The following is a 288358-nucleotide window of genomic DNA, read 5'->3' as shown; positions in this document are numbered from 1 at the left end:
CTCTGCACCTGAAACAAACGAAATGTTGCACTTGCTTTACACCCTGCTCAGTGCTAGAATGAACGAAAAGTCGCACAGTGGTCCAAAACTGGAAAAAGACGATCAAAAGTCTGTACTGACTTTCACGGATTTTCAAGAGCTAACGTGTCTTCGAAAAAGTTTTACAAGATTATACAACGCTTCTTTTGAAAGCGGCACCTTAATTTTTGTTATGGGGGTAGTACCAATTTCGAATAAATTTTTTTTTTCACAAAAAAATTAACAAATTATGATTAGAAAACTAGTTTTAAGGGGGTACCCATAATTCAATAACTAAAACTAACTTTGAAAAGACCTAAAAAAAGTTCCATCGAATTACATTTAAATTGTTTATAGTATTAGGCATACCTTTGCCTATAAATTTTGTAAAAATCAGCTGCATAAAGTTGCATATTTCGTCTAATTAGACCTAGTGGTGTAATGATGCCTTTCTCATATCAATCATACTATCATATAAAATACTGCGGTATTCTTCAAAATCGGTTTGTTTGACCGTCTATGTACTGATAAAAACTATCAATTGGAGAAGTTTTGAGGTCGATTTAGTAATGGTGTAAAATTTGTGTAACACACTTTACCCTATATTTCCGGATCCGGAATTACGTATAGGACCACAGCACCTTTCATTTAAACCTAAGTTTGTGAAAATCGGTCGCGCCATCTTTGAGAAAAGTTAGTTTCATTTTTTGCACATTTTACCCGGAATCGGAAGTCGGATCCAAATAATAATCAGGAATTTTGTATGGGACCACAAGACCTTTCATTTGAATCTAAGTTTATTAGAATCGGTTCGCACATCCAGACACAGACATTTTGTGTACTCGACGAACTGAGTCGAATGGTATATGATACTCGGCCCTCCGGGCCTCGGTTCAATAAAATAACATAACCTTTCTCTGTGAGAAAGGCAAAAAGGTAAAATGTTGTATAACTTTTCCAGGAAAGAACAAAACTATGCACTTTCTTCAACAAAAATATGGGATCTTTTATTTTCAACAGTTACTCCAAACAAAGTATGCATAACAAAATAACTCGAAACAAGTTATGAATAAAAACTGATTTTTAGGGGGTTGCCATAAAAACGCTTTGTAAATCAAATAATTAATAAATTGACAAAGTAAATTATTTTCAATAGTTCTAAAACTATGCAAAAGAAAAAAATTTTCTAGTTCTTCAGAAAAAAATTATGGTTATATTTTATGTCGAAGTAGACCATGAACAATTAGGAATTGAATCAAATTAGGCTGTATGTAATTGTAAATAATTTCTTAAGGGCTGAGGTCAGTAGAACGCGTAAAACCACGTGGCTCGCTGTGCGAACTACATTTCTCTCCATGCTCCCTCGCAAATGTGCAAAATGACTCTCGATGTGGCCGGGTGGCCAAGAAAGTTTTGATATTTTCGGTCACAAGTTTGACTACGTCACATACAATCCAATAAAGCTACCGCTTGTTTGGCAGCCTTTTTGATCCGATTTTATTTCTCTCTCATGTTTCGTTACGTTACCAGGGAACTAAAATGGCGCCGACATAGAAATCGACTTACCTTCACGAAAATAACATTGACTTCATTTTTATCGCAACAACAAATATGTTCTTATGCACTAATCGCATCTAAATTAAATTATTTAAACATTGTCAGGATAGATTTTTGATCCATGCTTTTGGAGGCGAGATATTCAATGAACAAGTTGAAAGTTGCCATTTTCAGCTATGCAATTCTTCCTTCAGAAAAAAGACTATCCCGACCGATAAAGTCAATGAATCATTCTAAAATTTTCACAAAATAATCTAAACTAATTTTCTAAGAGATTGTCAGTTGGGTTTTTGTCGTGAATACGACTTACTTTACTATGGGGCGCCTTTTCAAAATTTACCCTCTGAGAGAGTGATAAGTTTTTGTTCGTGAATATCTCATGTTATATCTAATGAATCAACATAATTCTTGCTACACGCCATCGGAAATATGATCACAATTTTATAATAAAATTTTCAGTTCTGTGACATATTCTCAAATAGTTCAAAATTAAACTTTTCTTAAATGTTTGGTATAAACGAGTATCAAAGAAGATAATTCATAAGGCGCGTTTGCCTTTCTCGTATTTTGAAAGCTCATAGCTCAGTGATCTGTAGAAGGATTTATATAATCTAACTACCAATAGAATCGAAAATTTTTAACTTGAACGTGTATTGCAACAACATTGAAGTTTTTCAATAGTACACTATTGGAAAACCTTTTTGATTTACCCCATGACAGATCCAGCCAATCAGAACGCGAGATGTCTGCATCTATACAAGAGCATCCATATAAAAGTTGAGTGGTTCATTTTTCCTACCATTTGCTGAGCAACTGTTCCCGAAACAAGACACACGAGAGCAAAATCGAGGACCTGTCATCTCACTGTTTCCCGATCTGAATGCACGAGACACCGTCAGCACAATGACACCGAAAATCGGTAGAAAGGCAGCCAAAAAGTCCAGCAAGGCCCATTGCCGAAACAAGACACACACGAGAACCATCTCAGATCTCAATATTTCCTACCAAAAGATTCATCAAGATGGAAGTTAAATTAATTTGCACTGTCACTAACACATTCAATTACGAACGGCAATGCGAAAGCGAAAGTGATGATTTTGAACACATCTTTATACTAGTATGGGGTCGTGTGAAAATATATACAGGTTAATCTGTATTTTATTTATACATACATATATGTACAGATTAATCTGTATTATTATAATTATTATTATTATCATTATTATAACTATCATTATTATTATTAAAATGACTCTTGCATACCGAAGATCGTCGATACATTTCAGACTAGGCCATTGCAATTGTTTCGTACTGAAATTTCGAAAAGAATCAGATATCTTCGAACTTCATAGCTTCAATAAAAATAAACTACAAATTTGTCGTACCTAGCCTCCTATATTAGTAAATTAAAAAGGAATTGTTTCAAGTTTGGAATATATAGTTGTAGAATAGTAGCTGTTTAATGTAACTAATCTGTACTTTAATGTAGGTGCATCGCTTCAAACTCTATTAGTGAAAAAGGGGAAAGCTTGCACAATTCATACAATCAATCAACCAACTGATATTCGGAAAAGTGATGGAAGCGTGCCAGTTTTTTCGTATTCACGCATCCAGTTATGTCTGACATTACCCACCCGCCTTTTTTGATATTCGTCACAGTTTCTGAGAAAATCAGATTTGAAGCGTGAAAATGATTCTCTAAATCATCCTAAAATACACTGGCCTCAGCCCTTAAAAACAACTATACGCATTAAAAGAACGGTTTAGCAGCTACTGATTTATGTCCACGTTCTCATTGATTCGAACCACTGTGCGTCGCTTACTGCATTAAAACCGTCGGATCGGGTACGAGACCGGCGTCATTAGTTTTCTTCTTTGATACTCATTCTAAAATGTTTAGAAAACTTTAACTTTGAATTATTTGTGATCCTGTCATACAACTGAAAATGTTATCATAAATTGATGATCATATTTTCGATGGTTATGTTATTCATTAGATACAACAAGAGATATTCACGATCAAAAACTTATCACTCTCTTAAAGGATAAATTTTGAAAAGGCGCCCTACAGTAAAAAATGTCGTATCCACGACAATAAAACCTATAAATCAATACAATCAATCAATGCAATAGCGATGATGAACATAATACAATCCATTCAAAACAATATATATTTACAAATAATTATTCAAATTCAATATCTTTCCTTCAAATAATTTTGATGAAATTTTAGATATAAGACATTTTTTATCACTCGCAAGCTGAGTCATATAAGCTATACCGGAAATGAGTAAAAACAAATGACTTTCTCCGTTTTATTACCTCGTTAATCTGTGGCACCGTACTCGCTCTCAGTGACGTTTCGGGGCCTCCTGATAAGAGTGCGTTACAGGCCGACAGTTACTGTCGGGGCATTCTTCCGTGTGTTCACTCATACTCGATTGCACATTAACGGGCGGGTATAGGTATGTAGGACTATCGGCCAGCATCCCGCCATTCGTCCCGAAAGCGTAAAACACTCGTGATGTTCGTCGGTCGGGGATGCAAGACCCAATCGTCGTATCGATAATACTAACGCTCGCTATTGAGTTCTACTTGAGATGATCGGAATCGAACTGGAAATCAGTCCAGTCGGAGCATCGGTACGAGGCGGTTTTGTGAGTGGTATTGTCCCCACCACCGGAATAGTTGAAGTCTTTCCTCGATAGAAGTTTAACTATTGTTAAGAAAGTTGGCGTTAGATGCTTCAGTGTGAATCACGTGGTCATTCTCTTCGTCGGATCGTACACAAAGGCTAAGAATAGTACTCATTTTGGTTCCGTGTTACGCGTTATCCTCAAAATGTGCAAAAGAAAATCACTGCTCCTGGGCTCGAAGGTCGTACGTTTATCGGTACCTACGACCCGAAGATGAGATAGGAAAATTCGCTGTCAGTTTACGTTTCACTGAGCACCAAGTGATATGTGTATGTCAAAAGTTCAATGAATCCAGATTTGCTCTGCTTCAAAGTGCGGAAAAAGTAACCAAATTGTGCCAATTAGAACGTTCATTACCGGTTAGAATTCTCGGAATCCTCGTAAGATCCTGCACAGTTGAATTTCAAATCGGCGTTTGAAAACTTGGAACATCTCGGTAGACAAAACATCAAAAGACATAAATCACACACAGTCGCCGCCGTCGTAACATCCTCTCTACGCAGTTGGAAAAAGTGGCCCCATCAGTGCAAATCGAAGTGTCATAAACCGCACTCCGAAGTGATCTTGTAATCGTGTATGGCAAACACTGGAAGTGGTGCGTGAAATTGTGTGTTCTAGTCGGTGCCATTCTAGTTCCCCACCGTTGTCCTCGATTGGCTAGTCGAATCCTGGATCGAACTGATTGTGTGCAGATTATCATTGGCAATTGTGCTTAGCAATTATTATTTGTGTTACATCGACGACCGACTAGACTAGAATAAAAAAAAAACAGAAACTCGGCACTCGGCGACGATTCAGGACATTTACTGCTCGGCTGAACGGACGGATCCGGACCGATCTGTCGCCATGGCGCTGGACTTTACCAAACGACAGTGGCTCACGCTGATGATTATGGGACTGGCGGACTTTTGCAATGCAATTTGTGTCAGCTTACAGGCGCCGTTCTTTCCTAACGAGGTATGATAAGGATTTGAGTTGAGTCCAACAATCGCCGATGCGAGAGTTGTTCTTTGTTGGGCAATATCAAGAAGTGATGGAGTTTTTTTTACACGACTCGAGTGTGCACTTTTTATTATTTCAAAAGTAGAATGAAAAATCGAAGTAGAACGTGGTTTACATCTTTTTCATAATAATTTTATGTATGAAGATTGAGAATTAAACATATACTGGTTGCGTGCATGTTCTGGTCAGTTCTGGCAAACAGTATGAACAATTTCTTATAACTTAAGCTTCTTAAACAAACAAGCTCATACAACTTGCCCCACAACACTAATTTTCAGCCCCATTGGCCACTGGTGAGTCTAAGTCAGCACACGAACATGCTTTTTATATCCAGTCGAAAATTATTTTATTAAAAAAATGGAACAATGTTTGATACGTTTTCCATGTTCATCAATATGCCTTAATAAGAACCGAAGATAAAAGCTTATGCAGAAATACCTGAATATAATAGATTCAAAAATTTTGCTGCGTTGATATTTTCTTCGTCATCATAACATTACAAGAAATGACCTGTAGTGTCCAGTAGAGATGGTCGGTATTTGTACCCGAAACCTGACACAAACCCGAACCCGACGGGTATTGAACGGGTTCGGGTACCGAAAAAGATATGTTTGTCGGGTTCGGGTTGGATGCGGGTTAAAAAATTTGGTCGGGTCTCGGGTTTTTAGTCGGGTGTCGGGACTTTTTTCGGGTACGGTAAAAGTTTATTTTCGATCGGGTTCGGGTTTGAGCATTTGCTTACTCGACTACCGCTAGTGTGCAGGCTTATTTTTTAACTTTATTGTAGCATATTTTGATCGACTGATAAACTACTTAGTAATAACAATGATGGGAAATAGCTATCGGTAGTACTCGTAATCTTTCAAACCTGACACGGTAAACAAGAGCGGCTCAAGCGGCATAAACAATAATTGAATGTGTTTAATTTTTCTTTTTCTGTTATGACATACACCTGTCAATAAATCTGTCAACACCCATCAAGTAATAGATCGGAAAAAAATAGATGAAAAGCGAAAAATAGAAATGTGCGTAATCGCATTGCTAACTTTCAATGTCATGAGGATTTCGGGCCAAAATTTGTATTAATCTACAATTTTAATCATTTGTTCTTGTTACTTGGCTATGCAATCGCTATGAAACCCGACTTTACAACCGAGGCCCGGAGGGCCGAGTTTCAAATACCGTTTGACTCAGTTCGTGGAGATCACAAAATGTCTGTATGTGTATGTAATTTCACTCAATTTTCTCAAAGATTACTGAACCGATTTTCACTAACTTATGTCGTTTTTCATTGAGAACACTCGTGGAGTGTTTTGCTCGATTCGTGCACTTTTCGTGCAGTTGGGCAAAAAACAGGTGCACTGTTGGCGTTTTTCATTGAAAAACACTGGTGGCGTGGATTGCTCTGGCTTTGCACTTTCGAGCAGAAATCGCAATGAAACACCGTCAGAATGTTGCATTTCTGCTCGAAAGTGCAAAATCAGAGCAATCCACGCCACCAGTGTTTTTCAATGAAAAACGGCATGTGTTTCATTGATTTGCACCGCACGAAAAAAATACTCTTTCGGGGCATTTCGCGGGCAACTATTTTGCACCCGTTTTCTTTTCCTAGCAGCAAGCGTGCAAACCAAACTTTTCAAAGCCGTTTCATTGATCAACTGTCAAAACAAAACACTGGCACCGAGCGAATGGAATCAATGGAAAACGATATTAGATTAAAATTAAAGGTCTTATGGCCTCATACAATTTTCTTGAATTTCATTTGAATCCGACTTCCGTTTCTGAAATTACAAGGAAATATGTGCAAATTTATTCAAAAGTGCGCACTCAACTTTCTCGAAAATTCTGGACCGATTTTCACAAACTAAGAAGCAAATAAAAGGTCTTAAAATTCTTTAGAAAATTCTCCGAAAGATTGATCCAGATCCGGCTTCCGGTTCCGGTATTACAATGCCATTAGTGAAAATTTTCAATTTCATGAGTTTTTTTTCACAAGCGATGGCGAAACGAGGTGCACATTTTTCAGTCGGTGTTGAACAGTCGTTCGCACCGCACGCGTATAGCTCTTGGCTCCTGGAAATTTTTTCTGGCTACCTAGAGTTTCATTGATTTAAGGCTTCAGTCTTTTTCAAGGCTACCTGAATCATTAACAGTCTTTTTAAAGACTAACCATTAGTCAGCCTTTCTCAAGGCTATTCAAAGAGTGATATTAGAGTGACTAAGAAATTAATCAGCCTTTTTTAAGGCTAGCTATTCAAAGAACTATTCTTCGAACTAATCAGTTAATTAGTTAATTTAATTTCAAATTTCATTCATTTCAAAAATGCCTTCGTCCAACAGGAAAGGCAACAAGCCTAAGGCTAAAAATAATTCAATACGGAATGAATCACAATCAATTTTTCTAATAACATTCACGATCTTATAGAATCTGAATGTAAAAATGAAAAACAACGGACGGATTTCCCTTCCGCTGATCCTATGCCGTCTAACAATATTTACGAGATTCTTCCTGAATCCGATTGTTTTTTTGCATAAATACGTTTATTTCTTAAGGCAGTTTACATAAGTTTTTCTTCGCCGTAGCATCACTTTTACATAATATTCTTATCCTAATTTAATTCTAACATAGTCACAACGTTTTGAATTTATTAAAACATATTCTCTTATAGCTTAAATATCATCTTAGGTAACTCGTCATTAATTATGAAATCTACTCGGAAATATTATTTGAACCAAACGACTACCTTCTATAAATTATAAAATAAGCTGTTTTTTTGACATTTTGTTGATAATTTCATAAACTGTTTCGAGTTTGTTTGTATCATTACATAATTTTTATTCTAATTTAGCTATTGGTTGAACTCATGGACGCAGCTGGGATCAGAGCTAAGTGAATCCGATTGTAGCGACATAGAAAAAAATTGTTCAAAAATTCCCAAAATGGACGCTTGTCGTTCTGGGAAGAAACATCAATCTCTGCCACCAGTGACGGTGATGATTTCCGACTTCAAAGCATTCCGTACTGAGCTTTCTACTTTTCTCCCGGAAGTAAAAGTCTCATTTCAAATCGGACGAAGAGGAGAATATCGAGTCTTGGTTTGATGGATTGGAAGATTACGAACGTCTTATTCGATATTTGTCCGAGAAACTTCATAAATTTTATTCATATGATATAAAATCAGACAGACCCTTTAAGGCTGTCTTGAAAGGCTTATCAAATGATCAAAGTACTGATGAAATTAAAACTGAACTAAAAGAATTGCATGGTTTTGCCCCTTCCCAAGTAATACTTATGAAAAAAAAGAGCGAATGGTACTTCTAAACCACGCTCTGGAATTTTCCATGAACTTTACCTAATACACTTCAATCGAAGTGATGTAAACAATTTGAAAACTTTAGAAAAAGTACGTTTCATTTCCCACATTAAAATTCATTGGGAACACATTAACTCGGGACAATCATATATATATATATATATATATATATATATATATATATATATATATATATATATATATATATATATATATATATATATATATATATATATATATATATATATATATATATATATATATATATATATATATATATATATATATATATATATATATATATATATATATATATATATATATATATATATATATATATATATATATATATATATATATATATATATATATATATATACATACATATATATATATATATATATATATATATATATATATATATATATATATATATATATATATATATATATATATATATATATATATATCATATGGATATACGGTGTTTGAATTGTTGTAAATCGCATTCGAAAGACGTTTGGCCAATGAATGAAACCACTGATAAATTTTCATGTTCAAATTGCGATGAAAATCATAAATCCAATTATTTGGAAAACAGACAACAAGTCAAATCAACAACCTTAAATTTACAGAACATATCTGAAAATCAGAAAACCGTTACAAATGCCACGCCTAATTCTTCTAAGGCACTTATTTCTTCTAATTTAAAACAAAAAACAGGTACACCTTCCAACTCGTCTTCTAACGAAAACAATTTATTGACAGGTAGATCGACCTCGTCATCATCTTCTTGTAATGACAGTTGCGCTTTGGTAACAGGTAGAAAACTTCCACTTAATTATTCTAATGTAAATAATCAAAGCACAGGAACGCCTTGCAGTGCATCTTCTAACGAAAACAATTTATTAATAGGTAGATCGGCCAAATCATCTTCTTCTAATGGCAGCTACACTAATGTAACCGGTAGTCATCTACCTACCAATATTCCTTCAACGTCATTCGCTTCTTTAAACCAAGTCGATTTAGGCGATAAAACGGAACATAAAATGATCTACCTACAAGATCAACTTTTTCAAATGATCATCCGAATTCGACTTCATCACATCACATGAAGCATTTCAAATCGGATGGCATTTTGCCAATAACATTATAATGAATTTTAAATTTAACAGTGATGTTAATAATTACTTGAATATTTTAAATCTGAATGCTCGATCTTTAAAATCGAGTGAAGATGAATTTTATTTTCTCAAAGTTGACAAAATTCATATTGCCATTAAGACAGAAACTTTACTTAAACCAAATGTCAAATTGAAAAGTAATCCACATTATGTGGTTCATCGATTTGACAGGTTTACTTGAATGGATGGTGGAGTTGCCATTTTTGTCAAACGGCAAATTAAACATCGAATTTTACTTTCTCTCAATACAATAAAGTTATTGAAAGCTTGGTTGAAACCATTCATGGAATTTATTTCATCGCTGGAGCATATTTGCCATTTAAATTCACTGGCGAACAAATAGGAGACTTAAATGCAAAGCATGTCCTGTGGAATTGTAACCAAAATAACAGTAATGGTAAAATACTTCATAATCAACTCTCAGCTGGTCACTTCATAGTTCTTCATCCCAGTGATCCGAATTATTTCTCTTCCGTGAAAAACCCGTCTACAATTGATCTGGTTCTAACGGATCAAAGTCACATTTGTAGTGAACCGATTACACATGACTCAGATGACTCAGATCATCTTCCTGTAACATTCAGACTTTCCAAAGAAGCTTTAATTAATCCAATTAGTTCTATAAGGAGTGTATCGAAAATAAACTATCCACATACATTCGTGTTGTACACATGTATTTATGATGTTTTTTTTTATGTTCAGATCACAGCATGCTGTGTGTTTGGCTGTTAGCTTTCGTATGTTTACTTGTTTGTGCGGTTGAAATTCCGCGTTTTCAAAATGTCGCGTATTGAAAAGGAAGTAAAAATTAAGGTTCTGGACACATACCTAAGGGAGAAGGGTATTACTATGCAAAAATTGGCAAAGCGATTTGGAATTCATCATGCCAGTGGTAAAACCATCATTAATAAGTTTGGAGAACACTATTCCTTGGATGAGCTACCAGGAAGAAAACCCAGTTTTCCAACCCGAAACTAGTCCAGAAAGTAGTATCTCTAGTCTTGACGAAAAAATCAATGTCAATACGTGATTTGGCCAAAAAAGCAGGAACGAGTGTCGGAATGATCCAGCATATCAAGAGGCGAAATCACCTGAAGACCTGCAAGAAGCAGAAAATCTCGAAACAAAGTGTAGAACAGAAGAAGCGAGCAGCAACAAGGGCCCGGAAATTGTATTCGCATCTTTTGCAGTGTCCGGATGCATGCGTTTTGATGGACGGTGAGACTTATGTAAAGGAGGATTCCAAAACCCTTCCAGGTCCACAGTTCTTTACTATCGTCGTTGGGGAGGATGTGACTGATGCGAACAGGTCGATTCAAGTAGAGAAACTCGGTCGAAAGATACTGGTATGGCAAGCAATATGTTCCTGTGGTTTGAAGTCAACCATTTTTTACACTATAAGAACTATAAATGCAGAAATCTATCGATCTAAGTGTCTCCAGGAGAGATTGCTGCCTTTATATAAGAAGCATAGTACACCTCCACATTTTGGCAGGATTTAGCGTCGGTTCACTATACCAAAACCACTCTCAATTGGCTTGCGGAAAAGGGTATAAATTTCTTTGAAAAAAATATCAATCCTCCAAATTGCCCTCACGTTCGACCCATCGAACGTTACTGGGCAATCGTGAAGAGGGTCTTCAAGAAGACTGGTAAGGCAGCTGGGAACATGCAGGAGTTCAAAAAATTTTGTCTCAAGCGTCCAAAAAAATGCGATGCAACACATGTCCGGAACTTGATGAAGAGCATTCGATCAAAAGTTTGAAAATTCTTGAAGGAATGACTTAAATTTCATTCGGTTTTCATTATACCCAAGTTTAACCTCGTACAATAACGGATCAATTTTTAGTTTGAATAAAATATCGTTTTTTATCATAATTTGATAGAAAAATTTGTGGATAGCTTATTTTCGATACACTCCTTATTCTCTCAGTTCCCAAAGCTCAAACTAAATTAAAATCTCCTATCATCGATGACAATCTTCAACTGCTCATCCGTTAGACGAATGTTCGTCGACGACAATATCAACGTTCTCGTGATCCTGCTATGAAAAACATAGTTAAGGATTTACAAAAAGAAATTGAACATAGATTTACTCTTTTGCGTAATGAAAATTTCGCTAAAGAAGTTAAACAAATTAAACCATATTCTAACCATATGGAAACGTTCTAAGGTTCTTAAGAAACCTCAGAAACCAATTCCTGCTCTCAAGGAAGGAAATCAAATACTTCTTACAAATTGCGAAAAAGCTCAAAAACTTGCTCAGCAGTTCGAGAGTGTACACAATTTTAATTTGAACGTTGTGAGTCCTATTGAAAATGAAGTCTCACTGAAATATGATCATATTTCAACTCAAGTGTTGTTTAACGATTTATTAATTTTAGTTTGACGTAAAGCCGCCATGACTAAGTTCAGTTTTTGCAATGACTGAGCGGAAATATATATTGGAGAAGCCAAGTGAAAGAAAAACTAACAGAAAAGATGAATTTTTGGAAAAAGATACGCTTAGAGACAGGACTCGAACCTGCGTTCTTATGCATTCCGTGCATACGCGCTACCATTTCGCCACTCTGATCTTGCTTTGGCCACTCTAAAAACTCGAAACAGACATAGTAGCAACGTACATCGAACATGGTCTACATCCTGACCGCCACTCGACCGATACCTTACATCCAAACATCTTCTCTGTCCATCAAACAATAGTCCTCTCGCTTTATACCTATTTCTCCGATCAAGCATTGAGTAGGAGAGTGTATTTATAATCGCTTGTCACCTTCTTTAATGGTGCCAGTCGCTGGCTGGACAATCTGCTTCTGGTAGGAAAGGGCAGACAATCAATACAACCTTCATAGGGGTCTGTCGCTGACGATGTCCAGCCAGCGACTGGAACCATTAAAGAAGGTGACAAGCGAATATAAATACACTCTCCTACTCAATGCTTGATCGGAGAAATAGGTATAAAGCGAGAGGACTATTGTTTGATGGACAGAGAAGATGTTTGGATGTAAGGTATCGGTCGAGTGACGGTCAGGATGTAGACCATGTTCGATGTACGTTGCTACTATGTCTGTTTAGAGTTTTTAGAGTGGCCAAAGCAAGATCAGAGTGGCGAAATGGTAGCGCGTATGCACGGAATGCATAAGAACGCAGGTTCGAGTCCTGTCTCTAAGCGTATCTTTTTCCATAAATTCATCTTTTCTGTTAGTTTTTCTTTCACTTGGCTTCTCCAATATATATTTCCGCTCAGTCATTGCAAAAACTCAAGTGTTGTTACCAAATGACATTATTGAGACGAATTTTGATGAAATTAGGTCAATTATTAGGAAACTTAAAAACATGAAGGCTCCTGGTAATGATGGAATTTTTAATATTCTTATTAAAAATCTTCCCGATGTTGTCTTGAGACTCCTGGTTAAAATGTTCAAAAAGTGTTTTTCATTAGCCTACTTTCCAAAAAGATGGAATAACGCTAAATTAATTCCTATCCTCAAACCTGATAAAAACACAGCAGAAACATCAAGTTATCGACCAATTAGCTTACTTTCTTCTATCAGTGAATTTTTTGAAAATGATGTCTCATATGAATGAGAATTCAATTTTTTTTACCAGAGCAGTTTGGATTTCGTCATGAACATTCAACTACTCATGAACTTGTCAGAGTAACGAACATGATAAAATCAAATAAATCTTCTGGGTTATCCACTGGAGTTGCTCTTCTAGACATAGAAAAAGCATTCGACAGTGTTTGACACAAAGGTTTAATAGCAAAAATGTCTGATTTCCAGTTTCCTATTTATTTGATCAAAATTATTCAAAATTATTTAATTGATCGTACTCTTCAGGTTAGCTATCAGAATTGTAAATCTGAATTGCTATTCGTACGAACCGGTGGTCCGCAGGGTTCGAGCGTCTTGTATAACATTTTTACTTCTGATCTTCCAAATCTACCCGTTGGTTATCAGAAATCGCTATTCTTTGACGACACAAGTCTGTTAGCCACAGGTAGAAATCTAAGAGTGATCTGCAGTCGCTAAACAAAGAAGTTTCAATATTTTCAGTGATTATGTGTCAAAATGGAAAATTAAACCAAATGCAGCAAAAACGCTATTAATTATCTTTCCTCATAAGCCAAGAGCTTCTTTTCCTAAACCAAACAATAATCACACTCTCAAATTGAATGGCTTGGAATTGACATGGTCTGATCAAGCTAAATACTTAGGTTTAACGTATGACAAAAACTCACTTTCAAGGAATCCAGGCAAAGTGTAATAAATATATTAAATGTTTATATTTTCTTATAAACAGATATTCTAAGATCTGTCTAAAAACAAATTATTATTTTTAAACAAATTTTCAGACCAGCCATGCTTTATGCAGTACCAATTTGGTCAAGTTGTTGTTCCACCGCTTCCAAACGCTTCAAAGGATTCAAAATTTGTCTAACGTAAAATTGTGAGCCCACTAACGTCATTCGGTGGGCAAGTTTTCAACTAACATCGGTTTTATTATGTTAACTCTGACATTCCTAACAACTTTCCAACAAACAGAAAAGTTCTATATATTTTAATTTTTTTTATGAGAGCAGTATTCTTAAATATGTGTTCAAGCACACTTACTACATCAGATGGAGTGAATTCGAACCTTTGCAGTTTGATAAATTTTTAATTCCTGCATTCTTAAAAAATGCATTTAGGGGCTGGGGTCCACTAGGAGATTGATAGTACCTATTAGCTCTCTCCGGACTGTACCAGCCTAGATGCCGTGTGGAATCCGGCGGAAAAAAATGAACCAAGAATAGATCCACTGGGTTCCTGCTTCCATGTCGTAAAAGGCGACAATTGCAGGAGTTTCTTTTTTCTTTCAGTTATAAGATATTTTCAATGTTTTACTTCTGATTACTCTATTTTACTAAATCATCTCTTTATTCAACCTATCAATTTCCGTCTAGCTTCGGAGAAAAGTTTTATTAGGAATGATTTCTTCTTCCATGTTATTGATTGTCTTTCAGGATTATAAAATGAATGATAAAAATCAACCATTGCGCAAATCCGTTTATATTACAAAGTTAATAACAGAGATAACATATATCGGTATATTGAATACATAGTAAAAAACACTTGATATTAATATTGCAAACAGTAAATTAATATTTTTCTCGGTAGCCGGCTGCCCAGATCAACTAATATAACCAATTAATAATTTCAATAAACAATTCAAATAATAAAAATAATAAAGAATCGGAAATAATAAAGAATCAAGACGCGTGTGAAATCTGTTGACCTTTGTTTGGTGATTTAAAATGATTTTATAATATCTGTTTAGAATATTTCAATGCAATGAATCAAGTTTTTTGTCTAAATCCTATTCGCTCGTTTATTTTGTATCACGTAGTTTCATTTATAAAAACGTGCTTAATCCACCTAGCAGTGAGATGATACCTTTTTTTATCAATCGGAATGTGTTTTTTTTGCATGACTAAAAAAAACGCGAAAGGTAGATGCATAAACGAGTGACTGCATACTCGACAGCCGGCTGTCCGGAGTTTTGTCAATTTCGGAGATTGACTGTTTCGTGCATTATATTGCCAGCACAAAGTAACAAATAAAACGATAATACTTTAATACATTCTTGGTAGCCGGCTACCCAGAGCAATAAACACATGATAACATTATTAAAACATTTACTAACAAAGTATCCTCTCCTGTGATGCATGTGGGAATGCAGAGGATTCCTCGGTTCTTAGTAGCAACATGCATCGAACTAACAATCCTTTCCCTCCCAAGTAGATCTGCATTCGGACGTGGCCGGCGTCGGTATTGATCAGCATGCATGGTTCAATACAGTTTGCACAGTGTGAAACAATGTGTTATTCCCAAACATGTTACTTCAAAAAATCATTTTGCAATCTCAATTGGTCCAGATCAATAACGGAGTAGCAACACACGGGCGGTCTCTAATGCTAATGCTAATGCATTCTTAAAAAATGCATTTTCCAAAATACTTTAAGCTCAAATCGTTAGGTCTATTGTAAGCAAATGGTTTATTCTATGCATTTTTCAAAGCGCCCCTGGCGGAGCTGTTCTGAGCTGACTGTCTGTCAAATGAACGTAAATTGTGGGTCTAAGTATCTACAACAAGATTGCCGAAGACTGTTTGGCTCTATCTTTTGAGAGAAGCGAGATAATCATTTACAGCCCCAATCAGTAGATATCTCATATGCTCTGGGTTTCTTATATCGGAGTTTTCCGGCAGTAAGGAATCTGGCAACAAGAGAAAAGCAAACAGCAAAAATGGATCAGCGCTGTACTTTTTATTTTGAATTTTGTTTCTTTCTTGGAATATTTTAATAACCTCAGCTACAATCGTTCTGGCGTCATTAATTTATGAAAAGGGAAGATTACAGTTATTGATACTCGTTTCTACGTCTATAATATGTATAATATAATGTTCGAGATTTAATTCAGAAGGAATGACATTTAACTCATGGTTGAGTAGCTATCTTAATTCGTCGGTGAAGTTCGGAGACGATAATATTCAGGCTGTCCGGTTTAATCTCGTGTCCGGACTAGCCCCGGTCTCCCCTAGGTCCTGTTAGTCAATATCCAAACAAAACAAGTATATCGGAATGTTTGAGTTATGTGTACATAAATTGGGAACGGCTTGAGAAACATTAGTGCATTTGTAGTATCAAACATTTTTGGTACTCCTGCGTAAATTGGTGATTTCAAAAGATTACTTTTCTTATTATTTTTATTCTATTACCAGGCCGAAGCGATCAACAAGTATTTCCCGGAACATTAACTCACTTTGATAATCTCAGTTTTCCTTGAAGTGTTCTAAACTTATCAAATACATTGACTGATCTTATCTTTGCTTGATCGCTTTCGGAAAAAAATGTTTTGAAAATGTTAAACTCATCTTTTACAGGGTCCGGCACTCGAAGTGTAACCAATTAAAAAGGCCATTAATTCAGTTTGGAAAATTACTTTTACTTAATTCAAAGTACAAAATGTGTAAAAATAATACAAAATTCAGAATCAATTCACTTTTGCTCGATATGACCACCTTTTGCCTTGACTATGGCCTTGAGACGGTCAAAAAACGAATCGCAAGCTGCCCGAATGTGACTTGCAGGTGTATTTTGGCCCACTCGCGGACAATAACTTTTTTCAGCGCCTCGAGACTGGTGTATCTTTTAGTTCGGACTTTGCTCTCCAAAATGGCCCAAAGAGAATAATCCATTGGATTCGCATCTGGTGAATTCGAGAGCCATTGTGTGGACGTGATGAAGCTCGGAACGTTGTTTTTCAGTCATTCTTGGTCCACTCGAGCTTTGTGAGACGGTGCCGAGTCCTGCTGAAACGTCCATGGTCTGCCACCGAAATGTTTGTCTGCCCACGGCTTCAAAGCAACCTCCAGAATACTTTCCCGATAATATGTCGCATTTACCTTGACGCCAGGCTCGAAGGTCTGAAGTTGGTTACACTTCGAGTGCCGGACCCTGTACACACAAATCTGAATCTAATATGTAGTTAGATTTCTGGGCATTTTACATTTAGAATCAATAGTTTCAATGCACAGCCACGGTTAAAGACCGGGAAAGCCCAAGGTTACAAATAATCTACAATCATTGAACGTATAATCAAAATTTATGTCGTACGTAAGGAATAAAAAAGCGTTTGAACAAAACCTAATAATGTTTCAACTGAGCATTCCTAATCAAAAAGATGGCCTTAACGAACCAATCTAAACGACCTCGGAAATCAACTAGTAATTACTATCATTACCTTCCCTGTACCAAATTTTATCAGCGACTAAACGGCAGAGCATCGTTATACGTCATTTATGTTGCGATGACTAATAAAAAGTGATTGAGAGTTTCCGTATTTTTTCGGAGAAAGAATCGCATCAATTCAGTTTGATTAGCCTGCTTCGAAAAGTGGCTTAGATCCAACCGTTACAGGAGCATTCCGGTTCCGTTTTGTAGCAAGCAACTGCAAGCGACAATGTAATCGCTAGTAACCTTGAACAATCTGATCTCGGCTGAAAGCCCACCAGTCAATAGCGTCGCCAGTGCGGTACCCGAGCTGCCACGGTTCAATGTTTTGAAATGCGATCCTGGCGCTAATTACGTACTAGCACAATGTCTAGAATGAAAAAAATAAAATAAAAACAGTACACTGTTTCCAGGGGATGGTAGAGTTGAAGGCAAAAGAGATGACAGCCCCGACGGGTGATATTATTATCTGAGAAAGTTTCTGACGTTTGTTTGATGTTGCTATTTTTACGTCTCTCTGTTCAACAGGCGGAGAAAAAAGGCGCCACTGCAACCGAGTACGGGCTTGTGTTTGGTGTTTTCGAGCTCGTAGTGTTCATCATCTCCCCGATCTACGGTCAGTATATCAACCGGATTGGACCAAAAGTATTATTCAACAGCGGAATCTTCACCACCGGCACCTCAGCAATACTATTCGGTTTGTTGGATCGCGTGCCGGATCACGTTCCATTTATCACACTAGCTTTCGTAATCCGGATCGTAGAGGCACTGGGAAATGCGGCTTTTCTCACTGCATCTTTTGCCATCATTGCCAAAGAGTTTCCGAACAACGTGGCCACGACCTTCGTAAGTAGTAGTAGTAGTAGTAGTAGCACTGCACACCCCTTTTGAGGTTAGTGATCTAGAAATCGTTCACATTCTCTTTCTTCAACAGGCATCCCTGGAAACGTGCTTCGGGCTGGGTTTAATCGTTGGACCCATGGTCGGGGGCGCGCTGTACTCCGTCGGAGGGTACTACCTGCCATTCGTAATCCTCGGTTCGGCACTGTTCGTTACGGCGATCCTGACACTTTGCATTCTACCCCGACATGCAAACGAGCCCTACCAGGACAATGAAAAGAGTGCTTCCATGTGGAGTGTGTTGAAAATACCCGGAGTTTTGGTTTGTTCGTTAGCGATCTGTGCCACCAGTGCTTCGATTGGGTTTCTCAGTGCCACACTGGAACCGCACTTACGACAGTTCGAATTGGGTCCCATTTTGTTAGGTTAGGTCCATCGATTTAAGCCTAACTGAATCCAGTATTTTGATCAAATACGTTCTGTTCCTGTTCCACAGGTCTTGTGTTCGTCATCAATGGTGGTATTTATGCATTGACTGCTCCGATATTCGGATGGATGGTGGACAAATTTCTTAATCCCAAGGTTTGCTCAACGGTTGGATGCTTTCTGGTGGTAGGAGCCTTTCTGGTCGTTGGGCCGGCCTCGTTTGTTCCGGCGGAAACGTAAGCATTGATTAATAGAAGAGATTCGGCTCAAAACACTACATATTTGTGCTCCCCACAGGACACTGGGACTGGTGATAGCCGGGCTTGTGCTGCATGGGCTCGGTATTGCAGCGGTATTAGTGTCAGGCTTCACGGACTCACTGCGGACAGCGATGTAAGTTTATAATAGTCGATAATGTTCGAATAATTTTTTTTTTTTCGATTTTACTCATGAAGCATACAAGTGAAAAGCTGATTTGAATACATTGTTAAAATGTTCCGATTTAAATCTATTTCGAAAGAAACGAATAGTTTGTCGATTAGAAGATATTAAAAAATATTTGTATTCTAATTGAATTCTAAATGTTTGTATTCCAATTGATCTATTGAATTGGGAACTATTGTTCGCTGTTTGGTAAATCTGTTTACAAGCATTTTTCGGTTATACTATACCGAAATACATCTCTATCAAAAAGATTTACAATCTAACATTAATAAGGCATACATTCAGTAAAAACCATTCAAGCGAAGAGGTTGTGTTTCGATTGTACTGGCTCGTGAGTTAACGGCTGCTACCGAGACAATTCTAAGCTTCAGGTAGTTAAACTGCCCATAGCAAACGCAATATTCGGGGCGTTTCCCGACTGGAAAGCTAGCAACGAAGGCCATCCCGTTCATACGCACAGAGGTGTAGAGACACAGAGGTGCGAGAGCATAGAAGTGACGAGTCACAGAGGTGCCATCGCATAAAGGTGCGAAGACGAAGGGGTGCAAAGGCACAGAGGTGCTAAAGCAACCCAGTGCTGATCTACCAGGTACCAGAATTTGTACGCTGCGTAGGATCAAAAGAGATGGCATACATCGCGAGGTGCTACACTGCAAGCATCGCATTTGATCGCCACCAAGAGCAAAAGCACTGTACCTGGGGTCAGGTACAGGCAGCACAGCAAGTGCAGTGGTGTCCACAACGACGGCAGAGCAACTGAGATAGCAGTAAACGACAGAAGACTGCCAATTGGAAACAGCAGAAGACTGCCAATTGGAAATCGTTGGAAGAGCTTCACGTCGTTCTTCACGATAAAGGAACAGAGACATCAGCTACAAGGTAGATTTAATTTAATTTATTTTTTATTTCTTATATCTGAAATTTTACTAAACATAAGTTTTTATTTTGGTATTATTAATTTACAAAAAAATTTAATGTAATGGATGATCTCATGGAAGATCATCCGAATCCGATTCCGGATACTAGTAAGAGTTTAAATACTCCAAGGGCTAAACATTATCCACAGGGTACCACTGGGCCATGGATAGTCTATCTTCGAAAAAAAGAAAAGATTTTAAGCTTGATGCAAATTACAAAGGATTTGACATCACATTTCTCTGAAGTTAAAGAAATCTGTAAGGTTAATAGAGATAAAATTCGAGTTGTTGTTAACGACTTGAAACAGGCAAACGATATTGTAACCTGTAAATTATTTGCTATTGAATATCGAGTTTACATTCCATCGAAGGAGGTGGAAATTGACGGTGTTGTGACTGAAGCAAGTCTGACAGCAGATGATTTACTTAAAAATGGAGTTGGCCGTTTTAAAAACTCCATGCTTGAGGGAGTTAAGATACTCGAGTGCAAACAATTGTACTCAGCATCTAATGTCGATGGAAAAAAGTCTTATCGTCCCTCAGATTCGTTTCGCGTAACATTTGCCGGATCTGCATTGCCTAGCCATGTCTATGTCGATAAAATTCGTCTTCCTGTTCGGCTTTTCGTACCGCATGTTATGAATTGCACGAACTGTAAAAAATTCGGACATACAGCTACTTACTGTAGTAATAAGTCCAAATGTATCAAATGTCAAGGGCCTCATAAGGATAATCTTTGCGATAAAGAAGTTGAAAAATGTGTTTATTGTGGAGAAAGTCCTCATGATGATCTTTCAGTGTGCGCTGCATTTAAGCTGCGTAAAGACAAAATGAAGCTTTCTTTAAAAGCACGGTCTAAGCGCACATATGCAGAAATGCTTAAAACGGTCATACATGTCTCCCCTTTGGAAACCGAAAACGGTTTTTCAAATCTTGCGGAGCCAGAGGAATCTGACTCTGACGAAAATAGTGAAGATACCTCGTTTGTCACTCCTCAAGGGTCTGTTAAGAGGAGATTACCAAACCATAAAATACCAAAAAAGACACCTAAATTTACACCTTCAAAAAAAGATTCCCGTGTTAAAACTAAAAAGCCAAATTTAAAACCAAAAACTGTGCCTCCTGGGTTGTCAAATTCACAAACCAATCCAGGAACTAGTTCAAGGAAGGACAATAATCCAGTGGGCTCCATTTCACATTCACCAACAGGATTACTGAAATTTTCGGAAATTGTAGAATGGATTTTCGCTGCATTCAATATTTCTGAACCTCTAAAGACCATCATAACAGCATTCCTTTCAATAGCTAGAACTTTTTTGAAACAGTTATCAGCTCAATGGCCAGCTCTTTCAGGTTTTGTATCATTTGATGGATAATTTATCATCCGCCGCAAATGATTCAATCACTGTCCTGCAGTGGAATTGTCGAAGCATCATGCCAAAACTTGATTCATTTAAAGTTTTGTTGCATAGCCAAAAATGTGATGTATTTGCTTTGTGCGAAACATGGCTTACTTCAAACATAGCTTTAAATTTTAATGATTTTAACATTATACGTCTCGATAGAGACTCTCCGTATGGTGGAGTGCTTTTAGGAATTAAGAAATGTTATTCCTTTTATAGATTAAATATTCCTTCGACTTCTAGTATAGAAGTTGTTGCTTGTCAAATAAACATTAAAGGAAAGGACATTTGCATTGCTTCGATATATATTCCTCCAAGAGCTCAAGTTGGACAACGACAGCTTAATGGAATTGTCGAAGCCCTTCCTGCTCCACGTTTGATTTTAGGAGATTTCAATTCGCACGGAATGATGTGGGGTTCCGTTTACAATGATAGCAGATCATCTCTAATATATAATATTTGCGACAATTTTAGCATGACGGTACTAAATATGGGTAGCATGACACGGATCCCAAGACCTCCTGCACGTCCAAGTGCATTAGATTTATCTCTTTGTTCGACTTCAATTCGACTAGATTGCACCTGGAAAGTATTTCCTGATTTACATGGTAGCGATCATTTACCAATCATCATCTCAATTAGCAGTAACAAAGGCATTGCTAATTCAGTTAATATTCCATATGATTTGACAAAAAATATTGACTGGATTAAATACCAAAGTAATATTTCAAGTGTCTTAACTTCAATGGAAGAGCTCCCCCCACTAGAAGAATATGACTTCCTCGTTTGTTCGATTCTGGAGGCCGCAGAACAAGCCCAAACCAAACGATTTCTTGGTCCATCGTCTAACAGAAGGCCTCCAAACCCTTGGTGGGACAAAGAGTGCTCAGATGCTAAACACGCGAAAAAAAATGCTTTCAAGACGTTTTTAAAACGAGGAGGAGGAACTCCTCAGAATTTTGAAAATTTCTTGACTTTAGAAACCAAGTACAAGAGCATACTTCGGGCCAAGAAATGTAGCTATTGGAGACATTTTGTCGAAGGTTTGTCAAGAGAAACCTCAATGAGCACTCTTTGGAATACGGCCAGACGAATGAGGAATCGTAACGTAGGAAATGAGAGTGAGGAATACTCGAACCGATGGATATTTGATTTTGCAAGGAAAGTTTGTCCAGATTCTGTTCCTACGCATAGCATTATAAGGGAATCTTTTCCAAATAATGGCTCCATTGATAGCCCCTTTTCAATGATGGATTTTTCCATAGCACTCATGTCTTGTAACAATAACGCTCCTGGGTTGGACAGAATTAAATTCAACTTGGTGAAGAATCTGTCCGACCTCGCAAAAAGACGTTTGTTGAAATTATTTAACAAGTTTCTTGAGCAAAATATTGTTCCACCTGACTGGAGGCAAGTGAAAGTTATCGCCATTCAAAAGCCGGGGAAACCAGCTTCCAATCACAACTCATATAGACCCATTGCGATGTTGTCCTGCATCAGAAAATTGTTCGAAAAAAATATTCTACGACGTCTCGACACTTGGGTCGAGACGAACGGGTTGTTGTCAGATACTCAGTTTGGCTTCCGTAGAAATAAAGGGACGAATGACTGCCTTGCATTACTTTCGTCTGACATCCAAATTGCCCTCGCTCAAAAGCAACAAATGGCATCTGTATTTTTAGACATTAAAGGAGCATTTGATTCAGTTTCCATTGATGTTCTTTCAGACAAGCTCCACCAACATGGACTTCCACCGGTTATAAATAATTATTTGCACAACCTTTTGTCAGAGAAACGCATGCATTTTTCACATGGCGATTTGGCAACATTCAGAATTAGCTACATGGGTCTACCGCAAGGCTCATGCCTCAGTCCGCTCCTTTATAATTTTTACGTGAATGACATTGACAGCTGTCTAGTAACCCCATGTACACTAAGACAATTGGCAGATGATGGCGTAGTTTCAGTTACTGGACCCAAAGCTATTGATCTGCAAAAACCATTGCAAGATACCTTAGATAACTTGTCCGTTTGGGCTGTTCATCTGGGTATCGAATTCTCTGCGGAGAAAACAGAGCTGGTCGTCTTTTCAAGAAAGCATGATCCCGTGCAGCTTCAGCTTCATATGATGGGAAGAATGATTCAACAGGTTTTGACTTTCAAATACCTTGGGGTGTGGTTTGATTCCAAATGCACGTGGGGAGGACACATTAGGTTTTTGATAACAAAATGCCAACAAAGAGTAAATTTTCTTCGAACAATAACAGGATCTTGGTGGGGTGCTCATCCGGAAGATCTAATAAAATTGTATCAGACAACGATACTTTCAGTGATGGAATATGGATGCGTTTGCTTTCGTTCCGCTGCAAACTCTCATATTATCAAATTAGAGCGAATTCAATATCGTTGTTTGCGAATTGCTTTAGGGTGCATGCATTCGACACATACAATGAGTCTTGAACTTCTGGCGGGAGTTCTTCCATTGAAAGATCGTTTTTGGGAGCTTTCATCGCGACTGCTAATAAGATGTGAGGTACTGAATCCCCTGGTTATTAATAACTTCGAAAGGCTAGTTAAGCTTCAATCTCAAACAAGATTCATGACAGTATATTTTAACCATATGTCACAGGAAATCAACCCATCAAGATTTATTCCTATCCGTGTCAGCCCCCTAAATGTCCCTGACTCAACTTTATTTTTCGACACATCCATGCAGAGCGAAGTGCGTGGAATCCCGGATCATCTACGTTCGACGGAAATCCCAAAAATATTTTCAAGTAAGTTCAGGCATATTGACTCTGAGAAAATATTTTACACGGACGGATCACGAATTGAAGAGGCTACTGGGTTTGGTATATTCAACAATAATGTTTCGGTCTCATTTAAGCTTCAAGAACCTGCATCTGTTTATATAGCAGAGTTAGCAGCAGTTCATTATAGTTTGAGTGTAATCGTTACATTATCTCCAAACCATTATTTTCATTTCACAGATAGTCTGAGTGCAATTGAAGCTATTCGCTCAAACGCTGCTTGCAAAAATGAACCTTTTTTCTTGGGCAAAATAAAACAGTGCCTGAACGTCATATTGAATAATAATTATCAAATCACAATAGTTTGGGTTCCGGCTCATTGCTCCATTCCAGGCAATGAAAGAGCCGATATTTAAGCCAAACGTGGTACTATTGAGGGTGAAATTTATGAGAGACCGATTGCTTTCAACGAATTCTATAGCGCGTCTCGCCAAAGAACAATTGCCAGCTGGCAAGCTTCTTGGGATAAAGATGATCTGGGTCGGTGGATGCACTCAATTATTCCTAAAATATCGACAAAGGCATGGTTCAGGGGACTGGATGTGAGTAGAGATTTCATTCGTGTGATGTCCAGACTCATGTCCAATCACTACACGTTAGATGCACATCTCCTTCGAATTGGACTTTCCGAGACTAATCATTGTGCTTGCGGCGAAGGTTACCGCGATATTGACCATGTTGTTTGGACATGCGTGGAGTTTCGTGATGTCAGATCTCAACTAATAAATTCTTTGCGTACCCAAGGTAGACTATCCAATGTCCCAGTTCGCGACATTCTTGCTTGTCGTGACCTTACATACATGAAACTTCTTTATCATTTCATTAAATCCATTGGAGTTCCAATTTAAATTTTATTTTATGTTAGACTGTTTTATCTTCCATGAGTTCAACCAATAGCCAACTATAGGATATTGAATATAAGTGGTGAACTGATACAAACAAACCTGAAATAGTTATAAGATCATGTACAAAATAAATGTATTTTATATAATATAATTTAAAATAGCAACTCGCTTGATAAAAACAGTGTTTAGATTAACTAATGAGTACCAACATACTAATATGACATTCGAAATGTATTAGGTTTAAACTACTATTTATTGTGGATGCCACGGCGAAGAAAAACTTATGTATATTGCCTATGAAATAAACGTATTTATGAAAAAAAAATTAATAAGGCATAACCAGCGGAGACCAATAAAATTAACAATAAAAATTGGACTAAGACCAAAAGTTTATGTTTCTGCACGCCATCTGTAGTTACGTAAGATAAACAGAAGATGTAATCACTCGGCAACTATGCATGAACTGTGCATTGAATGAGAGCACTGGACTAGACCGATCTAACAACACTATGCAGTATTTGCTATTTATTGATTTTCCTTTCTCAAGTTAGTCGATGTTGATTATATCATGTGCATCTCAAAATACTGAAGCAACAATCTTCTCTGGATGAGATAGGAACATATGAGCGCTTAGTTATCTCACCTTTTGACGACCAGTACATTAGTTAATTATTTTACTCGTAATTGTTGTTGTTGGATTCCTGTGTTGATCATCATTTAACTCTTCCCTTCTTGAAAAGACTTTGTCCTCAAAGTTTCATAGAACGGTCTTGTGTTGTCATATTTAAATATTTTTGGATTTCAATGAATCTTTCTTCTGAAACATCTGGATATATAGATAGTTTATTTTCTGGGTATATTGTTTTTGACAAATCTTCAATTAGTGCTGATGCTATTTCTTTGTTTTCTATATTAACTTTAATCTGTGTCGTTTTCCATCGAATAATAATGCATATTCCAAATCCTATAACTGCTACAAGAATGGTGAGATGCTTATGGTTCCGAAAAGATGAAATTTCCCTTTTAATGATTCATTTTCCAAATATACATGTTGTATCATTGCTCAATGTTTTAAAGTGAGATTTCCCAAATATTCTGGCGATGGAACATCGATAATATTGTTTTCATATGCGATTATTCCTGTTGTTGGTCTAAATTCTTTTGTAGTTATGATGGCATTTGTGTAAAGAGTTTTGTTTATGTATAGATTGCATTCTTCAAATTGTATTAGATATGATCCTTTTAAAAGCTGTGTATTGTTACTACAATTTGTTTGTAGTATAATATTTACGTTGTTCAGAAGAATGTTTACATCATCAATTTGTTTAACAAATCCATCCGAATGCACTTTTTCATAAGAACAATTTGCATGTTGTATCTGCATCAGATTTCTAATGCTTTGATTTGCAATTGTTATCAAATCGGGTTCACATATATAGTATTCCATATCGTTTATGCATTGACTTTTAGTTTCATAAACACTTAGTTTATTCATGAGAATATAATTTGCTTTAATATAAACTCGTTTTTGATCATGGATTATAGCATCTATATATTCATAATTAAATGTTTCATTTGATAGTTGTGGTATTTTAAGCATATAGATCACGCAAGTGGTGTTAATGGCAATTTGTGCGTTGTTCTTGTTAATAAATTTTCGAATGAAGTTACTGGAATATTTTGATGTATCAAGAACGTCTTAATCCTTGAAAAGTCTTTTAGTGATAAAAGTCGACTGCTAGGAATTGGTGTTGTGCTGTATCTATATTCAATATTATTTGAAGAAGATTCATTTCAATAACATGTTGTTTTTTTTATTTGAATTCCAATTGTAGTAATTCATTAGTAACCTTACTTAGATGTTGCATTTTAGAATTTATTGCTTCATTTATAAATACTTGCTGATTATTATTATCGATTAGGTTATTCATAGTTTGGTTGATACTGTGTAAATCGTCTGCGTCAGAAGTTCCAGCTACCCATTCGAGAATTTTTCCAATGCTGTCCCATCGTTTTTGGCGATTTTGCTGTGGCACCAACTTATGATATGTTTGTGACAACAATATATTTTTACTTTGAAGTAATCTATATAACTGATTATTATAAATATTTTTTTCGAATTAGGTTATCGAAATTATCAATCATTTCTTTTAATTCGGATAAGTTAATAAGCTGCACAATTCTTGCATATCCTAATCGAATTTTGGCTTTTCCTATTGGTACAATTGCCAGAAGATTTTTGTTTAAATCGTTAATTTGAATTTTTCTTTGAATTGACAATATTGATGGTATGATAAGTCTGAAAATATACATAAAGATAGTTGTTACATTTTTTTTCCTCAAATTAACTTTATGAATTTTTCGATTATTTGTATCAATGATATATGTGTCATGATTTTCTTTAACTGTAATTTTTTTGTATTTACTTTTTCTTTTTGAAATATTGTATGTTTTTTCAAATACATTTGATCCTGGTTCGAAATGCGGATAATTTTTGTCTTGTATGTTCTCATTTTTCTTTTGATACAATTGAGTAATTTTTTCATGGCTTTTAATTTTTCGTAATGCCCTTTGATCTGCATTGAGTCTTTTATCATTTTCCCCTGTATAAACATTATGTGGAGTATTATTTGTAAATGAATGTATTGAATTATTATATTTGTAAACGGATTTTCTCTTTAATTCCAAAATGTTTATTTCTGGTGATTCTTTTTTAATGCATCGTGAAATTTCTCTTATTGTTGAATGACTTCTCTCAATTTCACCATTGACAATTTCAGAGCTTCTTCAATATCTAATATTGATTTTGTTTTAATAGATTTAAATTTTAAATATTTTGAGAATTTATCAATTGAAGTTAAAAACATGTTGTTTATGTCATATACAAAAATATCGATATGAATAATTTCTCCAGGGTATGTTGGGATCGGTGTTTTGAATGGTATAAATTTTTGCGGATTTCGTTCATATTTTTCGGTGCTACATATTTCACAATTTTTAACAAATTGATTGATATTTTTATTCATTTTTGGGAAGTAAAAGTATTTAATCATTTGTTTTGAATTTTCATGTGCATTTCTATGCGCAAATTGGTGTATTTTTTAACTTCTTCTAGTTGTCGTTCTTCGTTATTTAAATCTTGTACTTTTATTTGTGAAAATCTAGCCCTAATTATTCTTGGATCAAAAATTTCTCTATAAACTTCTTGAATCACGCCCATTATTGCTTCATCGGTAGATATACCATTTAAAACTTTTGGATTGAGATATTCTTTTAATTTTTCTTTCAAAAATTCTTTAGAAAATCTATGCTCAATAAAAATATGTCTTTTGTAATTATCAAAAGGAATTACCAAACCATAACTTGAATTTTTCCCAATTTTGAAAATTAATTGATTTTTAAAAACGTTAACGGGAGCTTCCGTTGAAGGGATGTAGGAACTGTCATCATAATCTGCAGAATGTTGAGTAGTTGTCATTCGTTTTGTCATTGAATTAATTTGTATTCGAGATAATGCATCAGCTACTATGTTAGATTTTCCTGGTTTATAATGTAATTCATAGTCATGCTCTTCAATAAAAGTCACCAAAACGTTTCGTGCGGCCAGTGTAGGTTCTTCCATTCGATTCTCCAGACATTTTACATAAAATCTAGCTATTTCAGTAGACCGCACTCGATTTATTTTCAAGTTACAGCACAACTACTACAGAAAGCCCTAAAACTGCTGGGCATTTGGGGTAAAACGAGCAGGATAACGATTCGTGCGACCATTAAAAACCATTCCATTGAATTTCTTGGATTTTTTTTCTACATAAGAAACACTCTTGTTTGTATCCTTTTTCCATGGTTCCCCATTCCTTTGCGGGTTTCCTGGTTTTTTTCTTATTGTGCATTGTTTAAAATAAACCCGTTTCTGGCCTTGCCCCGATCTCCCCTACATAATTTGAAAAAAAGCTGTAATTAGATGCACATAAAAGGAGCATCGCAGTTCACGCAGATTTACGTGCAAGAATATGTAATATTATGTGATGGAATTCATTGAAATAGAAAAAAAACTGTTAGCGACCGCAGCGACTTAAACTGAGAATCATTGGTTCATACACAGAAATGAAAGATGAAACTTACACGACATGTAAACTGATAGTTCTATGAAATAAACATCAGTTGAAACGAAAATCTAATTTAAAACCATGATTGATGTAAAATTACATCAAAATTCATTTATTTTTTCATTGAACAAGACTGTATATTTACAAACCTCTTCGTTTTGTAATGTAAATTTCCATTCAATTGCCTGCTCCAAATATGTGCATGAAAATAAATGTAAAATCACAAAATATTTTTATCTGTGTAGCACCTATCTGCTTTGCTGATAATTTATCCAAACAGATAAAAATATTTTGTGATTTTACATTTGTTTTCATGCACATATTTGGAGCAGGCAATTGAATGCAAATTTACATTACAAAACGAAGCGGTTTGTAAATATACAGTCTAGTTCAATGAAAAACTAAATGAATTTTAGTGTAATTTTACAACAATCATGGTTTTAAATCAGATTTTCGTTTCAACTAATGTCTATTTCATAGTACTATCAGTTTACATGTCGTCTAAGTTTCATCTTTTCTTTCTGTGCATATGATGTTATACAGTTGCACTTGCTGGCAGAATGCAAGTTACTGTCGAAACCAGTAAAATTAAGCAAAGCAAAATTAATTCAATATTAAATCATTACAAATGATATTTTCCGTCATTTGACAAATTACGTCTTCATGAATTGCATCGTATGAAGGATTGGGTCACCTGTAAAATTAAATTATTTGTTGTGAGTACACATTCATCCGAAACGAAAGATTTCCTTTTTGTGTAAAAAGTTACTACGGGTGGTCCTTGTTTAGATTGAAAAAAGCATCTCTCTAGTTTTTCATTTGATCGAGTTACATCTATTTTCCCGAGTAAAAGTAAGGTGGCTCCTGAAAAATCACTTTTTTGTTCTAACTTTTTTTGTGAAACGTTCTATGGAAAATTTATCTTCAGGAGAGTTATTGAACAAATTATTGCGCACAATTTTGCTGAGGTTAGCTTTTTCATATGAGCTACCAGTAAAAAGTAATGATTGTTTTTTCATAAAAACTAATCAACCTTCAAATATCAATATTCATTAGATGCCAGATCGATATAAATGTATCCTATGCGGTTCCTAAAAGGTCATAATATAAGTAAAAATTTAAAAGAAATTGGAAAGATGTTATTTTTTGTAACTCATTCAAATTAGTCTTAAAAATACCTTCAAAAATCTCAAAAACATTGTATAACTCCTAAACGCCTTAACGTATCAACATACTTACAAATTAGTCCTACAAGTGTTCCATACATTGTTCATTCGAGAAATGAGACACACAAAAATTACAGCAGAAAATAGATTTTTTGCTGAACAATTTTAATTAATTTATTACCAAATTAACTACTTCATTAGATTAGAGATACTGTGTAAATATGTTATTCCGAACTAGTTGGCCATGATAAATCTATGAACAGAAATTTTCATTATCTCGACAACCATTCAAACAAGCTGGTGCAAATTAGTAAACCGCAAATATTTTTATTCAAATCGTAAGCTTGGTTCAGCAAAATTGTGCGCAATAATTAGTTCAATAACTCTCCTGAAAACAACTTTTCCAACTTTCCTGATTTTTCAGGAGCCACCCTACTTTAACACGAGAAAATTAATGTAACTCGATCAAATGAAAAGCTAGAGAAGTGCTTTTTACAGCAAAGTTGCTCAAAATAAAATTTCCTACAACTTTTCTGTACAATAAAATCGATTTTGAGATCAATTAGGAGAGTTAGATTTCAAATTTCAATCTAAATAAGTTTTCAAATTTCAATCTAAATAAGTAAATTTTTATATTCAACGGAGCACCATTTGATTTCAAGCAACTTTTGTGAAGACACCAACTACAAAAAACTAATACTAAATAGTGAAAATATTTTTTGTCACGCAAATTTCCCGTTTCGGATCACTGCCCAAGTAACAATTCGAATGCCATATGGTTTTGATTATAATTTATAGGAGTTTTGTAATTGATTGTTCAATCACTACTTGTTTTATAACAACTATAATAAGTGTCGCTTTTGACAAGTAATATCATAGTTTTTAAAGCTTCTATAAAACCTTTTACCTAGACTAACAACTGGACTAAAAATAAGTCAATTTGTACTAGAATAAAACCATGCAAACGCTCTTAATATTGCTTTAGAAAATTTTCTTTAAAACATTATTGTCAGTAAAATTCTTTCATAAATCTAGATTTGTGTGTGTGCGTGTTCATTGAATGACAGTTCCACTCAGAGCAAATTTGAGGGTTCTAAAGAACATTTATGACACTCCTGTTGTGGGCTATTTGATTTATTGCTTCTTAGATTAAAAGTAATTTGCATTAAATAAAATTTCATGGCTGCCATTATATTGTTCTTTGCCGTAGCCTTTATTGACATCAAATAAACTTCGGAATGCAAAAACGAGGAAGTATGATGGATTTTTATGATTCATTTTCAAAACGTATGCACAAGTTTTATCGCCACGAAATAGTTTTATACAAAATAAATCACAGAAAATAATTTTCATAAATCATAGACCGTACTTATTTCAAGGCGATTAGTTATAATTCTTAGTTTTATCCATACATTCACGATAAAAATGAAAGCGCATGAAGTTTTTATGTTCGGTAAAAGTCTCAAACTTGTAAATAAAATCCAATAAATTGTTACTGATTGCATTCAAAGCAGATATGACACACATATAATCAAGAAAAATATTACCAAAACAGCAGTTTATTCATAGTAGAATTTATTCCATCCAAATAAATTTTATGTTGATCGTAAAGCTGGTTTCAAAATTTTCTTGAATTTGAAGTTTTAACCCAGCTTTATGATGATTCTTCACTTTGCTTTATAAACCTTATGAAGAATGGTCCACTTGGCAGGAACATGCTCTTATAGAGGTTTTCAGTAGGCTTTCGTGGAGTTTAAAGTTTTAATGCAAGATTTATTATGTAACATTGAAGATAGCTACAAGCAGTACGGTAAAATTTCATTCTCAATCGAATAATATAAGATGAAAATGAAATTTATGGCCGCTGACCGTCAGCGTATGCCTACTAATTCATTTGACTTTTGCTGCCATTTTCAAGTGAAGCTCCCAGGATTTATCGTCAGTTGAATAATCGTACCTAGTCATTTGAAGTTTTGCTTGCTCAGTTTCAAGTGCCAAGTAGTATAGCTGCTTCAGTGCCTTCGCTCTTGGTAGTAAGCAAGTACGAACGAATAGAATTATAAATGGAGTAAAGTATTGAAAATGAAAACTGAAGGAGGAAACAATTAATTTATGTGTATTCTGTGATTGACATTTCAGCTATCTGATTAGTCTTTCATCTTTTATCTTGAACCAATTCGAATGTTTACATGAACCTCATTTGAAGGCCGCTCTCACACTATTGAAAGAGATATTTTGTTACTTCAAGAGATCAACTGACGGTGGTTAAACTGAGCCTCGATTGAAGAGAAACGAGCGATGAACTGAATGCTCCCGTTCGAGCCGTCAGCAAACATTGTGTGTGTCAGATTGAAGTTTACTGCAGTGGAGAGATCGTCAAATTGTTCCACATTCAGTTTCAATTGAATTGAATGAAGTTTTACTGCACTGGCTACAAGTATTTATTAAGATTAAAAATGTTACTTGGGTGTGCATTGTATGAAAGCTTGGACACAAGTACCACAGCTTGGTGATAACTTTTTTAAATGGCAGTTAGCTTTCTTACGCACTTTGGAAACTTTTCTTGGATGTCTATTATCTGTGATACTGTGGTGATAAAATTATCTGAATTTTGAAACCCACCGACACGGAACCACCCGCGATCCCATTTCAACCAGAATATTAGTTGATTTTCTGAATTCGATTGGTTAAAATTTGGTACAACTAATCGATTGTTGTTTTAACTAAACTGTCATTTTTGTTTTTCGATTAGCAGAAACGATGGATGAAACAACTAATTTAACTGTTTAAAAAAAAAAATGCTGTCAATTAGTGAGGACACATACCTTCCAATTTCAACAAATATTTTAGTTGAAATAACTGGTGTTGTTATTGAAACAAAATTCTGTTAGTTGAAAAATAAATCGGTTTTATTTGTTCTAGACATTGCAAATAGTTGAATCAACTCGAACAATGTTATTGATTTGCGAAAATAATCAAAATATACTTACTGATACACGTCATGATCTATTTGAAATAAGTTCGGTATGTTGAGATTCATGAAATAAATATCGTTGTTAAAATATAAACAGTATTTTATATTGACATGTAATATCATTAGGGCTGGGAAAACCACCGATCACTGCTGATTTCAAGTGATCTTAACCAAGGAATAAACTATCATTACGAAATCAGAACTGATCTGATCTCTAAGTGATTTTGATTTTTGTATGATCATAATCATGTCAAGTCGAGATCAGTAAAGATCTAAATTCTGAAAAAATACTTCTGATTCGATCGGAAATGATTGATGTAGAAAAACGTTTTTAATCAGCAAAAGTGCCCAGAGGGGCGAGAAAATTAGCGAAATTATTAAATTTACCTAAAATGAGTATTGAAAGATGATGCCTTCAAACGGTTGAACTAAAGTTATGCACTGATAATTTTAGTCAATTTATATGAGCTTGGGTGCATCAACCGCTGGGAATTGGAATTTTGCGACGGCAATTCAAACGCGCCATTCAACGCAGCGCGTTCTGTGTGTTTGAACCCCTTCGCTCCTGTTATAAACTAAATTCATGTTAAAAAGCGTTTTATTGCTAATGCATGAACATCATCATCGGTATCAAACAGCTGGAAGTAAAGCTGCGATATCGCAATTTTATGATCGTAGGGTTCTCCGTGGAGTTATTCTCTTGTGAACAACAAGCATCACAACACAATCATAGACGAAATAATATCCGCTCATATCAAGTGATAATTGAAACAGAATGAATACTAGCTAACTCACCATGCCTACTTCATTCAACAGCGCCAAAGGCCTACCGGACAGCATCGAAACGTACGGTTTGGTCTCCGGTCTTTGGACGTCCACGTTCGCCTTCGGGGCCTTCGTAGGCCCATCAGTCAGCGGATTGCTGTTCGATGCAATCGGATTCCGTGGGTCAACCGTTTTTATCGTCGGACTGCAGCTGATCGTCGGTACCGTCATTCTGCTGTTCATTATGTGCGATCGTTCCTCGTCTCGGTACAAGGACATTTCGGTAGAGTCACTCATCAAAATCCAGGATGGTCAACCGCCGGACAGTGTCACGGCTAGCCGCAGCAGTAGCTTGGATATAACCGCCCGGGGGTACGTATCTGTTCGACTTACGGTACTTTCACTGCATCACAGAATAGATTGCATCGCATGGTCACGATTTTCATCTCTTATTTCAGATTCTTCACCCACCTACCTATCATTCAGTGTAAAACATAGTTGTTTGGAACAATTATACTCATTCATATGTAGCTAAACGAAAATATTAACCCCACCAACGTATATACAATATACGTTATCATTAGTCTGTACATTGTCATCAATCGTTTGTTTCCAATAAAATTTAACCAGTGAAAGCCAGTGTTTCGATTGACGATTGAAGACAAATTCCATCCAGTAGGAACAAATTTTTAATATTCGCTTTATTTGCTTCCAGACACAAGCCGGGCTTTATAGGAAGCCAACATTCGATCAGCATAGAATCCTGGCGTTTATCTGCCAACAGTCTGATCCTCAGCAACAGCTACAGCAGTAAACAGGGCCGCTGGGCTCGTTCGGTTACGGAGTAAGTTTCGAACTCTGATAGTCGATGCGGTGACCGTTACATCCAACCAAGTATTTCTTTTCGCAGACTAGAATCCAATAATGCCGCACACTACGGTCCACGGTACGGCAGCTTCGATGCTAGACCGGCAGCATACCAGGACACTATCGCCTAAGGTTCAACCCTCCGTTCTAAGTTACCCGCGCCATACTGTCCCGCTCAACTAGATGTACATATGTGTATTTAAAACCAAAAAAAAAAACAACACGCTACTCATAAGACTTTGTAAGCTTATTGTCAATTTACGAACCGCGATCATGTTACGAATATCTAGCACGTAGTAAACACATGAGACTACACACGAAATGAGCAAAGGTTCAGCGAGGAAACGTTCCAACTCACCGCAGTGTAACTCTGCAATCTTATCATACTCATAATTTGTTGATCGAAAAAAAATAGAATCTATTTAAGCGAGCATCTACATGACAGGCAAGTGCTCATCGTATTTGCGGTTTTTTTTTCTAAGAGGCAGGGAATAAAAATTCGCACAATTATAGACTACAGTGAAAGTATGAAGGAAGGAGATAAAAAAATGATAGTGTCCTAATAAATTAGGCTATTTATAATGTAAACAAGGTGATGCGTTTTTTTTATTCCATTATTGAAACCTTTGCCCGTTTAATTAGACAGCCGATTAGCTGACTGATTGTTGGGAATCCAAAATCGGAACGAGGCGCCCCGGTACGATGACTGCATGAGGGTTTTTCGAATGAAAAGTGTGTCTAGAAATAACACGTTGAAAACATGACGGTAATTGTTTGTTGACCAGCGATTTAAAATACAATCACCAACAGTCCCAAAAATTGTTGGACTCAGTATTTGTTCTAGTGAGTGAAGGCAGATTGTGCATTTTAAAACATACATTTGAGGTTGTTTTGGTTTGGGTAAAATCATTTTTTTAATTCATTTTTTAGCGTTTTGCTATCAGCTAATCAATGCTTTAGCAGCTCAAACTGAACTACCATTGCTACCTGCCAGTTCACATTAATCTCTTAAGCAGCAGCCGAAATCAGGTGGCAGAATAAATTTATCACAATTTTCCCCAAGAAAAGAAAATCTTAAATGTCTTTTTCTTCGCAAAATTGTATTTCCTTCTCAATGAATGAGGCGGCTGAGCTCCGGTTACGTAATATCTCGAAAGAAAAGAAAATTGCTAAAAGTTTTCGACTATTTTTTCAATTTGGAATTCCCGTCAAGTCCAAGAAATTTTTTTTTGAAATTTGAAAAAGCAAAAAAAAATAATTTTCTCTTCAACGTGTTTGCGAAAGAAACTCAGAAAGAGAATTCTTTTAGTGATAAAATTTAGCAAAACTTACAAAAAGTATATTACGTAGGTGCAATGCAGGTATTATTTGTGCAATATTATCGACAAAAGAAAAAAACGGTGCCACCGACAAGAGAAAGCTAAGATTCGCCATAGTCGACTTTTGCAGGATATTAGCAAATCTTCCAGATTACCTAACGCTCGTATCCGTACTGTATTTTACAGTATTGTACTGTAATTACGACCCAAACACTGCGTACTGCTGTTTACCCTCAAATGTACTGTATTTTTCATATTGATAAATAAATACAGAATTTTAAGTCTAACGCATTACATTTTGATTTGAGGCAGTACAAAACGTCAGCAATGCAACACGTAGCGAATGTTAAAACATACAAACAACAGATTGTAATGTAATGTGAATGTAACCTGCATATAACAAATTTTTCATTATTGATACTTGCTCAAAGCGCGTCACAACAAGAAAAATATCCGCTTCTCAAAAAATGTTTCGTGCAGTTTTTAGTTTTTATCGAGCTTGAGAATGCCTTAAAAAGTAAAATAAAACATGCTTTCAATGATTTGTTTAGTCTTGTTAAGACGTGGAGCCGCCTTTAGTTAGTTTTAAATTTTATCAATATCTAATGAGGAAATGTTGTTTGTTATGAAAACCGCGAAAACGCTATCGCAGAGACGGGGTTCGAACCCGTAGTAACCTCCTATACGGGAAAATCGTTTATCCAATTAAACTATCCTGCATGTGAAGTTGCACGAAGAAACAGACTAATTCAGAGCTGAAACAGCTGGCGGAGGGGTTGCTATAGAAATATGACTACAATTGAACGGCGTGGCGCCCGAGCACAGCTGAACATGCTCGGTTCTTCCATTCAATTAAGCTGTTTCTTTGTGTGTTTCACATGCAGGATATACATGTTTTTTTTTTTTCAAATTTCACTTTTTGTTTAAACAATATATCAAAATTATACTATTTATAGATAAAAGTACAGATATTGAACTCCATTAAAAATTTTATTATTTTTATTTTTTCAATATGGTAGCTCTTCCTTGGAAACCAATCGTCAGAAAACAAAAAGCAAACCAGTTTCATTTTCTGTTTTGGAATACGAGTGACACACAGTTGACAAAACATAGTATTAAGAAAAAGTCGACCAAAGTTCTTTCTCGTGACTAAGCGTGTCTGAACGCGCATATTCCCCCCTTCGGCTACAAACTTTTCGGTCGTGTGTTCCTTCGCGATTAATTTTATATCATTTCTAAGAGTATTTTCTAGCAATTCACAGACAAATTTTTTTTTTTCGATATTTTAAAAATTGTTCGGAAGAACCTGGCCTTAATTGGCTAAACGATTTCACCGGATAGGAGCTAGTTATGAAAACTCACAGCAGAATAGTTCAGTACTGATTTTAGAACAACGCGATTCTAACTGATCTCGCATGGCAAAAATCAGTTGTGAAAAGTTCACTAGCGAACAATTTGCTCGATGATATTTAGGAAAAAAAGTTCACACATTGAATATATCTGATATGTTTCTCGAACATAAGATTTTTGGGAAATGAATTTTCATATCCGTTGTTTCTCAACTGTTTGCATAACACATGATAAATAAATTCGCCGATAAACAAAAACTGAACCTTTCTGAAAATATTCAGTGCGCGTAGGGTGATTGACAAGTGGATCAATAGTGGTTGAAATTTATTCGGCACAATAAATCACAATCACAAAGCATGTTATGCAACTGATTAAAAATCATAAGCCATTTAGCTTGAATAACGTACGCAGAAGTAACAGAAGCGCAGACTACCGCTATGCCAATTCAAACGCGCCTTGCAAACACTCGGCCTACTGTGTGTACATTATTTATTACATTATACAGTCATTATTTCTCTGTTACGGTTCAGGTGTGAAATTATTCAGTAGAGATTTTTTTATTGATAAAAATATAATAATTAAATCTTGCACGTATCACTTCGGTGTCGAACTGAAGCGTAGTGAAAATTTAGCATCGAATCTTTCGATTAACTGTTTAGCGATATTTCTTTGGTTGAAAATTCGTGACATATGGCCGAACGTTGTCGTGATGAAAAGTCGTGAATTCGAAAATTGTTTAAATTATGATAGCTCTTGGCGACCATCGCCGGTTTCGAAGTTGTAATCGAATAAGTGACGTGACAGACAAACCATCCTTTTTTCATTCGAATAATTTTCTCAGAGATAACTGAATCGATTTCGACAAAGTTGGACACGATTGGGAAATGTGACCTTGGATCAAGTGTTCTACAGTGGGTAAAAAATAGTAAAACTTCATAATTTCAAAATTCTTTATTTATTCTTCCAAATCTATTTCGTTCCCCTCAATGTAATCCCCCCGGCCCCAATACACTTGTGCCAACGTTTTTTGCAATCCTCGAAACAGTTGTTAAAGTCAAATTCCGGAATAGTTATCAATGAGCGTAACGCTTCACGTTTGATGTCTTCAATTAACACAAAACGATTTCCCCGGAGCAGTCGTTTGAGTTTTCTGATTAGCCAGAAGTCACACGGAGTTTAATCAGGAGAATACGGTGGTTGCGGAACGATATTGGTTGAATTTTTGGTGAACAAATCACGAAGAGTTGATTGATTGATTGAAGATTTTGATACCAATCGTGCATTCACTATTCTTAGGTCCAAATGATATTGGTTTCTACTGATCCTTCCGATACTCCAACGATCTCAGTAAGGTTCCTGACTATAAATCGTCGATTTCCGAGCACCAATTTCTTGATTTTATTGACGTGTTCATTATCAGTTGATATTGATGGTTGTCCTGGACGCGGTTCGTCGTCAAGGCGCTCTTGACCCTTTTTGAACAACTTGTACCAATCAAAAACGCTTGCTCGTGACATACAATTATCACCGAAGGCTTTTTGCATCATTCTGAAACGCAACCGACAAACCGCACCCTTTTCTATCCGCACATTTTTCTCGTACATGTCTACGCACTTTCTTCGAATCGTTGTAATTTTGAATCGGTTGATTATACACAAATGATGTCCAAGAAAAAGTTTTAGGTATTCAATTGGACACTCCAAACAATGGAAAAAATGAATGCTTTTTCAAGAGCTCTAGTATACAGCATATACTATAATAGTATAAACCAAAAACAATAGATTTAAAAATTCAATTTAAACGTTCTCATATGTCTGTGTGTGTATGTTTCACAAATATTGTTACTTATCATTCTCGGAAATGGCCGAGGCGCTTTTCACATATTCAAATTCAAATGCAAAATCTTATGGTTCCATACAAAATTCCTGAATTTCATTGGGATCCGTCTACCGGTTCCAGATTCATAGGTTGATATGAACCAAAAAATGAAAATAATGCCCCTTAATTTTCTCAGAGATTAGCTGGTCGTATATTATCCTGTCGCTGCCTGCAAAACCTAGTGACTTGCAGTTCCTTGTTCCAAGTTTAAAATCGTACTTCTTATTTCGTCGCGTAGATCTATGCCGATTGTTACGGGTCGTATTCTCTCCTACATTATTTGCAATAACTATATTTTACGGATGGTTTATTAGCACTAGGACGATCTCGTGGGTGGGGCTGCCACCACTGATTTAGCTGGACGATATACAATTTTTCTCACTCAGCCGCTGAATACCAGAACAGACTCTGTTTGAAACTGGTTCCATGTTCCCGGTTCCAGAAGTACCGGAAATAGTCGTCAAAAAGTTTACAACGAGACTCACTCAATTTTCTCAGAAATGATTTGAGCGATTTCTACAAACAGGCTAAAATAAAGAGATTTTTTATTTTATGAGTGACATTATTCGACACATTCTCACACACATACACGCACAGACACATACATTGCTCAGCTTGATGATCTGTGTCGAATGACATGAACACTTGGCCCTCTGGGCCAATTTTCACTAGTCAATTTTTTAAGGGATTGCATGAACTTTGTATATGAGAAAGACAATAAGTGTACTTTTATAGAAAAGAATCGTTTTCATGATTTTGTGATGATACTAACAAGTAGATACAAATTGAATGAAAGATTTACAAACTTACATATTTTTCACCTAAAAAATATAGATTTAAATTTGACAACCCTGCACGCTACACGAAATTGAACAAAGCACGCTACGAATGGAACAAAACCGAACATAACGTCGCGTACTAGTTTTGCATCGTCATTTTGAATGACGATTCGAATGTTTTGACACTCATCGCCCTATAATTTCGGAACCGGAAGTCGGATCTTGATAAAATTGCATAAAAATATGCACCTCGTTTCACCATCGCTTCTGAAAAACTACTCATGAAATTGAAAATTTTCACTAATTGCACTGTAATATCGGAACCCGAAGTCGGATCTGGATCACCTTCTCGAAAGAAAGAAAGAAGATCTTTTATTTGCTTCTTAGTTTGTGAAAATCGGTTAAGAAATTTCCGAGAAAATTGAGTGCGCATTTTTTAGTAAGTTCGCACATATTTCCTTGAAATTCCGGAACCGGAAGTCGGATCTATATGTAATTTAAGAAAATTGTATAAGACTATGAGACCTTTTATTTGAATCTAAGTTTGTGAAAATCGGTTCAGCCTGAGAAAATTGAGTGACATTATTTATCATATACACACATACACACACAGACATTTTGTGATCTCGATGAACTGAGTCGAATAGTATATGATACTCGGTCCTCCGGGCCTCGGTTGTAAAGTCGGTTTCAACAGCGATTGCATAGCCTTACAATATAAGAGCAAACTCAGCAGCTGCAAGATTCATATGGGTGGTCTATAATGTAAATGAAACTGAAACAAACGTATCCCCAGCAATCCGTTTTAGTTTTATTTATTCGACCAGTTCTACTGTCAAATTTAAAACTGGTATACATTGCCATTCTATTTTTTCTATATTTGAAACACAGATAAAACGCTGCTGGGACTACCAGTTTATTTTGTTATAATTTCTAGATTTAAATTTTAAAACTGACATAAATTATGCATCTAGAACTAGAACACTCCTGAATATGCCCTAAGAAAGGCAAAAAATGGAAACTCCCTCAAGTAACAGCAGAAAATGTGGAATTTCTTGTTTAATATTTAGATTCAACTAATCATTTAGAATATGCTCGTAGCATTCTGGTGCAGTTTCCCACTATTAAAACGGTTAGTCCCGAATCGGCCTTCCGTTGGACGATTCATTGGACATCCATAGGACCAACCGAGGACCTCCGTTGGACGTTTTTTTTTTCTTAGAGGGCTGCTACACACTCAAAACAGTATTGTTACACAATGTATTAGATTTAAAACCCCAGAATGACTGCAACAAAATTGCTTGGTTCCCCGCAAATTAAAAACGAAACATGCATTTTTGCCTTTCTCTTTAGAAAGGTATTTGAATTCTTTCTCTTCTTAGCACGTCAAACTCTTGGATCCTTCACCGCACTCTGATTATCATCGTTGTTAAATTAATTGTTTGAAATTTAGTCTGTTACGTTGAGTATATTAGTAGAATCGTTTCGACTGGGAATTGACAATTGTTTTGATCAATTGTCAATCCCAGTCGTATTAACCAGTTTCTCACGGTATTGATACTAAAAGAACATGCTATAGATCTATGAATGGGCAGCGATGAGCAAGAGGTTTTCTGTCACTGAGATTTGCAGTCGATTATAAATGATTGCAATTCTCAGTGATTTTTCAAAAGAAATTCCATTGAACCAAAAAAAATCAAACAATCTCGCATTGAGAACTATCCCGATGGGTTCGCATTCCCAGTTCTCCAATTATCAAAAGACCTGACCAAGCAGAACTCTACTGCTCAGAATATTACCGAAGCGCGTCTAGATAACCTTAGGATCTCGTTAACCAGTTCAAAACAGTTCCACTGTAAATATCGGGCCAATTGGACGTGATTTCACGTTTCTCCAACAGTACGGTGAATTGTTTCATTCCGTATTCTATTGTCATCATCAGTGCGGTCGAGTGATAATTCGAATTAATCCGTTCTCAAGGTCGATTGTGAGCTTGTGTAAAGAAGCTCAGTGTGTGGTATCGTTAGCCAGCGCTGATGTTTTATTGTTTACAAATACATTAGTAACAATGGTAAATATATATATATATATATATATATATATATATATATATATATATATATATATATATATATATATATATATATATAAATATATATATATATATATATATATATATATATATATATATATATATATATATATATATATATATATATATATATATATACATATATATAAATATATATATAAATATATATATATATATATATATATATATATATATATATATATATATATATATATATATATATATATAATATAGTTTGAATTTCTGTTGAGAGCAACGCAAGACAATCGTTCGTTCCTTTGCCCTTTTTTCTGAAAGTAAGCCATTAGTCTCGACCCAATTATCTAGACGGAACAGAATCATTTTTTCGAACAATTTCCGAATACAGGAAAGCATAACAATCGACCGACACGAATTGTGATCGGAGGCTGGTTTCCCTGATTTTTTAATGGAGATAACTCTTACTTGTCTCCAGTCATGTGGGACAATATTATCCTCAAGAAATTTATTGAATAAATTCAATTAGCGTCTTTTGGCAGAGTCAGGCAAATTTTTCAACAAGTTCAATTTGATTTTGTCTAAACCCGGAGCTTTATTGTTACATGACAAGAGCGCAAGTGAGAACTCTACCATCGAAAAAAGGTGTTTCGTTTGTATTTGATGTCGCGGCGCGAGAGATCTTCTGATCCGGAGCAGAGTCTGGGCATACTTTTTTAGCGAAATCGAATATCCAGCGGTTAGAATATTCCTCGCTTTCGTTCGTGGTGTTTTGGTTGCGCATTCGTCGGGCTATGTTCCAAAGAGTGCTCATCGATGTTTCTTTTGTTAATCCGTCAACCGCGTTTTTTTGCTTTAATTAAGTTCTTCATTTGCGTGTCTAACGTTGCGTAATTATGGTAATTATCAGGTGTTCCATTGGATCTAAACTGTTTGAACGTTGAGGTTCTTTCCGCGTTCTGTGATGAGCACTCTTTGTCCCACCACGGATTGGGAGGACGGATGTTAGTTTTCGCGCCAGGTACACGTTTCGTCTGAGCTTGAATCGCGGAGTCGAGAATCAAGCCAGCCAAAAACGTGTACTGTTCCTCCGGAGGAAGTTCTTGTGTTGTTTCCAGTTTCTCAGACATCGAATTTGCGTAATATTTCCAATCAATATTTCGTGTGAGGACATACGAAACATTGATTGTCTCCGATGGTCTTAATCAGCTGGCGATTGAAATTACGATAGGTAGATGATCGCTACCGTGGGATCGGGGATAACCTTCCATTTGCAATCCAACAGTAGCGATGTCGAGCAAAGGGATAAATCCAGCGCATTTGGTCTTGCTGGTGGTGCAGGAATTCGTGTCATTTCTCCCGTATTCAATATTGTCATATTGAAGTTGTCGCAAATATCATGGATCATAGCTGATCTGTTATCGTCGCGAAGACAGCCCCATCCCGTACCGTGTGAGTTAAAGTCTCCTAGAACCAACGTCGGTGCAGGAAGGAGCTCTATGATATCACTGAGCCGCCGATGTCCAACCGAGGCTCTTGGGGGAATGTAGATGGAAGCAATGCAAAGGTCCTTGCCTTTGATTGTAACATGACATGCGACAACTTCAATACCTGAAATCGAGGGAAGGTTAATTCGATAAAAAAAGGTAGCACCTTTTGATCCCCAAAAGTACTCCTTCGTAGAGATCATCTCGATCCAGGTGAATAATGTTAAAATCGTGGAAGTTTAAGGATATTTCAGAAGTTAGCCAAGTTTCGCACAATGCAAATACGTCACATTTCAGATTATTTACTAGAAATTAAAAATAATCTATTTTTGGAACGATACTTCTGCAATTCCACTGTAAAACAGTGATTAGATCCGTGACCTCGGTGGATGATTTAGCCATCGAAGGATACAATCGCTGAGAGAAGGGGCCAATTTGCTTTAAATATGTTTTTACTGTTGGCATAAAAGCAATTAAAATGCTTTAAGAGGGTCAGAAATATTGAAAGTTGTAAAAATCCAGTCCACAGCATCAGGGAACTTGATAGGTCCAGCACCTAGTTGATTCTCCGGTAGATTTTCAGGGATGGTTGGGGATTTTGTAGTCCCGGGAAGTCGTGGAAATTCCATCTCGAAATTAAGTTTTCCTGACGTTCTTAAGTGAGGGGTCCCTAAAACAACCCGCCCCGTAGTTAAGAATGTCCTCGCAAGTCAAACACCGTCGATTTCTACTTCGCGAGCTGGCACGCAGACGCGGTACTCCAGCGTAAAAGAATCCTTTTGAACAAGCTCATTAGCCTGTTTTGAGCTGGTAAACAAGACCCTGAGGTATTGTATCGCGAAGTCAGGTCACGCGATATTTTTAGAATATTTCATTTTTTTCGTTTGACTTGGTCCGAAAATAGACCGCATTAGGCGTGGCCGGAAGTGCGAGTCCATCAGGATAGTTTTTAATTCGAGTCTTAATGTTTTTGAAAGCAGTTTCCATTTCAACATCGGGATGAGGGGGGTCAATTTCAAGACGATTTACCATGTCACGGAATTGTATCCGTGCAGATACGGAAAAGGATCGTTTGGGGACAAAATATTATAGTAAATTGAAAGACGAAAGGGATTGAAGAAAATAATACTTAGCTTATAATCCTAAAACAAGAGCAGCCACCAAGGTCTGACCTTCGTGAGCCGGTGAATCACCGTTTTGATATTGTGCAAAAAACCTCCGTGAGGAAAAAGCACAAACCGACTAACACCGTTTTCACTAGGAACTTATAACAAGTCTATTTGGTTATTGTTCACTAATTCAAATAATAACGATGGAAAACTATTTTTTCAATTGTCTGTAATTGAAACGGACAAATGAATCGTTTCACTTTGTCCGATTTGACTTAACACCGACCATTTGGAATACAATATCTTGCATGTAATCTATAAAACAACTGAAGCACATTGCATGCAAGATAATCATGTAATTTGTTTGCCCTAGTAACGTATCATAGTGAAGCGGTAGTCTGATTGGCAACCTAACTATGTACACATTGATATCGTTTTAGAAGTTACTCGATTTCAGCGCGATGATTTTTCGATAACACCATAATCAACTGTTCGGGTAAACAGATGTTACCAGCATTATACGCTTCGTTTCGTGTTATCTATATTTGCGATAAATCGCCAGGAAAAAAGGCAAAAATCACCATCCTCTCTGTGTATCTATTGATACTCTCATTTCAACGCTAGATCACATGCGTTCACTCTCTCGAGCGAGCTCCACGCTTTGATTTAAGATAATATAAGCGCCCGCACTTGCCGGTAAACAGCGTAAATAGAATTTAGTCACACAGTGAAAGTGAAAGACTCAACGTGTCGATTCTTGTTGTAGTAGAATTTCGCGTTCGGTGTTTGCAAAGTGCAATGGGATTTTCCTGTGAAATTATTTTCCCGTATAACAGGGCCGAGCTGTTTTATTGTGGTGAACGGCTGCACTTATCCGTCGAGCTCTCATGTCACAAAGCAATGTGGATTAAAGGTGAGTCATGACGTTCGATTCAGGCGATACTCTCATATCGATAACGTTACGAAATTATTGGTTCAGAACTTGCGTTGGGTGTATCGTGCGAAAACCAGCAGAATACTGAAACTAGCATGTTTGGCCACTACATCGACGATCCGGATAACGATTCCGTTAGGAATCAAACCCGGAATAATACAAACAAATCGGAGACCACAATAGGATTGCTAGGGGAAAACGGTAAGATAAATGTTAACTATAGAAATAGTTATTTGCTAATCACGTGCCGTTGGTTTTCAGAAACTGCAATCAAGCTAACACGTGGAACCTACATATTCAATATGGAATGTCACTTGCCCGAAAGTATCGCCGAGGATATCAGCGATGAAAACCATCAACTCGATTACATTTTCACGGTGAAGGTCCGGAAAGTGCTGAAAAAAAATCTCAAACAGCACAAGTCAATCTCCGTTCACCATCTGCTTCTACGGTACCATCACCGAAAAGTACCCTTTGTGTGGCCAGGACAATATTGTTACATTTCGAATTTTTCCTTCTGCTCGGCCACCATCAGCTGCGATTATGTGGCGAACATTGACCGATCCAACAATCGACTCCAGTCGTCGGATGACGCCGATGACAGTTTAGAGAATTGGTTGGATTCTGTTCTGGAGAAACCGAAACCTCCGGATGATGAAGAGTGATCAGCGAACGGAAGTTGTGAGATGAATCTCGTGTGGAACCAGAAGACTGATTTGATAAGCTTAGGTATATTTATACGGAAACAGAAAATGTGATAACTAGGATAACCATCACTGCTTTTTTATAGTATGAACTTAGTTGAATATTTGAGAAATGTTAAATGTTATAGCATTTTCAGTAATATGTATATGTATTATAAATCATAAATTTTATATACGTATACAAGAAGATTTGTAGAATTTATTTTGGTTAATCGTGACAATTTCTCTTATAAAAAATGATTAGAATAATGCGAGTATTTTACCCAACATTAAGATAACTTTATAAATTTATTTAGATAATTGTAAAACTTAAATAATAAACTCTTGATTTAATGTAGCATTAAATAAATAAATTTGTGATAACAGATCAATCGATTGTAGGTTTGCCCGGTCACACATAGCAGGCCTGTATATTTGCTTAAAATTTGCTTTACGTTGAAGATAAGGGACTCACTACTGCCAAATACTTCACTGTTTGCCTCAATCTCATAAAACATCCCACTTGTTTTTCCAGAAGAAGAAAAAAACTGCTCTCTTGTCTATTGCAGAAATTTGTCAACTACAAAAATGGAACAATTCTCTCACGTGTAAAACTCGCATTATGTTCGCATGTCGTTTGGAATTCAATCAGAATCAAAACAATGTACTTAATCCGAACAGAGATCATACGGCAGGTTTCTGCATCAATATTCATCGATTCTGATCATTTTCACACAAAACTTTAAAAACCTTCCTGCTTTCTTAAGAATATTTTATCCAGAAAAATTGATTGTTTAACTATATGTATTGCTATAATAATGATCGTCAAAAAGCGCTCGCAAGCTCCTATCTCCACAACTGTCTATGATGACATTTCATCAATACAACGATGTCTCCTGGGTGCTATCGCCTTACGTGTTAGTAGCAGAATGAGAGGGTGCGAAAAAATTACACATCCGGCATGTCGATATAAAGCTTGCTTCAGATAGAATTGGAACAAAGACAATTGCCTGTTTTTCAGTTATTTATTATTGAATTCAAGATCTTTTTTTATACAAATGTAGCGTTTTCTTCATACTGTTAAGAAAAAATACGGATAAAATTATTCGCCACGGTTTCGAAGGAATACTCGAATTTTTCCTGCAACACGGCTCATTAGGCGGCGCACACCTTCTTCGTCCATCGGTTTAGCTATCTTATTCCACCAGGTCGTCATCTGTTTGATGTCTTTCCCTTTGCCTTGAGTCTCCTCTTCATGATTGCCCAGTATTTCTCAATAGGGCGGAACTGGAGGCAGTTGGGTGGGTTAGAGTTTTTCGGAACAAACTGGACCCATTTCTCTGCATACTATTCTTGAACGACTTTGTTGTAATGACAGCTTGCCAAATCGGGCCAAAACATTACGGGATGGTCGTGGGATCGAATGAAAGGCAAAATTCGTTTTTGGAGACACTCTTTTTGGTATAGTTCCGATGTCATTGTCTTATTTGCAACGAAAACTTTCGTTTGCCCTGCCAAATCATAAAGTTTCTTGCAAATTTGTCGGCAAAAACAAATTTTAATTTGGCTGGAACATCCCCCCGAGCCGTTGCTAGATAAAATTTTTGACCTGGGATTTGCACGAAGTCAGCCTTGACATAGGTTTCATCGTCCATCAGAAGACACCCGTCGAACTTGGTCAGCACCTGGTCATATAGTTTCCGAGCACGAATTTCGACCACACTATTCTGTTTTATTGTCCGATTTGGCTGTTTGCAAGCTCGATACGACTTGATTCCTTCCCAGAGTCGAGTTCTTCTCACGGTACTATGGGCAGCACCGAATTTTCTGGCCAAATCACGGTCCGACAGATTAGGATTCCTCTTTATCGTCTTCAAAATCTTATCACGCAGTTTCCGGTCGACAGTTTCACTCCGGCGCTTGGCTTTAGGCTTCCGAATCGTCGTCAATGTTTTCTTATACCGTTTGATAACGCGCCATACGGTATTTCTGGGCAATTTAAGCTGTTTAGCTAGCCTAGATGCAGATTACAATGGATTTTCCAAATAGGGGAAGATGGGGTAAAACGCACCCTCGAGGCATAATGCACCTTTTGATTTTCTCAAAAGTTACCAATTGTTTTCGTTGAAATTTTAATGAAACTGAAAGTCCCCCATAACAACAGATTACTATTAAATTTTGGTAGCGATGGTTCAATCATATCTGGAAAACTTTTAAAAAACCAATTATGTCTCTGTTATAAGTAATTTTTGATGTTCGTTCCATAGTAATTTTCTAGGGTGAGGAAGACGATTTCAATTTTGTAACCAGTGAACTTCTTTGCCAATCATTCGGGTTTCTAAAATTAGTTCTAATACAGACGATGTATTTGCAATTTTATAGAAAAATCGTCAAATTTATCGTCTCATATCTTTGGGGCCAAAACGAGTCGAATTGTGTGAGGCAAAATGCTCAAGAATTCGCCTACAACAATTATCAATAAGTTATCAATTTAATGAATAATAGTGAAGAATCTTCCACCTGACAAATATTTCGCCAAAAAAATGTCTAAAGCTTTCTTTAAAGAAAATGAAAAAGCTTTATGAGGGTGCATATTACCCCGTGGTTGTCATGAGCTTTAATCCGTTGTTTTGATAGATGTTTACCCATTGTTTAAGATCATCCTGCCTCTATGTTCAGATAATCGTCACTTCGCGTAATTTAAAATGTATATTTTTCATGTTTTCCACGATCGGGCGTCATGCCCCGCTTATATTTCAATAGACAATTTTTAAGGGTTTTAGAAAATAAGATATTTCATGTATTTTTCAATGTATTCAGCGAGTATTTGTACGTAATTTTGAGAAATAATGATTACGGAAGATAGTCATGCATGAAACTCTTCCGTGTTATTCTCTATAGTTAAGATATAGAGAGACATTTCCTTAGAGGGCGTATTTTACCCCATCTACCCTTAACTGTGCACAATTTTCCCTTCTTTCGGCTTCCATGTTGCTGTTTACAAAGTACAGTCGATTTGGGGAATGTCGAAAATCATTCGTGAAGCTGACAAAATTCTCGACACGAGGGCGCCAAGAACTTCCAAATCCGTCCACCAGGAGCGTCACAATATGAGCAACAGTTTGTTCCAATTCTAAATGAAGCAAGCTTTATAAAGGTGATCATATACAATGTTTGTTTTCCAGATAATTATTGGATGCCCACGATCTTATTTAGATTCGTTGAAACTAAACAATTCATTAATGTACATTTCACAATATTCAATTCCCATTAGCATGTTACATTGTTTTGTATATGTATATAAATTGAAATTTCCATCATTATGCATCATCATTATGCGATCATCGCGTAATTTAAATAAAACGAATCGCGTTATTTCAAATAAAACGCGTAAAAAAGTTGCGTAAATTACTTACTTACTCTTACTCTTTCAGTCGTAGACCACGTGGGTCTCTGCTGTCTCCTGTATACAGCGTCTCCAAACTACTCGATTCATGACTGTTCGCCGCCAGCCTCGGTAGCTGCGAAGGGTCCGCAGATCGTGCTCAATTTGATCAATCCATCTTGCCCACTGTGCGCCTCTTCTTCTTATACCGGTCGGATCATTATCGAGAATCATTTCAACCGGGTAGGTCTCCGACATTCTAACAACATGCCCGGCCCACCGAACTGCTCGACCTTGGCCGTTTGGACGAGGGTTGGTCCTCCCAGCAACTGGTGCAGTTCATGGTTCATTTTCCTTCTCCCAGTACCGTACTTTCATCCGCACTCCGCCGAAGATGGTTCGCAACACCTTCCGTTCAAAAACACGAATTTGTCGACCATTTAGATTTCTCGTAATGGGTGGCTGACATTATCTTCTCTCGAGCCCCTGCCTTTCATGTACTTTGTCTTTGACACATGGATGTCTAGTCCGATCCGCTTGGCCTCAGCTTTTAGTCCGATGTACGTATCCTCCATCTTCTCAAAGTTGTGTGCTATAATGTCAATATCATCAGCGAAACCAAGTAGCTGGAAGGACTTTCTGAAAGTCGTGCCACTCGTGTCTATCCTCGCTCTTCTTATCACACCCTCCAAAGCAATGTTGAATAGCAGACACGAAAGGCCATCACCTTGCCGTAGCCCTCTGCGAGTTTCGAAGGGACTCGAGTTTATCCCCGATACTCGGACACTCGATCCATCGTAGCCTTGACCAATCGTATCAGTTTGTCTGGGAATCCGTATTCGTGCATGATTTTCCATAGCTGATCTCGATCGAGTGTGTCGTAGACTGATTTGAAATCGATGAATAAGTGAAGTGTGGGCACATTGTATTCGCGGCACTTTTGCAACACCTGGCGGATGGCGAACACTTGGTCCGTGGTAGCGCGTTCGCCCATAAATCCTGCCTGATATTGTCCCACAAATTCGTTTGCAATCGGTGACAGTCGACGGCAAAAGATTTGTAGGCTTGTAGGCGGCGTTCAGCAGAGTGATCGCACGGTAATTGCAGCAATTCAGCTTGTCACCCTTTTTGTAAATGGGACACACGATTTCTTCCATCCATTCCTCCGGTAAAATCTCGTCCTTCCAGATCTTGGTAACAACCTAGTGCAGTGCTTTTACTAGTGAATCGCGTAAATTAAGTTCACGTAAATTGAGGTTTCAGTGTAGTCATTGTAAGTCCAGACAATACTAATGTGAACAAAAATATAGAACACATCGCAGTCTAAATCCACTCACTTTTCATTACTGTATAGAACAAAAAATATCGTGAATAATTCGTTAAGCTTAGTTCACAAGTCTTTAGAAGAACCAACTAATTAAAACCCCTTATTATTTAGCAGTGATGATTCGCATGGATCAAAGAGCAACGTTGAAAAAATTGCCTAGCGTGTATGGAAAACTGCGCACAAACAAATCGTCAATTGAAGGGAATATCGCAGTCAGTTCTTTGGGATAAATTGGTTAAATCTGAAATGAAACGAATTGAGATTAGATCTCCTTGAATGAGAAAAAGAAATTGTGTATAGTTTTCATCCACTTTGCGATTATGGCTTTTTTTTGTAGTACCATGATCACAGGGCTTTCGAATGTTAGATCGATTTTGGAAATTCTACACACCGGGACTACGATCCAATTCTACTGAAAATTTTAGCATAAATTTTTTAAGTTGTTACGTTTTGTTCAACATTCATAAACTTATCGCTTTCCCAGAGAGCAATTTATCTTCGACTCTCCGAATACCGCAATGATACTCCATCAATTTTTAATCACTGCAAGCAGTACATCGTTGAAACTCAACACGGGTTCATGCCGAAACGCTCAACGGCCACTAACCTACTAACTTTCACGACGTTTATAACGGATGCTATGTCTAAAGGTCATCAAACGGACGTTGTCTACACGGATCTCTCTGCTGATTTTGATAAAATTATTCACGCTATCACAATTGCCAAATTGGACAGACTGGGCTTCGGTTCCAACATTCTTCGGTGGATTCAATCGTCTCTTTGCAATCGACGGCTGACGGTTAAGATCAATGAAAATGTTTCCAAGGAGTTTTTTGCTTTTTCTGGTATTCCACAAGGCAGTCATCTCGGACCACTGATATTTCTACTGTATTTCAACGACGTGAACTTTTCATTGAAAGGTTCACGATTATCTTTCGCGGACGACCTAAAGTTATTCCAAATTATCAAGACTCTTGAAGATGCCTATCTCCTTCAAAGTGAGCTTGAAATTTTCTCCGAGTGGTGTGAAATTAATAAAATGACGCTAAATATCAGCAAATGCTCGATTATCACCTTCACACGAAAAAAAAAACACCTATTCGTTTCAATTATTGTCAGTGATTGATAGAGTCAATTGTGTCAAAGATCTTGGCGTTCTTCTCGACGAACAATTGAATTACAAGCAGCATATTTCGCACATCGTGGCAAAGGCTTCTCGTTGTCTAGGATTTGTCATGAGAACCGCCAAGCATTTCACAGATATTTATTGTTTGAAATCTTTCTATTGCTCGCTTGTACGGTCAACACTCGAATATTGTTCGTCAGTATGGAACCCTCACTTTCATAATGGAACTTTAAGACTTGAATCAATACAGCGCAGATTCGTTCGTTTCGCTCTTCGTCGTTTGCCCTGGAATAACCCTCACCAGCTGCCTAGTTATGAAAGCCGTGGGATGCTCATCGGACTCGATACTCTACAAGTACGCCGAGATCTGTTTCGTGCAATGCTGATTGCCGATATTTTGACGAACAATATTGATTGCCCTGCACTACTTAGTGAAATCAACATCAACGTTCGTTCTAGAGCTCTTCGCAACAACAACCTCCTCAGAATGCCTCTACGTCGTACTAACTACGGAATCAACGGTGCATTGGTTATTGGATTGCAGCGAACCATCAATGGCGTATCTATGGGATTCGATTTCCATTTTCCTCGTAGCAGAATAGAAATAATCATTAGGACTTTAGTTTGTCTGTTGATTAAAATATATATCTATATATATATATATATATATATATATATATATATATATATATATATATATATATATATATATATATATATATATATATATATATATATATATATATATATATATATATATATATATATATATATATATATATATATATATATATATATATATATACTAGCTGACCCGTCGAACTTCGTCTCGCCAGATTTTTTTTGAATTTATGTTTTCGGACAGTAGAATTGTAAAACCTCTTATGCTATTAATATATCTTTCCATTATTTTACTGATTACTTGGCAGCGATGAATTCATAAAAAAATTGTAAATACGTTAAAAGCTTTTGTTACGTAAAAATTAAGCGAATGCACCATATCATCTTTTAAGTCAGTGCATCGAATAGCGATTGTAGATTTCTCTCAAACTATGGTTTCGATATATGGAATAAAAAGTGAAGCAAAAATAACTAATATGACTACTTTAAATTGATTCCACAAATTTACAAAAGCTACCCTCGCGACTTGTAGTTCGTCACTTCTCGCTAGTCTGGTGATATTATTTAATCGTGTTTGATGAATGTTCGTAGCGTGACAATCACAGGAAAAAATTTGATTAACAATTTAGCGATAAAACTTTATTTTTACTTTTAATTTATGACTTCTGGTCAGTCAGTAATTATTTAGTAAATTTTTGACATATCAGAGACTCGGATGTTTCGCATCGCTAAGTTCGACTCCTCTGGTAGAAGGTAAAAGTTTAGATGCGAGAAACCTTCTCCTTACTAAAGGGGGGTAGGGTCTAAATGATGAAAAATATAATCATTTTTGAGATTTTTTTCAGAATTCTCGTTCAACAAAATAAATTCAAATGTTTTGCATGATGAAAAGCATCATTCAAACAACATGTAATGTAACATGTAATTTTTTCGTGGAAAAATATTGAGAAATAAGTCGGTGAAGAGGTATTTTTGAGGACGCTTCATGAAAATCATGATTTGCGGTGTCCACTGTATTTCAGCGCAGACTAATCAGAAGTGAACAAATCAAACCAGCATAGTTAGAATAGAAGTTTTTCTAGACCCCAACGTCTCTGTTTGATTTTTTTTATTTTTTGAATTTTTGGTGGTTGTTCAAAGTAAAAACTACGATTTTTCACGAAAAAATCCGCCGTGTTGAAGTTATAAAGCCTCCCCAAAGTACCAAACAACGAAAAGCAAAACGTTGGGGTCTGGTTTTTTATATGTAGAAAGTGTGTGCAAAATTTGAACAAAATTGGTGCAGTAGTTTTTGAATGAAGATGAACACGGACTTTCAAAACCTGTTTCAGAGGAAAACGCGTTTAACATTTAAAAAAAATCGTATTTTTTTCTTTCATAATTTGTTATAATGAAACATTTCAAGGATATTTGGTCAAGTTTTTAAGTCAATCGAAGCAGAAATCTTAACCCAGTGAGCTCTTACTTCTTCGCAGTATAAGATGAACAAAGATGAAGGCCCATAACTTGCTGAGTTTTGTTCCGATAGGCTTGAAAATTTCACAGAATATTCTTGAAATGTTTTACTATCAGAAAATACAAAAAAAAATTAAAAGTGTTAGACCCTACCCGCCCCTTAAATTAACCTTGTTGCGTCGAATTTTTCCGCACTTTGATAAAAATGAGTAATTCTTGGACATACGAAAGTTCAAGTTAACATTCCTGTAAATATTGTGTCCATTAACTTTTACATGAGCACTGAATTCGTTTAATAGTTTTATCAAAAGTCGTCTCATTAGTCGACACCACATCATTTTGTTTAGTAGCCAACCTGTGGAGTTCGGTACTGAGAATCTATATCAGAAAATTTTGTATGAAAATAATGTGCAATTCTTCTGTTATAGCGGAGTGAACATGAGGAGTGATTGTATCAGTATTCAGCTTATCGTTCGAGTCAATGCATAAAATCTCACAACTAATGGTTTTCAATCCACCAGAATTTATCCGACGCGAACGAACTTCAGCAAGCTAAATGCAAGACAAACCTTTTTGTTTGATCTCATTATTTAAACAGGAGAATCATATCATTGATTCATACAAAAATCGTTCTATAATGTGATTTGTTCAACTCACGCCTACGATGGCCAACAATAATCATCTAACTAATTACATTGCACACAATGCATCTTCTGGAAAACAATATCAGAACTTTTGATCCTGTTTACGGTATAGCTCATTAAATCATTTGGCAAGCAATAATGTTGATACCCAATTTAGCACGTGGCTCGGAATGACGAACCACATGAATCAAATATGCATGTTAAAACTTCACACAAATCTACTCGTTGCGCGCCAAAAGATTCTTTCAACGATCTAGTATTCCTTTCTTCGACGGCCAAACACTTATGCAACTCGTTATGCGCCAAACACCTATCGATGATCTAGCAATCATTGGCGACTTTTCCAGTGGAAAATTCCATTGTCCATACAAAAAAACTTTATTGGTTTTCCCACTTTTCCGATAAGTTTTCCTAATTTTTTTGATGTACGAACCCGGCGGGGGTAAAAACTGATCAAACAAAAAAAAAGCATCTCAATCCGTCCATCCGTTCTTACGTGATGCGATTACAAAGAATGATCTCTGCATTTTTATATATATAGATAAAAGATAAATAGATAAATAGATAAATGGATGTAAGTTTGTATGTTTGTAACGCCATAACTTCGGAACTACTGAACGGATTGCTACCAAACTTGACACAAGTACTACTCGCATTTCAGAGATGGTTTAGGGAGCATCTTTATAGGGAAAGGAGCGTAGCAAGTGTAATTATCAGGAGGGGGTCATGAAAAAATTCATTTAATTTGACAAGAATCGATACGTTTTGAAGACCATAGAAACATTTTGCATACATTAGATATGACTTTACGGGGGGTGGATGTAGCAAGTGGCTTTAAAAAGAGGGGTGTAATGTTTGAAACGGCACAATTCCGAAACTATTGAACGGATTGCCATCAAACTTGGTACAGATACTTCTTGCTCTTCTGAGAAGGTTATAAGGGTATTTTATTGGGGGAGGGAGCGTAGTAAGTGCCCTTAACAGGGGGGGTCATAAAAAAAATGTGTCTAATTTGACGAGAATCGATACTTTTTGAAAACCATAGAAACATTTTGCATTCCGTAGGTATGATTATATGGGGGTTGGATGTACCTTGAAAAAGGGGGGTGTAATGTTTTAAACGGCATAACTCCAAAACTACTGAACGTATTGCAATCAAACTAGGTACTTCTTGCTCTCCAGAGATGATCATTAGGACATTCTCAGGGGAGAGAGTGTGTAACAAGCGTTCTTAATTTGAGGAGGCCATGTCGAAATTTATCTTATTTAAAGTGAATTGATACTTTTTAAAACCATACATACATTTTGAAAAACTCAAATATGGTTTTAAGGATATTTGTGGGGGCGGATATAATGAGTGCCTCTAAAATATGAAGTTTCCATAAAACGATACTTTTTGCTGAGTACAGATATTATTTGCGCTTCAGATGATCCTAAGAGCATTTTTAAGAAGAGAGTGGGAGCGGGTGGATAAAGTAAGGGTCTCATCCAAGGGAGGAGAAAAGTTCAAATTGTTAATATAATCGGACGTAACTCCAAAACAACTCAAACTCACCGCACCTATCTAGGTTGGATATTTTAAGGTGGGGAGAGTGGGGGCGGGGGGTGAGCAAAGTTCAATGACAACTCAGTAAATTATCGTCAAACTTGACACATATACTTTTTACTATTCAGAGGTGATCACGACAAGCTTAGATATTCATGACAAAGGTTTATTGTAACATTTTCTTATTCGTTGTTAAACAAGATAGGGGGACGGATTCAGACTAGGAGAAGGGGTTCTTGAAAATCAATTTTCATCTAGATAGTATTGCTATCGTTAATTTGAATGATTGAATCGATACTTTTTGAAGAGCACAGATACTTTATACACTACTAAGAGGGGGTCATAAGAGTTATCATGGAGAAGAGCTGTTGTAAGTTCACTAAAGAAAGGAGAGTTCAATATAAAATTTATTCTACGAGAAACGATGCATCTTGACAAATACAGATACTACATTTATGTCAAGGTAGATTAGAAGGTAATTTTAAGGGAGAGGGAGTGCAGCAAGTGCCCCAAACATGGGAAGTGTAAGGTAAAATTGATTGAATAACAACATAAAACTGCTCAGAGTATTACACTAAGTAGGATAACTTCGGGAATTTTGTTCGGCCTTTTCTTCCCGAAACATTTCCGAGCAACGCCGGGTCATTCAGCTAGTAAATAAATAAATAAATAAATGAATCAAATAATAAGTACTCCATAAATGATTTGATTTGATTGACAAATACTCAAATCTATAAACTACCCCAACTAAGTTGCTTTTCATTTTGGTATTTAATTGTGACACAATATCAGTATGAATTTTATTAAAAAACTATCCTCTCGGACGAATTTTGGTAGGTTATGTTTATAAGGGTGATTGATTCGTGGTGACAATCGCCTTACGTAATGCCAACATTTCGTAGTGATATTGGGCCTACAGCAGTGGTGACAGAGCTTGGTGATTATCACCTTATATGATTATACCAAACTTTCAAAAGTGATAATCACTTTGTAGATATTTCAGAAATTTGAATCAATTCTAACCAAACAGCCGTGGATTCCGTGATGTCGCAAAGTTTCTAAAAAAGCGTTTATCTGACGAACCGCCCACTAGTGACAAAAGCTTGATCACACACACACACCAAGAAATGCTATCTCTTGAATCATAAACATACATTTAATAAAAATAGTAGCTTGTTTGCTTTATTGAACCTCGTTCGCTTACATTTCAAATTATACATCGTTCGGTAGAATTACTTCTCCACATTACACCTCCACAAGCAATAATCATATTTGTTTTTTCTGTTTGAGTATTCATGAAAAAGTGCACAATTCAGGGGTATTACGATGTTCTACTGTACGCTGGAAATGAGGGTAATTCGATAATTATCCTACGACCTAAGATTGCAATTCAAATGTCTCTACTTCTACAAAACTACTTACAAAACAAAAAAAAGCGGAATGCTTGTGGTTTTCCATCTCTAATTGAATCGGAATAAGTATCGGTCAGTGTCATATTTACAAGTGACATTTTTTCTTATAATTCTAGTTACGAAGAAAAAAAAACACCACACAAGCAGAGATTTAAGAGTCCGACGTGACAGTTCGTCCTGACAGTCTCCCGCCATTTTCTCGCTCTATTGGTAACGCACAAAACAGCCCAGAACGGTTAATTTTGCTCCTGTTTAAAAAAAATTGCTCAAAATGCTTCGTCTTCATTTCATGAGACTTCGCGATAACTTCCTTTCTTCTCAGGTATTGGCACAAAATAATCGACTTTTGTGACTAGGTTTTACTTTCTCATCAGACATTCTCTCACCACGAAACACAGAATTATACTCTCATAGTTAAACTGCTACTGCCTATCTATAAATACAAAATTTGAATGCTTCTGGTCTCCCTTAAAAAAAATCCTAACTCTGTTCCGTAAAACACTGTACAATGCACGCAATATTTACAAAAATAACAAGGGTAAGCTACTGGTTTCTGTTCTCACTTCTTGGCTGGCCGGTCGACGCTCGTAGATCCCGTACCGGCACCATTGGGCCCGTTGCTAGCCCTGTCAAACATCAAACCATTGCCAACGGTGTTCCGAATCCAGGTCGAGATGTTGGAGGTAATCGAGTTGTAGATGGCCGGATGTGGGCGCTTTCCGCAGTTACCGTGATAGCTCAGAATACCCTCTAGTTGCCACTGGCCGCTGCTTTCGATGTGACACATCAGTGGGGCGCCTTCGTCGTTCTGAAATAGAAACCGTTGGTTCAGTTCAAACTGTTACTGGGTTACGTGTTTGCGAAAAGTTCTTACATAACAGGTAGTTTTGTTGCTGCTTAGGTATCCCGCACAGATAGCGTCTTCGGGTAGCAAACCGTTGTAGTGCTGGCTGGAATTGCACAACTCGGTGGGGGTCGAAGGTACCGGCAGATATTTGAGGTACTGTTCTGTGCTGATCACTTGAGACGGATCGGAACCCCAACCGGCAGTCAGGCACAGCTGCTCCGAATCAATCGTTGCACTTTGCGTTAGACATGCACTACCGATCATTTCGTTCAACCGCAGCGGCTTGCTAAGCTCCAGAAGGACAATGTCGCCGGTGTAGAGGAATTGCTTGTATTTGGCCTGTCGGATGATCAGAATTAAAGGACTGAATAGGCTTTAGTGTCGTAACGTCAGTACAAACCTGTGGATAAGGTACAATTCTTCGAACCTCTACCACCTGGTAGGAACTGTTTTTCCCGTTTCCGGAGACCAGCGAAGAATTGAACCGCGAAGTTCCGGCAAATAGCATCCAGTTCAATTCGGCCACATTCCGGTTGTTGATAAACTCAGTTTTGCCCATGATGCACGAGTAACTGGCGATGACCCATCGAGGAGATACTGTAGAGAATCAAAATGGGGTGTTAGTTTCCAAATCCATCCTGTCGAAGGCCCACGCTTACCTATATTAGCAGTACACCTGATAGCTGCATTATTGCTATAGACTAGTGCCAAACTTGGCAACTGATTTGGATCAGATTGAACACCTCCAGCTATTCGTTGTTCCCACGTGGGTGTGATGCTCTCGCGGCCGCAACCTGTCGATTACAAAAGAAAATGATTATTCCGTTCGGCGGCTTCAAATCAACGCTCAATCAACTACTCACGATATTCTTCACATTCAATGTTCACAAACCCGACGGTGCAGTTTGTCGACAACGCCAAATTTCCTAGCAAATTGGTGCTGCTCACGTTTTTGTATTGATAGTACGAGTATTTCCTAGTTTCATTTGAGATCGTGAATGACTTGGCTTCCGAGAAGCCCAATCCAGCACACACGGTGTCGGAAAGTTCCTTCGTCCAGCGCTCTCCACAAACCGGTCTCAACAGTTCCGATTCTACACGAACCCTCAGCTCTCCACCCTCCACACTGTAACATCCCCACTCGTCTGATAGATCGGGACACTGCGCTTGACCGTCGCACACCTGCTCAACGGGAACGCAACCTCCTGTATTACATCTAAACTGATCCACTGGGCAGTCGCACAATCGTTCATCTTCGTCGTCAATACAGTCCGCCTTTCCATCGCACCGCCACGCTTCCGGAATACATTTTCGCTGTCTCACACAAAAGTATTCATCGTTCGTACATGTATCCGGACAGTTCGATTCATCCAAACCGTTCGGGCACTGTTCGAGTCCATCACACTTCCACTGAGCCGGCAAGCAAGGACCATGGCCACTTTCCGGGTGACATGAAATTTCGTCAAAATTACACTCCCACCGATCACAATCCATCTCATCGCTACCATCGTTGCAATGTGCTATGCCATCGCAGACATGCTGCCGGGCTAGACAGAATTTGTCCTGGCATTGGAAGTGTCCCGGACAGCCCAACAGTTCGCAATCCTGTTCATCCGAGTTATCCGAGCAGTGTGACACAGAGTCACATCGCTCGGATTTCTGGATGCACGATCCACCATCCTTGATAGAAGTTCCGTTCGTACACTCGAACTGACCGACTGCACACTTGGTAAACATTCCGCTAGTACTAGCAGCCACCAACTCGCCAACGTCCTGTTCTTCAGAGTTTCTCGTCACGATTAACGACGTTTCATTCGATCGTTCTGATCTAATCAAATGAAACGTCGTTTCGCCTAAAAAATGACCGGTAGTGGTTTCGAAAGTGGAATCCTGGCCGGCGGCTGTGTTCTGCTTTGTGGTCGAACCCGGAGGAGGTGGTTTCTTCCCTAGTGGCAAAACTTTCAGATCATTTTCCGATATATCGTTGTTCTCTTCCAAGTCTTGGAACGGTCGATCGTAAACGTCATTCTTAGTGACGTCCGGAGTCGATACGGAATTGGTCGATTCTGTTACATCTGGTAGATTCTTGACAGTTGACGTTGGAAGTGGTTCTTTGGTTTCCACCGAAGTGTTTGCAACGGTTTGTGTCAATTTACCACTGGCTACAGACTCCGTGGTCGATGATGACGCTGTCTTCGTTGAATCATGAACAGTAGTTTCCTCTATCTCCTTCTCTGTTGTTGATTCGGCGGCAATTTTGGCTTGCGTTACCGCTGCTTCTGTCAATTCATCAACCTCGGAAGTGGTGGTAGTTTCACGCTCTTCTGTCAGTTCTAACTTAGCGGATGTCGAATTGACCGAAGCTCGCATCGTCGTTGCGCTTTCCAACTGATCGTTCGCTCTGGTTGTAGACTGGTTTGTTGCTCCGTTGGAGGCAATTTCTTCGATTTCCTGTTTTGGAAGAGTTTTACCGTCCTCCGAAAGCTTGGCAGTTGTCGGTTCCTCTATGTCTTGCAAGGTGGTGTTGATATCTTCAACAAGCTCAAGTTTTGGCGAAGAGCTAATCTCTTCCATCACGACTACAGTTGTTGGTTTTTCACCAAGGTGTTCGGTGGTTGCTTCGTCGAGCAGAGTATCTTCCCTTCTCGTAGCTGTGCTCATCCGTCTCAGGGTAGTCACTTCCATTTCTTTCTCGTTATCACCGCCCGTAACTTCCTCTCCACTGTTCGTCGTTTGTTCTACAATATTCCGTGAACTGGCAGCCGTTATCAGATCCTCTTCGGATGCCGTAGTGGGAATATACGTCCGGATAGTGGTCGCCACATAAACCGTTTTCGTCACTGCACCATTCAGCTGTTTCTTGTAATCATTACGATCACTTTCCTTCGACAGCGGTAACACCTCGAGGTACTGCTGTTGTGATTCATTTTCAAATCCATCCTGACGATCCAATCCTTCGTGCAACAAGTTCACCAAGCTAGCATTGTTTTCAATTTCTGGCAGGAATGGCGATTGATCCGCATGAGTTAAAATCGATGGTGCGGTTTCCGATTCAACGATCATTTCGGTGACGGCATACGTGGCTCGATTTCTTACACTGGACGACTCAATTTTGGGTAAAAACGGAGACATATCCTCGTCCTGTTCTTTCAGAGCTTCGGTCGAAGTGGAGAAGCTAGTTGACGAACGCCATTGTTCTAGCTGGATTGGACTAGATGTTGCATATACCGAACTGGAGGTATTTTCCGTTGCATTGCTATCCAATGAGCGGGCATCGAACACGTTCATAGACTCACGGCTCGGGGCTTTGGTAGTTCTAGCAGCAATCAGAAAGGTTCCAACCGCCGGTTGCGGAGTGTCGTCCACAATCATTTCGGTTACGGGAGCAGGCGTTTCAGCAGCAGTTTTGGGTGATGTTGATGAAAACGTTCCCAAACTGATGGCGTGCTTCGTAGCATCTTCATCGACGATCATGAAGTCGGGCATCGTGTGATCGTCGGTTGTCTGGACAATTCGGTATTCGGTGGTGGACTGCAGTTTACCCAGACTATTCTCGGTGGAACTAGTTCCGCCAAGGCCCGGTCGTTCACTGATTGTCGAGTCGGAGCTTACGGCGCTAATTTTTTCCACTTCGCTCTTGGGATTCGGTTCACCGGATGGTTCCGGTTCACTGCTGGGCTCCGGTTCGCTAGTGGGTTCGGGTTCGCTTGCCGGTTCTGGTTCTGGACTAGATGACGGACTGTCCGCAACTCGTAGTTTGGCTGATTGATTAGAAGAGGACTTCACGAGTTCAGCGGATGCCTTGGGTTCGTTGGTCGGTTCGGGTTCACTTTTGGGTTCCGGTTCACTTGCCGGTTCGGGTTCACTGGTCGGCTCAGGTTCACTGGCCGGTTCAGGTTCACTGGCCGGTTCAGGTTCACTAGCCGGTTCAGGTTCACTGGCCGGTTCAGGTTTACTTGTTGGTTCCGGTTCTGGTTTACCAGAAGGTTCTGGAGTTGGTTCCTTCAAAAATTTTCCGGAAACACCAGCTTCAGTCACATATTTGGCAGTGGTGGAAGATGCGTGCGAGCTTTCTGGCTCACCAGATGGCTCAGGCTCACTGGATGGTTCCGGTTCTGGTGAGCTGGATGGTTCTGGTTCACTGGCAGGCTCCGGCTCGCTAGCTGGTTCCGGTTCACTTGCCGGCTCCGGCTCGCTAGCTGGTTCTGGACTACTTGATGGTTCGGGAGAGCTAGACGGAGCCGGCTCCGATGAAGGCTCTGGTTCACCTGATGGTTCTGGTTCCGGAGAACTTGAAGGTTCCGGTTCACTTGCGGGTTCTGCAGAACTTGAAGGTTCACTTGCTGGTTCAGGTTCCGGTTCACTCGCTGGTTCCGGTTCACTCGCAGGTTCCGGCTCATTCTGACCTCGTGTAACGGCAGTGTAGCAAGTTTTGCCATCGTCGTTGTTCAAATGCATTCCGACTGGGCATATGCAAACAAAGTCACCCAGTCGAGCGTTGAACTTACAGGCGAACTCACAGCTGCAAAGGAATAAGAATTTAGGACTACAAGTTTATGGTTTATTCAAGACTTCATTTTACTTCATTTCCGAAGGTCCAGAATAGCACATATCCGGTAGTCTGGCAACGCGTATAGTATTTACTGGAACTATGTAGGTGGACAAATAGTTCTGATTTCGCGACAGGAAATCTGTCAGTCTGTTCTTCATCGTATCGACATTCAACGTTGAGCTAGCGTTATCCCAGCTGACACGATAGTCGACTACCACTGATCCAGGTCTATAAAAACAGAAAGGTTTTTATACAAAAAAAATCTATCGCAAATTAACCGATTTTCATGAATACTTACTTCAAACTCATAATCTTGACAAACAGTTCGTCGCGAGACCCAGCCACACTCAAACTATCGCGAATCTCATCTTCAAGCTCGGCCGTCAACACTTTGTACGCCGAACTGTTCGGATCCCGGTAGTCATCCAAAAACTCCAAATTGATCAGCGTTATCTGGCTCTCAACGGTATTCGGAACGTACACAATATTCTCCTCCGTGGTCGGTGGAACTGGTGGAACCGTGGAACCGGGAGGTGCCGCCGTAATAGGGTACTGCGTTGTCGTACTTCGGTTTGCAGCGCCCGCTCCGAACACTCCGGCCGAGGCAATGTTGTCGGCGAAGTTTCGTGGTTCGACGGGCGTTGGACTTTCGTTAAATATCACACCGGATCCGGCAAGAATGGCAATGATGATCACGGCTAGTAGCACTCCCAGTCCGAGTAGCCAACAAAGCCAGTTCTTCTTTTTCTTGTCTCGTTTATCCTTGGTTACATAGAGTTTCTCGCCTCTAAAAATAGGTTTGCAGAGATTAGATCGTTGGGTAAGGATTCTAAGTGCTACAAAGTTACGAACAGTTGCTTTACAAGATGATATTTACAGATTGGCGGTGAAGTTCTATTGATCGGATATATACAAAATTGAACGATTGGATCGTAGGTTTCCAGGACACTGGGGAGTTAGTACGCCACCGCGTTACGTTTTGTGTGTTTTACTAGTGCATGCATGCGGTACTTGCGTATTGATTCTAGATCAACCAGAAAAGCGTTATTATTAGATGCGTACCTGCTGCAGCACAAGTTTACAGTGTATAAGCCCAGAGATTTCACCAAGCATTTAAGAATAATCGGATCGGATGAAATGTACTACCTGACTGGAACAAGCAAGTGATTTCTAGGGTTAGCTTTCCCCGGGTACCGCCGGCGATTGATGATGAGGTACACCCCTCTTGGGGAACGGCGAACGGTCGCTGGTCGACGAAGAGGTCAGTGTATGTGTGATTGATTAGAATGACACATTTCGACTAGCCAGTGAAGTGCCGAATAAGTTATCCAATATGTTTCATGAGAAATTTCATTTGTTTGGACATTTTCGACTAACTGTGACTAACATATAGAGATTAGTGCGACGGAGTAATATGTGATCCCGTTTTTCGGCGCAGTTGTTAAACACATGTTTTATCCTGACCAGTGCTGGAAACGCTCCCTCCACGTGACAGTTTTAAGTGAAATTCCTAAGTTGATATTTAAAACTGTAGATTTTTACCTTCAATACCGAGTGCATAGAAACTTTTACTTTTGCCTGCTATCCGTCGGGTTCGGAATCAAAAATTTTATCGAGTCTCGGGTATTCGAACCCGAAAAATTAACCTGAAAGGCTCGGGTAAGGTTCGGGTAAAAACAACAAAACGTTTGATTCGGGTTTTTATTTTTTATCGGGTACGGGTCGGGATTGTTTAATCCCGATCGGTTACAGGTCGGGTTCGGGGTTTATGAAATTACTTACCGCACCATCTCTAATATGAACTTCGCGCGTATCACACCGATAAATGTAACCTATGACAGTCATGAGTCAGTGCCGGCACTAATGTAGCGGCCACAGTCTTACTCGTATTGGGCAATGATTGTTACGAAGAAATGATCGTCATCAACAACAACAGACTTCCTGCGTTGTATGAAGCCTCATGTGGACTGAATTCTGGAACTGAACTTTCAACACTGTTTTCAGAACCTAAATTCTATTCCACCTGAATACGAAACTTAATTTAAGAATTGGAACTTAGTTTCAGAATTTAGTTCCAGAATACAGATTTAAAAGTTCAAGATGAGACTCTGGAACTGAATCCTAATTCTGAATGATTCTGCAACTAGATTTTGGAGCTGTATTTAGTGCCTCAATTTAAATTCAGAATTCGTATAGAGAATTCTGATTCAGTAATTCAACTTCAGATATGAGTTCTAGTTTGGGATACTGAACTCCAAACCAAAACAAAGGAACTGACTTCTGAAACCAGAATTCAATTCCTAACTTCAGTTGAATTCCTAGCAGTTCAATTCCTAGCTTAAGTTGAATTCGGAACATGGGTTCTGAAACTGAATTTAGGAATTAAATTCATGTTCAGAATTAGTTCGAAAAGTAAATTCTGAGCCTGGATTCCGAGAATAAGTTCAGTTCCGAAATTCTGGATTTTCACATATCGGTTCTTTTTAGAACCATTAAAATAATCCCAAAGAACTATGCGAAGTTTTTACTCTACTGTGTATGTAAGTCTACAAAAAAGCATGGTCCGTTGCAGCTCAGTTGTAGCGTTCTACTCTCATTTGTTTAGCGTAGAATATATTTGACATCAACAAGTCATACCTTAGTGTAAATTCACCTTTTGGAGTTCTTGGTTTCGCTTCAAGAAGCAACAAAATTCACCCAATTGATCACCTAATGCAAACGATTATTAATATTTGGAAGTGTGAAAGAAGCATGTAAGCTTTATTAGTATTCAAGTTCTCCAGTTATGTCTATGACATTACCCATCCGCCTTTTTTTTAAATCAAACATATATTTAATGAAATTGATGAATTTCGCGAAAAATCGCGTTCGGAGTTGGAAGTACCCTCTCAAATTTGAATTAAACTTTCGGAACATGTAGAATTTGTCATAAAAATACTTTTCCTATTTACTAATTCTTTGTCGTGAATACGACTTACTTTACTATGGGGCACCTTTTCAAAATTTACCCTCTGAGAGAGTGATAAGTTTTTGATCGTGAATATCTCTTGTTGTATCTAACGAATCAACATAATTTTTGCTACATGCCATCGGAAATGTGATTTATGATAAAATATTCAGTTGTGTGACATAATCTCAAATAATTCAGAATTAAACTTTTCTGAAATGTTTTGTATAAACGAGTATCAAAGAGGATAATTCATAAGGTGCGTTTGCCTTTCTCGTATTTTGAAAGCTCATAGCTCAGTGATCTGTGAAAGGATTTATATAATCTACCTACCAAAAGAATCGAAATTTTTCAACTTAAACGTGTATAGCAACAGCATTGAAGTATTTCAATAGTGCACTATTGAAAAACCAGTCTCATTTGACCCATGTCAACATCAGCCAATCAGAACGCGTTCTGAGGAAGAGAACAAAATATATGCTTGCTCTACAACAAATCGTTCGAGAAAAATGTTCCGAACAGTGCTTAATATCGTAGTGAGTTCCACAATTTGGTTCTTCTTAAAGGCAGGAATGAATCCCGTACAGCATCCTGATAGTTTCTTTCAATGAAATGCAAATCCAACATGAAATAATCGACATTAAAATTCTGTATGCGGCTAATTATATAGCCGTTAGGACCGCCCATCAGTGAAAAAGCTACAAACGAAATCACGTAAAAAGAAATCTCTTAACAAAAATTGGATCAGTTTTGATTCTCTCCCCACTGCGAGCAGATGTATTGTGTATCGTTTGCAAACCTAGTTTCGCTTCCGACAAGAGCGACTGCGTCACAGCTGCTAGTCGTTTGCATTGGTAAAAAAAACAACGAAAAGATGACAATGGTGGGGAGCATCACACAAAATCAGGCGTACTAATGGCTCTAAAAGTTTTCTAAAGAACTATTAGGATTTCTTGCTCGCAAATCGAAGGTAAATATGCTCAGTTTAGTGCAAATCTAGAACTGTTTGATTAGATTTGTGCACTTTTCGCTGTGTGAAGTTCACCGTAATCGAGGTCAAGTGAAGCCTTCTTTTTTTTGAGAAAAATGTGAAAAAGGGGAATGCTTGCATAATTCATACAATTGATTGATATTCGGAAGTGTTGTTTTCGTATTCACGACATCAAATTATGTCTCTGACATTACCCACCCACCTTTTTTACCATTTATTTTTCAGAGGCAGCGGAACGAAAAGACAAAAAAGTCGTTTACACTAAGGTGTCTTTTTACGCAGTAAATGAGTATCGCGTAATTTCGAAAAATTCTGCATAGAAAATCCGTCAAATCGACGATTTTTTTATGCCAATTTTGTTTGCCAGTTTTGGCTTAGAAATGCATGAAACGTTGAGATATGGTATAAACTAAAAAAAACGTGTTTGGGAGAATTTGAGATCACGAAATTTCGGAAATCCGCGTAGAAAAAATCCGCAAAATTTTTGAAATATTTTTACTATCAAATGTCTTGGAAATGCATGAAACATCCAGATCTGGTGTAGCCTAAAAATAATTTTTTTTTGGAAAAAATCGAAAGTATCAGAGAGTTAACTTTAAAATAATTTCAGGATAACACCAGATCTCGACATTTTATGCATTTCCAAGACACAACAAAAAACACCGGATAACTTTGAAATTTGGGTAAAAAACCGCGTGAGGAAATCGCATTAAAGAAAGAAGACCTCAGTGTACTAGTGATCAGTGAGGTAAAATTTCATTTTCAATCGAATGATATCAGATGAAAGTGAAATTTATGGCCAGCTAACCGTCAGCATATCGATAAAAATTCATGTGACTTTTGCTGCCATTTTCAAGTGAAGTCCTCAGAATTCATCGTCAGTGGAATAATCGTACCTAGTCATATGAAGTTCTGCTTGCTCAGTTTCAAGTGCCAAGTAGTCCAGTTGCTTCATTGTCTTCACTCTTGGTAGTGAGCAAGTTCGAATGAATGGAATTATAAATGGAGTAAAGTATTAAAAATGAAAACTGAAGGAGGGAACAGTTAATTTATGTGTATTCTGTAATTGATATTTCAGCTACCTGGTTTGTCTTTCATCTTTTATCTCGAACCAATTCGAATGTTTACATGAAGCTCATTTGAGGGCCGCTTTCACTCTATTGAAAGAGATATTTTTTTACTTCAAGAGATCAACAGACGGTGGTTAAACTGAGCATTGATTTGAAGAGAATCGATTGAAGAACTGAATGCTACCGGTTCGGTACATCAGCGAACGTTGTGGGTGTCAGAGTGTCAAGTTTATTACAGTAGAGAGATCGTCAGTGTGTTTCACATTCGGTTTTAATTGAATTGAATGAAGTTTTACTGCACTGCAAGTGATATTCACAAAATCAGTCCAATTTTCGAATAAAATATTAAAAAAAAATTTTCGAGTTCTACACTGAAAAAAAAATAATTTCACAACTTTAAAGTCGATTTACAAAAACCGTTATCCTCTAACCGATTAGAATTTTGTTACAAATCGGTAATTATGTTCCCTACTAACCGTTCATACATTGCAAGATGGGAACTTTTGAAGAAAAAAAAATTCTGAATGAAGCTTCAGCCTGATACTTTTTGTAAATAGCGGCAACTACCGATAGAATCTCCTCACAAATTGAGATCTATTGGAATGCCGACAAGTAGTTTTGGAAAAGAAAACAGTTTTTATTTGAAAAACCTGCAATAATAATCAATAATTCGACTGATTTTGTTAAAATCAATTGTACAACACTATTTTGTACGATTTGTCATTTTTTGCCTACAATCATTTGAAAAAAAAACAAATTCTCATCCATATTATATTATTTAAAATCGATTTACAAAATTAAACCATTATTGATTTTGATAAAACGATATAAAAATAATAATAATAATAATGATTTTGATAAAATTTTGTCCCAAGTAAGCGTACATCGAGCAATGATGAAAAAATCATCTTTTCTGTGAGTTTCTCATTTATTTGGTTTCTACAGTGTATGTTTCCACTCAGTCATTGCAAAACTGAACTTAGTTATGGCGACTTTTCGTCAAACCAACTAAAATAAAAATAAATCGATAATTATCGATGTTGGGACAAAATTTCATTCAAATAAAGAATGACGTTATTGCGTAATTTGGTTTCAAATTTTCAAGATCGATTTCTTCCAGTGTAAAATTCGATTAGTATTTTTTCAGTATTTTCATTCGAATATTAGACTTATTTTAAGAACATCAACAGCGCAATAATTTTCTGCAGGATTTGTCATTTTTCTACTTTGATTATTTGCAAAAAGTTGGTAGTTCTTTTCAAGAGATAGTTTAGATCAATTTTGGAAAAATAATGTAAGCAACTATAAATACAATTCTGCGCGAAATTCGTCTATTCGAATCCTACACTGAAAAAAATCGGGTTTCAAAATTTAAAGTCAATTATTTAAAAAAACACACCACTCTCGAATTCAACGAAACTTTATCCCAAGGTAGGATATTATGTTCCTTTCCAACCGATGATAATGACTTTCTCATTTAGGGGTTAGCCAAATTTTGTGCTAGGGCACATAACCGTTTTTATTATTTTTACGTTTCGTCTTTGACTCATCAGTGCAGAGCAGTTCAAATTGAACTGCTTACTGCTAAACTCGGCAGTTCAATTTGAACCACTAAGCAGACGTAAAGTTTCTGCTACTTACAGAACACTTTTTGTCTTGCAACGGAGTGCAATGTCTTTTCTGACGTGCCGAACGAAAACGTGTTTTTTTTTTTGGCTAACCCCTAAATGACCAAACCTGCAAAGACATTGCACTCCGTTGCAAGACAAAAAGTGTTCTGTAAGTAGCAGAAACTTTACGTCTGCTTAGTGGTTCAAATTGAACTGCCGAGTTTAGCAGTAAGCAGTTCAATTTGAACTGCTCTGCACTGATGAGTCAAAGACGAAACGTAAAAATAATAATGACTTTCTGTTTAGTTTAGTTTTCGATAGAAGACACTGTAGATTTTTTTTTATCAAATGAAAAAAAAAATTTGGAAATTGATGTTAAACTCATCAATTCGATATGGAAGTTTTTTTTTATAGTAAAATTGGACTGATTTTTTGAAAATAACTAGTATAATACTTTTTTGTAGACTTTGTCATTTTTCGTCAACTGTATGAAAAAAGTGTTTGAAAAAGATAAGGCCTTTTTAAAAGACAGTCTAGTTCAATTTTGGAAAAAAAATGCAATGTGACAAAGCAAAAATTGTAATCATTCAATCATCGTTCTTGCTTTTCGAAAGCTCGATTTAGTTCAAAAATGTTTTTTTTTTGGAAAAATAAAAAACAATCATACATTTAAGGGTTAATGGAAATCTTATATAAGTTTTATCTAATTAGTAATTAAAATAACAAAATTTTCTTACAAGTAGCAAGAAGACAGCCGTAACAAGTCTATAACAAAAAAAACTGTTTTCGTAGCAAGTGATGATAGAATTCTGGTCTCGTTGATAGTTAAAAATCTGAGAGGGTTCTGCCAACATTTGTTCGATTTCGCCCGAAATTCGTCTATTAGAAGAAAATTCAAGCATTTTTAACTTGCACTGCGTTGCCAAGAAAAGTCAACAGTGACAGAAAATAACTAGAATTGAACATTTTCAAAGTGTACACAAATGTCTTTTTATATGTACCGTACAAAAAAAACGCGTCGAAAAATCCGCGTAGCTTTGGAAATCCGCGTTAAGAAATACGCAAAACTATGGAATTTTTTATTTTATCCTTTCTCATATAGAAAGGTTATGCAATCACTGTGAAAACCGACTTTTGAACCGAGGCCCGGAGGGTTTTCACAAACTTAGATTAAAATAAAATGTCTTGTGATCTAATACAAAATTCCTGAATATTATTTGCTTCCGACTTCCGGTTCCGAAATTATGGAGTAAAATGTGAAAATAAGTGCACCAACTTTTTCGGAGATGGCTGAACCGGTTTTCACAAGCTTAGATTAAAATGAAAGCTCTTCAGGTCCCATAATAAATTCCTGAATTTCATTTAGATCTGATTTGCGGTTCCGAAGTTATGAGGTGAAATGTGCAAAGAAATGAAAATATGTTTTCTATCTTTTCTCATAGATGGCGCGACCGATTTCCACAAACTTAGGTTCAAATGAAAGGTCCTGCAGTCCCATACGGAATTCCTGGAATAAAGGGTAAAAAGTGGTAAAAAGGGCGAAAACCCGTAAAAATTTTTCTAAATCGACCTCAAATCTTCTCCAATTGTTAGTCGAAGAAAATTATTTTGAATCGAAGAAAATTATTTTGAAGAATACCACAGTACTATATATGATAGTATGATTGATATGAGAAAAGCACCATTACACCACTAGGTGGGCTAAACAGGTTTTTTGTTGTCAAATGTCTCGTTAGAAAAAAAAATCGACTTTGAGATTTATAAAAAAAATTGAGGTTTCCGATATCCAACAAACTTTTTTTTGATTCCAAATATCTTAGAAATACATTGAGCGTGGTGTAATTTCGAAAAGTATTTTTTAACCAGTGTTAGAGAGTTAACTTGAAAAAATTTCGGCATAAACCGCATAACTTTGAAAATTCGCATTAAAAACCGCGTAATTTCGGAAATCCACATGAAAATCCGCTTAACTTCGGAAATCCATGAAAAAATGGCGCGTGCAAAATGTGTTTTTTAATCACCTCTACCGCAGCGAAATTAAAAACTTTACCGATTTATGGAACTGTATCGAAATAAAAACAGTAGCCAATAATACCGTTTTAAACGTCTTCATGAAAGTTTTTTACAAGCAATAAAATTTGCACCGAAAACAAAATACTGTCCATCCTTTTAAGGCAATCATTTTTTCGTTCAATACTGTCATTGCGGCGCTGATTCAAGACTGTCTTGTAATTCCCGGAAAGCAGCTAGTGTCAAAGTTTCCATGCACACGGTATTCGAAAAACAAAATTGTCAGCAGTTTCCAGCACTGATCCTAGCCCACCGGAGTATTAGGTGTTTTTTTTTTGTTTGTTTGTTTCTATGATAACTATTTGCATAACATTGATGACGGTTAATAATGGCTTCTCGGGATCTGAGAACTAGGAAGAGAGAGAAGAACAAGGGGGTACCTCGTGATCTTGGTCCACTGTTTATAGTCCACGGTTCCGTGTGCCGGTTCATTGATCGAGTGACCGGTGAAGTCTACACCGTGGTCATGATGAATGTACCCCTGCTGGCGTGGTTTTTGGAACGAAACGCTAGATTGTTTACGATAGACGGTTTTAAGGAACCAAATTATGATGGGCAGTAGTAGTGGCAGTGGCAGTGGTAGTACAATGATGATCGTGGTAGTGATTCGTTGGTAGTGTGGTGAATGAACAAATAAATTAGGAACGATTTTGCATCAATAATTTTTCTGTTTTTTTTCCTTTCATAACTTCACTTCTCGGTGTGGAAATAGTTAAATCAAAGGCGAAAACCATTTTCATTTCGTAGCTGCCAAATCAAAATAAAACAGACCCTAAACCATACGACAAACCAAAATTACCTCATGTATTTCCGGTGTTCGTTTACGGGAACAAAGTACTCATCATAAGGATCTCCAATGTCCACCTCCGTATCTTTTTTAACAGGTAATGCTTCAGCTCCGTTCTGGTGTCCGTTAGTTGGTTTGGACATGTTCAGCAGCTCCAGATTGACCGCCTCCGCCATTGGTTTCTCGCTGATGGATTTTCCGTTGGTTGAACTGGCACCGATGGATTTCTCCCCGGAATGCCCGAACGAACTGAGCGGTCGTTTTTCTTTCTCCGGTTCAAAAGCCGGATTATCCAGTCCGTTCATTTTGCTGCCGTCTTGTTTACCGTCCTTCAACGATGTGTACTCACTGTCATCCATTGGCACCGGCACTTCGATGTGCCGCGGCGATGGTGTCGGAATAGCCGTACTGTTGGTACCCGAGTTGTGATCTTCGTCCCCGATGGAGAGCGATATTTCGTTCCGGAACGCGTAACCGTCACCGGTCATATTGTCGGTGTTGGACGACGTAGATTCGTCCATTTTTTCAAAACACTTTGAATCTGCGGGGTAAAGATAGAGAGAGAGACGAAAAAACTTGCATTAAAAACACTGCACAAGTATGAATCACACTGCACATAACCAAAACCATCGTTTATTAGCGATCATTTCCGCTGCCCTAAGGAAGTACAAAAAACAATAGCACACCAAAGATATCCGATACCTTATATTACTTCTACTATATCTGGTAAAACCAGCTTCACTTCCTAAGCTCACTCACGGTGTCTGTCGTGTTGGGCTACTCGCTGCTTCGAATCAACACACTGTTCAACGTTGCATTCCTACGGACGTGGTTCGCCGTAACCGCGGAGATGACGTCATGAAAGATTTTACGCGTGCGAATAAAACTGTCACTATGTACTGCCTGTCCTGCTCTAAATACCGACGGGGCAAACTCCACCGAACGGGTTTCCCATCTCCCCGAAACCACGTCTGATCACGTACCGAATCCGGTTAGGAAAAAAAATACCAAATAGCACTTTATTCCATTTCTATCAGCAGCGGTCCCAATGACTAATGTAGGCGCGCTCGCTCCGATAGATATAGGCTCTTGCGCGCGCGATCACGTACTACGGACTGATCACGGTGCACTCCAGAAAGGAATGGGAAAGACTTGCGAAAATATTTTATTTTTTTTTTCTGTTGCACTACTCCTCTGCGCCTCCTGCTTCGTTTGTTAGGGAACCTGACCGTCGCCGTAGGAAGGTAACGACAACCATGACGAAGGCTGTATGATATATGTATACAATCAACCAGCGAAAAGGTACAGAAGAGGCGAAAAAAAAGAATGTAGGAAGGATCGAAGCAGTTAGCAGGGTTACTTGGATCTAAAATTCTTAGACTTCCGAAGCTTTGAGTCAAAACAAAAAAATGTTTTTCAAATTTTAAATATGATTGTACTATTCTCTTGAAATATATTTTTTATTATTTTTACGAGATGAACGGACATATTTTCATGCTATTACGCAAGACAGCACTTCATTAGATTGATTATACTTGAACAACAGTTGATAAATTGTACTTCTAATGTGTTATTATCAAACTGAAATTGATTTAAGTCTAAACTTCCGGCATTCGCACTAACCATTAGTCGAGGCTCAATTCATTGAAAGCATATTTTTGTGATTTCCTTGACGCTAATATTTATTCACTATCTATCAAACAAACTTGCTTGATTGGTAACATACTTTCTAAGCATTTTAACGCCAGCTATATCCTTAAGTACATTTGCACGGCATATTGGACTTTATTATGAAAAACAGTTCAAATACTATATTGAAGAAGCCAAATGAATGAGAAACTCACCGAAAAGATGATAAATCCATTTCTAGAAAATGTTGCGATTTGGCGTGAGGCGGCTAGGATTTAGGTCATGTTCGATGTACACTTCACCATACCCAGTAGTGTGTTAGAGCTGTGTCTATCACAAGGCTTAGGGTGGCGAAATACTAGCGCGTATGCACGGAATGCATAAGAACGCAGGTTCGAGTTCTGTCTCTGAGCGTATCTTTTTCCAAAAAAACAAAATCTTTTCTGTGAGTTTCTCGTTCATTTGGCTTCTCCAATATATGTTTCCACTCAATCATTTCAAAAACTGAACTTAGTTATGGCGACTTTACGTCAAACCAACTAAAATGAATAAATCGCTGTTGTTTTCAAATGAAAATAACAATGTTACCGGTCTAAACACTACTTCGTCGTTTTCATCTAAGAAAAGAATAAGTCAATTTTTAGTTCAGTATAGTTGAAATGAAGCTTATTTTGGTCGAATCAAAAAATAATCGGATGATGCAAAATGTAAACAATGAGGCCGTGTTAAGCTACACATTTATTTCATATTCCTGAAAATTTATTAATACTATTAATTAAAGGGTGATTTTTAAATTTTTAAAACTCAACATAATTGAGAAAATTAATGACATCTTTATTGGAATCGATAGAATGATCACTACAATTTAATATTTGAAGGTGAATTTATGCAAATGTTGGCCACGGCTTCGCTTCAGATGGCCCATGCGCTAGGTCCAACTTTGGCACAATCTCTCCAACGGCTCCCAGTCCGTCAATCGTTTCTGGTTTATCCTTGTAGACATGAGCCTTAATACGGCCCCACAAGAAATAGTCCAAATGCGTTGAATCGCACAATCTAGGCGGCCAATTGACGGGCACAAAACGTGAGATAAACTATTCACCGTAGGCGGCTCTTAATTTGGTCATTTTTTAGCGTGCCGTGTGGGATGTGGTACCATCCTGTTGAAACCAAATGTTCAATTCTTCCATTTTGGGCAAAAAAATCGTCTACCATCACACGACGCCTTTGAAGAAGTACGACCCAATGATGCCACCGGCTCATAATCCACACCAAACAGTGACATTTTTGGGATGCATTGGTAGCTTTTGCAATGCTTCTGGCTAATTTTCACTTCAGATGCGGCAATTTTGCTTGTTGACGTATCCATTCAACCAGAAATGAGCTTCGTCGTCGAATAGCCGAGCATGAATTTTGATAGTAAAATTCAATAATTTGCAACCGTTGTTCGTTCGTAAGTCGATTCATGATTAAATTATAGACCAAACTTAACAAGTTTGACAATGCCACAAGACACGATACACGCGTGATCTGTCAAAAACAGTGTTGCTGAGAAGATACTTGCAAAAAAATTCATTTGTACCTAAGAAGGAATCAAGCCTATTTTCTACTCATTCACTTGAAATGAAGCGTATGATCGAATCAAATAGTAGTCGGATGGTGCCAAGTCAGAACAAGAAGACCTATAAAGTAGAATTTCCCGTATTATCCTAATAATCCTGAAGTCCCATAATACGACCGAGCATAAGGAATGTCAAAGATTTAGTTTCATGTTCCAGCTATTTTTTCTTCGTTGTTCGCATCAAATGAATTAGTAGAGATGAGTTAGTTGATGGATTGAGTATGAATTTATCATAATAAATTCACCATTACGGTAATCGCATTGGAAACGACGCAATGCAAAACAATGTCATTTCGCACGTGCAACATTGCCGCTTGAAATTTCGTATAGTAACCAAATTTATAACCCCAATACTTTCAGACGCAGTAAAATAACATGTTGTGTCACGCCCTAGGTGCAGTGGAATGACATGTTAGATCACAAATTTTGGGCTTTATTGTGGAACTAGATTATGATTAACTCGCTCAAACTGAAGCTTATTCCGGTCGAATCAAGTAAAAACCACTTCTGCACAATAAGGCCGATGCAAAACTATCAATTCCTTCTGTCATCTTTCTGATAGTTTTTGAATATTGAACTAAAACACTATCTCGTCATTTGTATCTTCGATCGAATCAAGTAATAGTCGGATGGTGCCATGTCAGAACAATAAAACTGGTGAAGTAATACTTCCCCTTCCCATATCCAAATGTTTTTTCTCCGAAACCCCACCATATGGCCAAACGTAGTCGTAATGCAATGTAAAGGACTTCTGTTCATGTCGTTTCGCACATGCAACATCTCCATTCAAAAGTTCACAGTTTCAATCCTTACGGTATCCAATTTTCAACCAGTTGGATTAACCCCAATGCTTTCAGGCACAGTAAATTGACATTGTGTGTCACGAATTTCAGGTTTTATTATAAAAACTGATTACATACCCACTAAGAAAAATTTACGGTCTAATAGATGCACATAAAGGGAGCGTCGCGATTTACTTACATTCACAATTCAAAGCATGGGAAGATAAGTTCTATTCACAGTTAGTTTAGTTGAAGCTTACATCGATACAGACGCAAAATTTATTTTTACAAGTTAGTAGATGCAATATTGCGTTATCACTGTAGCAATTACGGCATGCTTGAATTTACGTCAAGCGTAAATTTAATTTTTTCTCAGAATGTAGTATTAAATCGGAACATTATTTCATCTTCTTGATAATGCATGAATACCAAACTAAAACATTATCTCCGCAATCGTGTCTAAAACTAAATCGTTCTAATTTTGGATTCACTCGCTCGAATCGAAGCTTATTCCAGTCAAGTCGAGTAATAGTCGGACGGGACCAAGTCTGAACTATAATGCCGGTGAGGTAGAATTTTTCATCCAGCAGGGATCGAAACAGCTTTTTACCTCAAGCCACACTATTTGGCCGAGCGTAGCCTTGTGAAAATTTTACAGACTTTGTCCTTGTTCTGGCCGTTTCAATGTTCGCTTGAAACGAATTGCTTCAGATTGATAGAATGGGTCTTTGAAGGTTTGAGTATGAATCTGTTATAATAAGTTCATCTTTGGGCAATCGCAAAGCAAAAACAACTTTTGTTTATGCCATTTCGCATATGCAGCATCTCGGTTTCAATCCTTACGTTAACCATTTTTAAACTCGTTGCCAATTTTTTAATCACTCGCTCGAAATGAAGCATTTTTTAGTCGAATAAAGAAATTGTCGGATGACGCCAAGTCCAAATAATAAGGCCGGTGCGCATATAAAAATCTGTTTAATACAAATAAATGGCATCAAATGTTAGGGATCCACTTTAATTTGACATAAAACCTGCAAAATCTTCTGTTGCCTATAGAACTGTGATAAAAGAGACAAAATTTTGCATCCGTAGCTTACGCCTACTGCGTTTTCATCTCATTTCTGAAAAGATACCAATCGCTGAATCAAATTGTTGTTTACAGGGTCCGGCACTCGAAGTGTAACCAATTAAAAAGGCCATAAATTCAGTTTGGAAAATTACTTTTACTTAATTCAAAGTACAAAATGTGTAAAAATAATACAAAATTCAGAATCAATTCACTTTTGCTCGATATGACCACCTTTTGCCTTGACTATGGCCTTGAGACGGTCAAAAACGAATCGCAAGCTGCCCGAATGTGACTTGCAGGTGTATTTTGGCCCACTCGCGGACAATAACTTTTTTCAGCGCCTCGAGACTGGTGTATCTTTTAGTTCGGACTTTGCTCTCCAAAATGGCCCAAAGAGAATAATCCATTGGATTCGCATCTGGTGAATTCGAGAGCCATTTTGTGAACGTGATGAAGTTCGGAACGTTGTTTATCAGTTATTCTTGGTTCACTCGAGCTTTGTGAGACGGTGCCGAGTCCTGCTGAAACGTCCATGGTCTGCCACCGAAATGTTTGTCTGCCCACGGCTTCAAAGCAACCTCCAGAATACTTTCCCGATAATATGTCGCATTTACCTTGACGCCAGGCTCGAAGGTCTGAAGTTGGTTACACTTCGAGTGCCGGACCCTGTAGGTTTGATTGGTGGGTGGGAAATGGGGCTTGGTTCATAAAAATCTATGTAGCCTCGTAATCAGAGCTAATAAAAATCATTTTTATAAACTTAAAAATGATTCAAATGACAAAAACTAAACGTAACTATCAGCTCCGATTGCAAATTTTGCGAACGAGATCCACGTCCAGTCTACAAAAAAAGTTGAATATTGTGCTCTTTCTTTCGTTTTTTTTTACAGTAATTTCGGTTTTCAGTGAAAAATGTCAAAATTCAATCTAAGTTTCGAGAATCGATAATGACAGAAAACGATACACAATGATTTTTAACAGCTGAAGTTGGCATCTACAGTATATCTGGTTTCCAAAGAGATTCTGGGTTGTTATTATTTGATTTGTCATATTTTAATTACTCTTTATAGCCAAACTTGGCAGATTTTCATTATGTCAAAGAATATATGTAAATTTAAGTGTGAATGATTCTCCTTGCAAACGTTATTTTGGTTTCGTCTTGTCGTGGGGGAACGCACGACGTTGACATGGATACTCTCTTTTGTAGCAGTGAGAGATGTAAATGCTTCCTCTCTCTTCGTTTGCTGCGAGTACGATGATTTACGAATGAGACAGCAAAAAATGAAGATGAATCTGTGGATAGTATTCTTTCATAGAAAACACGTAACAATTTTAAAAATTTTAAACGAAATTTGGTTTCGAAATTTAACTAACCCAACTAGAAAAGTGTTTTATGTTCTTGTTAGAATGTGATGCCGTCATCAGCTTAGTTTTATCAAACAAAAGACAAAAAATGCTCAAATAAGAAAGAGAGTGTTTAAAATTTCAAAAGTGGACATTTGCAAAAAAATATCCCAAAGGTAGAACTCGAACCGACAATCTTCCTCCACCCGGTAAAATTGTTAATTTGAGACGATGAACGAGGAAACAATTTTTTTTTCTATCGTTTGCCCGATGAAGACCTTGGCCCAAAGTTTCTCGAATAACCGAGAAATCATAACAAGGTTTCAAGATATCGAGACTATCATTATTTGATTACAGGAGGAACCGTTTTGGAATTACCTGAAGAAAAAAAATTAAATTTTCACAAAAAATTGTGAACACGAAATGTCTATGTAGATTTTTGGGAGAGGAAGAGATTTTAAAGAGCCCAATAAAGTCTTCGAGGAAGGTGAATTTTATCAAATTTTTATTACGTGGTTTATGAACGATCCCTAAGGTTAAAGTAAAAATAAAGAATTAAACATTTCTAAATTTAGTTTTTTGACAATTTTCAAATTGTGAAAAAGCTTCAAACTTTTCTTTAGAATTAGTATTAAAACGATTTGAAGGAAGTGTTTGGAAAAAATACGTTCCACTTTTTTGAAAACCAATCTTGAGTCTAATTGGTCACTCCATTCGGGCAAACCAAGTGGTAGCCATACAGAATATGTGTGCAAAGGGTCATCCCAGAGTTTGGAATATTCATTCACTGGTGAATGAATATATATAGTTTCCATGGCATTGTGAACGAACAATTCCACCGCTCACAAAGAGAACACCTTTCCAGCCAAAAAGAACCACACACAAACAAAACGCTAGTGGAAGCAAATATATTCCATATATGCACAGATGGTACAGTGTGCTGGTGTTAGAGTCTTCATGAAGCACAGAAGCCGTGAATATAATTTTCTCTCTCGTTGGTCTGAGCGTCGTTCTTCTCACAAAATATTTAACTGTAAGCTAACAATATTCACGGGGATGGAAGTGATGAAGATTATATATTCAGTTTTCAATAACAGACTGATGACTGGCTCTCCGAATGCGAACGGATGTTATTGATGACTTTATGCCACGAAAACTGTTGCATATCACTTATTTAATTCGTGTCAAGTTGATAGAGGGTGATAATTCTCAGTTATACTTGAATATTATAAACAGAAGTAGCAGGAGTGCAGCAATTAGCAATGGCGATCTGGTGATCTCAGTAAATACTGCAAACAAACAAACGCTTCGTCTGCTGGGTTTTATAAAGAAACTAGCTCCTGCACTCTTGTTACTTCTGTAAATCAAGTTCCTGCTGAATAGCGATTCGACAGTTAAGAGCCAGTCATCAGTCTGTTAGCGAAAACTGAATATATAATCTTCGTCACTTTATAGCTCCGTGAATATTGAGAAACCGTGAGAAGGAGAAACAGTAGTAGAGGTGAATATTGTTTCCTCTCTTCCATTTTCGTGCATGGACAGCCATTCCAATAAAGCAACAAGGTTCACGTTACTTAAAAAGCGACATGGTTCATAAAACAGGTATATTCATGAATATCATACGCCGTGAAGCATGTATACTCATCTTCACTGCTTCATTCATCCAAACCCTGGGTCATCCAAATCAGAGTAAGAAATTTTGCCACCTTTTCGCAGCGAGTACGCAGCTTGGAACCTCTGCTTTTCGTATTGTTTGTGAACGGATATGTCATTGGCATAAAACGGAATGTTCAATCTGTACGGAATGTTCAAACGACTATGAATTGTACCGCGTGATTAGTATTCAGGAAGATTTTGTGGTCTTGTTTTGACTGGAGTTCAATTCAAAGTCAATTGCTAAGAATATAACAATCTAAAATATTCTGAGATTTGATATAATTTATAGTATTTTAATAAGTTGTGATTACAAATCATGTTTTCCAATTAAAGTGATTGCACAAATAAGTTATTAGTCTTGTTACGGAATGCACTCACAGTAACAAACGCAATACTTTTCCAAGCTGCTAGAAAAACTTAATCGCTCCTCCCGCCCTTTGAACCAGTAACCAAGGCACTGCTGAACCGGTGGTTTACATTAGTTGTCGTCTCGTCTCGACGACGGGCGCAGTCGCTCTTACACATAATAACGCATCCACCGGTCGTCCCGAGGTTGGTGTTTGGCATTTCTACCGGCAGTCGGCAGCCGCACCACCGACGCGTCAAAATTGTAGGTAGGTTAATTTGCTTCGGTGCAGCAACGGCAGCCGCAGCAGCAGCAGCAACAGCAAAGGCTGGCTGCAGACTGCGTTTCAAGCACGGCAAAAAACTGGTTTCTTGTGCGAACCTTTCGCCCCTTGTACCACTGGAAACCTTTTTCCCGGGTTGGCTCAATATCAACCAGCGGTGGTGCGGTCGCGTCGGTGTCGAGCAAGGAATCAACAACACACAGTTAATAACACAATAATAAAAAAAACGAATCGCTTTAAAATGTGAGTTCTGTGTGTGGTTTCTGCTCAACAAGTCGCTCGAAAACCAATCTACTGGGAAAGAGTATTTTTCTGATCGAAAACGAACCCACTTCGAAGGTTGCGCGATGGAGGGCTGAAAGTGGCGGTAGTGGGCGCGGCACCATAACAACGACTTATTGTGGCGGCACTCTCACATTGCATGTTTCGTTGACTTCTGTTGTCAGAAGGACAGGTTCTTGGACCCGCGATTTCACCCGTGCCGAACAGCACAGGAAGGGAACCTGTTGTGGTCTTTGTTCCGTCTCTCTTGCTGCTGCTCGTATGGCGATGGATTTGCAATTTCGATTGCCCCGAATCGCTTATTCGGTGCCCTAAGCGAAAGACAGTTGAATGACTCTACGCAAAAATATCCTACTCTCCTGCTCTCAAGTGGAATGAGTCAGTTCAACTTTTAAGTTTCTTCGGTTTTCGGTATCGACTTCGGAGCCGTGGTGTGACCATTCGAATGTGGAATGCGGTCAGTGGAGAAATAGATCAGGAAGCCGACTGCAAAGTAAATTGCCACGTACTACGGAGCCGGACACAGCATTTATCGTTGTGGATTGTACCGTGAAATTTATCCAGACTAGGAGCTATCCAGTTACCGCCGCTGAAACAATCGTGAACCGCAGGACGCTGGTCGTCACCGAAAACCAGTTTTAATGGAACACGTATTAATATAAAATTTCTACAATTACCTAACCGATTACGAGCGACAAACCGTCGAGAGATCCATCTTGCAACGACCGGCAGGCTGTTGTCCTACAGTGAGAATATTTTCGGCTGATGGTTAAAAAACGGAACGCACGAAAAACGGCCATTGATTTATGACGGGCCAAGTGAAATTTAGTCAGATTTTATCTGAACGAGCACGAACAATGATTGTTATTTCAGAATTGCTGCATAACCACTTTTTGTTTTGTGACCAGGTGGATACAACGCATGAGCGCAAATATGTTTGCTTGATCGTAACCAGGCGAGGTTTCCTAGGGGCCGAGGTTCGGGACAAACAGGAACACCACAACAGGCCACGCGTTGCCACTCTTCCGATGAATGGGGATTTAGGTTTCCAGAACACAGTACTGAGCATGCAAGAACGTGTACGGCTGTAAAGATATTTGTTGCGATATAGAAATTTGCCCGATTTCGATTGGAATTCGTTTTAGTGTGGAGGAAAATTTCATCACATGCTCAAAGTATTACTATTATAACTCAAACTGAACAACGTGAAATGCCTCGTGCATGCATACTTGCAAATACAATCATAAGACTTCGACATTCGTCACCGGTGTCATTTCATATTAAATCATCAGAAGTTGGAAGAATTTTGAAAACAATGGAAGACCTTGCATACAATAGCAACTCATGCCTGCAAAAGCGTACGCATCGATGATTTTTAACGAGTTTTCACTTACATCCTTTTAAAAAAATGTATCCTGTTTAAAAAAAAAATGTATGAGCTTGAATGTCTGTTCTCTGTGATATTTGGGAACAGTGTTTTATCGCTACTACTGAGAAAAGCATGCCACCTTCAATGCATATTTTCGATGAGATCATCAAAGTAGTTTCTAGCAAGAGAACTCCATAGTATCAAAATTCTCCGAGATAGCTGCTTGTAACAGGCTTTCCAACAAGTTTATTCTTCATGGTGACCAAGACATTTTCGATAGCGTTTGCATCGATAAGCTGGGAAGGCCAGTCAAGGCTAGTAATGTCATTTTGCTCCTTCCATCTATTTGCATGCACATATTAGGAGCAGGAAATTGTATAAAAAGTTACTTCACAATTTTTGATTTCTCAATGCATTTTAAAAGTAAAACTAAGTGATAATTTAAGTCTACAGTCTTATTCATTGAAAAGTCAAAATTCCCACACGAGTCAAAATTCCCTCATTCCGATTCTAGAAATGAGCAAAACTAGTCATCATTTGGAGAAAAGAGTACATTTTCATGTTATGGTAATACACCATGATTAATAGTTCTCGGATCATGATCCTTTCGGACTGATTTCGCTGAAATTAAAAAGTAGACGTTGTTGGGTATAACTTTAGGCGTGTTTGTACTACGTAGTAATCTTTGCAACATAAATTCAGGCGTTATTCATGAAGATTTCAAACATGAATTAAATGGAATGGTGCGATGAATATATTTTGTACGCGATTTTAACTAATCATAAACAATTAGAATATTATGTTTATGACAAACGACGACGCCTAAAATAACGTGTTTACTTGCGTAATTACTCCAGTTTTGATTTTGTGTTTCAGAATTTAAACACTTAAACGAACTGCATGAAAAAACATGTAAATCAAACCTCCTAAAAAACTCTATGTCGAAATCTTGCAAATGCCGCGGATTTATATTTCCTTTTGATTTTTCAAAACATTGTTTGCAAAATCGTCTTATTTAAAATATTTAGGTGATTCAATAAAGATTATGTTGTTATATCTATGAAATAAATTAATCAAAATTGTTGAACAAAAAGTTCGCGTTTAGGCGCGTTCAAAATTCACAGTCCAATTTATTTTTCGGTTTACACTAGCTCTTGTAATGTTATTTTTACAATAATAGTCACATTAAATTTGTGGGAATACATTAAGATATATTCATTCAAAATGTAACATTTATGTTTGCCAAATGAAAAGCGTAACCGTGGTTAGTCTCTTATAATGTAAATTTTCGGTTTATTATCTTTATGTTGTCAATTCTCTGTCAGCCTTTGGGTAAAACAATACTATTATGAAATGAATATACCTCAGGATCAAGTAAACATTCTCAGTAGTTCTGGCTTTTCAATGTCTGCTTTTTGCCTTACCATTAATCTATTGAGCAATCCCTCACATCACTTGAGACAGAGGATTCAAAATGATATCCGGGTAGAAAAAAGGAGTTACGAGTTTTGAAAGAAACACATTCTTCAAGTAACGCATTTCCGGACCATGATTAATATTCATAGGAGAAGACTTATTGCTCATGGTTTCATAAGAAGATGAAATGATTGGTTTCGTGATTTTCTAATCATGACAACAGTAACGGATTTTTTTTCCATGCATATGGTTTTACATTGATGAAGTTTTCGATTCAATAACTCTCTATTTCAAATAAGTCGTGTGGTTTTCATTACATTTTCTGTGTACTTTGGATCATTGTTTTAATTGGTCGTCAAATGGTGAGATAACTAAGTCCTCACAAGTCCCTATCTCATGCCTCCCCGAGCGTCTATGATGACATTTGGTCAATAGAACGGCGTCGACTGGGTGCTATCGCCTTCTGCGTTAGTAGCAGAATGAGAGGGTGCGAAATGGCTTGTAGGTTGAAGCCCATCATAAAGTGCAGTGTTTATCATAGTATCATAGCATAGTAGATATTATGGTTGGAAGAGCATCTTTTATTCCCGCGGAATACGAGTAAGTGACTCTACTTACGTATCCGCCCAACCCTTTTTGTTCGCTTTTCGGTAACAGCTATAGTAAGAAGGTGAATGGATGAGTCATATCGGGGCTACTGTAAGTCTACCCGCATCCACTGGCAAGTCCTTGAACTGATGGTGGCTTCACTTCACATCACATCACTTTGGATCATTGTTTTGATTAAGGGTTCAATTTCTGTTATCAGGCACAAACATATTATTGGTCGACCTTATGAGCCTTCAATTATAGATTACTAGAATTTTCCCTACCTTAAAACCCTACATGAAAAGATCCAAGCAATCAAATCCCCACACTGAGAATCATAACCAAACGTTCACTTTTACCGATTGTTTCAAAGAGTGCTGTTTCCCAACCAGACATGCTTCAATCGGTCCCACGTTCAAAACTTTGTAGTTTGTTTTCGAACAATCGCGATCCTTGTGCTTCTCCGACCTGCACGAGCGAATTTTTTTCATATGAGCTGTGCTAAAATGAGGTTTTGAATTTGAAAGAATGGCATTGTAGCTTGACTTGACTTATAAACGTCACGTGATCCTGTTGAGGTTCACGTAAGTTCCCCTTGACCCCACGCAAACGCCCTTCCAAACATCTGCACTATCACTATGTCGTGTCAAATTCTACTCGCAAAACTCAATTGATAATTTTAGCTGCCGCAGAATTGGATTAGTACTCAGACAGGTAGCCTAGAATCGCATCGCGTACACGGAACTCATTCCTATGAACGGCTATTTTTTCAATGTTTCCAATAATACTATGTGTTCTAAACTACCTCGTAACTAACCAACTAAAAAAATCAAGTTTGGATGTCCAGAATTCAACTTACAAATCCCACACCTTTTGTATGGAAAAACACAAACTGTAAATTGACTATAACAGAGTTATACAACACCAAAACCAAAGCTGTCATCTCGACTAAGTAAACTTTTAAATCTGATAACAAATATAATTCAAAGGTTATAATGTTTACTATGTGATAATCAGACCTTATATCCATCCAATCGTCAAGAGACGGTGTATTGAGTCGTCCTCCTTCCGTAAAGTGTTCCCTATCCTTAAGGTGAAATTTACAATATTAAAAATAAAACAGTCAATATTGAAAATTTCAAAAGCTAGCTGGCGCACCTTCTTGCGAACGTTCCTCATTAAATTCCGTACAGACTTCTTGGCGACAAGTTTTGATACTTTTTCCAATCTTTTTCGAACTGTTGAATGGTTTCGGCTGCCGAGACATGTTTCCTAAAATGTGCCCTCGTTAATCCCCAAAATTCCTCAATTGGTGGAAGTTGTGGGCAATTTGGTGGATTCATGTCTTTTTGCACGAAAGTGACATTTTTGGTAGTATACCATTCTACCGTTGATTTCGAATAGTGGCAAGAAGCAAGATCTGGCCAGACGACAACAGGATCTTCGAGGCTTCGAATCATGGGTAGAAGTCGTTTTTGTAAACATTCCTTTCGCTGTTCATTGAAGCAGTGGTGATGAAGGGTTTCGAAATCTTACCGCAGCTACAAATTGCTTTCTTACCAAATTTTTCGACTTCAATCGATGTCTCGGACTGGTTTAACACTTGCCCTTCTCGCACCGTATAATATTGTGGTCCAGGCAAGGATTTGTAATCGAGTTTCACGTAGGTTTCGTTGTCCATGATTATGCAGTTCAAATTTCCAGCAAGAATCGTATTGTACAGCTTTCGAGTCCTCGGCCTGATCGATGCTTCTTGTTTCAGACTACGTTTTGGTTGTTTCTGCTTCTTATAGGTTCGAAGATGCACACGTTCTTTAGCACGAAGAATATTTGACTTCGAAGTACCCACTTTTTTGGTCACATACCGAACTGAAACCTTCTTCTTTTGCTCGAACGCCTTCAGGTTACGTTTATCCAACTGAGGGTTAGCAGGACCTTTTTTTCGACCCGTTTTCGGTTTATCCTCAAAGGTGTTATCCTCACCGAACTTCCTGATTGCATTTCGCACGGCTTTTTCACCTACTCCTTCCATTTTTGCTATCTTTCTCAGTAACAGTCCGCGTTCTGTGCACCATTTGTACACAATTTTTCGACGTTGTTCTGCTGAAAGTCCACGCATTTCGAAACAAACTAATGAAAACGAATAAACAACTGCACAAGTGGTTAGAGAGGAGTGTAAACAATAGGACGCAGCCATAAAAATTGACAGATTCTGAACCATTGCGAAATGGCAGTGGTTTTTGGTTGCGTCCATGCTTTCTGGGACAGTCTATAAAAAGTTTATAAACGATATATCAGTTTTTTTAGCAGATTGTTGAGAAACGGATAAATTTTTTGTGAAGACTACTAGATTTCCACAAAGTGATAGCGAAGTGAACTGCTTTTGTGTGTTTGAATAATGGTTGTTTTCCTGAAGATTGTGAATTGTCTATTAAACTTATCCTAAAAACAATGAAACGTCCGATAAAGCAAAATAACAGGCACAGAATTGAGATTCAAAGGCCGCAATCTAACATTTGAAAATTGATTGTAGGAAACTGATAATAAAATTTATATTTTATGTATTCCATCAGAAACTTTCCCACTTTCACTCATATTGTAGCAATTTATGAATTCCGCATAAAATAATCTCGTCGTTTTGAACTCAGATGGTTGTTGGATGGCACCAAATCTAGGCTATAATGTTTAATTTCCATATATTACTGTCCAAATAGTAATCTATCGACTCCGCAGAATGTGACCGACAGAGATGTCTATCTCCTCTGTGTGATGAAGAGCAAGCAAAATTTCTCCCCTCGCACTGACAACTTCAACGAGAGCTCTTCTCTTTCACATTTATACACCACTGTTGTATAAAGTGTGCACGCATCATGAGTGCGTTTGTTTATTTCCTTTTACCACCTCTTCCACTGAATCGCACCAAAGTGCTAGAGCATTAGCTAATAAATTCTCTGAGGTGGATGCAGATACTTTCACAGAGGTGTACACGCCGGTGAGCACTCTGCTGTATGGTTTGCGTAGAAAAAGCGTGGACACGCAAAATCAGTAAAATAAAACAATTTATCGTAAAATTTTCGGTTTCCTTGCAAATTTTTCATAGCAAGGCCAGATCTACTCTCTATTAATTGAAGTTCACAGAAGTGTTCGCTCACCATCACGCGCCAGCGGTCACTTGGGTGTATTTAGACGAGAGCGCGTGTGAGCGATTCATGCGAAGAGAATGTGTTTCACTCGCGCCAGCTGCTTTAACCACAAGCACACACTCAAATGCTGTCTATTCGACACTGAGAAGAAGTGCGCTTTCCTCTTTGTGCGGTGCTTCGTTTTTTGCATCCTCGGTGTGGACAAAAATCCTGCTCCAGCGTGTATCACTCTGGTGAAATGCCATCTCTGGTGACCGATCGTTGTCGTGATGAAAATTTACGGGCTCGGGCGTGGTCTCGCATTTTGGTCACTTTAATTTGAATGAATTCGTTGAGTTCGTTACAATGTGTTGCGAGCAAAGAAAAATTATCCTAAACCAGAATTTACTGAATAGATTTGAAGAGATTCGAGTAACTATAATTCGATTGATTAGAACTTAGTTACTCAAACTTAACTTAAAACAAATCTGAATGCGTCTATCAAAATGTGATTCATAACATTTGACTCTAACTCTAACTTCTAGTCAAAATGACCGCCTTTCACTTGTCATTCAAAAAGACTCAATAAAACTTTTTTTTTCGTTAGGATAATTTCTACCACGAACTCGATGGTGATTCTTAACAAGAATTCATTCAGATTGTTTCGGTTAGTTCAGAAGAGCGTGACACAACGTTTACGTTGCACATTCGACCAAATTTTTCCAAACCAAAAGTATCAGCAATAATAGCATTTGAACTTGATCATTGATAACTTTCTTTAAAAATTGAGCGGATTCAAAAACGCTATTTGTCGGTTACATCACTTATACCATTATATCTCCGGAACCGAAAGCGACAGCCATTTGGTCTTCTAACTTAGTTTGCAACTTAATAGTAGCTTTCAAAAGAGTCTAAGCTTGTTAAAATTGGTTTAGAAAAATGTGCGGAGAAAAATAAATACGTTTTCTCGGAAGTGTCACTTATACCAACATATGTCCGGAACCAGAAGTGACAGAAACTTCATCTTAAAACCAGAAACACAGCTCGATAGTAACATTCAACTGAACTGAATCTTGAAGAAATCGGCTCAGTCATCTCCGAGAAAAAATGCGTTTTGTCGGTTACGTCATTAATACCAGTATATCTCCGGAATGGTAACTTTCTAACGAGCTTAAGTTTCTAGAAATGGGTTTAAACATCTCCGAGAAAATTGTATGGAGAAAAAAAAATGCGTTTTGTCGGTTACGTCTCTTATATCAATATACCTCCAGAACCGAAAGCAACAGCCACTTGATCTTTGAACTTGATTCACAACTCAATAGTAGTTTTCAAAGTTTGTCTCCGAGAAAATTATGCGCAGATAAATATCTTTAAAAATGTGCACACTCATTCACACACAGGCATTTTCCGATCTCGTCAAGCTGAGTCAGTAAATAACACTAGGGATCTCCGGCGCTCCGATCAAAAGTCGGGGTTTTCCTGCAGTTCTATTACCATTCTATGTTATAGAGGAAGTTAAAAAAATTGAAGATTTTTCATTTGCATCTTAGTTTGAATAACTTCGGTTTAGTCATCTTCGAGGAAATGACACACAAACATTTTCCGATCTCTACGAACTGAGTCAAATTTTTTGATTTCACAGTATTAGTATTACTTTTATATACGGAAAAAGATAAAAGTACTGAACTTCCTGGCTATTTTTAGCTTTGAAAACGAAGAGTTCTCAATGATCTATAACGTATAGGTCAAAGGTCAGACGGGTCACAAATCGCATCTTTGTTCATTTTTTGTCGCCATTGTCGTTGCTTTCGGTAGTATTTGAGGTGTTGATTTCGATGTTAGTAATAACAGGGGTGTCTTGTTTTACAATGGAATGTTTCTGCTACGAATAATAGGACATTACGGTTAAGAAACATCACTCGATTTATTGGAGGAAGTACTAGTTTTAATTTCGCTAAAATTCGCTTTAAGTGTCCGGTACATCAACGAACGCGACATCCCCTGAGGTGATTTGAAATCCAACTACGTCCCATAGTTCCAGCAACATGTGAACGACCTGCGAAATTTTGCCCATCCGGTCGAGAAGGCAGGGAATCCACACACGCACACACACATACACGGTCGATTCACTATCGCTGAAAAAGTCGAAACTCATCCATGACCGTCCTCCAGCAGTCGCCAGCGGCCAGTTGGCCTTCCTCTGTAGGGTCTCGCTCTCCAAGACATAATCATCGTGTTCGTGTCGTGCTGTCGAGACAACCGCCGGAGTATCCAACAGCCATCGACTCCATTTCTGACTGACTGAAAGGCAATCCGTTGGCGCTGCAGGGAGACTTGGTTCGGCAAGAGAAAAGGAATGCGATCCGTACGATGCTCGCAGTGATTGAAGCTGATTTTTTTTCGCCAGAAGACTGAAGATCCGAAAGTTCCGAAAATTAAACGGTACATTGCAAATTTAATTATTTTAACAACAAAAAAATCATTGCCTTAGAATTTCCTACAAAATTCACACTGGACAGCGATGGAAGCAAGACGAACAAAAACCCTATCCAATCCCATTTGCATGCAAAACGAACCTCAGCTAAGCAAGAGCAAAACGAGGCTCAACCAAACCCGACAGCCGCATCGATCGTGTCTGGGCGGGTATCGAAGTGAACTTTCAAACCCGCGTCCCGAGCGACAGTGGACTAACAACAGTGGACCGGCAGCATCTTGCATCGGCTTCCCAGGGTCGAACAGAGAAAGAGCACTCGTCATAATTGGCGTTGCCGTGAATCATGCTTCTACTGGCGGCTGCATTCCGACGTCCGACGTGCTTTATGACACTCATGAGTGATGTTGGAGTGGAATGGAAAAAAAATTAATATTTGTTTACATCACCTTGAACGGGCTCTGGAAATGTGACCTGCCTACGTGTTCGAGTCCGGAGTGCGACTTTGCCGAACAAACATTCGCAGGATCAGGAGACGGTTGTAATAAATTCCAATATTATTACTTTCCCAGGAAATTAGCAAATGGAGAACTGCTAACTTTGGTTAACTTATAGTTAGTAAAAAGTAGTGGTTGTAAATTTCCTTTTACTCCAAGTAAAGTTCTGGGTTGCATCTAGTTTCAGAAAGAAACCAAGGAAACGATCATCTGTTGCAATTCAGTTAGTTATCAGGTCCAATTTAAATTTTCAACTATGTTTAGAGATCCTACTGAAAGAGAAAAGAGATTCTGATTAGAGTTGCACTTTGGCATCTGGCTAGCGATTCTTGTAGAACCGCTATGGAGCACTAGCAGATCAGTATGAACTGCTTTGCAAGGACGGTTAAAAACGAATATTTTCGAAAATGTTTTAAAGTCATACTGAACAGCTCATTTAGGACATTGTTGAATGGTTTTTGTTGCCGCATGTTTCCCATTTAATGGATGGTTATGTTTGGAAATATTTAAATGAGAATGAGAAGCGAAAGAAGTGAAATTAATAGATGAAGAGACATTTTAGATCGAATCCGTCATTGTCTTAGAACGGAAAAGTTAGACTAACTCGTCTTATATGGGCATAATCTCGCTCAGATTTGCATGAAACTGAACACACTTACGGCAAACCATTTGTTTTGTACGGACCAGAAGATATTTTAAAAAAAATGCAAATTTTTTTTTTTGGTTTCCTACTATATCGATGATTTAATTGGTTATGTTTGGCGAATATTGAAAGAATGAGAAGCGAAAAGAAGTGAAATTCATAGGTGAAGGGGCATTGTCTTAGAACGGGAAAGTTAGACTAACTCGACTTATATGGGCATGATCTTGCTCAGATTTCCATGAAACTGTGCACACATACGGCAAACCATTTGTTTTGTACGGACGAATGACAGTCATTTTGACTCAAGAAGGTTTTTTTCATAAAAAGCGTTTTTTTTTCGCGTGAATTTCCTCCAAATTGTTATAACTCGTTTACCGTTAACTGTATTAAACTACGTTGTAGAAATCCAAAACATGGAAAGTGAGTTGAATGCAATGTTGTCAATAATAAAATTTGAACTGCTCTGCACTAATGAAAGATAAAGAAAAATAATACTAAAAACTTTTCCACGAAACGAAATTTAAAATAAAACACCTCTCTGGCGTCTCAAATTTAAAAAATCCTCAATTCAGTGAATTATATGATGAGAAATGTCACTTTCAGTAAATTTATTAACTATTTCAAATAGCCATTTCTCATCAAAAATTTATAGTTTTGCAAACGTTTTTAAGTACTTTTAGGACCGATTTCATTTTTAAAAGGCATTAATTAAATTCACGTCAAATCAAATGTTGGTACTAATAACAAGTTTATAAAACCAATATTGCGGGAACAAACTAAATGTTTCTCATATATAAAGGATACGCAATGTGAAAACCAAAGCCGTGTGTGTGCGTGAATGTGTATGTGTGTGTGTGTTACAAAAATCGATTTTCACAAATCTAGATTCGAATGTAAGGTCTTACAATCTTATAGAATACCATTAAATTTCATCCGGATATGATTTTGGGTTCCAGAGTAACAGAATGATGATTCACTTTCCCGGACGTTTTTCTGTACAGGACGATGTGAAAACGATTAAGTTTCTTTGAACTAGCCATTTAAAGCCGCGAATGTTGCCGAATAGACAGGACTCGAACCCGTAGCTAGCTCATAACTGGGGAAATTGTTTTGCCAATTAAAGTACCCTACATATGAAAACACATAAAGAGACAGAACAATTGACTAGAAGAACCAAGCATACTTCGCATTACTTGGCCGCCGCAGTATTTAATTAAATTCCTATCTCACACACATCCAACCGGAAATTCCACATAAGTTTCTGCTTAATCGATAAACGCTGATATGAGATTTTTTTTTGTCTCTTTTGCTGCCTATATATTATATTGTATTCGAGATTACAATCGTCACTGCAGCGCCACACATTTTAAAATACCCCACCAATCAACAAAATTTTGTACCAGCGAAACTTTGTTAAGTGAATTAATTTAGTATTTACTGAAAATGTCAAAAACTTATATATTTTTGCTGAAATTCCAAAATCATAGAAGTTTTTTACTACGGGATATTTAAATTGTATAAGCTTGAGACATATATGTGAAATTCAAAGCTAATATCTATGCATTTTGTTCATCGATCGATTAAAGTTAGCAACTGATAAAATAATCTCATATTGCAATAAAATTTCAGAAAACATCGAGGAAATTATAGAATTTTTTAAGTGTTCCGGGCTTAACGAAAAATGAAAAACAAACATCTATCAAATTTTGTATTCTAATCGATTGAATTCGGTACCATTGAATTCAAAATAAAATCCAAACATTTTTGATCTCCAAAAGATCGAAGCTACAACCAACTCGAAAATACGCTATCCACATACGTTTGTGTTGTACGCATGTATTTGTGATGGTTTTTTATGCGCAGATCACAGCATGCTGTGCGTTTGGCTGTCAGCTTTCGTTTGTTTACTTGTTTGTGCGATTGAAACTCTGCGTTTTCAAAATGTCGCGTATTAAAAAGGAAGTAAAAATTAAGGTTCTGGACACATGGCTAAGTGAGAAGGGTACTACTATGCGTAAATTGGAGAAGTGGTTTGGAATTCATCATGCCAGTGTTAAAACCATCATTAATAAGTTTTGGGAACACTATTCATTGGATGAGCTACCAGGAAGAGGCAGAAAAGCCGGTTCTTCCAACCCGAAACTGGACCAGAAAGTGGTATCTCTAATCATGAAGAACAAATCAATGTCAATACGTGATTTGGCCAAAAAAGCAGGGACGAGTATCGGAATGATCCAGCGTATCAAGAGGCGAAATCACCTGAATACCTACAAGAAGCTGAAAATCTCGAAACAAAGTATAGAACAGAAGAAGCGAGCAGCAACAAGTGCCTGGAAATTGTATTCGTGTCTTTTGCAGTGTCCGGATGCATGCGTTTTGATGGACGATGAGACTCATGTAAAGGCGGACTCAAAAACCCTTCCAGGTCCAGAATACTTTACTGTCATCGTTTGGGAGGATGTGAGCGATGCGGACAGGTCGATTCAAGTAGAGAAATTTGATCGAAAGGTACTGGTATGGCAAGCAATATGTTCCTGTGGTTTGAAGTCAACCATTTTTTACACAACCGGAACTATAAATGCAGAAATCTGTCGTTCTGAGTGTCTCCAGAAGAGATTGCTGCCTTTAAATAAGAAGCAGAGTACATCTCCACGGATTTGGGCGGATTTAGCGTCGGCTCACTATGCCAAAACCACTCTCAATTGGCTTGCGGAAAAGGGTATAAATTTCGTTGAGAAAAATATCAATCCAATAAATTGCCCTCAGCTTCGACACATCGAAAGTTACTGGACAATCGGGACAATGCAGACCAAATTCTTTTCCTTATTTTTGCATTCGCATGACCCTACATGTGGGGTTGGGTATCGAACCCAGTTAGGCTGCATGAAAGGCATCGATTTACCCAAACGTCCACTAAAAAAGATTTCTTTTAATTTGCTGAATTTTATCCCTTTGTTCAATAAAGAGTTTTTTCAAAAATATTTTCTCATCATTTTACAAAATAAACTCAAACGTTTTGCATAATACAACGCATCATTCGAACAACATTTTGTACTTTTTTCGTGGAAGAAGTTAACAAATCAAAGAAGCATAGATAGAATAGATGTTTTTTATTTTTAGTGGTTGTATAAGTCAAAGCTTAGATTTTTCACGGAAAAATCCGCCATTTCGTAGCTGTGAAACCTCTCCAAAGCAACAAACAACGAAAAGGAAAACGTTGAGGTGTGGTATTTTATATGTAGAAAGTGTATGCAAAATTTGAAAAAAATTGGGACAGTAGTTTATGAATGACGATGGACACGTACATTCAAAACCTGTTTTTGATAAAAACGCGTTTAAAGTTTGTTGTCTATAAAATCGGAGAAAACAATTTATTATTCTATGAAGCACGTAGGCTCTAACACTTTCAAAAATATTGAAAAACGGCCAAAGTTCATTTATTTTGTGAAAAAATTATCTTTCGAATAATCATACAAACTTCAAAATCGGACAACTAATGACTGAGATATGGTCAGTCAAAGTAATCGTAACTAGCTAATATATGGTCGATCAAAATTAACGTATAATTAGTACAGTAAAATCAAGTATAATTAGTATAGATAGATACAAATCTTTCTGAATCGAAACCTAGGCTTTATTTCTGTGCTTTCTAAACTCTTCAAATGTACCACTTCTGTTGAAGGATTGAAGCACATGTGATCTTAAAAGTGTTATTTAGATCTGTTATTTAAAATGTAAGCAACATAATTAGAATTTGTGGTTTTCCTCTTCTGAACTCATTGAAGAACTGCAAATATGATCGTGGGATCCACAAGTTTCAAACCTAAACTTATCTAATTATTAATTAGATAAGTTATTACAATTCACTCTTCTTCAATAAAAAAAGTCCAGGTATAAAATGATCATTTAACTTAAAAACAGTATTTCAGTAAATAATGGAATTTCAGTACATTCAAATGAAACCCTTACATTGATTGAGAAATACTCAAAAGAAGTTATAGTTCCAAATATTTGGAATGAAATATGTTTGAAATAAATGTCTTTTTTTTCTCTGGTACAATCTTTCGTAACGACAGAACAAGAAAACATACACGGAAAAGCAAAAAAGCCCCTGTCAGTTTTATTTATTCCTAATTTCAAAAACAAAAAGGAATCCCTCAAGCGTGACAGACGAAACCAACGTTTGACTCCCTTCCCTAATGATGACCGCAATCTATGCGGCAGAACTGTCTTCGGGAAGCATTAGTAGAATATTCAAAATTGTTGCTCATTCCTAGCCTTTCCTCGATTATCTGTCACTCTCCATCGACACGAAAAAGCAAGCGATTTCCTTAGCCAAATGGATTCACCACAACGCAAGAGGAAATGCTAAATGACCCCTGGGCGAGGGCACCAACCGAAGTAGAACAGACGCCTACCGCATTAGCCGGGCGATTTAGTGATTTTTGTTGCTCATTTTCTGTCCCTTACTTTGAACTTGAACATGTCAGAAACAAGAAAATTGAATTTGCCTTCAGAGATGGCATCAGTTTTGGGGCCAACTTGGCAGATCGTTGTAAGATTCATTGACAATTATAGGGTTGAAGCAAACATTGTGGGTCATCAGCCGTTACTTCAAAATTGCATTAGTAGGAAGCGAAGCCGCAAGAAGCGGGATGACCTTCACCGAATCGTTTGTTTTATGAATATATAAACATACCATCATGCAAGAGACTTGTCCAAAGTAGAAAGTCAACATAAAAAGTATATACGTTATTGCTGTCAACCTTGAAAGAGGGTCTTAGACCGGAACACAGATATCACTATTACATGACTCCAAACTTACACTCCGAAGGGGCTAGAACAAGTTAAAAGCATGGGGTGCAATAGGAAGTAGAATGTGATGTTCAGCAAGCGGGTTTTCTTGTAGTGATCATGTTTGAAAGTTGACCTGCTGTTTGAGAGTGCAACCTACGCTACACGAACCTTCGCTACCTACAACAATAACTTTATCTTGTAAGAAGCAAACCAAAAAACTGTTATCGCTGGTCGAGAAACATGAATCATCTCCATTGAAGCACGGCTTAGTAAGTTATGCTCTTCGATAAACATAACTTCCTAGGTAAAGAATGAACAGCGTAGCCGCAAAACTCCTCGGAAGCCAAACAACAAAAAGCAAGAATCTGCGCCTTCTCGTGAATGCAGCACTCCACATTCACACATTCTAATGGCATACCCGTTTGCTTCGAGCGGCCATCTTCAGCCGGTTCTATTATTTTATCAAAAAGTTCCCATCATTCAAGCACAATTTATGGGAACAAAGTGAATAATTAAGCGGTAGACTGTTTGTATGGCACCTGGCACCGATCAACATACGCTCATACCCACATCGCAGGTACTCAAACAACAACAACAACACAAACAACAGCAACAGCAGGTTCCCTCAGCAAGTGCGGGGCCACTGCATCGGCAGGGGAGACTTGGAAGACGATCGAGGAAAAGGTCATTGCTGAATGAATTCATTCTTTAAGAATTCTGCTAGCCAAGCACGAAGGTACAACGGTACGACTACCTGCCTGTTTGACCCGATGAAGTTAACCGCTTCCTTCCTGTGGACCGTTGTTTTACGATATTCCGATACTTGTTTTGTCCAACACCGTTCACAAATCGACAGGCACCCTTGTGTTGACCCTGTCCGCTTGAGAAAGGTCGAGTGTGTGCTCAGGAGACGATTGCTTTGAAGACATTCAACCATGACGTGGTGATGTCATTCTCGTGAAAGAACGAACCGGATGAAGAACGGATAAATCATTTATACCTTTCACTCAAAACAGTACTTTTTTATGACTGCCATTCTCGGAAGTTTGTTCCCGCCGGCCTGTCTCCACCTGGACGCTAAGCAATGCAAGTTTAGATGTCGTTTTTAATAAACACGCTAAAGTATTTTATTTTATGGTTTGGTTTTGTCGTCGTTTGAATGGAATGTAAGGTACTGTCAGACTAGGAAATTTTCTTGGACCTTCCATCTTTTGAATTATACTGCAAGCATTGTTAGGTTTCTTTTATCAAGCTATCAAACAAAAAAACTCGTAAACAAACTTGCTAATTGTTGTAAAAATTAGTTCCGTTGTTCGTCTCGATCATCACAATTTTTAGGTAATGATACTCCAAACTCACATAACCTTCGGCGTCCAATATTTTGGCTTTCAGACATAGGCTTTAAAAAGTATGTCTTATGAGTAATTCCAGAAATGAGTAGTAGACCATCAGCCTTAATATACTCTGATTAAAAGCAAACTTCACACACTTGATCAAAATGACAAACTATTTATGGACACGAATGGAAAGACCAATCCGACTCAACAGTGACTTTGAGAAATAGCGAAGAATCTATTATATTTATTTTTTTCATAAAAATTGGTGTCCAATATGAAGTCCTAGGGAATTGATCAAGCATTGTAAAAGAATATACTCTTAAAAAAGTCTTACCCTTTTACAGGAATAAAAAAATCAACAACAAAAAAATAAAACACAAAATAATGTCACATTTTTTTTTTCAAATAAACCCATATTTTTTAGCTAATTTGATTAGTGTAAACTAAAAAGTAAAGAAGTTACAGTCAAAATATGTTTAGACATTTTTCTAAATTTAAGTTTCTGAATAAAAAAAGAAGGTTAATCGACAGGCACCCTTGTGTTGACCCTGTCCGCTTGTGAAAAATTCGAGTGTGTGCTCAGGAGACGATTGCTTTGAAGACATTCAAGACATGTCTATAAGGCTTCTATTTCCATCCCATCCCTTCATCTCATAACGATAAACATGAATCATATCTTTCAACGAACCTGAACCAAACTGTGAAATATTTTAAAATGTTTATTTAAATTTCTGTCACACTTTTTCATTTGAAAAATGGTTTTAAATCCTTCAGGGATTGTTTTTATTTTATTTTAAAACAAATTCACTTTCAACTTTTCGTCTCAAGTTTTGTAGTTCGTCGTATTTCTGAATATCTACCATTTGTCTGGTACAGAACAATGGGATGATTGGGGTTAGTGAAGTACGTACGCTCGTAATATCCTTTAAATTTTCCTCGCTAACTACATTCAGATATTTTGCTCACATAAAAAGTTACAATCAAATTCCCGTATTTTTCGCTTCCACAAAACACTAACGCAAACGCTCTCGTGGGGTACATTTGTGGCCAACTTCAAATGGTCATAGCTCAGCCGGTTAAGTGAAATTAAAATAATGCAGCAGTGTAAACAAAATACTAAACATTAAATTGAATTATCGTAAAAGTTGTTTACGTTGCTCGATTTTGTTCAGAGTACATTGATTTTTAGTCCATCAACAGCAGTTTCAGACTTTTTTAAAAGTCAGTGAAACTGATCTCTCCTTTAATCAAAAACAAAAGGTAGTCAAGATGTAAAGTGCAAAGTATCAATTTCTGGGGCTGCTCCAGAAATTTTGTTTGATTCCTTCATTTTTTATATTTATAAGATGCTCTCGATGAAATCACGACCATGTATGACTGAGCTTCGTTTCATAAAAAAAATCATATAAAGCGTGTACAAAAATATTTTTTGCAACTTTGATCCATCAGTGGACTGAAAGGACTTAAGGACTTCTTTCAGTGTATGGTTGAGCTGTCAGTAAATCCTTTCACCTTTGCATTTTTTTTTGTATTTATATAAGATTCGTCTTCGACTCGTCAGTGCATAATAGTTCATCTTGAACTGTTTTTCCATCCGGCAGTTCAACTTAAATTCTTTAGAAATGACGTCTCGACAACAGAAGCCATAGTATTTCATTTTGGACAAGTGGTTAGGAAATCCTGATCATTCACGTTTGGGACGCAATGAACGGTTCCAGCAAGTTTAAACAAACCAAAACGGTTCAAAGGAATCGAACCAAGTGGTCGGAATGGGGGTAATCGAGAAACAATTGGTGAAAGTATACAAAAAGAAGCCCAACATGATGGTTAGAGATGTTGCTAGAAAGTGGATGATGCTAAGCCTACTATGCAGGACATTGAGGTGAAATGAGGACTAAGGTCATTCCCTAACAGGAAAAAAACTCGTCAAGATGACAAAGGGTTTGTAATCTGTCGATAAAAAAGATTAGGAGGTTTTATGCCTGCTGGGGAAAGAGATTGTCAAATTTCATCTCCATCGGGTTTTTTCCTGCTCTCCAAAATGAACAGAATAAATAATCGTGGCTTGACAAAACTAATAGTCTGTGCCGAAAGCTATGATTCGTTGATAGCCAAAAATGCAGGTGTTGTAAACTTTTCCGTAGTTCGGTTTTCCGCAACTCGACTGCAAATATACTTTTATTGTATCTAATTATTAATGAAATGAAATCAACTTACAAATTAGTTTCCTAACCATCGAATAAATCCAAAGAGAACCATGTGTTTATACAATGAATATCTATATGCTGCTCATAGAATTATTCCGTTAGCAAACATCCTTTTCATTTAATAAACGTACTTACGTATCCGTACTATTTAGATTTAAGTATACATTTTCTTTAGGCTTTTCCAATTAGCTGTGATAACTGTCTGTGATTTTAGGTTATTTAATAGAAATACATAAATTCAGTTACTATTATTAATCAATTCATCAAATAAAATAAACAACCTTGAACTGTAATCGTCTACAGTTAATTACGTAGAATAATCTTTAAATCAAAGAACTGCTTTGAAATTGAAAATACAAATAACCTTTTGATTAAATCAGAACAGACGGCTTAACTAGTTTCTAACTTTCTTCTTCTTTATCTTATATGACCTGTCACCATAACTGGATATGACGCATTGCGTCGATATCTTTTCATGTCGATATAATTTGCTCGATCAAAAGGGCCTATCGCCTTTATTCCACAACAGCAGGTTTTATCATACAGGACGATGAAACACGTACTTTTAACAAATCTCTGGTATTAAATTCTGCTCTACGAAAGAAAGAACAATCCTGGAGTCTAAGTTTATAGGACAAAAGATAGAAAAATTTGCGAATAACTTTTCCGTTTGGCGTCATCTGTACTTTTTTACCAACCGCTGCCTAATTTTGGGTAGAAACCTACCCAAAGTGCATCTCCGCATTTTTAAGTAATTGGAGTATTGCATAAACCAGCCTAACAAGTGAAGACCTCAATACTTAGGTAAATGGCAGCTTTGCAATGCTCGCTACCTATTTTTTACGGTCAAGTCAAACTTTGAGTCGATAATGATTTATTTACTACTCATTATAAACTCGAACAGAGTATTCCGTTATTAACCTAGAATTTGGGTGAAAGCCACATTTTTTTTCTACCTAATTTTTAGTAGCTCATAGAAAAACTAGACAATGAACGTTTTCTCCTTAGAAAAAACTCGATTTTCAGTGTATGCGCGGTAAAATCAATCATTCATCATACCCGAAAGTATTAACAACGAAATCTACATCAGAGAGCGTCTTCAGAAGCGCTTATTGCCACCTGTATAGCAGCATTCTCAAAACGTCCTGGTTTGAGCTCGTTAAATACAATTTGACCAATCCTAGAATTCAATCATTAAAGTCAAATCAAATCAAAACTACAATCAGTTAAAAAAAAACGTGCCTGGTTTTGGAATAAATTTGACGAGTGATATTTGAAACACACTTCTAATAAACTTTTCTCTTGATATTTGAAACTGATTATCTCTTTGGACTCACTCGATACAGTTCTAAATGACCGTTACATATTCGTCTCGAGCTGGTCGGTTTCCTTCAAGAAGGATACTCGTTATAGTCAGAAAATCTTGTTGTATCCTACAAACAGACCTACGTTTCAAGCGGTAGATGAAAAAAAGCATAATTGTAAACATGCTGCCTTTTAAGAACAACAAATCAGGAACTAGTAGCCTGTTTTGTTTCCTTTGCGAGCATCAATCGTCTTGCTAATTAAACCGCAGTTTATGATCTTACTCCATTTATTCGACCATATTCTTCGGTTTGTCTTTGAATGTTAGGTGTCTAATATATGAACTATACAGTAACCGAAATATCCAGCAATGTTTGTTTTACCTTTGTTACCTTCCTCATCATTCCTGCACCTGATTTTCCCAGAGATGGAGATGAATCGATTTTCACAATCTTATATTCAAATGAAAGGCTATACTTTTTCATAATACGCTATTAAATTCCCGAAAATCGGTTCCAGAGTTACCGAGTGATATGTGCAGAATATTGAAAAAAAATAAGCACCCCATGTTCTCGCATATGGCTGAACAGATTTTTACAAAGGTTTAAAGTAGAGATGGGCAATTCGTTCGCGAACGGTTCAAAAGAACTAGTTCTTTTGAAAGAATGAACGAGCTATAGTTCTTTTTTCGAGAACGGTAGTTCCTCAGTTCAAAGTCGAGGGATCCTTTTTTAAGCTCGTTTTTTAAGCTCGCTCAATCTTTTTTCAAGAACGGTACTAATAGGAAAGTTTCGTCACGAAACCTCAGTTCTATTTCGAGGGACCTTTTTTTCCTCGCTTAAACTTACAAAAGTGAGTTCTCGTTCAGTATTTGAACAAACAAACCAACTATGAAAAGAACGAACGAACGGCTTTGGAGAACTAGTTCTTTCAACAGAACTCTGCATCACTGAACGGTTCTTTAAAATGAACTGTTTTGCCCATCTCTAGTTTGAAGGCCTCACAAACTCGAACAATAATGCTGATTTTTATACTTTCGGTTCCGAAATCACATGATGATTACTAGAAAACCTTTTTTAATTCACCTAGTGGTGTAATGATGCCTTTCTCATACTACCTATATTTTCGAAAACATCACTAGAAGATTCTGTAAAGATTTGCTAGGCGGGGATTTTCTTCTTCCTTACCAGCACGTACCGATGCGTACTGATTTTGCATCATTTTGTATGACAGTTTGAAAGTTTTGACACACCCTGTAATTTCGGAACCGTTAGTCGGATCTCAATGAAATTGCACAGTATATTTTAGAACAAGGAAAGCTTGTGAAAATCGGTTTAACCGTTGCTGAGAAATCGAAGTGAATTACGGTTTTGGAGCTTTTCTTCACTATTATCGGAAGCGGAAACCGGGGAGTCCCAAAGTTGATTTATATATCCGCTAGCTAACAAATCTGCCAACTAGATGAATTTAGTAGTAAGTTTAATAAAAATGTGCACCTCGTTTCGCCATCGCTTGTGAAAAAATACTCATGAAATTGAAAATTTTAACTTATCGTTCTGTAATACCGGAACCAGAAATCGGATCTGGAAAAAAAAACTTTTCAAGCACTTTTCAAAGAATTTCAAGACCTTTCATTGCATCTTAGTTTATAGAAATCGGCTGAGAAATTTCCGAGAAAATTGAGTGCGCATTTTCTCATCTCATAGACCTTAAGTCGGATAAAGATTAAATTCAATAGCAATCTCTGGGACCATACGGTCTTTCATTTGAATCTAAGTTTGTAAAAATCGGTCGCGTTATCTTTGAGAAAAGTGAGTGACATTTTTTTCATTTTTTGGAGTATATCACCCTGTAATTCCGGAACCAGAAGTCGGATCGGGATAAAATTCAATAGCGATCTATGAGACCGTAAGACCTTTTATTTGAATATGAGTTTGTGAAAACCGGTTCAGCCATCTCTGAGAAAATCGAGTGACATTATCTGTCACATACACACACACATACATACACACCCATACAATGAGAAAGGCAAAAAACTTAATTATACATTTCGAAATGTTGTTGTGTATAGTAACGTGAATATAGTAGATTTAGATGGTGTTAAAACATTATTCGAGTAAAACTATTCCACTAAACACTCAAGTGACAAATTATCAGGTGTACAACTTTGCTTTCGTCTATTTTTTTTCAAAATTAAAAGCTTGATTGCGATAAAGTGCTTACAGATGTATTATTCAGAATATTGTCCGTCGCTAGCGAAAATTCCGAAAATTTCCGGCCATTTTCGGATCCCGGCTTGAAAAAAGGAGTCCTCTTTTGACGCTATCCATGAGCAATCCATTTTTCCAACTCTTCGAAGGATTGAAAATGTTGATCTGCCAGGCCGTGTGCCATCGAACGGAATAGATGGAAGTCAGAAGAGGCGACATCTGGGACATACGGCGGGTGGGGCAAGACTTCCCATTTTAGCGTTTCCAGGTACTTTGACCACTTTTGAGACGTGAGGCCGAGCATTGTCGTGTTGGAGGATGACTTTGTTATGTCGCTCTTGATATTGTGGCCGCGCGATCTCCTGTGATGGTTTCACCCGGTTTAAAGAGCTCGTAGTAAATCACACCGAGCTGATCCCACTAAATACAAATCATAACCATGGCGCCGTGAATATTCGGTTTTGCTTCGACGAAGTAGCATGCCCGGTTTTCCCCATGATTTTCTGCGTTTAGGATTATCGCATCGAACCCACTTTTCATCACCGGTTACGATACGATATAAAAACCCCTTACGATTTTGTCTTTGAAGCAGTTGCTCACATACAAATAGACTGCGCTCGATGTCCCTCGGTTTCAACTCGTACGGCACCCAGTTTCCTTCTTTCTGAATCATGCCCAGGGCCTTGAGACGTTTTGAAATGGCTTGCTGACTCACTCCCAACAATTCGGCAAGCTCTTCTTGGGTTTGGCACGAATCTTCATCAAGCAATGCTTCTAGTTGTTCATCTTTGAAGGTTTTTTCTCTTCCACCACCATGTTTGTCTTAGACATCGGAATCACCATTTTTAAAATGTTGAAACCACTCCCGACACGTTCTTTTACTCAGAGCAGCATCACCGTAAGTTTCTGAATGCATTCGATGCGCTTCAGCTGCATTTTTTCGAATTGTAACAGAAAAGTAAAACTTCCCGCAAATGGCGAGAATTGGGCACATAAACAAACATTTTCGAGCGTGAATAATACGAAAACAAGAACAACTATCACTGAAACGGCGATGACAATTCGTTAGGAACTGTACACACTCGCTTTAAAGGCAATATCATCTATGTATTTTGACCAGCCTCAGCCGGTACAGCCACCTATCGGAAAACGGCGGAAGCAAAGTTGTACACCTTATAGTGAGGTTGTTGCAGTTGCTGACCAAACAACCCCAGTCCCGGCTCCGGAAAAACTTCAAAACGGAGCTCATTCAATTTCCAAAGTTCTTAGTTTCGAATGAAAGGTCTTTATATACTACTGTTGAATTTCGTCCGGATCCTACTTCCGGTTCCGGAACTACAAGGGGGAAATGTTTTCAAAATTTCAAACCATCGTTCAGAGCGACGATAAACAAAAGACGGTTTGAAAATATCGTACCAATAATTTAAAAAAAAAACATTTATTGTACCAAAAAGTTAAGAATAGCGATAAACTTAATCGAATAGATCTCGAATCTCCGGTCCTCGGATTTTTATTTGAGAAAGTTAAAAATAGGAACTGAGTCGAATTGCAAATTTGTGATACACAATTGAAACATTTCCAATATATTGCCTCCTTATTGATTTTGAAACGACTTAAACCTAAAATGGTCTACAACTACCTAGAATTAGGAAATAATTTTCCAGACAGCATTTTGTGCAGCCTTCTAATTTACTTTGTTGTCTCCCAGTCTATTCATACAAACCATCTAAAAGGACTTAGTCTACTTTATACTCGCTACGGATTAGCATCAATTAAAATGTTTTCGCTTTTGGCACGAAAGTGTTTCGCTCGACAGAACAAAAATTCTACATCGCTAAAAGCAATTAACACCTACGAGGCAGTAAATCTAATCAGTGGCAACTTACGAGCTGCAGCAGTGAATCCATTAGCCGTACCAGATTTCATAGCACACGTACACGAACAACTCAACCTTACCGCGGGTGTCATCGTAAATCAGTCACGTGTCACTCAGCGCGGCGACCTGCACCCGATGCTATCGCAAGTTCGCAATCTCAGGATTGTGACCCTGGTGACACATTCGGCCTGCATCGCACACAACGGCATTCATTGGTCAGCAGGAGATCTAGCATGTTTCCTGAGGTTACGCGACAACTCGATCACCGCAGAATTTCAAATACCTACTTGTTTTTCCTCTACGCGACGTTAATGTGCTACACATGCATTTCCAAGCATTTTTTTGTTTTGCTAGCTATCATGCGAAACACTAGATCACGGAATCCGATCACGTACTTTGGTTTGTTTTGCCGGCGCATCGATCGACTACGATTCGATCTTCCTTCGTTTGGTGTCCCCTGCGTTGCGACAGTGGCACGTGAATTCAGGGTGACTATGAACATCAGTTGTTTGGTTTGGTAGAGTGGTGTAATTAAATGTGTCGATAGTGAAAAGGAGAATCACTATACTGAAACTAGTTTTTTTAGCATCTTTTCAATTTTTCTAGAAGCATGTCAGGAAAGGAAAACTATCAGTATGTTAGTCTATTAATTAGTTCAAAAATATTTTGTGCTTAACCAACAAGCTACTATGACATTTGTGAAACAAATCACTTCTGTTACAATTGAATTCGTTACCCACAATCAAAACAATTACCGAGATGATAATTTTTTTTAAATTGGTCCTTGATGATCTCTCATATCGATACGACCTTTCTGCGAAGAATTGAAAACTCAAAATACCAGCCTAGCCTCATTCGTTGTTCTATGAGCAAATCCTCACCTGCTCCGGAACATGATTCCTCATCGATTATCAGGTTGCATGTGATTGAAGCTGCGATGAAACCGCAAACGACCAGGTAACAACAGCTAGCGTCCACAAAACGGTTTTAAGCGGTTGATTGTCATGTCGCAAGCAACTCTCAGATCTTGTAATTATTGTTTTTGCATACTTGAGAAATGAGCTTCCCGTCTTTGCAGTGGAATTATGTAGCGCTACAATTTTCGCACGCACTCACACATCAGAATCGGTGGCTGCGGTGGGTAATTGGATGTAATTATCTCGAATCGTTCGTTTTCTAGATTCTGCACCAGCCGGATGCCGCAATCATGTGTTGTATGTCAAAACAGCCAGAATTCCGACCGCTCCTGTTCGGGGGCGTGTCATCGAATTAAAAATAAATGTGAATATTAGCTCCATTCGATCCAAAACATCTGTCGGAATTGCGATCTATCATCAAACAATTGTCGTCTAGAAGCAACAACAAAACCAGAAAGCAACTCACGATCGTCATGAATGCTGGTTTCAGGTTTGCTTCATTTATACAAGCACTCCAATCGACTTTTATAAACTGCGAAGGAAAAAAATATGACACTATTTTGCTGCCATTGGGGTTACCACCGAGCACCCAATCAGGCAGGTTCAGGCCGTACAAACTGGTTGATAATGTCACTTGAAACCGACGGGGGCTTAGGTAAATACTTCAAGACATGAGGAAATCCCGATTAGTGATCAAAGTTGAAGGTTGATTTCAACCATCTTGATAGGTGTCCAGTGTTTGATGTGCTGATGTTTTTCGGTGCGTGACACGTTATGGACTTTAATACACCAATCACATAGATTGAAGAACCAGCATAAAAAAAATATTGTTGCAGGAACTCACTTCGTTATGAACAAGGTTAATGTTGAAAAGCTAACTTTAAATATGTGTAATAATTTTCAAATCCCGAAGCTGGTTTTTTAACCTCTGATCTTTTCATTCTGCACGAACACAAAACAAAATAATATAACAAAAAAAACACAGCAAGTTATTTAATATTTGGTCATGCGGATTCGAATTATTTCTTCAAACACTGATGAAACCTCAGTGAAGGTTGCTTTGGCAAAGTGGAGTTTGAAAGCCGGAAAAAAGAATGATGCAGGGTGTACGAAATTTGTGAAATATTCGAAAGCGATAATATGAGTAATGAAATATAACTTACGAATAGGTAAGATAGTCAAACATTAACAAATTCTAACATACTTTCGATATAATGTACTGAGTAAATCAAACACAAATAACATTTCATAATCACTAAAATCATCTGATTTACGATTATATCTTAAATTTACGTAGTAGATTAGCAATCTTTATACATTTGTTTTCTTTTTGATCATTCTATCTACAAACAATCGACTACCAAGAGGGAGATTGGAGTTAAATTCAAATTTTCTCAGTATCTAACGAGGAAAAGAGATTGGAAAAATGACATGCGACTACAACTATGAGATGAAAACCGCGAAAAATCACGTGATTCGAACCGCATGAAGAACAATCCAATGACAATACATGATTTTGACAAAAAAGCAGGAACAAGTGTCGGAATGATCCAGCGTATCAAGAGGCGAAATCACTTGAAGACTCACAAGAAGCAGAAAATTTCGAAACAAAGTGTAGAACAAAACAAGCGAGCAGCAACAAGGGCCCGGAAATTGTATTCGCGTCTTTTGCAGTGTCCGGATGCATGCGTTGATGGACGATGAGACTTATGTAAAGGAGGACTCAAAAACCCTTCCAGGTCCACAATACTTTACTGTCGTCGTTGGGGAGGATGTGAGCGATGCGGACAGGTCGATTCAAGTGGAGAAATTCGGTCGAAAGGTACTGTACTGGTATGGCAAGCAATATGTTCCAACCATTTTTTACACTGTCGGAACTATAAATGGCTCACTATGCCAAAACCACTCTCAATTGGCTTGCGAAAAAGGGTTCATTGAGAAAAATATCAATCCACCAAATTGGCCTCAGCTTCGACCCATCGAACGTTACTGCGCAATCGTGAAGAGGGTCTTCAAGATGACTGGTAAGGCAGCTGGGAACATGCAGAAGTTCAAAAAAGTTCTTGGATCCTAACCGGGAATATCGTGAGTCCAGAATCTGGTCCAGTTCCAGGTTCAAAATCTAGACCTGGGCCAGTAATATAATAAACCTAGGTCCAGATTCAGTCCGAAGACCTGGATCTAAACATGGAAATGAACTAGTGATATGATATGTCCAAATCCAGATCCATGACAAACTGGACTAGAAACTGAATTCTGGATCTGAGTTCTAGATCTGCCTTCTGAACCAGGAACTGCGTTTGGGAAATGGTTTCCTAACACTCAGGTGTAGAATCAGATCTGAATCTGATATGTTTGTTCCAGAGTCTAGATCCTGAATTCGGTTCCAGAATCCAGGTTAAGAATTCAGTTCCATGATTCTAGACCTGAATTCTAGTACTGAATTCTGGATTTAAATTCTAACTTGAATTTTGGGCTGGAATTCCAATCCGAAATGTTTGAAGCTAAATTCGGAACCTGTATTTCTGTTGCAACCCGAATTTTAATTCGAGAATCTTGGCTCAAAATCCAGGCCAAGAATTCAGTGCGAGAATACTGGATTTAGTCTCAGGAATTGTTATCTGAACTCGAACTCAGGCATTATAGAAGTAAATTCTGGACCAGGATTTTGATCTGAAACAGAATTTTATGTTGCAAAATCTAGCCCAAAATTCAAGTTCAGAGTTCAATTCCTGAATTCAGGCCAGAACTTGGATCCAATTCCCTAGTGCAGGTTGAAATTGAATACCAGAATTTAGATCTGGAATTCAGCTTCAGAACCCATGACTAGAGGTCAGGTTCAGAATTCAGTTCCTGAATACAGGTCCAGAATCTAATATAAGAAACCGGATCCTGAATTTTGTTCCAGAGTACAGGTTCTTGTACTGAAACGAAACTTTAGTTTAAGAATTTATACCTACAATTCCGTTCCAGTTGTAGAACCTGAGTTCTGGAAATAGAACTAAATTCTGGGGCTGAATCCTGAAAATAATTTCGGGGCCTAGATTCCGGAGTTGGGTTTTGAAACTGAACTCTGAACCTGAATTATGGCACTGAATTCTGGATCTGAGTTCTGGAACGAAATTTTAAAACTGATTACGACTCAGATTAAAAACTGATTTAAGTTGCCGAATCCAGGATTCAGATCCAGCATTTAGTTTCAGAATCCTGGTCTAGGATTCTGGTGCAGAGTTAAGTGTCTAAATATAAGCCCAGAGTCGAACTGTAGAATCGCGATCCAGAATATAGATTCTGGAACTAGAATGGAACTCTGGACAGAATCAGAATTTTAGTTTCAGAATTCCAGCCCAAATTGCAGTTCCCATTCTTGAATTATGGACCTGAATTTTTTGAAATGAAACTAAATTCTGGACTTTAGTTCTGAAGCTGAAGTTGGATCCTGGATTCTGGAATGTAACTCCTGACCTGGATTCAGAAACGAAATGTTCGGGAAGTGGAAATGAATTCTTGAACTTGATTTTGGAAATGAATTTTGGAATTGTTTGATAAAATATGTAGGGACATTCACTTAGAACAAATAGTGATTTACAGATCGGCATCGATCTATACAAAACTTCTGCCATCGTATTATCTTAGTTTCATCATATTTTTCATTAGCCGATCAGAAGGGTTTTTTGATCTTTACTATTATCAAGTGATTTTTCTAGTCTGGAGACTGGATTCCTCAGAAGAGATCACCGTTTTTCTAACACGACAACACCACAACAGTTAAAAAAAGTAAGTTAGTTAGTTTTAAGTAAATAGATGTTTAAAATTAGAAAATTCTCTCGGCATCGTAGAGCTTAAGTAATGTGCTTTTTAGCTTATATCATTAAATAGAAAAAAATGCATGCCATTCGGTCTCATGGGCGACTATTTTGTAGAACAATAATTTTAGGAAACTAAGTAATCATACCAAATTGCCGTTGCAAAATGTGATCGGTCGGAAACTAACCCTCTGAAAAACAACATCGGTTTGTTATCGGCGTTTTTCATCAAAATCCTGTTTTCTCATTACGACGTCTAAAATAAACAATTCACATTAGTGTTCGCTCAAATGGAGGCAATTTGCCAAGTGGTTCGAAATTTCCCAAAATTTTCTTAAATGACAAAATCGAGAGTTTTTTAATCCTTATAATTTTAATTTGCATTTTTAAATTCTGCAGCTACCAAAACGTGGTACTTTGATTATACTTTAACCTCTTTTTTCTCAGTTTTGAAAAAGTATGATTTTCAGATGGGCTATCAATCGGAATCAAAGTGTGGCTCGAAATTCTCCACATTCCCCTATTATTTTTAGGAGCACTACTCCAATGCACAGTGGTTCAAAAGCGCAATTTCACGCTCTTAATTGATAACTCATAGGATCGTGGTTTTTGAGGTACAGTATCTTCAGCAAAGTTGCTCAGAATGATAGACGCCATCTTTTGGTAAATTTTATTTATGTGATTAATCCCCCTAAAAATGAGATAAAAATTTTATTTTAGCTCAGGGCCAACATAGGGGCTAAGTTACTTCGACAAAGTTGTGCAGAAAGTTTTTTCAAACAAGTTTGCTGAAGGTACTATTCCCGTAGCTTGAGTGTAATTCAAGATATAATGTATTTTCTGAAAAGGGTGTCCAAAAAACCAGTTTTTGTAAGAAAACATATATATTTTCAATTTATATGAGTTTTTCATTTTATACAAAGTTTTTCATCTTTAAAAACTACACAACTTTCTCGAACATACTATGCTGCTATCATTTCAGTTTAATGAAATAGGACAATATTTCATGTTTTTTAAAATAAAATTCTAACTTGTCTATTATCAAAAGGCGCAGAAAGGTGCAGATGAGACTACTTACATATTAAACTACTTCAAAAGAGCTTTCATACCGTGGTTGAATTACTTGTCTGCGATCGTCTGCAGGCGAGATATGTTCTTTTCAAATATCCTTGTCCTTGACATTTGCAATGATAAGGTTCATTGTATGTCAGATCAGATTTCAGTATACATTCGTTATAATGGTAACTCTCACAATAAATGATTTTTATGGACATCGAAGTCTAAAATAGAAAAGTTTAGTAATCATTATAGACGTTTTTTGAAAGTAACTGTCATACGTTTTTTAAAAGTGAGATAAGAAGCCACGACTTTGAAAAAAAAGCAATCATCATGTCGAATTACGTTATGTCATTTTTTGGTAAGTTTTTCTATAGAAAAGCTCAGCGGATCAGATAAACGCTTGCTATATTGTACTGTTCATAATGATTAAGAAGTTTCTTTCATACAGATTTCGAGAGTATTATACACGCAAGCAATACAGATCACTTACGAATCGGGATCCCATGAATTGGTTATTAGTTTCATCGGATCCTTTGGTGACAAATATTCGTGAATGGCCAAAACAGTCCAAGAAGATTCTGTCGGACGATGCTAAGAGTCTTTTAGCTGGTTAAGAACATTGTCAGCTATCATAAAATAAACACAAATAACTAAAAAATGAATTTTGATCATACTTTTCTCTACCAGAAGATGACATAACCTCATTTGATTTGATGATTGCTTTTTTTAAAAGTCCCGACAAAACAGTTACTAAACTATTCAGTTTATAGACTTCAATGTGCACAAAAAAATAATATTTTGTGGCAAGTACCATAGTAATGAATGTATACTGAAATCTGATCTGACATACAATGAACCTTATCATTGCAAATGTCAAGGACAAGGATATTTGAAAAGAACATATCTCGCCTGCAGACGATCGCAGACAAGTAATTCAACCACGGTATGAAAGCTCTTTTGAAGTAGTTTAATATGTAAGTAGTCTCATCTGCACCTTCCTGCGCCTTTTGATAATAGACAAGTTAGAATTTTATTTAAAAAAACATGAAAAATTGCCCTATTTCATTAAACTGAAATGATAGCAACATAGTATGTTCGAGAAAGTTGTGTAGTTTTTAAAGATGAAAAACTTTGTATAATATGAAAAACTCATATAAATTGAAAATATATATGTTTTCTTACAAAAACTGGTTTTTGGACACCCTTTTCAGAAAATACATTATATCTTGAATTACACTCAAGCTACGGGAATAGTACCTTCAGCAAACTTGTTTGAAAAAACTTTCTGCACAACTTTGTCGAAGTAACTTATCCCCTATGTTGGCCCTGAGCTAAAATAAAATTTTTATCTCATTTTTAGGGGGATTAATCACATAAATAAAATTTACCAAAAGATGGCGTTTATCATTCTGAGCAACTTTGCTGAAGATACTGTACCTCAAAAACCACGATCCTATGAGTTATCAATTAAGAGCGTGAAATTGCGCTTTTGAACCACTGTGCAATGGTCCGATTTTATGTTGCTAATCGGCTTTAGTTGAATTATATTATAGTTGTCTTATTAGCCACATGTAGTAAATTTTAATGCTTAAGGACAATGTTAAAAATGGAACTGTATTTTCCAACTTTTTTATATCACGGAACTCTTTGGAACCTATTTAGCTCTCCTTGGACTCTCTCGCCTCAAAAAATTGTGTGCACTGAAAGTACATATTTACACTTTATTTCGAAAATTGCATCGTAATTAACGGAAAACGACACACCAGTCTGAGCAAACAACAACATGATAACTATATTGACTTAAAATATTATCATATTGAATGTGACTGTCATATTGAATTTGTGACAACACAACAACACGCATTTTTAGAAACAATTCCTACAGACAAAAAAAACTACTTTGCGGACAAATTCAAAACATGTTAAAATAATTACCAACAAAAAAACCCTTCTTAATCCACCTAGTGGTGTGATAATGCCTTTCTCTTCTTTCATAACAGTCTCATGAAAATATGTTTCATACATTTATTAAATAATTTTAGACGCCAATTGATTCAGATTGATTCGAGTAGTTCACAAAAGCATGCTTCAGTGTTTATGTCACACAGTCAGCATCATTTTTCCAAACTAGTGCTTGACATTTGCGTTGCCTATTTGTATGAGAACACTTAGTGAAATTTTCATATATCTTGAAAAATCACCATAGGTACATGAAATTTTCGAAATCGAAAAAAAAATTTTTGATGCCAAAAGGCTTAGAATTGCATGAAACGTCGAGATTTAGTGTCATCTCGAAAAAAAATTTTTTTGAAGAAATCGACTTTTTGGGACTTAGAAAAAATATGAAAATTTTTCTAAGTCCCAGAAAGTTGATTTTTTCAAAAAAAATTTTTTTTGAGATGACACTAAATTTCGATGTTTTATGCAGTTTTAAAAGTTTTGGCATCAAAAAAAATTTTCGATTTTGGAAATTTCATGTACTCCCCCCTATGGTGCTTTTTCAAGATCGAAAATTGTCAAACCTTTACCACAGGGCAGCACCCCTTAAGCATGTCCGATTTAGGTCAAATTTTGCATGAAGGCTTTTTTCGAGGTGCCTAAACTTTTGAGCACTAGAACTTTACGAAAATAGAGTTGATCCCAAAATTTTGGCACCCTTATATATACAAGAGCGGTAAAAATCAACGTGTTTTGTCGGTTACATCACTTATACCATCATATATCTGGAACCAAAAGTCACAACCATTTTATCTTCGAACTTGATCAATGGCCCGACAGTAGCTTTCAAACGAGCCCAAGTTTGTTAAAATCGGTTCAGCCATCTCTGAGAAAATTGAGCGCGTTCAAATACAACGCTTTTTGTCGGTTACGTCACTTATACAATCATATCTCCGGAACCAAAAGTCACAGCCATTTGATCTTCGAACTTGATCAATGGCCCGCCAGTAGCTTTCACACGAGCCCAAGTTTGTTAAAATCGGTTCAGCCATCTCTGAGAAAATTGAGCGCGTTCAAATACAACGCTTTTTGTCGGTTACGTCACTTATACAATCATATCTCCGGAACCAAAAGTCACAGCCATTTGACCTTCGAACTTGATCAATGGCCCGATAGTATCTTTCAAACGAGCCCAAGTTTGTTAAAATCGGTTCAGCCATCTCTGAGAAAATTGAGCGCGTTCAAATACAACGCTTTTTGTCGGTTACATCACTTATACAATCATATCTCCGGAACCAAAAGTCACAGCCATTTGATCTTCGAACTTGATCAATGGCCCGACAGTAGCTTTCAAACGAGCCCAAGTTTGTTCAAATCGGTTCAGCCATCTCTGAGAAAATTGAGCGCGTTCAAATATCTTCGAAAAGTGCACACACATACACACATACACACACACATACACACACACATACACACACACACACACACAGACATTTTCCGATCTCGACGAACTGAGTCGAATGGTATATAACACTATGGGTCTCCGAGGCTCCGTTCGAAAGTCGGTTTTTCCAGCAATTCTAATGCCTTTCTATAGAGAAAGGCAAAAAGCCTTCTTAGTCCACTTAGTGAAATTTTCATATATCTTGAAAAACTACCATAGGGGGGAGTACATGAAATTTTCGAAATCGAAAAAAAATTTTTGATGCCAAAAGGCTTAGAATTGCATGAAACGTCGAGATTTAGTGTCATCTCGAAAAAAATTTTTTTTGAAAAAATCGACTTTTTGGGACTTAGAAAAAATATGAAAATTTTTCTAAGTCCCAGAAAGTTGATTTTTTCAAAAAAAATTTTTTTCGAGATGACACTAAATTTCGATGTTTTATGCAGTTTTAAGAGTTTTGGCATCAAAAAAAATTTTCGATTTTGGAAATTTCATGTACTCCCCCCTATGGTGCTTTTTCAAGATCGAAAATTGTCAAACCTTTACCACCGGGCAGCACCCCTTAAGCATGTCCGATTTAGGTCAAATTTTGCATGAAGGCTTTTTTCGAGGTGCTTAAACTTTTGAGCACTAGAACTTTACGAAAATAGAGTTGATCCCAAAATTTTGGCACCCTTATATATATAACAGCGGTAAAAATCAACGTGTTTTGTCGGTTACGTCACTTATACCATCATATATCTGGAACCAAAAGTCACAAGCATTTGATCTTCGAACTTGATCAACGGCCCGACAGTAGCTTTCAAACGAGCCCAAGTTTGTTAAAATCCGATCAGCCATCTCTGAGAAAATTGAGCGCGTTAAAATACAACGCTTTTTGTCGGTTACGTCACTTATACAATCATATCTCCGGAACCAAAAGTCACAGCCATTTGATCTTCGAACTTGATCAATGGCCCGACAGTAGCTTCGAAGTCCCAGAAAGTTGATTTTTTCAAAAAAAAAATTTTTCTAGATAACACTAAATTTCGATGTTTTATGCAGTTTTAAGAGTTTTGGCATCAAAAAAAATTTTCGATTTTGGAAATTTCATGTACTCCCCCCTATGGTGCTTTTTCAAGATCGAAAATGGTCAAACCTTTACCACCGAGCAGCACCCCTTAAGCATGTCCGATTTAGGTCAAATTTTGCATGAAGGCTTTTTTCGAGGTGCTTAAACTTTTGAGCACTAGAACTTAACGAAAATAGAGGTGATCTAAAAATTTTGGCACCCTTATATATATAAGAGCGGTAAAAATCAACGTGTTTTGTCGGTTACGTCACTTATACAATCATATATCTGGAACCAAAAATCACAACCATTTGATCTTCGAACTTGATCAATGGTCCGATAGTAGCTTTCAAACGAGCCCAAGTTTGTTAAAATCCGATCAGCCATCTCTGAGAAAATTGAGCGCGTTCAAATACAACGCTTTTTGTCGGTTACGTCACTTATACAATCATATCTCCGGAACCAAAAGTCACAGCCATTTGATCTTCGAACTTGATCAATGGCCCGACAGTAGCTTTCAAACGAGCCCAAGTTTGTTCAAATCGGTTCAGCCATCTCTGAGAAAATTGAGCGCGTTCAAATATCTTCGAAAAGTGCACACACATACACACATACACACACACATACACACACACACACAGACATTTTCCGATCTCGACGAACTGAGTCGAATGGTATATAACACTATGGGTCTCCGAGGCTCCGTTCGAAAGTCGGTTTTTCCAGCAATTCTAATACCTTTCTATAGAGAAAGGCAAAAAGCCTTCTTAGTCCACTTAGTGAAATTTTCATATATCTTGAAAAATCACCATAGGGGGGAGTACATGAAATTTTCGAAATCGAAAAAAAAATTTTGATGCCAAAAGGCTTAGAATTGCATGAAACGTCGAGATTTAGTGTCATCTCGAACAAAAATTTTTTTGAAAAAATCGACTTTTTGGGACTTAGAAAAAATATGAAAATTTGTCTGAGTCCCAGAAAGTTGATTTTTTCAAAAAAATTTTTTTTGAGATGACACTAAATTTCGATGTTTTATGCAGTTTTAAGAGTTTTGGCATCAAAAAAAATTTTCGATTTTGGAAATTTCATGTACTCCCCCCTATGGTGCTTTTTCAAGATCGAAAATTGTCAAACCTTTACCACCGGGCAGCACCCCTTAAGCATGTCCGATTTAGGTCAAATTTTGCATGAAGGCTTTTTTCGAGGTGCTTAAACTTTTGAGCACTAGAACTTTACGAAAATAGAGTTGATCCCAAAATTTTGGCACCCTTATATATATAACAGCGGTAAAAATCAACGTGTTTTGTCGGTTACGTCACTTATACCATCATATATCTGGAACCAAAAGTCACAAGCATTTGATCTTCGAACTTGATCAACGGCCCGACAGTAGCTTTCAAACGAGCCCAAGTTTGTTAAAATCCGATCAGCCATCTCTGAGAAAATTGAGCGCGTTCAAATACAACGCTTTTTGTCGGTTACGTCACTTATACAATCATATCTCCGGAACCAAAAGTCACAGCCATTTGATCTTCGAACTTGATCAATGGCCCGACAGTAGCTTTCAAACGAGCCCAAGTTTGTTCAAATCGGTTCAGCCATCTCTGAGAAAATTGAGCGCGTTCAAATATCTTCGAAAAGTGCACACACATACACACATACACACACATACACACACACACACACACACACACACACACACACACACACACACACACACACACACACACACACACACACACACACACACACACACACACACACACACACACACACAGAGAGACATTTTCCGATCTCGACGAACTGTGTCGAATGGTATATAACACTATGGGTCTCCGAGGCTCCGTTCGAAAGTCGGTTTTTCCAGCAATTCTAATACCTTTCTATAGAGAAAGGCAAAAATAACATCAAGATAGCCTTGAAACACGTTTAATGGCCATAAAGACTGTCCCAAAAAGTATGAACGCAACCAAAAACCGCTGCCATTTCGCAATGGTTTAGAATCTGTCAATTTTTATGGCTGCGTCCTTTTGTTTACACTTTTCTCTAACCACTTGTGTAGTTGTTTATTCGTTTTCATTAGTTTGTTTCGAAATGCGTGGACTTTCAGCAGAACAACGTCGTGAAATTGTGTACAAATGGTGCACAGAACGCGGACTGTCACTGAGAAAGATATCAAAAATGGAAGAAGTAAGTGAAAAAGCCATGCGAAATGCAATCAGGAAGTTCGGTGAGGATAATACATTTGAAGATAACCCGAAAACGGGTCGAAAAAAGGTCCTGCTAATCCTTAATTGGATAAACGTATACTGAAGGCGTTCAAGCAAAAGAAGGAGGTTTCAGTTCGGGATGTGGCCAAAAAAGTGGGCACTTCGAAGTCAAATGTTCTTCGTGCTAAAAAACGTTTGAATCTTCGAACCTATAAGAAGCAGAAACAACCAAAACGTAGTCCGAAACAAGAAGCATCGATCAGGCCGAGGGTTCGAAAGCTGTACAATACGATTCTTGCTGGAAATTTGAACTGCATAATCATGGACGACGAAACCTACGTGAAACTCGATTACAAATCCTTACCGGGACCACAATATTATACAGTGCTAGAAGGGCAAGTGTTAAACCAGTGCGAGACATCGATTGAAGTTGAAAAATTTGGTAAGAAAGCTATGGTCTGGCAAGCAATGTGTAGCTGCGGTAAGATTTCGAAACCCTTCATCACCACTGCTTCAATGAACAGCGAAATATACATCAAGGAATGCTTACAAAAACGACTTCTACCCATGGTTCGAAGCCACAAGGATCCTGTTGTCTTCTGGCCAGATCTTGCTTCTTGCCACTACTCGAAATCAACGTTAGAATGGTATACTATCAAAAATGTCACTTTCGTCCCAAATCCACCAAATTGCCCACAACTTCGACCAATTGAGAAATTTTGGGCATTAACAAAGGTACATCTTAGGAAACATGTCTCGTTAGCCGAAACCATTCAACAGTTCGAAAAAGATTAGAAAAAAAGTACCAAAACTTGTCGCCAAGAAGTCTGTACGGAATTTAATGAGGAACGTTCGCAAGAAGGTGCGCCAGCTAATCTACAATGGCTAAGTAGCAAATGTTGAGAATAAAATTGCAGTTGTTGCAGTCTAATATTATTGGTATATTGAATAAAATTTAAATATCTAACACTTGTGAATTATTTACAGCGAAATCAAAGTGCGTCCATACTTTCGCGGACAGTCTTTAGTGTAGTTTTATCTCAATTTTCAATAGCATGAATAGTCTTATAAAATCTGCAACGATTCGTCAAAATCGAATATAAATGTCGGTTAGCAATCAACCAATTTAATTTCCAATGAATATGAAATTTAAATAATGTGAGCATGTATTAAGAAATTATTCCATCACATTAGACAGAACATGATTTGAGAACCGACATTTGGTCTTTTTTAAATATCACCTCTGTTGCACTGTTTATCGTCCTCCTATCTGATAGTAACTATAGAAACTCTCAAAACATTCATGTTCTTGAGCAGGATTAATCTAAATAATTCCCGAACTGCGAAAGATCCATACTGAACTGAACAAGTGCATGACTAATGCTACGATCCTATCGATAAACTGTCCCAGGTTGAAGAAAGAACACAAAATAACTAGTTGTAACAACAATATTGTGACATCAAAAGGTTTGCTTTGGCGTGTTTTTCAACCATGTATTCATTTCAGTCGTTCTCAGATTCTCAGATGCTCTGGCTAGTCATCTCTGATCTAATAAAGCACAGTTTGCACGATCTTTCGTGTGACAGTTCCACTTTTTCCTCTATTTCTTAGCTTATCCAACGCACTAATTGTTGTCTCTTGTAGACTTTTACTGCCTTAATCATTATTCACCATCAGACGTTCCATTCATTACCACTTATTCAACCCCGTTCAGGGTTTCCGCCCGAATCCTTCCGCACCTCAGGTAACTGGACGGACTGGACCCATCCCGAAGCACGTTGAATAATAATCAACCATCATTAAATTGTAGGTATACTGAACTGGCCAAAGTCATAGACGTCAGTGGTGCTACCGGCCGGTCGGACCTCGACAACGTCAACAACAAGAGGAAGAAGAAGAAGAAGAAAAAACTTGAGCATTTCGCTTGTAGCCAGTCTCTCGCTCGCCTATGATTTACTCGCTAATAACAGCCAGTCTAGACTGTGGCCCAGGGGCTACCGGTAAGGGATGGGCTGGTAGGCTACTTTGCAGAACTGCTGCGAAGTGCACGACGACGAACCTCTTGTGAACCATGAAGAGAGCAGGTCATTCAACTGATTGCCTCATTTGCGCCTTCGCACCGATGAACTTTCAGTACGGATCAATTTGTTTCGGTAGCAGGCTCCAAAATTTTGCTTCGCAATTCACCACCAATGAAGTAATGATAAAGAGCGAAAGGTTGACTCGGGATCAATCACAGTGACACAAGTTTGACGGTCGCATAAAAGCTGCGGCTTGACAGTAACCATGTTTTTCCTACAATTTGTCTACTCAAGCTGAAATTTTGGACATTCAACATTTTTTGATAAAATCTAAAACTTCCTATTTTTAACCATGAATGATTATGAAAATTCGATAACTCTAAGTTTAAAGACAATAATGAGAAGATCAATCATTTGGATAATTTGGTGCCCAAGGCCCATTCCAGAAATTTTTAGTCATTCATTTTCAAGCGTTACACGAATCGCCCGAGCACTAATCAATCAAAATACTTCTCGAATACAAACAAAACTATACTGCATTTGAATACGCACCAAGCCCGTGGCAATCTATTCGTTTTGCCTTCGACGTTCGAAGTTTGACCCACAAAACAATAGGGAGCAGCAATTTTCACTGTACGGTTGCACTCAATGACATAACCCAAATTCAGCTGGATTCCACTTTTGTGTCGGGTTTTGCTCGATACAACCATTGCGTCACCGATTGCAATTGATCATCGTATTCAGCTGAAGATTCAAGTGATGAATGGACCACAAACTTCACAAAGGTGGCCGTGTTTTTTCATTCATAGTACGAAATCGATCCGATCTGATAAGTGGGGAATTCAACATTGACGTTTTATGATGTTCGGTAAAAGTAACAGTGTTGGGACAGTCTCCGCCCAATTTGTAATTGTCCGCCGGAATAGATAATGATCAATGCCTCGTCATCGGCCTACTGCATCCTGAACCACGTTGAAACATCTTTCAATGAACTGAAGCTGAGAAAACTAGTAGTGTCGCTGGTCGCTGATGGTCAGGTCAGCAATCCATTGTCTATCTCATTTCACGTGCTCTCTCTCTCTCTCTCCCTTCGCGGGTATTTTGAAGTGATTATAAAATTAATAGTAACGGCTTTTGACAGTTCGGTTTGGTGCGTGAGCCCAGCGATGGGTTGGGTCGCTCGCTCCGAGGCCTATTTTTCTAACCCGTTTCTACAAGTGTCCACCGACCAAAGCGATATCGAATCGGAATTCGGTTGATTGTTTCACACGCTGCTTAAGTGGGTGCCCGTAGTTTTCAGGGCCTTCATTCGATTGCAGTAGCTTCGGATTAAAATTAAGTCAAGGTTGTTCCGTCGTTATGGCCTTAATGCTGGTTGTCGTGGCAGAGAACTGGCATGTAGCTGAGACTTAAGTTTTTCATAGGAAGGTGAGAGATTTTTTGTCAGACCTTACGCCTGTTGCGGCCCGGTGACGGTTTGAGATGCCAAATGACAAGATTCAATATTGGTTTGTCGTTGATATTTGCCTAATGATTTGCAGAAATCAGTTATGCATGCATGATGAGTGTATCCGCCTGAATTCCATCGTACTTGAAATCTTAATTTTTGTTTGACTGAGTTTTAGCAGTATCTCACCAGTGTGTAAAATGCACTGATTTTTTTTCAAAATCTCGAATAGAATAATTTTTAACGTGAGAGCGCCTCAATTTTAATTTTAAGCGTTAATATGAATACTGAAAAAGCAATTTATTTTGTGTACAATTTTTATTGTATGAGTAAAAATTAATGAAATTTTGGGTAAAACTAACTTACGGTGCAATGTTTACATGTACAAAATTTCGTTACAATCTATCAAGTGGTTATCAAGACAATATCAAAGCAATGATGTTTCGACACCGCGGACGTGAAAATCCAGCCAGTTCCACAGGGAAACAGTTGGGAATTGACAATCTGAACGTGCCCAGCGGAAAAAAATAAAGAAATGCAATGCAAGGAAGGTTTGAGTTTTCTTCAAGCGCAATCCGAACCTTTGGATTGGGGGCATGGTCAAAAACGTAAATTCTTCAATATGTTTCATCCAGAAGACAGAAAACCGGACCGGACATAATTTGCTGAAGGTACGATTAGTCGCCTAATCAGCGGTTCTAAAAGAATACACCAAATCTAACACCAGAAAGTGAGTGGATGGTGAAACCGGAATACATCGTAATGGATAACGAGAAGAATAATTAAACGGGTGCTCAGCAGATTCAAAATCTGAAGGTTTTCGGCAGCAAATCTAGTTTAAATGTTAAAAATACACAACAAATTTGCCTCGAAGTACTTGGTGTGGCAAGCGATCTATAGATGCGGTAAATTCATCAAGCCGTGCACAAATCCCGGCTCTATTAATTGTCAAATATATTAAGAAGAAGGCGCTTGCTATCCTTTCTTCGGTCCCACGAAAATGAAACACTTTTTTTGGGTGGATCTGGCATCGTGCCATTACGCGAAACCAGTGAAGTTGTTTTTGTGCAGAAAAAATATGAATCCGCCAAATTCGCTATAATTTAGCTTAATAAGAAAATTGCAATAATTTAGCTTAATAGGATTGATTGAGTAAATCGATCTCATCCGCTATACAATCAAGATATGGCGGCATTGGACTACCAAATGTTTGATCCGGAACCTATAAATTACCAAAACTAGGAAAAGGTTATAGTTTTTGAATGACAATACTAAAAATAATGAAACCTATATTATCAATGAAGCTTTTGAAAGTCAAACCTAAAATTATTTTTTTTTTGTTTTCCATGAGTTCAGTTTTTCGGAATCGGGTGACAATTTTGGCATTAAAAATGCCTTTCTCTTCAGTATAGGAGGCCGGGTGTCAATTTGAAAAATGCAAAACTAATCGCGTAACCTTTTTCTGTCAAAATTTTGAACTCTTATAACTCAGTCATTTGTTGATGGTTTTATATAAATTAACTTCCAACCGATTCGGAAACAGTTAACTTAAACATATGAGGCAACGTTGTTTAAGTATTTCAATAGTCTACCCTTGAAAAATCTGTTTTAATTGACCACGAGCCATTGACAGCTTGTCATAATGATGTCATCTTCTCATCCGAGTTGCGCCGTACGAACTTTCACACAAAACATAATTTAATAAATGTATGGCGGTGAGCGAGGCAGGTAGTTTGACTAGTGAATGGATTACTCAAACTGAAAGTCACATCCACTCGCTCGCTGGATAGTCGTTTTTGCACTATGTGCGGTGTGTTGATGCCATTTTCTGTCAGCTGCACACCGTGTTCACTTGAGTATATTGAATACCAATCAGCTGTTGATTTTGATTGTGCACAGGCCAATTCAATATTTGCCTATTTTTCGGTGATTTGTTAACGGATTTGCCACATTTAACGCTAAGAAATGGATTGATTTGTCGACGGAGTCCTGTCCATACTGGAATCTCTGTTTTCGAACAAACCGTACGGATCGGGTTCCTGTTAGAGAATTTGGTCGAGGTTTGGAAAAATATCCACGGGTTTGGGTCGGGACTTTTCTTTCCCATCGGACACAAGTCTGGTTTGGCTTTAAAAATGTCTATCCAATCAATTCTAGTTTTCGGTCCCCGATGCTTGCGATTTTTTTCAAAATCCGATTCAAACAAAAGGTTTTATGGTCTCATTAGTCGCTGTGCAATTTTATTTTAGTCAAACTTTCGGTTCTGGGATTGTAGAGTGATGAGTGTCAAATTTGAAGCCACCATATAAAGTGACAAACACATAAGAAATCTTCGGAAGTGAGCCCGAAACTGTTCAAATTTATAAGTTATATTCGTATCGTTTCCATAAACTACCGAAAATTGTGGCCAAAAGCTCCAAAACGGAACTCATTTAATTTTCTAGGCTATGGTCGTGCTAAGTTTCACAAACTTAGACTCAAATGAAAAATTTGATAATTTTCATCGATTGCTATTGGATTTTTCTAGGGATCCGACGTTCGGTTCCGGAATTATGAAGGCGACGATTGAAAAATCGTCATTTGTAACGACGTTAAAAATCAGCGAAAGATCTTCTAGGTTCGGTTCAGAATCGTTTCAATTTGTAGGTTATGCTTGTTTATGCCAAAACGAATTTTCGGTAAAAAAATATTCTAGATTCAATGAGGAATATACAGAAAAATAATGAAATTCACTCCACACGTAAATTAAGAGTAATAATAAATATACAAGTTCTGATTGAAACCCAGCATTTTTAAGACAGGTCTATAAATTAACGTTTAGTTGAGCTCTCAAAGTGTACTGAAAAATTGTACATAGAGGGCCTATATTGGTGATCATCCCAAATTTTCTGAAGCGACAGTACTCAAATAATTTCGTACCTGAAAAAGGTCCCAATGCAAAATTTGACCGAATCGTATATGAGTAAGTGCTGCCACATAGCGGTCAAAGTTGAAAAATTTCAAATTGGAAAATAATCAATTTTAAAATATAAGCGGTTTTGATATTAGGACAAATTTTTTTTGAGGATCTTAACAATTCATGTATTTTTAAGACATCTGGAGATTTTGAAGACTGCCTCAAATTTTGCATAGGGACTTGAGATACTAAATCATTTGAAGACTCGCCTCAAATATTGGCACCCTAATGCCCATGTAAAGGGAATGTAAAGTTTTCGAACTTTTTTAAATCTTTGTATTTAGAAGACTGAAAGACTGAGAATATTAGTGATTTTGAAAAGGCATCATTATATAACTAAGAGGATTAAAACTGATTAAATGTTTTTTGATTTCAGTAATTTAGAACAGCCAGAAACATGGCCGCAGTGGAGCACATTTTCTTGTTTTTATTGATGTACCTCGGAAAATATTCTGTGTAGACTTCAAAAAGCTTCCATAACTTGTTTCAATGTACTCAAAAATGAAATGAAATATAATAATAATTCTTCTTTTTGCCTTTCTCATATAGAAAGGTTATGCAATCACTGTGAAAACCGTCTTTTGAACCGAGGCCCGGAGGGCGGAGTGTCATATACCATTCGACTCAGTTCGTCGAATACGCTAAATGTCTGTGTGTGTATGTGTATGTGTGTGTGTATGTGCGTAAGTGTGTATGAAATGTTTTTTTTGCACTAACTTTTCTCGGAGATGGCTGAACCGATTTTCATAAACTCAAATGAAAGGTCTTGTGGTCCCATACAAAATTCCTGAATACTATTTGGATCCGACTTCCGGTTCCGGAGTTATGAGGTAAAATGTGCAAAAAAATGAAAATATGTGTTCTAACTTTTCTCATAGACGGCGCGACCGATTTTCACAAACTTAGGTTCAAATGAAAGGTCCTGTGGTCCCATACGTAATTCCTGAATTTCATCCGGATCCGACTTCCGGTGGCGCCATTTATGAGAAAAGTTAGAACACCCAGAAGACCTTTAATTTGAATCTAAGTTTGTGAAAATCGGTTCAGCCATCTCTGAGAAAAGTTAGTGCACTTATTTTCACAATTTTTTGCACATTTTAGCCCATAATTCCGGAACCGGAAGTCGGATCCAAATAATATTCAGGAATTTTGTATGCGAAAACAAGACCTTTCATTTGAATCTAAGTTTGTGAAAATCGGTTTAGCCATCTCCGAGAAAAGTGAGTGACGTTATTTTCCCATTTTTGGTGCATATCACCCTGCAATTCCGGAAGCGAAAGTCGGATCCAAATCATATTCAGAAATTTTGTATGCGAGTATGAGACCTTTTATTTAAATCTAAGATTGTGAAAATCGGTTTGGTAATCTCTGAGAAAAGTGAGTGACATTATTTTCACATTTTTGGTGCATATCACCCTGTAATTCCGGTACCGGAATTCGGATAAAAATGAATTCAGGAACTTTGTATGGAACCGTGACCATGAATCCTTTCATTAGAGCCTAAGTTTGAGAAAATCGGTTTAGCCATCTACGAGAAAAGTGAGTGACATTATTTTCACATTTTTATGCATATCACCCTATAATTCCGGAACCGGAAGTCGGATCCAAATAAAATTTTGGAACTTTGCATGGGACCATGAGACCTTTCATTTGAATCTAAGTTTGTGAAAATCGGTTCAGTCATCTTGGAGAAAAGCGAGTGACATTTTTTTCACAATTTTTGTACATATCACCTTGTAGCTCCGGAACCGGAAGTCGGATCCAAATGAAATTCAGAAACTTTGTATGGGGCTATGAGACCTTTCATTGGAATCTAAGTTTGTAAAAATCGGTTAAGCCAGCTCCGAGAAAAGTGAGTGACATATTTGTCACAAACACACACACACACACACACACACACACACACACACACACACACACACACACACACACACACACACACAGAGACATTTGCTCAATTCGTCGAGCTGAGTTAAATGGTATATGACATTCGGCGCTCCGGGCCTCGGTTCAAAAATCGGTTTTTGAAGTGATTGTATAGCCTTTCTATATGAGAAAAACAAAAAAGTAAAACTGGTGCAATGAAGATGACTTTCGTATTGCATTTTGCTGTCGTCATTCTCAGACAACTGACAGCATTCGAAAACAACAATTTTTCATTGAAAAACACTGGAGGCATGGATTGCTCTGGTTTTGCACTTTCGAGCAGAAATGCAATATTCTGACAGTGTTTCATTGCCATTTCTGCTCGATAGTTCACGCCACCAGTGTTTTTTTTTTCAATGAAAAACGCCATTAGAAAATCTACAGCTATGTTAGTTAAATCAATAATATTTTAGTAAAATCGTGCAGGCCATGCAACCAAAATTGCAACATTGAAATTTTGTGAGCTCGGGACTCTCCGTGCATAAGCGCTTAAGTAAAATAAAGTTAGCATATAGATTAGAATCAATATTTTTAAAATTTTATGATGAAATGTTTTCAGCATTACGTAAACTGTAGCAGGTCGCCCAATTTTCTTTCATCTGATCGAAAGTCTTAGCTTCTGACTAATTCAATAACTTCCACAAAGCCCATGAAGAACACCAGAGGTGTCCAATTCTCGTTCGAATCCCGATTCTCGATTATAGATCACGCTGCCAACCACCATGACTTTAAGGTCGAACTTGAAAAACCGTACGGTCGGACTTTCATTTTCGAACGTAACGAATGATCAGGCTATGAATCACCGACTCTAAGGCTCGGTCAGCTGGAACCAGTTGGATATCCATGAGTGTCAATCACAAAAGTAAAGATTTGTGTTTCTCGCATCGATGTGGGTTGGGGTGCGATCGTCATTTACTTGTATTTTGTTAGGCTAATTGAGGTGTTAGAAAAACAAATGAGATTGGTCACACAAATTATTCGCTTTGGTTATTATTAGAATTATCTGCCAATTGATTTATAAAAATGTTCCGTAAACTTAACAATCATTTTTTGCACAATTTTAGAGCTTGCGGAATACCGATGCGATTTTTCAGTAAGTTCCAACTCCAGTCCTAACCAGCTCCGTATGTGGATGGTGAAGAATGTGATCACGGGCCCGAGCACACCCTTCACTCTTCAAGCGTACGAGTGTACAGACAACATAAATTCGCACCTATTTCGGTCCGATTGTGGAATTTACTTGAAATCGAACCGCGAAACACTGCGTGATAAACGAGATCAGTCCGTCTCTCTCTCACTGCAATTGAATGCGTGCGGTCGATTCCGATACCGATATGAATGTTGGTATTTGCCGCGCACCAGAATGGTCCTACATAAATTCATCTCCTGCAAGCAAAACGTTTTTTTTTCTCCATTGTGCGATACTACCAGTGCGCAGCGAAATGATGCTGGAAATCAGTGCCTGCGCTTTTCGGCGGCGAGAGATAGAGAAACGCGATCTGCAGGGCGTGCGTAGGTAGGTCTTGCTGCGCCGATCGACAGAAGTAATCATAGCCGGAGCGTGAGATTTCCTCATGGTAGTCGGCAAGCGTGTGAACTGCAAGGAAATCCAATATGCTGGAAGTTTTCAGCAAACAATGGGAATGTGGCAAATCAATTTCCTAATAGGGTTGCGGCGGTGCCAGAGCTCAAAGCACAGGGGTTTGATTTACTTTCATTTTTTTCACAGATCATAAGGCAGAATCCAGTTTACGTGAAGTTGCCTTATTAACCGAGTTTAGCGGTACTCAATTCGTAGAATATCACATTAGTTTCGATTTCGACTGTCATGTTTATTGAATGTGACTAACTTTTTGTTTCTATACTTGAACAGTTAAACCATCTAAATGAATGCTTCCTGATAGCTATCGTTAAGCCCCCTAATTTGTATGACAGAAGTCACACGCAAATCTAGGTTGACTGCTGGCATGGCATCTTCCAGGTTGGGTTAACGAAACTCATTCAGTTGAACGCATTCCCAGCCCCTTGCATCGTAATGAACACATTAAAGTACCACCAACCTCCCGCTAATGAACTCTTTCGCACCGGTAGCTGTAGCAGCATCAGCAGATCACTCAAATCACCACTAAAAGGGGGAAATCGAGTATCTACGCTTTTACGTGCAATTTTAAGCACTTCTTCTATCACGACATGCTTTCCATTTCCGTAGAAAAGGAAGGAGGTGCACCGGCGATGCGTGGTTGAAGTTTCGATTCCATCTGCAAACGAAGTAGCAATGCGATCGCCTGTAGGTATGTATTTAGCATCTGCATACGATAACCACCATCGGATTCAATTTGCCACTCGTCGCCATTAAGGAATCAATACTCGTAAACAGTCACCTTCGGTCAGCGGTTCAGCATCACCTAACAGCGCCGCGTGAATTCACTTCCTCGATAGCGACAGTGGCGAGAAAGTGCCAAAGCTGCGGAAGCCATAAGCCAACTTTGAATAATCCGTTCCTCCAGGCTCCGACCTGGCCGATTGTGTAAGTAAATACAGGCGCGTGGTGCCGTATCGGTCGGTCTCTTCTGCCGCAGAAATCGGAAACAGTTCGGTATGGAAATGCCGGCACCGTCATGGATGCACAAGCCGGCATAATGAGGTAATGGCAGTGAAGCCATAATAAATTGATGATAATCCAAAAAACAAAGATTTTTTGTTCCACTCCCACGTTACATCATCGCTCATAACGCATGCATGCACTCAACGGATCATCGTGCACGACTCGGAAGAGCCATCATAATTTGACTTTTGGAGGTCTGCAGCAGCTGCCGGCAACTCCTCTTACACACACGAGAATGCGGTAGAGGTTGAAATGCTGATGCTGTCAGTGATGCATCAGTGGAATCGTTCGGTAAGTTTTGCGCTGGATGTTCCAGTTTCGTGCCTGCTCGAAATTGATGTGCTGACCGGAACGATCGATGCAGTGAATCGCTTTGAAATTAAAACGATTTGTTCAGTGGTTTCCCTTTTTTAATGAAAGACCCAATTTCCGGATAAGATTGTTTTCTTTTTCTGGATCATGCCTTTATTTTTCGCTTAACCTGGAATAGAAACATAATGTGTGAAACTGTGTGAATGATTGGTTAAAATTGGGTACAAAAATCGATTGTAGTTTTAACTAAACTGTCATTTTTTATTTATCGTGCTGTTTTAACAAGTTTAGCAACGACACCCAGCAGAGACACTCACCACAAACAAGTAATGAAACGTTACAGTTGAGCAATGACATGCCAATGTTCATACGGCATAATGAAATTTTTCCTCCGCTTGCAGAATGGCTTGCGTTTTCAAGAATGTTGCTGATAAACCTAATGTTACAGATGCACTTTCAAGAAAATACAAATACTATCACTTCACTTGAACAGCAATTTTTAAGCGCTAAGCGTTTTTAATTCCATTGACATGAACTGTCCGAAAATACTTTACTCACAGATGAAAGTATAACATTTATACTGTAGGAATATCTGTTGAATACATGGAAAACTTGTTTTGGCTACTGGTTTCAACAGGACGGTGCAACATGCCATACATCTCGACTAACAATCGATTTGTTACTATTATTCAAATGGCCCATCCTTTAGATATCCAATCACCGGAAAGTCCACAATGGATGGAAAATGCGCATTGTTTGGTATAAGTGGAATGATTTTATTTCAGAAAATGAGTCATTTTTGCGTTTGTCATTTTTCCTGGTATTGTTTTGGCAACACTGTTTTTGACAGATTATGCGTGAATCATTCAGTTTGGTCTATAATTTAATCATGAATCGTCGTTTGGTCTATAATTTAATCATGAATGGGCACGGACAAATTTGAAGGAAGATCCACTTTTTAATCGGAAAATTGTGCTCAGCGACATAGCTCGTTTCTGGTTGAATGGATAGTCAACAAGCAAAATTACCGCATCTGAAGTGAAGACCAGCCAGAAGCATTGCGAGAGCTACCATAATATGCATAAAAGTCACTGTTTGGTGTCGATTATGGGCTGGTGGCATAATTCGTGAAATACCGGCCGAGAAAGTGTGCCAAATTTGGACATTGCGCATGTGACAACTGAAGCGGTGCCGCGGCCAACATTTGCATGGAATCATGTTCAAACATTGAATTATATTGATCGTTCTATCGGTTGAAATGAAAATTTCATCAATTTTCTCAAATTTTCTTGTTTTTTACCTTTTTTTATATACAAAAAAAATAGGTATAGAATTCACTCAAACTTTAGAAAAATTTTCAGAGGCCCGGAGGGCCGAGTGACACATACCAATCGATTCAGCTCGACGAACTGAGCAAATGTCCGTGTATGTGTATGTGTGTGTCTGTATGTGTGTTGTCAACTAAGAGGTCGAGATCTCAGAGATGGCTGGACCGATTTTGATCAAACTAGTCGCAAATGAAAGGTCTCCCCGTTACCCTGAACGCTATTTAATGGTTTTGAGATCGGATGTTTACTTTTTGAGTTATACGAAGTTTTATGTCAAAATTTTCTGTTTTTTGACAGTATCTGTCACACTTGACCTTGAAAACAGAATATGTTACCAGACTTAGATTTCTCACGGTAATAACTATCCAACAAGCCTTAGATTGTTAAAATCCGTTCATTTTCAACGGAGATATCGACATTTTTGTGTAAGCGACTTTTCCCCCTATTTTAGCAGTAGGAGTTTTGAGCGCTGTATGACAAAGCAATGCTTGGGACCAACGTGAAACACGATTTTTTTATACTTTTACATACAATTGTTTCTAAGTACCAAAAAGACTGTCTACAGCATCCTTTTTCATGACATTTTGCCTCAGACCGATTTTAGCACGGTTCATTTTTGGCAACATAATCGTTCGAATATGACACATGTAAACCAGATGATGGCAGAATTTTCGAGATGAAAGCAATTCCATAATTATATTGATTTAAACTACTTACAGCAATAAATGCTAGAAGAAAATAACAGCCATATACCATTCGAATCAGTTCGTCGAGATCAGCAAATGCGTGTGTGACAAATAATTTCACTCAATTTTTTCGGAGATGACTCAACCGTTTTCTACAAACTCAGATTTATATGAAAAGTCGTATGCTCCTAAACAAGGTTCCTGAATTATGTTTGGATCCGACTTCTGGTTCCGGAACTACAGGATGATATGCGAAACAAAATTGTAACTCATTGTTGGCTGAACCGATCTAAAATTTAAATGAAAGGTCTTAAAATCCTATAAAATATCTTTCTTTTTAGTCAGACCCGACTTCCGGTTCAGGAGATACAGGGTGATTGGTATAAAAATGTCTATTTCACATAAATTAATCAGGTTTATCGGGTTAGCGGATTTGGATAGTCGATAACCAAATAAACTTATTTCAGTTTTAGCGTTATTCAGTTTTCGATTCGGAAGGTACCCAAAAATTTGATTCGCACTACGATTTCTCAAAGATGTCTACACTGATTTTGAAACATTTTGAAACAAATGTAAACTATACAGCTACTCAGGTGAATTTATCTGACTTCGGCTACACCGATTTTCGAATTCCGGTTCCAGTATCGAATCGTTTTCCCAAAAAAGACAAATCGAATTTAAGAAACAAAAATTCAAATTAAAATAAACTTATAGTCCCATACAAAAATTAATTAATTTGATCCAATTCTGACTTCCGGTTCTGGAATTACATGAAGATGATTTTTTAAATTCAAACCGATATAGAAGATGACAATCCCTAAAAGCATTAAAGTTGGACTCAAAACTATTGCAATTAATTCGGCAAGTAAATTCATGGCTTACGAATCGGTTTTGCTATGCTGGTTCCTGAATACCGGATTTGGAAGTATCGTAAATAATCGTAAACTCGTAAAAGTGGAACTTATTTAGACATCTCATGGAATATTCAATCGATTGTCACAATTTTAGATTCAAATTCGATCCGATTTGCAGTTTCGACATAACAGACTAATTAGTGATTAAAATCTCAAATTGCCGCTTAAAACGACGCTCATTAGAACAATGTCATGAAAACTGAGACACCGAAGAATATTCATGCAAAAAACACATGCGAATTGATAAAAAAAAAAGGTATTATCTCACTACTAGGTGGATTAAGCACTTTTTTTTATCAAATCCTATTCCTCCTAAAAAATCACCCCTTAAAAAAGGACATGCAATCACTATTCCGAAATGCCAGAACAGTTATTTTCTAAAAATTGGTTGGAAATTGGATTTAATGCGAATACAAAGATCGTTGATTAATAAAACAAATATTAACGGTTCCAAGCGACTTCCTTGATGGAAACCGGTAAGTATTTCGAGCTTTGAACTAACGCATTTGACAAATCATGTTAATTTCTGGCCATTATACTTGACTTCGACTGTTTCGCGGAACAACCGGATCATATAACATGGTATTGATGTATTCTAACGATACGAAAGCATTACTCAAACCATTAAAAGAAGTTATACCACTTTATAGTCCAGTTTCGGATTTAAAGAACCGGGGTTCCTGCCACTTCCTGCTAGCAAAAGACAATTCCAAAGAATAGTGTTCCCCAATCTTATTAAAGATGGATTTAACACTAACATAATGAATTTTCGCATAGTAATACCCTTCTGACTTAGCCATGTGTCCAGAACCCTAATTTTCACTACCTTTTCAATACGCGATATTTTGAAAACGAAGAATTTCAACCGCAACAAACAAGTAAACAAACGAAAGCTGACAGCCAAACGCACAGCATGCTGTTATCTGAGCACAAAAAACCATCACAAATACATGCGTACAACGCAAATGTATGTGGATAGCTGATTTTCGATACACTGTAGTTTGAAGATTTTTTTAAACTTAAAAACCATGTTCCAAAACTCACTGTAAAGACACACAAAAAACTAACTTTTTTATTTGAAGAAATACAATTTTGAAGTCTTTCACAATATTAGAATTAGAATTAGAATTAGAGACCGCCCGTGTGTTGCTACTCCGTTATTGATCTGGACCAATTGAGATTGCAAAATGATTTTTTGAAGTAACATGTTTGGGAATAACACATTGTTTCACACTGTGCAAACTGTATTGAACCATGCATGCTGATCAATACCGACGCCGGCCACGTCCGAATGCAGATCTACTTGGGAGGGGAAGGATTGTTAGTTCGATGCATGTTGCTACTAAGAACCGAGGAATCCTCTGCATTCCCACATGCATCACAGGAGAGGATACTTTGTTAGTAAATGTTTTAATAATGTTATCATGTGTTTATTGTTCTGGGTAGCCGGCTACCAAGAATGTTTTTAAGTATTATCGTTTTATGTGTTACTTTGTGCTGGCAATATAATGCACGAAACAGTCAATCTCCGAAATTGACAAAACTCCGGACAGCCGGCTGTCGAGTATGCAGTCACTCGTTTATGCATCTACCTTTCGCGTTTTTTTTAGTCATGCAAAAAAACACATGCGGATTGATAAAACAAAAGGTATCATCTCACTGCTAGGTGGATTAAGCACGTTTTTATAAATGAAACTACGTGATACAAAATAAACGAGCGAATAGGATTTAGACAAAAAAGTTGATTCATTGCATTGAAATATTCTAAACAGTTATTATAAAATCATTTTAAATCACCAAACAAAGGTCAACAGATTTCACGCGCGTCTTGATTCTTTATTATTTCCGCTTTATTATTTTAATTATTTATTGAAATTATTAATTGGTTATATTAGTTGATCTGGGCAGCCGGCTACCGAGAAAAATATTAATTTACTGTTTGAAATATTAATATCAAGTGTTTTTTACTATGTATTCAATATACCGATATATGTTCTCTCTGTTATTAACTTTGTAATATAAACGGATTTGCGCAATGGTTTATTTTTATCATTCATTTTATAATCCTGAAAGACAATCAATAACATGGAAGAAGAAATCATTCCTAATGAAACTTTTCTCCGAAGCTAGACGGAAATTGATAGATTGAATAAAGAGATGATTTAGTAAAATAGAGTAATCAGAAGTAAAACATTGAAAATATCTGATAACTGAAAGGAAAAAGAAACTCCTGCAATTGTCGCCTTTTACGACATGGAAGCAGGAACCCAGTGGATCTATTCTTGGTTCATTTTTTTCCGCCGGATTCCACACGGCATCTAGGCTGGTACAGTCCGGAGAGAGCTAATAGGTACTATCAATCTCCTAGTGGACCCCAGCCCCAATTTTGAAGTCTTTCACAATATGGTAAATAAACTCAAATACTATAACTTTGCCCAAGACATAAACCATCTGTCTCATATGGTTTAGAAGATATGGATGGTTTCATTTAATACTATTAAAAAAACATTGATTAAAAGTTTTTCTTTTTCTTATTTTTCTATCGTCCATGTCTTCTAAACCATATGAGACAGATGGTTTATGTCTTCGACAAAGTTATAGTATTTGAGTTTATTTACAATATTGTGGAAGACTTCTTAATTGTATTTCTTCAAATAAAAAAGTTAGTTTTTTGTGTGTCTTTACAGTGAGTTTTGGAACATGGTTTTTAAGTTTAAAAAAATCTTCAAACTACACCGAGCACTTATTGTGAAGACATCAAACAACTCAGATCAACCGTTGTAGCATAATAAAAGAAAGTAAACTCATATTACCACCACTAGCAGCAGTGGTGCTAGATATATTAAGGAATGAGCCATCGTTCGGACCTTGTGTCGGTTTTTCTTTAATAACATTTTTTACAGATGTCGGATTATGTTACAGTCTTCGAAAGTTTTCTTCCTCATTAAATTTCCTATAAAAATTACATGCCCGCTGATTTTTTGAGTATATAGGGTGACCTCCAGATGATTTTTTTGTTAAAAGTTAGTTTTCCCATACTAAATCCCATACAAACTTTGAACCGCGGGTGCGAAAATATAGTTTCTCCTATCGAGCTAAAATTTTGCATGGTGCTTTTGGGACCCAAAAGGTACACGAAAAGTTTAGTGGAGCTGTAATCAATATTTTGTCCCACCCTACTAATCATGCATAGTGTTTTCAGTGAAAAGTAATATTCTCAAAACTTTCTCGGTAACCGGCTACCCAGAGCAATAAACACATGATAATATTATCAGTTCTTTTACTAACAAACAACCCTTTCCTGTGATGCAAAAATCATGTTGCCACTCCAATTGGTCTTGATCAATAGTAAAGGCGCCTCACACGGGTGGTTTCTAATACTGATGCTAAATAGGATTTCAGAAATGACTATGCGGGTTCCAAATATGAACCCTTAACCTGAATCTGTTTTCGGAGTCGAATGATTTGAATCTACTCTTACATTTGACCGAACTATGACTCCTATTTGCTGTGTGATGGTACTTACCGAGATTATGTCAATATGAAAGTAAAAATCTCAACGTTTCAATAACAACAACTACATAACGAATAATCGCGACCATTACCGGCAACGCAGCTAATTTCAGTACCGAGATGTTCGTCACGGCCTACGTGTTTGGCTGAATCGAATAACCGTCGGGTGTTTGTTTTGTATCAGTAGGTAAATATACCTCACCCCCCCTTTCCAGACGTCAATAACCGCTAATAACCGATTAAACGTTTTAATGCTCACGCGTACGACGAAACTGCTGTTACATTTCGGTGTCATTTTGACCGAGCTGCCATGAACTGCCGTGATTGAGTCGCCCTTTCTAGAGTCACTCCTTGCCACAGCACGTACACTCGTAGGCACAATTAATGTCCAATGTGTCGTGAGCAGGTTGTTGATGGTTTAGGGCACACACTCGAACCTATAGGCTGAACCGATTGCAAAACAGCTGCCAAACGGCCGACCATAGCGGAATGTCGAATGCATCTAAAATAGGTGTTGGGCACGGCTGTTTTGAGCAGGTACAAACTGTGGAACAGTTTCCTTCGACCTATGACAACTGATGGGCTACTTCTATTGGTACAGCCAGATATTTCGGGAAAGTTGAACGCAGTTCACAGTTTGATTAAATACTTATTTGCTCGTTTGCAGCAGATCAAATTTATAACCCAATAGAAGATTGATTAGCCTATTGATAGCTCTACTGATTGAATGGAGCCAATAGTCTAATAAACCTGGACCACATTAGAAAGCTACCACGGAATGTGGTACGGTTTCTTCAAATGTGATCGAAAAGTATCGACAACAATCGATCAGTTGATTGGTTGAATCTATTTCATTTGATCGTGTTTCGATTAGATTGAAGTTCACTACAAACCGAAACTTTTTTAGGTGAAACTCTTAGTTATTCGCTCAAGGTTACTTCCTTCCCGTGGTTGTTCGAACGATCATGCCACGCAATGTGCCTCATCTTCCTGTTCCACGAAAAGAAGAAAAAAAGAGAACAATTCGCTGCGCAGCACGAGAAAATCAATCAACCGACTTAGTTCTGAGAATTTGCGATTCATTCCGAGAGCTTAGTCGCTCGGGACTTGAATTAGTCATCAGACGAGAAACCCGTTTCTCTTCGTGGTCCGGAAGAATCCTCTTCTCGATTTTTTTTGGTTTTTTTGGCGTTGTTGTTTGTCGTTGAGACGGTAAAACCTTGAAAGTCCAAGCTGTGCTGAAATCGTGGCGTTACACAACAACCACCCAGCACCGCACCGCACTGGCAATGTTCAACCGAGAGCTGAAAGCTATCGAGTTACACACCTGAGCTTGCTGCTTCGTGAAATCCCCAAACAATAGTTGATAATCGGAATTCCATGCCCGGCGAGTGTTTGCAATTTAAAATCGGTTCCGTCTCACAGGCAACAGGCACTGTTTCGGGCAGTGACGAAGCCGTGTACTAGAACCCAGTCGGTAGCACTTTGGTCACATTAGAGAACTGGGTGCGGAAGGCAAACAAAGCACACACACACAAAAAAACCAACGATCTAATAAAGACATGCTTTAAAAAGTCCATTAGCTAGAACGAGTGAGTGCAGGAATGGAATTTGCGCGGCAAACGGGACGGAAATTGTTTGCAATTAAAAGCACGATCGTAAAATCTGTCGTGGTTTAGAAGAACTCGAAAACAAACAGAAAATTCTTGTCTCGGTGCCGGATCTTCGCAAATACATATTTGAAGGGCTTCATTGACTCATGGAATGTGCTCATCATTTCGGGACTAACTCGGTAATTGAATTTAGCTTATATTTTCAAATATTTCAAATTACATGTTTTTCTCTCAACACATTCAATCCGCTAATATTGAGGAAAAATAATCTAGTATTAATAAGCGTTGGGCAGATCGATGGTCTTGATTCTCATCGAATTAATTTTATTTTTTCCCATCAAAATTAATCGGTTCGTTTATCGAAAAGAGATATGTTGTATGTGATACATAGCTAACCAGTTATTTACTCTCTTGTAGGAAATTTAGAACGAACTTTAGCTGCAAATAATGAAAATAAACTGCATAGCCATATAGTTACAAAAAACGCAATAATTTAATAACCTTGAAGGCCTACGAAACGCTTATTATCGGTTATTTGTTTTATTCTTCCAGTATACGCAAGGGCAGAGGAGTGAGGAGTGTATCGAAAATCAGCTATGCACAAATTTTTATTTCAAATTATGATAAAAAACGATATTTTATTCAAACTAAAAATTGATCCTTTATTGTACGAGGTTAAACTTGAGCATAATGAAAACCGGGTGAATCTTCGAACTTTTGATCGAACGCTCTTCATCAAGTTCCGGACAAGTGTTGCATCGCATTTTTTGGATACCTGAGCCCAAATTTTTTTGAACTCCTGCATGTTCTCAGCTGTCTTACCTGTCTTCTTGAAGACCCTATTCACGATTGCCGTTAGTGGGTCGAAGCTGACGGCAATTTGGTGGATTGATATTTTTCTCAACGAAATGTATACCCTTTTCCGCAAGCCAATTGAGAGTGGTTTTGGCATAGTGAGCCGACGCTAAATCCGGCCAAAACAGTGGAGGTGTACTATGCTTCTTATATAAAGGCAGCAATCTCTTCTGGAGACACTCAGATCAATAGATTTCTGTGTTTATAGTTCCGGTAGTGTAAAAAATGGTTTACTTCAAACCACAGGAACATATTGCTTGCCATACCAGAACCTTTCGACCGAACCTGTCCGCATCGCCCACATCCTCCGCATCGCCCACATCCTCCCCAACGACGACAGTAAAGTATTGTGGACCTGGAAGGGTTTTTGAGTCCTCTTTTACACAAGTCTCATCGTTCATCAAAACGCATGTATCCGGACACTGCCAAAGACGCGAATACAATTTCCGGGCTCTTGTTGTTGCTCACATCTTCTGTTCTACACTTTGTTTCGAGGTTTTCTGCTTATTGTAGGTCTTCAGGTGATTTCGCCTCTTGATACGCTGGATCGTTCCGAAACTCGTTCCTGCTTTTTTGGCCAAATCGCGTATTGACATTGATTTGTTCTTCATGATTAAAGATACCACTTTCTGGTCCAGTTTCGGGTTGGAAGAACCGGGTTTCTGCCTCTTTCTGGTAGCTCATCCAAAGAATAGTGTTCCCCAAACTCATTAATGATGGTTTTAACACTGGCATGATAAATTCCAAACCGCTTCGCCAATTTTCGCATAGTAATACCCTTCTCACTTAGCCATGTGTCCAGAACCTTAATTTTCACTTCGTTTTCAATACTCGACATTTTGAAAACGCAGAATTTCAAACGCACAAACAAGTGAACAAACGAAAGCTAACAGTCAATCGCACAGCATGCTGTAATCTGAGCATAAAATAGCCTTTCTATATGAGAAAGCCAAAAAACATCACAAATACATGCGTACAACACAAATGTATGTGTATAGCTTATTTTCGATACCCTCCTTACTGTCAGCATAAGTAAACTGAAACTTTTAGTTTTTAGTATATCGGAAATACAAATTAGTCCGGTCCGTTTTCAAAAGATCGCTCTGGCTGTTATGAATATTGAACAGTAACAGCTGTTGTCGATAGTTTCAAGAGATCAGACATCTGTCATTAATATTCAGTTCATATTGTTTCGAGTTTTAAAAAAAACTTGTTTTTCACTGTGTTAATTATGAGCCATTTTACATTAACTAAGCAGCATGCTTCAACTGATAAATCATGCAGGGAATGGTTTCGACGTTTTAAGAATGGAAATTTCAGCATTGAAAACAGGCCTTGCTCTGGACAACCAAAAAAATTCGAAGACAAACACTCGATGAAGATCTGAGTCAAACGCAACAGAGGCTTGCAGAATCATTGGAAGTGACAAGCAGTTGCTGTACGATTATAATCCATAGCAATGATTCAAAAGCAAGGCAGTTGAGCTTGAATCAGGAAACATTGAAAGGCAATTTTTCACTTGCGAGCAACTGATTCAAAGGCAACAAAGATAGGGTTTTTACATCGAATTGTTACTGGGAATGAAAAATGGATATTCTATGATAACCCTAAGAAAAAAAAAATACTACGCTATGCCCGGTCAATTGTTGCCATCGACCTCAACATCAACACCAAAGCATGGTTTGAAGGTCACGTTGTGCATCTGGTGGGACCAAAAGGGTATAGGCTGCAATTTATGTGTTTGAGCCATGCATTACGAGAAGAACGGCCAGAATACAAGCGAAAACATGATAGAGTTATTTTCCTGCATGACAACGCTCGGCCTCATGTCACAAGCAAAGCCTTGGTATTACATTCCTGTAGTGGAATTTGATCTTCAGTTTTAACAGACTTCGAAGCCGATTCTGGGTGTACAGAACCATTGGCATGGCTGGTGCTACGATCCTACTGACACTACGAATCCTTCCAGGTCGGGGCTCGAACATACGACAACTGGTTTGTAAGACCAGTGCCCTATGCATTGAACCGCCAACCCGGGACTCATGTCACAAAACTAGGATCACCCCAAAAGACAAGACATTTTTTAGAAATGGAGTTCGAAAATTGTCTGACAGGTAGGAAAAAGTAATAACTAGTGTTGGTCGATACTTTGATTATTCTTAAAATTCTTTTTATTTCGAAATAAACGCATTTCTGTCTCCGAAAAACAGATCGAACTAATTAGTACTCCCAATATCATATGTCGCTGATCATATCTCTGATGACATAAAGGAGAAATTTAAATTGAGAATATTATTTTTTAGAAGTTTGAGACCCAATTGAACTATTGGTAGTCATAGAAATAACTTTACCGAGGTACATATGACACAATTCTTAAGAATGTAACTAGTAAACTGACAAAATTTTCCAAAAAAAAATCAATTATGTGTCAAGCACACCCCACTTTCCAAGTTTTTTTTTTTAGGCTCGCATATGTGGGTCTTAAAAGATTTAAATTTGCACGATTTGTTGAAGGTGAGTATATTCCCCAAGTCTAGAAAAATTGACACAAATAGGATTCGTGTATTGCCTTGATAAATAAGCAACCCACCGGATGCTATCGTATTTCATCCCGATTCGAGTTCTTGTTCCGGATCTACGGATTGATGAGTGAGGTTAAGTATGAAATGAAAAAAAAACATTGAATCACGTTTTCGAAGATAAGGATGAATCTTGTTTTTCTAATTCAAATGTTTACTCAACAAGTAAGCCATTTGAGCAACGTGCACAAAGCTATTTCAGACAATTGCATTCCAGTTACAGAGTAACTGTAAATAAAGCTTGCTTCATTTAGAATTGGAACAAACTTTTGTTCATATTGTGGCGCTCCAGGTGGACGGATTTGGATGTTCTTGGCGGCCACGTATCGAGAATTTTGTCAGCTTTACGTATGATTTTTGACATTCCGCAAATCGACTATACTTTGTAAACAATCAACATGGAAGTCGAAAGAAGGGAAAAAATTGTGCACAGTTATTTGGAAAATCCATTGTGGTCTTCATCTAGGCTAACTAAACAGCTTAAATTGCCCAGAAATACCTTATGGCGCGTTTTCAAATGGTATAAGGAAACATTGACGACGATTCGGAAGCCTCAAGCCAATCGTCGGAGTGAAACTGTCGACCGGAAACTGCATGGTAAGATTTTGAAGACGATTAAGAGGAATCCTAATCTGTCGGACCGTGATTTGGCCAGAAAATTCGGTGCTGCCCATAGTACCGTGAGGAGAACTCGACTCCGAGAAAGAATCAAGTCGTATCGAACTAGCAAACAGCCAAATCGGACCATAAAACAGAATAGTGTGGTCAAAATTCGTGCTCGGAAACTATATGATCAGGTGCTGACCAAGTTCGACGGGTGTCTTCTGATGGACGATGAAACCTATGTCAAGGCTGATATCGGGCAAATCCCAGGTCAAAAATTTCACTTGGCAACGGCTCGGGGGGATGTTCAGCCAAATTTAAATTTGTTTTTGCCGACAAACTTGCAAGAAATTTATGATTTGGCAGGGCATTTGCAGCTGTGGCAAAAAAACGGAATTTTTCGTTACAATTAAGACAATGACATCGGATCTGTACCAAAAAGAGTGTCTCCAAAAACGAATTTTGCCGTTCATTCGATCCCACGACCATCCCGTAATGTTTTGGCCAGATTTGGCAAGCTGTCATTACAGCAAAGTCGTTCAAGAATGGTATGCAGAGAAAGGGGTCCAATTTGTTCCGAAAAACCTTAACCCACTCTGCCTCCAGAGTCACCCTATTGATAAATACTGGGCAATCATGAAGAGTAGACCCAAGGCAAAGGGAAAGGTTGTCAAAGACATCAATCAGATGACGACCTGGGGGAATAAGATAGCTGAAACGATGGACTAAGAAGGTGTACGCTCCCTAATGAGCCGTGTTACAGGAAAAATTCAAGAATTCCTTCGAAACGCTACATTTGCATAAAAAAAGATCTTGAATTCAATAATAAATAACTGAAATACAGGCAATTGTCTTTGTTAAAATTCTATCTAAAGCAAGCTTCATTTCCATTTTTCTCATTCCAACTTTGACTCATCGATTTATTAGAAGCTCAAATTTGACTACCATTGTCACTTAACAGTTCAAATCACTCTACTTAAATAACACTTTTGAATAATAAGGTCTAAACCGATAAGTAAAACATGAACGCATTGTGAAAACATGGCAAATATCAACCGTTGGAGGAATCGTTGTAAGACAGCAGTTCATTTGCGTACTAAATAAACAGCAGTGAGATCAACTGCTTATACTTATGAAATGTTTATGAGATAAGCAACAAACCAAGGCAAGAATAATTATATTCCATGAACGATTTCAAACGTATGAAAATTATTCCTATAATAAATTTCAACGGCATTAAGTGACCGAAATTCAATTACATACAAAATGTAAAAAAATGTAACTCAATAACTTTCAGTAGGAAAAATGAAACTATATCTATAAACATACATCTAGGAAATCAACTTGTAGAAAAATGTAAAATTGTAAGAGATTTAGGAGTAATCTTAGACTCCAAGCTCACTTTTGTGGAACACTACAATACCATAATCAATAAAGTTAATAGCATGCTGGGCTTTATTAAACGCTTCAGTCATAACTTTCAGGACCCATACACAATAAAATTATTATACACTACATATGTCAGACCTGTTTTGGAATATTGCAGCCTAGTATAGAATCCATACAATATTATTCACGAAGAACGCATCGAATCTATTCAAAAACAATTTCTTTTATATGCACTTCGTAAATTAAACTGGACAGCATTTCCTCTATCATCATATGAAGCACGCTGCATGCTCATCAATATACAAACACTTAAAGAACGCCGCGACTTTGCAATGCTTTATTTTATCAGCGACATTATTTCTCAACGCATTCAATCAGCTCCATTATTATCGCAAATAAATTTTTATATACCTAGCCGTCAATTACGTTCCAGGAAATTATTTTTAGAAAAACAAGCTAGAACAAATTATGCAAAATACAGTCCAGTCAATCGAATAATGCGCCGTTACAATCAATACTGCGAACATCTTGACCTTACTATGTCAAAAAATCAAATCAAATCTCAACTTTGTCGTAGAAATAATGCGTAGTATGTAAGTGAACATTGTAAACAATTTATATGTAGTCTACATTTGCTTGACGAAATAAATAAATAAATAAACATGAAAGCAGTGTTTCGAGGTTCATTCAGTTCAAGCTGAACCTGGATACCAAACAAAAAATCTCATATCAAAACGCATGTCAGAGTAGAAAGAAATTTAGTAATTTTTTAGATTTTATCCGTTTAAAAATAAGTCTAGAAGATTTTTTCTTCAAATTTATAAAATTATGTGCGTGCGTTGTGCAAGCACTGAACCAAACCTATTTCTTCCTATGTCGTGTTTGGTCGTGTCCATCTTGTTAAGTAAACCATTGGTAACGTATAAAAATTTGCTGGGTACATGTCAATTGTATAAATACTCTTGATAGTAAGGTATGCAAAACAAAGCCGCTTCGCCGAAAGAGTAAATTCATCGAATCGTGCAATTTTCTCAATATCGTACAATTTCTCAATATAATTTAAAATACCGAATGGAAGATGGGGTAATACGTACCCCCGGTCTCATAGGTTACCAAATTTTTACGCATAAATTCAAATGAAGCTGAAATCCATCATGACAAGATATTTCTATGGAATTTTGGTAGCAATAAATTAATCCTATTTGAAAAATCCAACTAAAACTTATTATGTCGTTATTATATGTAATTTTGGTATTCGTTCCATAGTAATTTTCTAAAGTTCGTAAGGTGTTTTCAATAAAATTGAATAATCGTCGTCAAAGTCGTCATCTCATATTCATGAGGGCAAGATGATCTGGATTTTGAATATTGTGTTATCAATTTAATGAATAACAGTAAGCAAACTGACATGTGGAAAGTATACTTGTGACTTCGCGTAATATAAAATGTATATTTTTCATGTTTTTCACGATCGGACGTTTTACCCCACACATATTTCAATGAACAATTTATAAGCGTTTTTAAAAATGAGGTATTTCATGGATTTTCAATACATAGAGCGAGTATGTGTCAATCTCTAGTTAGAGAGTTAAAAACCCTTCTTAATCCACCTAGTGGTGTGACAATGCCCTTCTCTTTCTTCAAAACTTCTCTTTATCAAATAATTTCTGACACTAATTTTGGCTTATTTTTGACACCAATTAATTCAGATTGATTCAAGTAGTTCACAAAAGCATGCTTCAGCGTTTCAAACCAATTTGCGTTGCCTCTTTGTATGAGAAACTTGCGCGGTAAAAAAACAACGCGTTTCGTCGGTTACGTCACTTTTACCATCATATCTCCGGAACCAGAAGTCAACTTGATCATGGCCCGATATTAGCTTTTAAGCGAGCTTATGCTTAATAAATCGGTTCAGCCATCTCCGTGAAAATTTAGCATACAAACATACACAAACAGAGACATTTTCCGATCTCGTCGAGCTGAGTCGAATGGTATATAACACTATGGGTCGAAAGTCGGGGTTTCCAGTAATTCTAATAATCTCTCTTTATGTGACATTAACCATCAACCTTTTTCAATTCAAATTTAATTCTGTTCACATAACACATCACTCACTATCCATGGCCAATGTTTCAACATGACTAGCAATGTCTAAGATTGTCAAACAAAGGAAAAGTAATCAATGTCAGTATGAAAATTATGCCAAAATTTGTCATTTTATTCGTCATTTAGAGAATTGGCGTGTCTAAATACATTACAGTAGTGTGAAAATATTGAGTTCACTTGGCAGAGTGCTATTTGATCTTCGTAAACAACCGTACATCGCCGTAGTTCTATTAGCAATTTTAATGTACAATGCAATGATTTACTTGTTGTGATGATCGATGTATTGTTTGTCGTATTTTTACTACCGCGTTTGTATTTTTATTTGCTAAGACGGCTGAAGATTCTACTAAACTGCAATTTAGTCAAATCCTAACATATTAAATTGAAAGATCATCTGCGATCTGAGAGTTGAATATGCAGGGTGTGGAATTGTAGAGAGGTTCGCAGATTATATTATTATTATATTATTATCATTATATCATGAAAATGTTCGTGGAAGGTGTGGTATTGTTCATGATATCAATTATTTTGCTCATGAAATCATAACTTATTATTCATGATAGACATTATTTATGATTTCATGATTTTTAATCATGGTAACATACCAGCAATGAGTTTTTATCCGTGTATCTCAATATATTTGTTTACATCACAGAATAGTTCAAATCGCACAGAGCATTTTTAGTAGGATTAGAGAAGATTATGGTTTCTTGGTCTACTTCAGAAAAATTCTGTTCCGCAAATTTTCATCTCGCAGTTTTATTCGTATCACTTCTTTCTCGGTGGGTAATAATTAAAAAGTAAATCCAAGTTAAGAATGTGTTACTTTAAGTTAGGATTAAGAATATATTAAACATCAAATAAACAATGACAAGAGGACCAGCAAACAAGATGAACGAAATCGGAAATTCAGCATTGGATTTGAAGCTACGGGAAACCAACTTGCAAAGCCCTTGTCACACCGTAACCTGCGATAGTTACCACAAAAACCTGACACGATCGTCAGTTCGAATGCATATTTCGGGTATGGAAGATTCTCCCGAACACAACACGCAACAATTTCACGCTCCAGTGCAACTGAAATTGAACCTTTCCGAGAAGATCTCCAACTGCGGGAAGTGACTTTGGAGCTACCACCGCCTGATAATTGGTGATGTGAATCCCCCGAACCCAAAATTCAAAAAAAAATAAAGCGTGGCCTTGATGGCAGTATGCTGTTTCGCCTGAAGTCTCACGTGATTGAAATTCTGATCCCAAATAAAACTCTTCACCATCGCATTGTCGTTGGCGGTTCCACCCAGTTGGATTCCAATGAAATCGAAAAGAATATTAATTATGGTGCTTATCCTAGCAGTTCTGTTGGACACGGACGGGTATGTGAAATGTTCTTGGAAGTGAAGATGAGATGGAGTGATCCTATCACAGTCGACTGGTTTTTCGATTTAAAAAAGACTGGAAGATGACGTGATTGGTAAACATTTTTTCGATGATTACAAACGAAGCGTCATTCGTTTTCGAAACATGACTTACCTTATCAATTATTCCAGCTGGCCAACGATGCTAACGATACTTGCGACATCGATTTGAAGGATCAATCTGGAACAGAAAATAAATTTTATTTATTAGCGTTGTATTTAAAAATCAAAAATGGAATATACAGGCAAGAATGTGTGAAAAAATCTTCCCGGTCTACGTGTCTGTGTTTTGTTTGTCCCAATCGCATTTTTGCTTCGTTCATCAGAGACCCAATCCGAGGTGATTACGAATTCCAAAAATTTCAGGCGGACGTAAATTTAAGGCAACCCATCACAGGAAAAAAAAACCTGTTTGGAATCCTCTCGATCGTCTCTTTCTGAGTCTGTGCTTTAGTCGTCGACCTCCAACCATCAGCGAAAGCTAAAACCAACGATTTGATAAGGAATAAAATCAAACATCTCAGATTTTGAGTGACCTGATTGGAAGCACCTTCAGAATTTTCTGGCACTCAAACGGACATCATCTACAGCAAAATAGGAAGCAAAGAAAATTAAGTCAAACGAAAAACTACACCCATGGAATGACGATCACATTATGTCTCCCCGAAGAAACAAATAAAAGCCAACTCACAGTTCCTGACCCACTCCTAGAGCACTCTTCTCCGAAGCAACCAAAAACCAGACAGCAATTCAAATGATTATATTTTTACAGTCCCATTTGAATACCTCGTCCAAATCGACACCCCGCGTCATCACGTGTTGTGAACCGTCGTCGTCGTCGTCGTCGTCATCATGCTCTCGACCGATCTGCGTAGGAACACCGTTCTGAGCACCTGGCGACGGGCGGTTTCTGGCACAATCCCAACAAAGACCGTGGAGGATGACGTTGGAGAATTGATCGATTTGCGTTCCCCGTGAACCCGAGATATGTAACTGTAAATCCTGGTCCCCAACAACAGACTGACCGAGTCACAGCACGAGAGGGGGTTCGCGCGGTTCCCGAAAGAAGAAAAAAAGGGGTGGGTCAGAGCCCGGTTATTAGGTCGTGATTATCTAGTTTGATCGGCACCGTCGAAGAAAAGTGGCAAATCATTGCGCGTGAATGAAGCGGAAACCGATGAGTGGATGCTGGGATTGTGGCGAGATTGCTGTTATGGGATCCAGAACAAGATCAAGTTGCGCTAGGGCTGCTTCGATGAGTTCAACGTCTGTTTGCTGATTGTATCGTGCAGTGTTTTGACTAGAGGTTCTGGTGCAATTGATGAATGAATGAAGCCTAGAACTGTCCGGGACATTCAAGTGGTGCTGGTAGAGAATGGAGTCTGAAATTCGGCACCGTTATTTTATTCTGTTCGACGAATCTCTCACATCTTTATTTGGTTAGGCTGTGAACCATTTCACAAATGATTTTAACTTTTCGTTAAAATTTGATATTTCAATATTAAAATTCAAATAGAACTAAGGTCCGATTCAAAGTTCGACGGATGGAAAGTTATTTGGGTTTATTTTGCACTGAAAATAAAATGTTAACATTTATACACAAAACATAAAAAAACTTACTTTTTACGATTTGTTAATACCTTTTGCTAAAAGTATTGATGTATTAAAAGCAATTACTCAAAAGTAATTTTTACTAAAGATCTGAAATTAAAATTTTCTGCAAAGATTTTTTCAGTGTCGCAATATAACAATTGAACTTCCTAAAATAACCATGCTTTCGAGCAGGGTTATTTTCAACAACGATTACAACTAAATACTGTCCCAGAAAGTATGGACGCAACCAAAAACCGCTGCCATTTAGAAATGGCTCAGAATCTGTCAATTTTTATGGCTGCTTCCTGTTGTTTACACTCTTCTCTAACCACTTGTGCAGTTGTTTATTCGTTTTCATTAGTTTGTTTCGAAATGCGTGGACTTTCAGCAGAACAACGTCGAAAAATTGTGTACAAATGGTGCACAGAACGCGGACTGTCACTGAGAAATATAGCAAAAATGGAAGGAGTAAGTGAAAAAGCCGTGCGAAATGTAATCAGGAAGTTCGGTGAGGATAACACCTTTGAGGATAAACCAAAAATGGGTCGAAAAAAAGGTCCTGCTAACTCTCGGTTGGATAAACGTATACTGAAAGCATTCGAGCAAAAGAAGGAGATTTCAGTTCGGGATGTGGCCAAAAAAGTGGGCACGTTTGAATCTTCGAACCTATAAGAAGCAGAAACAACCAAAACGTAGTCCGAAACAAGAAGCATCGATCAGGCCGAGGGCTCGAAAGCTGTACAATACGATTCTTGCTGGAAATTTGAACTGCATAATCATGGACGACGAAACCTACGTGAAACTCGATTACAAATCCTTGCCGGGACCACAATATTATACGGTGCGAGAAGGGCAAGTGTTAAACCAGTCCGAGACATCGATTGAAGTCGAAAAATTTGGTAAGAAAGCTATGGTCTGGCAAGCAATTTGTAGCTGCGGTAAGATTTCGAAACCCTTCATCACCACTGCTTCAATGAACAGCGAAACATACATCAAGGAATGTTCACAAAAACGACTTCTACCCATGATTCGAAGCCACAAGGATCCTGTTGTCTTCTGGCCAGATTTTGCTTCTCGCCACTACTCGGAATCAACGGTAGAATGGTATACTACCAAAAATGTCACTTTCGTCCCAGAAGACATGAATCCACCAAATTGCCCACAACTTCAGTCGGTGTTGAACAGTCGTTCGCACCGCACGCGTATAGCTCTTGGCTCCTGGAATTTTTTTCTGGCTACCTAGAGTTTCATTGATTCAAGGCTTCAGTCTTTTTCAAGGCTACCTGAATCACTAACTAAGTGAATAAGTGATACAAAGAGTGATATTAGAGTGACTAAGTGATATTAGAGTGACTAAGAAATTAATCAGCCTTTTTTAAGGCTAGCTAGGTGTCTAATCGAAGACTAATTTAGCCTAGTTAATTTAATTTAAAATTTCATTAATTTCAAAAAATGCCTGCGTCCAACCGGAAAGGCAACAAGCCTAAGGCTAAAAATAATTCAATACGGAATAAATCACAATCCGTTATTCAACATTTTTCTAATGACATTCACGATCTTATAGAATCTGAATGTAAAAATAAAAGACAACGGACGGATTTCCCTTCCGTTGATCCTATGCCGTCTAACAATATTTACGAGATTCTTCCTGAATCCGATTGTAGCGACATAGAAGAAAATTCTTCAAAAATTCCCAAAATGGACGCTTGTCGTTCTGGGAAGAAACATCAATCTATGCCACCAGTGACGGTGATGATTTCCGACTTCAAAGCATTCCGTACTGAGCTTTCTACCTTTCTCCCGGAAGTAAAAGTCTCATTTCAAATCGGACGAAGAGGAGAATGTCGAGTCTTGGTGGATGGATTGGAAGATTACGAACGTCTTATTCGATATTTGTCCGAAAAACTTCATAAATTTTATTCATATGATATAAAATCAGACAGACCCTTCAAGGCTGTCTTGAAAGGATTATCAAATGATCAAAGTATTGATGAAATTAAAAATGAACTAAAAGAATTGCTTGGTTTTGCCCCTTCCCAAGTAATACTTATGAAAAAAAGAGCGAATGGTACTTCTAAACCACGCTCTGGAATTTCCCATGAACTTTACCTAATACACTTCAATCGAAGTGATGTAAACAATTTGAAAACTTTAGAAAAAGTACGTTTCATTTCCCACATTAAAATTCATTGGGAACATTATAAACGGCATAATCGTATTGCAAACTTAACGCAATGTCGTCGTTGCCAAGGATTCGGTCATGGAACCAAAAATTGTCATATGGATATTCGGTGTTTGAATTGTGGTAAATCGCATTCGAAAGACGTTTGTCCAATGAATGAAACCACTGATAAATTTTCATGTTCAAATTGCAATGGAAATCATAAATCCAATTATTTGAAATGTCCTGTCAGGGAAAAAATTTTAAACGCTCGTTCGCTTCGACAACAAGTCAAATCAACGACCTTAAATTTACAGAACATACCTGAAAATCAAAAAACCGTTACAAATGCCACGCCTAATTTTTCTAAGGCACTGATTTCTTCGAAACAAAAAAACAGGTACGCCTGTCAATTCGTCTTCTAACGAAAACAATTTATTGACAGGTAGATCGACCTCGTCATCATCTTCTTCTAATGTCAGTTATGCTGGTATATTAGGTAGAAATCTATCACCTATTTCTTCTAATGTAAATAATCAAAACACAGGACCGCCTTGCAGTTCTTCTTCTAACGAAAACAATTTATTAATAGGTAGACCGGCCAAATCATCTTCTTCTAATGGCAGTCTACCTACAAATATTCCTTCAATGCCATTCGCTTCTTTAAATGAAGTCGATTTAGGCGATATAACTGAAAATAAAATGATCTACCTACAAGATCAACTTTTTCAAATGATCATCCAAATGAATTCAACTTCATCACTTTTTGAAGCATTTCAAATCGGATGGAAATTTGCAAATAATATTATAATGAATTTAAAATTTAACAGTGATGTTAAATAATTATTTGAATATTTTAAATTGGAATGCTCGATCTTTGAAATCGAGTGAAGATGAATTTTATAATTTTCTCAAAGTTCACAAAATTCATATTGCCATTGTGACAGAAACTTTTCTTAAACCAAATGTAAAATTGAAAAGTAATCCACATTATGTGGTTCATCGATTTGACAGGTTTACTGGAATGGGTGGTGGAGTTGCCATTTTTGTCCAACGGCAAATTAAACATCGAATTTTACCTTCTTTCAATACTAAAGTTATTGAAAGCTTGGGAATCGAAGTTGAAACCATTCATGGAATTTATTTCATCGCTGGAGCATATTTGCCATTCCAATGCACCGGCGAACAATTAAATTTCTTTAAAGGCGATTTGCAAAAACTTACAAGATATCGATCGAAATTTTTTGTAATAGGGGACTTAAATGCTAAGCATGTCCAGTGGAATTGTAGGCAAAATAACAGTAATGGTAAAATACTTCATTATCAACTCTCAGCTGGTTACTTCACAGTTCTTCATCCCAGTAATCCTACTTGTTTCTCTTCCGTGAAAAACCCGTCTACAATTGATCTGGTTCTAACAGATCAAAGTCACATTTGTAGTGAACCGATTACTCATGCTGACTTTGACTCAGATCATCTTCCTGTAACATTCAGACTTTCCAACGAAGCTATAATTAATCCAATTAGTTCTATTTTCAACTATCATAGAGCTAATTGGTTGTATTACAGATCTCACATTGAAAATCATGTGGATCATGAAACTATTTTAGAAAATTCTGCGGACATCGACACAGCAATTGATAATTTGAATCATTATATTATCGAAGCTAGAAATCTTTCAGTACCCAAAGCTCAAACTAAATTAAATTCTCCTATCATCGATGACAATCTTCAACTGCTCATTCGGTTGAAGAATGTTCGTCGACGACAATATCAACGTTCTCGTGATCCTGCTATGAAAAACATAGTTAAGGATTTACAAAAAGAAATTAAACATAGATTTACTCTTTTGCGAAATGAAAATTTCGCTAAAGAAGTTGAACAAATTAAACCATATTCTAAACCTTTCTGGAAACTTTCTAAGGTTCTTAAGAAACCTCAGAAACCAATTCCTGCTCTCAAGGAAGGAAATCAAATACTTCTTACAAATGGTGAAAAAGCTCAAAAACTTGCTCAGCAGTTCGAGAGTGTCCACAATTTTAATTTAAACGTTGTGAGTCCTATTGAAAATGAAGTCTCACTGAAATATGAGCATATTTCAACCCAAGTGTTATCACACGATGACATTATTGAGACGAATTTTGACGAAATTAAATCAATTATTAGGAAACTCAAAAACATGAAGGCTCCTGGTAATGATGGAATTTTTAATATTCTTATTAAAAATCTTCCCGATGTTGCCTTGAGACTCCTGGTTAAAATTTTCAACAAGTGTTTTTCATTAGCTTACTTCCCAAAAAGATGGAAAAACGCTAAAGTAATTCCTATCCTAAAACCTGATAAAAACCCAGCAGAAACATCAAGTTTTTTTTTTTTTATTCAATAATATAATATAATATTAAGGCACACTGCTTAAGCTCTAAGATGCCAAGGGTATTTACTAATCTTAATTATCGTCTAACTTAAAACTAGAGTAGTATCATTATGTAATATAGTATCTGGCGATCGGTAGTGGCCGGTGAATTGAATTTAGGATGAGATGATTCCAGATGGCGATGGTAATTTTCTATGTTGGCCGCATTCTTCGGTCCGTGAGGGTCCGCGGGAAACACCCCCAGGCTACGAAGGCCCGGCGGGTGGCCCGCATGCTGGTCATTGACTGGAGCGGTCTTCCGGTGATGGTGATGTTACGGAAGAGAATGAAAAAAAGAAGTAAATATTGTGGGAAACGGGGTAAAAAAGGGGTGTGGGAACAAAATGTTTGAAAACGACAGAGATCTAATTAGTTACCATCGAGATGGTGAAAAAACAGGGAAAGGGGAACGAAAAAGTTAGTGACAAAAAAAAAAGATCTTGTTAATTCCAATGAAGATGGTGGACAGGGACGGGGATCGAGAGAATCGGGCGGATGTTAGTGTCGAACCTGTAGGTGGAGATTATATTTTCTGAGCGAGGAATAACACATTACACTTGTATATCAATGTGTTTAAGGTACTGGTATATGAGAAGCATATATGAACTATCCCGACTCGCCAACACATCCCGAACCGGAACCTCAGGCGGTCTACCTCGGGCCCTGAGGGATTCCAGTAGCTTCGACCTGGCGTCACGATACTCTACGCACGACCACACGACATGCTCGATGTCCTGATAACCGTCGCCACAGGTGCAGAGCCCGTTCTCCACGATCCCGATACGCCGGAGATGTGCGTTGAATGTATAGTGATTTGACATGAGCCGTGACATAACGCGAATGAAATCACGACTCATGTTCATCCCCTTGAACCAAGGTTTCGTCGATACCTTAGGGATAATGGAGTGTAGCCATCGTCCCAGTTCGTCATTCGTCCATGTAGTTTGCCAACTTTCGAGAGTTTTCTGACGAGAAATACTGAAAAATTCATTGAAGCAGATTGGTCTTTCATAAATATCACCTTCCAATGCGCCCACTTTAGCCAATGAGTCTGCCTTTTCATTGCCCGGAATGGAACAATGCGAAGGGACCCAGACTAACGATATTAAATAAGACCGTTCAGATAAAGTTCTCAAATGTTCCCGTATTTTCCCCAGGAAATATGGGGGATACTTTCCTGGCTTCATTTCCCGGAGAGCTTCTATTGAGCTTAGACTGTCCGTGACAATGAAGTAATGGTCTTTGGGCAAGGTTTCAATGATCTCGAGGGTGTACTGAATAGCAGCTAATTCTGCGACGTAAACTGAAGCCGGATCACTGAGTTTGTAAGAAGCGGTGATGTTTTGATTGAAGATGCCGAAGCCTGTGGACTCGTTGATGTTTGATCCGTCAGTGTAAAACACCTTTTCACAGTTGACTGTTCTAAATTTATTATAAAAAATATTTGGGGCCACTTGAGGGCGCACGTGATCCGGAATTCCACGAATTTCTTCTCTCATGGATGTGTCGAAAAACACAGTAGAATCAGAAGTATCCAAGAAATGAGCACGGTTGGAAACAAACGAAGAAGGATTAATATTCTGAGCCATGTAATCAAAATACAAGGACATAAAACGGGTTTGAGAGTTAAGCTCAACTAACCTTTCGAAGTTTTCAATCACCAGAGGATTCAAAATGTCGCATCGAATGAGCAAACGATATGAGAGATCCCAGAACCGGTTTTTCAGTGGAAGAACGCCCGCCAGCACTTCGAGGCTCATCGTATGAGTCGATTGCATGCAACCCAAGGCAATACGCAAACAACGATACTGAATTCTTTCCAGCTTGATGAAATGAGTGTTCGCCACTGATCGGAAGCAGAAGCATCCATATTCCATAACGGACAATATCGTTGTTTGGTACAACCTGATCAGGTCTCCTGGGTGAGCACCCCACCAAGTTCCGGTTATTGTACGAAGAAAGTTGATTCTCTGCTGGCATTTTTGTTTCAGATACCTAATGTGACATCCCCAGGTGCCTTTGGAGTCGAACCAGACCCCGAGATATTTAAATGTGAAGGCCTGAGCTATGGTTTCACCCCCTAGTTGAAGCTGTAATTGTGCTGGTTCTCGCTTCCTCGAAAATACAACCAGCTCAGTTTTCTCCGTAGAGAGCTCGATACCCATTTGAAGAGCCCATGATGATAAGTTGTCGAGAGTATCTTGTAATGGTCCTTGGAGATCGGCAGCTTTGGGTCCTATAATAGACACAACGCTGTCGTCGGCAAGTTGTCTTAGCGTGCAAGATGTGTTGATACATTCATCGATATTACTTACGTAAAAATTGTATAAAAGGGGGCTTAAGCATGAGCCCTGAGGAAGACCCATGTAGCTGAATCGTATTGTCGACAAATCACCATGCGCAAAGTACATGTGTTTCTCAGACAATAGATTATGTAAAAAGTTGTTCAAAACTGGCGAAAGACCATGCTGATGCAACTTCTCAGATAGGATATTTATAGAAACTGAGTCAAAAGCCCCCTTAATGTCTAGGAAAACTGATGCCATTTGTTCTTTACGAGCAAATGCCATTTGAATTTCTGTTGAGAGCAACGCAAGACAATCGTTCGTTCCTTTGCCCCTGCGGAAACCAAATTGTGTATCTGAAAGTAAACCATTAGTTTCGACCCAATTGTCTAGACGAAACAGAATCATTTTTTCGAACAATTTCCGGATACAGGAAAGCATAGCAATCGGCCGATACGAATTGTGATCGGAGGCTGGTTTCCCTGGTTTTTGAATGGCGATAACTCTGACTTGTCTCCAGTCGTGTGGGACAATATTACCCGTGAGGAACTTGTTGAATAAATTCAGCAAGCGCCTTTTGGCGGGGTCAGGCAGATTTTTCAACAAGTTGAATTTTATTCTGTCTAATCCCGGGGCTTTATTGTTACATGACAAAAGTGCAAGTGAGAGCTCTACCATCGAAAACGGTGATTCGTTTGTATTTGGTGTCGCGGCGCGGGTGATCTTCTGTTCCGGAACAGAGTCTGGGCATACTTTTTTAGCGAAATCGAATATCCAGCGGTTGGAGTATTCCTCGCTTTCATTCGTGGTGTTATGATTGCGCATTCGTCGGGCTGTGTTCCAAAGAGTGCTCATAGATGTTTCTTTCGTTAAGCCGTCTATAAACCGACGCCAGTAACCGCGTTTCTTGGCTCTAATCAAGTTCTTAGTTTTAACGTCTAACGCCGCGTAATTCCGGTAATTATCAGGTGTTCCATTTTTTCTGAATTTTTTATACGCGGAGGCTCTCTCCGCGTTTAAATTTGTGCACTCTTTGTCCCACCACGGGTTGGGAGGACGGATGTTAGTTTTTGCGCCGGGTACACGTTTCGTCTGAGCTTGAATCGCAGTATCGAGAATCAAGCCAGCCAAAAACGTATACTCTTCCTCCGGAGGAAGTTGTTGAGTTCTTTCAAGTTTCTCAGATATCGAGGTCGCATAGCTATTCCAATCAATATTTCGTGTGAGGTCATACGAAACATTGATTGTCTTCGATGGTTTTGAGCCGCTGGTGATTGATATTACGATCGGTAGATGATCACTACCGTGGGGATCAGGAATTACCTCCCACGTGCAATCCAACCGTAGCGATGTCGAGCAAAGGGATAAATCCAGCGCACTTGGTCTTGCTGGTGGTGCAGGAATCCGTGTCATTTCTCCCGTATTCAAGATTGTCATATTGAAGTTGTCGCAAATATCATGGATCATAGCTGATCTGTTATCGTCGTGAAGACAGCCCCATCCCGTACCGTGTGAGTTAAAGTCTCCTAAAACCAACGTCGGTGCGGGAAGGAGCTCTATGATATTACTGAGCCACCGATGCCCAACCAAGGCTCTAGGGGGAATGTAGATGGAAGCAATACAAAGGTCCTTACCTTTGATTGTAACATGACATGCGACAACTTCAATACCTGGTATCGAGGGGAGGTTAATTCGATAAAAAGAATAGCACTTTTTGATCCCTAAAAGTACTCCTCCATAGGGATCATCTCGATCCAGGCGAATAATGTTAAAATCGTGGAAGTTTAAGGATATTTCAGAAGTTAGCCAAGTTTCGCACAATGCAAATGCGTCACATTTCAGATTATTTACTAGAAATTTAAAAGAATCTATTTTTGGGATGATACTTCTGCAATTCCACTGTAAAACAGTGATTAGATCCGTGACCTCGGTGGATGATTTAGCCATCGAAGGATACAATCGCTGAGAGAAGGGGCCAATTTGCAGTCAACTGCTTCAAATATGTTTTTACTGTTGGCATGAAAGCAATTAAAATGCTTCTAAGAGGGTCTGAAATATTGAAAGTTGTAAAAATCCAGTCCACAACATCAGAGAACTTGATAAGTCCAGCACCTAGTTGGTTCTCTGGTAGATTTTCTGGGACGCTTGGGGATTTTGTAGTCCCGGGAAGTCGTGGGAATTCCATCTCGGAATTGAGTTTTCCGAGACCAGGAGCTTTTTGCTTCGGTGTTGTGTCCCGATTCCCGTTAGCTGTAACTTTTCGAAGCCCTTCGGAAGACACCTTCGAACCCTTACTAGGTAGCTTATGAGAGGATTTATTTATTCTTTTCCTACAGCTATGAGGGACCGCCGAAGATGGACCTTCCAAAGGGTCGTCAGAATCGCTCTCGTCAGTTGACAAGCAGGCATATGGGTTCGTTGTCTGTTTAGGAGGGGTGGCACTTTTAAGCATCTCTGCGAAGGAACGCTTGGAGTGCTCCTTTAGGGAACGCTTCATTCGATCACCTCGCAGTTTGTAAGCGGGACAATCAGAGAGGTCATGCGGACCCTCCTTACAGTAGAGACACTTTTCAGCATCCTTACCGCAAGAGCCGTCCGCATGAGCTTCCCCACAGTTAGCACAACGTGGCTTATTGCTGCAATGGGTAGCTGTATGCCCCAGTTTTTTGCAATTAGTACAGTTCATTACTCGGGGTACGAATAGGCGAACAGGCAAACGAACCCGGTCCAAGAGGATGTAGTTGGGCAAAGCAGAACCGGCGAAGGTCACACGATAAGAGTCTGATTGGGGATAGGACTTTGTTCCATCCCCGGCGATCGATACTGAATGCAATCGCTTGCAATCCAGTATCTTGACATTCTTAAGTGAGGGGTCTTTAAAACAACCCGCCCCGTACTTAAGAACGTCCTCGCAAGTCAAACTCGAATCGGTGACCACACCGTCGATTTCTACTTCGCGAGCTGGCACGTAGACGCGGTACTCCCGCGTAAAAGGATCATTTTGAACGAGCTCATTAGCCTGTTTTGAACTGGTAAACAGGACCCTGAGCTTGTCTGGACGTATCTTATCAAAACTTTTTATAGTATTGTATCGCGAGGACAGGTCCCGCGATATTTTTAAAATATTCAATTTTTTTTCTTTCGATTTGGTCCGGAAATAAACCGCATAAGGACCGGCCGGTAGTGCGAGCCCATCCGGATAGCTCTTTATGCGAGACTTTTTATAGTCAAGGGAAGTCTCCATTTGATCATCGGGAACGGGGGGGTCAGAATTTAGACTAGACATGTTGCGGAGCTACCTCCGCACAGAATTAAGTGAATCGGGGAGAAATAGAACAGTCGAATGCAGGAAGGAAAAAAAAACTAAATAATGATACTTAACTTAAATCCAACGTGGGCCACCAAGGCCTAGCCCTCGTCGATCGGCGTATCGCCGCTGCGATGGTGTGCAAAAAACCTCCGAGAGGAAAAAGCACACTCTTTTTTAATCCGCACAGTGATATCACGTACACCGCTGGGCCTGTTTTGATCGATCGAACAATCACCGGCTAACGGTACTGTTTCGATCGTCCGCTCACAACAATACACTGCTTCAGTATATAATGTGCATAAAACCTCTCACAGGAAAAAGCACTATTGTCTATTACACAATAGCGATCTAGTTTTGATCGTCCGGTCACTTTATCACACACGGCACTGGTTTTCAACGCTTTCGCAGTAAACACAAAGCACGTCCGTTCACTCGGAAGGTTGAAACGGCAATGAAACATCAAGTTATCGCCCAATTAGCTTACTTTCTTCTATCAGTAAACTTTTTGATAAAATTATCTTGTTGAGAATGATGACTCATATAAATGAGAATTCAATTTTTTTACCAGAGCAGTTTGGATTTCGTCATGAACATTCAACTACTCATCAACTTGTCAGAGTAACGAACATGATAAAATCAAATAGATCTTCTGGGTTATCCACTGGAGTTGCTCTTCTAGACATAGAAAAAGCATTCGACAGTGTTTGGCAAAAAGGTTTAATAGCAAAAATGTCTGATTTCCAGTTTCCTATTTATTTGATCAAAATGATTCAAAATTATTTAACTGATCGTACTCTTCAGGTTAGCTATCAGAATTGTAAATCTGAATTGCTACCCGTACGAGCCGGTGTTCCGCAGGGTTCGAGTGTAGCTCCAATCTTGTATAATATTTTCACTTCTGATCTTCCAAATCTACCCGTTGGTTGTCAGAAATCGCTATTCTGTGACGACACAAGTCTGTTAGCCACAGGTAGAAATCTAAGAGTGATCTGCAGTCGCCTACAAAGAAGTTTAAATATTTCCAGTGATTATCTGTCAAAATGGAAAATTAAACCAAATGCAGCAAAAACGCAATTAATTATCTTTCCTCACAAGCCAAGAGCTTCTTTTCTAAAACCAAACAATAATCACATTCTCAAATTGAATGGCTTGGAATTGACATGGTCTGATCAAGCTAAATACTTAGGTTTAACGTATGACAAAAAACTCACTTTCAAGGATCACATTGAAGGAATCCAGGCAAAGTGTAATAAATATATTAAATGTTTATATCCTCTTATAAACAGAAATTCTAAGCTCTGTCTAAAAAACAAATTGTTAATTTATAAACAAATTTTCAGACCAGCCATGCTTTATGCGGTACCAATTTGGTCAAGCTGTTGTTCCACCAGGAAGAAAACGCTTCAAAGGATTCAGAATAAAATTCTGAAAATGATTCTGAAGCGTCCTCCCTGGTTTAGTACAAATGAGTTACACAGACTCACAAATATAGAACCATTAGATGTAATGTCACATAATATTATAAGCAAATTCCGACAAAAATCGATGCAATCTTCAATTGAATCGATTCGCTCTCTGTATTAGTTAGTAAGTTAGTATATAAGTTCCTTTTCCCCATTACACAATACAAGTAGGTTTAGAATTTTCCCTACACAAAAATCTCAGAATTGCGGAAGCAAATGATGTCTTCATGGTAATAACCAAATCATATATATATATATATATATATATATATATATATATATATATATATATATATATATATATATATATATATATATATATATATATATATATATATATATATATATATATATATATATATATATATAACAGGGCTGAAAAGTCACCACTTGTGGCTGAACACCCAATTTAAATCTTAATAATTTAATTTTAACTCATGTTCCAATAAATAGTTATTAAAAAAAAAAAAAACTACAGAACAATTTAAGATACATCGAAAACAATTGTGCAGCAAATCACCAACTTGCCAACGTTGCACTAGCAGTTATAGAAGCTCTGCAAAAATTGTCACATCGTCATGTAAAAACGAAGTAACTAAAACAATTGTTCAACTTATCAAAAAATTTTCAAATGGCTGTCATAATTGTATCGGACTAGATATATGCCGAAATGGCTGTATATCTCTTGTGAAGGAAAAAGTAGTCAAATTATGCTCTCTGCAAGGAAAAAAAAAGATAAGCCGAGTTGAAAACCTCGCAGTAAAAACTATTTTGCTGCCGAGTCCGCATAGTCTTGGCTGCCTCATAAAATATTAGGTCAGTGTGTGCAGTTGTCTTCATTTTTAGAAAAACAATTCGAAACATGCAAATAAATTGTACCAGATTTATCTGCTTGGAATGAATGCAAAACTTGCCGACATGAGAATATTATCATAAAAGTTTCAGAATTGCAGCATTACTTATGCAATGAAAACAAAAATCAATCAGATAATTTGTATTCGGTTTTCATCTCGCGAAAAAAATGAACAGACCTGACAACACATTTTAAAGATATTTAACGAAAAGTTAAGTTCATCATAGTTTCTCTTGTTTTTGCAACCAAAGCACATGGGCTCACCAAAATAATACCAACAGTGCGAATCACAAATTGTACTTACTGAACTGTATTGTAGTTTTAGTCAACTAGTTTGTTAGAAAAAACAACTAGTTTGATAGAAATAGAAACAACAATTTCTCTTTTCAATATTTACATGTTTATATTTCCTTTTATTTGCATAAAATAATTTATTACGTCGGGTGAACCATTCTCTTTTCAACACACTGTTACCCTCGATGCCATAATGGAAAATGTTGAAGAAGAATTAATTTCAAGATTTTTAATATTAATTGAAACATCAATATGATTAAAATAGTCTGAAAAGGTGTATGAATGTTTGATAGCTTTCTTATACATATTTTAAACACTATCCCGATCATATTCATTAAAAAGAATAGATTGTTATTTTCATAGAAATTGATGTACAATCACCAAAACACGTACATTCAAAGGCGCTTGAAAATTTCAGACGTACGAATACATGTTTCACCATAAAAATGCAGTTCGTTGTCGATTTTCTATTTACTAAAACATAAAAGATCAATTCTACAATATGTATTATTACCATTTATTTATGTGCAGAATATTTTCAAAGTTCCATATTTGTGTTACGAGCAGTTGTATAGAAAATCAAATGTTAAACTTATTCATTAGAAATTATGTTTGCTATGTTTTTGTAAACATAAATTCAATTCTTGTTTACATTACGTAGTAGTTTCCATGAGTTTCACAATTGTTTTTTTCGCTGATTTAATTGTTGCATTTGTAATGGGATCGATGCATGAGTTTTTGAATCAGTTGCACAATAATTGTGAATAAATGTTCGTAACAACGGAAGAACTTGGAGATATGTTGCACAACAAAGAAAAATTGCGCTTTTTCCATAACACAACAGTCACTAGAATAGTAATATAAACTAATTTGATAAATTGCACAATCAATAGAAAAATACAGGACAGCAACTTAACGTGCTACTTGGGAAGGGTTTTGAAATATTGTAATCTAGTATGACAATCATCAAGTCGAATCACCGATTCAATTTTCTGCGATAATTGTCAACTTGCAATCCTCTCTTAGTAAATTTTACACAGCGCCGATCATTGCAAAACTGTATCTATTTTGGTAAGGGTCGTGAAATGCCCGAATATGAGCGAAGAAATGTATAGGGTGATTTTTTAAGAGCTTGAGAACTTTTTTAAACAATAAAACGCATAAAATTTGCAAAATCTCATCGGTTCTTTATTTTAAACGTTAGATTGGTACATGACATTTACTTTTTGAAGATAATTTCATTTAAATGTTGACCGCGGCTGCGTCTTAGGTGGTCCATTCGGAAAATCCGCTTTTTTATCGACAAATTTTGTTCAGCGATGAGGCTCATTTCTGGTTGAATGGCTACGTAAATAAGCAAAATTGCCGCATTTGGAGTGAAGAGCAACCAGAAGCCGTTCAAGAACTGCCCATGCATCCCGAAAAATGCACTGTTTGGTGTGGTTTGTACGCTGGTGGAATCATTGGACCGTATTTTTTCAAAGATGCTGTTGGACGCAACGTTACAGTGAATGGCGATCGCTATCGTTCGATGCTAACAAACTTTTTGTTGCCAAAAATGGAAGAACTGAACTTGGTTGACATGTGGTTTCAACAAGATGGCGCTACATGCCACACAGCTCGCGATTCTATGGCCATTTTGAGGGAAAACTTCGGAGAACAATTCATCTCAAGAAATGGACCGGTAAGTTGGCCACCAAGATCATGCGATTTGACGCCTTTAGACTATTTTTTGTGGGGCTACGTCAAGTCTAAAGTCTACAGAAATAAGCCAGTAACTATTCCAGCTTTGGAAGACAACATTTCCGAAGAAATTCGGGCTATTCCGGCCGAAATGCTCGAAAAAGTTGCCCAAAATTGGACTTTCCGAATGGACCACCTAAGACGCAGCCGCGGTCAACATTTAAATGAAATTATCTTCAAAAAGTAAATGTCATGTACCAATCTAACGTTTAAAATAAAGAACCGATGAGATTTTGCAAATTTTATGCGTTTTATTGTTTAAAAAAGTTCTCAAGCTCTTAAAAAATCACCCTTTATAAAAATTCTCTCACGTTTCATGCATTGAGCGGCAACGAGTTCTTGTAGCATCATTTACCAGCTTCACGATGTTGAATACAATGTAAATAAATTTCGAGTTGCTCTCTGTCAAATTATCGGTAATCACCAATACTGAATCCATCCAGCAGAGATAGCAGATTTTACTCTACCTAGTGGTTTTGACATAAGTTCATTAGGGTGGGAAACAAATAAAAAGATGTATTTTCTCGCTCCACCAAACTTCTCGTGTTCCTTTTGGGTCCAATAGGAACTTTAAAAAATTTTAGCTAAATCGATGAAACTATATTTTAGTATGAGAAAACCAACTTTGTACCACAAAAAATCGGCTCGAGATAACCCCATAGACTTTAAAAATCAGTGCATGTGTTTTTTATAGGATACTTATCAAGAAAATAAACTTTTTAAGGTCGCAAAACAATCCGATATTTGTGGAAATAATATTAATATATCTAGCATCACTGCTGCTAGTGGTCTAAATATGATTTTGTTTTCTTTTAACGGTTCTTCTGAGTTATATGATGACTTCACAATAGTTGCTAAGCTTAGCATGAAAATTCTTTCTAACTGACAAACCATGCTTCAAAGCTCCCTGCAAAGACACAAAAAAGCTATGTAATATTTTGCATAATATGGGATCATCCATATCTTCTAATCTATATAATATAGAGAGTTTATGTCTTCGACAAATTTATTGGATTTGAATTTATCTAAAAAATTGCCAGAAACACCAAAAACCTTTTCTTTCAAATTAAAAAGTTGTGTCTTTATAGTGAGTTTTGGAACATGGTTTGTCACTTAAAAAGAATCTTTATACTATGCTGAGTAACTATCGTTCATACATCAAACAACTCAGATCAACAGTTACAGAACAAAAAGGAAATGTAAATTATTGTATTATGATCACTAGTAGCAGTGGTGCCAGATATATCAAGGGTTGAGCCGTTATTCGGGCCTTGTATCGGTTTTTCTTTAATAACTTCTTCTACAGATATCGGATTATTTTGCGGTCTTCAAAAGTTTTCTTACTCGTTAAATTTCTTACGAAAACTGATTTTTAATGTCTATAGGGTCTATCTCAAGCCGATTTTTTTTTGTAAAAAGTCAGTTACCCCATACTAAATCCCACACAGACTTCAAACATCGGGCGCGTAAATATAGTTTCACCGAACGAGTTAAAATTTTGCAGAGTTCTTATGGGATTCTGAAGGAACGCTCAACTTAATTTGTACTTTACATTTACTTGTTGTTCAAATTGAACCACTAAATTACACAAGTGCATCTATTTCAGCTGCTATGTACTAATAAATCGAAGACGAAATTTGAAAATTCATGAAAGTTGATCTCTTCAGATTCCGGTTTTCGTCTTATTAGTGTATCTTGAACAAAATAACGCTCTTTATACCCTAACTAGTAGCAGTGGTGGCAACCTAACTTGATTGAACATTTTTCCTGGTATAAGCAAATTACTGCCATGCAATGTCAAATATTGACTTGTTATGGGGACGGGTATAGCGTGATGGGTAAGTCGATGCCTTTCACGCAGCCCGCCTGGGTTCGATTCCCAACCCCGCACATAGGGTCAGAAAGTTTTTCTGGCCCGAAGAGGCGAATGACATTAATGTTAAAGCCTCTATAATTGAAACAAAAAAAAAATATTGACTTTAAGGGTTCTTGTTGAATCGAAGACCTTCGATTTATCGAAGGAAATCTGTAATTAATCAGTTTATGGTGAGCGGAAGACTGTAGAGTTCAGTATCAGAAAAAAAAGAACACAGCTTCAAGGGCATCCAAACGAAACATTTTGGAACTAACGATTCAAAAATTTTCCGTTTTAATATAATTTAACCACTGCTTTATTAAGTACCGATTCCGGTCATTTATTTATTGATGACTTCATCTTGAACTTTATCCCCCAAAGTTATGAGAACAAAAAAAAGCCTCACGCTAAACCTTACGATTTTATCTTCCCCAAATCGCTATCCTTGACTAAAAGGGCGGTTGTACAATCGCATTAGTGCATGGAACACAAACCGGTTCCTGATTGGTGGATGACGACAGTACGTACAAGTTGGCTTCGGCGAAGTCAGCGATCCTCCAATGTTTTATCGGTCAATAATCGTTCCCTTCGCAAACACAGGTTTCACATTGGAAGTGGTTTTTGAGTCGAAACCGAAAATCACACTTATCCGAATCCGTTTATTACCGAACAAAAATCCTGCAGCACTCGGTCCAAAAAAAAGCAGTGCACTCAGTTGACATTTTTCCCAGCATCATCCGCACCAGCTTGCCTAGGGATTGACTTTCGTTCCCGAAAATGAAAATTTGCGACGTTGCATCCACCAACGAAAACCGGTTTCGGGAAGTCGCATAACAAACCGAAACCAAAAAGAATCGGCAAACCACCACTCGGTTTTATGTAAGCTTTCCCAAAGGCAATTCACAATGAACGGTCGATTTTATGGTACCGTGTTTTTTTTTTGTTATTGTTGATTGCCGGTCTTCTTCGTCAAGTTTATTCTTATCATCAAGCGCCATTCCCATATCGGGGAGAAAAGCTACGCGATCACTTAGCGTAAATTTCCTAGTCCTTGAAATAACTGATTTGCAAATGAAATGGAAAATTTTATTTACTGTCAGCAATCTAATCGATTTACTAGCAGTCAGTTGAACACTGCTAGGTGTATTTGCGTGAGCAGAAAACCATTTAGTTGGTCTTTGAGATGCGCATTCACATCCTTAACGCTTTCCGGGGAAACATCACGAAATCGTGATACAACGAAATTTAAAAACTAAAGCTGAGATGGAGTTGTTTTTTTTTGCATGTCTGATTTCTTTAGTTCAGTCGATTTGACAGATCGAAATGAACACGGTTTATGTGCTGTAACTGATGCAAGCACGAATTGTGATTGCGTATCTTTCTGTTGTGGGTGGAATTCGAAACCAACATCTAGATTGCCATAGGTCTCCTAATCACCACGCAGTCCTTCCATTAATTCTCCAGACACATTGACGTGCGTATTCTTAATCTGATCAACTCAATCAATTATTTCCATTTGTAGGTTACTCGTAACGACGTGAAGTGTCACATGAGTGCGTTCGCATGTGACAGCTGTATAGCAGTTAACTACGAAGAAAAATCGCTTAGAATGTCCTTCAGCTTACGCAATCGATCGCTTACCGATTACTGGTCATGCACTACTTTTTACGACTTTTTTCTATTGATGTGTGGAAACCCCTTTGAATTAGGGAATTCTTTCGATTGCACTAAAACCGAACCGAAGATCCAATCCCATCCGGGGTCGTGGAACGGCCTCCCGGAGGTCACGATCACGTTGACGAGCACTTGCAATGCCCTTGGTTTTGGGATCTACATCGAAAATAGTCATTTCGATTGGTGACGGCCGGTCACGAGCCGGTGTTGTGCAAAATCTTGCGAAGGAACTGATGTGTTCAAAGTAAACTCGCGATTCTTGCTATCCTTGAAACAGAAACCGAACGGGCGACAAAAGGCGCGTGCAGCAAGCATATTTAATTGATTGGTGGACAAATTTGAAAATTCATCGCCGTGACGGAATGAACCACGCGGCTCCCTCGGACACCATGTGACTTGTCGCGCTCAAGTCTCTCGCTTGTCAACCGTTCGGAGCATGTAGGGAGGTTGTGTAGGCGCATAGCAGTGCGGCGGTACGTGGTAGTGACTGGCCTCACTGCTCTCGCTTTTCAGTTAAGTGATGCTAGCGGTCCAATTACATCCCATGCCATATATGCACGTATAGATGGAACTCTAGCATGCATCGTGGCGGCGGGTGGTGTCGTGGGTGCAGACTGCACTGGAGGCTGTAGCAGGTTTCTTATGGTGATTTTGATCGGTCTCGCAGGAATTTGAAATTTCGTTTAGAGATCGGAATTATTACGTAGCAGCCGGTTTCGTACGTTCATCTACTGAAGGCAAATCCAGTTCCCCCACCGGCGGTACGCCGGCGAAGGAAATTTGAATCTTTGTGGTTTTTCTGATTTGACGCTTTAGAAACAACTTTATGAATCAGAACGTTCGAGCGGAAGAAGAAGCTTCGGTGATCTTGATACACTGAAACATTAAAGTCGTTGAAGATTGTGTTTCTGTTGAGGGGTCCGTATAAAAAATAACTGTTCGCGGGGAGTATTCTTTGCGTGAACCTGTTCCCTACTATACCCACCATTTCTGAAAAAAAAGCAGATTTTTAGTATAAAGGAAGTTAACCGAATACTACTGGAATCCAAATTTTAAACCGGAGTCCGGAAAATTTAATATCATATACCATTTGACTCAGTTTTTCGGCTTCAGAAAATGTCTTTGTGTGTAGGTATGGGTGTAGGTATGAGTATATGTGTGTGTGTGGTTGTAACAGAAATGTCTAAATGTAACTCTATTGTCTCTGAGATGGTTCAACCGATTTTCGCAAATACCATTCGACCCTTGCTTTCAGAATTATGCGATAATCAACGTTGGGAAAAAATCGAAATTTCGAAAATCGTGACTGAAATTTTTCGCAAGTGATTTTCGGACGAAAAGATTATCGATCAGAAAACTCTCTGCAGAATAGTTCAGTACTGATTTATTACAAACGCAATTTTCATTAAAACTGATTTCAAATGGCAAAAAATAAGTCGTTAATAGTTTTCTAGCGAACATTCTTCTCAATAATATATAATAAATAAGTTCGCACATTGAATATATCGGAATCTCTAACATAATATTTTTAGAAAATGAATTTTTATAGCCGTTATATATCAACCCTTTTTTCTGTTTTATAAAAAAAAAATTTATTTAGGCCAATTCGCGTACAAGCTTTACGTGGCCGAGTGAGCCATTTTCTTATTAGCTAAAATAATTTTTTACCGTTGGATCTCGTTGTCACCCTTTTTCAAGGGGAGAAGAGCTTCCATTTTTATCTTGCGATGATTGAGGGGCACTTTGTCCGTGGCTCGTCTCGTCCTCCATTGCCTCAACGGTGGTTTTGTCGTTGATTTCCGTCTTCTTTTCGTTTTCCTTGTTGTTCGCAGTCTTGAACACGTTGCTAGTTGCTGTAGAAACGACTTGTTGTACATTGGTTGCAGTTGTTGATTGGTTTGATGGTAAAACAGGAGTACTACGCTCATTAGTTTCCATTGTTGAACGGTTTGCCTTGTCTTTGGTTGAAGATGTTCTTATCGCAGTTTCAGTGCAAGGTTCACCGTAGTGTGCAGGTTGTTCACAAAACTGACATGAAACCAGTTGATTTTCATAGGTAATCAACGTTTTACACGGACGTGTCCCACTTTGACCACAAATGATGTAAGATGGAATTGTCTTACGTAGTTGCATACGCACAACTCGCACGTCATTCCGGATACCCGGAAAAAAATTCCGCCATACTTCCCTTTCGATGGAATGAACTTCACCGTATTGCGACATATTTTCCCGAACAAACTGATCGCTGGTCTGTGGGGAAAGGTCAAACGCGTACTTCTATGGCATTGTCCACCAAGTACACAGGAATTTTATATTTAACATTATCATGATCAACACTGTGCACCCCGTTATTACCCAAAGCAAACGCAATTGCATCTCTTTCACGTTTGAACATAATGTGCACACAGTCAGACGCCTTGTTGAATTGAATCTCATTTACATCATTAACGTTTAGATGCATTCGTTCCTTAAGCAAGATTTCAATTTCGGTTTCTGCTGGTCTAACTTTGCAGTGCTTGAAATCAATACAAATTGAATTTGGCCAAGTTTCAGGCTTTGTTAAATCGTATTTGCCCATTTCGTACACTCTATTGTTCACTGCACTGTATTGTCTTTGTTTCTATCATCTCAACCGTAAGCAATTTTCGACTGTGTCGGATGAGATGCGAGCACGAACTGAATATCAACCCATGATGAATAAATTCGCCAATGAATTGAACCTAAACTTTTCTCAAAATGTTCAGTGCGCGGAGTGAAATTTATTCAATACAACCATGATAGTGGAGCAATATTATCAATAAAAGCAGCAAGTGCAGTGATTAATAGAAGCTATAATGATAAGAAAAACGTGCATAATCCACCTAGCAATGAGATGATACCTTTTTTTATCAATCCGCATGTGTTTTTTGCATGAATATTCTTCGGTGTTTCAGTTTTCATGACATTATTCTAATGTCCGACGTTTTAAGTGGCAATTTGAAATTTTAATCACTCATTACTCTGTAATGTCGAAACTGCAAATCGGATCTAATTTATATCTAAAAGTGTAACAATTGATTAAACATTCCATGATATGTCGAAGTAATTTCCATTTTAGAGTTTAGGGTAATTTATGGTACTTCCAGAGCTGGTATTCAGGAACCAGCATAACCCAAACCCATTCGTATGGCCATATGACGAAAAAATTGCAATATTTTTGAGTCCAACTTTAAAGCTTTTCGGGATTGTCATCTTCAATATCGCTTTGAATTTAAAAAAAAATTATCATCCTACAATTCCAGATTCGGAGGTCAGAATTGGATAAAATTGGATTTATTTTAATTTAAACTTTTGTTTCTGAAATTCGATTTGGCTTTTTTTTTTGAGAAAACGATTGTGCTTTGAGAAACGATTCGATACTGGAACCGGAATTCGAAATTCGGTGTAACCAAAGTCAGACAAAATCACCTGAGTAGCTGTATAGTTTACATTTGTTTCAAAATGTTTGAAAATCAATGTAGACATCTTTGAGGAATCGTAGGGAGAATTAAATTTTTGGGTGCCAATACAACCAAAACTGAAATAAGTTTATTTGGTTATCGACTATCCAAATCTGCTAATCCGATAAATCCGATCCGATCGATTGATTAATTTATGTGAAATAGACACTTTTATACTAATCATCCTGTATCTCCGAAACCGGAAGTTGGATCTGACTCTTAAAAAACAAGATGTTTTGTAGAATCTTAAAACTTTTCATTTGAATCTTAGATCGGTTCAGCCATCTACTAGAAAAATGAGTTACACAGTTTTATTTTCGTTTCACATATCATCCTGTAGTTCCGGAACCAGAGGTCGGAATCAAACATAATTCAGGAACCTTGTTTCTGGAGTATACGACTTTTCATATGAATCTGAGTTTGTAGAAAACGGTTGAGTCATCTCCGAAAAAAATTGAATGAAATTATTTGTCACACACGCATTTGCTGATCTCGACGAACTGATTCGAATGGTATATGGCTGTTATGTTCTTCCAGCATTTATTGCTGTAAGTAGTTTAAATCAATATAATTATGGAATTGCTCTCAACTCGAAAATTCTGCATTCATCTGGTTTTCATATAGCATATTCGAACGATTATGTGAAAAACAAAGTCGGAAAAAGTCGATTACACAAAAATTTCGATATCACCGTTAAAAATGGACGGATTTTAATAACCTAAGGCTTGTTGGATAGCTATTACCGTGCGGAATTCAAATCTAAAAACATATTCTGTTTTCAAGGTCAATTGTGACAGATACTGTCAAAAAACTGAAAATTTTGACATGAAATTTCGTATAACTCAAAAAGTAAACATCCGATCTCAAAACCATTCAATAGCGTTCAGGGTAACGGGGAGACCTTTCATTTGCGACTAGTTTGATCAAAATCGGTCCAGCCATCTCTGAGATCTCGACCTCTTAGTTGACAACACACACACACACACACACACACACACACACACACACACACACACACACACACACACACACACACACACACACACACACACACACACACACACACACACACACACACACACACACACACACACACACACACACACACACACACACACACACACACACACACGGACATTTGCTCAGTTCGTCGAGCTGAATCGATTGGTATATGACATTCGACCCTACGGGCCTCGGAAAGTTTTTCTAAAGTTTGAGCAAATTCTATCTCTATTTTTTATATTTATAAAAAAAGGTAAAACATGATTGAAAAACAATCACAAAGCATGTTATGCAGCTGCATAAAATATATTAGCCAATTTAGTTAGAATATCAAACGCAGAAGTATCAGGAGCGCGGGTTATCTCTACGCCAATACAAACGCGTCATGCTGTGTGGTTGAAACATGCACAATGCTGCACTCCTGTCACTTCTATAAATCAAAATCATGCTAAACAACGTTTTATTTGGTTTAATCTACGAAGTGCAGTGTAATCAGTTAGCAGGAATTAAGGGGGGGGCAGGGTCTAAACGATAAAAATATCATCACTTTTGTGATTTTTTTTTCCAGAATTATCGTTCAACAAAACAAATTCAAATATTTTGTATGGTAGAAAGCATCCTTCGAACAACATTTTGTAATTTTTTCGTGGAAAAATATTAAAAATAAGTCGGCGAAAAGGTATTTTTGAGGACGCTTCCTTAAAATCATGATTTGCGGTGTCCACTGTATCTCAGCGCAGACTAATCAGAAGTGAACAAATAAACGCAGCGTATTTAAAGAAAAAGTTTTTCTATATTTTTAAATTTTTTTTTTATTTTTGGTGGTTGTTCAAAGTGAAAACTACGATTTTTCACGAAAAAATCCGCCATTTTATAGATGTTAAACCTTATATGTAGAAAGTGTGTGCAAAATTTGAAAAAAAATGGTGCAGTAGTTTTTGAATGACGATGGACACGGACTTTCAAAACCTGCTTTCGAGGAAAATGCGTTTAAAGTTTTTTGTCTATAAAATCAATGGAAACAATTAATTACTTAAAATTTATTATAACGAAACATTATAATTTATTATAACGAAACATTTCAAGAATTGTTTGTCAAGTTTTGAAGTCAATCGAAGTAGAAATCTCGGGCCTGTGCGCCGAGCTCTTTCTTCTTCGTAGAATGAGATAGCCATAGATAAAGGTCCATAACTTCCGGGGTTTCGTTCCGATAGGCTTGAAAAATTTCACAGAAAATTCTTGAAATGTTTTACCATAAGAAAATATAAAGAGAATAATAAATGATTTTTCAAAAGTGCTATACCCTACCCGCCCCTCAAAACAGCCTTACGTCGCCAATTCAAATGCGTCATCCAAACGCTGCGCTTGCTGTAAGTTTGAGACATGCACAATGCTGCATTCCTGTTACTGGTTGTTGTTGTGCATATTGACTGTCCTACGTGCATCGAAAGTATCGCAGCCATTATTTCTCAGTTGCGAATTTATTCATCAAAGATTTTGTTTATTGGTGAAAATATAATAATTAAATCTTGCACGAATCACTTCAGTGTCAAACTGAAGCGTAGTGGAAATTCAGCATCGAAATATCATCGGAGATTCTTCTTCTTTTCGATTAGCTCTTTAGCGATATTTCTGCGAGTGAATGTTCGCCATCAAGTTTCGCTGACACAAAAAATTACTTGTTAATTTTGAGGTACAGAGTTGTGTGAATGGTTGTTTCATGAATAAACATCTCGGAAGGGAACTCACGGAATTTTTTTCTTGAACTGATTTTTCACGAATGGAATGAACTTTTTCTGATTATGATTTTCCCAATATGATGGTGCATGACAAAATTTCAATTTCAAAATTCTTTGAAGCAGAACACACATTTCTCCTAGTTATTTAAATTGCTAATTGATGGTCCAACAGATCGAAGATCAATTGGCTATCACTTCCGGTCTCGGAAATAAATTATGAGTCTAGATACCGAGTTTTGAATAAAGAGCAACCATAATTTTAAAAAACATTTGTTTTAATCCACCTAGTGGTGTGATAATGCATTTCTCTTGCCATTAAAATATTCTCAGTAAAACATATTCTTTCGTTAGAATAATTTCTGACACGAATTCGGGCTGATTTTTAGCACACTTTCATTCCGATTGTTTCGGTTAGTTCAGAAAAGTGTGACTCAAAGCTTACGTCGCATATTCTCGAAACCAAAAGTATCAGCAATAATACTTGATAGTTCAGCCATCTCCGAGGAAAGTGAGCGTGTAGAAAAAAAAGTACGGTGACTCATACGATCTTATCTCCGGAACAAGAAAATTTAGCCATTCGATCTTCGAACTTGATCCGAAATCAAATAGTAGCGTTCAAAAGCGCCTGAGCTTGTTGTAATCGGTTGAGCCATCTCCAAGAAAATTGAGCGGAGGGAAAATAAATGCGTTCTGTCGGTTACGTCGCTTATACAATTCTATCTCCGTAACCGGAAGTGACAGCCAATTGATCTTCGAACTTGATTTACAATCAAACAGTAGCTATTTCAAACTTGCCTAAGCTTGGTTCAGCCATCTCCGAGAAAAGTGAGCGTAAAGAAAAAAAAGTACGGTTTGTTGGTTACGTCACTTCTACGATCGAACTTGGTTCTTAACTCAATAGTAGGTGCTAAGCGAGCCTAAGCTTGTAGAAATTAGTTCCCGTCATCTCCGATAAAATTGAGCTGTCTGTGTAAGGCATACAGCTGACAATTCCTAAAAAAATCACCGTTGTGTTTACGATTTTGCATGCATGATTCACCATTGAGTGCAATCTCGAACACTAGAGCCCAAAAGTGATTGCTTAGTTGTTCGAAGCACCTCTGTAGACGAATTGCAGGTGATCACTTTGCCTAACAATGAGTTCTTTTGAGCAGCTAAAAAGCTCACTTGTTTCAGACTTCCAAGTTTTAGGAAGGAGATTTTTTCCAGTTGCTTGAACCGTTTTTCAGTTATTTATTCCGCGAATTTTAATTTCTACTATTTCTTTCATTGGTTATTTTTCAGTCTCTCAGTTCATAGTGGCTTTATACGTCATAACGAACAAAATTTAAAATATATCGTTAATTGTTAGATATTGGTAATGAAAAAGGCCTGCTGAACTCAAAATACTTTCGGTTGCTTTTCGCTATATGACTCATTTTATGGAATAACTGATGTTAAAAATGTGTTTGTTGGATGTCTTGTTACTAAACCCGAATGAAAAGCAAAATATCTTGGCATACCCCAGTCTCCATGATTATGTACACAATTGCTCACAAAACCGAGTTGCAATCATTTTTGTCCTGAATCGTCAACAATCGAAATTTTCGCATGTCTGAGTGTGTAACAATCTAAAACTACCTTGTGTGAAGAGCAAAACTACGAAATGTTTTAGTGAACTAGAATGGAAATCGATTGATATCTTCATGTTTTTTTTCCATAGCATGCATTTTCACGAACGAAGAAGAAATCGATCAACATATCATAAGAGAATTGTATCTAAATTGTCATATTTCTTTTTCGCTTCGTCTCCGACTTATCAGTGCACAGTAGTTGATATTGAACTACCATGTCACTGAGCAGTTCAACCGTTAAGCAGACGTGAAGTTATCTCTACTTGAGACACTTAAGTTGTACTAAAGCACAGTGTCTTCACTGATAAAGTTCTGAGACATACTGCGTTTTCAGCTAGTAGTTATCAAGGGGTTTGAAGTTTTCATGTAACCGGTTTGTACTAAGCGCACATGACTGTTTATATTTTTCTTACGTTTCGTCTTCGACACATCAGTGCTTAAGTGTCTCAAGTAGAGAGCACTTTACGTCAGTTTAGTGGTTTATGTTGAACTGCTCAGTGGCGTGAAAGTTTAACATGAGCTGCTGTACACTGATGAGTCGAAGACGAAACGTAAAAAAATATTTCTTAACTGATTTTCTTTCCGATAATTGTATATTTCTTTTTTTAAACTACTAACGGAATCAGACTTATATCAGCATTCGTTACGATAATTGCTTTTTGTTATAAACTTGTCACTGCTTTCTGAACTAACGCAAAACTAATTTTTGAAAAGGTCTCATCTCTGGAGATTCATTCAAAAGTAGGTTTACCATCAAGCTATATCCGGGCAAAAATTAAAAATATGTTTTACCATTAATTTTCTAATTTCTGTAAAAGCGCATGTTTTTTAGAGTATTCTTCTTTTACTGCATGTTTTTAAGAGTATTCAATCGATATCCCACGACTCCTATTTGAACATCATTTTCAACAATGTTAGAATTACAACGGTTTAAAGAAATTGTATGCCAAAAATACATCCTTCCCTCGCAAAAACCAATTGTAAAACGAATTAGTCTCTCTATCTGTGCTAAATGGGTTTACCACACTGAAAAGGTGTGCAAAGTTTCACTCGAATTGGAGTAAATCGATGCTAATTGCGCAATCTTCTCTTTTGTTAGTTTCGGGATTCTCTCCTGCCAAATGTCGAATCCTTGGGACACTTATCTACGATAGAGTAGAAGTTTCGAGGAAAGTTTTTTAAAATTTCTGGATTTCTCTGTTAAAGTTTTTCAAGTTTTTCGCTTCAAATCAATAATGAGAATGGATTAACTTTGAATATTGCTAATTTATAATTTTAACAATTAATTCAACATGTTTGTTGAATTACAGCCGGTGCGTTAACTGTTCTTAAAATGGTAAAGAAATTCAAACCAAACACGTTCTTCGAAGGTGAAGTAAAGTATTGCTGGTTACAGGAAAAAAAAACTAATTCGACCTGTTTTGGAATGTGACCGTGTTGGACTGACAGCGGACTCCAATAAGCAAAGCTAATAAAAAGCAGCTCTTGTAATGAGGAAAATCGGATCCAAATCACATTTTAAAGAAACCGAAAACTTGCCACCAACCCCCAAACCAGAACCGTTTGCTTGGAACACGTGCTTGAAGACTACGAGTTCCAGCTGTCCAACCAGCTGTCCTCGTCTCTCCCTTGCCATCGTCTGACGCAAGATATTAAACTCAAATCATTTCGATCGAATGAGAAAAAAATAAAACCGCTGCGCAATTGGCATTTGTGCCTGGCTGCAATCGTCTGTCCGGCCGTCCTTCTGTAGCCTTGCCTTATCCGCTGCCCAATTGCAGCTTTTAAAAACCAGTAATGAAAGTGAACTAATGTTGGGCACTGCATGGCTGTTACTTCACTTAGCCGACGTGTACGGATTGCTGGTGCACTTTTGGTGACCGGTTGTTGAACAGGTCAGCCATTTTTTTTTCTCTGTCGGACCTGCCGCTATTCGAAATTGATCTTGTTTTTACCGAACATTTAGATAAAGTTACGAAGAACATGTTCGCTGTTTGCAGTGTTAAACAGTTACACCGTTGTTTAAATTATGTTATTTTAAACGCTGCTTAACAATAACAAAAAAAATAATCGCATTTCAATAATTTCGATTACCATTTCTATCGCGATCTAAAAATGCATCAAATTATCATGTGTTCTTTTCGGTAACCTATCGAAGTCTTTCGTAGGGACTATGACTATCGGTCAAATGAAAGTTGACTTTCTGAAATAATGCAAGTGCAGAGTGCAGTAGAAAGTGAAAACCTATCTCCGGCTGGTAATCTCTAATGCGTGTTTCTCAGCTTGCCACATTTCGCAATCGATTAGCACAGCAGTGGCAATTGGATACCCTTCTTCTTCGGTAATTCATTAGCGTACGATCCCTCTGTGTCTGCTGCAACAGTGACGTGAATGACAAGGCATTAACTTTTTCACACATTTTCGCTGTCATAACCGGACAATGAATGTTCGAATCGGATGCGATTAACTGATTTCGTATTTCTATGCTTGGACCGCTCTGGCGTTGGTATTGACGCAGATGCAGCAGATCAAGTTGCGAGTGACACCACACCGTCATCTGCTATGAATGGCATATCGGTAGTGGTTGTTTGTCAAGATCGAGCGAAAATGCAGAAACAATGCAGTTGTGTAATGAACAGTTACCTTTCAATGTCGGTGGTCTGCCGTAGGTACTTGGCAGCAATAGAAATTTTGGGAAGATAGTACTTCGTGGTGTGGGAAAGCTTTAAAATGTGTATCTCTGAAATTAATTTATTTAGTTATAGCCGTTTATGATCACTTGAAATACAATATTTTGCTCTATAATGGTATGAATAGTGCATGAAAGCTATGTGAAAATATGATCGAATCACTAAAATGGATATAAAATGCTAAATTTGTCCAATCAACAGTCACACGAAAAATAAACAAGGAATACAATAACTACAATCATTTAATGAAAATCTGAAGATATATATTAGCTCAAACAGTGCAATGTGTTGTGTACTATGAGCTGCTGCAACTAGGCGATACAATAATGATGCCATTGATGCGTTTGAGCCGTGCATTACGAGAAGAACAGCCGGAATAAAAGAAAAGACATGATAAAGTAATTCTCCTGCATGACAACGCTCGGCCTCATGTCGCAAAAATCGTGAAAAAATATTTGAAATCGCTCAAGTGGGACATTTTACCGAACCCACCGTATTCGCCTGACATTGCTCGTTCTGATTACTGGTTGTTCCAACGGATGCAGCACGATCTGGCAGGACATCGGTTTACTTCTAAGTAATCGAAAATTGGCTTCAAACTTGGATCACCTCAAAAGAGCGACAGTTTTTCGAGATGAAATTCGAAAGTCGCCTGAGAGATGTGAAAAAGCGATGGACGATACTTAGATTTATCTTTAATTTCTTTTTATTTTGAAATAAATGCATTTGTGACCCAAAAAAACAGACCGAATTAGTTTGTACTCCTAATATCGTGCAAGTGAAAACGACAAAATGATTGATTTGAAGCGAAATTGGATTCTTAACTTGATGCAATTCATTCATTCAGCGTCTTTTTTTATTGATTTTCTGATTGTGTATTATAGAATCTTTATGAAACATTTTTTGCAACATTCCAATTGTAATGAAGAAAGAAAACTTATATTCTATCAATTTAATGAAATCTTGAAGCCATAACTTTCAATTGTTGTCGCAAGAATGAGGTTATATTTTTTTTCTATTTCAAATAATGAAATATTTTCGATGAAAATTTGTTGGAGGTCACAGAAATTAATCACTTTACTTACAATCAAAAAATCAAATAAATTACTTCAATACTTTTCTGTTCCTGTTCCTTTGCGAATACCTATATATTGTTTTGGCTGTTTTTTTTTCATTTCCTAAAAGGCGCTAATCAAATTATCATTAAATTTTTCCGTTTTTTTTTATTTTCTCGGGATATTTTTGAATTCTTTGTTAGTTTAATATAGTTTTTTAGAGTGCCGTATCGTTTTCGTACCATCTCTTTTTGGACACCATTTCCGTACAACTGAAAGTTTTAGACCAACAACAATTTGAAGAAAATACACACACCCTTTTTCAAAATCAGTCTTGAGTTGGGCTCACCATTCTTGCAAAATAAATTGTTTGAAACCTCTGTCAATTTAATGAAATCTTGAAACCAATCATTTCCATTGTTGTCACAAAAATGAGGTTATATTTTTTTTCTATTTGAAGTAAGGTCACAAAAATTACGCGCATCCATTCCAGAATGACTACTTCTAGGTGAAATGTCATTTTAAACAAATTTATTAATTTTGATCTGTAAAACCATATTCTGGTGCTCAAATGACTATTGTTCATAAAACCTGTTGTTTAGCGAGTACCTCCAATTCCTTTTTTCGTTTCAATGATAAAGGTTTAAACCTTAAGGTGATTCTCCTCTTTGGACCAAAAAAGCTAAGACCCTAACCCATCACGCTATACCCGTTCCTTATCTTCAAATTGTTTTGGTTGTTTTTTTTTCATGTTAAAAAGGCGTCATCAAATTATCATTAAATTTTATAATTAGTAACAAATTTAAGACATTTTAAAAAAATGAACAAACGATTTTTTCGTATTTAAATTTTATAGAAAGTTTTTAAATTCTTTGTTAGTTTAGTTAATTTTTCTTTAGAGTGCCATACACAGAAAGAAAAGATGAAACTTACACGACATGTAAACCGATACTATTAAATAGACATCAGTTGAAACGAAAATCTGATTGAAAACCATGATTGATGTAAAATTACATTAAAATTTATTTAGTTTTTCATTGAACAAGACTGTATATTTACAAACCGCTTCGTTTTGTAATGTAAATTTCCATTCAATTTCCTGCTCCAAATATGTGCATGAAAATAAATGTAAATTCACAAAATATTTTTATCTGTGTATTGTTTTCCTACAACTTCTTCCAGGTCACCATTTTAGTACAACTGAACTTTTGCACGAACTTTTTAAAAATCAGTCAGAAGTTGGGCTCACTGTTCGTGCAAAATAAATGGTTTGCCATACTGAAGACGCGTGGAACATTTCATCCAAATCGGAGCTATTGCAAACTTCTTGAACTCCGGTTTCTCAAAAACGGTCAGGAACCGTTTGTAGAATTGTAGGGTAAAGTGTTATAATATACCCCCCTTCAGAAAACATTGAGATATTTCTAAATGTACTGATATATTTCTTCGAGAATGTAGGTATTTCTTTGCAACACACCCGAGGAACATAATTTTCAATTATTCCGGTAGAAGTGATGAGTATTGATTGATACAAACACATTTTCAATGTTGAAGGGTTATATTTCGGTACTTTATTTCAAAATTATGTTGATGCAAACGCATTAGACTTACACATGTTGCAGTTTTGACTATATAATAAACACGGTTCGTATAAGGCACAAATCTCCACTTGAACCAATTAGATCTGATTCTTGATAGTTCTAATTCCATCATGTCATTCAGGGGGGGCAGATCTTATAAGCCAGTTGTCGTAGCCCCGACCTGGAAGAAATCTTAGTGTCAGTAGGATCGTTGTAGTAGCCATGCAATGATTCTGTATGCTATGAATCGGCTGCGAACCCAATTGATACAGAAAAGCGAAATTCCACAAAAGGTATGTAATACCAAGACTTTGCTGTTTTCCGGATTGGTGTATCAATATATTTGTTTAAACTAGGATCTTATCTAAGATCACTTATGTACCAGACGTTGCAAAGCGAACGAACCCCAAAAAATCACTTTACAGCTACTTCTCGTAGCTGAATTGACAGATCCATTTATAACATGCCAAATTTACATGATATTACAAAACGCACTATTTCACCTGTTGCAAGGACAGATACCTGGTAGGGGGCGCAAACCAACCTACACTCAGGTGGAAAAATTATGCGTTCACATTTCCAAAACACGAGTAATCAACACAATCCATCACCGGCCAACACGCAATCGTTTGCAATCCAGTTTTGCACCATGTCCATCATCCTATATAATAATCATACGCCTACCGTCGCCGTCTCGTCGCATACCCCATCGGAGGAGCACCGCTGATCGTTGGACAACTCAGAAAAAGGTGATTGACTACTATCCTATCATTTCACTGCTGCTGTTCGCAAATAGCCATCGGTAACATAATGCTAAACCTGTCACCCGATCGAAAGTGAGAGTATGTACTGGAAAAAAGTGTCATTTTTTGTTGTTGTGATGGAGAAAGATGAAACGCAAAATGATTATGCTAGTGCCGTTGTCGTCGCCGCCGCCGCCATCGTCACCGCCGCCACCGGGCAGATGCATTTTTGGTTTTAAAGCAGTCACGGGAGCGCGATTCCAACAGCAGTAAAAAAGGCGACCGGCCCGGGTTCGTTGAATTTTGTTTCTCTCCAATCGCAATAAACATTAAGATATGATAGATAGTTGTCACGAAATGTGCGGAATGGTCATAAAATTTTGAACTTTCGTTTCAGCGTATTACCGAATGAGGTTTTTTATTTAATTTAAACTCACAGCCTTCCATCTGCCCTCGGGTTAACAATGAAGATTTCCATCCGTTCCGTTGTCTAGCTCATAACTAGAAGACCGGATATTCGTAAAGGAATTTTGGTTGGAATGGATACTAGTTGGAATTCAGCGACCGCCTGAAACAAAGCCTTGAAACTTTCAAACCCTTTATGGAATTGCGACGAACCTCGCAACAAACTTTCAGAGCATAGAACAATTTCATTGCTATTCCGGCGGATCACGCAAAACGCATATTAACGCTCACTTTCTGCCATCGGCTCTACCATACATAGCAACTTGGGAAATAATGGGCTAAAGAAAATTGCAACCAATTGTTCCAAACACAGCTTACGAATTGGTCACGGCCAAATTCGCACATAATGTGATCAAAACCGTTCAAGAGAACCACGAAAACCTTTCTACAGAATTCGGAGAGTTACAACTGCGGTCGTTTGGTATAAAACTGAAGTAATTAGAGTGAAATTTTGAAAATGGTTCGAAGAAATTGAGAAATTTAGAAAAATGATGAACATAGTTTTCGATTAAATTAAATTGTCTGAAGTAGTAGGGAAGAATTTAAACAAATGCAAATATTTTAACTTTAGAGTAGGCTAAAATGAAATTGTTACTCAAGTAATGGACAACTGTCATTTGAGGTCACAATTCATTTTTCTATGTAAAAATTTAATTCATTTGACATTTTTACCTTTTTTAAATTACAATAAAAACAGGCCTAATATATGAGCGCAAAAGGGTATAGCTAACCATTCGGTTTGTAAATGGTGTATATATTCGAGTTCTATCACCATTTCATTCGTACATCTTTTCAACCTATTTATTTTTCAATTTATAAAAAGTTTTGAGCAAAGCTTATAGGAATTCTTTGTTTTCTATTTGCGTTTTCGCTCTACATGACTATTTAATAGACACTTGACCCTGTTGTTCCGGAACCGAAAGTCGCGTTCGAACAAAAAATCAATAGCAATCTATGAGACCATAAAACCATTAAACTTGAATTTGTGGAAATCTACAGAGCAGTATCTGAAAAAATAAAGAGAGATCCGAGTTTTTGACCCCCAAGCAACTTACACAACCTGAAAATTGAAACAATTTTGAATCAAATTTAAAAGGATTTTTCCTTTTTTACCTTTCTCATATTAAAAGATTATGCAATCACTATGAGAACCGAATTTTGAACCGAGGCCTGGAGGGCCGAATGTCATATACCATTCGACTCAGTTCGTCGAGTAAGCAAAATGTCTGTATGTGTATGTGTGTATGTATGTATGTACAAATTTTTTGCACTCACTTTTCTCGGAGATGACTGCACCGACTTCCATGAACTTCAATTCAAATGAGAAGTCTTGTAGCCCCATACAAAGTTCCTGAATTTTATTCGAATCCGACCTCCGGCTCCGGAATTACAGGGTGATTGGTGTAAAAATTCCAATTTCAAATTACTTCCTTATTTTCATCAGAACAGATTTAACAGATAAACAGAGATGGCGTAATCGATTTTTTATTTTTTTATGCCGTTTTTCGTTGAAAAACACTGGTGGTGTGGATTGCTCTAGTTTTGCATTTTCGAGCAGAAGAGCAATTTTTTTACGGTGTTTCATTACCATTTCTGCTCGAAAGTGCAAAACCAGAGCAATCCACACCACCAGTGTTTTTCAAATAAAAACATCATTAGATTCAAAGCAAAGATCTCATGGTTTCATACACAACATCATAATTTCATCCGAATCCGACTTAGTGGTCTTATATTGAATTCCTTATTATATTGAATTCCGGATTATACCGATTCCCGGATTCCGGTTTCGGAAGTATCTGCAATAGTGGAACTCACTTCGTTTTCTTAGAAATAGCCTAACCGATCTGAGTACTGTTTCACTCTGTAGTTTATGGATTATTTTTACTTTTTTCGGTACTTCCGGAATCGGCAACGAAGATCAGTTATACCTTAAACCTATGCATTTGTTCATCAACGAACCAAACCTGTTCAATTGAACAATTATACGGTTAGTTGAAAGTATTTTGCTAAATTTTTAAGAGTCATATACACTGAAGTCTTTTTTTACGCGAGTTTACGTACCGCATAACTCTGAAAATTCGCATAAAAAACCGCATAACTCTGGAAATTCGCATAAAAAAAGCCGCATAAGGAAAACCGCCTAAAAAAAGACCGCATAAAAAAGGACAAAAGACACGCTCTTGAAAATGAATTATATATACTTATCAGTCTGTTATTTCGGAACCGAAAGTCGTATCCGGATGAAATTCGTTAGAATTATATGAGATTGTGAAACCTTTCATTTAAACCTAGACCTAGACTCTATATGAGAAAGGCAGAAGATATTATGAAAAACAATTTCCAATTAGGGGTAGTGTAGTGGCTTTTCTTATCAACGACTGTTTGCAAAACTGATATAATTTTAATTTTAAAGTATTTTCAACACTATCTACTGTCCTTCCTAGAAGATTGGCATTCACCAGACCTTTTGTGATAAAATTGTTTTATTTTTTTCCGTACTGATCGTTCGCTAGGGAAATACCTATTTCAATCCATCTAGCGATGTAATGATGCCTTGCTCAATTAAAATACAACAAATTTAAAAAAGTTAGAACCCAGTTTTGAAGACTTATTTTGTATAATACTATTACATTTAAATACTATATTTCAATTTTAGATTTTAGATTCAACCTAATTTGATAAAATTACTTTAAAAATGGATGTCCTTCAATGAGATCGTAATGTCTTCAATTGGAATTCAAATTTGTAATAATCGGTTGAACAGTCCCTGAGAAAACGGAGAGAAAATTTTTATCATTTTCGGTGCATGTTACCCCATAACTCCAGAACCGGAAGTCCATGTTGGATACAACGGCCCGTAATCTAATAAAAACTTTTGAACACAGTAATAAAACATTGTTTTCACCGGGATTAACTGCCCAATTTTCACTGTGGTTACTCGCATCTAGAGCTGTGCAGCGGAGTGGAAGAAATAGTAGTATTGTATAAGAGGTGAATGGCCGTTATACAGCTTGGCCATCAATACCATTCTCACGTAAAGCTTGATTCAAATAAAATTGGAACAAAGACAATTGCCTGTATATCAGTTATTTATTATTGAATTCAAGATCTTTTTTTATGCAAATGTAGCGTTTTCTTCATACTTTTAAGAAAAAATACGGATAAAATTATTCGTCACGGTTTCGAATGAATTCTCGGATTTTTCCTGTAACACGGCTCATTAGGCGGCGCACACCTTCTTCGTCCATCGTTTTAGCTATCTTTTACTACCAGGTCGTCATCTTATTGATGTCTTTGACAACCTTTTCCTTTGCCTTGAGTCTCCTCTTCATGATTGCCCAGTATTTCTCAATAGGGTGGAACTGGAGGCAGTTGGGTGTGTTAAGGTTTTTCGGAACAAACTGGACCCCTTTCTCTGCATACCATTCTTGAACGACTTTGCTGTAATGACAGTTTGCCAACTCTTGTCAAAACATTACGCGATGGTCGTGGGATCGCATGAACGGCAAAATTTTGGAGACACTCTTTTTGGTATAGTTCCGATGTCATTGTCTTATTTGTAACGAAAACTTTCGTTTTTTTGCCACAGCTGCAAACGCCCTGCCAAATCATAAATTTTCTTGCAAATTTGTCGGCAAAAACAATTTTAAATTTGGCTAGAATATCCCCCCGAGCCATCGCCAAGTAAAATTTTTGACCTGGGATTTGCCCGAAGTCAGCCTTGACATAGGTTTCATCGTCCATCAGAAGACACCCGTCGAACTTGGTCTGCACCTGGTCATATAGTTTCCGAGCACGAATTTCGACCACACTATTCTGTTTTATGGTCCGATTTGGCTGTTTGCTAGCTCGATACGACTTGATTCCTTCCCGGAGTCGAGTTCTCCTCACGGTACTATGGGCAGCACTGAATTTTCTGGCAAAATTACGGTCCGACAGATTAGGATTCCTCTTAATCGTCTTCAAAATCTTACCACGCAGTTTCCGGTCGACAGTTCCACTCCGACGATTGGCTTGAGGCTTCCGAATCGTCGTCAATGTTTCCTTATACCGTTTGATAACGCGTCATATAGTATTTCTGGGCAACTTCAGCTGTTTCGCTAGCCTAGATGCAGACCACAATGGATTCCAATTCTAAATGAAGCAAGCTTTATATGAATTCCAGAAGCAGGCACATCACCGAAAATTGGTGTTAAACTAATTCATAGAACCTAGCTATGACTAAACCGTAAAAAAAAAGTAATCGAGCTCTACACACGTCTTTAGTATGACAAACCATTCATTTTCCACGGATCGTGAGCCAAATTTAAGAATGATTTTTGAAAAGAAGTGTATTTTTTGTCGTGAATACGACATACTTTACTACGGGGCGCCTTTTCAAAATTTACTCTGTACAAAAATGGGCAGAACTTTATCGCGAATATCTCTTGATATATTTAACCCAACAACATATTTTTTTCTACAAGCTATCGGAATTTGTGAATTAATTTTCAACAGCGTGAGATAACCACAAATAAACTGAGAAACAAAGTTTTCATAAATTTTTGGAAATAATGAGTCAAATTCATCACGCTTGCTTGCCTTTTTCGCACCCGGACGACGGTTTTGAGGTAGTCAAGCACAGTTCCGATTATCTACTTGATGAGTATAAGAGGTGAATTATGATTGAAAATCGTTCATTTCTTCTAGTGCTTCATCGTTCTCCCACCAAAATCAGTGAGAACAACCCAAGTATTAAGCTTGAAACGCTCAGGTCATGTTTTCATTTGGATTTCTATCATCGGGAGCAACAGTCGCCAGTAATGAGAGCAGACCCTTTGCGTAGTACAAAATCTCAAACGCATAGGTCGCAGAGCCAGTTTTCCTTCAAAGTTGATCGATTGCATCATCCTGCTGCTAGTCGTTTGCATTGGAGCAAAATACAACGAAAAATGGACAACAATTGGAAACATTAAGGAAAATCAGCCCTTCTAATGGTTCCAAATGTTATCTAAAGAGCTGTAAAGATTGCTTCCTTGCAAATCGAAAATTCAAACCATTAATGTAGTGCAAATCTAGGGTAATTTGATTAGCTTTGTGCAATTTTCACTGTGCAAAATTCGCAACTGTGTTTAATATAGTTTATATCTTAAAGAACTATGTTTATTATTTCGTAATATTTATTGGTATGTCAGAATGTTTAATTTAATTAATCTGTACTTTAGTTTAGGCGTACCCTTTTTTTGTTAGTAGTCACAGTGGCAGCAGTCCCTTGCTTTAGTTCTACACTGGACCCTTCATAAGATTTGCTTCTATAAGCTTCTATTTTAAATCAACACACAGACGTTCCTAGGCTATGGTGCCCACTTGGTCACTGTTATGTTTGTGCTGATTCAAATAGATTGTATAAAATTGTCCTTATAATGTGTGGTAGTGTTTTATAGTTTAGTTTTCTGGTTTTGTGATATTGTAATTTGTGTGCTCGTGTTTCTTAGCACTTCTTGTAATGGTAACAATTGTAATAGTAATGTAATAATATAATAATGGTAATAGTATTAACAATAATAATTATCTTTTAAATGGGTTTACCTGTTAAGTACTTTTTTAAATACTTTACTTATTTGCTATACTCCTGCGTTATGATGATGCAGAATAACATCATTCCTCTTTTCCAAGTTCAAAAGCTTCTCTTAATTCGATTTATTAGTTTTCTCAGTGTGAATTAATATCATATGGAATAGAAAAGTTGAGTTAGCAATTAACATATGCACACAAACATACTCATACAGTGCTACATACATACATACATACATGTACTTCACACACAAGCAAACATCGTAACATTAAGCTACTGTTTCTATTCTAATAAATTCTGACTAGGGTTAATGTACCAATAATTATCTCATTTGTAGAGTCAACATGTTATTTTGGCGATTACTCGACTTTCAATTGATGCATTGTGATAAAATCGAATACAATATCTTTGCTTCGGATTAGTAGAGCACTACCGCAGAAAAAGTAGTTCGAAAATTGTTCAATACTGTTGTTATAGCGACGCGAAAACTTGAAGCGAATGCTCCTAATTTCATCTTACTTTTGAAGTTAATCTATCGAACAGAGACAACAGATCTCACTCTAACTATAATGGTTTCCGCATATGAGATTACTAATGGAGCTGAGATGAACTAGGTTACCGTTTCCCTTCATTTTATCTCTACTATTGGTCGATCGTTATTCCTGAGCTGAAACGGTGGCCTTTATTACCGTTCTGACATACACTTCCTCTTACATTTCACTCACAGATCATATCAACCATCAGGTCTCACATGAAAACGACACAACCTCGCAAAATGAACTGGATGAACATCGTTTGACAGCTATCAGTGGTTTGCTCATTTGCTCAGTCTGTATTAGTTCAAGTTCGAAAATCGAATCTCTTATCTCAAGAACGATTACTTCGATGACAAACTTAACTACGAGAAATTATGTTGCTCTTCATCTATAAAATCATACTGTACTGTTTGAATAACTATTTTTATCAAAAGTTTTGCAAATGCCTTCTAATTGTTTTAGCTGTCACTTCTTCGTTTTTGTAAAGACACTTATATCGTTTTTTTTTTTTATTTATCAAAGCAAACCGAGAGCTGGCATAGAGTCGCCCAAACAACTTTTGAGATGTTTGTTTTAGCAACCTGGGGTCGCTCTAGATCGGACTCCAATCGCGTAGTTTTGCTCTGAATTTTTTCTGGGGTTGCACCACGACATCCATGCGAGTTTGTTTATTTTTTCTTTTTTTTTATGAGTTGTTGTTTAGGTCGCGTACCATGTGTTCGTTTTACTCGGAGTCAGAGTCGCCCGCGCGTAGGTTCAAAAACGAAAACGGTATTGTTCAATTAACGTACAATGTTGGTTTTAGTGATAAACTTAAGATAAAAATAATGCAAAGTGATTCGAAATGTGTCATTTTAACAGTTGGTTTCTGTTTTATAGACTCTTGTTTTGCGCAATTATCATTTCCTAAGTTATAACGATTTGAAGAAAATACAAGCAAAAATACATGAGCCGTATTTAAAAGTCAGTCTTGGGTCGAATGTGTCTGTCCATCTACACTCAACTATGGGTTTGCAATACTCAAGGCGTGTGTCTTTGAGTATTGGGAACCATTAGTAGTTATTCAAATTGGAGTATGAAAGTCCGATGACTTGCTACCCATTTCTGAAATTGAGTATTTATGACCAGTTCAATATATCCACGCAGAGTCGTTAACCGGCGCGAAACAATGTGGAAAACTGGTGATTTTGATTTTCTAGATTTACCTCAAAGATTCATAAAACTATACAAACACTTCCGGTCAGCCTGTTCTACACTAATCAATGATGGAACATTTCAAATTACGGTCCACTGAGACGTGACTAACTTCAAAACAGGAAGTAATTGAAAATCATGCCGACACAAAGCAAGAATCTGAAGAGTAACCTTCTAAAGTCAATCGAAATGGTGGCAAATAGTAGAGCGCTCAAGTCGACACAAGCCGAGCTCATTTCGGCAATAAGCGCGAACCGTAACAAAATAGCACACGAACAACGGCATCAGATCGATTGATGAATTCGAAATTCGAAAGGAAACCCATTTTGGATACCAAAAGTATGAGGTCACTCATCGCTCGCTGTTCTCGGGGTTCGAAATAACTGCTACTTCGAAAATAGCCGTGATTAAAATTGCAGGGAATGGATTCTGTTCAATCGATCCAAACCGATCGGATCTGTGTTCGATGGAGCTAATGAAACCACTGAAACCCACCTGATTCAGTAAAAGTGCTGCATCGCCTTGTAGACGACTTTCTCGTACAGAAACAACACCAAGAAATCGTCCTCTCCGTTCACCAACCATCGCATCAAAAAGTCCAGACTATACAGGATCAGTTCGATCGTGTATCCTAGCATTGTGCAACGGTTTGGTATGGCGTTCTCCTGACCACTTTCACTTTCTCGCTGTCCATTAAAACGTACGGACACGCGGAAAGAATACGATCACTTCACGATTTTGCGATCCACTAAGCACAAGTGCAAACGAAAACAGTAGAAAAACAACCGCGAGGACGCACTCTCACTATCTGAACGCTAGACGTTGGGTCATCACAACCCAAGATCCTCTGCCTTCGGTCGAACTACACACTCCACACTCACTCGGGTGCGGGTCATTCCGACAAGAGACAGTTCCACGCTGAACGCCACCTGCAGCTGTTTCTGCGAGGTTTTGCTGCTGCCGTTGATGAAACTCTCTTGTGGTGCTCATCGCACGTCTACTGCTAATAATTAACGATCGCAGTTCGGTGTTATGTGAGGCTAGTTGAGAAGAAATTGGACGAATTGCGTAAACAAAATAATGAACAGAAAAAAGGTAATTTTCTTTGTTGTATCTTCTGTCAATTGTTTTTTTTTATCTATCGCTAACTGATTTGGTTTTTCCGCCAAACGAGACAATTACTATTTTGTTGGAGCTTCTTTCCGGTCACTATGTGAACTATTGAAATTAATTGTTGCCTGTTGCTGCAATTTGCATATTTAGTTTTTTTGATAACATCCAGCGTTATATAATCACGAACAAATATCATATCATATTCAGACTGCAGAGCTATCAAAGGATCTAAGTTATTCGCATTTCACCTTAATTTTTTACATTCATTAATTCAACTCGGTACTTTGTTTGAGTTAATCTAATAAAACTACAGTCTTCCAAAATATTTATTTAGAATAACGTTGTTTTGAAGTACATATTTGTTCAAATTTAAATGTTTTTTTTATTGATAAAAAAAACATTTTGCCAGTTGAGGTTAACTGAAAAAAGGCGGGTGGGTAATGTTAGAGAAATAACTGGATGTCGTGAATACGAGAACAACTGACATGTTCCTTAACACTTCCGAATATCAATTAGTTGATTAATTGTATGAAATTGTATGTAGAATTTGAAACAATGCACCTAAACTAAAGTACAGATTAGTTACATTTAACATTCTGAAACACAAATATTATGAAATAACCAGTATAGTTCTTTATAATAAAACAATGGTGGCTCTGAAAAGAACCTTTTATGAAAGCTTTTGTGATAGACAGTGATGAGTTGAATTCGAATTCCGATAGATGGTGCTGACTTCCGTCATCTAATTCCAGGCTGAACTGATGTACGTGGGTGCGATACTGATATGGTTGGTGTAGGTGTAGCGTTTACAACCGATTATAATCTTCCAATAAAGAAAACATTAATTCGCTGGGTTGATCAATGATACAATAGGCCTAATTTATTGAACGAAACTATTAATATGCTATAGGGATTCGTTTCTAGCATTCAGGAGGGTCAAATTGCGTAATTCTCTACGACTGGAACATTTTTCGCAAAAACAAAGAAGGCTTCACTTGATCTCGATTACTGTGAATTTCACACAGCGAAAAGTGCACAAATCTAACCAAACTGTTCTAGATTTGCACTAAGCTGGGGATAATTACCTTCGAAATCCTAATAGTTCTTTAGAAAACTTTTGAGCCATTAGAACGGCTGATTTTGTGTAATGCTCTCCACCGTTGTTTTTTTCATCAATGCAAATGACTGGCAGCTGTGGCGTAATCGCTCTTGTCGGAAGCGAAACTAACTTTGCAAACGACACAAAATACATCTGCTCGCAGTGGCAATAGAATCCAAACTGACCCAATTTTTGTTAGGAGCTTTCTTTTTACGTGATTTCGTTTGTAGCTTTTTAACTAATGGGCGGTCCTAGCGGCTATAAAAATAGTCGCATACGGAATTTTAATGTCGATTATTTCATTTCGGATTTGCATAATTTATTGAAAGAAATTATCAATATGCTGTAGGGATTCGTTTCTAGCATTCAGAAGGACCATATTGAGGAACTCACTACGATTTTCAACACTTTTCGGAACATTTTTCTCGAACGATTTGTTGTACAGCAGCAGATATTTTGTTCTCTTCCTCAGAACGCGTTCTGATTGGCTGGTGTTGACATGGATCAAATGAGACAGGTTTTTCAATAGTGTACTATTGAAATACTTCAATGCTTTTGCATACACGATTAAGTTGAAAAATTTCGATTCTATTGGTAGTTACATTATATAAATCCTTTCACAGATCACTGAGCTATGAGCTTTAAAAATACGAGCAAGGCAAACGCGCCTTATGGATTATCCCCTTTGATACTCGTTTATACCAAACATTTCAGAAAAGTTTAATTTTGAATTATTTGAGATTATGTCACACAACTGATAATTTTATCATAAAATTGTGATCATATTTCCGATGGCGTGTAGCAAAAATTATGTTGATTCGTTAGATACAACAATAGATATTCACGATCAAAAACTTATCACTCTCTCAGAGGGTAAATTTTGAAAAGGCGCCCCATAGTAAAGTAAGTCGTATTCACGACAAAATTAGTGAAACATGTACTCAAAATTGCTGACAGTTCCAGTGCATTTATCATGACTGTATGAGTCATTGCCTCATTCTCTGATCGGTACAATTTAGTCTTTCAGGTATCACGCAAAAAACCTTCTAAACATTGATAACAGTCTACATGCATAATTTTCTAAAACCGTCGTCAATGCTTCGGGTCCTTGTCATCCGTTATCAGGTCCAACAGTTTTCTGGACTGACTTCGTAAGGCTTTGTCGGAAAATTTCGAAAATTTTCTACTTTAAAAGCTCCAAGAAAGTAATTTCTCCTATTCTCAAAAGGATCACTTTTGCCAGATGTTTAACATAAACGAAATCGGTACCGTTTCCCAACCAGGCACGTCTCATAAGAACCTATGCTCAAGCAGCTGCATAGTCCGATGAAATCATTTTTGATCAACCGCAATCCATATGCTCAAGCGTTTTGTTTTACAAAACAAAACAAAAATGACAGATTATTGGGAAAAGGGCGAATGTGTTTAAAATGGAGCTTCAGAAAATCGATTGAGCCCTTATACAATAGCCCTCAAACAATTTTAAAAAATAAAAATATAACCGAAAAAGTAAAATTAAAAGAAAATCATTTCCTTCATATTTTTGCTATTTTTTTACATTCAACTTTAAATTAAATCGAACATTTGATGGTGCTCTGATTAATGGATTAAAAAAGAAACGTTACATTCGCGTTCGTTACATTTACGTTTTTACATCAAAAATAGTCATAACACTAGAATATTATTTGTCAGATTTAAGGGCTGAGGACAGTACCGTAAAGTGGTAGGTTTTTTGCTATTTTCCCGTTTCAAATTAAATTCTCTTGGAAACGGTGCAGAATATAGAAAAACCCACCTGACAATGTCTTCGAAATTTAGTTGAGAATATTCTGTGAAATTTTCAGAATGATTCATTGAGTTTAGCCAAAGACATCATATTAACAAGATATCCTGCTCTCACATTTCCCGAACAAATCATTGGCAATCTCCTTTTTTGCGAGCATGGTGCCCTCAGGTGAATCCGCATTGAATCTCTTGCATATAAGTAGAGGAGAGAAATGTCAAACTCGTGTGCGCCAAAATAGCAGCAATGCGCACCCATACAATTGACATGATATGTTGAATGTGGTGCCGTGCGATGGCGTTGCTGAACTGAAGATTGATTTCGCTCCAAGCTGACAGGGTCTGGTTTAGCGGTCGTTTTGTTTTTTTTCCCTGACTGAAGAACTGCTCGGAAATTCATACCTCTACTTGTTCATCGAATATCTCGGCTTTGAAGGCTTGTATCATAAATCTACTGTGACAAAGTCTAGATAATTTAGTTTAGATGCGATTAGTACATAAAAACATATACGTTATTGCGATAATAATAAAGTTTTGTATTTTTCTGTGAAACAAATTCAGTTTTAATGCATCCACCATTTTTTTCGCTTTGGTTTCCTGATAGCATTCTGAAAAAGGAGAGAGAAATAAAATTGGCTCGACAAGGCTGCCAAACACACAGACATTCAATCTTTGTGAAAGTTGAATATTTTTTCATTGATCATTGGAATCCATGTAATGTCCAACCCATACGATAGATTAATGTGATAAAACCTCTTATCAAAATAATAAAATGTATGCCGGCAACCCGGTACAGTTTGCTCATATACGAGAGAGTACAAGAGAAATACGATGCGCAAAGGGAATTGAGCGTGCCACGTGGTCGATTTAAAACTCAACACGTGACTCTCTGTCCTCAGACCTTAAAGAAATAAATTTGACCTTTTTCCTAGCAATGGTTTTTCTAAATAAATTTGGACATGAAATTCCTATAATTTATGTAGAATCGCTTAACTTCGAACACATGTATAGAATTTGTGTCCATGAAGAAGGTACAGGAAATCAAGTAATACAGGTATTATCCGAAAAACAATTAAGTTGAAATGTCTTCTTAATATATTATTCTTGCATTATCGTATTTCAAACTATTATTGTTATACTGTTATACCGTTTATTTATATTTATAAGGTAGTTCGCCGGTGTTTCAAACTAGCTATTAAAACTAACATTTGATATTAATTTCATAAGTGCCTTTTCCAAAATGAATCAGTTACAGCTAAGCCAGTTCGTAGGCTTGCAAACGCCTTCAAGGCTTAGATGAAAAACATACTCTTCTAATAAATAAAATAAGATTCTACAAATCAAAAGCAACAAATTTGTTCGTATTGATATAACTCTTAGTTGTGGCCGTTTTCGAGATACTTAGATATGAAATTCAAAGAGTTCCGAATTTTGCTAAATGAGATTTTGTATTAAATGACAAATTAAAACGAGGAAAGCGAGTTGAGAAAGGTATTGTGCTTTCAATAACACTACTTTTGGAAAATTAGAAGCAATTAAATGAAAAGAGTTTCGTGGAAAGTACTGTTCAAGCAAAGAAATGGCTTAATAAGCAATAAGCGGAATTCTGAAACGGAGTTATGAAAACACCGCACCGCACTCTGGTCGTTCAAATAAGGCGATTGTTTCGGAAATCGTCTTAAAAGTTCATTCCATCGTAATGAGGAATCGAAAAGAAAAATTGCAGATTCTATTAGCATTCCAAAAACAATTTATTTTACGACGGCTAAATTCCACGAAATTTTAAGTCGAGTTACTACCCGCATCCACCATGCTCACCAGATTTAGCCCCCAGCGACTATTTTCTATTCTCCGATTGAGAAAAGAAACTTGATGAAAAAAGACTTACTTCGAATGATGAAATCATCGTTGAAACTGAAGCGTTTTTTAGGCAAAGGAGAAATTATACTATAAAAGTGATGTAGAAATGTTGAAACGCCGATGAAACTATTGTATTGATAAATGAAATCGGAATTTGACAAAAAGTGCTATTTTTTTTTGTAAAACCGAATACGTTTTGACCGACGTATTAGATACATGGAAAGGCAAGAGTTCAAAACTTGTGAGTTCTTAGGTATCTTTCCTCATAAAAAAAAACAAAATGTTTAAATGGTGCATTCATTTTGTGATTTATAAATGAACATCCTACCATCGTCGTTCAGACCAGACCAAGTCAGCTTTCATTAGTCACTAGCTTGGTATGAATAGAATCACGTTTCTTTGCGTACACACCCAAATTACGATGAGAAACTTTAAATATTTATCGAATTGATTAGCAACAGGGATAATAGTTAACATAACGTGTTTGCTAGAAATTGGACTAATGGAAAAGGTAAACAGAAAAGCGTTCTCAATCATTTCAAAAATTGAATATGAATAATTTGAGATGAAATAATGGTTCATTATATGAAACTTTATATTAAATAAATAGTTTATACTGAAAACATCATAATATTTTTGACATAGGACCACTACTTCCTTTCTTACTATACTCACCTGAATGCATTATCGAAAATTTCACTACGCAAGAGACCAGATTACTCCAGATTTAATTTCCTAATAATCCTTGTTTGATGCATTTTTTTTTTGTTTTACATTTCTTAGTTCTTAATTTCTTTGTTTTACTACACATAAGGAAAAGGCTGCCAGATTGTTGTCAATTTACGAAACAAACAGAATTTAACAATACACCCTCTGATACGTTTGCTGGGATTAGTTTATGTTTGTCGGCGGAAAAAAAATTATTCAGAATTATTCAACTGCTGCTTTGCGTTCAACGAAACAATCATCTAAACTTTTAAAGAACGCGGCAAACTAGCAGATCGGGTCGTCTACAGGACCATTCGATGGATCTGCTTTGTTCAGCTGCTGATCTCTTGCAATCGATAAAAATACACTAAACAAAGCATTTAAACATCGAAGAAATTAAACGAATCGACCATTCAAGGAGCCACAAAATGATTGCTCTAAGAAGCAGAAACAATAATTCAAATATTGTACAATACTGCTGTTATAGCATCGCGAAAGCTCGAAGCGAATGTACATATTTTCGTTTTATGCTCAACATTTTTTAATGGATTAATAGATGGATCATTGACATTAATTAATAGATCAATAGAGACAGTAGATCTCATTCTAATTTATGGCTTTAGTGTATGAGCTGAATAGTGGAGCTGAGATGCAAGAAGGCACCGCTACGATCATAGAATCCCAAAATCCTGTCATAAACTCATTCGCTTGAATCTGGCATGAGCGCCGGTAAAATAGGTGAAGGTTGCCCTAAAAAATCCAATCATTGCCAAATCCGTCCATCACTGATAAAAAAAATCTACTATCCAAAATTTGTGTCATCAATCAAAAGAAGAAGGACTTTCCTTTTCAAAACTAAATTCTGTATTGTAATCGGATTAGTAGAAGTGAGGACTTCTTTTAATGAAAACAAAATCTCTACCGGTAGTTTCTCACACAATTGATCGTTACGTCAGAACGAAACGACAGATTGCGTTCAGTGTTGCAGCAAAATGCTAGTATTGAGTTGCCCGATGACATGGAAATTGAGATGAGGTAGTTAAAATTTTAATTTGAACATGACTTTTACATTAGTTAGAGGAGTAAAGAACTTATTCAAAAAAATTCACAATACAGTTGCAGAAAATTGAAATGAAGTCACTCAATTTTTATATAGTCCTATGTCAATTTTACGATTATATCAAGTATATTACCCACTCCTATTTTTATAAATATTTTGGGTATGATAAGGTTTCTTTGTGAAAGACATTTACTTAAAATGAATTCTCGGTCTACCCATTCTCAACATATCAACACTTCTCATTCAAAATAATATATAAATAAGGAGTGTATCTAAAATAAGCTATCCACATACATTTGTGTTGTACGCATGTATTTGTGATGGTTTTTTATGCTTAAATCACACCATGCTGTGTCTTTGGCTGTCAGCTTTCGTTTGTTTACTTGTTTGTGCGGATGAAATTATGCGTTTTCAAAATGTCGCGTATTGAAAGAAAAAGAAAATTAAGGTTCTGGATATGAGAAAATTGGCGAAGCGGTTTGGAATTCATCATGCCAGTGTTAAAACCATCATCAATAAGTTTGGGGAACACTATTCTTTGGATGAACTACCAGGAAGAGGCAGAAAACCCGGTTCTTCCAACCCGAAACTGGACCAGAAAGTGGTATCTCTAATCATGAAGAACAAATCAATGTCAATACGTGATTTGGCCAAAACAGCAGGAACGAGTGTCGGAATGATCCAGCATATCAAGAGGCGAATTCACCTGAAGACCTGCAAGAAGCAGAAAATTTCGAAACAAAGTGTAGAACAGAAGAAGCGAGCAGCAACAAGGGCCCGGAAATTGTATTCGTGTCTTTTGCAGTGTCCGGATGCATGCGTTTTGATGGACGATGAGACTTATTTAAAGGAGGACTAGAAAATCCTTCCATGTCCACAATACTTTTCTGTCGTCATTGGGGAGGATGTGAGCGATGCGGACAGGTAGATTCAAGTGGAGAAATTCGGTCGAAAGGTACTGGTATGGCAAGCAATATGTTCCTGTGGTTTGTAGTCAACCATTTTTTATACTACCGGAACAATAAATGCAGAAATCTATCGATTTGAGTGCCTCCAGAAGAGATTGCTGCCTTTATATAAGAAGCATAGTACACCTCCACTGTTTTGGCCGGATTTAGTGTCGGCTCACTATGCCAAAACCACTCTCAATTGGTTTGCGGGAAAGGGTATAAATTTCATTGAGAAAAATATCAATCCACCAAATTGCTCTCAGCTTCGACCCATCGAACGTTACTGGTTAATCGTGAAGAGGGTCTTCAAGAAGACTGGCAAGACAGCTGGGAACATGCAGGAGTTCAGAAAAATTTAGACTCAAGAGTCCAAAAAATGCGTGCAACACTTGTCCGGAACTTGATGAAGAGTGTTCGATCAAAATTTCGAAAATTTGTGAAGGAATAACTTAAATTTCATCCGGTTTTCATTATGCTCAAGTTTAACCTCGTACAATAAAGTATCAATTTTTAGTTTGAATAAAATATCGTTTTTTATCATAATTTGAAAGAAAAAAAATGTGGATAGCTTATTTTCGATACACTCCTTACAAAAATTGAACCACTAAAGACGAATATTTTGCGAGATGATGATTTCGTCAAAAACTTTTGACAGAAAGATCAAGCCCCAAAGTACAAATAATACAATTACAAGACACTGATCTCAGAAACTATTTGTCATATGTTCGAGCCCCAAACGAGAAAGGATTCTTGATGAAACAGAATCATTGCACTGACCATGTAACTGGACTTTTGAATCGGCTGCAAAATCGGTTGATTCAGATCGTCAAGTTCCACATCGATACCCTGATATTACTGTGGCATTCACTTCGATGTATTGAAAAAATGCAATTTTGGAAAATTACGATTTTGGGATAAGTTATCAATCAGCATCAAAGTGTGCTTCGATATCTCCTACTTTCCCTTACTATGACAAAACAATATAATTGGGTGATTCTGAAGACTGAAGATTTCGAAACGATTGCTAAGGAATGTGACATTGGATGCATACTAGAGAAATAATAAGATCCAAAAGGTAATTCTGAATCCATTTGATGCCAACACTGCATTGAGGCAGGGATTATAAACAACACATGATGAAACATACTATTCTGTAAACTGCAGGCTGTGGGGCTTATGATAAGTTTAACACAGACACACATAGCAAACTGTGCCAAATTGCTTATCGCTTTATAAATCAATTACACAATAGTATTACAGAGTATAATCGAACCCGACAAATATTTGACCAAAACTTTCGATGGTATCAACTGCTAGATTCAGTTGCAGAAATGTGACAAAATCTAGTTCGAACCGAAGCACTACAAAACAACTACGTTCCGAAATCGCTTCCGCTCCATTCGAATTGCATGTCAGCCGATATCCCAATCTCGGCACACAACGCGTGGGCGTAGTAGGAAACAATCGAACCGGAACCCAAACATAATCGTCGTAGATTGCCCGTAGAGTCGTCGGGCAGTATTTAGAGCAAGCTATTCAGTGTCGACCTTCGGTGTCACATTCTTGGCTCACCGTGTGTGACCCCTCTCGCTAGTTCCATTCACAAGAGACCACTCCGTTGTCGTTGCTCTCCACGCTCAATTGAACATGGTTACACTAACACTGTGCAGTATTTCAAACACCTTGTGACCCTACACCGTGCCAGCTATAGTTTGCAACTCCCGCAAGTCAGCCGCCACGCCGAGAGGTGCGATACAGCAACTGCTTCAGCTGAACACTCAATTAGATATGCCTTATCGGGGCATCATCATCATCATAAAGTGCAATCCCACTGGGGTAGCGCGAAATCTCTGCACTGATGTGAGAAACAATGCATTATTTATGATAAGACCTCGAAAGCACCTTTTGAAAGTGGTAGGTCGTTGCAGGGTGGGTGTGTGGCGCCAACATGCTGTTCCACCCCGAAATAGTGTTTAAGCTGCGCCACCGTACTGACAACTGGGGCAAAAAGTGCCGCAATCTGGCAGCTGGCAACCGCTTGTGCCATCTAGGCCACAGCCACTGTTGAAATCTAACGAATTAACCAACATTAGATAGGTTGGTCATTTAAGGAATTGCGAGAATGATGGAACCCATTTCACACCGGTTTCTCCTGTAATCTGTTTCAATTTAGAGCACGGTAGCGACTCATTTCTCCCTGGATGAACGGACAAATGGAAGCGAAAGGAATAATCTTAAAATTTTGAATTCGATCCGTTTTTTTTCTCGCATTACGACAAAACACAATTAGCTTCTGAATCATAAACCCACCCTGTAGGCGAATACCGATTTTCAGTTTAAAAAAAAATCTCACTTACCTTGGCACAAGTTTATTTATAGTCAGACCAATTGCCGAGCAGTTTTCCAGCAGGCTTTAGGATAACGGCAACGACAGCCGCGATTTGCCGGTTTTCTGAACGTGTCTTCGAACGCTAATCCGTCCCTCCGCAAGATCGTTGATCGCGCGAAAATCACATTGACTACCAACAACCGTTTTGCTCTTTCTGGCACCAAAACACTACTCGCTCACTCGTACGCGAACCCGTCCGGTAAAGGTTATGTTTCACTTTCAGTCACCAACGGACGACGCTCGATCCGACGCTGCTTGCCTGGCAGTAGTCGATTTCAGTCACTGAGATTTTTCCGTTTTGCCGTGGTTCGCCAGCTCACTTATGAATATTCATTTCGTATGTCGGTTGAGATTTGAATTCCAAGCCTTACCAAGTTCGCTGTAGAAAGAGAAGCAACACCAAGTCAGCCGAAGAATTCTTAAGTAATGAAGCATTTTTTGTAGAAATGTGTGGAATTCTCATCGCACTTGATTAGCATATTGTTCAGTTGGAATGTACTGCAGATATTTGATCACTCACTCTTCACAGATACAATTTCAATCAGTTTAGCGCTTATAGACATAATAAACAAACGAATTTGTCCAATGTCAACGGAGAACTAGATGGATCTATCGATCGGTCGGTAGGTCGCCAACACGATGTGGCCTGCTGGGATCGCCTGCAAAATTTTATGCTAATCTATCTGTCAAAGTCGCTGGCGAAGTGCGATGTCCGTGGAATGCGACTTTCGCCATTCGATCGACTGGGATTCGCGATCTACGAAAATACCAGCAGCTGAGTACATGATGCAAAACATACATAGAACCGACCATCAGCTACTTGGCAATGTAGCACCAACCAACCAACCAACCACAACCCATGTTGCAACCTATTCCTATTCATTTGAAGGCGGAGAGAGAATAGTCACAACCGAGAATAATGTTGCATGTGCTGGTACAGCCCCAGAACCTCCGCAGATCCGTCGTCGTGAGTGCCGAGCGTTGCTCAGCCTTTACCGTTTTGAAGTACCCCCGACATTCGCGGTTCTCCTCGGTTGGCTCAATGGGTTCACCTTTTACTTTATTGCCCCATAAGGTTTGCCAGAGCACCTTGTGTTTTTATGCCTATTCTGGCTTGCTAGGTTGACGCTTTGAAAACGGTTAGCTTTTTGCGTTGGAATGTGATTAATGGGATTGGAGATTGGATTCGAATTGTTGTGCTACGCTAAGCTCAAGAATGCCAATAGTTTATGGGGGTTGCTCTAGCGATGCATAGGAAGTAAATAACTAATTTACAAACGCTAGTTTTCCGCTATTGATTTAGCAATAACTATACTAAAAAAATTTCAGTTTTCATTGCAGCACATCAGTGCATAAGCCCCTGTCTGTCTGACAGACAGATGACGTCACTCATTGAAAATCCTTCTAGCGTTCAACAGAGACATTCTTCAAATGTCATCTGTCAATCTCTCCTGCACTATAAAAAATCCACACGTTAATCTTATGTAAAAAATCACATAGATTCCAAAAATGGCTTTGTCGTCGGAGTTTAAGTGATGTTCTTAACAACCATCGGATCATGATTGAATATTAAATGGACCGTATGTCAGAATCATTCCTGTTGTCACATATTTTTTACGTGTCACGTAGTTACATGAATTCATTATGCACTCGGATGCAAACGCAATATAGCGTCTGTCGAAAAACCTAGAACAAACTACATAGACGAAATCCTTTTTTGATCCTTCTACGGTATTTATCACTGTGATTTTAAGGGAAATAATTGCTTATTAGTTCATTCAACAGTCTAGCTGGTAACTATTATACTTTCAGATCTAATATTAGTACCTAGCAGAAGTATAGTTCATGAGCAAATGTGGCAAATGCATCACAACCCGTAGAATTATACCAGTCTGAAATAATTCTAACAGTGAATTAACGAAAGCACATATGTAATCTATTAGTTTTTAATAGTCATGTGCATTATGTGATCTGCAGTCGCCTACAAAGGAGCTCAAATATTTTCAGTGATTATCTGTTAAAACTGGAAAATTAGACCAAATGCATCAAAACGCAATTAATTATCTTTCCTCATAAGCCAATAGCTTCTTTTCGTAAACCAAACAATAATCACATTCTCAAATTGAATGTCTTGGAATTGACATGGTCTGATCAAGCAAAATACTTAGGTTTAACGTACGACAAAAAAACTCACTTCCAAGGATCACATTGAAGGAATCCAGGCAAAGTGTAATAAATATATTAAATGTTTCTATCCTCTTATAAACAGAAATTCCAAGCTCTGCCTAAAGAACAAATCATTAATTTATAAACAAATTTTCACACCAGCTATGCTTTATGCCGTACCAATTCGGTCAAGTTATTGTTCCAGAAGAAAACGCTTCAAAGGATTCAGAATGAAATTCTGAAAATGATTTTGAAGCGTCCTCCCTAGTTTAGTGCAAATGAGTTACACAGACTCACAAATATAGAACCATTAGATGTAATGTCACATAATATTATAAGCAAATTCCGACAAAAATCGATACAATCTTCAAATGAATCGATTCGCTCTTTGTATTAGTTAGTAAGTTAGTATATAAGTTCCTTTTCCCCATTACACAATACAAGTAGGTTTACAATTTTCCCTACACAAAAATAACAGAATTGCGGAAGTAAATGATGTCTTCGTGGTAATAACCAAATCAAGTAGGGCTGAAAAAGTCACCACTTGAGGCTGAACACCGAATTTAAATCTTAGTAATTTAATTTTAACTCATATTCCAATAAATAGTTATTTTAAAAAAAACCATTATCAATCATTATGCATTATCAAGATTCAATATAGAACTTAGTAACAACTTCATGAAAATATTGCAACTGGTAAAAAGTAAATTCAGATGATAGTAATTTTACGGTACAATTTAAATGAACTCCGTGTGAATTTTACAATATTATTAGATAGAATCAACCAAAGAATCACGTAGGGATTACGTGATACAAATGTTAACTAAGAATGCATGAGTTCATTCTGTGCCACTTTTACTTCATAACAGATCGGCTGAAAAGTTCGTATCGTTTCTATGAGAGGGCGCTACTAGAGTTAAATCAATACCATTTTCAGTTAGTACCAACCTTCAAAAGATACGTGTAAAAAATGGACAGCTGTCAGATTATTAATTTGTGAGATATTGCATTTTGAGTGAAGCTACTTTTGTTATTGTGAAAAAAATGGAAAAAAAAGGAATTTCGTGTGTTGATGAAACACTACTTTTTGATGAAAAAAAGTGCCGCCGATATCAAAAAATGGCTTGATGAGTGTTATCCAGACTCTGCACCGGGCGAAGCAACAATTCGTAAGTGGTTTGCAAAATTTTGTACTGGTCAAATGAGCACCGAAGACGATGAACGCAGTGGACGTTCAAACGAGGCTGTTACCGATGAAAACGTGAAAAAAATCCACAAAATAATTTTCAATGACCGTAAAGTGAAGTTGATCGAGATAGCTGACACCCTAACGATATCAAAGGAACGTGTTGGACATATTATTCACGAATTTTTGGGTATGAGAAAGCTTTGTGCAAAATGGGTGCCGCGTGAGCTCACAATCGATCAAAAACAACAACGAATTGATGATTCTGAGCAGTGTTTGGAGCTGTTATATCGAAATAAAACTGATTTTTTTCGTCGATATATAACAATGGACGAAACATGGCTCCATCACTTCACTCCGGAGTCCAATCGACAGTCAGCTGAGTGAACTGCACGCGATGAACCGAACCCAAAGCGTGGAAAGACTCAACAATCGGCCGGTAAGGTTATGGCGTCTGTATTTTGGGATTCGCATGGTATAATTTTCATCGACTACCTTGAAAAGGGAAAAACCATCAACAGTGACTATTATATAGCGTTATTAGAGCGTTTGAAGGACGAAATTTAAAAAAAAACGGCCTCATTTGAAGAAGAAAAAAGTTTTGTTTCATCAAGACAATGCACCGTGTCACAAGTTGATGAAAACCATGCTGAAATTGAACGAATTGGGCTTCGAATTGCTCCCTCATCCACCGTAACAATGGACGATATATAACAATGGACGAAACATGGCTCCAATCGACAGTCAGCTGAGTGGACTGCACGCGATGAACCGAACCCAAAGCGTGGAAAGACTCAACAATCGGCCGGTAAGGTTATGGCGTCTGTATTTTGGGATTCGCATGGTATAATTTTCATCGACTACCTTGAAAAAGGAAAAACCATCAACAGTGACTATTATATAGCGATATTAGAGCGTTTGAAGGACGAAATTAAAAAAAAACGGCCTCATTTGAAGAAGAAAAAAGTTTTGTTTCATCAAGACAATGCACCGTGTCACAAGTCGATGAAAACCATGCTGAAATTGAACGAATTGGGCTTCGAATTGCTCCCTCATCCACCGTATTCTCCAGATTTGGCCCCCAGTGACTTTTTCTTGTTCTCAGATCTCAAGAGAATGCTCGCTGGTAAAAAATTTAGAAGCAATGAAGAGGTAATCGCTGAAACTGAGGCCTATTTTGAGGCAAAGGACAAATCGTACTACAAAAATGGTATCGAAAAGTTGGAAGATCGCTATAATCGCTGTATCGCCTCTGATGGCAGTTATGTTGAATAATAAAAACGAATTTTGGTAAAAAAATGTGTGTTTCTATTAAACGATACGAACTTTTCGGCCGAACTGTTATAAGTATTACAAGAAAAGTTATATGCACAGCAAAAAATAATGAAATTTACAGGTGACGCAAATCTACATATGACACCATTTTATTAGAACGTAATTCGCAAAATGATTGAACTTTACAAGAATGATTGAAATATGTGTCAATCATAACCCACTTTTCAAGCAGGCGTGTAATTTTACATGTCATAGCTCTGAAAAATATGTAAAAACGCATTGAACTTGTGTTAGATCAACTGTTAAAATGAATCATTTTTGACACTTAAATATGTCGGTCTAAGAAGACTTAAATTTACACGATTTTTTCTAGATGTGTGGATAAAAATCACATACATTTTCACATAGCATTGAAGTGAGGATTTTTCTGAGTGCGACATTCGGTTTATGAATGTGTTACGTCGTTTTTGCTTGATGCCAAATCTAGCCCAGTTTCCACCCTAACTACTGTCAAACCGTTTGTTTGAAGCTATGTTCGAATCTAGTTTTAACGTTATTGAAATGAAAATCGAAAGCTATTTTCAGAGCCACCATATTGAGAAAAAAAAATTAACCAAATTAAATGAAAAATGTCGGAACGCCATTGGAACAACTTTATTGCTCTTGAAGTAGAAAAAAACATTAGAAAAAAATGTTGTATTTTTTGTCCGACTGGGGATTTTTTCACCCCGTGGCTCTTCATGAATATTCGGAAAAATGAAATGCATATATCTCAAACGATATTTTACGAATTAGGTTTCTTTGTGCCAATTGCTACCTCGATCAAAAAGTTCCCGGAATCACCACCATGTGGCGCTCTCAGTCACCCGGTTAGATTTTTTTAGGTTGCCACATCTGTCATTGATATTCTATCGAATTTTCAGCTTGATACCTGGACATTTGAAAAAATTACTCTGTATTGAGTACATCTGCGATTGTGAGTGTCTTCGATTTCGCACAATTTTCAAAATGAAATTGAATTTGCAACAATGAGTTTGCATGAAGTTTTGCGTTAAAAACAGTTTCAATGGTGGAACGATATTGTAAATGTTAGAAGAGTGTTTCGGCAATGATACTCTGAAGAAAACAGTCGTTTATCAGTGCCACGAACGTTTCAGAAGTGACCGTGAGTCTGTGAATGATGATGATAAGAGAAGCCTTAGGCCATCGACACCGAAATCCGACTAAAACCATCAACAAAATCAAATAATTAATGACCGTAAACCGCAAATTGACTATTAGGAGTATTATTTGGGCGTTATGAGATGTTCACTTGAAGCAATTCGCCGAAAAAAACCCAGATTTGTGGGAGAACAACTCGTAGATCTTGCACCACGATGATGCCCCGTCAAACAATGCCATCGTTAACCGTGGACATTTGGCTAAAAACGAAACGAATATTATTCAGCAACCACTGAATTCACCTGATTTGGCTCCCTGTGATTTTTTCCTGCTCGGTCGACTTAAGAAACCGTTCCGTGGAACGCGTTTCAGCACCCGAGATGAGATTCCGGAAACTTTTTGGTCAAGGTAGTACTCTGACTATTATTCATTTTGATTGGTAGTTTGAAAGTAGTACAATCGACATTCATAAAATTTTGTGATTAGAAAAATATGAAAAAGCGGGTTGTTAGTTTCAAAGACATAACCAGATGACGTATGCACTGTTGAGTGCATTTACCGCGAATACGAAAAAGCAGTTGAGCCTGAACTCATCATATTACTGGTTCAAGTCCATATCAAGATCCAGGTATAGGTCTAGATTCTGCAACTGGTCTTAACATATTACGAGTCCAGGTTCAGATCCTAATCAGTAATTTGAGGATCCAAGTTCAAAATCAGGACCAGGATCAGGACAAATAATACAGTAAATCTAGGTCCAGATCCAAGTGCAGTTTGGATCCCACACCTAGACCTGGATCCAAATTTGAAAATGAGCCAATAATACACTAAGGTATTTTTTTATGCGGTCTTTTTTCATGCGGTTTTTTATGCGACTTTTTTATGCGAATTTTCAGAGTTATGCGGTTTTTTTATGCAAAGGTTCAGAGTTATACGGTTTTTTTAATGCGAATTTTCAGAGTTATGTGGTTTTTTTATGCGGTACGTAAACCCGCATAAAATAGACTTCAGTGTATAGTAAATCTAGATTCATGGATGGATTCTTAACCTCAACCTGAATTCTAAACCTAGTTTCTGTACTTCCCAAGTAACAATTTTTGTTACGCTAGCTTGTTTGTGACTAGTTTGCAACCAGATATTTGAGTGATTGTTACTAACATCTAACCACTTGCATGACTCAAAAAGCGCAGTTTCTACTAGTTGTTAATTCAGCTAAAAATAAGTTGTCGTTACGTTGTAATGCCATACTAGAATAACTTATCTTTTCATAACTTGAAAATAACTTGTTTCCAAGTAAACTAGTTGAAACTTAGTCACCATCGACATTATAAACATTGAATGAATCCAGAATACTTTTCTATCTTCAATAAAAAAGCAGGAGAGTGCTTTAAATCACAAACTTGATACAAGGTACAAATTTCACAACGATTTTAAAACTGTCGAGCGGAATTCAATTTTACTTAACTGTTTTTCATGCGCCTTCAATCAGAATCTGTTTATAAAGATATGAAAAATAAACAACAAAATAACGCTATGTTCAGAATGCTCAAATTAGAGTGATTTCTTATCATTTTAAATTCATATATCATGAGAGTTATAATATTATCACAATCGATGCTCAATCCCTATATTATTTTCTTCGTATTTATGACAGTGCATAGAACAAAAATGATGATTCTGCCTTTCACTATTTTCGGCAAAAAGTAGTTTGGAAAAAAGTAATCTCCTGGTTTTATTTACGTTTCATACACTTCTTGAGACTCCATATTGTATTCGCCATATTCAAGCCAACAAAGGTTGTTTTGTTTGCATTTTCGTTATCATAACGTTGGGAAAACCTACCGATAACTATCTGAATCAATGAAGAATTTTATGTTATAATCTCATAATATCTAAGTTATTACTACATCAATTCACATAGTAACGATTTACATATACGCTTACGTATTTATAATGGTTTCGCAACCTTTTTTCAACTTGTAGCTAAAACTAAAACTGTGATTAAAGATATGTTAGAATCAAGTAACGATAACTTACTAATGATAGCTAGTTCAATGTTTATGTTATAAAGAAACACTGCCGTCACCTTGTTTTAACCATAACATAAAAAAACATGTTCGTGTTCTTGTTGCAACATAGTTGGGCTAAGTGGTATCAGAACTAGTTACGGGTTGCCAATATTGGAGTCTAATAAACTTATTTTCAACTAGTAGCTAGTAATAAAGTTGCGATTAAAGATATGTTTGGATTAAGTTACGATAGCTTATAATTTATTGTTAATTCAATATGACAAAAAGATGTGGTGATTTGAAACCTAAATAACTGTTTCGTAACTGGTTAGGTTATGAAGAAACATTGCTGTCACCTTGTTTTAGCCAGTATAACATAAAAAACATATTCGTGCTCTTGTTGCAACATAGTTTGGACTTAGTCGCATCAGAACTAGTTGCGGATTGCTACTTGGGTTTGACCCTAAGTCTGGCTTCTTGACCTAAGGTCAGGACCCAGATTCTGAACCTGAGTTCAGAGCCTGGATTTGGATCATGGATATGAATTCTCAAGCAGAACTAGAAGTTAAGATCTGAATTCTAAGCTAGAACTCATTGAGCTGAGTTCTGAACCTGACTTCTTAGTCTGAATTCTGGACATGAATTCTGAACCTGAATTCTCAATCAGGATTGTTGAACGCTGTTTTGGACTTGTATTATGAACTTTTCGGAATTTGGTATTTCGGTATTTGGATTCGGGCCTATATTCTGAAGCTGGATTTTAGTCCTGAATCTTGACTTAAATTCTGTACCTGATTTATAGATCAGGATTGTAGACCTGTATTTTGAGCCTGGAGCTGAATTTTAAACCTGATTTTTCTGAATCTGAATTCTGAGCCAAGAGAGTCTGTAAAAGAATTTTAAATGCAAAACCTTAAAAAACCATTTGTTTTTGGAAAAAAGCGGCTGAGTTTTCATTCTTGTAAAAATATGCCCAGTTCTTTGCACTTAATATTCTACCCGGTTTTTGTATTAAAAAATATTTAAACGTGGTTTTACAACTAAGTTGCACTTCTCCGATTTTTTCATTCATCCGTTCAATTCTGTACTTAATTTTTAGACCTGGATCGAAAGCTTGATTCTAGGCCTGGAACGACTGAAAAAATGTCCTGCCCAAAATTAATGAAACGGATCAAAAATATCAAACATGCGTCACAAGTATTTCTCGTTCATTCTCATTAATTTCAAATATTTTCAGAAGTCTTCGGCATCTTAGAGCTGAAGCTGTGTGCTTTATTAAGAATACGACTAAATAAAAAAATAATAATATTTTATAAAACTAATGAAACTAAGAATTTTACCTTAAATTGCTAAGCACATTACCGAAAGCCTCGAGCAGTTGTAACGTTGAGCACAAGAACACTTTATAAAGTAAGACGTTTTCTCGTCTGAAGTGGAAAAGCTGCGGAAATTGTCAAATTGTCAAATTCAAAAGCGTTATCATTTTCTGAAACCAGGGGAACGCCACAATAAGGTAAATTTTAAAGCAAAGGGAAGGATCTATTTGGTTATTATTATAAGTGACTCATCACTCACGTAAACACACGAGTCACTCATCACTCACGTAAACTTCGACTCTAACCGAAAAACATTTATCAAATTCACATGAGTGCACTAGAGCCTAGCTCTGATTTCGTGATGCGCGTGTTTCGCGCAATTAACATACATACGAAATGGTCGCATCATACACGTTTTCCGCATCATAATGCTAAGTGAAAACAAAACAATAGAAATTAAATTTCCATACTACGTTAAGGTAAATCGAAAGTCTCAATTTTATTATATCTTTTTTTAAAGTCGGTGAGTAGTACAATTAGCTAATTTCACAGTGAAACAATTATAACAATTTTAACTGCTCGATTTTCAAAACTCTAATTTTTGCTCCTTTCCAGAAACCAAGATAACTCACTGTAGTATTGTAAGTAACTTCAATCCAATTTTTCATTTGCAAAAGATACAATCTAATAGAACCTAATTCGTTTGTCGGGCGAGAAAATCTGCTAAATCCATGTAAGAGATTTGAAAAATGAACACAGGTAAGCTGGCGGGAGTGAGCGATTGTCTTACCAAACACGCTACACCCGCATCTGCAGTTTAGAGCTAATTTATTTGGTTATATTAAATTCAGATTTTTTTATCGTGCTGTGAACAAAAGCTGACATTCATTCAATTGCCATTTCCGCGTTTATCGTCGAATTGATACTGCATACCTGCTAGTAGGAATCAACTGAAGCTGAGAAATCTCCGCAGTATGGCCGCTTTTTTTTTTCTAATGAACTCGAAAAAAAGATAACCCACGAATTAGCTTAATGAACTTTTTTTATCAACGATTGTAGGTACGTCTAAACATTGCCACTTATAAACAATGAAAGCATAAAAAATATGGAACCATCAGTCATCTGTTTTTCAATTCAACTAACTAATTAATGCTTCGTTGCATCGAAAAAATTGAGCAAAACTTAGAAAAACAACAATTCGTTAGAAAACCAACATGTTTGGGAAAGTTATTTCTTTTTTTGGGTGCACCTCAGACATTAGAATATCTTTTGAATTAAAACGTAATAAACCTACCTAGCATTGAGATGATACTTTTTTTATCAATCCGCATGTGTTTTTTGCATGGATATTCTTCGGTGTTTTAGTTCTCATGACATTATTTTAATTATCGTCGTTTTAAACGGAAAATTGAGAGTTTAATCACTCATTACCCTGTAATGTCGAAACTGCAAATCGTATCGAATTTCAATCTTAACATGTGACAATCGATTGAACAATCCATGAGATGTCGAAGTAAGTTCCACTTTAGAGTTTTTCGGCATTATTTATAGTACTTCCAGAGCCGGTATTCAGGAACTAGCAGACCCCAAAATGATTCGTATGGCCATAAATTATTACGACAATTAATTTACATCTTCTATATCGGTATGCATTTTATAAACTCATCATCCTGTAATTCGAGAGTCGAATAAAATTCATCAATTTTGTATGGAATCATAAGTCCTTTAATTTGAATGTTTGTTTTTGAAGTTCGATTTGGTCTCTAGCTTAAATTCTATGAGCATATCAAAATCATAATATTGAGAATACTGGATTTCTCATAATATTGAGAATACTGGATTTGAAAAGTTTGTACATTTACGTCTTTATAGATGCACATAGAAGGAGCGTTATAATTCACTTAAATTGACAGTACAGATAAGTAATGTAATGCAAATCATGTAAAGATAAGTCATATCTTTAACTTCACAGTCAATTTAGATGAAGTTTTCATCGATACAGACACAAACATTATGTTTACGTGTTAATAGATGAAATATTGTGTTATCGCCGAAGAAATTACAGTATGCTTGAATTTACATCAAGCGTAAATTTCATTTTTTTTCTTAAGGGCTGAGGCCAGTAGGTCGTGTAAAACCAGGTGGCTCGCTGCGCGTATTACATTTCTTTCCATGCTCTCTCGCAAATGTTCAAAATGACTCGATGTGGCCGGATGGCCAAGAAAGTTTTGATATATTCGGTTACAAGTTTGACTACATCACATAAAATCCAAGGAAACTGCCGGTTGTTTGGCAGCCTTTTTGAGCCGATTTTATTTCTCTCTCATGTTTCGTTACGTTACCAGGGAACTAAAATGGCGCCGACATAGAAATCGACTAACCTCCACAAAAATAACTTACACTTCATTTTCATCGCGACAACATATATGTTTTTATGCACTAATCGCATCCACACTAAATTATCTAGACATTGTCAGGATAGATTTTTGATCCATGCTTTTGAAGGCGAGATATTCAATTCGAGATATTCAGCTGAAGACGGCGTTTTCAGCTAAGCAATCCTTCCTTCAGAAAAAACGACTTTCCCGACCGCTAAAGTCAAACAATCATTCTGAAATTTTCACAGAATAATCTAAACTAATTTTCTAAGAGATTGTCAGTTGTTCGTCACCGTTTCTGAGAAAATCAGATTTGAAGCTTGAAAATAGCCCTTTAAAACGTCATAAAACACACTGGCCTCATCCCTTAAAGTGTATGATTAGCAAGCAGATTTTACATTCTTTAGCATTTATTCAGTGAAAGTAGTGAAATTGCCATTCACTAAGATTTTCAATGGGAAGTAAAAAATCACATTGCAATGCTGTGAAAACAATGCAGCATACGGATATTCTGGTTGACATCACCGATTGTCCGAGAGCCAGAGATGCCAGGTTAGAAGATTAATTTGTGTTGCACAGATTATCAACATGCTGCAAAAATAAAAAAAAACACCGATTTTCACAGAGTACCAAAAGCTTTCACAGACTGGTGATAAACCCCTAAAAGTCCTAAATTTGCTAAGAAAAACGCAGTGTCAATGTATTTCCGCAAGAGAACTTGAAAGGGTTTATTTTGCTCACGAAAATATTCTCGAGCTGCTATTTTCGTATAGGAAATGAACACAGATTTTTGAAAAAATGATATACCAGTCGTGCATCAGCGGAAAAAAATTACACCAGAGATGCCCGTTTGTTGTCATGGCAATCATGGATTCAGTGACGGCTGTCAAAACATAAATGACATCAAACACTCACCTAGTCATCTAGTAACCCGCGCATTTTCACTTCCATTTTTTCTCTGCACGCATGTCGGTAAGATCAGTGCATCATATGAGTTTGATGTCAATAAAAATGTTAAAGTATTTGATACCAAATAAATGTGGGCAATACTAAATAAATCAACTGTTTATGTGATAAACAAATTAGTTTTATCGATCCCGAATCAATTTCCCAAACATAAATAAAAACATTAACGAAAAAATGAAGAAGAAGGAACACTTTCTCGCGTGGTTCTGGTCACTTTGACTACCAGCAGCATGGTAAACGGCCAGAACCGATGAGAAAAAACACTGGTAGATACGGTTGTCTCATTTGAGGGGTATGTCTGGCAGCGGAGAGGCAACCGAGCACCAGAATGGCTGCCAGTCATATTTTGCCCTCTGGCAGCCATTAGCTAGTCTGACAGCCAAGGCAATGCGGATGCTATATCAACTTTTTAAAATCCGGTTGAGAACCGGTTTTAAAATATCTGCTGAATCACGTATCGATGACAGTGATGTCAGAATAATTGATGTGTATGCTAATATGCATTTATTTGTATTAAAAAAATTCGTGGTACGTGAGCTAAGATCATTGTTATTTATCCCGTTCTAAGGAAGATATACGATAAATAATGGCTGATTTTGATAACCCCGTCCGGACAATCCATGGCGAAAAGAAATGTCATGACACCCAAAAAGTTATCAAAGTCAACCAATCAGAAACTGACAAATTCTGACATATAACTGGAACAAAACCAGCCCTGGATCGAAAATATGCACATGAAATGTATTCAATCAAAAAAGTTATTGGTGCAATTTAACAGGTTATTGGAATGAAAAGTCACGGGCCTCTCACAGAAAAGACGTGAATAGTTTCGAACCGTGTATATTTTTGTTGAGAACAAGCCTCTAGATGACAAAATCTAGATCTATCTAGAGTTTGAATAACAGCTGATCGTGTCAGACGAGTTTTCATCAAACCATGGAAAAAGACGAGTCTCGTGTCCTGAAATTGACTGATTTGCGATACGGATTAATCCTCCATCCCCCGTATTCTGCAGACCTGGCCCCCAGAAACTATTATCTATTCCCAAACCTGAAAAGGTTTCTCCAGGGAACGGAAGCCTATTTTAAAAGCCCCATTTCAAAGAGCATCAAAAAGTTGGAGGACCGGTGGGTCAAGTGTATCGCTCTAGATGGAGATTATACTGAAGAACAAACTGAGACAAGAATTATCTCGAGATGAGAACAAGAATATATAAGATTCAGGAACACAATTTGCACTTATGGAATAACATTGTCAAAATTAGTCTAAAGCTGGCGTTAATCTAATTCGAATATTATTCATGAACCAAATCTATTAAAGATTCAATTCATTTTGGTATTTTTATTGAATGTAATTTTTTGATTACGTTTTGAGTAATTCACACACTCAGAAAAAAATCGTGTAGATTTACGTCTTCTAAGACCGACATATTCGAGCGTCAAAAATGACTCACTTTTACACTTGATCTAACGTTTATTTATTTAATTCTGACACATTTTGAAGTGCTGAACAATCTTACAGTTCACGCAATCTTACTAGGAAGAACCTGTAATATTGTGTGATTTAAAAATTGCAAGACATGAAATTCAATATTCTTGAAATTGAGATTTTTACACTAAGTACCCTACCTCCAGAACCAGGGGTTTGAATCGAACGAAAATTGGGATAATCTTATGGCATTTCATTTGAATCTTAATTTGTGAAAATCGGTACAGCCATCTACGAGAAAAGTGATTGACGATATTTGTCACACACACAGACATTTGCTGAGTTCGTCGAGCTGAGTCGAATGGTATATGATAGTCGGGCCTCCGGGCCTCGGTTCAAAAGTTGGTTTTCACAGTCATTGTATAGCCTTTCTATATGAGAAAGGCAAAAACTGATAGTTGACGACTTGAACCGAGAATCATTGGATCACTAAGTACGTCCTGTCAATCGACTGAGACACCGTAGCCGAATGCAACTAGTAAAATTCATTCTAATCCATTACAAAGTCATTACAAATGGAATTTTCTGTCATTGGACCAATTAATTGCATTGTACACACTTTAAAAAATCGTATAAATTTACGTCTTTAAAGATGCACATAAAAGGAGCGTCATAATTCACCTAATCTTACTATTCAAAGCGTAAAAAGATAAGTCATATTATTAACTTCACAGTTAGTTTTGCCGAGGTTTACATCGGTACAGACACAAACATAATGTTTACATGTTAATAGATGTAATATTGTGTCTCCACCGAAGGAATTATGTCACGCTTGAATTTACGTCAAGTATGTGAGATTAGGTCACCTTAATGAAACATATTTTGTGTTCAATCAACCAAATGAAAGTAGCAGACTTCCTATTACCGAGAAAAACTTTGCGTTAACACTTGAAAAACGTGAAAATTACATACACATTTTGTGACATGTGCGTATTTGTAAAAAGGTGAAACAGAAAAGCTTGTTTCTTTTGACATCATATTCAACCAAATTTACCGGTAAATTATTGACAATACTCCGATAATGTGCATTTAGTAAGACGTAAAGTGACGTGATTTTTCTATGTTATATGAGCTGAATTAGCTTAGTCTTTGTATATGCAATTTGACCATTCGCAGGCGGTTCTTATGTCTTTTTCGCTCGATGCCAAACCAAACCCAGTTTCCACCCTAACTGCTGCCAAACCGTTTGTTTGAAACTAGTTTCGAACCTAGTTTCAACGTGACTGAACTGAAAATCGAGTCAATTTCAAATATGGTTTTTATCGGATAGCTCAGAGCAAAGTTTCGTGAAAATTGTTTGTTTGATGAAACTACCCTGGATCAGTTTCAGTTTCCTCAAACGAAAACGACATTACACTCTTAGAAAAAATGACGTTACATCTAATAACCTATAAAATTACCTTTTGCATTAGTTTCGATGACAAAGTGAAATAAATCAGCAGTAAAGTCAATGACATGACTCACTTTCACAAGCGTTGGGTTGTAAATATAAGTGGATTGTCACACTCCTTTTATGTGCATCTATGGATATGTAAATTTACAAGATTTTTTCTAAGTGAGTATCGTACAAGAACCATTGTCTAGCTGGTGCTACTATCCTATTTACACTGAGGTTATTTATTATCAAGTAGTTGAACTACACACTATGAAAAAATCATGTACATTTACGGTTCTCTAGACGCACATAAAAGGAGCACTTCCAAAAAATCACAGCTTGCTTAAATTTGAGTCAAGTGCAAGTTTCATTTTTTCTAAGAGTGTTTTTTCTAAGAGTTATTTGTATTTATTTTGCACTGAGAACCTAAGAACTTCGAGAAAAACTTACTTCGTTTGACAAAGTATTGAATCTTATTATTTATTTTCCTTTACTGGAAGTAGAAAAAGAAATTACACAGAAGTAATAGTTTTCTCAGTGTCGAAAACTAACTATCGACCTATCAAAAATAATCATGCAGGATAATTTTTGATAACGACTGTTAAATTATAACTAAAAATTAAAATAATTCTCGCAAGGTTTCACAGCCTAAGAATCCGTCTAGGTGATAACTAGAACATACGACAACTGGTTTGAGAGAACTCTATGTAGTGAATCTCCAACTTATAAGAGCTTCAAACATGTTGATTGCGAAATTGCTATCTCGAAATAGTTTCTAAAATAATGAATAAATATCGATTTTTTTTTTTTGAAAACTATTTATAAATACATTGGCTTAACAGTAGCTAAATACTGACGATCTTCTTGCAAATAATGTACACCTTACTGATTACTCTGCTCTAAAGTCATCAAAAGGTAGAGTTCCATACAAAAACTTAATTGAGAACAGAACTTTAGTTGTGTTAACAGTCCAATGAATCAGATTTTGACATAATTGTACTTATTTTTTCTTTGACCGATATTGTTCACTAAAACCAAAAATCAATTTAAATTTAAAAACAATCTAGTAAATCACACCGAAATAAGCTCAATAATTATCGAATCTTTTCCGCCTACCGATCAATTAATTAGTAACAGTAAATCTAATTAGCTGTTGCCGCTTTTAAATGGCCCATCGAGCTCAATCGACAAAGCGTCCCACTTCCCTTAAATCAAATTAAGCAGCGGAATCTCTATTAAAGGTTGTTAAAAAAAATAACATCAATCGAATCTGTTGAATGGTACGTCTCATTCTTAACTAACTAAAAAAACAAACGAGGAAGCAGCCGCACCTCACTCTTGGATATCCCCTTCGTCATGCAATTTGAGGTGTTAGGCATTACACGCAAAAAAAAAGAGCAGAACGCCCGAGGAACCTTGATCCATCTAAACGTGTCATATCCATCTGTCAATAATCGGTTCGAATTCCGATGTTATGACAATTATGGAAACCACCATATTATTCTGGTTCACATGATATAGGCCAATTATTCTGTCTAGATCACGAAAGGCTGCCGCTGGCTTTGGGCATGCTGGAGAACTGCCACCGACTGGTTTCTCCTTTTTCGTATCCTTCTTCGTCATACGCCCGAGAACACTGATCATTAATTCAGGCAGGTTTTTTTTGTTGCTCGCACCTCGTTCAAACGCGCACAAACACATCTCAAAAATTTTTCGTTCTGCAGGTTTTTCACAAGTGCGAAAGATTCCACTGTTTTTCGTATTATTTATATTTTGCTTGATGCATATTTATACCAGTTCGATTCACATGTCACTCGGAAAAAAACTCCTTTTTCATTTCTTGATTCACTCACACCAATTCTTCCAATTTACAAAACGGGAAACTATCCCCCTAACTCACAGTTGAAAGTCCTGAAAATCAAACCGCTGATTATTCCACCACTGGAGAGGATCCGCAGAGAACAGGTTACTTGCTTCCGCACGCAACGAAATCTTTCACTCGACTGCGAACCGCCAGCAGCCGCTTAGCATGTGAGAATGTAGCGCGAAGATCGCGCGCAGAAAATGAACACTCGGGGTAAGAGCGGTGACGGCAAGCAAACCAACCGCGAAATAGCAGCATAAGCTCCGATGAATGTGTAAATTGTATCCTACATTAAAAAGCTGAACCGTCGAAAAACGATCACACGGACAGACCGGTTTCGGTTGGAAACGGCGCGACGATTAGACGGGTGCGGTGTTGCGTTGCAGCAGTCGGCGATTGTAGCAGCTGCCGCTCATGATTGCTGTCCAGCATACGGGTGATGCTACAAAGAGCTGCGTCGCGGTGCGATACCTGGGGATGTTCAGTTTGTTGCAGAGCCTGTTGAATGCAAATACCAACATTGCTGTCGTTCTACACCCTACAGCTGTTTCTTGTTTAAGCACAAGTATTTCATTAGAGCGTTTTGCGTCCATCAAAACAAGTGGTAGTCGGATTGAACCAAAACTGGATTAAGAGGCAAGATTTTTTTATTCACCTTTGGTACACTAAAAGGTGAAATAACTATATGGCCACAAGTTCATATCTCAAACCTCCCCGTAAGTATATGATAACATTTGGTCAATAGAACGGTGTCGACTTAGTGCTATTACCTTCTGCGTTAGTAGCAAAATGAAGAGGTTGCGTATTTATTTATAGCCCATCTGAAATTGCGAAACTATGTGCAATTGTCAATTTGGTCAAGTAGAGGAGTGTTTGTAGCTTCCCATCGTATTGCTAAAGTGCATACCGTTCAATATATTTGTCTCAATTGCAAATGTAATAAGTTCAGTAACACACTTTTGTTTCGGTTTTGAAATAGTCTGGAGGGGTTTGTTAAGATATCGGAAATTGGATGCAAGCAAGAGTATTGATAAAAACCTGTTTCAATCCACCTAGCGGTGTTATGATGCCTTTTACCGGGAGCCGGATCAGGATAAAATTCTATATTAACTTATGGAAACGTAATAATTTTATTTGAATCTGAATTTACGGATATCGGTCTAACCGTTTCTGAGAGTTTCTGGTTTGGAGCACACGAGCCCTTTTCCGGTACTTCCGGAACCAGGAACGATGATCCGGTAGATTTAACTATACCTGTCTAATTGAAGAACAATACGGTTATTTGAATGTAATTGGCTCGATTTTTCAGTGTCATGTTTAAAAACGTACTTAATCCAACTAGTAGTGAGATGATACCTTTTTCTTATTAATCCGTATGTTTTCATGACATTATTTTAATGACCGTCGTTTTAAGCGACAATTTGAGATTTTAATCACTCATTACTCTGTAATGTCGAAACTGCAAATCGGATCGAATTTGAATCTAAAAGTGGGACAATCGATTGAACATTCCATGACAAATAAATTGCAATAGTTTTGAGTCCAACTTTGAAGCTTTTCGCGATTGTCATCTTCTATATCGGTTTGAATTTTAAAAATTCCTCATCCTGTAATTCCAGAATCGGAAGTCATAATTGGATAAAATTAATTAATTTTGTACAGAACTATAAGTTTATTTTAATTTGAATTTTTGTTTCTGAAATTCGATTTGGCTTTTTTTGAGAAAACGATTAAGCTTTAAGAAACGATTCGATACTGGAACCGGAATTTGAAAATCGGTGTGGCCGAAGTCAGATAAATTCACCTGAGTGTATAGTTTACATTTGTTTCAAAATGTTTGAAAATCAGTGTAGACATCGTTAAGAAATCGTAGCGCGAATTAAATTTTTGAATACCTTTCGAATAGAAAACTGAAATAAGTTTAATTGATTATCGACTATCCAAATCTGCTAACCCGATAAACCTATTTAATTTATGTGAAATAGACATTTTTATACTATTCATCGTGTATCCCCTAAACCGGAAGTTGTATCTGACTGAAAAGCAAGATGTTTTATAGGATCTTATGACTTTTCATTTGAATCTTAGGTGATTTTTAGATTTCATTGAAATCTTAGATCGGTTCAGCCATCTACGAGAAAAATGAGTTACACAATTTTAATTTCGTTTCACATATCATCCTGTTGTTCCGGAACCAGAGGTCGGAACCAAACATAATTCAGGAATCTTGTTTGAGAGCATACGACTTTTCATAAGAATCTGATTTTGTAGAAAACGGTTGAGTCATCTTCGAAAAAAAGGTAAAAAATTGAGTGAAATTATTTGTCACACACGCATTTGCTGACTGATTCGACGAACTGATTCGAATGGTATATTGGTGTTATGTTCTTCCAGCATTTATTATTGTAAGTAGTTTAAATCAATATAATTATGGAATTGCTTTCAACTCAAAAATGCTGCCATCATCTGGTTTACATATGTCATATTCGAACGATTATGTTGCCAAAAATGAACCGTGCTAAAATCGGTCCAAGGCAAAACGTCATGAAAAAGGATGCTGTAAACAGTCTTTTTGGTATGAAAAATCGTGTTTCACGTTGCTCCCTAGCATTGCTTTGTCATACAATGCTCAAAACTCCTATTGCTAGAATAGAGGAAAAAGTCGCTTACACAAAAATGTCGATATCTCTATTGAAATTGGACGGATTTTAACAATCTATGGCTTGTTGGATAGGTATCACCGTGCGGAATCTAAGTCCGAAAACAAATTCCGTTTTCAAGGTCAATTGTGATAGATACTGTCGAAAAACTGAAAATTTTGACGGGGAGACCTTTCATTTGCGACTAGTTTGATCAAAATCGGTCCAGCCATATCTGAGATCTCGACCTCTTTGTTAACAACACACATATAGAAACACCCAGACACACACATACACACACACACACACGCACAACACACACACACACACACACACACACACACACACACACGTGGACATTTGCTCAGTTCGTCCAGCTGAATCGATTTTTTTTTCATATATACGTTTATTTCTTAAGGCAGTTTACATAAGTTTTTCTTCGCCGTAGCATCACTTTTACATAATATTCTTATCCTAATTTAATTCTAACATAGTCACAACGTTTTGCATTTATTAAAACATATTCTCTTAATACTTAAATATCATCTTAGGTAACTCGTCATTAATTATGAAATCTACTCGGAAATATTATTTGAACCAAACGATTAACTTCTATAAATTATAAAATAAGCTGTTATTTTCAGACATTTTGTTAATAATTTCATAAACTGTTTCGAGTTTGTTTGTATCATTACATTATTTTTATTCTAATTTAGCTATTGGTTGAACTCATGGACGCAGCTGGGATCAGAACTAAGTCTTGAAAGGGGCCTTTATTAAATTGAAACTCCAGTTTTCTTTATGAAATGATAAATAAGTTTCATGTATGAAAGGTCACGACAAGCAAGAATGTCTCGAACTGGGATATTGGATAGTCTACCTTGGGTACGCAAAGAATTTATTAGTTGAGATCTGACATCACGATACTCCACGCATGTCCAAACGACATGATCAATATCTCGATAACCTTCGCCACAAGCACAATGATTAGTCTCGGAGAGCCCAATTCGAAGGAGATGTGCATCTAACGTGTAGTGATTGGACATGAGTCTGGACATCACACGAATGAAATCTCTACTCACATCCAGTCCCCTGAACCATGCCTTTGTCGATATTTTCGGAATAATTGAGTGCATCCACCGACCCAGATCATCTTTATCCCAAGAAGCTTGCCAGCTGGCAAGTGTTCTTTGGCGAGACGAGCTATAGAATTCGTTGAAAGCAATTGGTCTCTCATAAATTTCACCCTCAATAGCACCACGTTTGGCTAAAATATCGGCTCTTTCATTGCCAGGAATGGAGCAATGAGCCGGACCCAGACTATAGTGATTAGATAATTATTGTTCAATATGTCGTTCAGGCACTGTTTTATTTTGCCCAGGAAAAACGGTTCAGTCTTGCCAGTCATGTTTGAGCGAATGGCTTCAATTGCACTCAGACTATCTGTGAAGAGGAAATAATGGTTTGGAATTAATGTGACGATTACACTCAAACTATAATGAACTGCTGCTAGCTCTGCTATATAAACAGATGCAGGTTCTTGAAGCCTAAATGAGGCCGAAACATTATTGTTGAACATACCAAACCCTGTCGCTTCTTCAATTCGCGATCCGTCCGTATAAAACATTTTCTCAGAGTCAATATGCCTGAACTTACTTGAAAATATTTTTGGGATTTCCGTCGAACGTAGATGATCCGGGATTCCACGCACTTCACGCTGCATGGATGTATCGAAAAATAAAGTTGAGTCAGGGGCACTTAGGATGCTGACACGGATAGGAATATATCTTGAAGGGTTGATTTCCTGTGACATATGGTTAAAATATACTGTCATAAATTTTGTTTGAGATCGAAGCTCGACTAGTCGTTCGAAATTATTAATTACCATGGGATTCAGCACCTCACATCTTATTAGCAGGCGTGATGAAAGCTCCCAAAATCGATCTTTTAATGGAAGAACTCCCGCCAGAACTTCAAGACTCATTGTATGTGTCGAATGCATGCACCCTAATGCAATTCGCAAACAACGATACTGAATTCGCTCCAGTTTGATAATATGAGAGTTTGCAGCGGAACGAAAACAAACGAAATATTCCATCACTGAAAGTATCGTTGTCTGATACAATTTTATTAGATCTTCCGGATGAGCACCCCACCAAGATCCTGTTATTGTTCGAAGAAAATTTACTCTTTGTTGGCATTTTGTTATCAGAAACCTAATGTGTCCTCCCCACGTGCATTTGGAATCAAACCACACCCCAAGGTATTTGAAAGTCAAAACCTGTTGGATCATTCTTCCCATCATATGAAGCTGAAGCTGCGCGGGATCATGCTTTCTTGAAAAGACGACCAGCTCTGTTTTCTCCGCAGAGAATTCGATACCAAGATGAACAGCCCAATCGGACAAGTTATCTAAGGTATCTTGCAATGGTTTATGCAGATCAATAGCTTTGGGTCCAGTAACTGAAACCACGCCATCATCTGCCAATTGTCTTAGTGTACATGGGGTTACTAGACAGCTGTCAATGTCATTTACGTAAAAATTATAGAGGAGCGGACTGAGGCATGAGCCTTGCGGGAGACCCATGTAACTATTTCTGAGTGTTGCCAAATCGCCATGTGAAAAATGCATGTGTTTCTCCGACAAAAGGTTGTGCAAATAATTATTTATAACCGCTGGGAGTCCATTTTGGTGAAGCTTGTCTGAAAGAACATCAATGGAAACTGAATCAAATGCTCCTTTAATGTCTAAAAATACAGATGCCATTTGTTGCTTTTGAGCGAAGGCAATTTGGATGTCAGACGAAAGTAATGCAAGGCAATCATTCGTCCCTTTATTTCTACGGAAGCCAAACTGAGTATCTGACAACAAACCGTTCGTCTCGACCCAAGTGTCGAGACGTCGTAGAATAATTTTTTCGAACAATTTTCTGATGCAGGACAACATCGCAATGGGTCTATATGAGTTGTGATTAAAAGCTGGTTTCCCCGGTTTTTGAATGGCGATAACTTTCACTTGTCTCCAGTCAGGTGGAACAATATTTTGCTCAAGAAACTTGTTGAACAATTCCAACAAACGTCTTTTTGCGAGGTTGGGCAGATTCTTCACCAAGTTGAATTTAATTCTGTCCAACCCTGGAGCGTTATTGTTACAAGACAAGAGTGCTATAGAAAATTCCATCATTGAAAATGGGTTATTAATAAAACCATTATTTGGAGGAGATTCCCGTATAATGCTCTGCGTAGGAACAGAATCTGGGCAAACTTTCCTAGCAAAGTCAAATATCCATCGGTTCGAGTATTCATCACTCTCATTGCCCACGTTACGATTCCTCATTCGTCTGGCCGTGTTCCAAAGAGTGCTCATTGAGGTATCTCTTGACAAACCTTCGACAAAATGTCTCCAATAGCTACATTTTTTGGCTCGAAGTATGCTCTTGTACTTGGTTTCTAAAACCATAAGTTTTTCAAAATTCTGAGGAGTTCCTCCTCCCCGTTTTAGAAACGTCTTGCAAGCATTTTGTTTTGCGAGTTTAGCCTCTGAGCACTCTTTGTCCCACCAGGGGTTGGGAGGCCTTCTGTTAGTCGTTGGCCCAGGAAAGCGTTTAGTTTGGGATTGTTCTGCTGCCTCCAGAATCGAACAAATGAGGAAGTCATATTCTTCAAGTGGAGGGAGCTCTTCCATTGAATTCAAAATACTAGAGATACTACTTTGGTATTTAACCCAGTCGATATTTTTTGTCAAATCATATGGAATACTAGCTGAAGTAGCAATGCAATTGCTATTGCTAATTGAGATGATGATTGGTAAATGATCGCTACCGTGTAAATCAGGCAATATTTTCCAGGTGCAATCTAGTCGAATTGATGTTGAGCAAAGAGATAGATCTAATGCACTTGGGCGTGCAGGAGGTCTTGGGATCCGTGTCATGCTACCCATATTTAATACCGTCATGCTAAAATTGTCACAAATGTTTTGTATTAAAGATGATCTGCTATCATTGTAAACGGAACCCCACATAATACCGTGCGAATTGAAATCCCCCAGAATCAATCGTGGTGCAGGAAGGGCTTCAACCATTTCATTAAGCTGTTGCTGTCCAACTTGTGCTTTTGGAGGAATATAAACCGAAGCTATGCAAATATCTTTGCCTTTAATGTTTATTTGGCAAGCAACAACTTCTATACTAGAAGTTGAAGGGATGTTTAATCTATAAAAGGAATAGCATTTCTTAATTCCCGAAAGCACTCCACCATACGGAGAGTCTCTATCGAGACGTATAATGTTAAAATCATTAAAATTTAAAGCTATGTTTGAAGTAAGCCATGTTTCGCATAAAGCAAATACATCACATTTTTGACTATGCAATAATATTTTAAATGAATCAAGTTTTGGCATGATGCTTCGACAATTCCACTGCAGGACAGTGATTGTATCATTTGCGACGGGTGATAAATTATCCATCAAAAGATACAAAACCTGAGACAATTGGCCATTGAGCTGATAACTGCTTCAAAAAGGTTCTAGCTATTGGAAGGAATGCCATTATGAGGGTCTTTAAGGGTTCAGATATATTGAATGCTGAGAAAATCCATTCAACAATTTCCGAAAACTTCAGTAATCCTGTTGGTGGCTGTGAAATGGAGCCCACTGGATTATTATCTTTTTCTGTACTAGATCCTGGATTGGTTTGTGAATTTGACAAACCAGGAGGCACAGTCTTTGGTTTTGACTTTTTTTGTTTAACACGGGGATCTTTTTTTGAAGATGAAATTTTAGGTGTCTTTTTTGGTAATTTGGAGGAAGACTTCTTTCTCTTAACTGACCCTTGGGTAGTGATAAACGAATTACCTTCACTATTTTCGTCAGAGTCAGAGTCCTCTGGTTCCTCTAGATTTGAAAACCCGTTTTCGGTTTCCAAAGGGGGGACATCAATGACCGTTTTAAGCATTTCTGCATATGTGCGCTTAGACCGTGCTTTTAAAGAAAGCTTAATTTTGTCTTTGTGCACTTTAAATGCAGTGCATACTGAAATATCATCATGAGGACTATTCCCACAATAAATACATTTTTCAATTTCCTTGTTGCAATCATTATCTTTATGAGGCCCTTCACACTTAATACATTTTGGTTTATTACTACAGTAAGTAGCTGTGTGGCCGAATTTTTTGCAGTTCGTACAATTCATTACATTTGGAACAAAAAGCCTAACAGGGAGGCGAATTTTATCGACATAGACATGGGACGGCAACGCAGACCCGGCAAATGTCACTCGAAACGAGTCTGATGGGCGATAAACTTTCTTTCCCTCTTCATGAACTACTGAGTACAGTTGTTTGCACTCCAGTATTTTCACACCCTCAAGCATAGAGTTCTTGAAACGACCAACACCATGCTTGAGTAAATCATCTACCGAAAGACTCGCTTCGGTAACAACACCGTCAATTTCGACATCTTTGGAGGGTATGTAAACTTTATACTCTTTATTGAAATGTTCCGAAGAGACAATATCATTCGCGTGTTTCAAATTATTTACCACAACACGAATTTTATCGTTATTTACTTTCATGATCTCTTTGATTGAAGAGTATCGTGATGTCAAACCTTTATTAATTTGTAAAATGTTTAATGGCTTTGATATACGTCTAAAAAAGACTATCCAAGGCCCAGAAGAGCTCTCCTGATATTTTTTCGTTCGTGGGGGTATCGGATTCATGCTAGGATTTACGTCCATGGATTCATCCATCACATTAAAATTTTTAATCAAACTTTAAAATAAAAAATGAAACCAACACTACACAGTACTCAATCAAAAGGAAAAGAAAAAACTTCTACCTTGAAATTGTTGTCTATCTCCGTTGCACTGCCGTGTAGATCCTCGTTGCTCTAGATGTTCTTGTTGGATGTGATGCTACTGCTACCTGACATCAAGCACCACTCGAATTCCGATTTGCTTTCGTCTTCGCCAGCTGTAACCAGCGCAGGTCACCGGTGTATACCTGCGTGTTGTATGGCAGTGGAAAGACCGAGTTGTCTTGTCTCCTTCTTCCTAGTGCTCCGCACCGATATGCTTCTGCACCGAAGTGCCTTCGCACCGGTGTGCCTTTGCACTCTCCTGCTTCTATGTGCCTTTGCACTCTTCCTCTTCGATGTGCCTTTGCACTCTCCTGCTCAGCACTTGTGGCTGTATATTGCGGCCTGGGTAGAGTTTGGGAAACGCCCTTTGTTGTTTCCTTCACCAGCTTGGCCCAGCACTAGGGCTCTCTTATGCAGCACGACTATACGTTTTAACGGCTGCTGCCAACAGGTCTCTACCTGTAGTTCAACAGTTGTCGTATTTAACGCGTGTAAACCAACCAGCGTTATTAAACTGTACGCTTCTATACACAACCTTCTCGGTTGAACGGCTATTACTGAATGAGCTGAATCGATTGGTATATAACATTCGGCCCTCCGGGCCTCGGGAAATTTTTCTAAAGTTTGGGCGAATTCTAAACATATTTTTATATATATATATATATATATACAAAAAAGGCTAAGCACTCTCCTCAAAGTGAACTTTTTATAATTATCAGGCTGTAATTCCGGATCCAGAAGTACGGATGAAACTCGGTAGGATTATATTGTAAGACCTTCATTTTTTTGCATATTTTATCCCGTTACTCCCGAACCGGAAGTTCGATCCGAGTAAAATTCAGTAGCAACCTATGGAACCAAGAGATCTTTCATCTGTATTTAAGTTTGTGTAAATTGGTCCAGCCATCTCGGAGAAAATTGACATAGGTTACTATTGAATTTTACCCGGATCGAGCTTCCGGTTCGGGAGTAACAGAGTAAAATATACGAAAAATATTGAAGAAACCTGCACTCGATTTTCTCAGAGACCGCTCAACCGATTTTCTTCAACTAAGAATCAAATTTTAGAACTTATAGTCCCATAGCCTGCTATTGAATTTCATATGGACCGAACTTCCGGTTTCGGAGTTATGGAAAATGACCTAAGAGTACACTCGATTTCTTCTTTCATCCGATTTTTACAAGCTTAGGTTCGGTTCAAATGAAAGGCCTTATAATCCCATAGACTACTATTGAATTTCATCTGGCTCCGACTTTCAGTTCCGGAGTTACGAGGAAAAATGTCCAAAATTAGCTAACAATGTGCACTAGATTTGCTTAGCGGCCGCTCATCCAATTTTTACCAGTTTAGGTTCCAATAAAAGATCGAATCCACCCAATAAAAAATAAAAAAAAACCCTTCTTAATCCACCTAGTGGTGTGATAATGCCTTTCTCTTCTTTCATAACAGTCTCATGAAAATATGTTTCATACTTTTATTAAATAAATTTGGATACTAATTTTGACACCAATTGATTCAGATAGATTCGTAGTTCACAAAAGCATGCTTCAGTGTTTATGTCACACAGTCAGCATCATTTTTCCAAACTAGTGCTTGACATTTGCGTTGCCTATTTGTAATCAGTGATGCTAATCTAAAAAAAGCCTTCTTATGGCGTTTTCGTTTTTAATTTGCACTACACCGGTGCAGTGCTACACTGAGGCATGAATAAACGAACAAAAATGACGAAAACATAAACAGTAACCATTGACTACAATAAACGATTCCATTGCACAGAGCTACACCAAACTTTTGATGAGTGCTACACCAGTGGTATCGGTGCAGAAAAAGTGTAGCACTGGTGTGGTGCAATTGGTAAAAACGAACGGTTTCAGTGCAGCTTTCGCTACACCAGTGTAGTGCAATTTAAAAACGAAAACGACATTAGTCCACTCAGTGGAATTTTCATATATCTTGAAAAATCACCATAGGGGGAAGTACATGAAATTTTCGAAATCGAAAAAAAATTTTTGATGCCAAAAGGCTTAGAATTGCATGAAACGTCGAGATTTAGTGTCATCTCGAAAAAAAATTTTTTTTGAAAAAGTCGACTTTTTGGGACTTAGAAAAAATATGAAAATTTTTCTAAGTCCCAGAAAGTTGATTTTTTTTAAAAAAATTTTTTTTTGAGATGACACTAAATTTCGATGTTTTATGCAGTTTTAAGAGTTTTTGGATCAAAAAAAATTTTCGATTTTGGAAATTTCATGTACTCCCCCCTATGGTGCTTTTTCAAGATCGAAAATTGTCAAACCTTTACCACCGGGCAGCACCCCTTAAGCATGTCCGATTTAGGTCAAATTTTGCATGAAGGCTTTTTTCGAGGTGCTTAAACTCTTGAGCACTAGAACTTAACGAAAATAGAGGTGATCCTTAAATTTTGGCACCCTTATATATATATATATATATATATATATATATATATATATATATATATATATATATATATATATATATATATATATATATATATATATATATATATATATATATATATATATATATATATATATATATATATATATATATATATATATATATATATATATATAAGAGCGGTAAAAATCATCGTGTTTTGTCGGTTACGTCACTTATACAATCATATCTCCGGAACCAAAAGTCACAGCCATTTGATCTTCGAACTTGATCAATGGTACGACAGTAGCTTTCAAACGAGCCCAAGTTTGTTAACATCGGTTCAGCCATCTCTGAGAAAATTGAGCGCGTTCAAATATCTTCGAAAAGTGCACATACATACACACACACACACATACACACACACACACACACACACACACACACACACACACACACACACACACACACACACACACACACACACACACAGACATTTTCCGATCTCGACGAACTGAGTCGAATGGTATATAACACTATGGGTCTCCGAGGCTCCGTTCGAAAGTCGGTTTTTCCAGCAATTCTAATACCTTTCTATAGAGAAAGGCAAAAAGCCTTCTTAGTCCACTTAATGGAATTTTCATATATCTTGAAAAATCACCATAGGGAAGAGTACATGAAATTTACGAAATCGAAATAAAATTTTTGATGCCAAAAGGCTTAGAATTGCATGAAACGTCGAGATTTAGTGTCATCTCGAAAAATTTTTTTTTGAAAAAGTCGACTTTTTGGGACTTAGAAAAAATATGAAAATTTTTCTAAGTCCCAGGAAGTTGAATTTTTCAAAAAAAATTTTTTTTGAGGGGACACTAAATTTCGATGTTTTATGCAGTTTTAAAAGTTTCGGCATCAAAAAAAATTTTCGATTTTGGAAATTTCATGTACTCCCCCCTATGGTGCTTTTTCAAGATCGAAAATTGTCAAACCTTTACCACCGGGCAGCACCCGTTAAGCATGTCCGATTTAGGTCAAATTTTGCATGAAGGCTTTTTTCGAGGTGCTTAAACTCTTGAGCACTAGAACTTAACGAAAATAGAGGTGATCCTTAAATTTTGGCACCCTTATATATATATATATATATATATATATATATATATATATATATATATATATATATATATATATATATATATATATATATATATATATATATATATATATATATATATATATATATATATATATATATATATATATATATATATATATATATATATATATATATATATATATATATATATAAGAGCGGTAAAAATCAACGTGTTTTGTCGGTTACGTCACTTATGCCATCATATATCTGGAACCAAAAGTCACAACCATTTGATCTTCGAACTTGATCAACGGCCCGACAGTAGCTTTCAAACGAGCCCAAGTTTGTTAAAATCGGTTCAGCCATCTCTGAGAAAATTGAGCGCGTTCAAATTCAACGCCTTTTGTCGGTTACGTCACTTATTCAATCATATCTCCGGAACCAAAAGTCACAGCCATTTGATCTTCGAACTTGATCAATGGCCCGACAGTAGCTTTCAAACGAGCCCAAGTTTGTTAAAATCGGTTCAGCCATCTCTGAGAAAATTGAGCGCGTTCAAATATCTTCGAAAAGTGCACATACATACACACACACACACATACACACATACACACACACACACACACACACACACACACACACACACACACACACACACACACACACACACACACACACACACACACACACACACACACACACACACACACACACACACAGACATTTTCCGATCTCGATGAACTGAGTCGAATGGTATATAACACTATGGGTCTCCGAGGCTCCGTTCGAAAGTCGGTTTTTCCAGCAATTCTAATACCTTTCTATAGAGAAAGGCAAAACCTTTGGCCGTACCCGACTCGAACATAAAAAACGGGAATCCAATACCCAAAACATGACCAAATTCGGGAACACAAACCCGACCCGTACCTGTTAAAAATGAAAAAATCGTCACCCGTAACCGCTCACCAAACCGGCAAACAATCGAAGTTTGATAATTTACAGACAAATTTGCATTTTTGGCATCTCTGCATTTTCACGATTTGTCTAAAAAACTTTGGTTGCGAATATATTGATAGCATCCGGTATTAAATCACGAAATAGATCAATATCACCTCATAAATATTCAATCCATTCATCTTTTAGATTGATGCTTTTCAATTGATGACACTAGAAAAAAAAATTGGGGAAAATTAATTTTAATGAAAAGTATTGTGCTTCTATAAGTTGGTGTAAAATTTTATCCAGATCTGGCTTCCAATTTCCGAAATACGAGGTCTGTTCAAAAAGTACCCGGAATTCTCATTTTTCTAAAAAAATATTTATTTATTCCTCTACATCTATATGGTCCCCTTCAAAGTAATCCCCCCTAGATATAATACACTTATGTCAGCGTTTTTTCCAGTCTTCGAAACACCCCTGATAGTCACTTTTTGTAATGCTCTGTAGCACTCTCACCGATTCTGCCTTTATCTCTTCAATCGATGAAAAACGCAGTCCTTTCATGGGTCTCTTCAACTTTAAGAACAGGAAAAAATAACACGGAGCGATATTTGGTGAATAAGGAGGTTGGGGCATGATTACAGTCTTGTTTTTAGCCAAAAAATCACGAATAAGCAACGATGAATGAGCAGGTGCGTTATCGTGGTGCAAAACATTTGAAAAAATATGATGACATGAGCCAACTGATATGCCAACTTCATCAGCAACTTCTCTTATAGTGATTCGGCGATCATCCATAATCATTTTTTCCACTTTTCCCACTTTTTCATCGATTATTGACGTGCTGGGTCGACCGGAGCTTTCGTCGTCTTCAACGTCTTCGCGGCCATCTTGGAAACGCTTATACCACTCGTAAACACTTGTTTTTTTTCATGGCAGACTCACCGTAGGCTCTCTGTAACATTTCGCACACTTGGTTACACTTTATTTCATTTTTCACGCAAAATTTAAAACAAATTCTTTGACTCTTCAATTCTTCCATTGTTTAAACTAACAAAAATCGCCGAGCTAAAAAACACGTCTACACCAGCCGCTACAAGACAGAATGTGAACAATGAATACAGCTGAAAATTTCACCATACATTAGGGACATATGTACCAACACAATAAAAAAAAATTTTGACCACCGGACTCTCCAGACGCGCGCAATTAAAAAATTCCGGGAACTTTTTGAACAGACCTCGTACAAGGAAAAAATCTCTAAAATTGAAACCTGTTATATAAAGCGATAATGCAAAAAACGTAAAAATTTTACTATGTGGTTCAAAACTGTTTTATTTCATAGGTTGTGTTAGTTTCTGGGCAAACTAACCAATTTCAGCTATACCGGTTCTCAGTTTCTGGTTCCGGAAGTACCGGAAATAGTGATCAAACACTCTCTTCAATTGATCAGCAACAGCTGAGTCGATTTTCACAAACTTAGACTCAAATAATAGGATCAACGTCTTTAAAAATAGACTGCTTTCGACTTTTGTTCGGATCAGACTTCCGGTTCCGGAAGAGCAGGGTGAGATGTGTTTAAAATTTTAAACCATCATTCAGATCAAAAATGTAAAAAACGGAGAATTTCTATTAACTAGGGTCAAAACTGTTAAAAATTGATAAGCTAATGGTAGTGTATGCCCAAACAAACTTTTTTGTTTTTCTTTGTAATATTAAGGAAAATATGAGTTATATGAGAAAGGCATATCATAACACCACTAGGTGGATTAAAAAAACTTGATATTACAATCATGTAGTGGATCCTAGATTTCGGCTCAGCCATTTCTGAAGAAATACAAGGGTAAAAAACAACGCGTTTCGTCGCTTTCTTCACTTATACCATTATATCTCCGGAACCGAAAGTGACAGCCATTTGATCTTGATCAATGGTTCAATAGTAGCTTTCAAACGAGCCTAGATTTTTCAAAATAGACTAAGCAATATCTGATAAAACTAAACTGTAGAAAATACTACGAGTTTTGTCGGTTACGTCACAGTTAGATCTCCGGAACAAAAAATCACAGCCTATTCTTCTTTTAACTTGTTTAACTTAAGTCCCGAGACTAACAATGGAAACAACATTTATTTTTGCAAAATTTTTTTTTATTCATCAACATAATCACCTTTTAGGGTGATACAATGGTTCCAACGTTTTTCCAATTTTTCAATACCATGTTTATAAAAAAATTTATCTTTCGCTTCAAAATAAGCTTCAGTTTCAGCGATGACCTCCTCATTTGGGCCAAATCTTTTTCCCTGGAGCATTTTTTTAAGATCAGCAAAGAGCCAGTAGTCACTGGGGGCTAAATCTGACGAGTATGGGGGGTGGGGAAGCAGATCAAAGCCCAATTCGTTCAATTTCGCCATTGTTTTCATCGACTTGTGGCAGGGTGACTCGTTGCTGTTTTTGTTCCATCGAAAGCAATCGCGGCACCCACTTGGAAAAAACCTTTTTCATGCTCAATTTTTCATGAAGGATAGTAAATACACTTCCATATGATATCTGTGTCATCTCAGCAATCTCACGGAGCTTCACTTTACGATCTTTCATTATAATTTTTTACACTTCACTCACATTTTCCGGTGTAACGGCTTCCACAGGTCTACCCGAGCGTTCCGCGTCATTTGTGTCAGTACGACCACGTTTAAACTCGGCGAACCACCGACAAATCGTTGCTTTTGATGGACAAGAGTCCGGATAACATTTTTCAATCCATTGTTTCGCTTGCACGGTGTTTTAACCCATTAAAAAACATTGTTTTATCAAAACACGAAACTCTATTTTTTCCATTTTTTAAACAAACTACAAAACGACTTTACTCCAACCTCGATAACTCAGCTGTTTCTGGTCGGATCGACTTAAAATTTTGACCCGTTTCAAGCAAAGTTTAGTACTCTAGAAAGACGTGGTTACTGGTTTACTACGAGCGCCATCTCTGCTTTAGTCTCGGGACTTATTGATCCATGTGTTAAATGAGTTTAGGTGTGTTGAAGTCGGCTCAGCTAGAGTGCCTCAAACCGGAGTGACGACAGCTGTTCGTTTGGAATGACAGCTTTGTTCCAAACGAGCAAACGACCTGTCAAATACAATACAAAGTTGTCAATATTCCGGATTAAACGTTTTGAGTTGTTGCCATCATTACGGATGAGATGTCGCCACTCTGGTTATAGGCACTCTAGGCTCAACCACCTCAAAAATAACAGGAAAAATCGTGTTTTGTCGATTACATCATTAATTTCCAGAACCGAAAGTGACAGATATCAAATATTTCTACCAGTACTCTACCACTACCCGTATAAATCTGTGCAGCACTCGCACCATCTTTCTTACCGCGTTATGTTCCGCTTGCTGAAATTAAAGCACCCATAGATCTCTTGCCACACCTAGTGCTTCTCGGTAAATTATTGGCCCTTCTTTTTGCGAAATTTCTACGTAACATCTAGGCTGGACATACCGACTCCAGGCCGGAGATATGCTTGGTATCCCCTTTAATGTATGTCTCGTAGTTCATTAGCATGCATTTCGGATGCACCGAACACAGCTTCCTGGTGAGGGATTTGACCATCGTATTCTGTTTATTTGTTCGGTTAGATCCCTTCGCTACCATGAAGACCAACATGAAGTCCGACTTGCTACATGGCTTGTTGGACGAACCAGACGAAAGAATTGGCCTTTTTTGCCTCATCACGATTCAAAAGGTTCGGATTGTTCTTGAAGTTATCCTTCATCTTCCTTGCGTTCACAGGTTTGCATTTCTTCGCTTTCGTTCCGCTGCCCGCTCGCCACAGGGTCATCTGAGTCTCATCCATCGATTTTTCCACACGGAACATACACACTTAAAACCGATTCTCGAGCTCGGCATAATGAAATGCCGAATTATATCGGCAACACTTAATTTTACTGACTATTCAGTAATTAACATGCTCTCTTCCGAAAATCGTTAAAGTTCTATGCTGATATCTCGGTAAAGCGAGTTCTTTTGCTGTAGTTTGTCAAAATATTATACTGAACGTGTCAGTAAACAACAAATATACCGAGATCAGCAAAACCGTTTGCCGAGATTTCGAACAGCGACTTTGCTTTTACTGAAACTCGGTTAGACACTTGTCATTTAATGTTTCCTTTAGATTTTACAAGCACCACGTCGCCATTGCTCGTGGAACTGGAAAACATCTAAACTGGATGAAGGAAGAAGATTTGTATATTTTATTAGAAGATAAGTAAAATCGAAAACTATCTAATTTGCATATATATTTATATCCGCTTATTTACAGGTGAGGTGAGGAGCACTGGAAACAATTGTCTTTAGCCGTGATGTTTTCGTTTGGTGTTTGCGCTTTTGTGGTTTGCTGAATTGAAATGAACATCAATAAAATATTCCTTTCACCAACATTAGCTTTTGCTGTTATTAATTTCATGCAAAAATAAAAAAATATCCTTCCTTTTTTCGATTACTGATGACTCGGCAATTCATGATTCCTTCCTGATAACTTTTGCCGAGCAGACAGCAAAACTTCTGCTGACAAGTTCGGCAATAATTGACAGTTGACAAATTTTGGATTGCCGAGATTCTCAGTAATTATACATTTTGCCGAGACGATAACCGAGCACTCGGCTGTGCAAATCTCGGCATTTTTTTGCCGAGATTCAGCAAGAAATTTTAAGTGTGTAAAAAGAATAGAAACGAGAAAATTTGCGTATACTAAAATATCCTACAAATCGAAACAGTTTTGACCCAAAATAAGAAAAATTTCTTCGGTTTTTAACAGTATTTTTCTAAAGAACTGTTTGTAATTTTAAGCACACTTCACCCTGGCATTCCCGAATAACTTTTATTTGGGCCTTTTGTTTATTAAGGTAGCGCTTCGCCGTGGTCACGGGAGTTCGCTGCCTATCCCGGGGTTTCACGCACTTTACCCAAAATTGTGAGAAAACGGTAAAGAAAACGGAAATTCCAAGAACATACGATTCTAGATAATTAATTTTTCTATCGATTCGTATATAAACTGTGCCTGATAAACGTTTTTATCGAAAGATTTCGTGCGAGTTTTAAAAGTAAATGAGTTTTTCCTTATTCTTTCGCACGTACACAATGTCAACGCATGCATTGGGGTGTGAAAAATGCCACAAGCGGTAGACGCTAACAACATTTCTTTTGTTTTCGTTGTCCGTTCTCTCTGTGTAAACGTTGAATAAAGATGAGTAGAAAATGTAAGTAAGTGTTACTACTTTGTAAAATAATTTCTATTCATGTTTCAGTAGAACCAGAAATCAGTAATGATTTTCATCGCTACTAGCTTTGAAGCTTTGTTGAAAACGTAGCACATCCCTACTTATGCGAGTTGTTTATGGCGAGAAATGGAAAAAAGAAAACAAAAGGTTTAACAAAACTCGCACGAAATCTCGCGAAAGAAAAGCTTTCTAACTAATATTTTTCACCAAATGCATAGTAAAATCATTTACCTACAATCGTATGTTTTTGATTTTTCGTGAATCGGGTTAGTATTGGAGAAATTTGCAATTTAGAGTGAAATTTCGGCGACAAAGCAAGAGGAAGCAGTGAGTTGTCTCGCTTCGACTTGACCACGGCGAAGCGCTACCTTAAAATCAATTATTGTTTCAATTATTTATTATGTACTTCTGTGGTTCAGTCGGTTAACCGACGTACTTTGTGATCAAATGTTTCTCGGTTCAAGTCGCGCTTTTGCTATCGATCTTTTATTTTTTATTTCAAGCGAATTCAAGCCGTTTAATTTTCAAATCATACATTTTTACATGTTCTCGAATATAAATTTGTGAGATCACAAGCTTTTTCATTCCAAAGTATCATATATGTTTATCTATCCTTATTGTCTTCTATTAGAGTTAGCGTATCGCGTAGATATTGTCTATGTAACTACACATTTATGCTTAACAATATATTCAATTCAAACGAGGATGTTATGTTAAGTAGTGGAATGGTGATAACGAATATCCAAGGAATTGATATGGTCGCATTGTATTGTCTACTCTCCACAATGATCTACCCAGAACGTCAAAAGAATTTTTCAAATAGCAGAGGTCAATCGATGTTATCAGTCAGTGAGTCGAAAACAAACAACATCTGAAGAAATCTCATACTCATCTGTTTTGCGAAATGTATTAGTTTATGAGAGCAATTCTAAGTCGAGCACCAAAATACTGCGTACAAGCGCCATAAACTGCATAGGCTTTAGCAGTAACAAAAACAATGTAGATTCCGTTCTGATCACATATGTATAAGACCCTCTCAATGTCCATTTGTAGAGCACCACGGTGCACAAGGCTTGCGAAGATGTAATATTTTTTAGATCATTTGCATACACTACTTCAAATGACGACAATTCACTGCATAAATCATTCACGAATAGCATAAGAAAGAGTGATCCAAGGTGGATTCCTTGTTTTGACTGGTGAAGAACAGAAAAAATCGTCGTAGTCGCATCAAAACTAATCCAATGTTCAAATTCTGCGGCGGCGAGTAATCGGTCATCACTCGTTTTCGTCCGAGACGTCAGACAGGATATTATATATGAACTTTGCGTCTGCTTAGCGGTTCAAATTGAACTGTTTTAAGCACTGATAAGCCGAAGGCGAAACGCGAAGAAATTGAAACGAAATATGCAAACCAAAAACCCCTAAATTGTGTAGGTCATATTAGTTGAAGGCCATACTTACTTACTTTGGTGGTTTCCGGTTCCGGAAGTAGCGGTCAGAACTCTAAAATGGAACTCACCCTCTTATGTATCAGCGCATTTTCACGAAAACACGATTTTTCCGATTTTCAATCACTCCAATAATACACACTAATACTTGCTGTCGATGGTGTTTTTCCTTTTACGAGGTGGTTTACGAAAAAAATTACCATGACATTGCCAAAGAACCGACTTCATTACCTTTTCGCCCCATTCAGCCTCCCTAGACCGCTTCGGAACACTCGAACCGACGACAGTTCACTGTCGGGTAATCTTCCTGTTCTCTGACGTATAATAATGGATCCAGGTTTCGTCAACAATTTACAACCGACACCAAAAGTCCAACCGAGTCTAATCACCATAACCGAGAATGCTTCCGAAGTGTGCTCGCGTTCGTCTTTTTAGTTCTGAGTATGCATGTGCAGTTAGGAGGGCCGAGTGTCATATAAATTTCAAACTATCATAAAAGGTGACGATGCAAACAACGTGAAAACTCTGTGGGACTGTGCTAAAGACCGCTGTTCCAAAGCATAGGACTTGTTAGTTTAAGGCCTTAATCATTTACTGTGCTATTCCGATATCAGCAGTAGTAATCAAAATTTCCGGACTCAATTTTGCATAAATTGCTTATATTATCGGTAATTAGACACAATTACACCACTAGGTAGATCAAAATAGGGCTTCATAAAGTTTTATAATGTGTATGAAAGCTGAATGTGTAAATAGTATTTATCAAACCAATCGATGAAGATGTTCGATTTCAGGAGGGCCAGGGCCCCCCTCTGAGTGCGTGACTGGAATCTACACACATGTTAAACTTAGCACGGTCACCGTGGAGGCCGCTGCTTTTGTAATAAACACAAGAATTTCGTTTTCTTTTACGAACGAAATAAAACGTTTAGTGATTTTGAGGTGATCAGGAATTTCGAAGTTTACACGGGTTTTTTATTGTTTTTGTCTGGCTATTTTCGATGATTAAAGTTTTTATCTGTCAGATATAAATAAATCGTAACCATGCGTACTATATGAAAATACGTATTTATACTATAATAAGAGGGCTAGTATCTTCCATTGTGATTGGTAAAGCTCAAAATGTAATCTAAAGTAGATAAAAATTGCTTACATACGTGAATCTTTAATCTGTGTAAAATTAAAGCCAAACATATGTTTTCAGAAAGGCCGGACAACAGTGATAAAATCACTTCAACGCCACAACAAGCATTACGTTTACTGCAGGTTTGCTTATATCCAGTTCAACAAGCTTTTCTCAAACATGCAGTGCGGGTGCACCGGCGTAGTAAAATGTAGGTTGATCGTTAGCCCTTATCAACGGTATGGATCTGGTATGGACCTGAGAAACCAATGAAAAATTTTTTACAGCACGAAATCGAAACCAATTAGCTAGAAATATGAAGATTTGTATAGTAATAATAGATTTGTTCATACCAAGAACATACTCGCTTCGAATTTCTTACAGAATCTCATCCGTTAAAAGATGAGCATTGGATCCATGAACTGTATTACTATCAAAATGAGGAAACTTACAGACCCAAGGATTTTTTTTTTTCATAAATCGTTGGGTAAAGATCTAAATTCGAATACTTTCCCATTTGTAACTGTACTTCAGTTTGCAAACAAAGTTTCAATTTAAAAATATCCAACACGATACAATTGAGCAAAATTACTGCGATTCATGATTTCGAAAACGAATCACAATCTTCAAATTTGAAAAATAATCAACTGGCTTCAATCTTCAACTTGTTCGATATCATTCACCAGCGAATCGACTTTAGAAGATTGACAAAACCAGAAATAGCAAAAATAAATATCTCCCGGCGGTTTCTGAATTCTTTGGAAATTATGTGAGGTTGTTCTTCAGAGAACCTGTCCATGAGTTCGTAAGTGTTCAGAAATTCAATTTGCTAATTGAAATTAGAAATGATTTAACAATTATGGAAGTGGGAATATATGTTCAATCTTTGTTCGTATCAAGTCTATAAAGCTATAAACTACCCTAATCGCGATTATAGGCGAAATCTTCTGCATAAGTAATCTATCAGACTGAAATTTCCACAGATGAACTTTGTAGACTAGTAGACTGTTTGAGATTCAGAAAACTGATTTGTTAGAATGAATTACTTTTTTTCATTCTTAATATCTTTTTCGATTGAAATCCTGTTTTTTAATTGATTTTTGTTATTTATGAGAGGCTAAAAATCTGCGTAGACTCTCTAAAAGAAATTAAATTTTACCGACCGAAACAACAAGAAGCTTTTGTCAAACTCGTATTACAAAAATGAAACAGATCTCCTTAACACACGTTACTCATTTGCAATACGACCCTGAAAACCGTAAACGAACGCATTGCGAGAGAAGAAACAATGCGCGGAACGCATTGCGACCGTGGTGCAAGTTTTAGAAATAAATTTTTCAGATGACGGACTCATAAATATGGAAACCGCAACATATAGAGGGACTATACACGCGTGTCAACAGTTGGACCTAAAACGAAGGAGGTGATGTTATGATTACCGAAATCGTCAGTACATACCGTGGAAAAAGCTGCATTAGACGTTGTAAACAATTGTTTTCGCCCCAAGCTTTCGGGATCGGGGTTGATCGGAATCCAGGATCTGACGGCAACTTCAAATCACAGCGGAATGCAGCGCTTAACAACGTTGCCAGGTATACCGATTTCTTGGTATTTATGCAGACCTCTATACCACAATACAGATATGTACTCCCAAGATACCGATAATTCAGGAATCATACTGTTAAATACCGATTTTAGTTTTTAGCTCGAATAAACATGAGAAAAGATTGTCGTGGGACCTTTTTTCTTGCTCATTTTAATGAGTCTTGGTGACATTTTTCTGGTACTTATGTAGAAGAGATTTTGATACCGACATGGTTAAGATAGGTTTTTGCGCCGAAAGCAGATTTTTGGAAAAATTATCTGGCAACGCTTAGGTGGAACCATTCCATCCTACACACTTAAAATTAATTGCTGAGTCTCGGCAAAAATGCCGAGATTTGCACAGTCGAGTGTTCGGTAATCGTCTCGGCAAAAAGTAAAATTACTGAGTATCTTGGTAGTCCTAAATTTGTCTAAATTTGCCGAACTTATCAGTCAACACAGAAGCGAACTCCAAAGAGAGGCCCTGGTCCCTTCCGAAATCAGAAATAGAAACGAAAAAAAAGTTTGAAAAATATTATGGAGCTTTTGATCCTGTAGATTACACCGTGACTATTCAGATTTACCGTATGAATTGTATATCTATTTACAAAATTCTGTAATGAAAATTTGTGTCCGGTAAAAATTTGCATAATTGTTGTAAAAGAAAACTCATGTACCGAAATATCGGTCATTTCTATAGATTACCGAAATTTCTCGTCAAAAGTATTACCGACCAAAGGAATTAAATCTTAGTGTGTATATTGCCGGTTCCGGAAATATTGGTCAATCTCGGTTCAAAAATCGGATTTCACAGTGATTGCATAATCTTTCTGCATGAGAAAGGCAAAATTGCATTGAATTTCATCATGCTTTCATAGGGTAAAATGTGTTTAAAATGGCACACCGTCATTTAGAGCGACGATGCAAACAGGGTAAAATTCTTCTAGATTTTGTTCAAAACTTTTGGTAAGTTATATTAGTTACTTACTAAATAGTATAGACTTAGGTTATACCGGTTCCCAGTGGCCGGTTCCGGAGGTGGTCAAAAACTCTAAAACAAAACTCACTCAATTTTCTCAGAGAGGATTTAATTGATTTTCTGAAACTTAGACTCAAATGAAAGGTCCTATAGTCTTCTAAGTTACTGTCCGACTTTCGGTTCAGGATCTATAGGACAATGTGTGCTTAAAATTTCAAACCGTCATTTAATACGTCGATTCTAAATAAAGAATAATCCTTATTAACTTGACATAACTATTTACAAATTGAAAAAAAGGTTATTTTAGTTTATACCCGAAGAAAGTTTCAAATTTTATTCAAGTTTGACAAGAAAATTGCCTGGGGAGTGCGTAAAGACTTCATTAACAAGTCTAATCACCAAATTTTCTTTTTTTCTTTTAATGCGAAGATTTCTCAAGAATCCCTTAGTTATATTTTTGAAAATATTTTTTTTTTTTTCGTTTCAATTATAGAGGCTTTAACATCTTAGGTCATTCGCCTCTTCGGACCAGAAAATCTTTCTGACCCTATGTGCGGGGTTGGGAATCGAACCCAGGTGGGCTGCGTGAAAGGCATCGACTGTCCCATCACGCTACACCCGTCCCCTTTTTTGAAAATATAAGAATGAGTAATATGAGCAAGACATCACTGGATGGATTAATACAGCGATCGCTCGCTTTAAACCTTCAGATAATTTCTTTCAACTGATAAAACAAACCACCAGCGCTAATATTTTTCACTTTTTATTTTTGCTTCTACAACTTATACACAGAAAAAAAATGCTAGCTTTCCCAGGTCCACGGATCGTGTTATGGAAAGTACGTTAACTGTGATATTTGACTTCCTCGGAACTCAAAGGAATTCCATATCGGCTTGGCTTTCATCACTCTGTCTCTCTTTTGATATATGTACAACATTTCGCCAAGTGTTCTTTCCGTGTACTGTTTTGATCAGTAGTAAATGAGAAAACACCTCAAACTAACACAAATAAACGATATATGCGTAATAACTAAAAACAATCAAGAGAAATCATGTACTGTCCTTATCTCTCAGCCGGGAAAATAATCGCACTACTTTCATCTTCCGCTTTGTTTATATTAACTAAATTCAACAAAAAAGAAAAATATTTTCCGTCGGTAAAAAAAAACTGGAATAATTGCAAATGGCAGTCCTTAACGATGATATGAACGGCATATTGAAACAACGAATTACGATTATTTTGCTTGGCTCACCGAGGACCGATTGAAATGAGTTGACCAAGCTTAATTTTTTGTTTGAAAATACATCAACCAGTGTATTGAGTAAATCTGTTTCTCTCTTTTTTTCTCTCCATAATAACAAATCAATTGGCAACGGTGAAAAGTAACAAGCGTATTACTGTTTTTTTTTGTTTCTATCTGAACAGGCGAAATACGTTCGCTTGAGAAAAATTAATAAATAAGAAGTAATAATCGGTAAAATTTGCTTACATTTTCCAAAAACTCCGTTTTTGCACTATTCTATCGCCTACGAATTGCGGGATTCGCATCATTCTAATTGAATGTTTGTTCCGTTTGATTTACATATTTTGTTTTTATTTTTTGTTTGTATGTGTTGTCCCATTTGTTAGATATCCCTATTAAAAATATATGTATAAATTAAGATTTTCTGCTTAAAATCTAGAGAATTGCTTCCATCCTCTGATCATAACTATTTGTTTCGTGTGCATTGTAGTAGTACGACCGTACCTTGTGGAACTATTTATATTGTAGTCTTACCGTTAAATTAGTTACTTAGTGCCATCAGTTTTATTTTATTTCCACGTGACCTTTGGCGGATGGGTTCTAATGCACTTCTGCTGATGGGTATTTTTTTTCATTTATTATCGGGTAGCTGTCGCGAAATTCTTTTAATTGGAGCATAAAAAGCACATTAGACCTATCCCGTTTTTCAGATGGGAATTTGTTTACACCGCCGAATCCACCAGTTAGCAAAAATCTTCCCTTTTGTTACATCATAAGCGCATTTACTTTTGTTCCGTATGAGGGATCAGTTTCATTAAGGAGAAGCATGGTCAGGTCACTATAGAATTTCTCGAGATAAATTCGGCCGCCCCGAAATAAGCTTTCTACCACTGCTTTTACTTTTACTTCGTTCCTTTACTTTATACCGTTTGTTAAATAATTTACATAGTAATATATACAAGAAAGACAACTAAATAGCAATATAAAGCATTGTTAAAACCATCTTATTGTTACCATTTTCTCGATTTAATTTTAATCGAATATTCTCCTAAACTCTGAGATGTTAGCTTGCTGCATCGTGGTTTGCTTTTTTTTGCCTGCACTGCACACAAATCGCGCCTGTGCTAGCCAGCCCTTCATCAGTTGCAGCAAAAACATCGCAGAATGAAAAAAAAACTTTGAAATAGGCCTTGCAGCACAAACTCTGTAAAACTTTCTTTCCTTACATTAATATTCTCATTTCGGTCGTTTGGCTGGTTCAACAAGGGTTCGGCAGCCGGAAATATATGTGTAAATCCACCGGTCGTTGGTGTAGGTGCCAATATCCGTGTGTATCCTTCTCCTTGTGTTTGTAATAATTAGTACTAGTAGCAATAAGAACTAAGCAAAACTGAAAATTTGAACTAAAATTTATGTCGTTTTTCATCGATTCCACTCGCTTGTTTTGTAAAGTTTGCCTTGTTATTTTCTCACTTTTGCTGGTATTAATTTGCATGCTTGCTGCTCGAAAAAGATAACGGATTGCCTGCGAATTGCTCCGAAAGTGCATTCTTTTCGTGCGGTGCAAATCAATGAAACATCTGTTTCGAATGCCCGATTGCACGAAATTCGAACAATTCAAACGAAACACTGCACGAGTGTTTTCAACGAAAATCGACATTGAAATCGAACAAATCGAACACGCCTTCCGTGTGATCCAAGCAGAAGTTGTAGTCGTTGTCCAGCGGTTCTAGCGGCAGGAATGAATCCATTTCGGGCACTGTAAAGGGAACGAAAACATGGAACGGATCGATTAGTGGTAATATTGCATTGACAGTTCGAGGCTGAATGAGAGCGTTCAATGAGTGGATTATAACTTTCGTTCTACCAAAGTTCGATCAACTCTTTACCTTAGCCATTCTCTAACCTAACCTAAACGAAAACGCTTTATACTAAGTGGATGCTGCCATTTTTCAAATACAACTATTAACCAGTATAGATTTATAGAACCATAAAACCGCCTTCCACTTGAATACTTTCTGGGTGGATCTCTGATAAACGGATCGATTTACATAAAACAAGCGGTATTCAAGAAACACAAATTAATCGCTATTAATCAGTCATAACTTAGAGTGCTCTAAAGAAAATCAGAACGACAACCATAGTACCGAGATGATTTTCTCGTGTGATTTTGCAGACGATGCAGAATAAATTTTTCATCACTACACAACAAAAGGCAGACTAGAAAATAATTGATAAATGAAACAGCGGAAATGGAAACTTGCGAAAAATGAACTACTCGGAAGCGATTAGAAAAAAAAAACTCAGAAGACAGGAGACACAGGTAAATCTGAGTGTTTGATTGGGTCTTATTAGTGCGTACTTTAGGTTTAGCACAAAGGGTTAATTGAATCGGACAAGCTGTACATGTAAGGAGCCCTTTTCTTTAGAGTTACACTGATGCTTTTTTATGCGGATTTTAGAAGCTACGCGGTGTTTTATATACGCGGATTCCCGACATTTGGCATGAAATATTAATTTAAAATAATTTCTTCAATTTTGCGATTTTTTTTTCTTCGCGAATCTTAGAAATGCATGGTAAGTCGAGATCTAGTGTTTTCCCGCAAAGTTCAACTTTCTGACATTCCGATTTTTCAGGTTATACCAGATCTCGACGTTTCATTCAATGTTCAAGACGAAGGAAACCCCTCCATTAGTACCATAGTCTTATGTGTGTGTGATGAACCATATCCCAGCACTCCCCCATTGCTGCTACTACTTCACGAGATATGATGAATTTATTAGATGAAGAATGCTTCGCGAAGAATGGAATCCAACGATTATCGCAGTAACGCTATTCTAACCAATTCGAAGAGTAAAGTAAATCAACGAATGTATAAAACGATAGATAGAAGCCCAATCTACGAAATTGTGCAAATATGCTTGAATTTCATGTTTAAAACTTGATAATGAGCATTATTTTTCGCAACTTTCAAAAGGGCATATCGCACGATATGCCCTAATCACATGTTAGTACCGAATTATCGAAATCGCAAGTATGTACAAAGATATAATTGTTTACATTTGGGATATTGGTGTAATTTCGTCAGCTATAAAACAAATGCAAATCAAGACAAATGATGTTCGGTCTTGGTTCGGATTGATTGAACTTTTTGATTGTAGATCATTAGAAAATTTGGTTGCCTTGTTCCACAACAATGGCTCGAACAACCCCATGGGGCCGATCCTTGTAGTTTTTAAAGTTTTCCGCGGCATGTCGAATTCTTTAGCCGCCTTTCGAATTGTTGAGCCACCACTTACGCGAAGAATGTCTTGTATTTCCGTACCATTGTTCAGAATCTGCGTTATGTTGTTTATTTACATTGAATGTTTCAACACTGATCGACTTTGAGGTTAGGTTTGTTTATCATCTGTTATGGCACACCTGTCCCATAGCAATATGGCGAACTTGTCCCGTTATGAACCGATTGCAAAATCATGGTACTATGTTACTAATAAATCAATTATCAATATTCAATTTTTAACAAATATTCAACTAAAAGGTAAACCAATGATCTGTCATTAAAATGAAACCCTAGCAAATGGAGAATAATTGAAAAACTCTTATTTTGTAAGATCTCGTTCTTATTATTTCTGTGCGCTAAGTACAAGATTTGGTTTGTTTGAATTTCACGACCAAATAAATGAGAAAAATAGAAGCAATATGAAATTATATCGTGGACATTCAATGAACAAACCCAAATGTGTATATTTATGATAAATGTTCATTCTATGTGAAAATGGTAGGGGTGGCATCCCCACCTTTCCATATCTCAACGTTTCATGCATGTCCAATACATTTAGCATAAAAATCATTTTTTCAATTTTGGAAACCGCTTAACCTCGGAAATCTGCGTGAAAAACTGCAAAACTAAAGAAATTTTGTTTGATGCCAAATGTCTTAGAAATGCATGAAACGTCCAGATCGGGAATTTGAATTTTTTTTATACCAAACGTATTAGAATGCTTTCGGTATCTTAGAGCTTAAGCAGTGAGCCTTCAAAATTAGATTATTAAAAAAAATGTCGTTGAAATGAGACGTTGAAAAAAAATTTTGTTGGAGAATAACGACTTTGGGATTTCAAGAATTTGAGACCGCGTAAATTCAGAAATCCCTGTAGATAAAACCGTTAAACTGAAATATATTTTTTATGTCAAATGTCTAAGAAATGCATAAAACGTTGAGATATGGTGTAATCTAAAAAAAAATTTTTGTTGAGATTTTCGTAATCGAAATTTTTTTATGCCGAAAATGTGAAATGAAACGTTGAAATATTCGGAAATCCGTATAGAAAAAACCTGAAGAAATTTTTTGGTCAAATCCGTGTAGGAAAAGCCGATTTCAGAAATGGTGTAATCTAAAAAAAACTTGTCATGAATTACTTTACTATGGGGTGCCTTTTCAAAATTAGCCATATGAAAGAATGGGCAGAACAAAATCGTGAATATCTCGACTTGTATTAATGGCAGCAACACAATTCTTTTACTTTTTCATCAAAAACATGATCAGGAATTTAGGATAATATTTTAAACAGTGTGAGATAACCACAAACAACTAAAAAATGAGGTTTTCTCAAAATTTGAAAACAATGCGGAAAACTCTTTACTTTCGCTTGGTTTTTTTCGCGCAAGGACGACGATTTTAAGGTAGTCAGGCACATATCTTCAACTGAACGTTATAAAAGGGTCGGAGAGCTCACCTTCTGCGTGGTTAAAAACCTCAAACGCTCAGGTCGTAGTTCTTATTTGCCTTCCGGTCGTCAAGGCGAGAATGATGCGAAACTGGTTTAATGCGCAGGCCCGTACCTAGGATTTCGTTTCGGGAGGGGCCCACAAATAACATATAATGCTTTTAACTGATGATTCTTGTGTTTTAAGTATTTTTTTCTGAAGAGTGAGTGCAAGTAATTATCAATTTAAGTAAATATGTAAATATATACATATTTTGGATTGGACAATGAGGGATTGAAACAAGAAGTTATATGTGTCAAAGGGAAGGGATCGTTTTTACATTTCTTTTATCATATAGTCCCATAGTTCGGCTTTGACTTCTGGTTCCGGAAAAACTGAGTGATGAGTATTAAAACATTCAATTTTAAGGGTGTGTTCCTATGTAGAAAGGATGTTCTTATGTGTTCACGATGTAAAAAGGAGCAAATATTTTGAAACTATTCAAGCTCTTCTAGTTTGCAAAATTGGTTGATTATTTGACGAACAGATGGTCGAGCAGATTTTAATAAATTTATATTCAAATGAGGTGCCTTACAATCTTATATGATTCTATTTAATTTCATCGAGTCATCTTCCGTGTCTGGATCAGAGATTTCAGTTGCAGACTTTTTTGCAGGCTTTTGAAAATCACGTTTTTTGAATACGTTTGTAAAAATTTACAGACTTTTAAAATTGCCGCGGTCTTTTTTTTGTTCACTATACCAATTCCTTACATCATTATTTGAAGAAAACTTGAAGTCCGCAGATTTTTTTTTCGAGTTTACAGACTTCTTTAACCCTGCCTGAAAATATTTAATATATCTACGTTGCATCTCTGGTCTGGTTATACAGGGTGATGAGTATAAAAATTTCAATTCGTCATTGGGAGTGACGATGCAACAACAGAAAAATCTTCTTTGTAGCGGTCAAAAACTCACATAATTTTCTCAGAGATGACTAGGACGATTCGCACAAATGTAAGAATGGATTCCAATGAAACGTCTTATGGATTCATAGACTTTTATGCTATTTTAACCGAATCCGAATTTTGGAACAGGTCCGGAAGAAGCGGTCAGAATTTCAAAATGAAACTCACATTCTGCTCTTGTGTATCTGTGCATTTTCTTGAAAACCCGATTTTCAATCGCTCCAATAATGCACACTTACATTTGCTGTCGAAAGTGTTTTCCTTTGTCTAGAACAGTCCACGAAAAGTATACCGAGACAAACCCACAAAACCGACTTCATAACCATTCCGCCAAATTTAGCCTACCTAGGCCGGTTTGGAGAACTCTTGCCGATTTCAGTCTATTGTCGGTTAATCATTCTGTTCTCTGGTGTATAATAATGGATCTAGACTTCATCAACATTAACTAACTGACACCATCATCATCGGCATAGGCGCACATGCTTCCGAAGTGCGCTTGCGTTCATCGTTTTAATCCTGAGTATGCAAGTGCGGCTTCTAGCGGCAGAACATCTTTTTCATGCGCAGAATCTTGCTGAAACTATGATTATTTTGCTCAGTACTAATCTTCATGGCATTTTCTGGCCATCTAGTACCATTTCCTTTGATTTTGACATTGACTGTAAGCACTGTGAAAACCGACTTTTGAGCTTCGAAAAAAGTTCGATTGCAGAAAGAAGCGGGTTATCTAAAACTGGTTGGTAAAATCTTCTAATTAACAGATCTTTTTATGTTAGTAGATGAAAAAACAACTCATTTCTGTTCTTGATTCCGGAAATAGTGGTTAAAAATCCTAAAATGAAAATAACTTTACTCCGATTTCGGGAGGGGCCAGGGCCCCTTGGCCCCCCCCTCTGGGTACGTGCCTGTTAATGCGTATTAAACCAGTTTCGCATCATTTGGCACTGCGAGCGGATATGTCGGTTTGTTCGCAAAGCTAGTTTCAATGCAAGCAAGAACGATTGCATCAGACAACAGAGCTGCTAACATAACGCTCATTAGACCGGTTGTCCTTTATGGCCACAAGGATCAGGACTATATGTGGACGCCCTTAGTTTTCTCTTTCAGAAAAAAATTGGACATCATTGAGGTACAGTAAAAATATTACCGGTCCAAGATGACTTCCCTGCGGAATTTCGAATGATGCGAGGAAATGATATCAGAACGATGACATGACGGCATGACTGTTGCCAACGAAAGATGTACGAACCAAAACCAAATCTGTCCTATTTAGCAACGGTGATATCGAAAGCGGAGGAAAGATCTGTGTAAATAACGTCCGTCATTAGGACATAGGGCAGAACGACAGTAGGTTTGTGGTTCTAAAAGCGCAGAGGTAGGTAATACCGAGTAAAACTAATATGAACAACCGAGGTAGTTGTTCATATTAGTTTTACTGGGAACATCATAGTGAAAGTTTTTAAGGATAACTGCCGGTATGCCGTCTGGACCTGGAAAAGTTGCGGCCTTCGATACAACAGTGCTATCCTAAAGCTATTGTGTACTAATAGTCATCTAGACAACTCGACCTTCAATCAAATAAGGCACAACTAAGGCGGGGCAGAGGGGTGAAAAAATGGGACTACAGAATTAAATTTATACTGACGCCTTACATTTCAAATGAAGAAAATATCGAAAATTGCTAGCTGGGATCTAGATTAGGTTCTTAAAAGAACTAAAACGAATGCAAAGATTCTGTTGCTAAGTATTATCGAAAATAATCTACTGCACACGTCACAAATTGTATCTATACTGACGCTAACTGAATGGCATCATTGCATTTTTTATAGTCATTGGAGCGGAACTTGCTAGAGTAATAAATTTCTACCCCAACCACAGAACTGCACAGGGTGACATTTCAATGAACAAAAATATCAAATAATTCCTTGTGAATCCGGTTTGGGATCTTAGAAGAACCGAATTGTTAAATTTCTTCGTTCAGTTTAGGTGCATTTTCCTTAAATGCAAAGCTTTTGCTACTGATTCGGAGCAAGCCACAAACCGAATCGTTTTGAGCGCGTTTTCTTCCGGTAAGAAGAATCAGTTAGCATATCTAGATTTTTGCGTAAGCTCCATAACCGATTTTCCTTTTTTCACGTTTCGTCTTCAACTCGTCAGTGCATAACAGTTTATGTTGACCGGTTATGACCACATCACCATTATTTCCTTATCAACTAACCGTTTCCTATTTCTATTGGTGCTGCTCACATGATTCAAGTGATAGCAAGATTAACACCAGAGCTGAATCTCATGGTGCTACAGGAACAAAAAAAAACTGCAGATCCACGAGAGTTCAGTTCACGTATTAATCAATTACTACACGCCACAACCGGCAATGTCCCTGGGTACCGTATCAAAAACCAAACAAAATCTATACAGCATTAGTAGCACTGCCAAGCATATTTTGGTCCATTAACAATCGGGAACAGCGATTTTCGTCGGTTCGCGAACGTCCAAGCAAGAACTCAGACTGTGATGTGAATTGTCTAACTGTACACAGGTCACAGTTTGAAGCTCTTGCCGGGCGCATTCCGCTGTTTACTGCTGTTTGGATTTTATTCATTTCCTGTTACACTTACTCCACAAAAGTGCCATTTTGTGTCACTCAAAAAAAAAACACAATGTGCTACACAGCAACAAAAAATTGAAAACAACGCATTGTACGATCCTGTCTGTGCTTACCTTCTGAGTACGGTAGATCAAAGGGACTGCAGTTGCCAAACTCAGCCATCATCGCGTTTCGTTCGCGCAAACTAACCGGCGTAGACTTTGCACTCAGTCCCTTCAGTAACGCGTCACCTGAGTCCAGTTCCGTTTGTGGCAGAAGCGTGTGCGGGCTCAGTTTGCTATCGTTCAATGATGCATTGTGGTTGGTTATTTCCACCGGGAGCTTCTTACCACTGGTGATCATGGTGCTGCTGCTGATGCTGTTGGTGTTAGCTTCGGAATAGTCCGTATCTGTTCGTTCCTTTTTGATTGAACAACCAGTGCTAAAGTACATGTTTTCAGTCGAAGTTTTTATCGGGGATTCAATGTTGGCACAGCCCCCGCCCATAAGATCTAGTTCTTTCTGGATGTGCATCGACAATGGTGAGATAACCGGAACAGGAACACTGGTCGTTTTGCCAGTCGAAATCGCGTTCAGAATTGTGGAAGAGGGTTCGATCTTAACCTCAACGGCAGGAGTGCCAAACAGCGCTTTGTTGAGATTTCGTTGCGCTGAACTGAACGGTTTCATGAAGCTGAATTCTGCAAGAAAAAAAAACAGAAATGTTAACTTCACAGCTCGGTTGAATAAGTGTGCAAAAACACTAACTTAGCTTCGATTTGCGCCCAAATAATTTTCCACTTGGCGTTGACAACAGTGGATCAATATCTTCGAGCAGAGGATCGGGCCCAGACCTGCTGCTACCGTATCCTCCGCCTGTTGTACTGCAACCACCGGTAAAGCCTCCACTATTACTACTGCCAGCCCCGCCAACTCCACCATCGGGTGACCCTTCCGAAGATTCCGGACAAAGAAATACGTCGATTTCCCCCTTCTCGGATTTGAATAAGATTTCCCGTGGCTGTTGCACATCGGTTAGCTGTGTGAGAGGGAAAAGCAGACATTGGATTCATGGTGTGATAATATATTTCACACAAAAAAAACTTACCTCCAATTTCGCCCCCGGTGGGGCTTTAATCACCACAATAGTTTGCTCCTTGAACATGTCGATCGAATTAAGATCCTGGCAGGTCACGTACGCATGTCGAGCTGTCTTCATGTCGTCTCCCGTAGTCTTGCGCATCTCAACGATCATCCGATCCAGCAAATTCTCCTTCTGCTCCTGCACGTACCGCTCGCGCTGTATCCGGTTGTTCTTCTCGATATTGCACAACGAGTTGCCCAACTTCCACTGGATGTTGTTTTTCGATTTCTTCTCCAGGATTCCGATTCCTTCGAGCACATTGGTGATATCGTAGATACGACGCTTTTGTACATTCAGCTTGGTGGAGGCAATGTTCAGATCGACCACACCGTCGGACGATTCCTTCAACAGATCGATGAACTTTTTCGTCAGCAGTCCGAGTGAGGTGTCGTACCTACGGGAAAGGAAATGAAGTTTTTGAGTAATACGTTTTCAACCGTTTCCATGCAATCTCGTTCGGCACGGCACTCACCTGGTTCCTTCCGAATACCGCTTCTTCGATGACGAAGACGACACCGACGATGTTGGCGTAGAACACGTGGAACTGGGCGTTTTACTTCTGGACTGCTTGGCAATTTTGGCCGGAGTGGGTGACACGCTCGACTGTGGCCGACGTTTTACCGCCTATTTGAAGCAGATAACGAAAAAACGTAACGTGTGTGGTCAGAAAGGTAACAGGATCAAGTCTACCCATTGGTCAATTGGTTCACCTTAAAGTAGTTCGTAATTTGCGGATCACCGCTGGCACTTTTGTGCTGTTGTAGCAGTCCCGCCGCCGTTCGATCGGGCGTCGCTGGCTTCCCATGGTGCTGGTGGTGGTGTTGGTGTTGGTGATACTGCACCGGATCAACCGTCGTTGCTGGCGACGTAGAGGTAGACGCCGAAGGACTGTGATGATGTTGATGATAAGCACTATTATGTTGACTACTATTACGATGACTATTGCTACTAGTACTACTACTGATGTGGTGATGATGGCTCTGCTGCTGTGACTGCGAATGGTACTGCGGCGTCACACCGAAACCATACCCATGGTCGAGCAGGTGCGAACTGACCTTGATGTCCGGTTTTACATCTTCGTAATCTTCACTGGACAGCTCGCTGCCACTGCCGATCGACGGTTTCCTACTACCACCACCACCAACACTGCTGCTGTTGTTGCTGTTGAGGTTTCTACCGACGCTATAAAGTATCGATCGATTTGTACTTCCTTCCTTCCAGCTTGGATAGCCGGTACTACTACTGCCGTTGCCGCTATTCAGTCCATACGAGTCGCCAGTCTTTTGGTTTGTTTCCATGGTAGTTACCCTAGGCCTGCCACCAGACGCTACATAGTGCTGCTGAGTTTGGTGCTTCTGTTTAGACTGAATCGTGTACATACTTTAAAAAATAAAAATTCGAATGCTGCCACGACAATCCTCCGAACGGGTTCGTACCAACGTAGCGCCGTTTCTCCGGGCCCAACCGATTCTCATTTGCACGGGCAATTCGTTCTATATTTCTTTGCCAGAAAAAGAAAACAAAGGTTTGTCGCTTGCCAGGCGAGAAAAAATATCGTTTCGGAATAGATCTGAAACAATACAGAAAAAAAAATTTGGTTATTATTAGAAGTGTAGATGCGAGTGGTTTGGGTACGGGATGTGATACAATTTGGCATCCGAAGAAGCGTGGGAAGAACGAGCTTACGATGATGTGGGTGAAACAAAAAAGTTGCTGTTTATAAAGCAACGGATCTGATATGTTATTTCCATTATCAAGACGTCAGCAAACGATAACACAATAAAAGATTTGCGTTTGCTTTTTCTCAGTTTCTAGCAGCTGAATGAGACTAATTTAAAATTCGATCGATAAGCTCCGAATGCAGCAAATGGCATATTTGTGGGGAAAGCGTACAAATTTTTACGCATGCCAATAACAGCAGTTATGTTTTAAAAGAATAAAATGTTACGTATCCCCAATAGTTCTTCTGAAATTTCTTATATAAAACTTGAATGTAGTTACTTCTGAATCCATTTTTCGGAAACTTCGGTTATAAATAGTACAAAAACGATGTTGCACAGCCTCATTATAATTTTTTTCATTAGCACTCGGTTAACGGAAAATACCGCAATCATTTGCATGATAGATACACCAAAGGAAATGGTTTGATGCTTAGACGCTGATAAAGTCAATAAGTTTTCTTGGGAATTCCGTTTTGAGGACCATGAACCAAAATACAAAAATAACAAAGAATTGTTGGATTAAACACAGGGAAAGGAATGTATCCGTCATGTTAAATGTGATATATTTCAAAAGTGCGATTTCATGTCAACAGAACGAGCACACTATTATGTTTCATTTGTCAATATCTTGAAACTATTCCAATTAAGATATAAAAAGAATTGAAAAAATCGGCGAAATGACCCTTTCGACGAAGTGACTTTCGGCGAAATGATTCCTTTTTGCCTTTCTCTATAAAAAAGTTATTAGAATTGCTGAAAAACCGAGTTTCGAACGGAGCCTCGGAGACCCATAGTGTTATATACCATTCGACTCAGTTCGACGAGATCGGAAAATGTTTTTCTCTCTCTGTGTGTGTGTGTGTGTGTGTGTGTGTGTGTGTGTGTGTGTGTGTGTGTGTGTGTGTGTGTTATTCACGAAGAACGCATTGAATCGATACAAAAACAATTTATTTTATATGCACTTCAATTAAACTGGAAAATATTAACCTTAAAAAATTTTCTAAATCGACCTTAAATTTTTTCCAATTGATAGTTTTTATCAGTAGACGGTCAAACAAACCGATTTCGGTTATTCTTTTAAGAATCGAAGAAAATTATTTTGAAGAATACCACAATATTATATACGATAGTATGATTGATATGAGAAAGGCATCATTACACCACCAGGTGGATTAAAACAGGTTTTTAAATATTCGTTTAGTGCAAACCTTAAACAGATATCCCATGGCCAAAAATAAACATAATTGGTGTCCCTAATTGAGGATTGAAGTACTTTTCGGGCATCTCGATGTATAAATAGGAAATACTCATTATTACTAGTGCATAAGGAGTGTATCGAAAATAAGCTATCCACAGACATTTGTGTTGTACGCATGTATTTGTGGTGATTTTTTGTTATGCTCAGATCACAGCATGCTGTGCGTTTGGCTGTCAGCTCTCGTTTATTTATTTGTTTGTGCGGTTGAAATTCTGCTTTTTCAACATGTCGCGTATTGAAAAGGAAGTGAAAATTGAGGTACTGGACACATGACTAAGTGAGAAGGGTATTACGATGCGAAAATTGGCGAAGCGGTTTGGAATTCATCATGCTAGTGTTAAAACCATCATTAATAAATTTGGGGAACACTTTTATTTGATGAGCTACACGGAAGAGGCAGAAAACCCGATTTTCCCAACCCGAAACTGGACCAGAAAGTGGTATCTCTAATCATGAAGAACAAATCAATGTCAATATGTGATTTGGCCAAAAAAGCAGGAACGAGTGTCGGAATGATCCAGCGTATCAAGAGGCCAAATCACCTGAAGACCTACAAGAAGCAGAAAATCTCGAAACAAAGTGTAGAACAGAAGAAGCGAGCAGCAACAAGGGCCCAGAAATTGTATTCGCATCTTTTGCAGTGTCCGGATACATGCGTTTTGATGAACGATGAGACTTGTGTAAAGGAGGACTCAAAAACCCTTCCAGGTCCACAATACTTTACTGTCGTCGTAGGGGAGCATGTGAGCGATGCGGACAGGTCGATTCAAGTGGAGAAATGCGGTCGAAAGGTACTGGTATGGCAAGCAATATGTTCCTGTGGTTTGAAGTCAACCATTTTTTACACTATCGAAACTATAAATGCAGAAATCTATCGATCTGAGTGTTTCCAGAAGAGATTGCAGCCTTTATATAAGAAGCATAGTACACCTCCACTGTTTTGGCCGGATTTAGCGTCGCCTCACTATGACAAAACCACTCTCAATTGGCTTGCGGAAAAGGGTATAAATTTCGGTGAGAAAAATATCAATCCACCAAATTGCCCTCAGCTTGCTCATCAAACGTTACTGAGAAATCGTGAAGAGGATCTTAAAGAAGACTGGTAAGGCAGCTAAGAACGTCCAGAAGTCCAAAAAATGCGATGCAACACTTGTCCGGAACTTGATGAAGAGCGTTTGATCAAAAGTTCGAAAAATTCGTGAAGGAATAACTTAAATTTCATCCAGTTTTTAATATGCTCAAGTTTAACCTCGTACAATAAAGTATCAATTTTGTAGATTGAATAAAATATTGTTTTTTATCATAACTTGAAAGAAAAATTTGTGGAGAGTTTATTTTCGATACACTCCTTATAAAAAAGTATAAAGCCTTTTTCTAATCATCTGGGGGTTTTGTTTACATGAAAACCCAACAACATTCTATGCCTGCAATTTCAAAGCATTTTGTACAGAGCTTTCTCCGTCCATTCCGGAAGTGAAAGTAGAAATCTGCATGATGGTACAGTGAACCTAACACAATATCGTCATGCATGGTACAACAAATTTTAATATGGACATGTTCAAAATGGTTCAATGAACGATACCCTCAGATGAAATGTCATGCTCTGATTGTGATTGGGAAACCATAAAACCAATTATTAACAATGTCCTATCAGACAGAAAAAAATACATTCTCATGTAATAAAATCCAATTTAAAATCATTAAATATATCTAAGATTTAGCAAAACCGTTCGGCTGCCACGACTTGCTCTTCTAAAACACTTTTTTTTCTAAAGTATATGTTAGTCAATAAACAATAGGCACATCCGTCATGTCATTCAGCATGTTTACGAAATGCAGCCCCAACGATTTCAATGCGTTGATGAACAAATAAATCAAATGATAGCTGTAAAAACGCACAAGAGATCGATCTATTTTTTCCTAACAGGATTCTAAATCTCTCGTGAAAAATGTAATCAGAAAAATAATCAGAAAGTACGAGTTCTTCATAATGAACTCTCCGCAGTTTTATTTCCCAATAGCCCAACTAATTTATCTTCTAAGGAAAATCTATTATATATATTCTACCACCTTAGAATTAATCGGCTAGGATACAGATCTCATATCGAAAACAATGTTAACTCTGAAATTGTTTGGGAAATATCGGCCATAGGCGGAGTCTATCAGTTCCAAAAGCTCAAACTAAATTCAATTCTTCATCTACATTGATATTGATCAACGTACTTGTAATCCTACTATGGAATAGTTGAGGAATTTTAAAAGAAAATTAAACATAGATTCATTGAACAAATCAATCCATATTCTAAATCTTTCTAAGATTCTATACCGGTCCTCAGAAACCAGTTGCAGCTTTAAAAGAAAGAACTCAAAGACTCCCTGCAAACGGTGGATAAAATCAAAGTCGACGGCCCTTATTACGAGTATCACTACACGGTGAAAACCAAGTGAAGTGATTTTTACCTTATTATCGGTATCACTTTACGGTGAAAACGAAGTGAAGTGAATGTAGGTCTTTATCACGAAATTCGCTTCAGAGAAAAAAGTAATTACTTAGATGAGCTTGTTGTTATTACGAACATCAAATCACCAAAATTTTGTTGGAAAAATGATATTTTTCACTACAGTGATTACTTCACTGAGTGTGATACCGGTAATAGGTAAAATCAACTGAAGTGATATGTGATTGAAGTGAAAGTGACAGTGGAAGTGAGAACGATAATAAACAACTTTTCCAATTTTGTGAGTCCTATTGACATCTCACTGAAATATGAGCATAACACAAGTATTATCAGATGACATTACTGCATCAAATTATGATGAAATGAGAGCATTTATTAGCAACATCAAACCATTAAGGCTCCTAAGAATTTTTAATATTTTTTTTTATTTTCCCGATGTTACCTTGAGACTTTGCCATCAATTTTACAAGTGTGTTGAGTACTTCTTCTCAAGGATGGCTTTTATCGTATCAAAGAACGCTCACCAGCAACTCTTTACACGATTGAAGCAGTGCCATCAAAGAGAGACGGATATCATCGCAACAACAAAAACCCGGCATGGCTCGTTTAACATAGAATAGACACCAGTGCGAGAGCGAATTTCTCTCGATGACATTTCTAAGAATCAAAGGTTAGCACGCTGCTGTGGAGATCCTCTCTGAAGCAACAAACGGTCACTTATTCTCGTTTCGCGATCCGATTCTGTATGGGCAGTGGATAATTGCGATAGAATCATTTTACTATTGCCGCTTATTCTAACTATGTGCATATAACCTTTGTATAAGTTGTGTCTATGAAAATGTATGTGAATGCTCCACACAAGGGTTTTGAAATATTGCAACCTAGTACGAGAATCATCAAGTTGAATCATCGATTCGATTTTCTGCGATACTTGTCAACTTGCGATTCTCTCTTGGGAACTTCCACACAGCAACGATCATTACCAGACTGTAATTTTATTTAAGGGCGTTAAATACTCAGAGTATGAAGTGGAGCGAAGAAATGTAGCAACATTCTCTCACTTCATGCATTGAGAGACTCGACTTCTTGTAGCATCTTCTACCGGATTGAAAACGTTGTATACTATATAGATAGCAATATAGCAGCTTCTGTTAAATTTTCGGCAATCACCAACACTGTTTCTTTTAATTTTTTTTTCGAATACAGAGGTTTTAACCTTAAGGTCATTCGCCTCTTCGGGCCAGAGAAACTTTCTAATCCTATGTGCGTGATTGGGAATTGAACCCAGACAGGCTGCGTGAAAGGCATCGACTCACCCATCTTCTAATTATTCTAAAACTTAATTAAACCAGAAGCTTCCCAATTATCCTTATTTTTCAAAATAAGCTCTCATTGTGCTGTTATTGATAACAACTAAGAAAGCTCTGATGCTTCCTGATTGATTTAAAACTGCTGTTAAACCCTTTAAAATCCTTGGACGAGACATGGGGTGTTAGCCCAATTTCCAATGTTTAATATAGAACCTGTATGAGATGATAAGTTGTTTCAACACTTTTACTGAACATCTTGCTCAAACGCAAAATGGGGTATCGTTTGCACTTGTTAAAAAAGTACGGGTATGTAATATCAGAGACATAACTGGATGTCGTGAATATGAATAAAACTGACACGATTTCTTTATACTTTCGAATTCGAATTGATAGTTGATCGATTGTGTGAATTGTGAAACTTTCTCCCTTTTCACTACTGGAATTTTAAACGATTTTTGACGTCGATTATCTCATTTCGGATTTGCATATTTCATTGAAAGAAACTATCAAGGTGCTGTACAGGATTCATTTCTGCCTTTTAGAAGGATCAAATTGTGGAATTCTCTACGACATTTATAGCACAGTTCGGAACATTTTTCTCGAACGATTTTCACACAGCAAAAAGTGCACGAAGCAAATCAAATTATTTTGGATTTTCACTATACTGATGATTATCACCTTCGATTTGCAAAAAAGTAATCTTTATAGTTCTTTAGATAACATTTAGAGCCATTAGAACGGCTGATTTTATATAATGTTGTCCACTTCTCGTTTTTCGTTTTCTTTCTCTCCAATGCAAACGACCAGAAGCTCTGTTGTATGATGCAATCTCTCTTGTTTGAGTGCAAACTAGCTTTGCGAACAAACCGACACATCCGGTCGCAGTGCCAATGATGCGAAACTGGTTTAATGCGTCTTCTCGCCTTGACGACCGGAAGGCAAATGAGAACTACGACCAGAGCGTTCGAGGTCGTAATATCAATCGATTAATCGAGTAATCAATTAATAACCCAGATAATCGAGTAATAAGTAATAAGTTCTGCCCATTCTTCCATATGGCAAATTTTGAAAAAGCGCCCCATAGTAAAGTAAGTCGTATTCACGACAACAAAATCATGATGTTAACAACTGTTACTCTTATATGAACTAGTTTTCCGATTTTTCACAAAAATTCCCGATATTTTTCCGGTTTTTAACGGTGAAACCAAATTCCCGACTTTTTCCCGGTCACTTGCCACCCTGTCACTTGTAGCTTTATATTTCCGGAACCGGAAGTGACAGCAGATTTTCTTGGAAATGGCCGAAACCGATTTCAACCAGCCTAAACTCGTTTGAAAGTTACTATTGGGTTATTGATCAAGTTCAAAACGCAAGTATCTGTCACTACTGGTACCGGAGATAAAATGGTTTAAGTGACGTCGGCTCAATTTTCTCGGAGATGAGTCAATGATTTCACATCATTTAAATTGCAGTAGGAAAGTAGCATCACACCACCAGGTGAATAAAGAAGGGTTTTTGTATGGTTTCGATCATAGAGGTTTAAATCTCAAGCCGGTAAAATTTTCTGATTCCATGCGCGAGGTTGGAAATTGAACCGAGGTGGGAATCATTATTATAAAGTTATATTTCGTCTTCGATTCGCTATTGCCTAGCAGAACAAATTGAGCTCCAAGCACTCCATAGTAGTTCAACGTACGTCAGAATGAAAGTCTACATTCACAAACTCGAATCTTTCGAGTTTCAAAGCAAAATTCTACTATCCAGAAATGCTCTTGAACTTGAATCATCTTCACATCGATCTTCACACATTTGTTCTAACATTATTGAATCCCGCAACACCCATAAGCAGCTTTTGAAGCTTCATAAATTTTATAATTTGTATGTGGAAAAGACTGTGTGCACACACTTTTTTGCCTCGAAAGCGATACACCCGACGACCACCACGACAAATATTCTTTCCACTGAGGCCTTTCAAATGCACATTTAAACACGACAACCAACGGTTTAAAATTTCTCACCGTCCGACTGTTTACGCACCAATTCGCCACATTCCGTACCAATCAGCACCTATTACTGCAGCATCATGAAAAGCACACGAGTTGAAATATGTATAAAGTCTACGGTGGATATCGGTATCGGTGCCGGACCATCATGTCACAGCCGTTCGCGTCAATACACACCATATTTTTTTTTGACCATTTAATTTTGCAGCTTGCACTTATTCAGCTTTATTTTCCCAGTACCGAACAGAATGTTTCATGGATTAAATACACACCGGGGTGGCGCACAAACACACACGCACACATTACCGGGTATCGGGAAAGAGCACGAAAAATAAAACTATCGCCACTGTAGGGCTTCAGCGGGCGATTATCCTCCAGATTATGACAGTGGGCAGACGGGTCTAATGTAATGTAGGAAATTGTTGGAGCCAAACTCTCCACCGTTTTTCCACCACAGACATCACCACCAAATCGATGGGATGTAGTTCGCGGACTACACAAACACTCAACTGCCAGGACACTAGTGCGCATATGAACTGTGCCACTGCTAGCTACCACACGCACTCACACGCTCCTTCTTTGTACAGTCGATTGATTATTATATCCTACGATCCCATTCTCTCTCTCTCTCTCTCTTTCTACTCGGTGTTTGAAAAATTTTCAAAAAAAACCTTACCATCGGATAGCACTAATTCCACTCAGTCACGTACCGTAACCACCGCTGCTGACTTCTGATGTGTGTCTGTGTGTGTGCGAGTGTTTGTGTGCGTGCCGTTGGTCCCCTCGCAAACGCCACAGGCTCGTAGTCGTTCCATCTATCGCTTGGTTTAGTCCATGTTTGCGTTTTTTTTGTTGTTGTTGTTTTCGCTCTGGCAAAGTTCCCTGCACTCCGTTTTTATTTCGCACTTCTTCTTTCCGCTCTCGCTCATTTCGTCACCTACCGATCGAGGGTTCTCCGACACCGAATTCTAGAGCTGCTTCAGGATTCATCGACATTTATGATTTTGGAAAGTATTGGAAGGCTATTAAGCATTAATTTTTCGGTTTTCCGTTTTATGCTTGTAGCACAGCCTTGGGTTAAGACGATGATTGCTTGCACAAATCGGACTTATCTTTTCCCTTTCCTGAGAGTCATGTTCTGATGGATATTCATTGATTCATTTCTTGAGATGTTGGTCGAAATTTCTACAATCACGCAGATGGTTCCACGGCTCAATTAGAATTCCAACAAGGAATTGTATAGCAAATTATTAAAGCAGACTACTTTAAGTGCTTTCGGCACTGTTCAGGTGGTAGGCCGGAAGGATTACTAGTTGTTTCGAGGAGGAAACGAGCCGGTTTCGGTACTACTGCCAGATTGTCTGCACACTTCCATCCTAGAGTTAGGCGTACCCGCTGCTCTTCACCGACCACTCGTGCGATGGTAGCGTAGCGGCAGTCTACTGATTTGCATCCATGTTGTTTTACTTCTTAGTTTATTTTTTTTTTCCTCCGGTGGTCTTATTCATGCACATTTTCGTTCACGATGGTTTACTGCTGCTGTCTGTCGCCCAGAGTCGCCCGCAGCTTCTGGTAATTATGCCATATTTTTTTTTTGTTTTAGTCCTCTCGAGGATGCCATCTTTAGCATTCTATTCCATCGCTTTGCAGGAGGTCAGGGCAACATCTGTGAATTTTGCAGCATATCTGCTGCCCGGTCAGACGTTTTCATATTTTTCTTTTTGATCGATTCAATAGCAAAAAGAAAACCAGCACGCGTTCGTTTCCTTTTTCTGGATTCAATTTGCTTTTTTTTTTTCTTACGCAAATATTTTCAACGTAACTTTGAAGAGTTTGACGATCGGCTTCGCAATTAGAAATATCAACCATTTGTCGGTCAGTCTCCATCTTTTTTCGACGATATGGACGTCCTGGCGATGAGACCGTGCCGACCGATGACGAGGCGCGCTGGTTTTCGACTTGTTTTCGGATAACTGCTGCAAAGTGGATGAGCGACTAAATAGAACTGCTATGACTCTTACCATCTGCGATATTCCGACGACGGATTCCGGATCATTGTCTAGCTTCCTGAACCGGCGGCGACGATGATACGGCACTGACAAAATTCAGGAAAAGTTTAACCTCTGTTTAATTTTTGCGTTTCTCTCACTTGCTCTTGCCGAGCCGAAATATGTGAGTGTGTGTGTTTGCTCCTATCGCGCCGATGCTAGGGCAAAGAAGAAGCGCTGCGGCGATTTTTCAACAACAGAGATCCAGCAGCAATCCACAGCCGGTACCCAGTGCTGCCAGATTGAATGATGTATGCTTGAAAGGAACACGTACTCAATTAATAATTCAACGCTTTGCCAACCGTTGTGGTGTTATCTGTTCAGTCAATGTTCGCCAAATCGCATAACATTCGCGTCATTTTAATTTATAATCAACCGTGTCTAGACACCCCCACACGATTTAAGACGACCTTGTTCGTTCGAACTTTGCTTCTATGGCAGCACGGACGCGATAGCGCAAGTAGGGAAAATAACAACAAACGTAGAGACTTTGCCTCGTTTCGACTGGAACCGAACTGAAGAACCTCAAATATTCCCACACCGCGTATTTCTGTGGACACCGATACACATACATATACGGGATAAAAATAGGGTGATACAGAATTGCCAGAACGATCAAAAAAAAAACTCGGAAACTTGATAGTTGAAACACGATCGATGACATTGCGATCATTTGACAGACACACTGTCAAAGCAGTATTGAATCACAGACACTGAGAGAGAGAAAAAAATGTGACCACAGTGGGGAACCAGCCCGCTAGTGAACTAACGTCTACAAACCAATCGATAAGTTAGCGGCTGAAAGACACCACACCGGACCGGATGGTCGAATTATCTTTCACCACCCTACTTCTTGTCGAATTCAACGCACAAGGGGAGAGTAGCAGAGTGAAGGAAAGTCTTTCATAGAAAAAAAAATACGACGCATAAGAATTACTCCAAAAAGGAATTAAAAATTCTGAGGGGTGAGTCGGCTCTGCACAAATGCATCGAAGAACCGCTGCGCTGAAGAACAAAATAATAAGCTCCGGTAGACCAAACACGAAACGTGCCAGGAGATGGGAGTCCAAGTTCATTCTCAAATTATCGATTTTCTTCATTAGTGAAACACCGTTTTTAATTATCATCCCCCCGTTGTTGCTGCGGTGGCGGAAATTTTCGTCATCACCGATTAGTCGCTCTGCTCGCCTTGTGACAAGACGATCGCTGATTCGGAGAAAAAAACACCTCCTAATTCTAACACTTTCCGGAACTCACTTGCACCTCGCGGAAATCCCGTTGCGCCACCATTCAACACCGAACCGAACAAAATAAACTCCCCTGGCGGCCGTACCTCCAAAACTTGAACCGAAAAAATGTCCGCCACGAAGTGGGGTCTTACCTTCAATTTTGTACCCGTTCCGTGTTTCCTCAGCACTGCTTCTGTGCGAAGTGGTGTCTATCTAGAGTACGATTCTGTGTGCTTCTTCTTTGGACGGCACTTTACTTCTGGCTCTGGGGCGTTTTACGCAACAGTGTTGGTGCCACCGTTGGGTCCCTCGCTCGCTCTATCTCACTGTCTCTTTCGCGCACGCTCTCTCTCTCTCTCCCTCTCTTTCTGTGTGCCGGATTGTGTGCAATTATACTTCACGATTTGACACATGAACGAAAGGATGTACGCACAACAGCAGGGCAATCCAACGATATTATGAAGTAACGCTCACTGACAGTTGTTGTTATTGGAATCGGCGTACGGAGCGTTATGAAGGGGGCGCTTTGATTTATTCCCATCAGCGAGTGTTGTTCGGTTCGAATAGATTTACCATTTGCAAATCAGCATCGTAAACGACCGGCAGGAAATTCCAACGAACCCTTGGGTGACTTTTCGTTTGGTTGTTCGACGTTAAAATATCGTTGCGATCTCAGTTTAGTTTTCGAGCGCTACTTCAAATACTGTCTGATTATTTCCATGCAGCTGTGCATTCACTACTCACGATTAGAAATATATAGATCGAATTCAAAATTATCTCACACCGTAGTTCTTTTCATTGATTAGACTATACATACCCTACACGGAAAAAAGCCGTTCACGCCAATCATGAATCAAATCATTTCGGTTTCTCATGGAATCATGACTAATATTCATGATTATTCAACTACTATCATATGTGGGTCATTGTACCAATAGTCATCTCATCAGTAAATTCGCAACGTTGTTTAGTCATTTACCATTCGACTCAGTTCGTAGAGTGCGCAAAATGTCTCTATGTGTGTATGTAACATTTTTTCCTCGGAGATGGCTGAACTGATTTTCATGAACTTAGATTCAAATGAAAGGTCTTGTAACTCCATACAAAGTTCCTGAATTTTATTTTTGATCCGACTTCTGGTTTCGGAATTACAGGGTGATTAGTGTAAAAAATCCTATTTCAAATTACTTCCTCACTTTTCTCAGATATGGCGTGACCGATTTTAACAATCTCATAGATTCAAATAAAACTACCAAATTTCATCCGGATCTGACTTATTTTGAATAATTTGATACCGTCACAGAAAGCGGCGAAACAAAAAAACCTGTTTTAATCCACCTAGTGGTGTAATGATGCCTTTCTCATGTATAATAATGTGGTATTCTATTCAAAAAAATTTTCTTCGATTTTTGTGAGAAACCAAGAGATTGTTTGTGCATTAACTAGTATAACATACAGAATAAAACAGTGCTTTGATTGCGTAGGTCATCCTTAAGAAAACGAAGTGGGTTCACTATTATATGCACTTCCGGCACCGGAACCCGAGAACCAATATAATCAAAGTCGGTTCGTACGGCCACCAACTAACATGACAAACAAACTCTACTAGTACGCACTCTAAATTACGATTCAAATGTTTGTCGCATCCGAAAATATGCAGTAATTTTTGGTAGGACCATAAGACCTTTCAATTGATCCTAAGATTGGGAATAACGGTTTAGGGTCCAGTTTAAACATTTTTTACGTTTTTTGTTCCGTCGGTTTAAGTGACGGTGTGCAATATTGAGCACACTTTACCCTATAACTCCAGAACCGGAAGTCGAATCCGGATGAAATTCAGGAATTCCGTATGGGACCACGAGGCCTTTTATTTGAATCTAAATTTGTCAAAATCGGTTTAGCCATCTCCGAGAAAACCTAGTGAGATTATTTGACACACACACACACACAGACATTGCTCAGCTCGATGAACTGAGTCGAATGGTATATAACAATTTTCATTAGTCGATTTTTCAAGTGATTGCATAACCTTTCTATATGAGAAAGGCAAAACGTAAAACAATTTCTAATCTGGTCTTAAAACTACTCCAATCGGTAGCTATTATCAGTAGACAACCAAACAAATCAATTTCGACTATCGTGGATCCCGATTTATGATTCCGGAAGCACCGGAAATAGCTGTTATAAACTGGCTTGACCAGTTTGCACATACTCAGGTTGAAATGAAAGATCTTATAGTCCCATAATTAAGTTCCTGAATTTCATCTGATTTCCGCTTTTTGAATTACAGGGTAAAGATTGGTGAATATGTATACCGTCACTAAAAGCGGCGAAGTAAATGACAAAATAATTTCTAAACTCACTTCCTGGTTCCCGGTTTTCAATTAACGACTTTCGGAAGTACTTGCAATAGTAAGGCTCATTTTGTTTTCTCAGATTTGGCCTAACCGATCTGAGCACTGATTCACTACTCTGTAAATTATACTAGTTTATGGACAATCTTTTGTCGTGAATTCGACGCCTTTTCTAAATTTACCCCATACAAGAATGGGCAGAACTTAATCGCGAATATCTCTTGATGTACTTAACCCAACAACATAACTTATTCTACAAGCTATCGGAAATGTGATCAGGAATTTATGAATAAATTTTCAGCAGCGTGAGACTAACTGAAGAATAAAATTTTCTAAAACTTTTGGAAATTATGAGGAAAATTTATCACGCTTGCTTGCCTTTTTCGCACTCGGACTATGGTTTTGAGGTAGTCAGGCACTTATCAGTTACGACTATCTACTGGACGAGCAGAAAAGGTAAACTTTGATTGAAAGTCGTTCATTTCTTCTACTGCTTCAGACGAAACTAGATGTCGAGGTGTGATCATGAAAAAATTCTATATGTTGTTATTTAAAACCATAATTGTATACCCAAATAATTATTCGAAATTTTACTACACTGTATACGGCCTATTTTTCAACCAGTTGTGGTTTGTAGTAGAACCTTTCGTTTATTTGCTATATAAAATGCATAGAAATGACTCAGAAGTCATTCATTTCGAATTTGGCTGTCGTAATCAACACCCACGGACAACAGGTTAGCCTGGAAATAGATGACGGAAGTCAACTCGTGTACCGTTTCAAATTCTAGTAGTGAAAAAGGGAAAAACTTGCACAATCCACACCTCCGATCAACTAATTGATATTCGGTAGTATAAAGAAGGAGTGTCCGTTTTATTCATATTCACGACATCCAGTTATGTCTCTGACATTACACACCCATACTTTTCTTAATAGAGTTCTAAATGCTAAGCGTCTCTAATAGCGAAACCAGAAAAATAACCATTAGGTACCAATTTTGTCGTGAATACGACTTACTTTACTCTGGGGTGCCTTTTCAAAATTAGCCATATGGAAGAATGGGCAGAACTTAATCGTGAATATCTCGACTTGTATTAAGAACAGCAACAGAATTCGTTCGCCATTTCATCAAAAATATGATCAGAAATTTAGGATATTATTTTGAACAGTGTGAGATAACCACAAATAACTCAAAAATTAAATTTTCTAAAACTTTGAAAACAACGCGGAAAACTCTTTACTTTTGCTTGGCTTTTTCGCGCAAGGACGACGATTTTGAGGTAGTCGGGAACATATCCTCATCTGAATGCGTATAAAAGTCGAAAATCGATCATTTCTTCTTGTGTGTTGGATGGAAGCAGACGTCGTGAGAATGATTTATCATTTGCTTTCCGGTCGTCAAGGGAGCGATATCATCAACCAACAGTGACGGAGAATGCACCTTCTGCGTGGTTAAAACCTCAAACGCTCAGGTAGCAACTCTCATTCGCATTCTGAAACTGAATTCTGGAACTATATTCCGGAACTGATTTCAGTTTCGAAATGGTAGTTCTAGAATTGCAACTGAATTCTGGATCTGCTCTTAGTTCTCTAAATTTAGTTCTTGAACTCAGGTCCAGTTCCTTATTCCAGAATTCTTCTATCGGTTCTTTTTAGAATCATAACTCCCAAAGAATTATGCAAATCATCACACAGTACAAAGTCTTACTGTACTCTATGCAACCCATTTTGGTAGTCGTGGAGAGAAATCGTCTTTAAGTTTCAGAGCATAGTTCCGGAATATGGGTTTAGAATTCAGAGCCTGCGTGCTGAACTGGATTCTGGAAAAAGATTCCGGAACTGATTTCAGTTTCGAAATCGTAGTCTACTAAAATCCAACTGAATTCTGAGTCTGTTCTAAGTTCTGAATCTAGTTCTTGAGCTCAGGCCCAGTTCCTAATTCCAGAATTCTTCAAATCGGTTCTATTGTTCTGAGTACGACTTACTTTACTATGAGCCGCCTTTTCAAAATTTACTTTGTACAAGAATGGGCAGAACTTTACCACGAATAACTTTTGATGAACTTAACCCAACAGCATATTTTTTCTTACAAGCTATCGGAAATATGAACAGGAATACGTGATTAAATTTTCAACAACATTAAAAAACACTAAAAATAATCGAAAAACAAAGTTTTCTGAAACTTTTGGAAATAATGAAGGGAATTCATCACGCTTGCTAGGATTTTTCGCATCCGGACGACGGTTTTGAGGTAGTCAGGCACATATCAAAATCTACTGAACAAATAGAAAAGGTCATCTTTGAATAAAAACGGTTAATTTCTCTTATTGCCACAGACAGAACTGGATGTCGAGGTGAGGTTCTCCCAGCAACATCAGTAAGAACAAACCAAGTATAAAGCGTGAAACGCTCAGGCCGTCCTCTTATTTGAACTTCGATCGTCAGGAGGAGCAGTCGGCAATGAAAGTAGACCTTTTGCGTGGTGTAGATCATCAAACGCTCAGGTCACAGAGCCAGTTTTCAGGATAATTTGATTAGCTTTGTGCAATTTTCGCAGTGCAAAATTCGCAACAGTGTTTAATATCTTAGAGAATTACACGATTTGGCCCTTCTGAATGCCAGAAATTTATCTCGTACGGCATTTTGATAACTTTTTTCACTGAAATATTTAAATCCGAAACGAAATGATTGACATCAAAATTCTGTATAGTTCTATTTAGAACAATAATTGTGTACCCAAAGAATTATGCGAAATTTTCTTCACTATACTGTATGCGGCCCATTTTTCAACCACTTGTAGTTTGTCGGAGAACTTTCTGCTGATTTGCTATATAAAATACCTAGCACCGACTTAGAAGCAATTAATGAAAGGTTCCTTTCCGAACCACCATTACTTTATCATAAAGAACTGTACTGGTTATTTCGTAATATTTAATTGTGTGTCAGAATCTTTAATGTAACTAACCAGTACTTTAGTTTAGGAGTATCGTTTCAAATTCTAGTAGTGAAAAAGAGGAAAGCTTGCACAATTCACACAATCGATCAACTAATTGATATTCGAAAGTATAACAAAAGAGTGTCAGTTTTATTCGTATTCACGACATCCAGTTATGTCTCTGACATTACACACCCGTACTTTTTTCATGATGAACTATCCGCTTATTCCTAGTCAGTTTTATTTCCAAATAGCCCAACTAATTTATCTTCTATGAGAAATTCTTTTGCAATTGATCATGTTCTAGTAGATCAATGTGATCAATAAAAATCCTACAGAAGCATCGAAATTATCTTTATCTCGCATAAGTAGAAATGTACAATGAACCAAGAAAATGAAACTTGAGAGAAGCAAATCATTTGCACTGCACATACTCACTGATTCCTAACTTTTCATCAACAACAACGCCGGCTACGCCTAAAGGCTGTACTACTGAGGAAAAAAAGGAATGTTAGCCCGGTACTTGTTGTTTCTAGAGACCGTTGGTACCAATGGGGTACGAGCATCATGGGATAGGAGATGTGTTAGTAGGGAGGGAAAGCGATCCGGATATGTTTTGGTAAACAATATGATCTCAAAAAAGCTGATTTTCGATACTCAGAAGAAATATAAAATATCTCTAAAGAACGATCTCGCCAGTATCCTTTTTCTCCTATTCGCATTGCTGTTAACAACGCGAGATGAAACACGACTACTGAAAAGATAAAATAAAATAAACACTCGCGGATGGGAAAAACCAATTTTAGATTTTCGGCTTGAATAATACGATTGGTTTGTAAATTTTCACACATTGCATAGAAATCTGATAACACCGACAATGTTATGGAGACTGCGCTTCGATCGGTTAATATCGTTGAATTTTGGGGCGGTAAATTCTCAGTTTCCGTCGCTTGAGCATTTTTAGTTGGTCTCACACAATTTTTCTAAATTTCATTTGGATCTGACATCCGGTTCCGAAATTACAAAGAAATATGTGCAAATTAATGAAAAAATGCGGAAATTTTCTAACCGCTTTTCACAAACTAAGAAGCAATAAAAGGTCTTGAAATTCTTTAAAAAGTCCTCGAATAAATGACCAAGATCCGACTTCCGGTTCCGGTATTACATTTCATTTCGATTAATGAAAATTTTCAATTTCATGAGTATTTCTTCACAAGCGATGGCGAAGCGAGGTGCATATTTTTATAAAACTGCTAAATTCATCTAGTTGACAGATCTTGTTAATTAGTGAATATATAAAACTACCTTTGAGACTACTAGTTCCAAGCTTCCGCTTCCGAAAGCACCGTTAATAGTGAGAAAAGCTCAAAAAACGAAACTCACTTTAATTTTTCAGCAACGGTTGAACCGATTTTCACGAATAGTGATTCAAATTAATGCTCTTATTGTCTTGAAGGATACTGTGCAATTTCATCCAGATCCGACTTCCGAAATTATAGGACAATGCGTGTCAAAACATTCAAATCGTCATTCAAAATGACGATGCAAAACTGGTACGCGTCGGTACGTGCGGCTTTGCTCCAATCACAGTTTGTTTGTTTTATTTCGTATAGTGAGTATGGTTGATACATGTAAATCTATATATTCCAGGTGAAAAATATGTAAATTTGTAAACCTTTTATCCAATGTGTACCTACTTGTTAGTGTTAATACAAAATCAGGACAACGATGCTTTTCTTTGAAAGTACACTTATTGCCTTTCTCATATAGAAAGTTTATGCAATCACTTGAAAAATTGACTAGTGAAAATTGGCCCGGAGGGCTAAGTGTTCATTTGTTTATTTGACGCAGGAAAAAGCCCACTGGAGCTAAGCATAACCAATTTTTCAATTCTCTCTCCAGTAGGCATAAATCCTCTCAATTATCTTACTTCAATTATCCAAATGATATATTTCCTTAAACTAAATTAAATTAATTATTCACACACAATTATTCATATCTCTAATACTAATTTAGAAACAAATTCTTTATATAACACCATAAAAAGTGAAAATCGAATACATTAGCGGCAGCGATTAAATAGACGGCACATACTGACGAAAGGCTCGTTGTGACCGTAATTGGTTCTAGCGGAAGGAAGACGGAGAAAAGTACGAGTTCATAACAATCGATTCGAGATTGGAGCAGATTTGCGACGCTAGTTGCCTTAAACATGTCTCTACGCTCGTAACACGACTATACATCTCGTAACACGAAGTATAAATCTTAGAGATTTTGTTGATTGTGTGATCACATTTTGAATCAAGCATAACTCCTAAGTCTGTAACCAACGATTCTCTTTTGAGAACGGTTTGTGAGATACAGTGGTCGAATTTAACTACTGAGTGTTTTCGTGTGAACGACATCATTGTTAAGATGTCTAGTTGTGACTGCAGGAAGATAGCATCATTGGTTGTTTCGGTAAGATAGAAGTTTGAAATAGTCAGCGAAAGATAATTGCCTCCATTTTAGAAAAATATTCATATCATTTAAGTAGAGCAAAAATATGAATGGCCCTAGATGACTGCCCTGTGGAACTCCGGAGCTGAGAGCAAATGGCGATGTAAAGCAGTCACTAATTTTGACTGACATTTTGCGGCCTGTTAGGTATGAGCTGAGCTAGCTCAGGAAAGGGTCATTGAAACCAAGTCTACTTAGTTCAGAAATTGTAATCTGATGATTTAGTGTTCTATATCATTCGAAACAGTTCATCAAGCCGAGCAATGTCTGTTTGTGTATGTGTGTCAAATAATGTTACTCACAAAATAAAAAATCCCATAGGTTGCTATTGAATTACATCATGCTCCCATAGGCTAAAAGGAGGTTTTAAAATTTCAGACCGTCATTTAGAGACAATGCAAAAAAGGGTAAAATACTTCTAGATTTGGCTCAAAACTGATTCAATTTGTAGGCTATATCAGTTACTTACTAAACGCTAGTTCCAAGTTCCCGGATACAGAAGTACCGGAAATAGTGGTAAAAATAAAAAACAAGACTCACTCATTTTTCTCAGAGATGATTTGATAGATTTCTACAAACTTAGTCTCAGACGAGAGTTCCTATAGTTTCATAGGTTAATTGCTGTTTAATTTCATTCGTGTCCGACTCCCGGTTCCAGAACTATAGAGTAAAGCGTGTTTAAAATTTCAAACTGTCATTTAGTACGACATTAACGACATAAAGAAAAATTCTTAGTAACTTGATATAACTGTTTACAAATTGAAAAGGTTATGTTAATTTATACCCAACGGAAGTATTTTTTTTCAATTTTGAAAACAATCTTTATTCGGAATTAGTTTAGTGCAACAGTTAGAAAATATTCACTTGAGCTACGAGCCTAAGATACTAAATCTAATTAACATCCAATATTCTACTTCCGAAAGCATTGGTATTCAAATATTCCAGCTCACGTTGATTTATCTAAACCATACCAATACTAACAATCTTAGATTCATCGAAGTCACAAATTCCTTGTTTTCTTTTGTGTCGTCTGGATACAGATAGGCTAAAACCATAGTTAAGTCATCTTGCCATGAATACTCCGTCAACACAAAGTATAATTCACGTGTCTAGTTTAGTATCAAGTTTGAAAATTTAACAAGCACCACTTGAAAAATGAAATTTACGCATAAATCAACTCACCTCTAAAATATCAACTTTTCGAAGAATGCAAATCTATCAGACAATATTGTTTAGAAGTGCAGAAAGTGCAATCCACATTCAATGCACAAAAACGCTTAGTTACTGACTCGGCCGTTACTTATTCTAACCTTCCGGTATATTTTCGATAGGTGTACGACCAAACGTCATCTGTCTGACTGACATTTTGATGGCCGTTGCTGATCGCCGTAGTCAGCAGTATTCAGCAAACCAACACACATACACTCATGCCGATCCTACAGCAATCAAGCAACTTGGATGAATGGGATGAATGAGAAAAAAAACATATACGCGAAAGTGAAAAGAACGATCACCTTTGCACACCAGCTGTTGCAGAAAAAACTCGGTGCAGTGCTGCCAAAGTTTCTAGGTAACAGCAAAAATAACAGATTTGAGAAATTTCGTCTGAAATTGAGAATTAACTTCGCATACTTCAAAAACACATGTAGAAACGATCAAATTCGAATATTTTAAATTTAGGGCAGCACTGCTGTTATAGACACGCGAAAACTCGAAGCGAGTTCACCTATTATCATTATACTCTCAAATTCAATCTATCAAACACAGTAAATCTCACTGTAAAAAAAGGTTTTTGGATATGAGATGAATGGAGGTACCGTTACCCTATAACACATGAATATTTTCTGTTAGCTTTCACTTAGCCTGGGAGTTATACGGCGAATTATTTCAACATAACGAAAACACCGAGAAAAACTTTTTTCACTTGAAAATTGTTTCTTACTATATGTTGAGATATTTTCTATATATTTGCTGGATTTTTTGTTTCCGAAAGGAGTTATCGAAATATAACTGTAATTATATTAACAATCGATATATTACAATTTTTGATACTAATTTATTCGATTCGCATGGTTGTTTGCCATATTGCAAGGGAAATCTATTTGAATACAGTTACAGAAACAATCCTCTTCAAAGATATTATTCAATAACCAGTTTGGCAATATTCACTTTTAAGCTGAGTTGCGAATGTTTCAATGATTGCTGAACTAATTGAACTAATCAGCGATCAACGGAAGTTTCCCTTTTTGTTTGGTGTTAAAATTAATGCCAGTCACTGTTAGTCAGCAAAATGTTGGGTGATTTACTAACATTGTTATTAGAACAATGAGTAATGTAAAACACGTTGACTTCAAACCACGTGTTTTCGCATGCAGATGTCCATTTTTCTTTACTTATGGTATATTCGTTTCGTCGGCTTATAAACTCAGTAACATTTTAGGTATCTAACAAATTAATAAACATAAGCTTCATATGTAAAAAAATTAATATGTATTGTGACTATTTGTTGCTTCAGTCACTATTTTTATCTTAGAAAAAAGCAATCGCTTAAGAACGCAAAAGCAGTTTGTTCTTTTGCCGTTGAAATTCAAAAAAAAAGTTATATCCTTTCATTTGATAGTAATTTGTATCTTTTCCCCGGAACAGTTGCGAGGAAAACTGCTTTTACATTTCGAACAATCGTTTGCTTCTTAGGCCTGAAAACTGCGTATTCCACTGTTGCTACACGGAAGTAGGATAGAGAAGGATAGTGCCTTAATAGCGACCCTTACATTGTATTGAACAACATAACTGTCAGTTCAAGAAGTATTGGAAATACTTTTGATCATGCAGTGAAAACTTCTACGTATTCACGAAAGTATTAGAGAATCAAAATTTCTCACTGTTTGATATGTGCATTCATCTCTTCGCAGACACTTTTCAACGGTCGGTAGCAATGGTAATGTTCTAAACGTTTGATTTTCTCGAAATGTAAAAGAATCTGAAATATTTGGTTGGATGCATTGATCATTTGAATTGATAACAACATTACCTCGTGTGAGAGCCGCACATAATTTGTGCTAATGCAATGGACCTTGAAACATGAAATTCTAGTAATTAGGGATTTCACACTAACTGTTCGCACGCATTCTTATTCTGTGCATAATTATATCTGTGAAATCGTCACCTGTGTGCATTAGACGTCAAATCACCCATTGAGTAAATAAAAAAAAATCCTACTTGAATTTTTTATAGTCGAAATGAATGATACACAAACTAGCAACACTGAACAGACAACAGTAACTCATACCTCAAACTTGGCTAGTGGTAGTGTTAACGTTGTTTCTACTTGCATCAACGTCTGATGGTAGATGAGTTAAATACTGATGGTCGATGACGAACGGTCGAGGCGAAGGAAGTAATGCCAAGCGGGTGCGAAACAAGGGAAAGAAAATCGAGCAAGTTTTCTCACCTTTCGTGGGGTCCTTTCCCGGTTATGCTGGAGCACCGGCAAGATGGCTTATCGACACCGCCACTAACACTTTACACCCAGGATAACAGTCATAGTAAACGAATTGCTCGGAACTAATGGACAATGAGAACCTAATAAATGCACCTAGAGTCGCAATATTCTTTTCAGCGCACAATACGCTACTTTTTTTCTGGCACTTTCATGGCCACGAAGCGCCATAGCAATTCAACGTGTGTCCAATCTAAAGCACTTTTTTCCTAAATCTGTGTTCAATATCCAATCAAAAAGCATCAATAATCTTCTAAAATTTATTTTTTCACTTTAGAAAACGCCTTTTTTCTTCGATTACAAGTTTGACAAAATGGACAATTTTCGCCCTTTGCTCGGGAAAGGAAAACCAACTCTTCTTTTCGGCGGCAGTCCGCGCTTTGAAAGCTTCGGTTTTCACACCAACAAAATATTGCGAGAGAATGAAACGATCGCCATCACCAACACCGGTGGAGAACTGCAATCTGCATCCGCTGCATTTCACGCAAACGATGAAAATGGTGCAAATCGTGCTGGAATCAGAGATGCCAGGAAAAATTTCAAAATTTCTGCAGAAAGGGTTGTAAAAGTCTGTAAATTCGAAAAATATGTCTGCAGGCTTCAATTTCTCTATAAAGTGTGATAGAATACACTGACTTGGCGAGCAAAAAATCCATCGCAGCAATTTCAAAAGTCCGTAAATTTGTAAGTCTGCGAATAATACGATTTTAAAAAGTCTGCAAAAAACGATGTCTGAAACAAACGTCTGCAGCAGTATATAAAAAGTTGCAGATTTGCAGACCTGGCATCTCTGACTGGAATGCAGAGCTGCCAGCTTGAATAAATAAAAACTGAATAAAATTATACAGCAATGAAGATTCGTCGAGACGAGATAGAAACCGATTTCACCAATTGAAAAAATTCCAGAGATCAATTTATTTCTTGGTCAGCTGGAGAAAGTGACAAATTTAAAAATGCGAAAAAAGTTAATAAAAAATGAGTGCATGTCATTTAGTCTAGTTGTTACATACATTTTTAATTTATCAGGTATAGTTCTTGCTCTCTTCAAAATTGCACATTTTATTCATAACGAATACGTAAAATGGATCAATATTTCCAGTATCGCATTAACATTCGCTGAGAGAAAAAAGAGTGGATAATGTCAAAGACAAAACTGGAGAACGTTATTACGAATAAAATTAACATGCTTCTTTCACACTTCCGAATATAGATAATCATTCGTATTAGTAGAGTGTGTGTATCTATACTAAAGTACGACTTATTAATAACAAACATATTTTACCATACAAATAAATATCACGATAAAAATAATTTACTCTTAGATTTAGATACTGTGGTCCAATGATCCAAAGTATTGGACCAACGAAGGGCCATCGTTGAACGTTTTTTTACTAAGAGGGCAGTACACTGACACCAGCTAGCTGGCAGCCAGCAGAAGTGTGAACGGGGCATTAAGGTAAACTTGGCATAATCACAGACTAACAGACAGAACACTCAAATTAGATTCTTCAATCATTTTAACGGTAATTTCAAATATTCCTTTATTTGGGACAGTACTCACATGTGTCATGATGGCGCCACGTTACCTTATCAAAAACATCCTGTCTGTCATCTAGACTGTGTTTATTTTTTTCATTTATCTACAGAGTTGCCATTCATACAGAATTACCTGTAATGTATTGATTTGTATACGTCCATGCGAATTTCATGCAGGATACAGATTTAATACATAATGTCAAAACTATATACATAATTGTGCCTACTTCTCATCCTCCAACGCAATACAAAATCGAACCCGCTTTGTTACAATATTTACTTGCTTCTGGTTTGCCGCCACTTAATTTCGGGTGAAAAATAACAACACAATAAAAAATAGTCTAGATGTACAACGTTGAGTCAAATAAATGAATACCTTCCAACATCGCGAAAAAGTTAAATATATTATCAACGTAATCCAATAATTTATTGTGACGATTCATTTTCAAATATTTTGATGAAATCAGGCATCCCTGCATTCAGCTGATCGGTGTTGACAAACGACGGGAAACCAACTAGTAAAAAAACTTTTACATAACACAAGGGGTGTACAGATAGTAAATAGCTCGCGCAGTACAATATAGGTGGAACTAGTGCATCTCGAAAAATTATTTTTATTAGAATTTACTCATACTGTCATGTCTGTTAGTCTGTGGCATAATCCTTTTGGAATATTTTAATGCAACTAAATCTGCGGAACTTCTGTTTACAACTGTTGAGTCATTTATTTACTTATAGCAAAGCTCAAATTCACGCTACCCACCTGGGTTTGATTCTCAATCCCGCACATAGGATCAGAAAGAAAGAGGCGAATAACACTATGGTTAAAACCTCTATAATCGAAACAAAAAAAAATCTGAGCTTGGACCGAATACTGGAGCTGGATTTAAGAACTAAATTCAAAATCTAGGACAGGCTCAGAATTCAATAGTCAAATTCAAGTTCGGAATCCAGATCATTAAATCAGGTCATAGTTTCAGTTCTAGAGTTATGGAACGGAACGCATTTCCAGAATTTAGAGTACGAATTTAGTTCAACACTCAAATAAAAATTCACATTCGATTCACTTGAAAAATCACGTAGAATGGTTTCAAATGTCAAATTGAATATTTTACGTGACGAAAATGAATGCTATACGAACATCCCCTAAAATGAATAGAATCATCACATAAGGTTTACGTGAATTGACCAAACGTCAAACAATCTACGTGAATTTCCAGTGTGAAAATCTCGATTTTGAAAATGGCGAGCAGTGGCCCTCGAAGTGTAAGTAGTGTAAATATTTGCGAAGTTATTTGATTATAATTTTTTACTCCATCGACCGGACACCATTCCAGTATGAAAGTTTCCATGTGTTCAACTGGACCGAGTGCCTGCGTGAGTCCGGAAGTTTACCCGCTCCTGCCGAATGCTTCAAACAGGCCGTCGGTATGAAGCTAGAGACACTGGAACCATGTAATGCGACTTCAACCTGCATCGGTAGAGTTGTGGGAGTTCTTGGATCTCGACTTCGGCTTCGGTTGGATGGCAGTGACAACATAAACGATTTCTGGAGGCTTGTCGATTTGAGATACCACGACGTTATTAGTTGCTTTTTAAGCCATTGGAATTATATGACAATTTTCTGAAATAAATGTTTTATATTTCATGGCATTTTTCATTTCATAGATTTATATCAAAATCTGAAATCTCCCTTTTGACTTCAACCAATATATAAAATAGTAATTTTCTGGTATCTCAATTTTATATGAACTGATAGATAAATGTGATATGAACAGTACTTAACATTTTACCTATGAAACACGTAACTATTACTGGATTATGCATTAAACAGCTTTTAAATGCCAGTCCATTAAAACCTACGTGAAAAGTAGGGTGGAAAATATTCACATAACTTTTCACGTAACTATAATATGATTATTATTTTGAGTGATAGGACTGAATTCTAAACTTGAATTCCGAAATTTATAAATGGAATCGAATTCAGTTTCAAAATCTAGTTCTAGCATGCAAATTCTGAATTCTGGAAATAAGTTTGGAACTAAATTAAGGAATTAAATTCTGTAACTGAACTCAGGAATAACATTCTGTATCAGACGTCAGTTATATAATTAAGGTTCGGAGTTCAGATCTAACATTTAGTTCCAGAATCCAGATCAAAAATTCAAATCCTGAATTTTGTTCATGGATTGAGCTTGAGCTTGAGATATTCCGGAACTGATCTCTGAGTATGTTCTTGGTTCTAAATTTAGTTCTTGAACTCAGGTCCAGTTCCTTATTCTAGAATTCTTCTATTCGGTTCTTTTTAGAACCATAATAATACTCTCAAAGAATTATGCGAAATTTTGCTTTACTCTATACAACCAATTTGATGGTCGTGGCGAAAAATCGTCCTCAAGTTTCAGAGCTTAGTTCCGGAATATGGGTTTAGAATTCAGAGCCTGTGTGCAGAACTGGATTCTGGAAAAAGATTCGAAATTGTAGTTCTAGAACTAAAATCCAACTGAATTCTGAGTCTGTTCTAAGTTCTGAATTTAGTTCTTGAACTCAGGTCCAGTTCCTAATTCCAGAATTCTTCAAATAGGTTCTTTTTGTCGTGAATACGACTTTCTTTACTATGGGGCGCCTTTTTAAAATTAGCCATATGGAAGAATGGGCAGAACTTAATCGTGAATATCTCGACTTGTATTAATGGCAGTAACATAATTCTTACACTATTTCATCAAATATGATCAGAAAGTTAGGATTAGGGATGTCGTAATATCGATCGATTAATCGAGTAATCGATTAATAACCCAGATAATCGAGTAATAATTAATCGATTAGCTTAAAACTAATATTCGATTATTGAGCTAATCGAATAGTTAAATAATTCCAATAGTAATAATCGAATGAATAATCGAGTAATCGATTAACAGCCTAGATAGTCGAATAAATTACAATCGATTAATTTCAAAATTATACTCGATTATTAAATAATCGAGCAATTCTAAATTTCCGACATCCCTAGTTAGGATAATATTTTGAACAGTGTGAGATAACCACAAACAAATCAAAAATTAGGTTTTCTGAAAATTTTAAAACAAACGCGGAAAACTTTTTATTTTTGCTTGGCTTTTTCGCGCAAGGACGACGATTTTGAGGTAGTCAGGCACATATCTTCACACAATCGATCAACTATCAATTCGAATTCGAAAGTATAAAGAAATCGTGTCCGTTTTTATTCGTATTCACATCCAGTTATGTCTCTGACATTACACACCCGTAATTTTTTTACTACGTGTTCAATATATCGATATATGTTATCTCTGTTATTAACTTTGTAATATCAACGGATTTGCGCAATAGTTTTAGATTATTTTTTTATTTATCATTCAATTTATAATCCTGACAGACAATCAATAACATGGAAGAAGAAAACATTCCAAATAAATCTTTTTTTCGAAGTCAGACGGAAATTGATAGGTTGAATGAAGAGATAATTTAGTAAAATATAGTAATCAGAAGTGAAACATTGAAAATATCTGATAACTGAAAAGAAAAAGAAACTCCTGCAGTTATCGCTTTTTACGACATGGAAGCAGGAACGCAGTGGATCTATTCTTGGTTCATTTTTTCCGCCGGATTCCACACACGGCATCTAGGCTGGTACTATCTGGAGAGAGCTAATAGGTACTATCAATCTCCTAGTGGACCCCAGCCATTGTTCATGAATTATGAAGTTAAAATCTTAGATCAGAGCTCTGGATTAGAATTTCGAACGTAAATTAAGGAACTAAATTCAGTTCCAAAATCTAGACAAGAAACCACTTCCAAAATCGAGAATTAGAATTCAGATCCATAGTCATAGTTATTAATTTAGAAAATGTAATCTAAAAATTAATTCTAAAACTAAATTTGAAACCTGAAGCTAGGTTAAGAATTCAGGTGGACAAGTATCCAGGCTCTGAATTCAGTTCCAAAATTTAATCCGAAATTCAGCTCGTTGCTGCTGCTTGGTCCTCAGCACGACGTTAAGTTCCGTGTAAAGCACAAGAAGAAATGATCGATTACTGACCATCACGCTTAAAAATAGTTACTCAAAAATGAGTAAGATCTCACTCATCTACAGAAAAAGTGGAACAACTCTAATTTAGAGTAACTCCGAAGTTACTCAAATTTGAGTTCTTCCACTGGAAACGATATTTGGGTAAAATCTATTCATTTACTGAGTAATACTTTATTTGTACATGTACCAAAAATAGAGTAAACATCACTCAAATTTTGAGTGAAATTTTATTGCATATATACCAAATTTGCAAAAAAATTTCTCCTTTTCTGAGTGTATTGTATTAAAATATTAAGTAATTGAACTCAATACTATATCAAGTGGTGGTTGCTTGGAGTAGTGTGTTAATCGCAAATTAACATACATGTCAGTTATGCTCAGGCACCAATCATACACTTATTCCTCATAAATGACATTTGAGCATATTCGGTTTCATTCTAAAGCACAACACGGAGTTTATCATTCCGGTTTTTGCAGACACAACACCGTTTGTGTTGATCGACTCACCATCGAAATACGCGATCTCACTAACAAAATATACAACCTGTTGCTACAAATGGTTATTACAACCTTTAGACTGATCTTGCGAATAGTAACAAAAAAACGAGCTATTGCGTTAAACTCAAATTTAGAGTAGGAGTTACTCAATATCATTGATGATAACTACTCAATTTTTGACGTTTCCATGTATCATTTGAAAATGAGTAACTAGTACTCAAACTTTGAGTAACTTTTTCTAAGCGTGATGGTTTACCTTTTATACTCATACAATTGAACATCGGGATTGATATGTGCATAAATACCTCAAAGCCTTGTCGCGGGTACGAGAAAGGCAAGCAAGCGTGATGAGGTCTCTTCATTACTTAAAAAATTTTGAGAAAACATAATTTTTGAGTTATTTCTCACACTGTTCAAATGTTTCATATATTGTTGATTATATTTCTGCATCGAGGAAAAGTTGTGCTGTAGCGTTTAGTACAATTCGAGATATTCATCATTAAGTTGTATCCATTCTTCCACAGGACGAATTTTAAAAAGGCGCCTCATAGTAAAGTAAGACGTATTCATGTCAAAAGTGATTTTGAAATCAGTATTATACAGGCAACGAGAACATAAATCATAAAAGCAAATTCAGCGGCTAGAAGATTCATATGAGAAATAGATACTAGAACTGAACTGAACTGAACTGAAACTGAAATAATCGTATCCCCACACGGAAACTAAAGACTACCTATTGTTTTACTTAATTTTAAGGTTGTTTATGCTCCGTTTACACTTCTGCTGGCTGCCAGCATGCTGGTGTCAGTGTACTGCCCTCTTAGGAAAAAAACGTTCAACGGTGGTCCTTCGTTGGTCTAATACTTTGGATCATTGGACCACAGTTGAACGTTTTCTCCTAAGAGGGCAGTACACTGACACCAGCATGCTGGCAGCCAGCAGAAGTGTAAACGGGGCATTAGAATCTTTTCTTTCATTCATTCTCTCCATTCGTGTCAAAACACAAGAAGCAAAACTACCCAACAGTGATAGTTTTGCTCAATAAGCTAAAATTAAGTAAACTGAGTTCAATCTGAAATTGCGCCAATACGACTCAACCGTTTAGTTAATATAACTCACTAGTGAGTAGATATAATACAGTAAATTTTTGCAAGTGCCTTATGGGAACTACCTGGAAGCACATTACCTAACATCAGGTTATTGAACGGAATCCCGAAGTAAGATTGAAAATACTCAATATTAGGTAGTTTTGCGGTTTTGTGAAACAAGAAGTTCCTGTTTAATTGTACCGAATATTTCTATTGTCACACTTAAGGACTATTCACACCGTTCCGTTCCGGTTCAGTGAAAGTGCCTTCAGTGCACCGTCAAAGTTATTTTTTGTCGGAACCCTTCCGCACAGACTAACAGACATAACACCACAGACTAACAGACATGACAGTATGAGTAAATTCTTATAAAAATAATTTTTCGTGATGCACTAGTTCCACCTATATTGTACTGCGCGAACTATTTACTATCTGTACACCCCTTGTGTTATGTACAAGTTTTTTTACTAGTTGGATTCCCCTCGTTTGTCAACACCGATCAGCTGCTTGCAGGGATGCCTGATTTCATCAAAATATTTGAAAATGAATCGTCACAATACATTATTGGATTACGTTGATAATATATTTAACTTTTTCGCGATATTGGAACCATTTATTTGACTCAACGTTGTTCATCTAGACTATTTTTTATTGTGTTGGTAGTTTTCACCCGAAATTAAGTGACGGCAGACCAGAAGCAAGTAAATATTGTAACAAAACGGGTTCGATTTTGTATTGCGTTGTAGGATGAGAAGTAGGCACAATTCTGTATATAGTTTTGGCAATATGTAATTAATCTGTATCCTGCATGAAATTCACATGGAGGTAGACAAATCAATACATTACAGGTAATTTTGTATGAATGGCAACTCGGTTGGTAAATGAAAAAAATAAACACAGTCTAGATGACAGACAGGATGTATTTGATAGGGTAACGTGGCGCCATCATGACATATGTGAGTACTGTCCCAAATAAAGGAATATTCGAAATGACCGTTAAAATGATTGAAGAATCTGATTTGAGTGTCCTGTCTGTTAGTCTGTGATAACACTATAAATAAATTCTTATTAAAATAAATTTTCGTGGAACACTAACTCCACCTATATTAAACTGCGCGAACTATTTACGATCGGTACACCCCTTGTGTAATGTGAACGTTTTTTTACTAATTGGTTCCGTTTGTCAACACAGATCAGCTGCTTGCAGGAATGCCTGATTTTATTAGGCTTTGTATAATATTTGAAAAGGAATTGTCGCAATTAGTTATGGGATTACGTTGTTAATATAATATATTAGCGATGTTTGAGGGCAAAAATTTATTTTTCTGAAAGTTGTTCAATAAAATGATATTTCAGGTACGTGAAACCGATTATTGGTTTGTGTTTTTCACATAGGTGGAAAATATATTCTTTTTAGTTAGTTTTTCGTACGGACTGTTTAAAAAGTTCATTATCGGGACAGACGTAAAATAAACTTGTAGTCATCTATGCTATTGTTGATTGTATTAGTAATTTTCATCCGAAATTATGTGGCAGCAGGACAGAAGGAAGTGAATAACCTAACAAAACATGGTTTCGATTTTGTATTGCGTTAGAGGATGAGAAGTAAGCACAATCCTGTATTTAGTTTTGACAATATTTATTAAATCTGTATCCTGCATTGAATCCGCATGGACGTATACCAACAAGTACACTACAGACATCTGTATGAATGGCAACTCTGTTCATAAATAGAAAAATAAACACAGTCTAGATGACATACTGGGTGTTTATGATAGAGTAACGTGGCGCCATCATGACATATGCGAGTACTGTCCCAACTGAAGGAATATTCGAAATGACCGTTTAAATGATTGAAGTGAAGTGATTTGAGTGTCCTGTCTGTTAGTCTGTGTCCTTCTGTTTCAGCACAGGAAAAGCAGTGACAGGCCGACTTCAGTGAAAATAAAAAATATCTTCGACGACGAATTTGAGTTTGCCAGACGAACGCTACACTGACGGCGAGCTGCACTGAAACGGCACTATACCGGATAGGTGTGAATGCGCGCATAGAAAACGAACGAAATAATATCAGTGTCCGTGCACGGTTTCGTGTCGGCACTGAACCCGATCGAATATGTGTGAATAGTGATTTAAACTTGTATGCCATTCTAAGTTTTTTGCCTTTCTCATATAGAAAGGTTATGCAATCACTGTGAAAACCGACTTTTGAACCGAGTACCGAGTGTCATATTCCATTGGACTCAGTTCGTCGAGTACGCAAAATGTGTGTGTGTGTGTGTGTGTGTGTGTGTGTGTGTGTGTGTGTGTGTGTGTGTGTGTGTGTGTGTGTGTGTGTGTGTGTGTGTGTGTGTGTGTGTGTGTGTGTGTGTGTGTGTGTGTGTGTGTGTGTGTGTGTGTGTATGTGTGTGTGTATGTGCGTATGTGTGTATGTAACGTATTTTTGCACTAACTTTCTCGGAGATGGCTGAACCAATTTCCACAAACTTAGAATCAAATGAAAGGTCTTGTGGTCCCATACAAAATTCCTGAATATTATTTTGATCCGACTTCTGGTTCGGGAGTTATGGGGTAAAATGTGCAAAAAAAAAAGAAAATATGTGTTCTAACTTTTCTCATAGATGGCGCGACCGATTTTCACAAACTTAGGTTCAAATAAATGGTCCTATGGTCCCATGCGTAATTCCTGAATTTCATGCGGATCCGACTTCCGGAAATATAGGGTAGAGTGTGTTAAAAAATGTATACCATCACTTAAAATGGGGAAAAACCTTAAAAAAATTCTAAATCGACCTCAAATCTTTTCCAATTGATAGTTTTTATCAGTAGACGGTCAAACAAACCGATTTCGGATATTCTTTTAAGAATCGAAGAAAATTATTTTGAAGAATACCACAGTATTATATATGATAGTATGATTGATATGAGAAAGGCATCATTACACCACTAGGTGGATTAAAACAGGTTTTCTTATATTTGAAACACGAGAAAAACGAAAGATATCATTTTACCAAAATAATTAGCTTTTACATTTTACAAACAAATCATAAACGACATTCACATCGAAACTCGTTCATACAACCCGCATAAGCTTGGCTTCCAGACCGCTGTTCAAACGCTGCCAGGGAGCCAAAAATATGGCTGGCAGCCATTCGGGTGTCTGATTGACTTACCGTTGTTACCCACATCATCAGTTCGACATACCGAAACAAATCAGAATGGGTGAAAAATTTCGATTCAAAGTTTCATGTGGAACTTCCGAATCAATGCGGAATCCTGTGCAGCAACCGTTATCGAATGAATTTCACCTCCAACCGGTTGGATCGGAAATCTATCAGAGTGAATATGCGGCCTGAATTGTCAATTCGTTTTCTTCTTATTTTATCTCGATTTTGTTGATTTACAGTGTATTCCTTAATAAAAAAATATACCTATAACTGAATATACAAATTTAAATCTTCAAGTTTTTCGGATTTACAGAACTAGAAAATAAGCAGTTCTTCTTAGGCTGTGAATCATTTCGCGGTTAATTTTAACTTTTGGTTAAAATCTGACACTCGAGCGGTTAATTTAATGTTGTCAAAAATAACCTTGCTAACTGCCCGACTATCAAATTTTTAACTAAAAGTTAAAATAATTCGCGAGAAGGATCACAGCCTAAGAAACCAATTTCAGTTTTTAACCGATATCTATATTACCAAAAAGTTAAATATCTATAATAACAAAGACTTCACTTCTATTATTTTCCGATTTCTCGTAAATCTGCATGGCCGAGTAGGTGATAGCTTTGACTTCCGTGCCCTGTGGGTGCTTTTTCAAGTCGAACTCTTCTCCGTAGCATCGGCACTCGATGCAAAAATTTTCCGTGTCGAAATTCGTGATTTCCAGTTTCTTAACAATCAGGAAAGGTTCGGCAGAAAACAGAAACAGTAATTCGTCTAAAAAGCGGAATAGTAGATTTTCCAAATCATCCGTAGGGTCCGTTTTTATTTCGTAGCACGTCCTAATGTCCACCGTAGGAAGTTCCGTCATGTATCCAAACATGGCCATTCCACATTGCTCAAATGCTTCCTTCAAATTTTCACCCCATGCGTGCAACCTGTAAAAAAGACTTGATTTTGATTTTCCATACCTACGAGGATTTTAAAAGAATTATTTTGCTACAAATATTGACTCCATGAATAAATGTTATTCCTAGATCATCATATTTGTTTGAATATGCTATTTGGACTAGCTTAGCTTGTAAGAAGCTAGTGAACAATCACAAAACTTCCAATTTGGGTTTTCATTAAATGACATATAATTTGCCAAGAGATTCCAAATTTCAGAAACAGGAATAGATTTATGCATTCTTTTTAGCATAAATTTTAACTAAAAAAACGAATCTTCTGATGTATAGCATCCGGTAATCTTATTTGAAGCAACATGTTGACGGTCTACTAAAGCTGTCAACTTATCCTTGGATTGGTCAATACTTACTGTACATCTGCTGTGTGGTCTAGATCTACAAAGCATGTTGAAGTTTAGTCGAACGATTAATTTGTTATCCGCCGAAATACGCGAGAACTTACATTCATACTTAATCTCTGGGATGGTATGCTCTTCTTGTTCCAGTGGAATCTCCATAATGACTAATTCTGCCGAATAGAAAGCTTGATTTAATAAATTTTGTATAAAATTTATAAATAATCTTAAAATTTAGTTTCGAAAGTAAATAATGCGATGTGGATCATATTTCTGTCAAAGGAAGAGTCTTTTCTACACGGAATCAGAAAACTAACTAATTTTGAGAAATAGAGTTTTTTTTAAATAACAAATCAGTTAGTAAATTTTCAAATCTGATTAATGTTGATTTTAAGCTAAAATATGATTGTTTCAAAGTATTTTCTTCTTTCAACATCAACAATGATCTCTGTTTAATGTGAATAAAAATTCTGGTCTTGTCAAACGAAAAAAATAACTGTTCCAACTGATTTTATTGTTGAAATAAATCATTTATTTATTGCGTATCAACAAAAGTAGAGTTGATTTAATTGGCAATATCTATGATGATTCAATTCTGCTTCACCTTTATGTTAAGAAAAAAATTGATTCATTTTATCTGGGGTCTTATTTGTGTAATGATTCAATCGTGAATGAACAGAAAAGTTTTTCACCCATTTCAAAAGTGAAATTTTATCAGCTTATTTCTTTTTCTTGGGGCTTTTTCAACAATCCCTGCGTAAGTATTTATAATTAATATTACTAGAAACTGCATAACATCCCATAGCACGTTTATCTTTGGTTCTGCCACCAGAAGGCGGGACCAAACAATTGGTTCAAAGAAAAGGCCACTACAAGATCCGCTGCCAACAAAAGGGATCCAACAGGTGACTCAGCCAACTGAGCACCGCATCTTTTGGTGCCAGAAAGGAAACCATCGGTCCAACAGCCGATTTCTTCAGAATACGCGAGTTGCGATTTCTGAACAAAATGAAATCAAATTAAAAAAAGTAGTAATTAGGAATTGTTTACAAATATAAACAGAAGAAAAATGTACCAGAAACAAGTCTTCAAATTATTTCGAAAGAAATCATTTTATTCTTAAAAACTAAACAATTGAATCTAACAAACAAAAGCGTATGTTACTACTAATCATTTTAAGTTGATCTCATCATTTATTTCAACTGCCAAGTTTATACATTCAAAGCACACAAATATTACCTTTATCTAAAGTTAGTTCAGTTTAAACTGATTTTGCAAGTTAAATTTACTATGAAATTGTTTGCCAAGATATTGACAGGAACGCATAAGTAAAATGTTTGTTAGTTTTATCAAAATATCTATTCAAAAAACTGATTCACTGAGAGAAATCAATAATCTAGTTTTGTTGTTGAAACCAACAACATTTGATATATTAGACCAAATTTTCTTTTGTCACTATTTCAATTAAATAAATCGTTGCGGGGAACCCAAATTTAGTTTCATTCACAACATTTTTCTCTGTGTGTAACAAATATCTCAAAATTTCGACAAACGCATTTGCTGATCTCGAGATAATTGATTAACAATAACCGATGAGTTTAGCACAGGATTTTGCCAAATCTCGGTAAAAATATGTGCTTTGCCGAAATATCAGTAAATCTAGTTAATGAATCTTGAAAAACATAATATTGATTACTGAGCAATCAGAAAAATTGTGTGTGCCGATCTGTCTCGGCATTTTACTTTACCGAGGTCGAGAATCGGGTTTGAGTATGTAGGATATACCGAGATGATATGTCACATTTTTGTCGTGAATACGACTTACTTTACTATGGGGTGCCTTTTCAAAATTTACCCTCTGAGAGAGTGATAAGTTTTTGATCGTGAATATCTCCAGTTGTATCTAACGAATCAACATAATTTTTGCTACATGCCATCGGAAATATGATCACAATTTTATGATAAAATATTCAGTTATTTGACATAATCTCAAATAATTCAAAATTAAACTTTTCTGAAATGTTTGGTGTAAACGAGTATCAAAGGGGATAATTCATAAGGCGCGTTTGACTTTCTCGTATTTTTAAAGCTCATAGCTCAGTGATCTGTGGAAGGATTTATATAATCTGACTACCAATAGAATCGAAATTTTTCAACTTGAACATTGCAACAACATTGAAGTTTTTCAATAGTACACTATTGCAAACCCTGTCTCATTTGACCCATGTCAACACCAACAATCAGAACGCGTTCTGAGGAAGACAATAGAATATCTTATATCTTATAAAAATAATTTTTCGTGATGTACTACTTCCACCTATATTGTACTGCGCGAACTATTTACTATCTGTACACCCCTTGTGTTACGTAAAAGTTTTTTTACTAGTTGGTTTCCCCTCGTTTGTCAACACCGATCAGCTGCTTGCAGGGATGCCTGATTCCATCAAAATATTTGAAAATGAATCGTCACAATAAATTATTGGATTACGTTGATAATATATTTAACTTTTTCGCGATGTTGGAAGGTAACCATTTATTTGACCCAACGTTGTTCATCTAGACTATTTTTTATTGTGTTGGTAGTTCTCACCCGAAATTAAGTGGCGGCAGACCAGAAGCAAATAAATATTGTAATAAAACGGGTTCGATTTTGTATTGCGTTGGAGGATGAGATGTAGGCAGAACGAGGCACAATTATGTATATAGTTTTGGCAATATGTATTAAATCTGTATCCTGCATGAAATTCGCATGGACGTACACAAATCAATACATTACAGGTAATTCTGTATGAATGGCAACTCTGTTGGTAAATGAAAAAATGAACACAGTCTAGATGACAGACAGGATGTTTTTGATAGGGTAACGTGGCGCCATCATGACACATGTGAGTACTGTCCCAAATAAAGGAATATTCGAAATGACCGTTAAAGTGATTGAAGAATCTAATTTGAGTGTCCTGTCTGTTAGTCTGTGGTTTAATGTCGTAGAGAATTACGCAATTTGACCCTTCTGAATGCTAGAAACGAATTCCTACAGCATATTGATAGTTTCTTTCAATAAATTATGCAAATCCGAAATGAAGAAATCGACATTAAAATTCTGTATGCGGCTATATTTATTATGAAGAACTATACTGGTTATTTCATAATATTTGTGTTTCAGAATGTTTAATGTAACTAATCTGTACTTTAGCTTAGGTGCATAGTTTCAAATTCTAGTAGTGAAAACGTGATTAATCCACCTAGCAGTAAGATGATACCTTTTTTTATCAATACGCATGTGTTTTTGCATGGATATTCTTAGGTGTTTTAGTTCTCATGACATTATTTTAATTATCGTCGTTTTGAACGGCAAATTGAGATTTTAATCAC

The 288358-nt window shown here is 37.3% G+C and overlaps 5 protein-coding genes across 15 annotated transcripts; 2 read left to right on the top strand and 3 right to left on the bottom strand.

The window, feature by feature from the left end:
• The first annotated feature begins 4105 nt into the window (after positions 1-4105).
• On the top strand, positions 4106-35705 carry LOC131428556 (MFS-type transporter SLC18B1-like). 3 transcript variants are annotated; one of them, XM_058592601.1, is made up of 8 exons: positions 4117-5228; positions 18077-18394; positions 18483-18813; positions 18885-19050; positions 19112-19207; positions 34299-34619; positions 34963-35091; positions 35158-35705. In XM_058592601.1, the coding sequence occupies exons 1-8, from the start codon at positions 5118-5120 to the stop codon at positions 35243-35245; spliced, it is 1560 nt and encodes a 519-aa protein (XP_058448584.1). In that variant the 5' UTR covers positions 4117-5117; the 3' UTR covers positions 35246-35705. The 3 variants fall into 3 exon arrangements, with proteins under 3 accessions (XP_058448585.1, XP_058448586.1, XP_058448584.1); XM_058592602.1 differs by lacking the exons at positions 34963-35091; positions 35158-35705 and adding an exon at positions 34706-34894 and having other exon boundaries at positions 4106-5228; positions 34299-34641; XM_058592603.1 differs by lacking the exons at positions 34963-35091; positions 35158-35705 and adding an exon at positions 34706-34897 and having other exon boundaries at positions 4107-5228.
• Positions 35706-45823: 10118 nt separating this feature from the next.
• Positions 45824-47490, top strand: LOC131430440 (uncharacterized). The gene is made up of 3 exons (XM_058595441.1): positions 45824-46017; positions 46084-46239; positions 46300-47490. Exons 1-3 carry the CDS (start codon positions 45903-45905, stop codon positions 46701-46703), a joined length of 675 nt encoding a protein of 224 aa, XP_058451424.1. The 5' UTR covers positions 45824-45902; the 3' UTR covers positions 46704-47490.
• A 10490-nt stretch (positions 47491-57980) lies between these two features.
• On the bottom strand, positions 57981-216219 carry LOC131432706 (uncharacterized). Of its 6 annotated transcripts, XM_058599154.1 has the most exons (13): positions 215985-216204; positions 198839-199249; positions 146731-146796; positions 111754-111924; positions 73124-73652; positions 72705-72833; positions 63935-64423; positions 63667-63864; positions 59948-63606; positions 59744-59878; positions 59485-59681; positions 59112-59423; positions 57981-59045 (listed from the first exon to the last, which is right to left on the bottom strand). In XM_058599154.1, exons 5-13 carry the CDS (start codon positions 73630-73632, stop codon positions 58797-58799), a joined length of 5877 nt encoding a protein of 1958 aa, XP_058455137.1. In that variant the 5' UTR covers positions 73633-73652; positions 111754-111924; positions 146731-146796; positions 198839-199249; positions 215985-216204; the 3' UTR covers positions 57981-58796. The 6 variants fall into 6 exon arrangements, with proteins under 6 accessions (XP_058455137.1, XP_058455136.1, XP_058455134.1 ...); XM_058599153.1 differs by lacking the exon at positions 111754-111924 and having other exon boundaries at positions 216091-216219; XM_058599151.1 differs by lacking the exon at positions 111754-111924.
• Positions 216220-240133: 23914 nt separating this feature from the next.
• Positions 240134-273747, bottom strand: LOC131427295 (uncharacterized). Of its 4 annotated transcripts, none has more exons than XM_058590351.1 (7): positions 273305-273747; positions 250748-251607; positions 250510-250661; positions 250002-250431; positions 249662-249932; positions 249028-249594; positions 240134-242388 (listed from the first exon to the last, which is right to left on the bottom strand). In XM_058590351.1, exons 2-7 carry the CDS (start codon positions 251414-251416, stop codon positions 242273-242275), a joined length of 2205 nt encoding a protein of 734 aa, XP_058446334.1. In that variant the 5' UTR covers positions 251417-251607; positions 273305-273747; the 3' UTR covers positions 240134-242272. The 4 variants fall into 4 exon arrangements, with proteins under 4 accessions (XP_058446334.1, XP_058446335.1, XP_058446336.1 ...); XM_058590352.1 differs by lacking the exon at positions 273305-273747 and adding an exon at positions 262218-262342; XM_058590353.1 differs by lacking the exon at positions 273305-273747 and adding an exon at positions 260810-260954.
• A 10444-nt stretch (positions 273748-284191) lies between these two features.
• Positions 284192-285256, bottom strand: LOC131429600 (protein archease-like). The gene is made up of 3 exons (XM_058593825.1): positions 285094-285256; positions 285002-285026; positions 284192-284621 (listed from the first exon to the last, which is right to left on the bottom strand). The coding sequence occupies exons 1-3, from the start codon at positions 285146-285148 to the stop codon at positions 284228-284230; spliced, it is 474 nt and encodes a 157-aa protein (XP_058449808.1). The 5' UTR covers positions 285149-285256; the 3' UTR covers positions 284192-284227.
• Positions 285257-288358: the final 3102 nt, after the last annotated feature.

Source organism: Malaya genurostris, chromosome 2 (genome assembly GCF_030247185.1).
Source record: "Malaya genurostris strain Urasoe2022 chromosome 2, Malgen_1.1, whole genome shotgun sequence".
NCBI lineage: Eukaryota > Metazoa > Arthropoda > Insecta > Diptera > Culicidae > Malaya > Malaya genurostris.
This window is presented reverse-complemented; position numbering and strand designations above follow the sequence as displayed.

What these genes read in the sequence shown, in the direction of transcription:
- LOC131428556 (XM_058592601.1), top strand. Translation starts at nt 5,118, where the DNA reads ATGGCGCTGGACTTTACCAAACGACAGTGGCTCACGCTGATGATTATG. An exon ending in GACTCACTGCGGACAGCGAT is followed by an intron (nt 19,208 to 34,298) that starts GTAAGTTTATAA and finishes TTCATTCAACAG; the next exon opens with CGCCAAAGGCCTACCGGACA. An exon ending in TTGGATATAACCGCCCGGGG is followed by an intron (nt 34,620 to 34,962) that starts GTACGTATCTGT and finishes ATTTGCTTCCAG; the next exon opens with ACACAAGCCGGGCTTTATAG.
- LOC131430440 (XM_058595441.1), top strand. Translation starts at nt 45,903, where the DNA reads ATGGGATTTTCCTGTGAAATTATTTTCCCGTATAACAGGGCCGAGCTG. An exon ending in CAAAGCAATGTGGATTAAAG is followed by an intron (nt 46,018 to 46,083) that starts GTGAGTCATGAC and finishes TTATTGGTTCAG; the next exon opens with AACTTGCGTTGGGTGTATCG. An exon ending in AGGATTGCTAGGGGAAAACG is followed by an intron (nt 46,240 to 46,299) that starts GTAAGATAAATG and finishes GTTGGTTTTCAG; the next exon opens with AAACTGCAATCAAGCTAACA.
- LOC131432706 (XM_058599153.1), bottom strand. Translation starts at nt 73,632, where the DNA reads ATGGACGAATCTACGTCGTCCAACACCGACAATATGACCGGTGACGGT. An exon ending in GTCAAGATTATGAGTTTGAA is followed by an intron (nt 63,865 to 63,934) that starts GTAAGTATTCAT and finishes CTGTTTTTATAG; the next exon opens with ACCTGGATCAGTGGTAGTCG. An exon ending in GAATTGTACCTTATCCACAG is followed by an intron (nt 59,424 to 59,484) that starts GTTTGTACTGAC and finishes ATCATCCGACAG; the next exon opens with GCCAAATACAAGCAATTCCT.
- LOC131427295 (XM_058590351.1), bottom strand. Translation starts at nt 251,416, where the DNA reads ATGTACACGATTCAGTCTAAACAGAAGCACCAAACTCAGCAGCACTAT. An exon ending in CGGTATTCGGAAGGAACCAG is followed by an intron (nt 250,432 to 250,509) that starts GTGAGTGCCGTG and finishes CCTTTCCCGTAG; the next exon opens with GTACGACACCTCACTCGGAC. An exon ending in CACCGGGGGCGAAATTGGAG is followed by an intron (nt 249,933 to 250,001) that starts GTAAGTTTTTTT and finishes CCTCTCACACAG; the next exon opens with CTAACCGATGTGCAACAGCC.
- LOC131429600 (XM_058593825.1), bottom strand. Translation starts at nt 285,148, where the DNA reads ATGGAGATTCCACTGGAACAAGAAGAGCATACCATCCCAGAGATTAAG. An exon ending in CCCAGAGATTAAGTATGAAT is followed by an intron (nt 285,027 to 285,093) that starts GTAAGTTCTCGC and finishes CATGCTTTGTAG; the next exon opens with ATCTAGACCACACAGCAGAT. An exon ending in GACCACACAGCAGATGTACA is followed by an intron (nt 284,622 to 285,001) that starts GTAAGTATTGAC and finishes TCTTTTTTACAG; the next exon opens with GTTGCACGCATGGGGTGAAA.